Below are 286680 nucleotides of genomic sequence, written 5' to 3'. Positions count from 1 at the left end.
CCAGCTAAAAGCTCATCCTCCCCCAGGTGCCACACTGCCAGACAAGGGAAGCAGCAAATGCCCGCAAGCACTGCCTTGTCTCAGCTGACAGTCCCTTACTATTCAGTGGTTTCCTCTCAGGGGCTTGTTCTGTATCTCTACCTCCCAGAACTGTTGCAGGCAGCCGTAAAAGTTTACAGAAAGTTTCAGATTCAACTTTCAAGTACCTTATGATGACAGGATAATGTATTAAGTCCCACGAGCAATCCCAGGGACCCCAAAATACTTAGAGTAAGTGTACACGTGTATTTCCCCTAGAAGCACGAAGTTCCACCTGGAGCTACACACACACACACACACCCCATTCCTTTAAGAGTGTTTGACTATTATCCAAATAAGTGTCTTGCATGATACACACACACTCACCAGATTATATGCGTATAATGGTATTACTACCCAAGTTTAAGTTCTAAAGTTTATGTCAGTATTTCACCCACCCAAACTGTTATTCAAATATCCTGAATGGTATTTGTTAGTGTATTTTTCCATCAAGACCCCTCCAAACAAACTAGTGTGTATAAATTTGGAATTATGTGCTATGAGGAGGTGATGCGTCAACACTAAGGCACTTCAAAGAGAAACACTTCTGCTGCATCTACTTGACACTAACTATCTTAATGAAAATTGAAAACAGGGAATCTCTAACACTAATTTTCTACATATCCAGAGAGGTGGATTATATAAATTGTCTGGGTGGTACAAAATGATTCATTCTTGAAAAATAAAATGAGTTAGTTTTCTCATGACTTTGAAAAGCAATAAAAATCTAGCAATTTTGATATGATTTTAAGAAATAATTCTTAAAAAAAAAAGATAATTCTTTATAGGAAGGATTGTTTTGAAATTACCATTAGACATGCAAATGAACTAAAATGTGTTCATTTTCCCTATGAGCCTCTCCTCATGCTCTGCAGGCTCAAAAATAATTTGTTTTCCTGTCTGATAACCAGCTTCTCCTCTGTGAGTCTCTGGTAATGTCACTGTTGCATATTAGCAGTCTTTTCAATTTAATAATTTGTTAATATAAATAACTGAATATTTCTATATATGGTATAACATAGCAAATTTATTATACAATAATGTATGGATTAAATGGCATATAATAATTGTATAACTCATATGTAATAATTATGGTATGTATATAATTTAACATAATTATTAGACATCAAGCACTTGATATGTCATCTAAAAGATGTACACAAAATATTGTCTTCGACTTCAAGAAGTCCACAATTTTATCAGAGGATTTTGATAACTTCTATGGTGTCTAGGTGAGATGTCTTTTCCTAAATGCCTGCGTGCTTTTATCCCATCCCTAATCCCTGCCTGCGGAGGAGTGAGTTCCCTGGATGAACTGTCGAAGAACTGATTGGGGGTGGGGGGAGGGCACCGGGGTGGCTCAGTGGGTAAAGAGGCCAACTCTTAGTTTCGTCGAAGGTCATGATCTCACAGGTCATGACTTCGAGCCCCTTGTTGGGTTCCACGCCCCTCTCCTGCTCTCTCTCTCTCTCAAAATAAATAAATAAACTTAAAAAAAAAAAAAAAAAGGGAAAGAACTGACTGGGATGTGCACACTTCTGTCCTGCCCACTCCAGGAGTCCTATACCTCTAACCCTACCCTGGGACTGCAGAGGAGTCTGTCAAATTCTGGTGTTTCATGTATTAGGAAGCCTATTGTTGCAGCACAACAAGGCACCTTTCTTCAGAACCAGTTTTATCAATAACAAAGTATTGTTTTGATCTTATCTGCCACTCCTCCCTCTCAGGTAGGGAGAAGGGTGTAATTTATTGGGGCCCCACCAATCCTAGCAGGGATAAGATAGGTAACAGGTAATTATAATACAAAGCACACTGTGATCAGTGTAGTGTGAGTTCCAAATTAGAGGAGATCATTAGCAAAGGAGAACACATTTTTGTCAAGAGAATTACAAAGTAACAGAATCACACTGTAGACCTTTATGCCCAGGGCTCATTCTACATCAGAACTTCTTGTTATAATTTTTTATATTCAGTATATAACCTAATAAAGAAACTTAATTATCAACCTAATCATAAATATAGTTAGTGATTTTTGAGTTAGAGCGTTTGCTTCTTGCTATTGGATGTAAAACTGCAGCACGTGATTGTTGGTGGTCAAAGTAAAGAGCTGGTGGGAAAAAACACCTCATGGGAAATAAAACTGGAGAGGTAGTTTAGAGCTAGAGATAGAGGGTCCTAAATGTGTGCATTTGGGTCTTTATGCTTTACGCACTGGGCAGCCTGTGAAAGTGTTTGAACAGGAAAATAACCAGCCTAGATGTGTGCTTTAGGAATTAACAAGGTAGTGGCGTGTCAGACTATAAGGTACAGCTCAGTAGGGTAAGGCTGAAAGCAGGGAGACCTACTAGGTGATTATAGCATTAACCAAGGTAGGAGGAAGCCAGGTATTGTACTAGAAGGTACTAGCAGGAATAAAGAGGAAAGAACGAACACAAAATATGTATGTTTCAAAACAAAATTACTAGAACTTGACCACGTAACAGATGTGGGACAAAAGTAAGGGGAGAATTAAAGATTGTATCAAAGTTTTGAGGAGCACCTGGGTGGCTCAGTCGGTTAAGACTTGACTGGGAGTACCAGTCGGTTAAGACTAAGTAGTCTCAAGTCATGATCTCATAGTTCGTGGCTTCGAGCCCCACGTCGGGCTCTATGCTGACAGCTCAGAGCCTGGAGCCTGCTTTGGATTCTGTGTCTCCCTCTCTTTCTGCCCTTCCCCCGTTTGCGATCAATCTGTCTCTCTCTCTCTCTCAAAAATAAATAAACGTTAAAAAAAAAAGTTTTGAGTTGGTGCAATGAGAAAGATCTTAATTAACAGAAACAGGACTAAATGTTCAGGAAAAAAAATAATGATTTAGATTTGAATCTGTTAACATCAACACACTGGTAGAATGTTTGGGTGGAAACTTCCAACGAGGAGTTGTCAGGGCTAGAAATAGGGTTTCAGAAATAAGTCACAAACAAGGAAGAATTAAAGCCATGAGACTGAATGAGTTCACCAAGAGACCATATAGAAGTGAGGATGGAGTGGAGGGCCAAGGGCAAATTCTTAAGGGAAACCTATATTTCAAGTTGGAAAATAAGATGAGGAGGCATAGGGATAAAAAGAGATATAAGAAAACATTATTGGGGGAGCCAAAGGTGGGGAGAATTTTACAGGTGTGGGGAGCAATAAGGCATGAGAGAACAGGGAAAATCATATAAAGTGATTAGGGAAAATAAGCATAAAAAACAAAACCCTGCATTTGGTAAGCAGCTATCGACCTTCAAAAAATTATTGAGTGAGAAGAGCTAAAGCCAGATTACAAAGATGAAGGGAGTGGGTGATATCCGCACGGAAGCAGTTGGCAAAGATGACTTTTTACAGAAGTTTTGTGATGAAGAGAACGAAGGAAGGCCCTTGCTTAGGGGGGCAGCAGAGCGGCGGGAAAGTGGCTTTGTTCATGTGTATGTTTGTGGGTTCGGTTTTCTTGTTTGTTTGGCTAGTTTTGGATACGATAAACCTGAGTATGATTACAGTCAGAGAGCAAGAGCCAGCGGTGACGCTGAGAGGAAGAGAGGAAGAGAGGAAGAGAGGGCGATTATGTCAAATTGAGCAAAGCTTCAGGGCAGGCCGGAGAAGCTCCAATCAAGATACCAGAATGGCAGTTTAGCCATGGAGGAGGTGGAGGCTGTATAAGGGGCCAGGACAAGCCGGAGAGGGAGTACCAGAAGCAGACACGTGTAGGATGGACAGATGGGACGAGGGGGAGACGAGGGAGGCAGACCAGATGCTGGAGGTGACAGTGGTCGAGCGGTGTGGTATGGATGGGTAGAGTAGGCGTGCGGGTGGGACTGGGTAAGGGCAGCCTTCCTGGGTCTGTCTCACGCGCCTCGTGAAAGCAGACTCCTCTGCAGCTTCCGCCGCAGCTGCTCTCCCGGCCCTTAAGCTTCGTTCAACTCGGAGCACTACCTGTGCGCCTCGTCCTGCTACCACAAGGTGTTGGAAGATGGCCCTCGGCTGTCCTCGTGACTCTCCAGTGCCGGTGGCACAGGTATCTCGCAGTCGCTGTCCCGCGGCAATGAGGCCTCCGGGGCCTCCTCGCTCGGCCTGCGTCCGGCCCACCGCCCGTGGCCCTGCGGCATCCGACGGGCCGGACCCGAGTCCGGCAGCTGCGCGCACCCAGGAGACGGAGCAGCTTCAAGGCCTCGACGACCGCTTCGCCGTATTCACGGAGGAGGCGCACCAGCGCAGGAAGTAGAAGACCGATCCAAGCCGAGGCGACCGCGCTGGGGCAGCGCCACGTCGGCCCGACGCGCCTGGTGAGCTCTTCCGGCGCGAGCTGCGCGCGCAGCTGTAGGAGGCGGGCTCAGCGCAGGCGCGGACTCCGCTGGAGCGCGTCGGCCGGGCGGACGAGGCGCGGCGGTTGCCGTCAGGCTACGAGGAGGGGAGCCAAGGGTGCCCGGAGGCGTGGCAGCGCGATGTGGATGGCACCTCGCTGGCCCGCCTGGACCTGGAGAAGAGGCTGGAGTCGCTGCTAGACGACCTGGCCTTCGTGCGCCAGGTGCAGGATGAGGAGGTGGCCGAGCCGCTGGCCACACTGTAGGTGTCGTCGCAGGCCTCGGCCGACGTGAGCGTGGCTGTGGCCACACCGCACCTCAGTTCAGCGTTGAGGTTCCCTGGCCGCCAGGTCAGTGGAGGAATGTGCAAGTCCAGGTTGGCCAGCCTGAGCTAGCAGGCGGCGCGAAGCACGGAGGCCAGCAGGGCCGGCCGCGAGGAGATTCACGAGTAGGGGTGCGAACTGCAGGCATGCACGGTCCAGACTGAGGGGCTGCGTGGGGCCAACGAGTGTTGGAGAGGCTGGAGCTGGAGAGCGGCACAGTGCAGACAGGGCCAGCTGCCAGGATAGTGTTGGGCCGCTGCAGAGTGATCTCACCAAGAGTGTGACATGGCTTGCCACCTTCAGGAATACCAGGACTTGCACAGCGTCAAAATGGCTCTTGGTATTGAGATAGCAGCTTTATGGGGAGCTACTGTAAAGTGAAGACCCACGTTTTAGCGCCAGTGGATTAAGCATTTTAGGACTGAATCCACCTTCCGATCCGGGTTATCTGTTTCCACCTAGAATCCTCAGTTTTACGACCTCCAAAGACTCATTCACTGGTCTGTCTCTTTAGAGAAGGTTTCTAAGATAGCCTCTAAGAAAAACTTCCAGATAGGGGGAAATTTTGAAGAAATATTGGAAGAGACCATAGTATCTACCAAGGAAACGAAGAAATCAAATATAGAAGAAAGCACTATCTCAAGACAAAAAATATAATTCTGGTGCTTAAAAAAACTTAATGTTTAAAAGGAGATAATATGTAGGGGCGTCTGGCTGGCTTAGTCGGTAGAGCTGTGACTCTTGATCTCACGGTTGTGGGTTCAAGCCCACGTTGGGTGTAGAGATTAATTTAAAAAATGAAATCTTTAAAAGGGGGGATAATGGGGCGCCTGGGTGGCTCAGTTGGTTAAGCAGCCAACTTCGGCTCAGGTCATGATCTCACAGTCCGTGAGTTCAAGCCCTGCATCGGGCTCTGTGCTGACAGCTTGGAGCCTGGAGCCTGTTTCAGATTCTGTGTCTCCCTCTCTCTCTGCCCCTCCCCTGCTAATGGTCTGTCTCTCTCGTCTCTCAATAATAAATAAATGTTAAAAAAATTTAAAAAAAAGGGGGGGATAATACGCATTTGACTTGTTAAAGATCCTACTCCTGAATCAAAACACCTGTCACCACTGTAAAACGTCTTCAAGACTTCAGTCTCCTATTTAGCCTCGAATACTTTCTCTAACAAGAAAACCACCCCTTGAGTTGGAGTGAACTACAGTCCTTGAGTAATCACAGAGGAGTTATCGAAGAACCCAGCCTTCTCACCTAAAGCTCAAGGTTCACAGCAATAGATGATTCAGGTACAGAGGAGGTACAAACTAAGGTGCTAAATCTGTGATCATCATTTGCTGTGAATTGAAGTTAAAATCTATATCCACTCACTATGCCAGCCATTGCCCAGCTATATAATCTCATTCTAGTTACCTAAAACATGAGATCACTTGCAAAGATAAACCAATGATCCATGCCTCACACCGCTCTGACAGAACTGTTTCACAAATTATAGGTGTTTGTTTAATGGACACTTTGCTTCCTATCATGTTCAATTCCACATATCCTTCCCCCCCCCCCCCCCAACTAAGGTGGGGAAGCTAGTGTAGTATTCTTCACCTTAAATGCATTGGGATTCTTCTTAAAAGAACTTACCCCCTTTTGTTTCTTTGCCCAATGGATAAAATTAGATTCACGTTGAACATTTCTATGATTTGGGTAATAAATTGTCACTATGCATTTCATATCCTTCCAATTTTGTAAGTAAAAGAAAAATGGCAGTACAACTTTTAAGGATTTCCCCCAATAAATAAAATAATGAAGAGTCCCTAGATTTTAGGCTTTCAGCTTATTCAAATCCATTTAATTAGGGGGAAAAAAAAACTATTAGGAATGTAGCTTTTCACCATAACTGTGGAAACACAGGAATAGTATCCCGAGCTGTGATTCAGCTGACCTTAGATTTAGCAGCATAAGCTGGAAAAGGTGAGGTTTTGTGTGAATGGAAAGAACGAAGGTCTCATTTATCTGTGGCAGTTCTTTTGTGGTGATACAGAATTAGCTGTTTTGTGCCCTTATCCTTAGATGGAACCCACATATTACCCTTCCTACTAGTCTAGGTCCTCACTCTCCTACGCCTCTTAAGAGTGTTGAGTGTAGATTATGTTATCTCCAGGACACAATGCTACTGCCCTAAAGTCAAAGAAGTCACTTCTGGTCAATGAACACCACCAGAAAAAAAAAAAAATCTTTCTTTTTTCTAAAAAAGTCTTGCCCAATAGTTTTACCACTGCTGCATGGTTTGCAGGGTGTCCCTTCTCCGCTGAGGAGGAAGAGACACTGAGACCAGAGAAGGGGCATACATGCTCCTACTCCGTGCTAGGAAGTACATTCTGGAGAGTCAGCTTTTCATCTGCTCAGTTGTATAGCAGCTACATTGCACAGTCTTCCACATGTGCCAAGTCTGATGTAGGATTAATTCTCTATCCACAGTCACTTCTATCAGACCTAAAGAGTTGCCCTGTCTCTGTCACACATCTCCACTAAGCTCTGTGGTAACAGGAACTCTGTGGTAACAGGAACATTATACTTTTACTGAACTGTCTTATTCTAGTACACGCTTCAGTAATTCAAGGAACTGGAGAGATATTTTTCTTCTTTCCCTTACTCCATCCTTGTCTATACTCCCCACGCTTACTGTAAAACATTAGTAAAATAAGAATTATGATTATGCAAATTCCACCGACATGAAAAAAAAAAAAGCAGTTTTCATTTGGGTCTATGCTCTCTAAATCTGGGAGTCTCCCTACCCCCCAGCACTTGCTCCCTTCCCACCCACCCCCACACAAATGCCAGCCTGTCTGACAAATAAAATCTTATGAATCATGAAAGCCAAAAATCTATTTTAATCCTAAAATTACCTTCTACATTGCTATTTTGTAACTTGTGTTGTTCCTAATTATGGTATTAACCAGTCAATGTTTTAATTTTTTTCTAATTCTAGAAGATGAATAAGGCCAAAAATGTATAAATAAACTAATCCATATTACTAGTTTCTGTGTTTCTTCAAGGCACAGGATGCCAGATAGAAGACATTTCTGAGATATAATCTGTTATCAGTCTAAGTGCTGTAAGTCTGGGTTTTTTAAGAGGCTTAAATCACAGTGCTTGCATTACTACTTATAAAGCCTATTTCTGCTGATAGTACCTGACTACTGACTCTCTTTTGATGATGAAAGAATTGGGAAGTTGTAGTCAAAGCATGATGGATTTGGCAGAAGCTTTTCTGTATTTCTCCATTGTCTGGTCTGGTTAGGAAAACGAAAGAATTGCCCGATGCTCTTTCATTTTAGTTCTCTTTATTTATCTTCTAATGTTTCTGGTTGTTTGAGCTATATTTAGAATCAGACACCATGGATGCTGTGAGAAAGAGAGAGGGACAGAAGGAGGGAGGAAAGGACAGAGACAGAGGCAGACAATCAGGATGAGATTTGAATCCTGGCTTGGATTCTGGTCTTTTCTATGAAAAGACAGTTCCCCAGAACTAAAACTCATTATTTACTTTGGGACTAGTAAATTCCCCAGCAGAAGCAGCAGTGGTAACGTTGTGGCTTCACATCTGTGAATATTTGGGCTTATGTGGTGCTTGTGACTGCCTCTCTCCAGTGAAAGGGCTCTGGGGCTTATAGTCCATGGAGCCTGCCATCCAGAGGCATAAATCCCACTGCTGGATTCTCCATCCAGACATCTAGATTTAGCAATGGCCCCAACAGGTATTCTCTCTCTTCAGGAGCTTGCCCCACTGTTATGCATGTTGCTGACCTTGCTTCCAATAGGTCATTCATATTTTCTTAAGGATCACTCACATTTCCCCTTAATACTGCCCTTCCCTCTTTGTCCTTGGACAAGGGGGCAGACAGAGTCTGCCAGTTTCATTAGGTATGAAAGTAATTGATAAGTCCTTCAGAAGGCAGAGCCCTGAAGTCAGAGCCAGCCTGCATAAAAGGGCTAAGGTCCACCAGCCAGGAAGAAGGGAGGGAACCTTGGCCAAGGGGTGATTTATGCTGCGTCAGCCCTCCAGATGTTTCCTATGTGTCCTCTTGGAAGAGTTCCTACCTGGACTCAGGCCTGCCCTCCGTGGGCACTGGACCAGGGCTCCCTCCTCCCTTGTGTCAGCATTTACCTGCCCTGTGTCCTATGCCTGTCACCTCTCTCCTAGGTGATAGGCAGCAAAGGACACAGGCCAAACAGGTGGGCGTTGGAGACCGACCCTGGGGATTTGAATCCCAGCTATGCTACTTAATAGCTGTGCAACCTTGGGCAAGTTATTTGACTCTCTATCCCTCACTTTGCTCATCTGTAGAAAAAGAATAATAATAATACCCTATGACAGGGCTTTTGTGAAGATTGATGAGTTAAACTGTGCATGAAGCACTCTAGTACCAAATAAGTGTTAGCTACTACTTGAAAAACTCACTCCTTCAAGGTGTTAAAAGTGATAACCGTTTTATGTGTTGTCACTTACATGATTTTTGTATTTTAATGAGGGCCTTGTGGAAAGGGTCCAAGGAATTAACTTCAAAGGACAGAACTATGGAGAAAATGTAGAGACCTTCTATTACTCTTAAATCATACTATTGCAGCTGTCAAAAATACTGGCCTTTCCTGACAGATATTTTTTAATCTAATACTTCCTTTCAATCAACAAGAATGAGAGTGGCTGCTTAAGAATTATCACAGATCAAAGACTTAATTAATCTGGGAAGCAAATTGGTCAGGGCTAAAACAGGGTCAAAGTCATTCCCTACACTAAATACCACAGTGCAAAGGAAAGAGTAGTATATTTAACTACCTGCCACTCTCCTTTTAGATTTTATTTTTCCTCGTCCTGGCTACAAAAGTTCGTAGCCAATAGGATGTCCATAAAGGAACAAAGGTTAGTAAAGCAACTCACCAAATATAGGAAGTTAATAGCACAGACGTAGATGATTTACTTCCTAATGATCTCATAATTCTCAAATGTGTCTGACTACAGCGTATTCCTTAGGAATGAAAAGCAAAGAAGAGCTTAGATGAGTGACAAAACTAGGTCCTGAAAAGCAGAAGATGGGTTACTACTGCTAACATCTCCCCTCCGTCCTGCCCTCATGGCTCACTAATGTTGGTAGATCTGAAGTCATGGAATGGACCCTTGTCAATTACTATTAGTCATAGTAGTCGTGGTAGTAATTAGGCTGTTCACATCCTGCACCCTCGCAGTTTTGAGCAGACTTCTTTTCCTGTACATCTTGATCCCAGGCAAAACTTGCCTCGCTTTGCAGGAGCTGAAGACACTCTCCCAGTGGCCCTTGCACTTGGGGCTCAAGCTCCGACTGAGACTCTGTCCGTCAGACGCATGCATTGCAGCCTTCAGCTCATGGTACGAAGAAGGGAAGAGAAGTATCCTGGCTGGTGGTTGGCAGCGGCAGGGTCAACAGTGCTGTTTAGGAGCAGCAGCGGCACGTATGACTGGTGACTTCAGAGGGCAGGCTGTGGCGTCCAGCGTTATCCTCGCTAGATGGGCTCCGGCGCAAGAGTTTGGCTGCCGTCCTGGCTGCTGCCAGGCCCCATTTGTTCCTGCTCAGTTCCTAAGACTGGCTCTGTGGTCTGTGAAATACACAATATCCTTTTATTAAATGCTTTTTTTCTGCTTAAATCAACCACATCTGTTTCAGTTGTTTGCAACTATAAAACCCTGACGAATACAACTGGTGAGACAAGTTTTTCACTCTCATGGCTGGGACGGCCAGCTGTGTGCCGGTGTTCTCCATTTCAGCTTTTGGTAATAGAACTTGGATTTTAGCTGTACCCTCAGCAGCATCAGGTCCTGATCTTAAAAAGAAAGGGTGGATGTTAATTCTTTTGTTTGTATCTTTTCTGGGTCAGTTGATTGATTTTTCTTTTCATTATGTATTGTTGTTGTTTTTCAGCTTTTTTGCATGCCTGGTAATTTCTTTTTCTTTTTTTTTCTATTTTTTTAATTTAATTTTTTTTTAATTTACATCCGAATTAGGTAGCATATGGTGCAACAATGATTTCAGGAGTAGATTCCTTTGTGCTCCTTAGCCATTTAGCCATCCCCCCTCCCACAACCCCTCCAGTAACCCTCAGTTTGTTCTCCATATTTATGAGTCTTTTATGTTTTGTCCCCCTCCCTGTTTTTATATTATTTTTGTTTCCCTTCCCTTATGTTCATCTGTTTTGTCTCTTAAAGTCCTCATATGAGTGAAGTCATATGATGTTTGTCTTTCTCTAATTTTACAAATACCCTCCAGTTCCATCCACGTAGTTGCAGATGGCAAGATGTTATTCTTTTTGATTGCCGAGTAATACTTCATTGTGTGTGTGTGTGTGTGTGTGTGTGTGTGTGTGTGTACCACATCTTCTGTATCCATTCATCCATCGACGGACATTTGGGCTCTTTCCATACTTTGGCTATTGTTGATAGTGCTGCTATAAACATGGGGGTGCATGTGTCCCTTTGAAACAGCACACTTGTATCCCTTGGATAAATACCTAGTAGTGTAATTGCTGAGTCATAGGGTAGTTCTATTTTTAGTTTTTTGAGGAAGCTCCATACTGTTTTCCAGAGTGGCTGCACCAGCTTGCATTCCCACCAACAATGCAAAAGAGATCCTCTTTCTCATCCTCGCCAACATCTGTTGTTGCCTGAGTTGTTAATGTTAGCCATTCTGACAGGGGTGAGGTGGTATCTCATTGTGGTTTTGATTTGTATTTCCCTGATGAGAGTGAAGTTGAGCATTTTTTTCATGTGTCAGTTGGCCATCTGGATGTCTTCTTTGGAGAAGTGTCTATTCATGTCTTTTGCCCATTTCTTCACTGGATTATTTGTTTTTTGGGTGTTGAGTTTGATAAGTTCTTTATAGATTTTGGATACTTACCCTTTATCTGATATGTCCTTTGCAAATATCTTCTCCCATTCTGGCTGTTGTCTTTTAGTTTTACTGATTGTTTCCTTCGCTGTGCAGAAGCTTTTTATTTTGATGAGGTCACGGTAGTTTATTTTTGCTTTTGTTTCCCTTGCCTCCAGAGACGTGTTGAGTAAGAAGTTGCTGTGGCCAAGATCAAAAACGTTTTTGCCTGCTTTCTCCTCGAGGATTTTGATGGCTTCCTGTCTTACGTTAGTTGGCCATACATTTGTGGGTCCATTTCTGGGTTCTCTATTCTGTTCCATTGATCTGAGTGTCTGTTCTTGTGCCAGTACCATACTGTCTTGATGATTACAGCTTTGTAATATAGCTTGAAGTCTGGGATTGTGATGCCTCCTGCTTTGGTTTTCTTTTTCAAGATTGCTTTGGCTATTCGGGGTCTTTTCTGGTTGCATACAAATTTTAGGATTATTTGCTCTAGCTCTGTGAAGAATGCTGGTGTTATTTTGATAGGGATTGCGTTGAATATGTAGATTGCTTTGGGTAGTATCGACATTTTAACAATATTTGTTCTTTCTATCCAGGAGCATGGAATCTTTTTCCATTTTTTTGTGCATGCCTGGGAATTTTTGATTGGATGTTAAATACTGTGAATTTTATCTTGTCAGATGCTGAATAACTTTGTATTCCTATAAACATTCTTGAGTTTTGTTATGGGGTTTGGTTAAGCTACTTGGTATATTAGTCTCCTGATGCCACTGTAACAAATTACCTCAAACTTACTGGCTTAAATACGTAGGCATATATTCTTTCACAGTTGTGGGGGCCCAAAGTCTGAATACAAAGTGTCAGGAGAGTATCTCCAGAGGATCTAAGAGAGAATCCTTTTCTTGCCTTTCCAGCTTCTGGTGGTACCCAATATTCCTCTGTCGTCACCATTCCAATCAGACTCTGTCCTCCCATTGCTTTCTTCTCTGTATAAATCTAGTCTCTCTTTGCCTTCTTCTTATAAGGACACTGAGATGGGATTTAGAGCCCACCTGGAGAATCCAGGTTGATCTCTTCATCTGAAGATTCTTAATGCTATCACATCTGTAAAGATACTTTTTCCAAATAAGGTAACATTGACAAGTCCAGGGATCAGGACTTGATATCTTTAGGCCACCCAAAGATATGTAATGTAATGTAAATTCATCCCATTACATTTAGAAACAATCTGAGCCTTTTAGGCCTTATTTTAAGCTTTGGTAGGACCAGAGCAGTGTTTAATCTAGGGTTCGGTTTGCTTCACCACTGAGGCAAAAACCCATGAGAATTCCACCTGATGGCCCACAAATTATAAGGTTTTCTACTCCGGCTAGTGGGAAGAGGAGCGATTCCTGACTCTGTGAGCTCTCAAGAGTTGTCCTGCTAATACACTCAGGTGATTCTTTCACAGGCCTTGGCTGTTTTCCTCACATACATGCAGTCATCAATGCTCAGGTGAGACCCAGGGAGAGGAGAACCCTCCACGGATCTCCGGAGTGGTCTCTCTGTGCACCTTCCTCCTCTCCCATACTCTGCCTTGTGGATTCTAACTACTTGGGCTTCTGGGACTCCCAGCCCAATCCTCAACTCTGGATATCCCCAACCGGCACCATGGCCTGGGGCAACTCTAGGGTTCCCCTCATTTGTTTCCTGTCTCTCAGGGATCCCTGTCCTTTGTCACCTGATGTCCAATGTCTTGAAAACGATTGTTTAATGTGCTTTGTCAGTTTTTGTTGTTTTTGGGTAGAGACTACAAATCTAGTTTGTTGTTCCATCTTGGCTGGAAGTAGAAAGCCATGTTTTTTAAAACTAAAAATTACAACCGACTGTACCTTCCCTTCCCCTTTCTCTCATCTTGCTGACTAGAATGTGGGTGGTGGGAGGTGGATCAGCCATCAGGAACTATGAAGTAAGAGCTGAGATTGACAGAAACATGAGATAGAAGGGACGTGTGTGCCAGCCTCTCGCTGCCCACCCGGACGCTTACATAAAGAGATGTGCATTTCTATCTTGTTCAAGCCATCATAGTTTTAGATCTCTTTGGTTCTGTAGTTTGGTACCTATTTAATACAACTATCATTTATGAGATATCATAGTGTCATCTAGTTTTGCCCTTTCTGGTATAGTGATTTGAAAATTGATACAGTTCTTCATTGAATGGTGCCAGTGGGCCTCAACAGCAGTCTGATGTCACCTCCTCAAAACTAATTTCCCATGGGAATAAGTGAGTATACATGCATATATGTTAATTAATAAACACATTTAAATATATATATTTAATAATTATATATATATGTATATGTATATATATATATATATATACATATATATATATAAAAGCACAATAAATAACTTACTTAGTAGCATTTTATGACACCGACTTCTAATTCAGGGACCATAAAACTATGACCTGTGGGCTAAATCTGGCCCATCCCCTGGTTTTGTAGAGCCCACAGCTAAGAATGATCTTTACATTTTTATACAGTAGAAAAAAAAATCAAAAGAATTTCTTTGACAAGTGAAAATTTTACAGAGTTCATATTTTAGTGTCCATATGTAAAGTTTTATTAGAACACAGCCACACTCATTCATTTATGTATTATCTATGGCTGCTTCCATGCTTTAATGGCAGAGATGAATGGTTGTGACAGAGACTGTATGACATGCAAAATCCAACACATTTACTATCAGACCCTTGCAGAAAAAGTATAACAACCCCTATTTTAGTCCAAAACTCTAGATCTACCACTTAATAGGCATTTGGATGCCATTGTCATGTGACATAAAGACAATCTTCACTTGGAGCACCGGCAAATGATTAAAACAAAACAAAAAACAAAAACAAAACAAAACAAAAAAACAGGGCTGTAGGCACCATGCTCGCTTACAGTTCTGGAGCATGTAAACAACAGAGTGTTCACACAGTGCAGTCAACAGCTGGTAGGCGTGGCTTTTCCTACCATGAGGAATTTCAAACCACCATGGAGCACACAGCCTAACCAAGGTTTTGTACTCACTCAGCCAAACAGATTTGGAATTAGACTATTCTTGAGGTTTCCCTTCATCTCTACCTCCATAAAAAAAGAGGGGCTTTATATTAAAATTTTTTTTTCATTTATAAGTAATGCCTTGGAGTATTTCAAATCCTCAAAATTCAAATTGACCACGCAACCATACTGTAATGATAAATGTGTCCCTCTCTTTCACATGGAGAATTACCTCCTTTTATGTCTCATGCTTTATTCCATTGGCCAAAACTTTTGGAAAGCTGTGAACTAATGAGGAACTGTTCACTGTAGTAGCAATTCCAGTAGGACCCTAAGTTAAAAATCCCTAAACTGTATGATCTCTCAGGCTCTGTTCACATCTAAGGGAGGGGTAACATTTGTTCAAGCACCAACTTTTAGCAACTGGGGTACCCCAGAATTAAGAGGTGATGTTAATGCCATATGTGGTCTGGAATCTGAAGAAAAGCTAAATCCTGCCCTAAATCACCCACTTTTGAAAGCCTCCCTGAGAGAGACAGTATTTGGGTTTGGGTTCCATATGCAATGTAGAATCCAAGGAACTAGGATGAATCCATGGAAGCCTCCTTTTATTCCATAGAAGAGAAGCCTGAGGAGGTCTGTCTCTGTCAGTTTCTGCATCGAGGTCCAAAAGTGTTGGATTAAGGAAAGGCTCCATCCAGCAGAAGAAAAGAGGCCTTTGCTTTGACACCTACAAAATGAGCTAGCCTGGGCTTTCTACACAGGCACTCAGGCCAGGCTGAAGGGTGAGAAAGAGGCGACAGGTCTTCTCAGTTCTGAGGAGCAAACCCTATGCCACCTAACTCATCTTTCCCAGAAGTGGAAGGGAAAATGGGAGAGGGAGTTGAGTGCACCCACCTCTGCGACCCCTGGGCAAAGGGAGTTGACTGTGGTTTCAGAGAGTGAAAGAGGAGGAAGCAGAAGCCGCCCCCACCCCCACCCCCGCGTTGGGCACAGGGCCTTTATCTCAGCACACTGATGCCCCCAACAGGTGTAATGGCTGATAAATGTCCTTAAAACACCAACCACTGCAGAGGAGGGGGAGGAGTGTTGAGCTCCCCCTAGAGGCCAGGGCCAAACACGTGCCAGAGACATCAAAGATTCTTCCATTCCTTCGAGGTGGTCTGACTGCATCCATTTAACAAGCAAGGAAACAGAGGCTTAAAGAGGCTAAGGATTTGAGGAAACAGTGTGATGCAGTGGAAAAAACATGGACTTTGGAGTCAAATCTGGGGAGACTTAGCCAGCCACTGACTATCTGATTTAGCTAAGTGACTCCAAAATGTTAATGTAAAAATACAGTGGAATCCTACTGCATATGCAAGACTAGCATAAGTCTGGCATATGGTAGGTGTGTGGTAATTTTAGTTATTATCCTTTCTTTGTTCAAGATCACAGGGTCAGTAGGCAGCAGGAGGAGGTGAAGTTCGAAGCCTAGTGCTCTCTCCTCAGTGAAGGCTTCCTCTCAGCTTCCCCTGAGCATAAAACCCAGTTTCCCACTTTGGAGGCTTTTCGCAGTTAAGCTGGTTGATCTTCATATCTTAGAAGCAGAAGATGGTTCCCAAACAACCCCTTTTTAGGGCTAGAGCCCCATCCCTTCCCCACAGCTTCTTCACTCTCACCTCCTGGGGAGTATAAACACCCCTCAGGGAGGGCTGGAACTAGAAGGCTGGCCAGTCTTGCCCTTTCCCAGTGATTTTTCAGGCTCACAAGGGAAACCCTTGAAGGGAATCCCTCTGGGCAGCAAAGTCCATCCCTTTTATGGACAGATTCTCCTGCCGCTGCATAGCAAACCCTGAGCAAATTTTTTGGCATGCAAAAGGCTACAGATCTTTTTGTCCGAAAGGCAAGCATGCCTCTCTGATTCATAACAGCAGCTCAGTTTAAAGGTTTTCAAATCCCATTGAATGCCTCCTCTATCTAGATTTTTTCTCGGACTTAATGAATAGTAAGATGCTAAAGCCAAAAGGATCCCGTTATTTACAAAACGATTTTGTGTAACTGGCTACCTCTAATCTAGGGTTTTTCAACCTAAGCATTATTGAAATTTTGGATAGGGCAATCCTTTGCATTGTGGAATGTTCAGCAGCCTCCCTGGTCTCCACCTATTACACACCAGTAGCAGGCCCCACACCGCTCCCCAACTTGTGACAATCCAAAATACCTCCAGACATTATTAAACGTCCCCTGGGAGACAAAAATCACTCCCACTGGAGAACTACCGCTCTAAACAGATCTAGTATGAGATTTCAAATGGATTTTGAGCCTGCAATTCTTAACTTCTTCTGCCATTCTGGACAACTCAAGTCATTAGTAAATCTAATGGGAATACTGGGGGTACCAAGTATGGGTAGATTTAAGGCTGCCGCGAACAGTTGTGTACAGCCCAATACTGAGAGGCTCACCATCTTATTTCTGACTCAGTGTCAAGACAAGATGACGTGGGTAGGGTGCTGAACTAAACTGACACTAAACAACCCATAAGATGAACAAACCTTTTCTAAAATATTAAAGTCCCAGGCAAAATGCAGAAATTGCATAGAAACCTCAAAGTACCCCAAATGCACTTCACATGTGATCTCATTTAATTAATCCCTGGCACAACTAGACAAGGTAAGGATGTCATTCCTTTTTACAGCTGGAACCAAACCTTGAGCAGGTTAAGTAATCATCTAAGGTCAGTCAGCTGATAACTGGGAGAGATGGCCTTAATACTCAGGCCTGCAATACTTTGCGGGGGAGGGGGTGATAATATTAGAGATCAACCAGTGCTCGTGTTTGACCAAGGATTTGAATACAATTATCTTAACATATTATTTGGGTTGTAGATGGTAAAATTGGGACAGAGATCAATGTCGCCTTTTTTGTATAGCCATTTTCCCAGTCCTTTTAGGTCAGGCAGCTCAAACACAGGATTAGTCTTTTGGATTAAATACAACACCTTCCTCTCTAATGGTGGTCACTGATTCCCTCCTCCCTTGGTTAGATAGAATCCTGGTGCCCCTGAAGTCACTATGACCCCAGGCAGTTGCTAGTTCTCAGCCTGTTATCTCTAAATCCACAACAGCTGGATTCTTTGGCATCAACCTTTCTCTGGAAATTCAGCCCCAGCAGGTAACTGCGAGTCCCATTTCCTACATTCAAGGAAAAGTCCACCTGTCCTTCCATTATTTGTCTTACAGAAAAAGCCACCCAACAGGCCCTGTGGATCCATGGAAATAAAAGTATGGAAAATAAAAAGGAAAAGAGGGCAGAGATGGAATAAAGAGTGGTAAAGGAGTAGGAAAAGCAAAAATACTGCAGAATACACAGTGCAGAGTAGGAAAGAAGAGACTGCTGAAATCAGAAGATCAGGAGAAAGAAAACAAAGAGAAAGAGAAAGGTCAAAAAGATGAGAAAGAGATAAAGAGAAACTTAACTGGAAGAAAGGAACAATAAATAGAACCTGCTCCAAGGCCATCTTCGTGACTGTTGACTTCTGGTTAGCTTTTAATCTGAACGCCACCTTGGAATAAATGGCAAAATGTCTGTGCACAACTCAGTAAAAACTTCTACCTATCAGAACGCAACCATTCTAGACTATTACATTAGCCAAAATGGTTTAGCTATACTCTATTTTGGGGAGAAAAATGGAAATAATCAGAATAAAAAGCTACTTTTAAGAAGTCAAAAGAAAAACCCACGTGGTAGATCTTCAGTATAGATTCACGTACTCGGTGCCGAATGGGATTCCCATCACAAGGTCCTGAGACTGCCTTCCATAAATCATACTAGACAAGTGGCCTCACAGCTATAAAATCTCACCTACGTGATCAAAAAAATTCTTTAAACAATTGATCCAAAATCCATAAAAATATAATAGCTACCATGTATTAATCATTTATAATTGTTCCTACAGCAATGCTGTAAGGTGAGAACCATTAACCCCATTAGGGATAGAGACATTATGGCCAAGAGGGTTGAGTAACTTGTCCAAGCTCACACAGCTAGTCAATGGGATTGGCTGGAGACCTCTCAGTCATTCCCCCAAGCCACACCTATACCTCATCACACACACACACACACACACACACACACACACACACACAGTCACACAGTCATGCACTGCCATCTGGTTGTATTCAATGCACACTTTTTGCTACAGTAGACCAGTAAACCCAGAAATTTTTAGTTTTTTATCCACAAAAGCTGAAACAAAATCATGCTTTGTGCTCAGTTGATAGAATTATAGAATTCCAGGCAGGGACACCAGGGTCATAAAGTCCCCCTCTTTTTTTTTTTTTTTTTTTTTTTTTGCAGATGAACTTCACCAGGCTCAGTGAATTGAAAGGTCCTAAGTCACAGCGTTAGTTGCTACAGTTAACTAGAAAATTAAATCAACCCCCAATCTTCATTCTTGAAAATGCCCTATTCCTGTGGGTTTCCTTGTGCCCCTGAGGGCACGTTCTTCTCCCCCAGAGGGCTGCTCTGTTGCTCGCACACCAACTGTGGGGCCTATAGAGCCTCCCCAGCATGCCATTTTGCCTCCCTCCAGTGGTGGGGGCACAGGAGGAACAGCACCCTGTTGAGGTGCAGGTAGGGAGGAGACCCAGGAGGCCTATTTGGCAGACCACGACTTTGCTAAGAAGCTATGTGGCAAAAACTAAATCGGCACTTCCCAACTCTTTGCTTGATACTATTACTTTTATAATCTATGGCTCCCTTTAAATACAGTGTAACATAACAGGCTTATAATTCAAAACACATTTGTACAAAATGTAAAATCCTTACTGTACAAGCCCATGAATGTAAGAAGCAATGTTCCCTTCAGGCCTCCTATCGAAAGCAGACAACACTTCTTCAAACAATGTGACATTTTTTTGTCTGCTTGCTTTCATGCTCTGCAACATCCACTAACTGTTGTTTTCCTATCGATCAACTGTTAGGTTTCACATGGGTCCTCTTGCTGGTATGTGAGTGCACGTTAAGCACTTGTTTTCTTTCAGGACAGACATTCCCTGCTGTGCTTTTCCTGGATTTGGGCTATTTTTATTATTTACTTTATGTTGCCATGGAGACGGGGAGATCACAGATGTTAAGAGTTGGAATCCAGGGCCACAGGAGACATTTATCATTGTACTTTGTATGAAGTGGGCTCTTGGTCCCTATTTCTGCAGAGCCTAGTGTTTATTTTATAAAAGAGTTACTAATGAGAACTCAAGCCTAATGAATAATATGAAACTCTGCTTCACCTCCATGGCACATGTTTTCTACAACAGTAAGTGATCTCATAAGAGAGCAAGGTGGGGCTCATGAAAATATATAGAGAGATTAGCAGCTGTCAGTTCTTCCCCTTGTAGGAAACAGAATGATGCATCAGAACAAGGGAGTCATTCATCATTTTTTCCCAGCCCCCTGAAGAAGAGAAACTTTCCCAAATTATTTTATCCATGCTCTGCAAGGAAACAAAGAACGAGGGGGCTCACCAGCATGCCGCCATCATCACTGACAAATGTTTGCAGAATATCAGTGAGCAAAGTGTGAGTCTGAACAAAACAAAATATGGCGGACAATGCTTATGAGGCCACATGCTAAAACCATATTGTTTGGCTACTACCCAAAGTGGGGGTTAAAAGAAACAGCAGCCTTTATTATTTCCAAGGCTGTTTGTGGCTCAAAGCACAACTGAATTGAGAAGAGATAAAAACAAGGGCACAAAAACTCACTGCAGGTATCTTTGATGACTTGGACTTTGAACAAGTACCTTATGGAGTTCACTCCCCTAAAGGCCGGCCAAGGTAACTGGTGGTTGCTGTTGCTCTGTCCAAACCAGACTGGGGCCCTTAACAGTTTCCTTCTGCACACAGGAAGGCCATTGGTGCCAAAACAAAACTAAGCAGACAAACACCCAATGGTGACAAAAGACTGCCCACATCACAATAATCCAGTGCTTTGAGAAATCTCTCCTATCTGCTCTCTGCAAGCACGAAGGCCTTGATATCCTTCTTCATCTCACTTTTTTCAGGGGACTCTGATGAATGCCCCATTTGCTTGCTTACTTGACTATTGCCTCCTTCCAGGCCTTACTCTGGGTACTATCTTTCAGATTCTCTGTGGATCTTCACAATTCCCCTTCATCAAGCCCATAATCCCCTGCTAACCTGAACCCTAGTTGTAGGGACCTTACCCCAACATTTGCACTAAAAGGTATTTGGACATTTTTCATCCTTTCTGTCACTTCTCTTTCTATTTTCTTGCATATTCACTCTTTCTTCACCTCTCCCCTTCCTTCTAGTTTAAAGCTCACATTTTCTCTTTAAACAATCATTTTTCCTTTCCCAGTGGCCTTTGTAATTTAGTTTTAAAATTAACATTTCTTTTTTTAATTTTTTAATGTTTTTATTTATTTTTGAGACAGAGAGAGACAGAGCATGAGCAGGGGAGGGGCAGAGAGAGAGGGAGACACAGAATCCAAAGCAGGTTCCAGGCTCTGCGTTGTCAGCACAGAGCCCGACACGGGGCTCGAACTTACAGACTGTGAGATCATGACCTGAGCCAAAGTCGGATGTTTAACCCACTGAGCCACCCAGGCACCCCCAAAATTAACATTTCTATAACTAAAATGTTTCAAGAGGCAATAGTGGCAGAAAGAACATTGGACTAGTCTCAAGCTTCAGTTCTAACATTTACGAGTTGTAAGATATTGGAGAAAATACTTAATGTCCCGAAACCTCAGTTTCCTCATTTGAAAAATGAGGATAACAGTCTATACTTTAGGAGCTGTTGTGAGGCTAGCATGGGTGAAAACCCCTGATAGGTTCTCACTAAAAGGTGATTCATTTGTTCAACTTAAAGATTCATTTGGTAAGTGTTATTGATTTATGTAATGGTGATGATGTTTTCATAACATAAAAAAATCTAGCTACAGGTGTCAAGAACGATGAAAGGTCTGAGGCTTTACCCTTCCTGCAAACTAGCAAGTTAACATGCTGCAGGTGCATGAATGCTGGCAGAAGACATAAGACTCCTGGGTCAGAGACAAAGGACTTCGTTATTCACAGCAATATTAGTCGTCAAAATGTTTTGGCATTTTTCTTGTACCAGTTTCCTGAACCACAGTCCCCACACAGCAACATGAAGAGGGCCAGGTGACACCTGCACCCACAATCAGTTGTTAGAGGAGGAGAGCCCTGAGCTTAGGGCACCTGGACATTGTACAGTGGTAAGTAGAGCATGCCTGCTCTTTGCTCCAGGAGAAGATACAGTGTCTCCCAAGGCTATTTACTATATGAACATCCTTGAAAAGATAGTCTAGAAGAAACCCTGTGCCTCCTCTTGCAGGACATCCACAAATGCAAGAGACCTGGAGAATTGTCTCCCAACAAGACCATATTGTTTGTCAAGCATTAGCATAATCCTGGCAACAAATGATCAGAATGCTTGAAATCTGAATGCAAGTTCAAGTCTGTTAGGTCCATCTGCATTGTAACAGAATCGATATTAAGGGATAAGATTAGTCTAATTGCGACATAAATTCGAATAGCAATTTACTATGATTTAAGATTTATACCTTCTTAAGTACAAGACAAGTGTTACAGACTGTATTTGGCCACTTAGCTCTTATTTTAAATATATTGTTATATTAAATTATCCTTCCTTTCCCATAATATATAAATATATAATTTATAGCAGTATAGTATAGGACTTATGAACTCAGGCTCAGGAGTCAGCCCACCTAAGGTACAAATCTCAACATAACCATAAAGTCACCTTGGGCAAATTATTTAACTTCTTTGTGCTTTATTTCTGCTTCAGCAAAATGGAGATAGTAACAGTGTTTACTTCATAAGACTGATGAGTGGATAAAATGTTATAATCCATGTAAGGTGCTTAGAATAGTGTCAGGCTTAAAATAAGTGTTAACTATTTTTAATGGTGAATATTCACACTAATCCTTTGGATATAGTGTTCTTCCCTAAGTGGAAGACTTTTAACAATGTATCCAGTCTTGAACCCAGGATTTCATAATAAAGCCACAGGCACTTATAAGCAAAACTACTCTCCCACTTTTCTACTTCTTACCACTAACCAACTCTAGTATGGTTCTGTGTAAATAAGAAGAAAGATAAATTGGCACCAAATAAAATGTCCCCCTTCTCTGAGAATTCATACAGTTAGTATCAAGGGTTTTTTTTCTTATTCCAAGAAAAACGTTCCTGTATTAACTTCGTGCATGTACTAAAGAGTAGATGAAGAGAATTACACGTATAGATTCTTATCTAGAAATAATCTGAGTTCTTATTTTCTTTTTGTTTTAGCTGTCACCCAAACAGGCCATTTAATGACTAAATTGGTAGAATCCCAAATAGAAATCTCTCTCTGTTTTTTTTAGTCTTTAAAAAAAAAAAATTCTCGAATTCTCCAAAGGCAATCAGCAGAAGAAATCCTGAGGCTCAAAGAAAATGTTTTTCAATCCACTAAACACATACTATCCCTGGTTGTAATTATCTGTGCCCTCTTTCCCTTGGAGCTGGAAGGGCCTTTGCAATCAGGGCATCAAACCGCTTGCCTTGTGGACCAAGAAACCGAGCCAGCTGAGGCAGGAGAATCCCCCAGTCAGCGAGTGGCCAAGTTAGAAGCTGGGTTCCAGGGCTGTCTGATGCTCCCAGTCAGACCTTTCCTTTTGCTTCACCGCTTTCCATCCACTTCCTCTTTCTTCATTCTTGGACCAAAACAGGTATATTTAGTTGGTATTGCGTGACGTGTGTTGAATGAGATGTGTTGAGCGGAAATGAAAAGAGTTTCATTTTAGTTGCTAGTGCTTTGTCTGCAGATTTGAGCGGGGTTAACGACATTACTCTCATTTCCCCATTGGGCTCTCTTTCAGCTTATTAAAACCACCGTGACCTTACGGCGGTGCACTATTCTGTTTGACACCGTAATGGCAGATACATGACGTTATATGTTTGTCAAAACCCACAGAAGGTACAACACAAAGAGTGACCCCTGACATAGACCATGGACCTTACTTACTAGTAGTGTATTGATGTCCGTTGATCAGTTCTAACACGTGCACCGCACTAAAGCAATGTGTTAATATTAGGGGACATTGTTGAAGGGTGGAGGAAAGAGCATATAGGAACTCTGTAGTCCTGCTCAGTTTTTCCGTAAACCTAAAGTTGCTTTTAAAAATAGAATTTATTATCCGTACATATTTTTAAAAACTATAGTGGTCTAATCTTGTCATATTTGAGAGAGAGCATGGTAACAGAGTTTCTTAACCAACAACAATAATCACAAATAAACACCAGCGATTTTTGGCATGGGTCTTTGGTATAAAAAAGTAAGTTCTAGAACTTATTATTAATCTGGTTCATATAAAACATGAAAGTTCACAATGTAAACAGTATTTACGAATAAAATCGACAATTTGCATGGGGCTATTCAATAGTTGGTGCATTTATCAGTAGCTAGTGCACATCCACTTAGGGTACCGTGAACACGTAAATTAACTTTGGTCATGGTTTTGAGATGAACTATTCCTTCTGACTCTTTCCCCTGCCATTGTTTTAATACTGCTCCTACAACCAGCTTATATTTTTGCCAATTTATTTGATGGTGTGTTAAAAACTGATCTAAACACCTAAAAATTTCTTCTGCTGTGCACATGTCAAAAATTTTAGAAAGTAATAAATCTTTTTCATATTTGTCTACATGAACTTCTAATACAAAAGCGAACAGATTCTCGTTCACCAGATCTATAAAGATTTCATAAAATCTCAGCCTCTGAATCACTCCGTCAAGCACACTGGGTGATAATTCTTGTATTCCACACTACATACACTTGTCAGACAATGGTAGTGGTTGAAATTTTGGAGTGTGTGTGGTTGAATTTTTATAGTAGCCAGTTGCATTGTTAATAGCAGAACATTTAACAATGTTTTCCCTGGTGGAACATTCCATTCTCTCTCATAGAGCACATCTTCTTTGAATGATGCCGCCTATGAATTTTCATTGTCAGATTTAATTTTAGTTCATATTCAGTTTTCTAGGAACAGTAATCTCAAGACTCAAGAATCTCAATCTCAAAACAGTAATCTCAAGACTGTAAGAGGTAAGATGTCAATAGCCTTATTTTTATTCTCACTATATTCTGTTTCAAGATGCCATTGTAGCTTGGCAGGAGTCAAAGAACTATTTTGCAAATTTTTACCGCATGAAGTACGTCCAGTAACTTTTAGCACCATAAAAGGTGAACCCCAGTGACAAATAATTATTACCATTCTTCTTGCCTGCAAGACTTTACGAGAGAGTTTTCCACACATGGCCTTTGTTTTCTGGGCAGGTGGCTCATCTGGTCAGCCTTGTCTTTATCATCTTGATTCTTTTCTTATTATAAGTATGGTGCTTATATATTATTTCATCCCATGAAGGGAGGAGATAAATGTAAATATAAACATAAATTATCTCTCACACACATATACATGTGTATAACATGTATTAATGTGAAGGTCAGAAGCACAGAAAGCCTAATTCACGAAAATTACCACAACATGGTACCATCGTAACGCACAACTGATTTCTACCCCATGGGGAGAGCACGTGCTGAGCATATGCACCCACGCTTTGCCCAGCATTTAATGGAGCGTGATCCCCCCCTTGTAAATGGGGGGGGGTATACACTTGCAATAATTTACCCTACGGGACATGCACAGGCCTGAATTCAGGAACAGATCAGGGCAGAGCCACGGACTCTGTTCAAAGGCACATCTATAAGACATTCAAATATACACACAGAGATGTCAAGAGAAATGCTATTTCCAGTTCTAAACTAAACCAAGCTCACCCAGCAGTTCAAGTCACTGTAGTGGTGGTCTCTAATATGTTAAAATCTGGTGCATGTCAAATTAGAGTATGTGTTTATTATCATAGTTTCTTTTTTAAATAGCTGAAGTATATATATTCGGGAACAAAGCTAGAGTTCTATACTTACGGAATCTTTGCAGCAAGGCATATAACATGTGACAATGCAAGGATGGAACTGAGCCAGACAATCAGAAAAATGCAGCCCCCTCCCCTCACTAGGCAAGCATGGGACCACAGCTGGTACCAGCATGTGGAGATGCAAAGAGGAGATGGCCTGAGAAAAGGGGCAGCTAGGACGGAGTGAGATCTCTGGAGAATCTTCTCTGAGTGAGAAGTGGACAGAGACTGGAAGAGGAGGGGCTGGAAAGGCCCTGCCAGAGGAGGGAAAGTCGGCCGAGAGAGGAAGGAAGACGTTGACTAGCCACACATCTCCATGGTTGTGTGGTACCATGTAACTGGGCTGGAACTTCTGCCAAAGCAGCCCTCTCTGGTTCAACACATTTCTTCTCTTTGCTCTTTGGACTCATCTGAAATCTCTCTGTTCCCACTTCCTTTCTTCACTTTATTAGCTTGGGTGCGTGTTTCCCAAACTAGTGTTCTGTGGACCATCATTCCGTAGGTGGAAAAAAATTCCACCTGGGGTTATGATTAAGTTACACTAAATTCAGGGGGTTTCTTTCCTGCAGGATATCAAGCCTTTACAATGCTAATGTTGCTTGAGAGTTTCGAAGGGAGGATAAAATAAGTCATGTTCCCCACACTCATTCTATTAAAAGAAACAATTCTTCCTAGAGGACCTGCAAATATCTCCCAAAACTCTTGTTCCACAAAATACGGTCAGAGAAATATCACATCCCCTGGAGGCCTGTGCTCTCAGGCACGTGTACAGTATATCATTCACAGTCCTCTCCACAGTCCCGGGGGAACTGGATGTTGGGATGCCAATCACATTGTCGGCCAAAAGGAGGATTGTCTACTATTGTTGTTTTCCAGGTGAGAATGAGTAAGACCTAGGTCAGGTAAGTTTGGATTAGAACGGAAACTGACAATTCGGTGTAGGTCCTGGGCAGACATTAAGTAGAACTTCCAAAGAGTGTTATGGTTGTACCAAGACAGATCGCAGACTCAGTATTCTAAAAAGAAGGTATTGCTGGCTAGACCTCCAAGTGACAGAGATGAAAGAGGTGTTTGATGTAGCAAAAGGTTTGGGGGAAAATGGTGAGAGATTTGTGTTTGTTGCTTGATTTTAAAGCCTGCGGGAAAGGAATGCTTTGGGCAGTGGGTCAAGGATTAAAAAGAGAAAGGGGAAATTAGAGCAGTCTTGCCTTGAGACTTCCTTGCAGATTGCATTTTCCCTCTTTTTTTCCTGCCTACCCTCCTTTCTCTCCTCCCTTCCTCTTTCTTTCCTTCCTCCCTCCCTCCCTTCTTTCTCCTTTTGAATCTGGTAATACCCCAGAGCTATGTTAAGGATACAAAGATAAAGAGCCCATGGTTCCTGCTCTGAATGTGTCTGACAATCCTCTCTCTCTGCCCTCCTTCACTGACTTTACCTGAACACCCACCTCCATTTTACCTTTCTCTATGTTTTGTATACTTTATATAATAGCTTGTATTAATTAAGGTTCCTCAGAGAACCAATAGGATACGCACACACATATGCATACATATGTGTGTGCATGTGCATGTATATATTATCAATAAACCAATAATATATATACACATATATAAGTGTGTATGCATGTATATACACATACATACATATACATACATATATATATATACACACATACATATATGTATGTGTATATATATATATATATATATATTCCCCCCCCCCCCCTTTTGAGAGAGTGAGATTTTTAGGAATTGGGTCATGTGATTAGGGGCTGGTAAGTCCAAAATCTGCAAGGCAAACTGGGGACCCAGGAAAGAATCAATGTTGAAGCTCCTGTCTGGAGGCAGAATTCCCCCTTCCTCAGGGGAGGTCAGTCTTTTTTCTCTTAAGGCCTTCAACCGATTGGATGAGGCCCACCCCACCACTCAAAGTCTACTGATTCAAACGCTAATCACGTCTGAAGAATACCTTCACAGTGCCATCTAGACTGGTGTTTAGATGACCAAGTATCTGATCACTTTGGCTTAACCTACTTGACACATAAAATTTACCATCAAATACCACTTTCTACCACCATCGCCAAGATCCTCCCTAGATTCTTTCTTCTTGTGATCCTTCTCTGTATCTTATCCCACCTTGTTCTCCCATCAAATGTTCCCCACCTTCATGGAACACTGGGGCAATAATGAGAATGGCTAACATCTACTGAGCGCTTACCGTTTGACACACACTGTGCCAAGCTTTGCGTAAATGCTTACTTAGTTCTCACAACAATCCTCTTATCCACAGAGGCTAGACACCTTACCCAAGGTCCTACGGCTGGTGCATTGTGAGGCAGGGATTCAAGTCCAGTCGGCCTGACACCAGAGCATATGGCATTAACTCCTGGCTAGGCTGCCTCTCTTAATATGCAAGATGGCCACAACCAAAGGCAACCTTTCCTCTTCTGACCCTCCCAGGGGCATTTCCAGATTGTCAAGGTCCTCAGGAATTAGAGGCCGGTACTGCCTATTCTGCTGAACCCCATGGAAAGCACAGGGAGCATGATTGTGGGCAGAGCAGAGGATGCCAGCTGGTGTCTCCATGGGATGCCCTCACCGGACCCACGAAGGGCTCGCTGAACCCTGTGGCCAGACCATACCCAGCCCCACTGCAATGGGCTATTCTCCAACCACTTATAATCATCCAGTAGGAGAATGTTAAATGACATGGGCAAACGTTCATGATAAACTAAATCGAAAAGCCACTTCCTAGCATTTTGTAAATATGAGCTCATTCAGAGTGTTTATCACACGTTATCCTTATGTGATATATAAATGTAGGTGAATATATGCATGTAGATATATAGAAGAAAGACTAAAAAGATAAGCTGACAATGAAGGATGATTATTGGTGATTTTTTATTTTATCTTTTAGGCTCTCTTGCATTTTCTAAATTTTCTACACATAAACCTACTTTATAGAGATGTACAAAATCTTATACTTTTATGATTAAAAACCAGGGCAACTATGAAGACGTTTAGATATTTAACTCTTTCTGGGCAATTTAATCGTTTGCGAATCTATTTTTAAAAGACTAAATTCCACAAATATTGAGCTCAGATCCATATTGAGATTATTGGTTACAGATAAGCTGTCAGCCCCTAAAGAGATAAGGTGCTTTGCGCAGGAGGGAGCTTCAGCTCTCCCAAGAGGAACCTAATCCAAGAAAGGTGTTTGGCCTAATGACAAGAATTTTCATTGCAAAGGTATTTTCCATTCTTTAATCAGAGCCTAATCCAAAAGGAACTTCAGATGCCCATCATGGTACTTTCCATTTAGATCTCTACCTCCCTCTCATTTTAGGGTCAATAACATTCCTGTGCTTTGCAAATGGCAAAGAAAAAGCCAGGATTGTGAAAGTCTTTGTCAGATTGTAACCCGTTTTATTAATCCCTCCAATTATAATAGTGTGACTAGATTTTTAACTAACAGTCCAGGACTAATGCGGCAAATGAGAACTGTCTACTTTGGGAAGACAAAAACTTATTCCAACTGATTTCTGTGAATCCAAACATTTTTGGAAACCTTTGGAAATCCTCACTTCCATAGACTGTGGATATCCCTTTACATGACAATACTAAGTAATTATACCACGTATCATGCTATTTATACATTATCCCATTCATCCTCCCAACATCCTCGGTACTTTACATTTCTTCCACGGCATGAAGAAACCAGGGCCCTGGACTGTAAATTACTTGCCAAGAACGTACAGCTGGCCAATAAGAAAGGAGAACTTCTGGCTTCACATAAAGTGTTCTTTCCACCTCACAACATCTACTTCCTGACTACATGCCCATCTAATCTCTTGCAACCATCCTAAAAATCACTCTTTTTTTTTGATTGGTTGGTTTAAAGACTTGCCAAGTCCATATTGGACTTTACAACACTTCAGTTCCCAAAGGTCACTGATGGGTCTCTGTGTTGGGTCATAGAAAGTGATGTGCACGCTTCAACTAACTCACTTGTTTCTACTCCCCCAAACACAATAAAAAAAAAATAGCTCTCCCATTTTATGAGGTTTCCATGTTCAAGAAAAAATATTGGGTGTGTGACACACACGTGTTATATCATTCAGTACTCACTACAACTCTCTGAATGGGTGTTGTCTGCCCAGATTCACAGATAAGAAATCTGATGCTTGGCAAAGCACTCCTCAACAAATAAAAGCATGACATTACTTTCATAATTACTTGAACATGCCCCCATGGCACTGATCATATACTGCAGTGTAGTAAGACTCATTTCTGGAATGGGTCTCCAGGGTCCGCCTCTATTGAAATGCACTGGGGAGGAGGTTCTATGGGTCCTCAGTGTTAAATTGCCATAGGTTCAGCACCTCTGCCTGCTTATTAGCAGTAGGATCTCTTTTCTCTTTAATTTTTTTAATGTTTATTTTTGAAAGAGAAAGAGACAGAGTGTTGAGTGGGGGAGGGGCAAAGAGAGAGGGAGGCACAGAATGGGAAGCAAGCTCCAGGCTCCAAGGTGTCAGCACAGAGCTTGATGCAGGGCCTGAACCCATAAACCATGAGATCATGACCTGAGCCCAAGTCGGACGCTCAACTGACTGAGCCACCCAGGCACCTCTTTGCTAGGTAGTTACCCCTGCAGTTCAGGTATATCCCAAGGCCCTTAGATCCCTGGCCACATTCAAAGAAACACCAGACATTATTTACTGAGGTGACCCAGGAAAAGGTACCTGTTATTTACAAAATGCTGCTGAATGGGTTTGCAGAAAAAGTCAAATGGCTCCTTGAAGTCTGCAACACTGCATCAAAAAGGTCTCTGCAGAAACACTACTCTGGTAGGTTCTTGGTTGTAAATATTTAAAAGTCCAAGCACACAGAATGCCAAATTTGTCTGTCGGCTCGGCAAACAAAACTACCTATTATTTTTCCATTCAGTACTTCACATTTCCTAATTTATACATGGCCCAAATCGAACTGTTCCTGCCTTATACAGTGGTTTGCCTGCTCCCTGGGGTGACCTGGAGTGAGTCAGCTGTAAAGAAGACTGATATTTTTATGTGCAGTTTGTTCTCAGTCCTTGACCTCAGGGAAACTGCTTTTGCGAGAGGTTAGGGCTCTGCCGAGGCTGCAGGGGGGGTGGGTGGGGTGAAGGGGCAGCTGCTTCTGGAACAAGCCCATCCAAGGCACCTGTGAAGAGTAAGGGTCTCCTTTCTCAGGAAGACTTTCCCCTCTTCCTGGTAACACCTGAGGCCACGCGTCCCCCAGGGTTTCTGCATTCTGGGGGCAGTAGGCGAAAGGGAGTCAAATCTACTTTTCCTGAAGCTTTGAGAACTGTCTGGCTCTTTCTCACCCACATTCTTCCTCATGCTTCCTCGCTAGCTCCCTGAGCACAGTGACCTAACAGAGGAAGCAATGCGGGCACCCAACTGCTTCCCTGCATTGAACAGGGAAGGAAGGAAGGAAGCATAGCAAAAAGAAATCACTGATCCTCGCTTGTAAGCAAGGGGGTGGACCACACCCGCGGTTCTAAAACCTAAGTTAAAACTCGCCTGAAGAGCTGGTTAAACTGTAGACTCCTGGGCCCCACTCCCAGCGATTCTGGTTCATTAGCTCCAATTCCCCTGGGGATGACTTCCAGACTGGTGACTGGGGTAACCGTGGTGATCACCTTGTCCACCCCAGACGATACATGCTAGGTCTTACACCGCACCAATGCCCTCTACTCCCAGCGAGGGGCCAAACGTCCAGTGTTCATCAAACCCTTAGCCAATCACTGCCTCACTGCTGTCAGATGTAACCTCGGCTTCCTGGCCAAATTCCCGACCACAGTCTTCTTCAGTAACAACAGCTCAAAGTTTCTCCCTCTGCAGCCAGGGCACCCCAACGGCAAGGCAAAGAGAAAGAAGAAAAGCTGATTTTCAGCTGAGTGAAAAGGCTCTTTGAACCATCTGTCTCCCACCAATGCCTCTCCCCCCACCCCATGACCATCCCCTCCTCCAATTGGCATGTTTGCCATTTCTTTTTTTTTAAAGTTTATTTATTTATTATTTTTGAGAGAGAGAGAGCACATGCACACCTGGGCGAGGGGCAGAGAGAGAGAGAGAGAGAGAGAGAGAGAGAGAGAGAGAAGACCCTAAGCAGGCTCTGCACTGTCAGAGAAAAGCCCGACAAGGGGTGGGGCTCAAAATCACCAACCATGAGATCATGACCTGAGCTGAAATCAATAGCAGGACGCTTAACCGACTGAGCCACCCAGGGGCCCCTCATTTGCCATTTCTTAGGTTTTTAAATAAATAGAAGCACAAGCATATGAGGGCTAAGCAGCACCTATTTTCTACGTCCTTACTTCCCAGGTAAGGAAAGTAACGAACAGGGGCGCCTGGGTGGCGCAGTCGGTTAAGCGTCCGACTTCAACCAGGTCACGATCTCGCGGTCTGTGAGTTCGAGCCCCGCGTCAGGCTCTGGACTGATGGCTCGGAGCCTGGAGCCTGTTTCTGTTTCTGATTCTGTGTCTCCCTCTCTCTCTGCCCCTCCCCCGTTCATGCTCTGTCTCTCTCTGTCCCAAAAATAAATAAAAAACGTTGAAAAAAAAAATTAAAAAAAAAAAAAAGAAAGTAACGAACAGTTTAACGGTCTTGCCCAAGGTCATAGAGCCAGCAGGGGCAACAGTGGGATGTGAACCCACGCAGTCTGGTTCCAGCACCTGTGCCTGAAACCAGCGTGTTCTACAATACGTAGACTTAATAAGAAACTGTACTAAGAGTGCAAGACAGGTTGGTAGAGCTATGTTGAGAAAGATCCACACAGAGTCTGGGGGCGAGGCTATCCTCCTGCCGTTCTTGGGGTTTTGTTCATCTGTCAGTTTGTGGGCCCTGCCACCTTCTGCCTTGGCAATTTTGGAACGCCGATTACACGGGCAAGGGGATTAAAACCCAAATTGTTGGTTATTTGGCTTCTGTCCCTTCATTCTTTTCTGTTACTCTCAAGAAGAGGCGGGCAGCGTGGGCGGGACAGGGAGCCCCAGCGGCATCAGCAGCGTGGTTCCACTTCGAGGTCTGTCTCCTCCTAACTGTATTGGGTGCGGAGCATAGACCTTCCCTTCTCCGGGCACCATTCCTTCACCTGTAAATTGGGGAGAGAATTGCTCAAGATGTTTCCGAGACTACTTCCCAGTGCCAAGATTCGATGTGTGTCCCGCTGATGGGCTGGTAGGGGTATTTGTGCAGATCTCTGTGCAGTCGAGGTTGATGGTAAATGTCTTTGTCACTTGGCATTTCTATTGACTGGTTTTGTGTTGATTCATACCTTCACCCTTATGAATGGGGAGACCCTTTACAGCCCTTGTGACTCCTCAGGTTCTGGAACAGCATTTTGCCAATGCCGGGTATCTAGTAAATATTGGTGAGTGGCTGTGCACAGGGCCAGAGTCAGCTGGGGACCCCCAGATGCGTGATAAGCCTGCCTGTCTGCAGAGCTCATCCCTCTCTCTTCCTATCCAGGAAGCCACCTGAGAGTTAGGGGGCTCAAGGATTCAACAATAGTTCTGAGTGACCCTGTGACCCTGTCATCTCACGGTGATGAGACAAGAAGACAGTCTATCTCGCTGACTCTTGGGAGGCAGCTCCTCCTGGCTCACACAGATATCGGGCTGCAGGCAAAGTATCGGTCATTTTGCTTCTTGCTTGGGTTGTCTGAGGCACTTCAGGGTTTCCTCGATAAAACAAAAAGTGTTCAATTTCTTGAAAGTACCTGCCCCACCCCTGTCCCTATGGGTGACAAACAATGCCTTCAGCACCAACAGTAGTCAATTCCATCTCTTCTCTAATGTCCATATTTCCCATCTTCCATATTTTTCCATCCTGGTTTCATAAAGCTGCCAAAGAGTCTCCACCATGATGTTCAGCAATGACTGTGTGAGAGCAGATGGGCACGAATTGCCACATAGGAGAGACTGTGGTCAGACATTTCATCTTCCTGGGTGGATGGCATAACATTCGGCCTTGTGAAAGTGAAACACCCGTCCTCCTGGAATGTTCCGGAAGCTGTGCTGAGGCACAGGGCTGTTCTAAGCCGGTCTCAGAACTTTGGATCTCTGGTGTCTAATTCCGTGGTGAGAATGTGGGCTAAATGCTTTGATGTCTGGATGGGCCAGCGAGCGTGGTTTAATTCAGTGGCCCAAACGCTGCCACTGGCTCCAACACACAGTGAATTTCAGTGTAATTAGTCAAAAGGAAAACCAAAAAGAGAGTTTGTGCCTTAACCTCTCGCAAGCTATTGTACTACCCCAATGCAATTTGAAATGCTAATATTGATTCAGTAAAGAAATGGGTGAGGGAAGAGTTAGGAAGGTCAGTGACAAAAGCTTAGTCCGTATGGAACCCCTTAACTCATTTGCTCCAAAGGAAAGCACGTTCCTACTTCTGTGCTTTCATTATGCTCATGTCCAGGTAAAATTCTGTTTCAACACTTTATAAAAAATGCATAAAATTTGAGTGCTCAAATTGCAAAGGGAGGCAGGGTTGGAAGTAGAATGCACTGTAAATACACAAGCTTTCTGCATACCCCAGCTGTTTTCATATCTCCTGTGTAGCAGTTCTCTGTCGACCTGTTGCGACATGATTTCCCAAAGAGTTGTCTTGGTCCGTTCGGGCTGCAATTACAAAATGCCAGAGACGAGGTGGCTAGGAAACAACAGAAATTTATTCCTCACAGTTCTGGAGGCTGGAAAGTCCATGATCAAGGTGCCAGCAAATTCAGTATCGGGTGAGAGCCCACTTCCTGTTCATAGATGGCTGTCTTTTTGCTGTGTCCTCCCATGACAGAAGGGGTGAGAAGGTCTCTGAGGCCTCTTTTATAAGGGCACTGACCCCATTCTTGAAGGCTCCACCCTCGTGACCTAATCACCTTCCAAAGGTCCTACCTCCCAACACCATCACACTGAAGATTAGGATTTAACATATGAAGTTGGTGGGGACGCAAACATCTCAGTCTATAGCAAGAGTCATTTAGATCAACAAACTAATTATGTTCCTCTTTTAGCTAGAAAACTTTTCTTTCTCATGAAAGTAACCAACTGATAGTATTTACCTTACAAGAGGAGAAATAGATCAGAGTCCAGGGCAGTATGCCTGACCTCAGAGCTCTTGTCTCCAGAAGGCATCCATTCCCTTTAATTACTCCTTTATCACTTTTCTTGCCCCAAATCCCACTAACACACATAAACCCCCAAGTAATTCAGCCACACCCATGTGTACGTGTCACAGTACTTTCCTCCTTTCCTGAGAGATTGAGCACGAAATCTCTTTCATTCCCTACTCCATTCAGACTGTGCAATGAGGTCTGGTGGTGAATTGCTTGTACATTCCACCAAAACAAGAAAAAAAATTGAATAAAGTTGGCTCATTTTTTTTGCTGTAAGTATTCTGGAAAATTCCATTATGTTGTTGATTAAGCTTCCAAAATGGATAAACAGTGTCCAGAAATCTAAATGGCAACATTACGGGGGTGCCTGGCTGGCTAGTCGGTAGAGGGTGCAACTCTTGATCTCAGAATTATAGGATCAAGCCCCACGCTGGGTGTAGAGAGTACGTAAAAATAAAATCTTTAAAAAATAATAATAAAAGGCAACATTATGTAGAGGAACAAGCACTTGTCAAGAGAATAAGTTTTTCTCTTCAATTTACCTGTTAGCTGGGTGACCTTAGGGAACAAATAGCCTCTCTGAGCCAGGATCCTCATCTGTAGGCTGGATAATTGCTCATGTCCTCCCAGCTCTCTGATCCTGTACATTTCTCTCCCTGTTTATTTATGAAGCTTACCTTTTGGGATAGGGTATCCCTATTCTTCTGCTTTTCTAATGTTTCAATTATTTTCTGAAAAAAATTTTTTTTTCAAAATTTGCCATATTTGTTATTTTTACCCAAATGTCAATTTCCCTATCCAGGACTGAAAACCTTCATTGTGGTAGTCGACCATTCATTTGATGTCATTGCTTCCTACTTGACGTTGATGTGAAGGAAGCAACTTTAGTTCATGATGAAGGAGCCACCACTTCTAATACCTTGGGAGAAGAAGGGATACTTTGTGTCTGGCTTGTTTTTATTTTAGTTTTTTTTTTTTTCCAAATGAGGGTGGGCCTCATACAGTCAGTTGAGGGTCTTAAGAGAAAAGACTAAAGTCCCTGGAAGAGAAAGGAATTCTGCCTCCAGAATGCCCTCACACTTACGCTGCAACATTGGCTCTTTGAACTTCCAGCCTCCCGGGCTGTCCTGCAAATTTTGGACTTGCCCACCCCCACAATCATGTAAACTCATTTCCCTTCCTTCCTTCCTTCCTTCCTTCCTTCCTTCCTTCCTCCCTTCCTGTTTACTTATTTTGAGAGAGAAAGAGGAGAGAGCTGGGAAGGAGCAGAGAGAGAGGGAGAAAGAGAATTCCAAGCAGGCTCCATGCTGTCAGCCCAGAGTCCAACGTGGAGCTCGATCCCATGAACTGTGAGATCATGACCTGAGCTGAAATCAAGAGTCAGAGGCTTAACCAATGTACCCCTAAACTCGTTTCTTAAATCTATTTCTCTCTGTTTCTGTTTCTGTATATATGTACACACACTATTGGCTCTGTTGTTCTGGACAACCCTGACTAATACAGTACATGTTTATTTAAGAGCTTATTGGACTACAACTTAATAGCAAAGAGAAGAGTATGGCGATGGGGCTAAAGGCTGTCTGGGAAAAGGGAAATGGCTGAAAATGTGTGGGTAGGTAGACAGAAATTGAATGACCAGGGAAAAAAATTATATGCCACTGTTTTAGAAATAATTATTTCTACATTTATTATGCACCTGGGTACCATATGTGCTTAGAAATATTTGAATGCAATTGGATACCCTTAAATTTTAGAGATTCCCATGTAAATATCAAAATTTAAGGTAGAATGGGATTAAGGTATTGAAAAAGGGACTGAGGCCAATGTAAAGCACACATAACAAAGTGTACTTACGTTTTATAGGGGATTTTCTGAAATCTTTAGGAGTTTTTGGGACTGGATTAAGTCCCTGGTATTCTTAAACCCTTAGGAGCCCTCAAACTATTTTCATTATTTTTAAAAATCTCATTGAAGTCCTACCCCTGTCTGCTAAGCTTGCACAGGCTCATTAAATTGTCAAATTTTGTTTTCTTTGGGACAGAATTTTATTAGCCTGGTATGATGACATCGGTTATCCTTTGCTGCTCAGTATCTGTTTGGTAATTGCACATATCTTTGATTCATTTCTTAAAAATGAAAACTAGCTAAACTAATTAACAAATATAAGATTTTGATGGCAAAATCTTTTGAGACAAAGGGAGCCCAAGAGGTGGAGAGAAGGAAGGAGGTAATGAAGGAGTTTCTGGTAATGGGAATCTAGGGATCCTTGGATTGCATGATTGCTGAGCTGCTTTGAAGCCCATGAACTTAGTGAAGTCAGTCCTGTAGCTCATCAACCACTAGGTTTCTGATGGCCAAATGATAAGGGCATTGGGAATGCTTCTGTGCCTGTCCTCAAGTTCACACACAGGTGGCACCAGTGAATGGCTCAGAGAAGCCAGCACAGCAAGCCAGAGAGCCCAGGTGGGCGGCAATGTGCTGGAACAGCAATTGCTCCTTAAGTCTTGGCCATAGGAGGTTGAAAGCAAGACATCTCAGCCCACATTGCCTAATTTGGAGTCCCAATTCTTAGGCCTGTGACCTCTTTGTGCCTCAGTTTCTTCATGTGTAAGATAATGATGGTGAGGTGTTCTAGAGTTGTTATAAGGAACAAATAATTTAGCATGGAAAGCACTAGAACAGTACCAGGGACAGAGAGGCCTTCAATGAAAGTGGATTCTTATTATAAGTCAGACATTGTCCCAAGCATTTTGCATATGCCTTTACCCAGTCCCTAGAAAAATCCCTTAAGTTAGGTACGAGTATTATCTCAGCTGCACAGATAAGAAAGCTGATGCGTATAGAGTTTGAGGAGTTTGTCTGAAGTCATTCAGCTCATAAGTGGCAGACGCTGGATTGAAACAGGACCTTGATATGGTCATCTGCCCTTGGCCTGCCCCAGTGGAATGTGCTTGCTGGGGGGACACCAAATTACCTCACTCACTATGTATCTTTGGGCAAGTCGGCCTTCCCAAGCTTCCATTTTTTCTCACCCATAACATACTATGGTTTCAATAACATACTCTGGGTGTGTATGACGTTATCATCGAAGAAAGCAGGATAGAGTATACACAGCATCTCTCTGGACTAATTCTGCAACTCCTCTAAAACTTCTAAAATGATATTAAAGCGGGAAGTTTAAGTACTACCATAAGGATTTGCTACTTGATGTCAAGCACAAAACATTTTTGAGCATCACTTTTGCACATAAGTGATGCTCAAACTTTTTTTTGAGATGACTTCTTTTATTTTTAGAAAATTAAATGTGACCAGTACTGAGCACATTGTTCTGTATAGCATGAAAAACAGACATCTCTGTATAAAGTCTCTCAAATTAAAACAAAGAATTTTGTTAATGAAAACAAAGAATCATCTCAAATGAGATGATTCAAATATTTTAATCTTTAAAATAACATTTTTCATAGTATTAAAATTTTATATTAAAAATACCTTATCACCTCAACAGACTCCAAAAGAAAAATCATGTGATCACATCAATAAGTGCAGAAAAAAATTCCCAAAATATACTTGGCAATAGAAAATATATTTGACAAAATTCAACACCCATTCCTGATAAAAACTGTCAATAAACTAGGAACTTTCTCAACTTGGTAAATACCAGCTACAAAAATCCTACGACTAACATCACACACAATGGTGAAAAACTTGACGCTTTCCCACTAAGGTCAGGTACAAGGCAAGGATGATTAATGATTTTAAAGTTTGTACAGTGAGGTAAAAGACCCAGAATAGCCAACACAATATTGAAGGAGATGAACAAAGTTGGAGGACCAAAGCTACCTACCGTCTAGACTATTGTAAAGCTGCAGTAGTCACCACCAAAGTGTGGTAATGGCCAAAGGATAAACAAATAGACCAATGGAACAAATAGAGAGTCTAGAAATAGACCCCCACGAATATAGTCAACTGATCTTTGACAGAGGAGCAAAGGCAATACAATGGAGCAAAGATAGTCTCTTTGGCAAATTGTCCTGGAACAACTACACATCCGCATGCAAGAAAGAAAGAAAGAAAGAAAGAAAGAAAGAAAGAAAGAAAGAAAAAAGAATCTAAACACAGACCTTACACCCTTCACAAAAATTCATTACACTCAAAATGGATCATATAAGTACAGGTAAAAGGCAAAGCTATAAAACTCCTAGAAGATAACAGAGGAGAAAACCCAGATGACCTTGGGAATGGTGATGCATTTTTAGACACAACATCAAAGTCACAGTCCATAAAAGAAACAAACGATAAGCTGGATTTCATCAAAATTAAAAACTACCACTCTGGGAAGGACACTGTCAAGAGAATTAGAAGACAAGCCACAGACAGGGGCAGGGGGTAGGAATATTTGCAAAAGACACATCTGATAAAGGACTGTTATCCAAAATATACAAAGAACTCTCAAAAACCAGAAACAAGAAAACAAACAACCCAGTTCAAAAATGGGCCAAAGACCTTAACAGACACCTCACCAAAGGAGATATACAGATGGACAATAAGCATATGGAAAGATGCTCCACACCATATGCATCGGGGAAATGCAAATGAGATACCACTGCACACCTATTAGATTGGCCAAAATCCAGAACACTCACGCCACCAGACGCTTGTGAGAATGTGGGGCACCAGGAAGTCCCATTTGTTGTCGGTGGGAATGCAAAATGGGACAGCCACTTTGAAAGACAGTTTGGTGGTTTCTCATAAAACTCAATATACTCCTACTCCATGGGCCGGCAAGCAATCTTCTTGGTATTTACCTAAAGGAGTTGCAAACATGTCCACACAAAACCCTGTGCACATGTTTAATAGTAGCTGTACTTATAATTGCCAAGACTGGGTAGCAACCAAGATATCCTTCAGTATGTGAACGGATAAATAAACTGTGGTACATCCAGACTATGGAATATTATTCAGCACGAAAAAGAAATGAGCTATCAAGCCAAGAAAAGACATGGTGGAACATCATACTAAGCGAAAGAAGCCAACTTCAAAAGGCTACGTGATATGATTCCACCATTATGACGTTTTGGAAAAGGCAAAACTGTGGAGATAGTAATAGGATCAGTGGTTGCCAGGGGCTGGGGTGGAGGGGGAGAGGAGGGATGATCAGGCAGAGCGCAGAGGATTTTTAGGGCAGTGAAAATACTCCATATGATATTATACTGAGGGATACATGTCTTTATACATTGTTCCAATCGACAGAGTGCGCCATACCAAGAGTGAAACCTAAGGCTAATTTAGGCCTCGGACTCTGGGTGATCAGGATGTGTCAATGTTGGTCCCTCCTTGGTAACAAATGTATGTCTCTGGCGAGCGACATAAATAACGGGGGGGCGTGTGCGTGGGGACAGGGTGTGTATGGGAAATCTCTGTACCTTCCTCCCAGTTTTGTTATGAACCTAAAACTGCCCTAAAAAAATAGTCTTTTTGAAAAATAACAGAGGGCTGAACGCAAGATGTGTAAGGGGCCTTCCTGAGGTAGGACCACTGTCTGTGCTGGAACAAGCCAGCAGAGGCAGAGGTCCTGAGCAGACCTGGCCCAGTGCTTTGGGCCGTCAGTCACATCTTCCTGTCTCACTTCACGTTAGACACCGCCTCCCTGTTAAATGCTAGCATGTTCGACCTCCATCCTCCACGCAAACACTGCTGCCTTCAGCAGCAGCTGGAAATCCTTTCTGCCAGGTGTATTTTGTCTGATTATGCCTGCACAATGCAGAGGTGAACACAGAACTAAAAGGCTCTCTGTGTCTTGGGGAGCAGTGAAGATCTGGGGGCCAGGCAGGTGGGCTCCAAGCAGAATTCCCAGAAACAGCAACAAAGGGATTCTTTACAAAGTCTGGTGTTTTCCTTTTGATTTACCACTCTCTTAGCTTCCAAAGGTTTTGTTCTGGACAGGGAGATGTCCCTTTCTTTGTTAAACAATTATGAAGCAGAGCCGGGGGCACATCAGTTTACCACTTGGTGCCTCAGTTTACCCACCTTTGTAAATAAACTCTGCTTTATAAGAAGCATGTTGTTTATATGGTGGGGAGGGAGAAGTTGGGAGGCAGGTAAACCAGGAATGAAGGCTTCCCACCCCTCCCTACTTTAGTCCACGGCCAGAATGCAAACAGCAACACATTTCTAAAACTCAACTGACAGAAGAGAACTAGCGAGACGATGTAAACAGAGCCTGGGCCCAGGCTGGACAGACACAACTGACGTGGTTCTATTTGGGTCCCTGCATGAATAGCACTAGCTGGGAGTTGCTCCCTAAGACCAGGCCTCCCAGGCTGTCCTGGGCGTCAGATGGAAATGATTTGGGCACATCCGGTATGGCCTGAATCTGATCCTTTGGGTAAGATCTGAAAAAGAAAAGAAGGAGAAGAAAGAAGGCAAACCTATTCCCTTAGAAACTATGCATACTGAAAGCTTGATATTTAATGCTCACCCCTTAGAGCTGTATTCCTAACTCTGGGTTTGTAAGACACATGTTTTTTCCCCTAATCCTTTCCAAAAATGCGTTCCATAAATTGTTAGCATCCCTGCCAATGGCCCCAGTAAACTCACATACCAGCTTTAAAGTCAACCCCTTTTAAACCAATGCATCAGTCCTCTGAGTTAAGGGGATATTATTTCCAGATTCCTATAGCTGCTAGCTCCTTTTTAAAGTTGCAAATGATCGTGTTCCTTTGTTGCTGTTAATTTTCAGAAAGAAGTGGGTACAGTGGCAGCAATGGATGTATACAGTAGCTGTGACATCCTCCAAAGCCCCTTAGCACACCCTGAGACACCCTGACCCCCGCCCCCCGCCATGCCCCCACTCCTTGCTGCACTGGCTCTCTCCTGAGGGCTCAAAACTCTCCTTGTTCAGAATGGTCGAGCAGTTCGCACGTATGTTATTGTATCACTGCTATTACTGTATGTTTTATAATGGAGAGGCGGTGAAAGTGGTTGTTTAACACATGGGCTCCAGAGCCAAACTGCCTAGGTTTAAAGCCCAGCTTGTAGCTGTGTGACCTTGAGCAACGTACTTAACTGCTCTGTTCCTTGATTTCCTTACCTATAAAATTGGAATAATAGTGTGTGCTTCATACACTAATATATTAAGCAACTAAGCAAGGCTTGCTTCCACACAGGTCCTAGTTACTATTATATAATGTTTCTAGACAGGACTTTCAGCCATCGGGGACTGCTCTATTGACTTTTACCCATCAACGAGGAGGGTGTCTAGAAGGCTCTAGGGACAAGCTAGAATACAGGCAGGGAATACAGGGAAACATGCCTAGTGACTGTGGCCTTTCTGGATCACAGAGGCTGAGGAAGGAGACAGCCATAGGCCGTATGGGTCAGGGAGGTCCTCGTAGATTATGGGGACCCACCCCTCATTCTCAAAGCCTCTCACTGACAAGTTGACAGCCCCTGGGTCTCCCAGTCTCCCATCCCAGACTGAGGTCTCCCCACCGCCCGGTGCTGCTCTCCTAGAGGCGAGCTGTCATTCCCAGCACAGATCCATCCACCACACCCAGAGTCTGGAATCATACAACCATCGGTCTCCCTGTTTTGAGTTTTCCCTGCTCGGATCCCCCTACCATCTCTTTGCCAGAGTAGTTTTTTTCCAAATACAATTTTCTCTCCCCGCACTCCAATTTTTAAGAATCTGCAGGGCTTCTGTCCTGTGTGTGATGTGGCTTTGGACATGCCTTTGATTTTCATGGAGACTTAAAGAGCCAGTTCCCTCACTTCTCATTTTTTAAGTCACTTCTTATTTCTTCCCGGGCTTAATAATTTTTAGGACAAGAGCACAGATCTCCTATCTGTTTTCTCTGTATCTGGTGGGAGTGGTGGGCAGGTAGATGATAACTTCATCAGGTAAGACAGGAAGTAGTCATTCTAACCATGAAAGCCATCTTGACACATGGTAGAACATTTATCATCAGGCTCCAACAGGATGACAGAGATGAAAAGGGACAAGAGGAAGCCTAGGCTAGCAAGAAGGAGTTGAACTGGCGGGCAGAGTAAATAATTGTTAAGAGAAGATGTCATGGGCAGAGCTTTTCTCAACAAAAGAATTATTAATAAAAATTCCTACGCCCTCCATATATTCTGGCATCCCACGCAGCTAACAAAGAGATGATCTACCTTTTGGGAGAATCCCACCACCCACGAACAAGCAGCTTCTTCTGACACCCGTGCACAGCCCCTGAGCACAAAAGGCTCAGGGAATGAACAGGATTGCTACACTTCCAGAGCGTGTCTGTGACACTTCTCCAGCAGAAGTTCCTCTTTAATAAACTCCTGGAGACGTTAGCCACCGTCTCAGGCAGTGCATTTCAAACTGTCCGGGGTATCTGATGAAGTGCCTCACAGGCTGGGGGGGTAGGAAGCAGGGAGCTGGGTGGGCAGGGTTCTGGGGCCTTCTCTACTCCCACACGGACAGCCCTGCTTTCAAATAAAGCATCCCAATTCAGAAAGAAGGAAAGCCTGACCAACGGCGCTGAGAAAATCGAGCATCAGCACTGAAATGACTGGCCACAGGTCATTTAGTTAGTGGGTGGCAAGAGCCCGGGGCAGATCACAAATCTGGGGCTTCTAATACCAGGCCCTTAGCATCTCACCGTGCTGGGCCGCCACCTGTCTCTCGGACATGTAGATCTCAAATAATGATGCTGTGGAATGCTCAAATAATGCTTTTTAGGAAGCTTTAAGAAAGCAAGTGCCAAATCTCCATAAAGTGTGCATGAGATTATCTATTGTCAACAGCCCCATGAGACAAAGATATCTTTATGCCCAGCTTGAAAGTGCACTGTTGTCTCTCCTCCACCCCAACTGAAGATAAACAAGGCCAACCTTTAGTACAGTCAGCTAGTCAGTAACTTTGCTTTCCAGGTCTTTCTTCCACATGAGCCCCTCCTCTTCTTTAGCACCCCTTCTTTCTATCAAAACAGGGAAATCTGCTGCCCAAAATGTCACCTATTGTTCAATTTACTGCCTAATTTACTGCCTTTTATCATAAATGAGTGTCTTCGGTATGCTCTGTTCCTCTGTGGTATTTGCTTTGAGAATGTTATCTTGAATGATTTCATAAAGATTTTTTTTTTTTTTTGTCCTGTATCGGAGGAATTTCAGGCATCTGGGATGGAAACAGGGGAAGACACTTTTTCTTGTGGTTAGGAAGATCTTGTGATCATATTAGGTATTCATTCAAGGTACCCTTAAGGTGGCCTAAGAGCAAATTCTATTTTAATCTTTCAAAGGCAGAGATCCCTACCTGGCATTTTGGCTCTATGCTCATCCTGGTTGATTCTTCCACCACAGGCCACCTCAAAAGCCATCACATGCATTTGGCCGGCATTCCATCTGGGAGGGAGAGATACATAGGTAGCTTTAGTGCCCTCTCCCCCTGCCCCCGCTCCACCAAACATCTTAACTTTCCCCTGCCTCTGCCAACTCCCCTGTGGTCTGGAGTGTTCCAGGAAAATGAGGAGTCATTCTTTATTTCTTGCTCCATAAGGGGAGGGCACCATGTGACTCTCTGTGGAAGGGGCAGCGGGGTGGGGAGGGCTGAGTGGTTCAGACAGAGCTGCAGAGATCCAGGCTCAGAACTCCTTGGGCTGGGGTGGGGGGGGAAGGGAGCTGGCTCTGTCGCTGGCCCCTCATCGCCAGCTTGGAGACTGACTCAACTTGGCACAGCTCCACAGCACAGTGCCCCTCCCCCCTCGCCTTCCCCACGCATCCGCCTTCGCAAGCTCTTCCCTCCCTCTGCCCCAGGGCTCCCGCTTACATTCCTTCTATCTCCTGGCATTTTTTCATGTCGTTTTGCTTTGGATTTAATAATAGCTCCACGTTTTCTACTTTATCTGAAATCAAGAATCATGCCTGTATCATGTGTTCTCGGGAATAAAATTTATGGCGAGGCTTGCCGTTGGACTAATTGCTTTTCATTAGGTTCATACTTCTTAACGATTACAAATTGTTTGCCTGTACAAGAAACAGTTCCATTCTGTTCTCCAAATTTACTAGCCTTCGATTGCAACCAGAAACTGGAAGTCTTGGATTGCTTTTACTTGGGGAATGAGGTTCCTGGCTTTTTGCATCAGGGTCTGGCCATACCGAGGGCAGGGAAGAGGGCCGGTAATCCTAGATCGTTCGACTTCAAAGCCCAGATTATGGTGCGTGGTCCAAATGAAAAGCGAATTTAGCTTCTCTAAGCCATAGGCTGTTCTGTGTCTCCATTCTCAAACCCATAAAGTGGAACAAGAAAGACAGAGACAAGATATGTATATTTACTAACAAGCTTACTTTAAAATGAGTTTTGAAAAACCTATACTTCATATAATGAATAGGGGTTTCAAAAGCAAGACAGAAAGAGTATGCCCACCAAAAGGGAGCAGCAGAAGAAATCCCAATGGAAAAATCTGTGCCTTTCTGCGGTTGGAGTCATTTGGTCAAGAAATGATGAAATTACAAATTTCTGGAAAGGGTGTGTGTTTTGGAGTTCCTGAGGTCCAGGTCTCAGCGTGACATTCGGGCAAGGCCAGCATTTAACTGCTCTGCAGAATAAAGAGAAGGAAGTGGTCGAGCCCAGCATTCTTTCCCCCCACAGCAGCGCCTCCCTGGTCTGACGCTGCCCATTATTAGTCTCTTCGTCTCATGGACTTGGAATCAAGCTCTCTCAGCATCATGCCCTGCGAAGTAACGGGTGCTTTAACTCTCTCTGGGCCTGAATGGCTGGTAGCTGGAGGCCCAGGGGAATGGGAGCGGCCCGACCTGCACACAGTCAGGCAGCAGCCACAGCAGCTCCTGGAGCCGGAGCTGAACGCCTGGCGCTGGGGAGCAGTAGGAACTTCTCACTGCCCAGAAGCCCTGAAGCCCTTGGCCACGCCCCAGTCTCCATCTTAGTCTCGTTCAGGAGTCAGGATCAGTCTGCCTCTCACAAGTAGCAAAAGACCCAGAAGAACCAAGCAGCCCAGGCTTTGTTGTTGTTGTTTTCCCTCTAAACACAAGAGTCCACTTACTCCGTCATCCAACAGGCAATTATTGAGTACCAACTGAATTAGGATGGGAGCTAATGGACCACAAGGAGGCATGCGCTATACTGACACCGGCTCAAGAAAGTTCATTTCCGGGAGGGCCTGGGGGGCTCAGTTGGTTGAGCGTGCGACTTCCGCTCGGGTCCTGATCTCACCGTTCTCGAGTTCAAGCCCCGCTGGTCGGCTCACGGCTGTCAGCGCAGAGGCCTCTTGGGGTCTTCTATCTTCCTCTCCCTCTGCCCCTCCCCAGGCTTGCGCTCTCTCGAAAATAAACATTAGAGAGAAAAAAGAAAGGAAGAAAGTTTATTTCTGTCTTCCCTGTTACATAAGATCATTTAGTGACCCCAATTCCTTTCCTGTTGTTCATCTGCTTTCCCCTAGGGCAGTGCTCTTTAAAGTGCGGTCTGGGGCTGGTCAGCTTAAGCATCACCTGAGAGCTTGGTAGAAATTTCAAATTTAAGACCCCACTTCAGAGCTTATTGAACCAGTGCCTCTGGTGGCGAAGCCCAGGAATCTGTATCTTACCAAGCTCTCCAGGTGATGTGATTTCTTTTTCAAAAAAAAAAAAAAAAAAAAAAAAAAATATATATATATATATATATATACACATATGTATATATATATGTATATATATACATACACACACATATATATGTATATATATGTATATGTATGTATATATATACATATATATAATGTATATATCTATAGTGGTAAGATATATATAACACAAATTTATTATTTTAACCATTTTAAAGTGTACCGATCGCGGTGTTGTGCAGCCACTCCCACCATCCATCTCCAGAACTCTTTTTTATCTCGCAAAACTGAAACTCTGTACCCATTAAACATTAACTCCCCATTCCCCCTCCCCGCCCTCCCGCTCCTGGCAAACACTATTCCATCATCTGTCTCAATGATTTTGACCACTCCAAATTCTAAGTGGAAACATATAGTATTTGTCTTTTTGTGAGTAACTTATTTCACTTAGCAGAGTAGCTTCAAAGTTTATCCGTGTTGTAGCATGTGTCAAAATTTCCTTCCTTTTTAAAGCTGAATAATATTGTAATGTATGTATATAAGACATTTGGTTTATCCATTCAAGTGTCAATGGACATTTGGGTGTTTCCATGGTTTAGGTGTTTTGAATAACGCTACTAAGAACATGGTGTGCAAATACCTTTTCAGGAACACACTTTCAATTATTTTGTGCGCGTGCTCAGCAGAATTGCAGAATCATATTGCAATCCTGTTTTTAATTGTTTTAAAACCACCATACTGTTTTCTCTAGAATGGGGTTCACAAACCATTCTTGGTAATGGGTGCTTGGTAAAGGTCTTTCAGGTAGTCTCGGCGGGTCCCAGGAAACATTCAAAGTCAGGCTTCCCCATTTCCAAGGGAGAAGAAAAACATGGAGTAAAGGAAACTGTTTAGGAACTGAATGGTAATTTAAACTTTCTTCAGTGGCCAAGCGCTCTGCTAGACATGCAGATATATTATCCTACTTATTCTCACAAAACTCTACAAGGTAGGAATCACAGCTGAGCTGAGCTGAGCCTGTCGACTTCTCTTTTGTGGTCTGGGGCTATGTTTTCAACTGGTCACAGACATGCCCATAAAGACAATCGATTGATACCTCAAGCCTGACATATTCAAAATGAAACTCATGATCTGTTTCCCTAAACCAGCCCCTTTTTTTCTTCTTTAGACTATAAGCTAGCACCTATTTCATTGATTTCTTATCGCTAGCAAATCCTAGAATTGGTGCCTTTATGAATCACTTCTGTACTGTAATTAAGTCTATTCAGGTCATTCCTGCTTCAAATCTACCTTAGTCTATTTGGATCTTCCCATTTTCTCAGATCCCTTCTAGCCAGCCTCCTGCCAGATTCATTTCCCCCCACCCTTCCTCCCATCCTTCTGTTGGCAATCCCTAGAGCTCAGCTCCCATGCGACCTCCCTCATGAAAGCTTTTGTGAACCCTGCTAATGAGCACCAACAGTATTTTATTATTCCCACTTCATAACGCTATGCACATTCCTCCTGGAACCATAGCTAATGACAAACTTGAGTTAAGCTCCTTCATAGAACCAAGAGCTTGCCTTCATATTAGTACTGACACAAAACTCCATCCTAAGATCTTTGCCTGTAATATGCTGAGTCCTTTTGCCGACACTGGTGCCTGTAAGAGTTTATCAGCAAGTCGGAGACCATAACAGAGATGCACAGAGATTAAGAAATATTGACTTCTTCCAAAGTACGCTCTTCACAGGACATATTTGCCTGTTTATTCCCTGCAATCACCTGAAACTGCAGCCAAGTCTGGCTACTTGATAGTTGCCTCTAAATGATGGAAGAGATTTTTGAATTTTAGGAGTTTAGATGATAATCAGAGGAGATGATGTTACCAGAACCATTGGCTAAGCTGAAGTCATACTGCGCTATTTCTTTGCCCCAAATTAAACAATATGGGTGACGTATATATTTTGACTAGGGGGTCAAGGTAACCTCCATTCTAAATCCACCTTTTTAATTTATTAGTGGTTTGACATTTGGCAAGTCGTTAAGCTTCTGTGGGGCTCAATTTCCTCCTCCTTGAAACATGTGGATAATATACCTGCTCCTCCTGTCTTACAAAGTTGTGAGCAGGGTAAGTTGTGAGAAAAGGTATGTGAAAGAATTTAGAAAACTAGTATCAGGTACCTTTCCGCTGCTGATACTCCAAACACAGTGACTTATAATAGCGGCCATTTATTTAGTGTGTGATTTTGTGGGTTGGCCAGACTGTGTGGTCTGTGTCAGCTTCGTTGATCATTGCTGGGCTCACTCACATGTCGTGGTGAACTGGCAAGTTGCCTAATAAATGGGAGACCTAGGCTGACCTCCAATCACGTGTCCAGTGGTTGTCAAGCTGAAGGTTTGGGTAACAGAAGTGACTGTGCCATGTATATCTCATCATCCTGGAGGTCAGCTTGGGTTTCTTCACGTGACAGCTTCAGGGTTCTGAATGAAGACAAGCTCCATAGTGCCCAGGCTTCTCAAGTGTCTGCTTGTTTCACTTTCCCAGGATCCCAATGGCTGAGCCCAGAATCAGGTGGGGGGTCATTCAACGTTTCATGGTAAAGGAGCATGGATGGATGGATACAGGAGACAAGAAGAATTTATGGCCATTTTTACAATCTATAAGACTATTGCCAATTGGGGTAAACAGCAGCAGATGTTCTAGCACTCAGTGCCCAACAACATCGCTGGGAACTACAGCGTCTGTGCCCAATAGCAGGGTGATTGGAGACCTTGCTAGAGCCATCCCACACTGTGCTTTGGGGGTGTTACTCTCAGCTGGGTGGCCTTCCAAACTTAGCTCTCTGGCCTTGCCCAAAAGTCTGTGAGGCACTTGATATCCTTTAACAAATTCCTGTTTTGTTTAGACTAGCTAGAGTGGTTTCTACTGTTTCTGATTGAGGATCCTGACACAATATAGTTTTCTGAGGTTGGAGGGCTGTGGCTTTAAATATCCCATACTGAAGAAGGCACAATTTTTGCTTTATTTTTTGGCAAATATAATGTTTAGTTTACCTATTTCTGTGTACGTATTCAAATAATCCAGTTAGGCTTTGATACACAAGCTCTGGAGTCCTCAAATATCAGAGCAGATGGTCTGAGGAAAGAAGGAAAGAAAACTCTATTTCTCTCGCTGAGAAAAGCAAACACTTAAATTTTGTGTAAAAAAATCAAAGCTCTCTAGCTCCACTCAGTGTTCTGTTGTACTTATGCGGCACCGCAGTGTTTTGCAAGAGAATGAAAATAAAATTTGCTCATTGTGGCTTCATTGGATGATCTTATTCTTTGGCCACTTTTAGATGGACACCTCAATTTAAAATTTCTTTCAAACTACAAACCATATGGAATAGTGACCAAGAGCATGGGCTATAGAGAGTTCTGGATTTGAATCCTGCTGCAGCTACATACCAGCTTTGTGACTTTGGGCCCATTACTCAGCTTTTCTCAGGCTTCTCTCTGTAAGATCTTAAGAAGATCTATGACCAGGCTCAATTTGCATTGGAGAATCATCTTTGGGAATACTTGTGTGATAAAATTTAAAATTGAGATTTTAAATATGGTACTTTTGCTACTTTTGCATGACTTTGACAGTCATAAAAATAGTCATCATCATTTTCATTTCATTGTGATGCTTGTCATGACATCATTTCCAGAAGTGGTACATTTGGAAGTATAGAAGTCTTCCTCTTAAGCTTTCTTATATTGCGATAAAAAATATGACATTAAATTTACCAATGTAACCATTTTTAAGTGTACAGTATTCACATTGGTGTGCAGATCCCTAAAACTTTTTCTTTTTAAAAAAAATTTTTTTTTTAACGTTTTATTTATTTTTGAGACAGAGAGAGACAGAGCATGAACGGGGGAGGGGCAGAGAGAGAGGGAGACACAGAATCGGAAGCAGGCTCCAGGCTCTGAGCCATCAGCCCAGAGCCCGACGCGGGGCTCGAACTCACGGACCGCGAGATCGTGACCTGAGCTGAAGTCGGACGCTTAACCGACTGAGCCACCCAGGCGCCCCCCTAAAACTTTTTCAACTTGCAAAACTGGAACTCTATAAGCATTAAATACTAATTCCCCCTTGCCTTTGGCAATGACTTTTCTATTTCTTGCTTGTATGATTTTGACTACTTTAGATACTTCATATGATGGAATCACCAATATTTGTCTTTTTGTGACTGGCTTATTTCTCTTAGCATAATGTCCTTGAGGTTCATCTATGTTGCAGCATGTGACAGAACTTTCTTCTTTTTTAAGGCTACATAATATTCCATTGTATGTATATTTCACATTTTCTTTATCCATTCATTTGTCAATGGACATTTGGTTTGCTTCCATCTCTTGGCTATTTTGAATAATGTTGCAGTGGACAGGTGTGTAAATATCTCTTCAATATCCTGGTTTGAATTCTTTGAGATATATATCTAGAAGTGGGATTTCTGGATCATATGGTAATGCTATTTTTAATTTTTTGAGGAACTTCTAGTTTTTCATAATGGCTGCACCATTTTACATCCCCACCAACAGTGCCTAAGAGTTCCAATTTCTGTGCATCCTTGCCAACACTTGTTATTTTCTGTTCTTTTGATAGTGGCCATTCTAATGGATAGGTAGTTTTGATTGCTTTGATTTGCATTTCTCTTATAACTCGTGATGTTGAGTATCTTTTCATATATGTGTTGGGCATTTGTATATTATCTTTGGAGAATTGTTTATTCAAGACCTTTGCCCATTTTTAAATTGGGTTGTTTTTTGTTGTTGAGTTGTAGAAGTTCCTTGCATATTCTGCATATAACCTCTTATATCTATGATTTGCAAATATTTTCTCCCATTCTGTAGGTTGCCTTTTCACTCTGTTGAGTGTTTCCTTTGATGCACAGAAGTTTTCACATTCGATATAGCTCCATATGCCTATTTTTGCTTTTGTTGCCTGTGCCTTTAGTATCATACCAAAGAAATCATTGCCAAGTCCAATGTCCTAAATCTTTCCCCCTATGTTTTCTTTTAAGAGTTTTATAGTTTTGGTTTTATGGTTAGGTTTTTAATCCATTTTGAGCTAATTTTTATGTGGTGTAAGGTAAGATCCAACTTAATTCATTTGTACATGGATATCCAGTTTTCCCAGTACCATTTGAAGAGACTGTCCCTTCCTTATTGTGTAGTCTTGGCATCTTTATCAAAAATCATTTGACCATATTATGCAAAGGTTTATTTATGGACTCTCTATTCTGTTCCATTGGTCTCTACATGTTTTTATGCCACTCCTACACAGTCTTGATTACTGTTGGTTTGTAGTATGTTTTGAAATCAAGCAGTGTGAGGCCTCCAACTTCACTCTTCTTTTTCAAGATTGCTTTGGCTATTCAGAGTCTCTTGAGATTCATTTCTAGGATATTTTATTCTATCCCTGAAAAGAATGCCATTGGGATTTTGATAAGGATTGCACTGAATCTGTAGATAACTTTGGGTAGTATGAACATTTTAACAATATTAAGTCTTCTAATCCATGAGCACAGAATGTCTTTCCATCTATTTGTATCTTCTTCATTTCTTTTAGCAATGTTTTGGAGTATTCAGTGTACAGGATTTTCATCTCATTGGTTAAATTTATTCCTAAGTATTTTATTCTTTTTGATGTTACACTAAATGAGCTTGTTTTCTGGTCTTTTCAGATTGTTCATTGTTAGTACACAGAACCACAACTGAGTTTTGTTTGCTGATTTTCTATCCTGTAACTTTGTTAAAATAATTTAAGTTTTTTTTGTGAAATCTTTAGGGTTTTTGACATACAAAATTATGTCATTTGTGAAAAAGATATAATTTTACTTTTTCCTTTCCAATTTGTTGGGTTTTTTTGTTTTTTTTTTTTTGTTTTGTTTTGTTTTTTGGCATCAGAGTAATGCTGGCCTCATAGAATGAGTTTGAAAATATTCCCTCATCTTCAATTCTTTGGAAAAGCTTACGAAGGATTGGTATTAATTCTTATTTAAATGTTTGGTAGAATTCTCCAGTGAAGCCTCTGGTCCTAGACTTTCTTTTGTTGGGAGGCTTTTGATTACTGCTTCAATTTCCTTACTAGTTATAAGTCTATTCTGATCTTTTAATTTCTTATGATTCAGTGTTGGTAGGTTGTATGTTTCTAGGAATGCATCCATTTCTTCCAGGTTATCCAATTTGTTGGCATATAATTGTTCATGGTGGTCTGTTAGAATCTTTTTGATTTCTGTGACATCAGTTATAATGTCCCTTCTTTCATTAATTTTGTTTTTTGAGTCTCAACTCTTTTTCTCTTTGTCTAGGTAAGGACTTGTCAATTTTGTTGATATTAAAAAAAATCTTGGTTTTGTTAATTTTTCTATTGCTTCTATTCTCTAGTCCATGTATCTGTGCTCCAATATTTATTATCTCCTTCTTTCTGCTAACTCTTGGTTTAAATTTTTCTTCCTTTTGTAGTTCCTTGAGATGCAAAATTAGGATGTTGATTTGAGATCCTTCCTCTTTTTAATGTAAGCGTTTGCCACTATAAACTTTCTTCTTAGTATTGCGTTTTACTATATTCCATCTGTTTTGGTATGTTGTTTTTTCATTTTATCTCCAGATTTCATTTCTACTAAATCCCCTTGTGATTTCTTCTTTGAATCACTAATTGTTTAAAGTGAATTATTTATTTCCATATTTTAGATGATTTTCCTGTTTTCTTTCTGCTATTGATTCCTAGTTTCATTTCATGTGGTCAAAGGAGATCTTTATATGATTTCGATATTCTTAACTTTGTTAAGGCTTGTTTTGTGGCTTAACATGTGGTCTTTCTTGAAGAATATTCTATGTGCACCTGAGAAGAATGCGTATTCTGCTGTTTTGGGGTGCGGTGTTTTGTGTATGTCTGTTAGATCCAACTGGTTTAATTGTGCTGTTCAAATCTTCTGTTTTTCCTTGTTGATCTGTTTAGTTGTTCTATCATAACTTAAGAAGAGGTATTAAATTCTCCTACTGTTGTGGTATTGCTGTCCATTTCTCCCTTCAGTTCCTCAACAATTATATATTTGGAAGCCTTAATCTCTCTTTAAATGTGATAGGATTTGCAGTTCTCAAGGGGATCATATTTCACAAGAGTGGAATGTAAATGCTGCCTTGGGGAGACTATATGCTCAAATGAGTGAAGCTCTTTTTTTTTTTTTTTAATGTTTATTTATTTTGAGAGAAAGAGAGAGAGAGCATGAGCAGGGGAGGGGGAGAGAGAAAAGGAGAGAGAATCCCAAACAGTTCCATGCTTGGGGCAGAACTTGTTGCAGGGCTCGATCTCTTGGTGAGATCGTGACCTAAGCTGAAATCAAGAGTCAGAGGCTTAACCAACTGAGCCATCCAGATGTCCCTGGCTGAAGCTCTTTATGGCAAGAATAGCTTGGGCCATTGACCACTCTTTTGCTTAGAAAACTTTCTCTATCTCCCATACCTCTCACCATGGCCCAAGGTGACTTTTGTCTACTTCTCTAATCCCATCCCATGAGACTTCACTACTCATTACTGTGCAAAGCTACCCTGACCTCAGCTATTATTTTTTGAAAACCTTTTCTGCTTTAGCACTGACACATGCATATGTGTACATGCACACACACACACACCACACACACACACACAGATAGATATACACACTGCATCGTTCAAGGTATAGTATATATGAAATCTTTTCAGAGAAGACTTCCATAACCATTCTTTTATTTATTGATTTATTTTTATTTTAGAGAAAGGGAGAGAGAGTAAATTGGGGAGAAGGGGAGAGGGAGAGAGGGAGAGGGAGAGAAAATCTTAAGCAGGCTCCAAGCTCAGCATGGAACCTGATGTGGGGCTCAATCCCATGACCCTGGGATCATGACCTGAGCCAAAATCAAGAGTCGGGATGCTCAACTGACTGAGCCACCCAGGTGCCCCTCCATAACCATTCTTGATGTTTGGTGGCTTTCAATCATGTAAAATGGCTTTACATATTTTTATTTTTTTATTTTTGTTTTGAAGGTATATTTATCAAGTTACATAAAACATACAAAATATTTTATGTAATTTTGCTAGCTTGATTGGTATTTTAAAATAGACAAGTAGCATGTGGGCCACCATTATGCTCTTGTATCAAACCTCACGCATATTCAAGATGGGCCTGTAGGGAAGTTATATAAACAGAATTATTTATTATAGCAGAATGTTGAAAGCACCTAATTCTTTTCCCTGTGGGACATTTAAGTTCTATCCAAATGATGGAACAATATTTATCCATATAATAAGATTGCTTGAAGCCTATGAACCATGGAGGAATGTTTATGATTAAAAAAGCACAATGGAATGTAAATTAAGGCTATATGAAAAATGCATACGGAAAGAAATAAATGAAATAGTTCTCAGGATGGTAGGACTAAGGAATCTTCTCTACTTATTTTCAAACTATTTATACTGCTACACTTAGCTCTATAATTTGAATAAAAAGCAAGAACACAGATCGTTAACCCGTTCCCACACTATTATGACTGCTGCCAATGGAGAAATGCTTTGAGCTGTGAGGCCACTTGGCCTCCCTTGGCTTTCTGTCTGCCAGCAGCAGGGTTTCTACTTTTGCTCTTGTGGATATAGTGGGAAAACAGCCACAGAGGGCTGTACAGATTAGGATCAAATATCTGCTAGACAAGAAATAATCTAAAGAATCTATAAAAATGGATAGTTCAGGACTCAAGGGGAATACATTTTTGGAATTTTGGAGAATAAGTTTGCATGACTTTGTCTGGCACCAACTTCATGAGGTGGAGGATTTAGGATTCATTCAGTTCTCTTGCCAGGGAAGAGAAGGGACAAGGGGACACATGAGGTCCAGCATAGGTAAGTCAGGGACTCTAAGGGAGCCGAAGCATCCTGAGGGATGAGCCGATACTATGCAGGCAATGAAAGAAGGTAAGGTGGGTGGGTGATAGAAGAGAGACAATGAATGAGGGCAAAGGCAGAGCCTTTAAAAAGTGCAGGTGTCCCTGAAAGTCTGCATCAAGCTCTGTGTGGCAGAGCTTTTGAATAGTCACCTGACAGGTTTTTGGAGAGGACTGGAGAAGAGTAAAAATTAGGAGCAGGGAGATCAGTTTTTGAAACGTTTAAAGAGAGAAAAGCTGAGGATGTGACCCAAGGCCTGAGTAGTGGGGATAGAGGGGAGATGAATTTGAAAGGAATGAGGAAAGAGAATTACCAGGCCTCTGTAACTGGTCAGAAGGAAAGCCAAGGATGGCAGCCAGGATGCTGGCTAAGCATCAGAGGGCATTGGTAGGACCGGTGTTACCAATCTCCAGAAACCAGCAAGGACTCAGTATTAGTTTATATTTTAGATTGAAATTATAAATTTATATTTATTTAGGTCTGCCTCTTTCCCAGGTTACAATCCCATGGGGATCCATAATGTTTATACTTACATTTTATGTTTACATAGGCCAAGCTCTCCAGTTACATTATTGGAAAAAGAAATCCCACAGTCGATTCCAGGCCTCTTTGCGCATGACCTTTTATAAATGGAACTAGGTTTGCAGTCAAATCTAGAGGCATTTATGAATGAATACTGACCCCCAGTGTCTGGGTGCAGAAATAAACATTAAATAAGGATTAGAAAATAAAGATTATAAGATACCAAGCCTTCTGAGAGAGGACCTGGAATTCAAGCTACGAAACAAGTAACATTCCCTACAATGCCATTCAGAATCCTAATGTGCTTCAGAAATTAAAATGCCGACTAGCTAACCTATGGCTAATGACTGCCTGGAGAATTCTAATGGATATTCTATAGGACAAGTGCCAGAATGGATGAAGTGGCCTCAATGCAAGTGGCCAATGGATGCATGGACTTTGCCCTCTCTGCTCCAAGGTCCAGTTTCAATTACTCCAAAGACTCTCTCACTAAAAGGGAAATTTATGTAACTAATTTCACTAATAAAAACTCTACCTCTGATTCCCCACCGAGGCCAACATTATGTCAAATGAAGTTTCCTCTTCAAGTGGATGCAAGGCTGTACAGTTGGCGAACGTTCCCTTTCCAATAGCTGTGTGGCTGGAGTGAATTCATGAAAAATTCTTGAGTAAACTCTCTGCAGCAAAATAACTCCTTCAGGTGCTGCAGGTGCCTTATCGAGAAAGTGAGAAAATGATCATTTGACGTTTTGGCCAATGGTTCCTCCAGTTACTGTCTAGTCAGCATCTATCTTCTGCAGACTGGAAACCAGGTGCTGGCTCTTTGGAGACATGTTTATGTCACATTCTGGGCTATGCTGAAGTTTTTAAAAACTTGGCTTTGCAGAGAATGAAATGAACAGGTTGAGTGATAAAGCTGTCTTGATGGGTAGAGCTTCCTTCATGAAAACAGGATCTTTTTCATGAACCTTGTTTTTTTTTTTAAGTGAGAATAAACTTAAGGCTGATGTGGCCAATCACAACATAAATAAGAGGCATATCTTTGGTACCAACACAACCCATTTACCTTTAGTTTGGGGCAATGAGAACCATTCATTGACCCTCAGCAGTCTTAGTAGAAGGATGCATAGAGGAACAGTAGAAACCCAGGCTGCTTCAGAATCATGTTTTCAATTGGGCTATGTCACTGAGTGACCCATGGGACACTTCCAAGGTGGCTGCTGCACAGAGCTCAAATTCAAGGGAATGTAGGCCCAAAGATTACATACAGTTTAGGAGCCAGACTGGTGACAGGAAGAAGGGATGCCACCCTAAGGCAGTAAAGGAGATTTACAAAGAAGGCTTTGCAACAGGAGAAAGAAATTCCATTTACTATTTGTTCGGCTACAAGGTAATGGCAACCATAATCCTGTTCCTGATTTGCTGTATCAACAGAAAAGCTGATTGTTGGTCTAACGCCTAACTGTAGTGCCAAACATAATCGAAATAAAATGAGTGTGCGACTTACCTAAAGGACTGAGATTTCGAGTAAAAAAGCACAGAAAGCAGTAGCCTTTATCCAGCCACTACACAGAGGTTGTTTCAGTTGCTGCTCTGTCAGTATTTTTTTCCTCCTGTCACTTTATTTTTCCTGGTTTCATTTTGAAAAATTTCAGACCTACAGAAAAGCTAGAAGAATAATACCATAGTACAGTATTATACATTCTTTCCTTCAATTATAACATTTACTATGTTTGCGTTCTCTCTCTAAATATAGAGGGACAATTGTGTTGGCCTAATCATTTGAATGTGGGTTACAGACACGACACTTCGCCCTTAAATGCTACAGACCCCAAATGTCCTTTATGACTTTTAACTTAAAAATATCCAATTGAAGTTCAAATGTTGAAGCCCTAGTCCACAGTGTGATGGTATGTGGAGGTGGGGCCTTTGGTAAGTGCTTAGATTTACATGAGGTCATGAGGATAGATCCCTTGTGATGAGATTAGTGTCCTCGCCCTCCTTTCCTCTCTCCACCATGTGAGGAGAGCAAGAAGACATCTGTCTGAAAACCACGAGGGCCCCCATCAGGCACCAAATCTGCCAGTTCCTTGATCTTCGACGTCCCAGTCTCCAAGACTGTGATAAATGTTTGTTGTTGAAGCCACCTGGTCTGTGGTATTGTTATAGCAGCTAGAGTATACTAAGACAAATGTTCTATAATCCACTGTCATTACTCTTGCCTTTAACTTCAGATTGTCCCAAATGTGGCCCTTGGAGCCAATTTTTGTGTCCCAGTAGTCTTCGGGCTATTTCTTCTTTTCTGATTTAAGATGTTCGAAGCTCATTTTGTACTTTGTCTGTCCCAAACCTGGAATTGACCATTTCTGCAAACACCCTGGTTCTGTGGAATAGTAATTAGAAGGCAAACTCAGGAGGGTAGACGTGCTTATTATTACTAGGTTATTGCTTCTAGGTCCTTTCAGAGGACAGGGACAGAGTTGGGGGTGAGAGGTGGGGAGGGGAGGGTGTTAGGGAAAGGAAAACACACACACACACACACACACACACACACGGTCATATAAATATCTCCAGTTCAAAACCAATAAAATAGCATTCCTCTTTATCTGCCTCCATGTTTTATCTCCCTTCTTCTGTAGTAAGCACCCTGATTTACAAGAACATCAACAGATTTGCTCATTTTTTAAACTTATGAGATTGTTTCAGAATTATTAAAAAGGGTCTCAGGAACATTTTCATCCTTAACATCAGTCACCAAATCATCCTGCATCTTTCAGCAGAAGTCACACATAACAGATTAACAGGTCTCTAGACAGCAAACAGAGACAGTACAGACTGTATACAAGCCCCAACTCAAATTTGACGATTTAGCAATGGCTGCCGTTTGGTTTCTCTTTAGTACCAACAAAAGACAAAGTTCAGAACAGATGATTGATGGCTTCGATTTTAACTGCTCAAAGACTATTCAAGATGTTTTCTTTTCGAAATCTATCCTGTTTGATGTTTGGCGTTTATTTCAGAATGATCCAGTGCGGTGGGGGAAGAGAGAGGGAAGATCTACATAACAGTGGTCATAAGCTAATGAGGTGGCAGTTGAGTGGCAGATGGGCATGAGTGTTCTTGGTACTATTTATTTTTTTAAACAATTTTTTTTGATGTTTATTTATTTTTGAGAGAGACAGACAGAGTGCAAGCGGGGAGGGACAGAGAGAGAAGGAGACACAATCTGCGGGAGGCTCCGGGCTCTGAGCTGTCAGCACAGAGCCCGATGTGGGGCTTGAACCCACGAACCGTGAGATCATGACCTGAGCCAAAGTCGGACGCTTCACCGACTGAGCCACCCAGGCGCCCTTCTTTGTACTTTTTATACTCTCTGCTTTTATACTCTAAAGCATTCTAGAATAAAAATATTTTTTTGTTTTTGTTTTTGTTTATTTCATTTTAGAGAGAGGGAGAGAGGGTGTGAATGAGGAGAGGGGCAGAGGGAGAGAGAGAGAGAACCTTAAGTAGGCTCTATACTCAGCGCAGGGTCCGGTGTGGTCATTCAACCAACTGAGCCACCCAGGCATCCCTACAATAAAAAGATTTTAAAAAACGTATTCCTGTCAAATCAGAGTAAGTGGAAGCTTAAATGGCCAGCCTTTAACTTAAATATGCCCTTGACCTAAATAAAAAGCAAGTAAGAGATATGTGGCTGTTTTATGTGTAAAGAGGCAGTGATGGGGACACTCTAGCTTATCTCTAGAAAACTATCAAAGGAACTTACAGTTTTGGGCAACTTAAGGTCCCAATGTCTTAAAGGCTAGGCTACACAGCCAGATTATCCTCCAATAAGTAAAACATTTAAACCAATTGCGGAAAAAGAATGACTTTCATTCTGCTCATCATTCGGCCAAATGACTTTGTCATAAGAGGGAGACTGAATGATTAAAATATTCTTACATTTTGGATGTTTCATATTCCTCTTGGAATCGGTGGCTTAAATTCCCTTCACAGTCCAATGTGAAAACCCTCAGGCCACAGCATAACATGGCATCCACCAAAGCCAGACCTGCTGTGAGGCAAGGCACTATTTAATACAACAAGTGCTGTTATAAAAGTCAGCCAAAAACTTGCAAAATCCAATTATGCAAAACAGAAAAACAGGAAACATAATAAGGAACTGCAACCTTGAGGCAATTTTGGTATCTTTCTGAGGGAAAAAGAACATATGAAAGGCGTTCCAATTCCATCCACATTGTTGTAAATGGCAAGATTTCATTCTTTTTGATTACTGAGTAATATTCCATTATGTATGGACACACACACACACACACACACACACACACACACGAACACCCTTTCTTTATCCATTCATCAGTTGATGGAACTAGAGTGTATTATGCTAAGTGAAAGAAGTCAGAACGACAAACATCGTATGATTTCACTCATATGTAGAATTTGAGACACTCAGCAGATGAACATAGGGGAAGGGAAGGAAAAATAAAATGAAGACAGAGGGAGAAAAACCACAAGAGACTCTTAAATACACAGAACAAACTGAGGGTTGCTGGAGGTGAGGTGGGTAGGGGGATGTGCTAAACGGGTGATGGGCATTAAGGAGGGCACTTTTTGGGTTGAGCTCTGGGTTCTACTCCTGAAATCATCACACTATATGTTAACTAATTAGAATTTAAATAAATACATTAAAAGGAAAAGAAAGGCTTTCCAGGTAACAGGGAAGCTGAACTTTGAAAAGTCACTCTTGCTTATAAAAGCAAGAAAGTGAATGAAAAATGACACCAGGGATGATGAAACCTCTGTGTAGTAAAAGTGCTTCCCCTAACCGATTCGGTCAAAAGCAGGAAGCGGCTAGGGAAATAAAGAACTACAGCGACATGAGAGAAGGAGCAGGGAATTACCTGAGTCTTCTCTCTTTTCTGCGGGCGGCAACATGACCAGGAGGGTTTCTGTATTTGGCCACCAAATCGGCCAAGTGCTGCCCACCCGGGACTGGTTTTAACAGGCTCACACGCTGACCACCCCCCCCCCCCCCCACAAAAAAAATCCCCTCTAAAAGCTACAGGGCCTGGGGACGCTTCCCAGACTGGAAGACAAAGAACCACCACCCTATTGTGCACATGTGGTAACAGCATTTCCATCAAGGTGATCAAGCTCCAAGATGGGAAATAATCTACAAATCGCAGGCAAAAAAATCTGGATGAGCTTGAGAGATAAACAGGTCTCATTTAGAAATCTTTCCTGCACATCTTATCAAAGAAAAATACATGACGTAATGCATTTTCATCCAAGGACGCTTTGTTGTCAGTGCTCAAATTAGCATTAGAGGATGTGAAAACCTCCGTTTTCTGAAGCAGAACTTGTGCTCTCTTAGAAAAAAAAGATTCTCGGTGTACTGGGATACAGCACTTGTGGAAAATTTCTAACTTAAAACCTGGGAGAAGCATCCTGCTGTGGCCCTTATCTTACCACACTTGCTGCACCCCGGGGGCAGTCAGTCATTCCAACCTGGGCAGAGGAGACGGGTCTAGCTGGCTTCAGGGCAAGTCCATCCTGGCAGCAGGCCGGGCTGCCCTCTCTAACAGCCAAATTTCTAGACAGGCTATCTGCCTTTACTTTCAAAGAAAAAAAAAATCCCCCTTTGTTTGGTCCCAGCTTCATAGAGAACAGAAAGTTGCCAAGATCAGGATGCAGGTTGGCCTTCAAGATTCCTACATCAAAAATTCTGGATGTGAGCCACGTGAAGAAAACAGCTACATTAGGTGGTCTAAGGACGAAGTGCTGGAATTGTTAAAAATAATTTTACATGTCTTTAAAAAAAATGGGGTGCCCTGCTGGCTCAGTCAGTATGGCATGCGACGCTTGATCTCGGTCGGGATTGTGTTTGAGCGCCACGTTGGGTGTAGAGTTTTAAAAATAGAATCTTTACAAAAAAAATAATTTAACATGAGGTTTTCATAAATGTCTCATTTATTTCAGCCAAGATCTCAAAAACAATACACCAAATTACATCAGAAAGTATCAGCAAAAATTATCCCTATCTTAGGAGATCTGCCAGATTCCCAAGTGACTGGTTGCGAGTGTCGCTTTGTGTGCAGAACCACATCATTCTGCCCGGGGTGCTCCCTGGAAGTGAACGAGGACAAGCGGAGGACAAGGGAAGAATCCAACTCTAGGATCTTCAGCTGCATTAAGATACGGTCACCACTCGGGTTAGGAAATTCAGAAAATCCAGAGATGAAGCTGTTAAAGAATGGTCTGAGGTATAGCCTGGCCATAGGCTTGGAATTCTAGAAAGATCTGATCTCTGAATTCCAAAGAATATTATTTGGTTAAGTAAGTGGACTAAAATGAAGGGCTACAGCAGACACTACTGGTTCGTCAGAAATGTAAAGCATCCACATGCCATGTCCCGACACATCCCAGATGTGGCCAGCTGGGAGCACACCAGGGTCATCTCTTCTTCCCAGACATCTTTGTTCTAAAAAGTCTCAAAGGAAGGACCAAATGGAGACCAAGCAGTGGCAAGGGTTTTAGAATTAGTTTCTTCCATTGCCATTTACTCTGAAATGGATACAAATAGACTAACCCACAAATGAAAAATCATGAAAAACTGATAAACAGCTACAGATTTTTTTCCATAACTCTGTCACTGAAATATACGTCCCTTGCCTTAAAATAAGGCAAGAGTTTAAAGAAACCGTGACTTATATACCCTTGACATCTAAAAATATGATCTGGAAAACAGTATCATTGAGACTGATCAGCAACCATTTCTGTCTGTGGCCTACCCTAGCTGCTGTATGTCACATACTATAATCTTTTGCTCTCTGTTGATGAACAATAAATGTGTATGGCCAGCCCCAATGTACCATATTTTTCCTGCTCATGGGAATAAAATTACATGCATTATATTTTACCTTCCCCCTGACCCTGATGTTCAATTTATAGGGAATTAGGAGTGTCCATGCAATGAAATAGGTGCAACACTTTGAGAGTTACAGAAGATTTGAGCCAAAGACTAGTTCGGAGGCCTTTACCTAATGTTTATCAGTCACATGGAGATGCTTTGAGGAGATTCATTTTAGGTCACAGACCTTTAGTTTTAAGCAATTTTAAGTAACCAATGATTAAAGTTCAACAAAACAAAAGGAGAACATCAACAGCTATGGCTGTCGACACGTTGCTAATCCCAGCAGCCAAAGGGGAATCGTACCAACTGTCAAAGAAAGGATGTCTCTGGTCTAGAGACAAGGCAGAGTGCCTTACTGTTTGTTGTTGGCTTTCTTGGAGGAATCCACCGGTGATTTCTCCCATTAAATGGTCCTCTGGTTTTAACTAGCAAAGCATCCCTTTTCCTAGAGGAGAAGACTAGTAATAAATACTTAAGTAGAGCATATTATCTAATATACCTTACTATCATCCCAGAAAGTCTCAGTAAATATAAAAGTGAACTACCTATTGGAATAAGTAGTGTCTGTCAATAGTGACTCAATAATGATTTATTAAATGGTGAATACCTTAAACTTCACCTCTACTTGTTACTCTCTCATCTTAGACACTCAGGACCTTGATTAAGCCCCACTGGTTACCAATTAGCCCCATGAATGACTAATTCAAACAGGACTAGCAAGAGAGTTCTCATCAGACTTATGACAAAGCACTCAGGCATCCTAAATCTTTCATCTGGGCAATAACATTTACCGAGTTACCTTATAAACTCTATCCCATTGACTAGTTCTGGAAAAATCAGGGGAAAAAAAAGAGAGGGAGATCAGCACCCAAAATATACTGCATGCCACTTCCTTTGCAGCTATTCCTAGCAAGTAAATGGGAAAGCTTTCATTTTTCAACTCGCTTTTTCACTTTTCCTTGATCCTCTACTTTCTTAATGGCGGCTTGGATAGCCTCTTGGTTGCCCAGGAACTGGTGAGGCCCAACAGCATGCAGGTTCTCATCCAGTTCCAGGAGAATGGGCACTCCAGTGGGAAGAGTGATGTTGATAATGTCTTCGTCGGAGATACCTGTAGATTGGGAGAGGAAGGGACAAAGCATTAAAGACAACACAGGAGGTAATTCTGTTCGGTTGTTTCACTGCACATTTATTGAGTCCCATATTAGTGGCATGTCTGGAACCACTCCAGATACTGTAAGGCATTCTAGCTATAGTTCCTGGAAGTATAAAAACTTCTCAGAAATTTAAAAAAAAAAAAAAAAAAAAGCTTAGACAGAGATTCGCATCATATTAAATTTTAGGATAGATACCCTTCAGGGCAACCTGTTGTTCCTTCATGTTTCCTATCTAAATCTTGTACATGAACCATCATAGTAGCATAATAGCCAAAAAGTGGATACATCCTAAATGTCCATTAATTGATGAATGGATAAATTAACTATAGTAATTGCGGTATACCCATACAATGGAACATTATTTAGCAATAAAAAAAGAAATAAGTGCTTAATACATGCTAAACATTGATGACCCTTGAAAACATTATGCTAATGAAAGAAGCCAGACATAAAGGACGGCATGTTGTAGGATTCCATTTATATAGGAAAATCTAGTGTGAGAAAAATAGATTAGTGATTGCCTAGGGCTAGAGAGAATGAGGAAATTGGGAAGTGACAGTTAAGTATAGGGTTACTTTTGGGACTAATGAAAATGTTCCAAAATTGACTGTGGTGATAGATGGGCAATTCTGTACACATACTAAAAGCCACTGAACTGTACATTATGTAAATTATATCTCAAGAAAGCTGTTAAAAAATACTAAACAGATCCAGAGAAGTTAAATTAAATTTCTCAAATCACAAGACTGATAAGGCAATCACATTGCACCTGGTTTTCTTATTCCCAAATCCCAGGATTTCAACTCTGGTCATCTGACTTGTTCACGGCTACTTCCAGCGCAGTATAAGGAAAGAAGAGAATGTTTGCAATCATGTTCTGCCCTTTTGAAGGGCTGGGTACTAACTAAACAGTAGCACGTCGTGTTCCTCCGTCTTCAGGGCTGGTAAGGACATGAACAGATTCATCTGATCTCCTTGAAACAGTTAACAAACAGGGATCATGATGCGCCAGGTTTAGGGGTTGTCGTCTGGGAGTTTAGAAATGAGTTCTAGGTCTTTGGCAAGGGGCTGGAGAGCACATGGGAGTCTCCTGTTTGGCCAAGGTCCCAGATCTAACCAGATCTTGACAGGTCCTCTCTTCAACAGCACCACACTCGAGCTCATGTCTATGGCTCAGATAACATCCCACTTTTGTGTGGGACCAAATCAAAGAGCCAACTAAACAAAGGCCACGAGAACTATCATATTTCACATACAAAGGAAGGAGAGCTCAACAAAAATAGAGACATTTCCAATAAACACCAAGTTGACATTCCACTTTAATGACTACTCAAATCATTCACACAGCAGACTAATTACTTACAAATATTTAAAATGCTTAGACTGGTTAATAATCAGTCAATGAGACTTAACAGACTGAAATTTTAAAATAGCAAATTAGGAAAAACCACAGTGAAGCTATTACTCATTACTCGATTTTGGCATAAGCCATTCTTCATCCTGAGAAAGTTAAGCCAGCAGAACTCCTAAGGCTAGAATAATGCATCTGCACCGAATTAAGCCAAACTGAATCAATACTGTATTATGCAATACTGTATTATAAATTCACTAACTGGAACATCATATGAAAGTTAAAATGAGTGAACAAACAGCACATCCCCTGTCTGATAACTGGCTTTGATTTTTGTTATTGTTTTTTTGGCTCCAAGAACGTTTGAAGGGAAATATCAGAGTTCTCACCCTGCAACTGCCCTTCTCCGTCACCGCTCCCTCCACTGCCACCCCTCCTTCAGCCCCCAACCATTGTCTTTAATTCTTGAATCTTCACGTAGGAGCATCTAGGAGTTAACTGTGGTCAATCCACATGGTTGGGCTATTTCGAGTAAGAAATAATGAAAGTTTATGGTAAGTCAAAGGGGGTAACTCAATGCCAGTATGGGAAGAAATTCAAACAACTTCATTTTCTGTATACAGGAATAGCTCCAGAAAGTCAAATCTGCACCTATGAGCCCTCTCCACCAAGTCATTATAGCAGGAACAGGAGCCACAGCCAGTTATTGAGATCACTGTACATTATTTTATTTATTTTTTAAATGTTTATTTATTTTTGAGAGAGAGACAGAATGGGAGCGGAGGAGGGGCAGAGAGGGAGACACAGAATCAGAAGCAGCCTCCAGGCCCTGAGCTGTCAGCACAGAGCCCGAGGCAGGGCTCGAACCCACGAACTGTGAGATCATGACCTGAAGCTGAAGTTGGACGCTTAACCTACTGAGCCACCCAGGTGCCCCGAGATCACTGTACATTATTAAGTATATTAATACTTATGTTAATATGTATATACATTAATTAAGTATATTAAGATGCACTTACAGCATTCACACTTGGCCTTCTATTAGAGGTGGCTGTGCAAATGCTCGCTTCGCCAACCAGGATTATAAACGACTTGAGAAGAGGGACCATGTCTCATCCATCCCTGTGTCACACATGCTCTCAGACCAGTGCCTTACCCCCTGCGAGAACTCAGTAATATTTGTTCAACTGTAAAGAACCTTCTATTATATGCATTGGCTGCCAGGATCCAGAAACTGTTTAGCTGTATGATCCACTTTTACAACTGTATATATTGTATGAATCTACTTCTTATATACAAACACAAGCGATAAGGAACAGAACATTAGCTACAAACTCTAACTTATAAAGTCCATACATGAAAGCACTCTGAAGACTTTTCAAGAGTTCCAGTATCGGCCGAATTTCAGAAAGAGATCAAAATGGGGACATAGCTCCTCAAAAGCCAGGATTTTGCATGTCCAATTCTAGGGGCTATATCCTGTGCCAAGAACAGCACCTGATTTGACAGGCCCTCAGCACACAGCTGAAATGAATAAACCTGAACTCTCTGGGCTTTCCAATTAAATCTATTCTTTTACTCTTGAAACCTTGATTAAAGACTGTGTTTCCTTTATAACCTTACCAAAGAGAGAGAGAGAGAGAGAGAGAGAGAGAGAGAGAGAGAGAGAGAGAGAAGGCACTTAGGCTTGAATACAAGGTATTTAGTGCTAATAAACAATTCAAATTAAATTTGTCTATATGTTTTCTTTGATTTCCTCCAAAGGTTTGCTCATCTCAGGCAACAGGAGAAAAGACGGCCAGGGAGACAGATTTGTCACAGGATGAAAGCAAACCCCAAATCTATAGCGTATACTTTTGGAAACTAGGAAAAGAGGGAAACCACTTCGAGCAATTCGTTTGGCCGTGAGGTGCACCCACGCGCCACTTACCTTTCCCAGTCAAGAAGGTCACAATTCAAACCCCGCTCATGGGCGGTCTGTGGTGAGAGGCCTGTATTGTATTGCAAAAATGAGAGCTGACACAAGATGTTCTCAATTTCATAGATGATCTATCTTTAATTAGAAATCTTTCAAGTTTGGATGCTACTATTTACAACTTATGCTGGGGAGCAAGTGCAAAGGGGTTATTTGAATATTGCAACACGATGATAGGATAACAGCCTCTAATTTGGAATAAGGCAAAGAGAAGAATCCACATTGAATTTTAAAGTTAAGATAGCCTGCAACTTTTAAAAGTAGAAGTTTTCCTACATCAATTAAACTTTGAATAAGAGAAAGCCTGACCATACCACCAGACAAGCATTTGCTTTACAGTAGAGAGGTCTGAATTTGCAGCTTCCGAAAATATCACGCTAAAATGCCAAAGGTGAAGCACTCGTCAGCCCCGCTGCCACAGCTGGCCCCGGCTGACCTGCCCTCCCCAGCTCTCTAATTTTGCCTCAAGGCTTCCTTGGCTTGCTTTGTGTGCAGCTGCACCCAATTCTTCAGGGACCAAGCCTGTCGTTCATGAGTCTCCTGCATGCCACTCTGATTCCAAACTTGAAACTGCCTAGTCCTGTGCTTGAACCCAGACTAAACAATCCACTTCCGCTGGCAAGACGCAGACTACATCCAATGCTTCAGTTCAGTCCCTGGATTTTCCTTCAGTGTGGGCCAGCAGCAAACAAACAGGAAGTGACTATGCCAACCACAGAGAAAGAAACAAACGCCTGTCTGGAGCGCTACAGGACAAGATGCTTTTAGATACTAAGCCTGTGTTAGGAGCTTTCGCGGTGGTGCTCTGTGACAAGTGTCTGAACCAGTCAGCGCAGGGCCCTGCTTTTGCCTGGACTTATTAGCACAGCACAGGCAATCCTCTACGCTGCTAGAAACAGGTAAAGCAGTTCCTTATGTAGGAATTTTCTTACTATATAGTATCTCATAGGTCTGTCTGCAGTCCTTCTTCTGAAAGTGTCAAGGACTACTTCCCAGTTAAAAGTAAAGCAATCTCCCAATTACCTACAATTTAAAAGCAGAGATGTTAAATAAGTAATCGACACGGTAGAGGCTGTCCTGATCAGGCAAGAAGCGTATCCTAGGCCCTGACATGGGTTCCTGTGTTTGCGATTCTTGTACAAGAGTGCTGCCTAGTTCCGAATCAGTAACACTTGCCTTGCTGTTCTTTTCATGCTCTTGCATTGACCTACTCCTTGCCTAGGTGGTTGTGAGAAGAAAAAAAGGACAGATAGAAGACCCAAGGAAGACTAGAGAATTCAGTGTCAAGTGAGCAGAAATAGTTCTGGGGCAGAAAAACCTTTCCTAGACAAGCTCACAACCTCGAAGGACAAAGCTTCTTGGTCCAACAGCTTCTAGATAACTCACGAAGACTGGCTGTGCCAGTGATTCCCTGTGATGTCCATGGTTTGGGCGCTGTGGAAAGTCAGCACTACTTGGTCCCAGTCTTGAGATAGCATACCGGGGCCCTCCGGGTTAGTTTTCAAAGGCACAATTAGGCGTATGTAGCAACCTTCATTTAATTAATTCTACTAGTTGACAAACTAATCGAGTCTTTATCTTAGGCAACAAAAGCCATGGTCCCCATTAGGGAAATGGTCATTTCACTGGATAAAAGCTAGACTTTTTACACCGAAGTATAATTCACATGCAGTAAAATTTACCGGTTTTAGTGTACAGAATAGCTCTATGAACCCCCCAAAATTTCCTTATACCCCCCTGCATCCTACCTTTTCTTCCACTGATCTGTTTTCTGACCCGATAGTGTTGCCTTTTCCTGACAGGCATATAAATGGGAGTCATACAGTGCATAGTTTGCTTGTTTTTTGCTAAAAAAACAAAAAACAAAAAAATCCAAAACTCAAACAAACAAAACAAAACTCAAAGTTCTTTTCTCACTGTTCTGGGGATATCAAAGTCTGAGGTCACTTTCCTTGGCTTGTACATGGTTGTCATCTCCCTGTACCTTCACATGGTCTTCTCTCTGTGTGTGTCTGTGTCCTGATCTCTTATGAGGACGCCAATCACGTTGGATTAGGGCCACCCTAATGGCCCAATTTTACTTGAATTACTTCTTTAAAGACTCTCTATCTAAATACGGTCACATTCTGAACTACTGAAGGCTAAGACTTCAACAGGAATCTACAATACTCAGCTTTTTGAGCCCAGGTCTTTCACTTAGCATAATGCCGTTGAGGTTCAGCCACGATGTTGAGGGTATCAGTAGTTTGTTCCTTTTCATTCGAGCAGTTTCTTTAAGCAAAACAGCTGAGTGATCAATGATTGAAATAAAAAGTATGACCCACATACACTAAACAGCAGTGTAAAACACGGGGCTGAACCTCAGTTTTCCAGTGAGTTCACAGCCTGGCTCTAGTTCCTATATTAAACAGGATAGGTATGTAAATGTCTAGAGCTGCACTTAGCATGCGCTCAAAAAAAAAAAAAAAAAAAAAAAGTCACCTTGTACATCTGTACTAGGGAACACCATTCACAAACCACAATATTAGGGTAACAGCAATAATAATTTGAGACTCAGTTAGCTGCATCAAATTAACTTTTAATGGTTAACCTGCCAAGGATACTCTTGACTCAGCTTCTTAAAACATAGTATTCCAAACAAAAAATAGATCAAGGGAAGGGCTACTTTTCAGAAAACATTTAAAACAAAAAAGCCCAGGTGGTAATCATGTGTGGAGACTCAGTGAACTGGGTTTGGGTGGAGTTCACGACTCCAACTAATTATCATGATCATGGCTAAGTCATCTGAGGTCTGTCTGGCTTTCATTTTCCCTCAACAGCACCTGTCTTCTTTTTCACAAATGGAAGAAGTGTCAGTCAGGACTGGACTGCCTATAGGATAAAGTCATAGCACCAAATAGTTGACAAACAAAATAACGTCTTAAGAACCAACACTCTCCATTGTTGAGATGTATACAAGGTAGAGTAGATATGTAACACTAGTATCCTTGTAAGTAGAGAGATCATAAGGTACTTGGAGATTTCAGGGTAGACTAATATTCTAATTAGTTTTTTTACTGGGTCATCATCCTTCCTACCCCAGCGTTATAGTCTTTAAATAATAAAGTATTTTTGTGATACGAGAGTATGCAGTCGTTGATTCTATCAGCTACCATACTCCTCCCCAGCAGAAGGTAACATGCTTTAAGTTTGTCAGGCAGTTTAAGGATAATACGGGGAAAAATTGCCCAGTTCCTTGAAAGATCCTGTTAATAGGAGAGAATTTTATATAAATATATCTAGAAAGCATGACTAGGAATCAGATGAACCTACAACCACAAACATTTTTACTTTTGTTTAGCAACTTTTGTGTTTACAGGAAATATGGAATCTGGTCACACCTATTTCAGGGATTCATTCTTAATACTAGGAAAGGCTAACACCTTTATGGTAAGGTGACCACATAATTTATCATTCAAGCAGGGCACTTATGAAAGTGAAAGGAGATGCTATTAATAATTGCACTGGAACAACAGGTATTAACCAGAAAATGGGGGTGATACAGTCACGTAACTTTACAGTAAGAATAAACTGGCAATTAAAATGGTAAATTTTATGATATTTTTTAACACAATGAACATACACACACACAAATAAATTGGCCAGTGGTCCTTCTTATATGATAAATACCTGTATTTCCCCCTAAAGTAAGTAAGATTCACTTAATTTCTGGAATCTTAAAAAGTTAGCATCCAGGGGCCCCTGGGTGGCTCAGTCGGTTAAGCATCTGACTTCGGCTCAGGTCATGATCTTGCGGTCCATGATTTCGAGCCCCACATCGGGCTCTGTGCTGACAGCTCAGGGCCTGGAGCGTGCTTTGGATTCTGTGTCTCCCTCTCTCTCTCCCCCTCCTCCACTCACACTCTGTCTCTGTCTCTCAAGAATGAATAAATCTCGGGGCGCCTGGGTGGCGCAGTCGGTTAAGCGTCCGACTTCAGCCAGGTCACGATCTCGCGGTCCGTGAGTTCGAGCCCCGCGTCAGGCTCTGGGCTGATGGCTCGGAGCCTGGAGCCTGTTTCCAATTCTGTGTCTCCCTCTCTCTCTGCCCCTCCCCCGTTCATGCTCTGTCTCTCTCTGTCCCAAAAATAAATAAAAAACGTTGAAAAAAAAAATTTAACAAAAAAAATGAATAAATCTCAAAAAAAAATTGTTTTTTAAGTTAGCCTCCAAATTCAAAGGAATATTTTCTTTTAGGCTGAGAATTTATCAAATACCACATAAAGCCCTATAACTTGAGCTCCTGAAAGGCAGATGTGTGAGATAAGACTAATGTTGGTATTCCTGTTCTGGTAAACATATACATCCAGAATAAATTTTTAAAAAGCTAAAATCTCATTAACAGAAATTATGTGGAAGAAATAACATACACTGTTTCTTCGGATCTTGGCAAAGTCATTTATGCTTAATTCTTAGAGCTGTGACAGCAAATACATGGATCTTATTTTTCAATATATAGTAAGAGAAATCTATTAGTGGAGATTGGTATTTAGGGAACTCCTAAAATAAGACATGAGAACTAATTTATGGAGTGATTCTAAAATCTAAAGTAATTTCTTCCATGTTAGGCGTGGAGGTCATTCTAAAGGGAGGCACAGCGACACCAAAGAGCTCCATGAGTCTTAACAAGGGCACCACCAGGGGGTACCATAGGCCAAAAGGAACCAAGTTGTTCTGCCCGGGGTGGGTGAGCCAAGCTTACATACCAGCCTTCTGTCTTCCTACGGACAGATCCCAATCTTCACATCCACTGCTTTTGTTTCCCCACTCTGTGGCTTGTGCCTAATGGCATATTCTGGATTTTCTGCCATTTTTTTCCCCCTGAATGTCTGCCATCTGCCATGGTCACCAACCCTCCCATTTCCACTTCCTGTCTCCCTCATCGACACCTCCCCTGTCCTCTGCTGCAGACACCAGCCAACTTTATGCCTTTTCTACTTTCACATACTTCCTTCTCAAATCCCATACCATTTGCCTCTTCCAGCATGAAAACTGCTGTTTTAAATCAATTATCTTCCAAATAACAACATTTTGTATAAGACCTATAGATAGGGAGAGGGATAGGAATTATAATTTAAGGTTGCTTCAGTTGTGTTAAGCTCTGAAAAGTCATTTAGCACTATACATCCAACTTAAAAAAAAAAAAAAAAAAGACCTCCAGAAGAAAGCTTAAATAAAGCCTGAGGACTAATGCCTACTAATTTCTCAGCAACCCCTATAAATCCATTTCTGCTCTAGTGACCAAAGCTGTAGTTTATTTTATTTTTCCTTATTCTTTACTCCACATCCATACATGTCTACTTTGACACTGCTTCCCATATTTGCCCTCCAATATTTTTCTCTAGGCCAATGCCACATCCTTTAATCTTTCAATCCCATTGATTAAACTATTTTTGCAGCTTTAACTTGGTAATTCACATACAATTTATCCATTTATCCCACGGCTTTTAGTATATTCAGACTCGTGCGACCATCATCACAATCAACTTTAGCACGTTTCACCACCCCAACAAGAAACTCTGTACCTAATGGCAGTCGCTGTTCATTCCACACCCCTCCACCTCTACCCCAGGCCCAGGAAACACATAATCTATTTTCTGTCTGTAAAGATGTGGCCATTCTGGACATTTCATTTAAGTAGAATTGCACAATAAATATGCCTTTGTGACTCCCTTCTTTCAGGTAATGATGATTTTAAAGTTCATCCACACTGTAGCACATAAGAGTATTTCATTCTTTTTCATTGCTGAATCATATTATATTGTATGGATACCAAATTTAATGTATCTAGTCACTAGGTGACACGCATTTGGGATGCCTCTCTGTGTTTTGGCTCTTATGAATACTACTACTATGAAGGTTTGTGTACATGTTTTCATTTGGACATAGGTTTTCATCTCTCTTAAGTATTGCTATGGGTTGAACTATTATGCCTCCAAAAAAGATACGTTGAAGTCCTAACCTCAGAATGTGACCTTATTTGGAAACAGGGTCTTTATAGAGGTAATCAAGTTAAAATGATATCTTTCACCCTACTCTAATATTATGTGTATTCTTACGAAAAGGGGAAATTTGGACAAGAAACAGAGACGCACAGGGAAAACACCTAGTGAAGACAGGTCTGCACGGATGCACCTACAAACCAGGGAATTCCAAAGATTGCCCACAAGCCCAAGAAGCTAGAAGACGCAAGAAAGGATAGAGAGAATATGACCCCGGCAACACTTTAATTTAGGACTTGCAGCCCCGGGAACTGTGAGGAAAATTAGTATCTGTTGTTTTAAGCCTTGCAGTTATTGGTACTTCGTTACAGTAGCGCTAGGAAATGAATATGCCAGGCAAATACCTGGCAATAGAATTGGTGGGATCGTATGGTAACCGCAGGTCTAATCTATAGAGAAGCTGACGGATTGTTTTCCACAGCAGCTATACCAAATGATTGTTTTTCGGTAAATTATTAATGGTTTCAAAACCTCCCTCAAATACAGAAAGTAAGCTTTCTATGGGTAACCTTGCCGTCCACAGGTAATTCTCCCTCTACTCTGACCAGGGTGACAGTCTTCTTCACCATTGGCTAAACCTTCCTATTCCCTTCAAAAAAGAACAGTAACAAACAGGGAAATCCTCGATGCACTAATAGAAGGGAGTATCTAGAATGGGCTGTGGCTGGGGATGCAGAATAATCTTAAAGACATCTAAACCTAAAGACAGTTGAAGAATAAATGGTATTAAATAGCAAGAAATCATTTTTAAAGGGAGGGTTTCCTAGTTAAGACAGGGGAGAAAAGAGGTTCCTGAAGCAGATGATGGCATCTTCTTTAGGGAAGGGAGCTTGGCCACAGAGAGATCGAAGTCTCGTCTCTGGAACAAGGGAATTGGAGTGGTGGAACAGAATACACCTTTGGGCAGAAACTTTGAAATTCTGAATTTCAGTTTGTTGTTGTCCTAAGAGAAGGCTCAACTCTTCTTCAAACAATAAAGTACTGTAGTCCAATAATGATGAAGTTATTTATCACTTAATCAAATACCTGACTATTCTGAAAGAAAAAGAATAGAAGCCTTTATGTAGTTGAGTAAATAAGATATATACACAAACAGGGTGAGCGCCATGTCTAGCCAATAACATTTTTAATAGCCAATAAAGTCTGTAGAGTTTAGATCTCTGCACAACTAATGGATGCAAGTATTCAAGTAATGATTTGGCTTTTGGCCATGTTATAAAAATCAGGGGCAAAAGCACATGCTAAAAAGTTTACAATAAAATCTCATAAAGATCACTTTGTTTGGCTACCAATAACCTATTCTCACTTATTTCACATACAGTGTCAACCTCTTCATTTTTCACAGCCTCATGGAGAAAAGTAAAGCAGAATGGGCAAGGAATGTTAGAGAAACGCATTCTAATATCAGGGGCTAACTACTGCTGGTGCTGTCAGGACAAAGGACGAGGGAGCAGATCACTCAAAAAGCACAAATGGGTGGGTGATGGGTATTGAGGAGAGCACCTTTTGGGATGAGCACTGGGTGTTGTATGGAAACCAATTTGACAATACATTTCATATATTGAAAAAAAAAAAAAAAAAGCACAAATGCCTGGGATTGCTTAGTGAAGGGAGAAAGGGGAAGGAAGAACCCCCTGTAAGTGTCACAGTGCAATCACTGATGCCCCAAAGTGGTGAGCCCGAGTCCTCAGGGGTTCCTAGTTTACATCAGTTAAGAGGAAGATAACAATATTGTACATTTCAGAATATGTTTAGAACACAACATGAAGTAGTTAAAATAAAATTGAGCCGACTGATGATCTCCAACAGGCAATCCTTTTATTTACCTTCCCCCTAACTTTCTCCCAATCAATGAATAGGCCTGGTCTGGAAAGAAAGAGCTGGAACAAAGGAATTGTTCAAGAAACACAGATCTGCAACGCAGGAATAATTGTTTAGAGTTGGAAGAGCATGGGCAAAACTGAAGTCTAGGTAATTTTGTTTATCTGGAACGACTCAAATAAATAAATTGACTTTGCATACCATCTCTATAGAAATTAATTCCCTCCCTAGCCTGCTTTTACCTTGCTACAGCAAAAACCTTATTATCCTTTAGATCAATAGTTCTCAAAGTGGAAAACCGCCAAGCAGCAGTAACCGCATCACCTGAAAACACCTTAGAAGTGCAAATTCTCCAACCATACCCCCAGGCCTACAAATTCAGAAACTTCAAGGATGGGGCCAGCAATCTGGAGTAGACCAAAGACTCCCTCCAGGGAAATCTGATGCTTGCTAAAGTTTTAGAATCATTGCTTTATATAGTATGAATGTGAAAGGCACAGGGTTTTTGATTTAATAGAACAAAATGATTCTTAAAAGACTGAAATGAGTATGGAAACGAATTTGACAATGAATTTCATATAATTAAAAAAAAAGACTGAAATGACAAAAGGGAATAGGGCAACAAAGTCCATTATGTAAATTGTGCTCAGAAACCCTGTCCTTTCTAGATTAAGGTCCAAGCATAACATTTAGCAACCTCTAATAAGTAAGTAGCATAAAGAGGGTACCTTCCAGATGTTTCAGGAGAGCCCTACTGCTATTTCCATGAGCAGATATCAGAACGGTTTTGCCACTTAAGACTTCAGGAGCAATCCTTTCATTCCAAAAGGGTAGGAGTCTCTCCAGAACATCCTTTAAGCTTTCAGATCGTGGCAGCTGATCGACAGGTACATCGCACACTTTATACCTCCGGTCACTGTAGATTTCATGGTAGTAAGGGTGAGATTCGTCAATGGGTGGTGGGGTCACATTGTAACTTCTCCTCCAGAGCCTCACTTGTTCTTCACCATGATTCAAAGCCATCTGCTCCCTGTTGAGACCGATCAAAGCTCCATAGTGACGTTCGTTTAGACGCCACGAGCTTTCCACCGGAACCCATTCCTGCCCCAGCTCTTCCAGGATCAGCCAGGCTGTGTGGATGGACCGATTAAGGATGGACGTGAATACGAGATCAAACTCAAAGTTTAGTGCTTTGAGTTGCTTCCCACAGTTCCGAGCTTCCTCCATTCCTTCACTGTTAAGTTTCTGATCCACCCAGCTACAAAACCGATTCTCTTTATTCCAAGCGCCCTCTCCATGTCTTAACATAATCAGTTTGTACTTGGACATACTGATGGCTGAGCTCGCCTAGCACTTTCAAATGGGTTCAATGACAGCAAGACATCTAGAAAGAGAAGAAACAAAAAGTATGTTATGGTCTTCATTCAACCGACTACCTGAATGGAAGCACAACTTTACAACATATACACTACGGCACATTCTACAGATAATTAATTACAGGGAGCCTAATCGATTTGAATTTTCTGACAGCTAGACAATATCTTAATTGTATGATGTAAAATGACAGGACATGTCATTCTAATGGCATGCTGCGTTTCCACCAGATAAAAAGGCAGTCTGTGCTTACAGAAGAGAGGATTTACTAGAATGAGTTATAGATGTCTGAAAGTATGACTAGTAGCTGGGAACTCCCAGCTCCTAGCAGCTGACTCCAGGTTGAAGGCATCCTTCTCACTTTGTTTTTCCCCTGGTGGAAAAAGAAATATTTACCAGTGTCACCTTATTATAGAAGTTAAACATGTTAATTCAATGAACCACCGCATCTGCTTGGTATGTAAATCACTAATGGGTGGCAACTCGCTCTTCAATGCCACAGGCGGCACTACATATAAGAAAATCTACCGTCCAACATTCAAACAACACCAAAAGTGATTTAAAACAACATTAACACCGAATACGGTACTCACCTAAATAATCTCTCACCTGCCCCCAAACAACGCTCGCTAGGCAGGCATAAATCCTGATGCAAAAAAGCTATCAAATGCAAGCAGCTGTAGAAGAGATGCTGCCTGTAGAAAGAGATTAGCAGGAGCAGGTCTGAAGAAGTGACAGGAAGCACGCTGATAAGGAGGCCCCGCCCCCTCCGGCCCAAATCTTAGGCTGCCCTGCACACACCAGCCGCATCTCAGCGGCAGAAGAATCTGGTGAAGTGGGACAGACAACCTTACAGTGTTTCTGAATTCCCTAAGTTAGGCTGCTGGCCCGAAGGTCTGCTGGGCCCACTCCGTCCCCTGGAGAATCTGCTGTTCCGGCTGCATCAGCCTGCCCTCACCCTCCTTGCAGTGGACATATGTATACCGACAAACACTGCCCGCCTTGCAGGCCCAGGCTCTCCGCTTCCACCCCAGGGTTTTCCACACTGGGGACTAAAAATGATAGGAACATCGGGGCCTGGTCTCCTGCCGTTCTTGCAACTTCCATGAAATGGGAGATTTTCTGGCCCACTTGATCCGTGATTCACCCACAGTTACATAACAGTCAGTGACAAAGTTAACTGGAATCTAGGTATCTAGTTTCTTCCTTTCTTTAGTAATTTCCAGAGATTCTGAAGGGGAAAAAAACCCTTTAAAACAAGGCTTCATCTCACTGCAGGAGAAGGTAAACTGATGGGGCCCTGAGGGAAGAAGCAGATTGAGGTAATCTGCAAGTAGCTGAAAGACCAGGGTCGTCAGGTTTATGACATCCCTTTCTGGTCAAGCATCAGGTTTGAAGCTTTAGTGCATGTGAAACAGGAAGCATCTGGAAGAGACTGGGCTCGGGCAAAGGTACATCAGACAGCTGAGAATTTCTGGAGGAAGAGGGATGATTCTACCCTCAGCCCAGAGGGGCATGAGGTTGGCGGAAGAACAGAGAATGGGATGACACACATCTGGGCAGTGTTTTGCTGTGTGATCACTGGTGCCCAGAAGCAGAATAATCACGAAGCTAATGAGCTCAAATTTCAGGATCCCTCACTTGAACAAACCCCGTCTAAGGCACGGGGAGAGACCAAATAATGAATGTGTGGGCGTGTGTGTATGTGTGTGTGTTTAATTTGCAAAAGAAAGACATTTTTATATTGTTTCTTCAAAGAGCCCCAATTCACCAAGTACTAGAAACTTCTGTCAGATCAAAAACTAGACCCACCCTCCTGTAACATTTATTGTTTTGTTTTTTGATGCTGGTAGAGAAGGGAATGGAGAAAAGAGAGGCTATCAAGCGTTCCTCCACCCTAACCCTCATTTTGTCGCGTCAAGCAAGAAGCCTCCTTATGCCAATAAAGCTGTTTTCCCTTTAAATGAATAAGGGTATGATGGGGTGCCTGGGAGGCTCAATCAGTTGAGCCTCTGACTCTTGATTTCGGCTCAGGTCACGATCCCAGGGTCACAGGATTGAGCCCTGCATCAAGCCCCACATTGGGCTCTGTGCTGAGTGTGGAGCCTGCTTAAGATTCTCTCTCCTTCCCTCTCTCTCTCTCCCCCTCTGCTCCTCTCCCCTGTTCATGCTCTCTCTCTCCCTCTGCCCTTCTCTCTTGCTCATACTCTCTCTCTCTCTCTCCCTCTAAAATATATATTTTAAAAAAGGGTAGGATGGACAAATTCTGTAGGCAAAAGCACTTCTCCACTGCCTTTGATTATGAACTATACCAAGAGAACAAAAAATACATATGGCAATAACATCATGAACATTCAGGCACTTACCACCAAGCTTGCAGTATTTTAATCTGCTATATTTGCTTACTCTGTTTAAGAAATAAAACAATTTCTCTGTTCCCCCCACCCCCAATATATATATATATATATATATATATAGAGAGAGAGAGAGAGAGAGAGAGAGAGAGAGAGAGCGCGCGCGCGCAGAGAAACAGTACCACAGCCACAAAGACTACACCCCTCCCTCCCTCTGGTGTACAGGGGTGAACATAGGACAAAGTACCGATTAGTGCATCTATCTTGGGTAAATAAAGTCACTTCCTTCTTTCCTCCTTGCTGCTATCAACTGACTTCCCATTTAATTAACAACTGAATATTTACAGGGGAGCTGCTGAGGTTTAAAGTTTAAGATTTTAATCATCATGGGAGCTGGTATACCAAGTGTTTACCAACAAACACACAAGCACACACACTGAGCCACAGGCATGATGGGAACCATGGAAAACTGTAGAGAGCATATGTGCTTCTCTGATGGACGTGGCTCTTGTGCAGATGGACAGAGCTTTTGTATAACTTGGTCTCACTGAATTAAGGGTCCCATTCTTACAACCTTTCTGGAGAATACACAGAAGAAGGGACTCCTCAAAGCAAACACTGGAGAGACTGCGATACTTCGAGTCAGACCACAGAGAACCTAGGGACTCAGTTTTGTCCTTAGGGTAAATAAATGTCTTCTTTAAAAAACATAAAAATGGTCATTTCAGGGGGTGCCTGGGTGGCTCAGTCAGTGAAGTGTCTGACTTCGGCTCAGGTCATGATCTCACGGCTCATGAGTTCAAGCCCCACGTCAGGCTCTGTGCTGACAGCTCGGAGCCTGGAGCCTGTTTCGGATTCTGTGTCTCCCCCTCTCTCTCTCCTCCTCCCCTTATAGCACTCTGTCTGTCTGTCTGTCTCTCTCTCAAAAATAAATAAACATTAAAAAATTTTTTTTAAATGGTCATTTCAGCTCCTAAAAGTTCATATAAAAATAAAAGGAGTAGCTACTACTTGGCTGCTCCATGTCTCTGCGGGGTTCCTGGATCTTCCAATTTTCAAAAACACCAGAAATGCACATGAAAAACAACTGTAGTGAGAAGGGGGGGGGGGGTTGTGAGCAGGGGAGGGACAGAGGGGGAGAGGGGGAGAGGGAGAGAGAGAGGGGCGGCGGGGGAAGAATCTTAAGCAGGCTCCACACTCAGTGCAGAGCCTGACACGGAGTTCAATCCCACAACCCTGGGATCATGACCTGAGCCAAAATCAAGAGTCGAACACCCAACCAACTGAGCCACCCAGGTGCCCCAGAAATGCACAGTTTTATGTGAAATCTGATATTAATACTGGTGACTAATTTAAATACATTTTAAAAACATGAACTAAACGAAATGTGTCTGGAGGCCAGTTTGAGTCTGCTAACATATGTACCATGACTTACAGGGAAATCTCCAGGCCACAGATGAATGAAGAGGCCACCATACCCCAGGAGAGGGTCAGTCCCCCAGCCTCCAGGCTCCAATCCCAGCTTTCCTCTGCTTTGTCCAACACCCTCTAACCCCCACATGTGCTGGGCTCCTTGTCCCTGACCCTTCTTCACCAAAGCCTGGGCCAGTGCCCTGAAGAGCCTCAGCTCTGTAATCAAACTTCCACTCAACTTTGGACTCTTCCTGGAATGCTTCAGCCAGCTCTGAGCTTTAACCATGCTGAAAATGAACTGAAAGCAAAACTACCTCTTCCAGGTGTCTGCTTCTCCCTTGACTCGGGGGGTGTTTGGGCCTAAAGTCCTGGGGCACGGGTAGGTGACAGGCAGGGTCCTGCTCCCTTTCAATCCGGACCAAATGCCTCCATGCCCACCATCTTTTGGGGAGGGGAGAAGCTTTGACTTTGAGAGTCTTGATATATTCAGATGTAGCTCTCTCGCCTTCATTTATTAACTGCAAACTTCCTAAAAAGTGAGCACCCTATTTAAAATCCTCAATCGCTTCCTGTTGGTCTTAGGATAAAGTCCAAAATCCTGAACATGACTTGCAAGGCTTCGGTTTTCTCTTATTTCCTTGAGCATGCCATGTTCTTTCTTGCTTCAGGACCCCTGAACACACTGTACCCTACCCAGAACCCTCGCCCTGCATCCCCTCCCCTCCACTGCCACTTTGGTCCCACCCAGCTTGAGGTAACCTCTAGTCACCCTTTAGATCGGCTGTGTCAATCACAATATGCTGCAAGCCACATATATAATTTTAGATTTCTTAAAATTCATATTAAAAAGGGAAAAGAAATAAATGCAATTAATTTTAATAATATACCTTATTGAGGGGCACCCGAGTGGCTCAGTCGGTTGAGCGCCCAACTCTTGGTTTTGGCTTAGGTCATGATCTTACAGTTTTGTGGGTTCAAGCCCCTCATCAGGCTCTGTGCTGACAGTGCAGAGCCTGTTTGGGATTCTCTCTCCTCCTCTCTCTCTGCCCCTCCCCGACTCATGCTGTCTCTTCTTCCTTGAAATAAATAAACTCAAAAAAATAATATATTTTATTTAACCGTATAGAATCAAAATACTATTCCAACATACAATCTATATAAAAGTATTAATGGGGTATTTTACATTCTTTTTTTTCATAGTAGGTCTTTGAAACCTGATATGTATTTATACTTACAGCACGTCTCAATTTGGACCAGCCACATTTCCAAGGCTCAAGAGCCACCTGTGACCAGTGGCTACCAAACAGATCAGAACAGCTTTGGAGCCTAAAGGTTATTTCCTCTAGGCCAATCATTCTCAAACTTGAATGTACATGAGAATCACCAAGAGAAGTGGTTAAAACAGAGTGCTGGGCCTCACTTCCAAGGCCTGACTGACCACATCTGGGCGGGCCTGAGAATCTGTATTTCTAACAAGTTCCCACATGATGCTGACATCCTGCCAGTTTGAGGACCATGCTTTGAGAACCTCTGCTCTAGGCAGACTTCTCTACCCTTCCCTTTCACCCATTGGGAAGTGGACAGTCCTGCTTGGAAAACACTCGTGAAGCACCCTGCTCTACAACACTGCATACAGCTGTGATGGGTCACTTGTGACAGATTACTTGTCCAGCATCTGGGTGCCCTATTAGACTGTGAACTGTTATCACGGCAGGTGCTACTTGCCCTATCTCTGGAATCTAGCGTGACACTTGACATACGACACACACAAGGTACTCAGTAAGGAGCTGTGTTGACTGACTTGAAGTCAGTTTGACAGGGGTGATTACATTGTGCTTAACGAGCCTAAGGCCTGACCGTTTTAGCGGTAACTGCCAAAGTAAAAACCACTCAGTTGGCAGGCCCGAGGGGTTAGGAAGCCTTAATTCAAGAATCACAGTGTATTTAGTGGCAAAGCCAGAGCCGATAACAATCATCCATTACACTTCTGTGTCCTTGACAGTTTAATATATTCATGAATGGTCATAATCTCCAGAAAGAAGAGACTCCAACTGACCATATTATACCATCTGTTAAGTAACTGGAATTCAAATAAAAACTTGAAAAAAAAAAAAAAACAACAACAAGCAACCAACCAACAAACAACTAAGTGGCAAACTGGAACGACAATCCACGCCTTCTGCCTCCAATGCCTGTGCTCCTTCTTCTCACCAGTAGAGACTTCAGGGTCTGGGTTTTTTGAGTATCTAGGCTCCACTTGGCTTCACTTCACAGGAGCATCTCCAGTCACAACTTGTCCGTCCAAACCCAGGCAGTCATTTCATAAAACGCATACAAACGAGGTGAGCATAAAGGAGGGCTCAGCTTATGACTGCTCGAGAAAAACCTCAAGGTACAAAGTCAAGTGGGCAATTTAGAGGGGTGCCATACTACGAATATATACTCCCCACTCTCAAATGAAAAATTATTATTTTTTAAATCGAGCTTTGTTTTTTGTGTTGTGTTTGGTAAAGCTAACCACTCTGGAGTTGGTTCTGAAGGTTCCTTATGTATCCCTTGGCAAGGGTTACCAGCACCTGAATTAAGCACCAATTTTAGTCAATGATTTACTTCATTCCAAAAAGGGCCACACAGGTCACTGAATTAGCATATCCCAGGGTTTCTTCCTTTTTATTTTTATTGTTTTTTTTTTAACATTTATTTATTATTGAGAGACAGACAGAGCGTGAGCAGGGGAGGACTAGAGAGAGGGGGAGACACAGAATCTGAAGCAGGCCCCAGGCTCTGAGCTCTCAGCACAGAGCCCGACGCGGGGCTCGAACCCACAAACTGCAAGATCATGACCTGAGCCGAAGTTGGTCGCTTAATCAGCTGAGCCACCCAGGCATCCCTCTTCCTTTTTAAAGTATGGTAAAGCTGAAAGAAAAAACTTACTAAACAAATAGATCTTTTATATGCTTCTGTGTCTCCCCTTCTCACCCCTTCCTATTCACTGTTTCCCCGCCTTCTGGCCAGTACTTATTTAGTTCTCGGACACCTAACCTGTGCCTTGACCACTCGACTGAACTGGTCTCTCAAAAAACTGCTAACTAGTCATTTCTTACTAAGTGAAACCATCTTCTCGCAGGACTCACACCACTTTGGTCCCTCTGAAACTGACTACTTCAATCAAGGGGGCACAATTATTCTAAGATTTCGGGGTTGCATTTCTCTCAGCTCTTCTATTGTTATATCCTTGTCTCGAGTCGCTGTATTTTCCTACCCACCATTAATAGTACCATGATGATGAAGACAGCATGCAGTATCACAGCAGCTAATATTCATAGAGGGCTCACCATGTGATTTGGGACTATTTGAATCCTCAACCACCATTCTATGCAGAAGATTCTAGGACTACTCCCATTTTACAGATGCAGAAACTTAGGAGGAAAGGTCAACTTGCCCAAAGTGACACAGATTGTAAATGGCAGAGCTGGCAATCAGTCTCAGGCAGGCTGGACCCCAACGCCTATCTTTACGCCTAGAACCACTCTGCTACACTGCCACGTTGACATCCGAGGCTCTCCTCAGTCCTTGGAAACCCAACTTTTCTCACTACTTTAATCACATTAAAATGGATGATTTACAAATTGACAGCCCCAAATATTCATCAGTCTCCCCAGTCTGGTCAATTAATTCATTCTTTAAACATGTGTTGCAACCACCACCTGAGCATGACATTATGCTAGGACTATGAGGAGTACAGGATCCAACACAGATTATGTCTTCAAGGAACTGATGGGGAAAAAGGATGTGTGTGTGTGTGTATCACTAAGGCAGAAAGTCATCCACACCATGAGAAAGCCATTCATAAGGGAGATAAAAAAAGGAAAGATTATTTCTGAGTAAGGCTCATGGACATGGCACTATTGAACCTGGATTTGGAAAGATGTTCAAGACTCAGACTTATAAAACAAGGAAAAGGAACTCGAGCCTAAGGGAATAATGAGTAGCAGCAAGGGAACGGGTGCATATGGAGAATGGTGAGCCATTCAAACCGGATGGAGTATAGATAGTGTGACCACATTTCCTGCTTTGCCTAGAACAGTCTTGCTTTAGGCCTGTTTCCCCCACGTAATCATTATAGGGCCCCTTTCACACTTGAGTGTCCCATTTGGAAGATTTTATGATCTCTACCCTAAGTATAGAGTCTAACAAGGAAGTAGGAGGAGATTAGCCTAGAAAGATAAGACTGAATAGTGGCCCCAGAAAGGTCTTGTGCAAAGAAGATAGGTTCTTCCATAAGTATTGGGACATCACTAAAATAAGTATGTGTATTTTAAGAGGATCAGGCAGCACTTACAAACACAGAATGAGATGGGAAAAACCACTGATAGGAAAACTTGAGAGGCTTTTGCAATGATTCTGGTAATGTAGATAATGGAGACCTGGACCAGGATAACGGCTGTTGAGATGCGATGAAGGAGATGAACGTGAAAGACAGTACGGCTTAGCTGAGGTGTTGGCAACTTTTTTTGTAAAAGGCCAAATAGTAAACATTTTAGGCTCCGTGGGCTATCTGGCTTCTGTTGCAGTTACTCAGCTCTGCCATTGTAGCTGATAGCAGCCATAGACAGTTCATAAATGAATAAATGAAGCTTTATTCCAATAAAATTTTATGTGTGGACACTGAAATTAGAATTTTATATAATTTTCATACATGTGAAATATTGTCATTGTTTGACTTATTTCAACCAGTAAATGAGGTAGAAACTATTCAGAGCTTGTGGGCTGTACAAAAACAGGGAGTAGACCAGAAGGCCTTAGTTTGCCAATCCCTGGCCTAGCTGGATATCATATTCAGATCTACTAATCCTATCAGCATTTTGAACCTTTAAGCATCCTGTCATGGGATAATCTCAGAATTATTAAATCACCTGATTTTATTCTTGGCCAGAACTGCAAGTACCTTGAGGAATGAAATCCCATTCATAATTGTTTTTACTCCTCACAGAAGACAATACTGAACTCATTTAAATCAGTCTGAGGAGCTTACTTTTGCTTAATTCACGTAATTCATAATGGGTCCAAGGTAAAGTTAGAGAGAAGACGTATTCATGGTATTAAGCAACTTCAAAAATAGGTCATTTTGACATGCATTACTTTTCTTAGACTATCGTCTTCATAAATTGCCACAGTGTCTCACATTTCAGGTGAATGTACACTTGCCTGGGAATACAAGCTTAGCAATTGGCCCAGCAGTAAATCGACAGGTGATTCAAAGGAAACACGCTATGCAGGTGACATCTTTTCGAAGACTTTTCACTACGTGTAGGCATAGAAATTCCACCTAAATCACTTGTAGAGCCAAAAAAATATTCTTTCCATAAATGCCACCATAAAATTGAAGTTATGTTATTTATTTTCAAATGTTTATTTTTTTTAAGGGAGAAACAGAGAGAGACAGAGAGACAGAGAGAGGGGGAGACACAGGATCTGAAGCAGGCTCCAGGCTCTGAGCTGCCAGCACAGAGCCCGACGTGGGGCTCGAACTCACGGACCGTGAGATCATGACCTGAGCTGAAGTCAGATGCTTAACCGGCTGAGCCCCTATTTATTTATTTTTTTAGAATCAGCATCCTTTCAGCAAGGCAAGCCTGGAGAGAGCAGACAGGTAGGGGACTGGCGCAAACACATGGTCCTGCATTTACTGAGGTTACTACTACAATATTTCCAGGACCTCTAGGTAGTTTCAACAAACGTAGCACAACAATCTTGCTGCTGCCTCCTACTCCTGCCTTTCATTAAAGCATATAATTTCACTCACCTCCCCCGCCAACCCCAATAACTGACGCTCGTTCCGTCTTCCAAACTAATGCTCCTGAGACGTTGCTGCCTCCCTTCCTCAGGTGTTTGAAAAGTAATGATGTCTAATACTCTAGCATAACAACGCATGAATGGGTGGGGAAAATTACAGGCTAAAGACCAGTCTAAAAACTTAGTTTGTTTTCTGCTTCCAAAAGCTGAGGAAGAAATGTGATCAGTGATATCATGCTGAGGTAACATAAAAATAATGGATACAGAAGGGCACCTGGGTGGCTCAGTCAGTTAAGTGTCTGGTTTTGGCTCAGGTCATGATCTCACAGTTCGTGAGTTTGAGCCCTGCGCGTAGGGCTCTGTACTGACAGTACGGAGCCTGCTTGGGATTCTCTCCTTTCCTCTCTCTCCACCCCTCCCTGACTCCTTCTCTCTTGCTCTTTCTCTCAAAATAAATACATAAACTTAAAAAAAAGGGATACAGAGTCAGGGTTGCTTTGATCAAAAGATTACCCTTAATTATTAGCTCTTCAAATGCTACCCTCAACCACCCTGATGTTTTTCCTAGTCCAAAACCTCATTGCACAGCTTTGAACAACTCTTAACCTAACTCTGTAGGAATCTAACTCTACAGAACATAGGCTGGCTGTATTTGAGGACAGAAAAAAAGAGGGGTTAGCCACGTTTCTAATAAATTAAAAAGGAACTGTCCTTAAGGGAAATGAAATCCAGAGCTCAGTTCTTGGAGTCTTAACAAAGTGTTCTTTTCCCCAGATCAAGCTCGATATTAAAAGTTCAAACAGGTACCTAAAAGTACCTTGTTTTCCACTATCTATTACTTTCCCTAAAGCTTTACAGTAACTTTTCTATTTGTATTTGTAATCTAAGGGCGCCTCTCTACCAGGAGCAAATGCTATCACTTCCAGGTGTTTTGCAGGCATTACGACCCTGTCAGTCTCCAGCTTTACATCTACCAGCAGCCCCCACTGATCACTTGGTACATGCAAAGCAAACCACAGCAGGTAGAGCCCTATTCACAGGGAAGACATCTACATCTGTAATGAGATGAGTGTTTGCCTGAGGCACGTTGCTTGTTCCGGCCTGCATGGCATCACTGATGAGCAAAACACCCACTCATGACACCTCCTTCCTAACTTTGGTTACTTATTCCCCCAGGATAGTAGCTTTTGTCAACACAAGCTATTTCCACCAAATCCCAGAAGTCTGAAGTCAAGAAACCTGGACATTAGTCCCAGCTCTGCTACTTACTGATATTGACCAAGTTATTCAAATTTTCTGGACCTCAGGCTCCTTATCCATAAAGATAAGGATAACTGCTGTTCTCAAGGGCTATGAGTGAGACTAAATGAAATTACAGTGAAGCACTCCTGCCGAAGTGAAAAGTATTCTGGGTTGAATGCAGCAGACTTTGACTAACCAAGCCTGGCACAGACCTCAGGCTCCTGAAAGCGATCCTCCTTGCTGAGGTATGTGCAGAAGTAAATGCTGGGAATAAAGTGAAATGAGGGGCACCTGAGTGGTTCAGTCGGTTAAACGCCTGACTTTGGCTCAGGTCACGATCTCGCAGTCTGTGAGTTCGAGCCCCGCTTTGAGCTCTGTGCTGACAGCTCAGAGCCTACAGCCTGCTTCAGATTCTGTGTCTCCTCTCTCTATACTACCCCCCCCCCCCACCCACCTCATGCTCTCTCTCTCTCTCAAAAAAAATAAACATTAAAAAAATAATAACTTTAAAAAATAATTAAAAATAGTAAAGTGAGGGCGGGGGTAAAGAGAAAAGGTTAAATTAGGTAGTGAAAGGAGAAATACAATCAAATGTTGTGTGTATTGGGGGCGTGGGGAGTTGATGTTAAGATACAGCTCTAGAAACATACAAAATATTAAGCAGTATTCTATAATCCAAATGCCTTGGTCAAGTTTATGTTTTATAAAGTACATTTTTTTCAGTATTTGTGGCCAAATTTCAGTGCAAGAGTATTACCATTAAGTAATACTTGTAGTCTTATTTTTCCACGTAAACATCCTCTCACAACCAGACTTCATTCCAAGGATGTTCAAGAGACCTGTTGGTTCAAATATTTGTGTATCCTCTGTTCTCTGAGCACCAGGCCCACAGAAATGAAGGCACAGCTGAATTTAGATGTACCAGTCATTACTTGAAATGAAATGTGCCACTTAATTTCAACCAACTGTAGAAGGCAAAAGAGGAAGAGAGACTGGAAGATCTGCCCAAACACTAACAGTGGTTACCTCTGAGCGACAGAATAAAGGATGACATTTTCTGCCACATTACGCCCTGTACAATGGTCATTCTGTACACTGACCAAATTTTCTACAATGATCCATTTGGTTTGGTTTAAACGGGGGCACAAAAGAGTAAGTACCACCCTTTGTAGATGGGAACTTTTATTTGCTAACAGATTGGCCCAGAATTTACTGCTATGAGATTTTTTGCTTATGTACTCGTGGTGGAAAATGTCTAATCATCTGTAGTTTAAAACCGGCTTTTAACACAGGCATGGCCCTCGGAAATAATCCACTGCACCATCCGCTTTTTAAAGATGCAAGAAACTAAGTCAGAGGGTTGAAATGATTTGTTTAAGATTACACAAATAGCAACAGCTTCATGACTAAAACCTAGGTGTCCTGACTTCCAGCTCAGAGCTCCTTCCATTACACCATATGTTTGAATTACACTTCTCTAAAGTCCACCAACATGGGGATTAGGGAGTGCACTTGTGATGAGCACAGGGTGATGTATGGAAGTGTTGAATCACTGCGTTGTACACCTGAAGCTAATACAACACTCTATGTTAACTAACTAGGATTAAAAATAAAAACTTAATAAAAGAAAGTCCACCACATTCGAGGGGCATCTGTGGTGTGTCGAGATGGTACAGGAATACAAAGATGGATAAAACCTAGTCCCTGTCCTCAGGGGAGAGAGGTTTAGAACAAAGTACAAACTGACATGTGTTCTGCTCTCATCACAGAAAACTGTAGCAGCTACTGGTGAAAGACGGCATTTGATTCTTTTCTCGAAAAGTCTACATTCGGTCAACATTCTGGTACCACTCACGGGCTGTAAAGCCTCCATAATTTGGAAGGGAGGCAGTAGGGGAAGAGGGTTATAATAAGTTAGCAAACAACCAATTATCCTTTAACTTTACTTTTTCAGAGTAACTGTGAACTTTACTTCCATCATGCATTTCTGTTGCCCTTCTCGAGTAATGCAGCCCCCATCCCTTTGGAAGGAGGAGAAATAAACTTACTTTTTTTTTTTTTTTTTTTTTTAATTTATAGTGATTCTAAGAACCTGTGATTTAGCTCGATTTGAGAGCTACATGAAACCATCACAGATATTCACCTCTTTCTCCTTCCCTGCCATTCAGTTTTTTTCTCTCTACTTAGACGTTTAAGGCCAGGTCTGCCATCGTCCTAAATACAGTGGCATGGCTCTGAAAACACCCGAGCTTGCTTCCAGGACCCCTACTAGCGAAGGGGCTCTGCCACACTGTGCCTCAAACGTCCAGGAGCGAGGAGTTCATCACTCCCTCCAACTCCTGTTTATTCTTGCCGTCAAGACACCACTACCAACGCGGAGTCCTCCTTTCAGCTGACAGATCTGACTCCCAGAGGGGCACATTCTGAGAAAGGAACAGCTGAGAGGGACCTTGGGGAGTAAGTGAGGGTGGGAGCTCAAGGGGCGGACGAGCGAGCTCCAGATTCTCTCCAAAGACGGAATCCGGGGAGTAAAGAATTGGCCTTCCTGCGCTCAGATTGAAACACCACATCACTGAAAAACGTTAAGGTTCGCAACAGCAAAATTCGAAAACAAAACCACTCACCTGCAAAGAGGCCACCAGCAGCAGCAGCCACCGCTCCTCAGAACCGCCAAGCAGCCAGCTCCTCCTACAACTCATCACTGCCGCCGGCATCGACGCTCTTTTCTAGCTCAGGAGCCAGAAGGGGCAGGTCCTAGCGCTCTGCCTATTGGAGGGTCGAGCTGTCACTCATTTGAGGCCTCGCCCCACTCCCGGGATCAGGTCCGGGTCTTTTCCGCTTCCCAAAGCCCTGGGGTAGGAGGCGAGGCTTTGATTGGCTCTCTGCGGAGACGAGCATACTCCCAGACCAGTAAAGACCTGACTTCGACGCCGGGGGGCGGGCCTGGGCCTGGGGAAGTAGAAAAAAACAAAGCCGGGAGCGTCGCCGCGGCGATAGAAAACCTTTGGGCTTGGGTACAGTTTAAACCCTTGAGGTGCTGCTGGAAAGCGTTTCGGGTCACAAATGAACTATCTGCCAACGTAGAGAAGTGTCCGTGGAATCCTGGAAGTGATGAGGTGATACCTTCTTTTGCTCATGGGAAATTTTCATCCTGGGGATGAAAGTGGGAGTCCTCGCAGGCGAAAAGCTCCTGCTTTCCTCAGTGGTTGTCAGACTTACATCGTGATTAAAGCAAAAGCCTTTAAAGTGCCCGATTTATGAGCAGTAACTCATGCCCCTTTCTCTTAGTACGTTCATAGGGACTCCCTTTGGGCAATTCCCCGACACTATTTTGGTTGGGGAAGAAAAGTGATAAGAGGGATGCATGAAAAAAGCTTCTAGAACAGTTGAAGGAAGGATGGAATGGAAAGAGGAGGAGAATTATAGATTGGGAGGCCACAGTGACTGAACAGGAGAAACCCATGAAAATACCCAAAGCTCGGCACGAGGCCGTGTAAGCATCTGAGTAGCTTTGAACTACCACACAGCTTTGAAGCGAGTGTCAGAACTTTTGGGTGGACGAGAAAGATAAGGAATGATAGGTTTGCCTGACCACCTGGGAAATTGTCCTTCTTGAGTTCTAGAAGCTGCCCTACCTGCTGTTTAGTGTCCTCTTTTGGCTTTTTCCTATTTCATCCTCGTGACAAGTTCAGTAGGTTTGTGACCACCAGGCATCAACATAAGCCTAAATTAAACATCATTTTGAAAAGATCATCCTTCCACATTTTAAACTCTGTGACACACTACGTATTGAGCTCATTACCACCCAAGTGTTTGTAGTTAGCTCGGCATAGCATTTCCCTGTCTTTGAATGTAACAGTTCCTCCTGGAATCTCAGAGACAAGAGCCTTACTTCTGGGAGAGCACACCTCCAAGGCCTGATGGGTCCCAGCAGGTGATAGGTCCCACCTAGTGATAGTTAGAATTCACCTTGCACGAGATTGACCAGAGTCAGGTCAGAGCAACTGGAGGAGGCAGCGTCCAGGAATGCAGCTTCTAAATCCTACACTCGTACTCACTTGTTTTTCCTCTTCTCCATGCCAGATGGGGGCAAAGTGAGGAAAAAGGCTTTCTGCTACAGGGTAGCATCGAAGCTCCCTACTCCGTGCCCCCCATCCCTACTCTGGAGTCTAAAGACGACCATTCACGTGTCAGACTCTTACAGCATTTGACATTTAGGGATCCTTACTTAGGACTTAAGGGCCCCTGCTCATTGGATTTGGTTTCACTGTTGTGGATACCCATGGAGGGCTAGCTGGGCACCTAGGACATGAACAATCCCAAACATCACTTGCATTTTAGAATCTCTTTGTACAGGTGAGAAATCGGAACTTTAAAAGGTTTAACGTTCACAATTATTACAGCAGCTGGGGACAGAACCGTGGCAAGGACCCAAGGTTGCCGATTCATAATTCTGAGAAAATGTTTCCTCTTCCGCTGCTTTCCCCCAAAATAAACAATAGGTTTTTTTAATTATTATTTTAACGTTTATTTACTTTTGAGATAAAGAGAGAGAGAGACAGAGGCGTGAGTGGGGGAGGGGCAGAGAGAGAGGGACGCACAGAATCTGGAGCAGGTTCCAGGCTCTGAGCTGTCAGCACAGAGTGCAACGCGGGGCTCAAATTCACAGACTGCAAGATCATGACCTGAGCTGAAGTCGGACACTTGACCGACTGAGCCACCCGGGGGCCCCAATAGTTTTTTTTTTTTTTTTTTTAATCAAGGTTACTGACGTTAAAATTAACTTCCATTAAGGTCAATCAGGAGAAATTTAATTCTGATACAGGCAAGCAGTTTAGCTATGGAAATAGTGTCACAGTTTTGTTTACTGTGTCACTGCTATGGACTGTGTCAGTGCTATGTGTCACTGTCCATTAGCTATGGAAATAGTGTCACTGCTTTGTTTCCAGCAACTTTGGTGTAGTCCCACTTCCATCCAAACAAATGAAAATGCAGTGAATTGGGGGCTCCTGGGTGGCTCAGTCGGTTGAGCATCCGACTGTGACTCAGGTCATGATCTCAGAGTTCATGTGTTCAAGCCCCGCATCGGGCTCTGTGCTGACAGCTCAGAGGCTGGAGCCTGCTTCAGATCCTGTGTCTCCCCCTCTCTCTGCCCCCTCCCCTACTCGTGCGCATGTGTTCTCCCTCTCTCTCAAAAATAAATAAAACATTTTAAAAAGTTTAAAAAAAAGAAAATGCCGTAAATTATCATAGCCGTGTTGTCTCTTTGTTTTTCTCTCTGTTACGTGTGTATATTGAAAAGTCGATGTTAACACGTGGTACTTTAAGGGTTAGTAGCAGATTGTCTTATTCAGAACCTGAATAAAATACTTTTATGATAGCATACATACCTGGCCAAAAGAATTTCACAGCTGTTTATATAGCCTTTGAGGTAGGGTCGAGCTGGTCCACCAAGCATCAAAACATCATCCATTGACTTAGTCTATTCTGCCTTTTTCTTCCCTGCAGAGCCATTGGCTCCCTCCTCCCCCCGCTTCTCACCAGCAAAGTCCAGAATTAATTGACCCTATATCCAATGTACAGGACTGTCTCCTTGTCTTCACAGTGTCAGGTCACATCCTGATCTGGTTGTTTGCTGCTGGTATCTAGTCTCCCACCACACCCTACCTTCTTCAGAGTCAGATTAAAATCTGTCACGCACAATCTAGTATAGTCGGGTCAGGTTTGGCTCCCACCATCGCCCTGCGAAGTATAGGACTCCTCTAACTGAAACCAAACGCTGGGAATGCTCTCATGGATCAGGCACGTAGACCCACAGAGAGGACATTAAAGCCATCTGCCCCTTCATTCACAAGTGAAAACGTAGAATCCGCTTCTCGCAGAGTCGTGTGAAAAATAACAGAGGCCGTTTTGAAACAGTTTCACCATCTGTGAAGCACCTTGCATCAGCCATTTTATAGAACTGGGAACTTAGGCATGCTGCTTGACCTCAGCCTGTGTCTTTATCTGTGAAATAGGAATAAAACCTATGTGGCTAATGTGAAAATTCAACGCAAGAACACAGTGTGTACCTGGCACCTGGAAAGCATTCAGTAAGTGGTAGTTGTTCTTAACAATTACGCTAATGATAAATGTCAAGTGTTCTAACTACTTAGCAGTACTCGTATTTTAAGAACTTAAGAAAATTTGGGCCTGGTGCCTTCCTTCCCTTTCCTGCTCCCAAGCAGAGACCTGACCTCCTGCAGAGGATATAGGACGGGAGTCTCCCAGTATCTCACGGCCACCCAGAGAAGCGACTGTCAGGAAGTGAATGTGGAGAGGGTGCAGACCCATGGACAAGGCCAGGAGCCCCTGTATTGGGAGGTCTCAACTATGTGAAATTTCCCCATCCTAAGTCTCAACACTGAGCATCTATGGACAGGAAAAGAGCCAGGATGATTTTTTTTTTTTAATTTTCCACTCTCAGTTCTGGGCTGTGTAGGGACACCCAAAACTCAAGGACAAGGGAGGGAGGGGCCTCATCCAAAAAATTTGCCCCATCCAAATTTTTTACCTCTCTATTGAGGAAAAGGGCACATTTCTTTAAAATGCTTATTTTTCGGGGCACCTGGGTGGCTCAGTCGGTTAAGCGTCCGACTTCGGCTGAGGTCATGATCTCGCAGTCCGTGAGTTCGAGCCCCACGTCGGGCTCTGTGCTGACAGCTCAGAGCCTGGAGCCTGTTTCAGATTCTGTGTCTCCCTCTCTCTCTGACCCTCCCCCCACTCATGTTCTGTCTCTGTCCCAAAAATAAACAAATGTTAAAAAAATTTTAAAAAAATGCTTATTTTTCTATGGTGATGAACAAAGTAGTCACAATTTCTGCCCAGTGGAGTTGTTTCCTAAATGCTGTATCATATTTACATATTGAAACACTATATTGAAAACTATTACATTTATTGTATAAGGTTTAGAAAAGAAAAAAATTAAAATACCTGTCATCTGGGGCGCCTGTCAGTTAAGCATCCGACTTTGGCTCAGGTCATGATCTCACGGTTCATGAGTTTGAGCCCCATGTGGGCTTTGTGTTGACAGCTTAGAGCCTGGAGCCTGTTTCAGATTCTGTGTCTCCCTCTCTTCTCTGCCCCCCGCTGCTTGCGCTCCATCTCCCTCCCTCTCAAAAATAAACATTAAAAAAAATTAAAATACCCATAATCCAACCACTCAGAATTTATCATTGGCAATTTTTATTTCCTTCTGGTTTTCCCTATAAATCAATTATTAATAAGAAAAAAACACCCTGGAATCCTTAATTGTATATACTATTTTACAGCAACATTTACTTAATTTATTATGAACATCTCCCCGTCATTTAAAATTCTTTTTCAGCACATAATTCTATCATGTGAATGTGCCTTCAAGAATTATGTCTCACAATTCAACCAGTCTGCTCCTTCCGGACATTGTGGGTGTTTCAGTGTCTTGAAAAGATTTAAATGGACTGCTTATTTCCCCCAGTGACAGGGTGCTCTGGAAATGTCTGTTGAACCAAAGGGACTGTCTGCTGGTCCCAGTTCTTTTTTGACAGGGCTGGTAAGGTGGCCAAGAATTCTTTTCTCTGTGCCCTGGTATTGCAAGGCTGAGAGAGCAGAAGCCATTTAAGCCGAAAGCTCCCAGAGGGGTTGGCCTTTAACCCCTGCTTGCCTCAGGGTTTCCTGAGGAAAAAGGAGTTTAGGTGACAGAAAATTGGGGGAGGGAATGGACAGGGGTCCGTTAATAGAACCTTACAAAACTCCTGGCATTTGTGTCTCCATTTTATAGATGAGGAAAGTAAGGCTCCGAGAATTTGTCCAAACCTGCGTAGCTAGGGCTTGACTCCTAGGCGTGGTTCTAAAATTTTGACTCTTCCCACCATGCTGTCCACTGCTCCTAAAAGCTGATGGGTGGAACTTCATTTTTTTTTTTTTCCTGTGAGAAATTTGTTGTCAATCTTCTAGGATATATATTTATATCTACTCTGTAAAAAAAAAAAAAACAAAAAAAAAACAAACACCACCTCCTGACTTTCCAAGAATTCCTTCTGTCTGTGGGTTTCCCGAGTTGGCTCACTCTTTGCCAAAAGAACATATCTTCAATTTTTGATGAACAATCAGATGATATAGCTTTTTTCCCCCTGTTGCTTATTTTCTTATAGAAGTGTCCTTCCTGTATACATCGGAAGGTCAGAGTCATAAAAGGAAGTTCTTATAAATCCTGCAGCAATTTAACAACATTACACATAGTTCCCTTAGCTTTTGGGATTTATGAAGTATACCTGTGCATATGTGTGTGTGTATATGTATATGTATAATATGAAATGTGACTTAAAATACATATATAAAATATGAAGCACGTATATAGCAATGAGCCTGTTTTTCTGATTTGGCTTATAAATGGTTTCTGAAGGAAATTCTAAAAAAGGTTTTCCAGAATTATTTAGAGCCATGAAGCATTTTGAAATAGGTGTTTAACATCCCAATATGATACTTTGAAGCCAGTAACATGTTATCTGGAGGTGTAGTTTCTAGAATGTGTTGCTAAAGTTTCTTTATATGATCTAATCAAAATCAGTTTTAATCAAGGATACATGTTTTAAAATACCCTTTTTTCCATCCTTCCACCACACACACACACACACACACACACACACACACACACACACACACACTACCAATACCCTAACCCAAGCTACCATCACCTCCTGCCTGGATTTTCTCAGCAGACTCCTAACCAAATTTTCCTGAATCCACTGTTGCTCTCTTTTAGGCAGCCAAGGTGATATTGGTAGAGTATCTTTGGAGTCATATCACAACTAATCTCCCAGCCCCTCTAGCTTCAAACACTGCAATGGTTTCCCATTATTCCTAATATTGGCCTTCCTTCTTCCTCTCCATAGCCACTAAGACTTTGTGCATGCATTTTCCCTCCCTAGAATGCTGTTTCCTCCCCAGTTAAAGTATAGAACAATATTTCAAATTTCCTAATTCCCAGGCTGAATCTCTAATGCAGGTATATTACTGGGGACTAATAATTATCCAACAGGAAGAAAATATGACTTGGAGGTTCAAAAGAAGTGTAAGAGTGTGGGCTCTGGAAGCAGTCTGCCTGATTCTGTCCTGTGCTAACCATGTGAACTTGGACAACCTGTTTAGCATCCTTGCCTTATTTAAAGGTACCTACCTTATAAAGTTGTATTATTTAAATAAGTTAACATATGGAAGGAGGTCAATAAATTTTAGCTTTAAAAAGTCTCCACGGTAGATTAAGGGCCCAATATTATTTCTTAGGTATAGAATAAAATCAACCTTGTTAATATTCTCTTTTCTTCTAGAGAAAAACTGATACAGTAGGCAACTGGGAGGCCCTCTTAGGGCAGGAGAAGGCTGGTCCTAGCAGATAAGGTTTCAGGGGCTGCACTACGTAGGGTAAGACATGTGATTACTTAGTGAAAACAAGTGCCAGGACACAGATGCTAGCGTGTTGAGAAAAAAATGAAGCCTAGGGGTTTAAAAAATACAGAGAGGAAAACACTAAAGAAATCTAAAATAGTATTAAAAAATCACAACAGCAAACAAAAGACAATCTATTTACAAATGAAATTATCATACACTTCTAAACCAAGCCTTATTATGTAAAGTATCTTTTCCTTGCGTAATAAACATTTTTGAAGCTACCTGAGGTCCCAGAATTTTTTAACAGAATGTTCTCTGGTGGCTTTCAGGGCTGTCATTTCTGTAGCTCCTTCTAAGTTCCGTTTTGTAAGCTACTTTACTTACATGTCTGTGACTCCAACATGAGTGAGACTAAGCTCTTTATGTTCCCCATTTGAATCTTCACAGAATCTTTACTACATACATGTAGAAGGTTGCTTGGTTGGCTTCGTTTATCGTGAGTTTTCAAGTACAGAGTAATGAGAATAAGCAATTTGTTACCAGTCTTGCGACCATCAGCCAGTACCAACAACTGAGCCTTGGTCTTTTTATGCCAGTTGAGTATCCTAGTCTCTGACATTATCTCTCAGGGGGATGTCAGATAAGAGAACTAGGTAGATCACCTGTGTGCTAAGCACAGAATGGAAAAGTTAGCAAAAAAAAAAAAAAAAAAAGGTTGCTCTGTAAACTAGGTATGGTGTATAAGGTGAGTAATGGCAAAGGCACCAATGCTGATGATTCTTGACGTGCTGAATGACGTGTTGAAACTCAGATTGTTGTGATCTATGATTACTCCGTGACAGCTGAAGCAGAGAACCTGCAATGCCACATGACCTACATTTCTTCACCTTTGGAACTTTAAGCAAGTATGTAAAGGCCAGGCATCTGTATCTTGCTAACACTTCCCTTGTGTTGAAAAGTATTTTTAAGACCAATAGGAAAAAAAAAACCTATGTTCTCAGCTCCAAATCAAATCATATTAGGCAAAATATTAATAACAGACCAACTTTTAACAAAATATTGTGGAAAAAGTTACATTTTTTATCTCCAGAAGAGGGTAAATTCAGCAAATATATATAACTCCTTATATTTTCAGGTATATAATATATAAATATATAATATGTATTCCTCTTTGCTTAAACTCCCATATTTTCTTATGCTTTATGGAGTCTCCACCTTCTCTAACAATGGAGAAGAAAGAAGAACAAAAAAGGAAAAGAAAAAATGAAAAAAAAACAACCCAGTAACATCTTCAGAAATGCATAGGATCTGGTCTCAACCAGCAAATCAAACCCAAAAGTAACCAATCATTCATTGAATGTCTCCTCATGTTTAGGAAATTGTGTTAGGTTTTGAACGAAGTGAGTTAACAGTACATTTAGTGCCTACCTTGAACCGTGCTGGGAGCAAGAGATATAAATATAAGTGAAACATTTTCCTTGTCCCTAAGGAGTATGGTCTAAAAGGAAAGAGACCAACTCATGAATTGTTCATTACGGCCCAACAAATATAAGTGCAAGTGTAATTATTGAGGTGTTTTGATGGAAGTATTAAGTAGGTAGGGAGGGGGGAGGCTCTGGGGGTGCAAAGAAGTTGGCAGCTGTCCTGAGTCCCTTGCAGTGTGTAATCGTTCCTCAGCTTTTCTTGTCTTTCACGACCTTGGTATTTTCGAAGAGTACACATTATTTTGTCAGATGTCTCTCAGTTTGAGTTCACCTGATATTTTCTCATGATTAAACTGAGATTATGCACGTTAGGTGAGAATACCACAAAATACCGTGTTCTCCTTCCTGCATCATATCACAGAGTTCATGATACTGATGTGTCTCATCATTGGTGGTATAAACCTTCATCGCTTGGTTAAGGTGGCTTCTGCCAGGTTTTTCCACTTAAAACTACTGAATTCCCCTTTGTGATTGATAAATATCTTGGGGCAGATATTTTGAAATGATGCAAACTTTATTTCTCCACAAACTTGACCCACTAATTTTATCATCTGGTGATGGAGTTTGTTCGCAGCCATTATTATTGTGGTATTTCCTGATAATTTTATGTTTTCCTCTTTCCTTTTACATTTATTTATTCAAATTCTACCAAAGGAAAAGCTGTCGCATCTCCCCCACTTACTTATTTAATTAATTTTTAAAAAGTTTTTAATGTTTATTTTTGAGAGACAGAGAGATACAGAGCTTGAGTGGGGGAGAGGCAGACAGAGAGGGAGACATAGTATGTGAGGCAGGCTCCAGGCTCTGAGCTGTCAGCACAGAGCCTGACGCGGGGCTCGAACTCACGAACTGCGAGATCATGACCTGAGCGGAAGTCGGACACTTACCTGACTGAGCCAGCCAGGTGCCCCTAATTAATTATTTTTATCTGTATGGACTCGTGGGTATCTATTATATTTATGGATTAGAATCGAACATTGTGATTATTTATTTTGCTGCTCAAATTTTTCCAGCTTTGGCACTTAAGAGCTAATTCAGGCTGGTCCCTAGTTCTGTTTTGTTTTGGACCGTGTTCTTACTTTCTGGCACTACAACATATCCCAGGTTCATCTTACGTATGATGTGCCCTGGCCCTGGAATCAACTGTTTCCCAAGGAAGAAACAGTTAGAGTGTAACAGTTGTGTTAGAGGCGTGTTTGGAAACCAAGATCTGAGCGAAAGATGGGAAACTGGCTAAAATTTCTGACAATTTCAAGTTGATGCGAATTTGGACTAATTAGAATTCATATGCTTATGAGAATTGGTACCATCAGTGTGGAAAACAATTTAGCATTAGCTAGTAAAGTTGTAGGTAGGTACATTCCAGGCACCAGTAATTCCAGTGGAAAAACTCTTGCCTATGTGCGACAGGAGTTAGTGCAGCTTTGTTCAGAAAAGCACAAAACTGAAATGACCCAAATGCCCATCAGTAGGAGAAAAGATGAGTAAAATGTGGTATATTCATAAAATGGAATACTCTAAAGCGGTGGAAATGAGCTACAACTACACACGTCAGCAGGAATAAATCTCAGACACATAATATTGCACAAAAATGAACATGAAGTATGATTCCCTTCACTTGAAGTCCATCAACATGCAAAATAAAACAATGTGTATATTTGTAGGGATGCATAAATGATAAGATGGTAAAACTAGAAAGAAAAGGGAATGATAACTACAAAATCCAGGATAGTGGATTACAGGTAGGGGGTGGGATGCAGTAAGCTTAAGAGATAATGGTAGTATATTTCTTAAGCAGAAAGGTGGGTAAATGGACTATAGGCAACCGTGTGTGTGTGTGTGTGTGTGTGTGTGTGTGTGTGTGTATTGTCTAATGTAGTGAGGGGAAGTTGGAGTTAGGGAAAGAAGAAAAAAGAAGAGAGGAAGCAAAGAAGGGATGGAAAGAGACAGGGAAAGATGAAGGAAAGGAAAGAAAAACAAAAAAGCATTCCCGTAATGGTGTCTTAAGATCTAGTTGGTGGTAGTTCAAATTCTGACACCAACTGTCTGTCTGGCTTTGGATGAATCACTACACTTCTCCGAGCCTCAGTTTCCATACCAGTTAAACGGGAAAAATGTACTTTGTCCTGCAAACTTTCCTGTGTTATTGTGAGGATAAAATGAAATATTTGTAACTGTAGAATAGTACTTGGAAAAAGTGATGAAGTGTTCTAAAATATGAAAGAAAAAGAAAATTCATACCTCAAATTATCTTGCTTCCTAATGCCAGAAGTTTAGTATACCTTACGTACAAGTTCATATTCAAGGGCTCTGGGTTTGCATCCTGCGGACTCCTTGCTCAACTAACGTGAGGAGGAAAGCAGATACTGTGCATATGCCTTTCAAGAAGGTTGGTTTGCTCCGCCAAAATTCATGGCAGGGCAGTATAATCTGAGGTCTCAGGCTGCACAACTTACGAGCGGTGGTCCCTGGGGACGGGCAGTGTCGGTGTGCTGCCTGGTGCTCAGAGGAGATCACACGTGTGAAGGGGCTTTTCTGAAAGAACACAATAGTAAGCACTTTCAGGGCAGGGCTCCCGGGCCTCGCCATCTGCCAGGCTCTGGGCTTCGTCCTCTTCATGATCTCCTTTTGTTCTCACGACAGCCCCGTGACACACGTCATATCATCCCCATTTTACAGATGAGAATATAGGGCCCCAGAGAATTGAAGTAAATGACCCCAGGTCACCAAGTGAGTGACAAGAGCAGAGGTCCTCCTCATGGCTGTCTGCAGCCATAGCCCCTACTCTGCATCTACCCCAAATGTCTTTTGACGGACTGAAATCTCCTCACAGGTCTTAATGGCTCACAGGTATCGTCTGTAGGCTGATAGAGCTCCTTGTCACCAGCCAACTTCACACTTAAGTCAAGATATTGGCACACTTAAGTCAAGATATATATTAAATATATATATTTATATATATATTTAATATATTTATAATATATACTATTATACTATATTATACTATATTTTATATATATTATATTATATATATAAGTATATATATATAAATATATACTAAATGGCTTGAATTATTTGTGCCAGAAAGGATCTTCCTACCGTAGTAGAATGGCCCCAAAGGGGAAATAAACAACAGGAGACATCACCAACCATATCTAGTTTAGAGACTCAGCCCCTATGCTTAAATTTTCTCTTTGTCCCTCTTTGCTTAGAATAATCATCTTTGCTGCATTTTGACTGCACTCCAAGTAGGCTGATTTTTCGGCCTCTGCCTTCTTCTGTAGCTACTGGCTCTTGATCTTTTGCTTTTTAAGTCATGTGTCCTATTAATAAAATTCATTAATGGATCACTTTATAGATATTCAAGTATTTAGCTGTCTTTGAATTTCTGAAATAAGACCTATTTTGGCACAGCGCATTTTATAAATATGCCATTAGAATCAATTGTTATATATTTTATTCATACTTTTTTTTTGAGAGACTAGTCTACAGTTTTGAATGATTCTTGGGAAGGATTTTTGTCCTGGGTTATTCTATCCTTATAAGATGAGTTGGGAAAGTTCCTTCTTTTCTGATACTTTGGAATAATGTGACTGTCACAGATAATACCTGGACTCTGAATGTTTGGTAGAGTGCTCTCTGTAAATCATCCTAGCTTGGGGACTTTTTAGAGGGTAGACATTTTACCTGCTTTTTACACCTTCAACCCCACCTCCCATCCCTGGTGCTACTTGGGTCTACCTAAGTTTTTCTCTCTCTTCTTTAGTTGCTTGTGGTCATTTGTATTTTCTATATAATCATCTATTGCATCTAGATTTTCCAGTTTGGGGCAAAATTTTATGTAGTGTTCTCTTATACAGTTCAAATATCTTTTTTGACTGTACGAATAATCCTTTTGTTATTCAAGTGGCCATCATTTCTCTCTGACTGCATAACCTACTGACCACTCTCGTATCCACTCTATGTGTATCTACCCCCTATTTTATCATTTCCTGCTCTACCCACCAGTAGGCAAAAAAAGAGCTATCAGATCTTAAACAAGTGACACACACCAGAGAAGTCTATTTAAGCAGTGAAACATGTGTAGTATCTTCCTAGCCAATCTGGTACTAATCCCAGCGTGAGGCAGAGACTTGTGCTATTCTTGGGTGTGCAAGGTTGTCACTGTATGTGACTTCCGTCTCCATCCCTCCTCACCTGTATGTTTACGTACACCTGTCCTCCACTGTCCCCTGACCCACCCAGCCTAGCTACATCTATCCTGTACACTCTGCCTCCCCACTCTGCCTCCATAGTCCACCTCTGCTATTGAGGAAGGAAATTTGGACTGGAAATGTTATCCTGGATTCCCAGCATTATGGAAAACAGCCGCAGCACCTGATTACCAAATGGGAGTCTTTAAGCGCTACAAGCCAGGCTCGACCATCTAGTAACCTTCTGTTAAATCACTAAAGAACCTCCAGTCCAGTTCTATTAGGCCTCACCCTGAAGGGAGATAGAAAAGTAGACAAAGTTAATGTGTATTGAGCCTTTACCCCTTTACAACCTACCCCAAAGTCAGCAACAGCTAAGCATATATATCTCTGGGAATTTCAAATCTCGACCTGCCCCATTTCACATGCATACAAGCTCTACCTTTCCTTAACCTCATCCATCACTCATTTTCTATGTATATCTCTGAGACATCTTGATTCTGATGCACCAATCAGCTTTTTCCTGGTCTTTAACTAGAACTGTGTTTCTTGTTTACTTTTGGGCAGTATCCATCCTTATCTACTGAAGTTAGGAGTTGAACAATTACCAAAGGGGGGAAGAAAAAGAAGGAGGAAAGAAAAGATTTTTGTTCTTATGGTGCAAAATTTTTTTTTTTTTAAAAATACACAATAGAGGGGGCGCCTGGGTGGCTCAGTCGGTTAAGGGTCCGACTTCAGCTCAGGTCACAATCTCGCGGTCTGTGAGTTCTCATCCCGCGTTGGGCTCTCGGCTGATGGCTCAGAGCCTGGAGCCTGCTTCCGATTCTGTGTCTCCCTCTCTTTCTGCCCCTCACCCGTTCATGCTCTGTCTCTCTCTGTCTCAAAAATAAATAAAAAAAAAAAAGTTAAAAAAATTTAAAAAGTTAAAAAAAATACACAATAGAGGATTTATACTCATCAAAACTATGTGCTTCTTTCAGCAAACAAGGTTATGAGTGAAGTCATCAGTTCTGTAAAAAGAAAGGGAAGAAAACAACTAGTTCAAAGAGAGCATTTTTCCCCCTTCTTTTTGGTATGCAATGCCACATATTTGAACAATTAGTATCAAGTCAATTCAATGGTAGAATGTGGTGTAATATATAAGCATGGCTTGGAGTCAGGAGACTTTGACTTTACTCCCACGATTTATTATACTAGTTGTGTGACTTTAGGATAAATTGCTTAAAACTGTAGTCTAAGTTATTTGTCTGTAAATTTAAGATACTATTTAGCTATAGAAACTTTAAAGCTTTGGGCTTTCTGCAAAGTGGAGAACGAAACTCTTCCCTTAACCAAGAGTCTTTGAAGGAGGCTAGAGTGGTCCCAGGTCAATCTCCTCCCTCTCCCCCCAACCCCCACCGATCCATGAAGAAACAAACAGAAATCCCCAGTGAATACTTCTGATTTGTTAAAATTAAATACAATAAAACATAACATAGAAATAAAATATAATAAGATATTGAAATGATCGGATAGAGAGTATAAAATAATTGTGGATCAAATGTTTCCAGAAATTAAAGATGGAATAAAAACTGAAAAAGTGTCAAAATATAAATCTAATGAAAATAACAGGCATGTTTGAAAAAAAACCACTTAGGACATTTATAAATAAAATATAATTATTATAATTAATGTCTTAGTGGATGAATTACACAGCAGAATATATGCAGCTGAAGAGAGTTAAATCTGAAGGAAATACTCAGACTATAATACATAGAGACAAGGCAGTAAATATGGAAGAGAGATTAAGCTACATGGAGGATATAATGAATATGTATAACACATCTAATTGGAGTTCCAGAAGGAGAAAATAGAGAAGAGGCAATATTTGAAAACATAAAGGCTGAAATTCTCCCAAAACTGACAAAAGGACATGAATCCAGAGATAACGGGAAACAAGAGTCCAAAATAGAGAAATAAAAAGAAAGCCACACCCAGATATATGTTAGGAAAACCAAAGAATATCAAAGACAAATAGAAGATCTTAAAAGCAGGCAGAGAAAAAAGGTAGATAATTTACAAAGGAGGATAAGTAGATATCAATATCTGAGCAGCAACAATGGAAACCAGAACAGAGTGGAATAATATCTTCAAAGTTCTGAAGAGAAAATAACAACCTAGATTTGTGGATTTAGCAAAACTATTTTTCTAGGACAAAGGCAATAAAAGACACTTTCAGATAAATAGAGATTGCATTTACAACCAAGAAACCTTCTGTAAAGGAATTTGTAAAGAATGTACTTTAAAAAGAAGAAAGATTCTAAAAACAAGTTCCAGGATACCCACATGCAAAAGAACGAAGTCTACAAAAAATTAGCTCAAATTGGATCAAAGACCTGAAACCACAATACCCTTGGAAGAAAACATAGGGGTAAATCTCCATTATCTTGGATTTAGCAATGGTTTCTTAGGGCACCAAGAGCACAAGAAACAACAACAACAACAAAAAATTGGACTTCAAAATTAAAAATTTTGTGTATCAAAGGACATTATAAAAAATGAACCTACAGAATGGGAGCTATTTGTAAATCATAAAAATCATGTGTCTAGCATCCAGAAGTTATAAAGAACTTGTATAACTTAACAACAAAAAGACAAACAACCCAGTTGAAAAGTGGGGCAAACACTTGAATAGACATTTTTCCAAAGAAGATACACAAATGGCCAACAAACACATGAAAAGATGTCCAACATCATTAGTCATTAGAGAAATTCACATCAAGACTGCAATGAGATACCCACTTCATGCTCAGTAGAATGGCTATAGTTTTTTAAATGGAAAACAACAAGTGTTGGGGAGGATATGGAGAAATTAGAACCCTTGTACATTGCTTGTGGGAATTTTAGATGGTGCAGCTGCCATGGAAAAAACTTTGATGGTTCCTCAAAAAGTTAAACATAGAACTACCATATGAACTAGCAAACCCACCTCTAGTTATATACCACCCCCCCAATTGAAAACAGATACTTGTACACAAATGTTCATAGCAGCACTATTCACAATAACCACATTATGCTGAGTGAAAGAAGCCAGACACAGAAGGTCACATACTGTATGATTCTGTTTGAAATATTCAGGATAGGCAGAACCATAGAGACAGCAGATTACTGGTCGCCAGTGTCTGAGGAGAGGGAGGAATGGGAAGTGACTGCTTAACAGCTGTAGAGTTTTCCTTTTGGGATAATAAAAATGCTCTGGAACCAGATAGAGGTGATGTACTAAATGTACATCTGAATTATACACATTACAGTGGTTAAAACTGAATTTTATGTGATGTGAATTTTACCACGATAAAGTTGACAGGTGCAAAGAAATTAACAAACATATAGGTAAATTCAGAAATTGCATGATATTATTGATGATGATAATGTGTGGTTAATAATAATTCGTGTGTTTCTAAGAGTGAGAGTTAAAATAGTAGGCAACACAAACAAGTGAGTTGAGAAAGGAGTAATCAAGAGTTATAGCATTAAAGTCCTTAGGAGACCCTCGAACATTGCTTGTGGGAATTTTAAGTTTTGAGAGCCGATGGCTCTCAAGTGCTTTTAATTGTGATCTATAATAATAAATGTTTTATATTGTCACCCAGTGTCCACACATAGGTATATGAAACAAAAATTTTACAAAATAATCCTTGCCCTAAGTATGTATATTGTACACTATTTTCTAATCTAATTAATTTCTTTTTTTAAAAAATGCTAATTGTGTACCATTAAGTTGATCTCATAACTCACTAAGGGACTATAACACACTACTTAAAAAAGCTGGTGTAGTGTGTGATATCACCCAAGTAAAAATGTGGACAAGCACAAAAAAATAAAGAGAGGAAAAGATCTTGAGTGGTTCAATTATCTACTCTAATGCTGGGTCAGCAAGCATATGCAAATGGCAAATTGGCGGTATTTTCCAAGGTCTTTTGAAGGAGTCACCATGTTCCAGTATAGTAATCTCCATGGCTCAAAAGTGTATTTCTACTAATGCGCTGGAAACATTTTGAACAATTCGGAATTTGTGTAGTGTTCTGTAAACTGCCAAGATAAAGTTCTCTTGAGTTAGTCAATGTGGACACAGCTAATGGAAAGGATTTCATATTTATGAACATTGCAGAATGATCCATCTCAACTTGAAGAAATAAGATCTGAGTGACGTTCTTACTCTTGTTATCTTGGACAGCAATCTCATTTCTCCTGGTTTCAGTTCCCTCATCTGCAAAATTAAAGGGAGCTTTAAGTTTTTCCTAAAAAGGAAATCTGTAATTCACTCTAACAAGTCTACATAGACCTGTGATTTCTCTCTCTCTCTCTCTCTCTCTCTCTCTCTCTCTCTCACACACACACACACACAACTGCATTACATTAAGATGAAGGAATTTTAATGTAAACTCGTATGAAACATTCACAGCATTGGCATCAATCTGTTTTAAAGCAGGAAGTGATGAGAGGTGATGATTTATTGAGTGTATTTCTTATATATTTTCAGACATGACTTTTGATTTGTAAGACATCTATGGCTTTTTAAAAATCAGTTGTTGACTAGGTGTGGTATAGTTTAGTTACTGCAACTTTAGGAGCTCTACCAGGTTAAGAAAGGGGATTATACTGGTCTGAGCCTGTACCAGTAAACATGTCCATATTACATGGTAGCCAAATGGCTCATGTTTAAGTTCTTGTTCCAATTGCTGCAAGGTACATCAAGGAACAATATTTGGTAAGTTATGTTTATACACGAGATATAAATGTCTGTTTTTGCCACAGTTACTTGTTTATGTTAGCTCGTCATTGTAACCATCCGTGCTGTAAAGTGAGATGTGACTAAGAGATTTGGTATCTTCAGTCCAGCACTGTCTGGTAAGATTCCTATGAGATGAAAGAGTGGAAAAGACACTCTCCACTTCAATCATTCTCAACTATTTTCAGTTCCCTTAAAGCCTTTTGATGATGCTTGTTTATTGTTTTTTTTTTTTTTTACGTGTGTGTGGAAGATTTCATAGATAAACAGAATAGTATAATGAGCCCCACTTAACTTTAACTGTGAATATTCTACCACTCTTGTTTTATCTATTCCACCCACTCCCCAGCCTGACTATTTAATTATCATTATTTTTAGAGGCTTTAAGGTAAAATTTACATACATTGAAATGCACAGATCTTAATTGAACAATTTTAATAACTAGTTACACTCGTGTACCTACAATCTTACCAGCATTCCTTCTTGTGAGAAAAGTCCTCCACTGATTTTTTTTTCACTTTAGATGAGTTTTGCCTGTTCTAGAACTTCATGTAAGTGGAAACATTAATTATATACCCTCTGTGTCTGGCTGCTTTTCTCAGCATCAGGTTTGTGAGATTCAGTCATGGTGTTGCAGGTATCAGAACATTACTAATTCATCCTTTCTATTTCTGACTGGTAATAGACCACAGCTTGCTTACTCATTGTCTTGTTGATGGACCTTTGGGTTGTTTTCAGTTCTTGGCTACTGTGAATTAAACTGCTGTGAACACTCTTTATACAACTCCTTTTGTGAACATATAGTTTCACTTATCTTGGGCAATGACCTGGATCTACAATTGCTGGATCATAAGGTAAGTATATGTTTAACTTTATAAGAAACTACCACGCCCTTTACCACACTTTTACACTCCCACCAGCAGTATGTGTGAGTTCTAATTGTTTTACATCCCCATCAACACTTGGTATTTGTCAGTCTTAAATTTTAGCCATTCTAGTGGGTGTGAAGTAGTATGTCCATTTGGTGTTAATTTGCATTTCTCTAATGGCTAGATATTGAACATGTTTTCATGAGCGCACCCTTTGGCTTAATATGTTTTTCACACGTGGTTCCCTTGCCCAGAACATTTGCTACCACGCTTTTCTGATTAACTACTTACTCCTTATCTAGTCCTTACTTTATTGAAAGAAATCCTTCCTCCCATAAAGTTAGGAGATGAGGAAATAAGCCTAAAAGCTACATAAGAACCAGTTTTCTAGACTCAGCACCAACCACTGTCTTTTCAAAGCGCACTGAAAGCTTAGAGCAGGGGAAACTCCCCTTTCCTCAACCCTCCTCCAATTCCCAACTTAGGAAATACCAACAGCCCAAGTCATAGTTACTCATTCAATTTGATGTTAAGAGGTACAAGAAGCTTGTATGGCTGGGACGTAAGATACCATAAAACCTAAAAGGAAAGTACTATGTGGAAATTTTATTGAAGAACAGTAAGCACCTCAGCTTCAATATTTCCCTTTGAAGAGATAATCCTGTGGCTTTCAAGCCTGTAGAGAAATAGGATGATTACAATTTACAGCATGAGAAATACTATTTCTTTGGAATATGGACTCTAAGTTACCATTGATTAGAAAAGCATGGCATTCTCCTGCTGTGTTCTGTATAGCTTCTTCCTTGACCTGTTCCCAATGTCTTCCAAGGAGATAAGCAAACAATGTTCTCAGGCCTCCCTTAGTCTGACCTCCAGTGACTGACTGGGGGTTGAGGAGAAGCTTGCAAGGATCCTGTGTGGGAAGAGAGTAGGACTGCTATCAGAAGGATTACAGTCTATGCTTTCCAGATCTTGCCACCCTCGGTTGCTGACCTTTTGGTTTCCTCCCACTGAGAGAAAGATTTAGTCATGTGTTTATAATTGGTTATGCCTCTGAGTAGGTACTTTTGGCACACCATTTTTATCCCCTTGTAACCCAACATTCCTATACGTGCCGATAAGCTTTCTATTGCCAATACCTGCACCCCTTAGGCTGAGAGCTTTCTTTGACCACAGGAGCATTCTGGGTGCCAGGCGGGCAGGAAGTGCCAGCACATTAACATCCATGGGAACAGCCTCAAACTAATGACAGGTGGGGGTTCGGTGGCTAAGTCCTCCACGTTTTTCATCCCTGGAGTGCAACAATGACCAGGTATGCTCTACACCACCTCCTAGAGGAACACATTTGGAATGAGCCCAAGTTTCCCACAGCTGTAGCATACTCATAGATTCATCTCCTGGCTCACTGCCCCTTCCCCAGCCCAATGTTTCCTGAGATCACCTCCCAAATAAACTTGTAGCCTTGGTCCTAGTCAGGGTCTGTTCTGGAGAAACCCGATCTAGGCTAGCTTTAAATCAAGCAAACGCACTAATAAAATATTAGGATGAAGATATTGGTAGTAAATCTTCTGATGCTTCAGATGGTTCACATCCAGCATTCCTAAGGACCTAGAATTCATTTCCTCTGAGTTTACCTAGCATTATCCCTGAAATATTACTGTTCGAGAATTCTCCTGAGATAAAGATCCAGTTTAAGGAATGATCTCAAAACCATGGAAGTGTGTCTCACATATTTGAGTTCAGATGAATAGTCAGCTAATTGATTTCTCAAAGCAAATTGGTATAATGTGTAATACTGTTTCCCAGCATATTAAGATACTTCTGTGTGTAATAAAAGGTACCCTCAACATATTGATATTTTAGTTTTACTCACTTGAGCATATTTTTGTTTCCAAAAATGGAAAGGAAGTGTAATTTTGCTGAAGAAAGACAGCTGATGCTGGTGTATGTATAGGCATGCGTGTATATGGACCCAGGAGTCCTCAGTATCCCTTGCCCTCCACACCCTCACCTAAAATATTTTGGAAAGTTTGGGTTTATGGATGTGTCACGAGTTAAGTTTGGTAAATATCTCCACATAATATTTTTATAGGTCAAGAATCTGAAGAATATCACAAAATTGAAATAGCATTAGGGTTTCGTGGTTCAGATGCTAGAAATCTTCTGGCACCAAGATAGGTTTTGCCTCATTATCCATTAACATATCTCTTCTTAAATCACAATTCCAAATCCATAAATTCAGGTCTGAGCCTTAGTTTCATTGCCCTCCTCAAAATATTATCTTCCAGATACTTTAGTGTTAATTTCACTGATGCCTTCTAGTGCCACTGGCTTATGTCATGATGCTTTTAGAGAAATTCTTGAAGGCAAAATAGGTGCAATGCAAAGCAACCTACTGGTCCAATTACAGGTTATCGAAATCTCCATCTTTTTGCTAATCAATTAACAATGAAAGACCATGCACTTTCCCTGATCATAACACCATTTTTGGCCTCCCTTCCTGCCATGTTTTTTTTTTTTTTTCCAGAGGGAACTGGGTCAAGCGTTAATGAACATCTACAGTCATACTTTGTTTTATTGTGCTTCGCAGGTACTGTATTTTTTACAAATTGAAGGTTTGTGGCAACTTTGAGTCAAGCAAGTTTATTGGCACCATTTTCCCCATGTTTGCTCATTTTGGGTCTCTGCCTCACATTTTGATAATTCTTTGCAATATTTTTCAAATGTTTTCATTATTATTATATTTGAATTGCTGCAATCTCATGAGAAAACTTTAGCAGACGAGGAGTTGCTTCTCATGGCTGAGCAAAGGAAATGGTTTCTTGAGATGGAATTTACTCCTGGTGAAGATGCTGCAAAGTTTGTTGAAAGGATTTAGAATATGACATAAACTGAGTTGATAAAGCAGTGGCAGAGTTTCAGAGGATTGACTCCAATTTTGAAAGTTCTACTGTAGGTAAAATGTTATCAAACAGCACCACATGCTACAGAGAAATCATTTGCAAAAAAGGAAATCAATCAATACGGTGTATGTATTGTTGTGTTATTTTAAGAAATTGCCACAGCCACCCCAGTCTCCAGCAACCACCACCCTGATCACTCAGCAGCCATCACCATTGAGGCAAGCCCCTCCACCAGCAAAAAGATGGTGGCAACTCACTTAAAACTCAGATGATGGTTAGCACTTTTTAGCAATAAAGAATTTTTAATTAAGGTATGTACATCGTGCTATTGCACACTTACTAGACTATAGTTTAAACATAACTTTTGTATGTACTAGGAAACCAAAAACTTCATTGGACTCACTTTATTGCAATATTCACTTTATTGTGGTGGTCTGGAATTGAGTCCGCGATATCTCTGAGGTATCCTGTATTCTGATTATTCTTTGGTTCTCCCCAGATCTGTTCTGTTTTCCTCTTCTGTGTTCTTTGCCCTGGGAAGCTGACCTCTATGGGCTATGTCACCCTCTAGCAAGTAGGAGGCACCAGCAGGAGGTCAGAATGTGGATGGAGAGAGATGCCAGGGCATTTATTCCCTCCCAAACACTCTGCTTCCCTGAGGTCTATGGCCTTATCACCAAACCACAGCTACCATGGGGCAGTCCCTCTCTGACTTTAGCTCTCAACCAGGGTCTTGGTAATAGGGTTGTCTCCCCCTGCTGTTCAGGCTGGGGATTGCAAATGATCTCCGCTGTCCTTAGTCTCTTGTTCCTCCCCCGCGGGTTCCTGTAATCCTACCGGTATCTCTATAAATAGTTCCTTAAATAAAAAGCCTCTACACAACAAAACTGAGTGTGCCCTCTGTTTCTTGTTGAGCCCCTGGCTGATGTAGCCTCCTACCTTCAACTTTTCAGCGGTCCATGACACAGTGACAGATTTAGGGATCACAACCAGACCCCTCTGGGCCTGGAATCAAGTAACCTGTGCACATAGAGACATCACATTTCCCTGTGACTACTTGCAATATTCCGCAGGAAACACGATGTCGGAAATTGAAAAAAAAAAAAAAATAGAAGCATGTGTCTGAAGCAACTACGCCATTTGATCTAGAAGCCCATAGGAAAATATTATATTTGCATCTTTCAGGGTCACGAATGGCATTTTCTGGGAGCTGAAACAGAACTTCGGAAAATCTGGAAACTTTGGAAACTACCTACCTATGAAGGTAATGGTATGTACATCAGTTAGCTGTTGCCACAAGAACTCTGTGTAACAAACTTTCCCCCAAACTCAGTAGAATAACAGTCATTTAATCTTACATAGCTGCAGGTCACATGGCCAAACCAAAGTAAAGGAGTGGGAGAAGGATGTCCCTTTCATGGAGAGGAAAGGTGTAAACATTTTTGACAGTGACTTATGCAGTGAGTAAGCTACAGAAAGGTCATTCAAGGGCAGCTACAGTTTGTTCAGTTAGAGAGGTGAAAAAAAAATTTCTTTCAGTTTTCCTCTCATTCAGCGCAGATGAACTAGTGTGACTTTTTAAAATACCAGGCTAAAATAAAATAAAATACCAGGCTAAATGTCTCCATGCCCAGAAATGGTTTCTTGATACAAAGATGACATTGCCCTAGAAATGGAGGCATTTTGAGGTTTTAGATGTTAAGCAAATGTTACAGAGATTCCATTATCTGTTCGTGACTAAACTGTGACTGCCAGACTCTGAGACCTGAATCTAGCCCTGTTCATTTATTTTTCCCCGCAAGATTCAGATTCCAAAAGAATTACTCTCATTATGAATCCTGACTATGGAATATGCCTATTAGTGACTCCACAGTCTGGATATCCAAAATCTGGGATCCAGACCACTTATTCCAAGTGGTACCCCAAACCAGTATTCCTTTATCTGCATAGGGTTTTCTCAACTAGTAACTGATTTGTAGTTTAGCTGAGGTTTATGCAATTTGGAAGGGGTTAAAAGTCAAGATTCCAATAGCTTTCACCAGTTTAGTACGAACTGATTCTTTTTTGCCTGACAAGGGGGAGAGATGTTTCCCTTGCATAGGATTAAAAAGGAACAAGAGCCCTTACTTATCTTGGTCATCTTTGGGAAGGAAAGAAGTGTTTACAATGGTGAGCAGCAAAGACAATAGCTAGAAGGTCAACCAGAAATCTCCATTACGCTCCTAGCAGTGTGTGAATCCAATGAGTGTCCATAGATGATAGACTGATTTCAAAAGAAACATTAGCTTGGGGGGCACCTGGATGGCTCAGTCGGTTAAGCATCCAACTTTGGCGCAGGTCATGATCTCATGGTTTGTGAGTTCGAGCCCCACATTGGGGCTTCACTGTGTGCAGAGCCTGTTTGGGATTCTCTCTCTCTCTCTCTCTCTCTCTCTCCCTCCCTGACTTGCACTCTCTCTCTCTAATAAACAAACAGAAAGAAACATTAGCTTGTGATTCTAGCTCTCAAGTGGCAGTATGGGAATTAAGAGCAGGGTAATGCAAATATGGTTGGCAGTCATGACAGACCCCACTGATCAGATGGTACTGGGACTGGAATTTAAGAACAAATTGGTTTGAATAGCTGAAGAAGAAGGAACATGAACTGGGGGACAAAGAGTGAGTCAAGTTTTGGCATGAATGAACATGAAAGTGTACTGGGTAGTGAAAAGACCATCTTGACCAAAATGGGGAAGTGGTCACAAATTAGATGAGATAGCAATTATAGTACCAGATTATGGGGGTCTTAATAAGCAAAGGAACTTAAAGGGTATTTGGGGGATGTTAGAAGCTGCCAGAATTTCTTGGCAGGGAGATTACTTAGTACAAACATCTCCAGTTGTCACAACAGGCTGGTTTTCATTGTAACTCTTGGCCCGCTTTTGACTTGGAGATAGTAATGATCATGGTGGTTGAAAGAGGAGATGATTCATGGGTATTTTGACTCCTTTACAAATTTGATTTTAGCCTGAATCATAGAAAGAGTCTGCGGCCTTTTCCCATGGTTTTTGTTGGCAGCAGCTGTGTGTTCCCATGAGAACATACATACTTACCTACTCAAACCCTCCTCTTAAATTTATGCTCTGGGCCTCTGTTCACTTGGATGTTTTCATCTTTTCTATAGAACATGTTCACATATAAGCTTAGAGGATAATCCATGTTTCTTCAACAACTGAGGATTCATTTTGAATATTTTCAAATACATAAAACTCCAGGTATAACTCCAAACAAAACATGATGAAAGGAGACATTTGGATAAGCCGTGGTATGATAACATCACACTGAACACCATCTGCTGTGAACACTTCAGCTTTCTGCAGTGACCAGATGAAGGAAATGTGGCTCATTGTGCTTCTTCAGTGGTTAATTCTAGAAAGCTTTTGCTAAACTTTCATCCAAAATAGGAAGAACTTATCTCCCATGTGTTGAAGAATGTTGCCATCCTGGGGGTAACATTGCCCTTTTTATCTCCGGGAAAGAAGTTTCCCTCTTGCTAATGGCAAAGCAGTCAACACTTACCTCCAAACTTCTGCCCTGAACTCTTTACTCATATAGGACATACTAATTTCTTTTTTTCTTTTCTTTTCTTTTTTTTTTAATGTTTATTTATTTTTGAGACAGAGACAGAGCATGAATGGGGGAGGGTCAGAGAGAGAGGGAGACACAGAATCTGAACCAGGCTCCAGGCTCTGAGCTGTCAGCACAGAGACGGACGCGGGCCTCGAACTCACAGACAGTGAGATCATGACCTGAGCCGAAGTCAGACGCTCAACCGACTGAGCCACCCAGGCGCCCCAGGACATACTAATTTCTATGTTGCTTTGTTTCTTTGCCAAGTGCTAATGGCTTGAAATCCAAAATAAATGAAGTTAATTAACAGCAGTTGTGTATTTTTGAGAACCTTTGAATTTGGTTATTGTGGACTTTTCTAAGATACTGCTTTCCTTAATTTATACAAAAAGTATTTATTGAGCTAGACCAACTGCTGGTGATTCAGACATGAATAACACTTCCTCTGGAGTGTTTCAGGTAAGATAGATAGGTAAAAATAGGCTGTAATAAAATTTAATTATGCCCTTTAACAGAGGTGCTCAAGTTCTGTGGGAATGTAGAAGAAAACATAATTGATTCCACGGTTCCGGGGAGACCATCACAGAGCAGAAGGCATTTGGGCAAGTCTTGAAGGAGAGTCAAGAGTTCCCTAAGTGGAGTGTGAGCATTAAAGTAGAGATCAGAATGAAAAAAAAGCACATCAAAGTGTGGTGCTAGCTGTTACTTCTTTTCACTCCAGATGAGACAGGAATCCAGGGGGAGACAGGTGTCTGGGAGGCTGTTCTCTAAAGTACAGACTTCTCAGCTCGGACCTGTTACAAGCAGAAATTTCAGGACTGCAGAATCAGGCTGATGAAGTCATGAGGGTAGGACTTGTTGGGGAGCCAGATACTTGCAAACACCTTCATGGAAATGAAGCAATGGACTCACGGGCATGTTTTCCAGACTGTCAGGAGGCATGATTTCAGGAGGAGAAGCTAGCTAGCTATGTTCTTCTAGAGGGAAACTAAGGGAAACACCCCAAGGTTTTAGGAAACGCAAGTGGTCCCAGCCTCTTTCCCTAGTCCCAAGAACGTTTCATTCAGTACCATTTTCCTGACTATGCACTTTTCACTTTATTAAAATGTGAGTTCATTCCCTGCATCAGTTTTGTACAGCTGCCATAACAAGTCGCCACAAACCTGAACAACAGAAATTTATCCTCTTTCTGTTCAGTAGGGCCAGAAGTCTGAAATCAAGGGGTCAGCAGGGCTGGTTCCTTCGGGAGAAGCGGAGGGTGACTGTTATGTGCCCGTCCCATCACTTCCTTGCCTGTCATGGACGCCATGCGTCTCTTTCTCCATCTTCACATTGCCCTTCTTGGCGTCTCTATGTGTCTCATCCCCTCTCTTGTAAGGATGCCAGGCGTTAGATTTGTGGCCCACCCTAAATCCAGGATGATCTCATCCCAAGATCCCTAACTTAATTATGTCTGCAAAGATCCTGTTTTCAAACAAGGTTACAGTCACAGTTTCCAGGAGTTAGGACTTGGGCATATCTTTTGGGGGCACAATATTCAACCACTGTGCCTGCCCTTTCATTGCCTTTATCTGGTGGCTTAATGCTATGGATGTCTTCTGAGCACTCGTAAATGGGCTGTTTGACCTTGTTCAGAAACTAGCTACTGGGACACAAAGCCTCAGTATGTTAATTCTCTTTGGCCGGGGGTAAAACGAAAGTCCAAAGTATACAGCTCCCTGTCTCAAGGGTTTTCTTACTGGAATCTTTGACCAGAGGCTCATCAAAGATGTGAACTCTATCTGCAAAAGTAGTAAGACAATTTTACTAGAGGAAGGTGGGGCGACTTCAAAAACACCTTTCTTGCTTTTTACATTCCCTGTGGTTGTAGTACACTCAGCCTCTTGTAAAATGGAATAAATTATTTAGAACTCTAACAGTTAAATGGCATGTTGGGTTCCAATTCCTTAATCAGTGGCTATAGAGTTCACCAGAGTCAAGAAACTCAGAGAGGAAATCCAGCTCACTACATTTATCGAAGGTAAAGGGGTTGACCTATTGTTTCCTGCTGAGTCCCAGATCGGTTTTGGCAGAGCAACACTTTCAAAGTGTGTTCAGTAAAGCAAGTTCTGCTTTGATCTTCCCACAAATCTCTTTTTTCTCCCTTTGCTTATAAACATATTCTCTAGAATCTGAGAATTTAGGATGATTTCCCCAAGAAACCTCATTTCTGGAGCGAAATGAAATGCTGGGCATTGTAAACAAAGCACACCCAACCTTTGGTCAAGTCTAATTTAAAGTGAGAGCAGTCAGCCTGGTTGTCTTACCCCATGGCCACACCCAAGCAGCTGAACATGGTTGGAGACAGACTCAACCACGCTGACTGCACTCACTTCAAAGTCATGATCACTAAGGCCAGTTGCTTCTTGGCCATCCTTCTCTATTTCTCTCCACTATTCCCAATCCTGAACGACTATTTCATATCTCTTCTCTCTCCCCAACCCTTCAACAATTCCTCCTCCACCCTCAAATGTTAGCTGACTTCCTTGCTTCTATGAAAAATACTGCAATTCAGAAGAGCATTTCCACACACTCCACCACCTCCACAGCTACCCTCTGCCTTCCCTCTGTCACTACTGATACATATCTGTGCTCCTAAGGCAGTTCTGTCTAGCTGTGTACAGACCCCCTTCCCTCTTGTGTACCAAGAATATCACTTCTGTGACTTTTCCTCTCTTTCCTGCATTATCAGTTTTTCCCTTTTGCCTGGATTACTCTTATCAACACACAAACATGCTGCAACACTTCCCATCTTAAACATACATGTGTGTGTGTGTGTGCGCGCACACACACACACACACACACACACACACACACACACACACACACATCTCTTTTGACCCCCACATCTCCTTCCAGCTAGCATACAATTTCTCTACAACAAAACTATTTGAAAAAGTTGTCTCTACAGACTGTCTCTGATTTCTTTTTTCTGTTGAACTCACTCCCTGTCTTGAACCACTGCTCCTTGGATCTTCTCAAGGTCACCAGTGACCTCCAAATTGCTAAATCCAATGGTCAATCATCAATCCTCACCTTACTTGAACCTTCTGCAGCATTTGGTAGCTAATCTCTTCCAACCTTTAGGAGCACTTTCTGAACTTGGCTTCTAGGACTCCATTCTCTCTTTTTCATTGGCCTCTCCTCAGTCTCCTTTGCTGGTTCCTTCTTATTTCCTTGATCTCTAAATGATGGAATGCTTATAGAGCTTTGGTGACCAGACATCTTCTCTCTCTAACCTCACTCACTCTGGGGGTGACGCTGGACCATCTCATGACTGGAACCCCCACCTATGTTCTTCAAGACCTGTGCACACAGAGCACTGCTTACTTGGATCCTCACTTCTGATGTTCTATCAAGGGGGCTTTTATTGGCCCAGGCAGTACTGGACTCTCCTATGGAGAAACCTGGAAGTCCTAGAGAGTAAATGTCCCCAAGAGCAAGCCCTCAACCAAAGATGGATGGCAATTTGGTGGGTAATAAGCCTAGCTTTCTGATCTCTCAGGATGCCTTTGAGGCCTATTCTACACTCTTTCCTAGAATTCCACAATGGGAAGAGAGTTAAGTTGCTGAAAGGGATAACTTACTTCATAGTGTACCTTTTACTTCCTTTCTCTTTTGTTTTCACTTCTCTGCTGGTAATTCCTGGACCTTCCTCCCAAACAAACTGCTTGCACTCAAATTCTTGTCAGGGTCTGCTTCTAGGGGAACCCAAACTAAGACAAATGCTCCTTCTATGCCAATGACTCCCATATTTATATCTCTCATCTAAACATCCCCCAAATTCCAGAATCATATATCCAATGGCCCTCCCCCACAGCTCTGAATGGATATCTAGTCTCCATCTCAAACTTAACGTGTCCACAAGTGAGCTCCTGATTTTCTCTCCAAACTGCACTTCTCAAGTTGAAGCCATTTTTGACTCTTTCACACTTATGTATCACCCAACCAAATCTGTTGGGTTTACCTTCAACATATCTGCAAAAACCTACCTCTTCTCATCTACCCCTTGGGCCCTCACTCAAGCTGTCTTCCCTAGATTATTGAGATAATTTCCCAACTGCTCTCTTTCTCTCTCTTCATCTCTTGCTCCATTAACGTCTATTTTCCCGGACCACCTGGGTGGCTCAGTCAGTTGAGCGTCTGACTTCAACTCAGGTCATGATCTCACACTCATGGGTTTGAGCCCCGCGTTAGGCTTTGTGCTGACAGCTCAGAGCCTGGAGTCTGCTTCGGAATCTGTGTCTCCCTCTCTCTCTGCCCCTCCCCCACTCACGCTCTGTTTCTCTCTCTCTCAAAAAATAAACATAATAATAAAATTTTTTTTTTAAAAAGTCTATTTTCCTCACAGCAGTCACAAGGATCCTTCTAAACCATAATCACGTTATGTTACTCCTCTGCTCAAAACTTGTCAATGACTTCATCTCAGAGCCAGAACCCAAGTCCACAGTATGGCACATAAAGTCCCATATTGTCTGCTGCCTGTCTTAACCTCTGATCTTACCTCCCACCACTTTCCCACTCATTCTTTCTGTTGTGGGATCATTAGCAATACTTTCCTCTTAACACACTAAGCATGCTACTTCCTAGGACCTTTGCACTTTTCCCTGCAACCCAGAAAATTCTTATTCCAAATATCTACATGGTTTGCCTATTCATTCGTTCAAGTTCTTACTGAAATGTCATCTTACTTAGAAGGGACTTTCGTTGTTAGGTACGAGCCTACATGTTCTCCTATCATTCTCTTGTCCAACCCTTTGTTCCTCCAGCCTAGGAATGCTAGTGGCTTCCAGCCATTGTTGATTTCCAGGTTTCTTTAATGTGAATTATTTGGCCTCCCAGGTATTCCAATACCCATGCAATCAATTCTTCCCAATAAATTCCTCTCTTTTGATTCTCTAGGCCTATTTCTGTTAGAGTCACTGAATCTGACTGACAACTTGTATCAGTTTCAGTCCCAGAAGGAAACGTGTAATTAGAGGAAAGTTTAATAAAAGGAACTGTTTACACAGATGTTGGTTTGGTTTTGGAGAAATAGCGAGGGATGGTACAGTAACTCTGGGCCAGGAACGGCTTGGAGCCATTACTTACCAACTCCCAGGCCCAAGGGGGCAAGGCAGGGATTCTCAACCTCAGCACTAGCAACATTTGGGGCTAGATAATTTTATGGGGTTGGGGGAGGGCTGTTCTGCACATTTTAAGGATGTATAACAGCGTCCCTGTCTTCTGCCCACTAGATGCCAGTAGCATTCCCCCCATTGGGACAATGAAGATGATCTCCACACATCACTAAATGTCCCCTGGGGGAAAGAAGTGCCCGAGGTTGAAACGTACCAGGCAAGGGCAGCTTACTAGAACCCTAAGAGAGACAGGGTAGTGAGATGGACATCCCACTCACAAAAGCTTCAGTAGAAAGATATAGCCGAAACATGGTAATGTGATAGGAAAGGAGCCAGAAGAAGAAATATCCAAAATCAACTCTTTTCTTTTTCTGTAATCCTTTGCCAGCGCTCCAACCAGCCAAACCAACCTGGATGCCGAAGTACAAAAGAGTATATTGTGTAGTCTATACATATCACCCTATGATGACAGATAATGGAGTGGAGAAAGGTAGGGAACAGATCTAGAGAAGAAGACAGAAGGTGTATGGTAACACTCCTGTATCCTCGTAAACACCCCCTGCATCCTGCCCTTTGTTGCTTTCCATAACACTTACCACCATTTGACATGCTATATATTTCCTTATTTGTCCACTGCCTTGTGTTCAGTGCCTGGTGCATTGTAGATGTTCAGTAAATGTTTGCCAAATGAATGAATCAATGAATGCATGATGGAATCCAACATGAGAAATTAAGTTCTGGATAGGTTTTACTCTGGAAACAAAGTATAAATCAGAGGGCAAAAGGGAAATATTTAGTTTCAGAATAATACTACATAACAAGTTTATTAGTCACTCTTCCAAAGAAACAGAAGCAACAACATGTATGTGTATAAAGAGAGATTTCCTTTGAAGAGTTGGCTCACACGATTGTGGAGGCTTGGCAAATCAAATATCTGATGGAGTAGGCCATCAGGCTGGAGACTCAGGGAAGTGGTACAGTTTGAGTCCTTCTTGCAAGGGGGAGGTCAGTCTTTTCCCAGAAGGCCTTCAACTGATTGGATGAGGCCCACCCACTTTGTGAAGGGTAATATGCTTTACTCAAAGTCCACCAATTTAAATGTTAATCATATCCAAAAAACAGTTTCATAGAAACCTCCAGAATAATGTTTGACCAAATATTTGGGCACTGTGGCCCAGTTGAGTTGATACATAAAATGAACCGTCACAGCAAGATTATAGCGTATTAAATTATATTTGTAGCATATAAATTATATTAAGGATTTATAGTCTGAAGAAAGTAGGCTGGGATCTTCAATCCTAACCTTTTACTTTTTCAAAAGGTAAAAAAAGAATAAAGTGAACTGCTACTGTTAACTTATGTATAATTATGTACTAATTATGAAGACAGGTGTATCTTAACTAATCCTGTTCTACATTTTTATCATTTATTTGATAAAAGTCTTCTAGGCCAAATATATTGAATGATGAAATCAGAGTCCAAAAGCAATTTGTCTAAATGGTATGATAAATACAAGAAAATGAGGTTTAGTAAGGATTCAAATAAGATCCTTAAGGTAGAATATATAGAATTTAACATTGACTATGAAGTGTGATTTAAAGTAGCATATAATCACAAATATATGGAAATTAAACAACACCCTCATAAACAACCAATGGCTCAAATAAGAAATTGCAACAGGGGTGTCTGGGTGGCTCAGTTAAGTGGCCACCTCTTGGTTTCAGCTGAGGTCATGATCTCGTGGTTCGTGAGTTCAAGCCCCATGTCAGGCTCTGCATTGACAGTGTAGAGCCTGCTTGGGGTTCTCTTTCTCCCGCTCTTGCTGCCTCTCTGTCTCTCTGTCTCTCTCCTCTCTCTCAAAACAAACAAACAAACAAACAAACAAACTTAAAAAAAGAAATTGCAATGGAAATTAGTAAATACTTTGAAAGTGAAGACATAACATACTAAAACCCATGGGAGGCGGTGACAGCAATGCTCAGAGGGAAGTTTATAGCTGAACACATTAAAAAGGAAGAAAGATCTCAAACCAATGACCCAACTTTATACCTTGGAAAAAGACAAGCAAAGTTAACCCAAAGCTAGCAAAAGGAAGGGACGAATGAAGATTAGAGCAGAAACAAATGAAATAGATGATATAAAAACAATAAAGAGGACCAATTAAACCACATGTTGTCTCTCTGAAAAGATCAACAAAACTGAAAAACCTTTAGCATATATGGCAAAGAAGAAAAGGAGGAGACACAAATAACTAAAATCAGAAATGAAAGTGGAGACATTACTACTGATTTTACAGAAATAGAAAGGATGATGAGGGACTACTTTAAAACACGTGAGGGTATGCCAGTCAGAGTGGCCAAAATGAACAAATCAGGAGACTATAGATGCTGAAGAGGATGTGGAGAAACGGGAACCCGCTTGCACTGTTGGTGGGAATGCAAACTGGTGCAACCGCTCTGGAAAACAGTGTGGAGGTTCCTCAAAAAATTAAAAATAGATCTACCCTATGACCCAGAAATAGCACTGCTAGGAATTTACCCAAGGGATACAGGAGTGCTGATACATAGGGGCACTTGTACCCCAATGTTTATAGCAGCACTCTCAACAATAGCCAAATTATGGAAAGAGCCAAAATGTCCATCAACTGATGAATGGATAAAGAAATTGTTGTTTATATACACAATGGAGTACTACGTGGCAATGAGAAAGAATGAAATATGGCCCTTTGTAGCAACATGGATGGAACTGGAGAGTGTTAAGCTAAGTGAAATAAGCCATACAGAGAAAGACAGATACCATATGGTTTCACTCATGTGGATCCTGAGAAACTTAACAGAAAACCATGGGGGAGGGGAAGGAAAAAAAAAAGAGGTTAGAGTGGAAGAGAGCCAAAGCATAAGAGACTGTTAAAAACTGAGAACAAACTGAGGGTTGATGGGGGGGTGGGAGGGAGGGGGGGGTGGGTGATGGGTATTGAGGAGGGCACCTTTTGGGATGAGCACTGGGTGTTGTATGGAAACCAATTTGACAATAAATTTCATTAAAAAAACAAATTAATTAAAAAAATAAAATAAAACACGTGAGGGTATAGAGACATTGGAACTCCTTACAATACTGGTGGGAATGTAAAGTGGTGCAGCCACTATGGAGAACAGTTTGGTGGGTACTCAAAAAATCGAACTTAGAATTACCATATGCGCTGGCAATTTCACTTTTAGGTATACGCTGAAGAGAATGGAAAATCAATATTCAAACAAATACATGTGCTGGATGTTTATAGCAGCACTATTCACAGTAGTTAAAAGGTGGACATAATCCAAATATCCATCAGTGGATGAATCGATAAACAAAGGTGGTATACCTATATAATGGAATATTATTCAACCATAAAAAGGAATGGAGTGCTGATATATGCTACAGCATGAATGTACCTCACAAACATTATGTTAAGTGAAAGAAGTCAGACACAAAAGGCTACATACTGAATGATTCCATTTATTTGAAATGTCCAGAATAAGCAGATCGATAGAAACAAGACAGGTTGGTCATTGTCAGGGCAGTGCTGAGAGAGAGGTGAATGGGGAGTTTAATTAGCTATTTAATGGTCACAGAACTTCTGGGGTAATGAAAATGTGTTGGAACTACATGGAGGTAGGTGAGGGTTGTATAAAATTGTGAATGTACTAAATGCCACTGAATGGTTCACCTTAACATGGTGAATTTAATGTTATGTGAATTTCCCCTCAATCTGAAGTAGAGTATAAAATGCACAGGAACTTAAGAGATATCCCGATTTTATATAGACTTTTTTTCTGGTAAAAGTAAAAGTAAAGGTAATAGAAAGTGTTGTGCTATTCAATTATTTAGTACCAATTAGAGTATTTAAAATGATTTGGAAGAGGAAAGCATATGCTCATTAATACAAAATACACATACGACTACTAGACAGTAATAAGAAATCATAAGTTCTGGAGACGTAATGTATTCCCCTAATAATTTTTTTTTACTCTAAAGTATTGAGAAGTTAACAGAGACTCTACCTCTGGTCAGTTACAAGGCTAGTGGGTTTCCTTTTAAGAAAACTACAGTTTATATGTTTGTTGTGGTGTGTTTTGTTGCTATTTATACTCGGCCGCTAGAGGGGTGTCCATGATTTGATGTTTTAGGCCTCATTCTGACACCTGTATACCAGCACACTGGGTTTATTATTTTTTTCACTTAGTTATTTAACAAGAATTTTTATATTCCTTACGAATGGGCCAGACATAGTTCTACATGCTTTAAACAAATATTGAGTTATTCAATTCTCCTACCAACCTGATGATGTGGCCTCTATTCTTATCCCCATTTTACTGATGAAAACCCTGAGGCACAGATTGGTGAGACAAATTGCTCAAGTTCACACAGCCAGTTATTGGAGGCGCCAGGATCCAAGCCCAGACTCATGCTCTTCATGATCTTTCTCACAGTGCTGCCTTTGTGAAAAAGGGAGTATGTTTTAGAGACCACTGTTGTGTAGGGAAGAGGGATGGAAGGGCAATGCCCCAGGTCGTGATAAATGTAGTATTCACAAAGAGGAAGCCACTTCACTTTAGATTCATTTCATTTTTGGTAGAGTTTCTAGACTGGAAGATGGAGTGAATACAGCATAAATTGTCTACGTGGGCAAGGCATTTGGCAAGTCCCCTCATAATTTATTTTAGAAAGGGTGTAATAATGGGAACTGGATTCTAGATCAATTAGGTGAATTCATGTCCAGTTGAATGACCATACCCAAAGAGGGGCACTTACTGAATTTCCTTTCACTCTGTTAAGAGGCCTCTTGTGGCAGGTCCCAGAGCTTTGGGCTGCCTTTTTTTGGGGGCTGCTGCTCCTTTTAAAATTTTTAATAAATTTCAGTAAAGGATATCATTAAAACTCAATCTATTTTAAAGAAGATTGGTATCTGGTTCTTATGGGATGGGGCTGGGACAGGATAGTTAATGTGCTAGAAGCTAGAATGGGGAAAATGAACCTAACAAGATGGAATTTAACAGACATGAGAAGTCCTTTATTCAGATCTATAAAAACAAACAACTGTCCAAGACCTGGGTGGGGTTGAGATGGCTTAATGGCACCACATGGGGAAAAAGAAAAGACTCCAGTTTCTGTTGGCTGGAAGCTAAATATGAGTCAACAGCAAGTTGTTGCTGCTTAACAAAACAAAATAAAATAACCCTAAAGAAATCTTAACCTGGAAAAACAGAATTTTAGTATCTAGGGTGAGGTGCGGGAACCCTTTTGTTTCTCCTTTGCTGGTCAGCCCTTACCTGGAGAACTGAGTGGTCTTCCAGGTATTGTGTCATTGAGGGACAACATCAATCCATAGAGGTCCAGAAGAAGTGGCTGGGAAGAGGCAACTCTGAAACCATCTCCTATGGAAAATGTCTGCAGAAATGGGGAATATAATTGATGAAGGATGTAATATGTTTTCAGTTACCTGGGTGGGGGGCAGGGGTTCAAGGAGATAAGAGATGACTTACTCTGTGCTGCTCCCTGACATAGAAAAGTGACAGAAAGGGAACTTAATATTGTGTCAACTCTGTGCCAGGAAATGATAACCATTTTACGTGTGTTGTTGCACTACGTCCCTGCACAAACTCTCTGAGATAGCCACTGGTGCATGTCTAGCACCTTAGGAGTGTTCTAATAACTCTCTTCCCTTTGAAGATCCAGCGAGGGGAAAGCATAAGCTTGTTCATATAAATACAGTGCGCTGACACTGGGCTCCAATATTCACCTTGAAGACTAGGCAATCAACTTTAGAGGAAAAAGGTCCTTTGCTCATAGGGTCCAACACAGTGTTCACCACCCACTTCCTGTACTCAGACCAGGACAAGAATGGAGGAGGGTAGTGGAAAGGGGGATTTACTGAAAGCTGTCAAACTCAGAAATGGCACCTGCCTCCTTCCACCTCAGCTACTGCTGGCTGGTAGGCAGGACAAGAACTCTAGAGCTCTGCCTGTTCTCTAGGTCACTGCTATGGAACAGTATGGTATAGCCACCCCCAGTCACTGCTCTGTATCAGCAAGTCCCTGCCCACTGGCTCCTTAGCAGAGCCTTACTCCCACTTACTCTATCTTTGGGTTATTTTTCAAACAACAACTTGAACATACTGTCCAAGAAATTATTTGAAAAATACTAAGGAAAGCATTAGCATTACAATCAATCACTCCTATTCCTCCCTATGAAATATAAATCCCGCTCCCTGGTACCCAGGACTCTCCAGATACAAATGGAATGTGTTTTTCAATCTTTGTCCTATTACATCTCTACATAGGTTCTCTGTTTCATCTAAATTGAAGTTCTCATCCCTAGTATCACTCTGCCAGGCCTCTCCCTGTTGTTTCCTGCACTTGGAAGGACTTCTTTCTCTACACCTTTCAAAATCATACTCAGTAGTTCAAATTCCTTTTAAATATCATCTCCTTTTTGACCCTGCAACCACTGACCCATAGATGAAATGTCTCCTTCATTGAGCTCCATAGTACATAACTAAAACTTTTGTATGGCACCTATGTTGCTACTTGCCAGTCTCTGAGACCAGTTTACATATTATGACATGGACAGCTTATTCATTTTGTTCCCTCTGTTTATAAAAATGGAATGTCTAGTGGTTTCACGTTGCATAATAGCTCATTGTAACCCATTTCCTAAATGGGAAAAACAACTCGGAAAACTAAAAGGCAGCAACACCATTTTGTACTTTGACACTTGTGCAACTGGATATTTAAACCATCTATGATTGATAGGGTACAATGAGGAAACAGCTCTATTTTTCTTCTGCCTCTGCCTTGAAATACTCTGCTGGTTCTCCCTTCCCTCTCTCTCCCTTGGTGATATCATGGGCAGAACCAAAGGCTCTCCATTCACTTTCCATTTGCTCTTGAGTACTGAAACAGCTTGGCTTTTCAAGTGTTAGAAGGTATTATCCAGTCAAAAACTTCAAACTGTCATCCAGGTCAGAGTGTTTCCCTTCCCTTAGCTCAGAACTGATTTTTGGTTTGAGGACTTACCAGTGCGAAAAAAGATATGTGGCCTATTCTTTTGCTTCCCTTTCTTTTTGCTTTCTCTTCCCCCAGCTTGCCTGGTAAGCATACCTGGAGCCACTCCTAATACACTGCCAGAATGCCTCTTAAATAAGGCTTGGAAAAAATGATAATTATAGTAAATGAGGTAGAGATGCTGGAGGTTCCTTGGCTGAGGAAGGGGTGAAAGGCTCAGAAAGGTGGGCATGTTAGAACTGACTTACTGTGCCAACACCAGAGAACTATCAGATGCCGGTGGTTCTCAGCAAAACCCAGAGAACACTCTTCACTAAAGTAGAAAGAAATGCTTCAAAAGGGAGACACCAACACCTTGACAAACTCAGTGTTGTTTGTTTCTGCAGGCCAAAGCTGACAGAAGATCTTCCGGGAAAGTGGTCTCCCTGGATTTAATGGGGATAATAGGATTCTGGAATAGCAGAAGCCAGCTGATAACACAAAAGTGGCAGAGTGAAGGTGGGGTTGGTGGAATTAATTGGCTGTGTTAATTGCCACAATAAGCCAGGTAGATGCAATGATCCTAATGGGAAACAGTGACAACCAAGAGGACTTGACCCTTAGAAATTGTGGCAAAGCCAGGTCACCTAGGAGTGAGATATATGGGCAAGCAATGAAGGCATTGCTTGATTTATATATGCAAGAAAACCTCCTCTTGAGTCAGTCGTTATCACAGTGGAAAATCATGGTCTCCTGTCTAGTTTCAAGAGTTTAGGCAGTTTTCAGTCTCAGAATCCATTGATTGAAGGGCCATGCCCCCTTGAGGAAGGACTTTGAAGCACCATAGCAAGTAGTTACAGTGGCTATTAACAATCCTTCCCGAAAGGAGTCTATAGACTTTAACCAGATTCATCATATACAGGGGAAAGTGAATATTTGGGTATTTTGAGGGCCATGGATAGGCTGACATGGACACCAAGGGACCCAAAATAGCATCAAAATCCTTATTAGAGAGGGATGTTTAGAGGCCAGGTAATAGATGTCATCCTAGCCCAAGTCAGAGGGCTGTGGTATTCTTAGCAGCTGGAAGAACTCTCATGTTGGTTCTCTGTGGAGTTAAGTCTTCATCGTAGGAAAGGCTAAGTGGAAATTCCTAAAAATCCTCCCTGATCCCTATCCTTAGGCAAAAATAGTAAGTTGATGCCAACAGAGAATCCTGCAGCAATTGAGGTCACCCTCAGCCACTCAAAGGATACAGGAGTGATGCTCTTCACGGTAACCCATTCAATTCACAGTCTGGTCCTTGCTGAAAGTATATAGATCGTGGATGGATGGACTTTGGTTATCTGGACATTCTGGTCACTGTTCTATTACCCTGATGACAGCATGCCAGTTGGGCCTGGTATCAGAAAGTGGGCTAGAATTTTGAATGTGTAAGTAAGAGATAATAGGAGATGATTCAAGAAACTGACACATCTGTGGAATTTTTAGAGACACAGTGGTCTAGACCACGGATTGACAAGCTATGGCCTATGGGTCAGATCTGGTCCACTGCCTATTTTTATATGGCCTGCAAACTGAGAATGGTTTTACATTTTTAAATGGTTGGGGGGAAAAAATCAGAAGGAGAATAGTATTTTGTGACATGTGAAAAATACTTGAAATTAAAGATTAGCGTCTGTGAATGACATTTTATTGCCACACAGCCACACTCATTCATTTATGTGCAGCCACATTCAAGCTTCAACAGTAGAGCTGAAAAGTTGCAACAGAGACTATATGTGGAACTCTATTCACTTCATACTGATTCTCAGGGGAGCATAACTCACTCAACACAGTATTATGGGTGCTAAGCATATTGTTGTACCATGATATTTTATTTTATTTCATTTCATTTCATTTCATTTCATTTCATTTCATTTCATTTCATTTCATTTCACCAATGCATATCCTTCATGTCAAAGCAAGAAAAGGGGACTTCAAATGCCGCACTTTTTCATCACTGCAGTGTGATTTCCTTTTTATTAGATTATACTCATTATGTAATGACACTATAATTGTGCTAAAACAACCTTACCAGATTAAGCGGCCATCACAATATTTCCAACTCACAGAAAAGCGATAGTCAGAAATATTAAGAAATTTAAAATGGAATATCTCAATATAGCAGAATTTCTTCGCAAAAATTAAACATGTAAATGAGGCCACAGCTAACGTTTTCAAGTGGCTCATTTGGTAGCAAACAAGAAAAGCCATTGACCATTAGTAAGTTCATTAAAACATGTTTGACTGCAGAAGCTGAAAAAAATGTGTCCAGAGAAAAGAAACTTGTTTAAGGTAACCAGTCTTTTGGTAAGAACAGCTGGTCCAAGTGCTGAAGACATTGGGAATAACATCAACAGTTAGTTAAAACAAAGAAACAAACAAAACATAAAAAAACAAGGCTAATGGCTGAGTATCTTTCCTTGTATCTTGATGAGTTGACAGGTGTCCCAGATAATGCTCAGTTATTGCTGTTTACTTGATGTGTCAATGTCAAGTTTGAAATGGCTGAAGAATTGGCTCCTACAAATGGTGTGTAAAGAACAGTGACAAGTTGAGAAGCTCTATAATGCAGTACAAACCGAGGTAGAATCTCCTAAACGGTATTACAACCACTGGTGGTAAAAACTTCCATGGAACAGAAAAAGGCTTAATTGGACAAATTTACAAAGCTTGTAAAACAATAAGATGTTAACGCCTGTGATTATTTACTGTATTATTCATCAGTATATCCTTTGCAGAAAATATTTGAATCTTTGTGTTGTGGAACCAATAGTGTAAAAAATGAACTTTATTCACTCTTACGGACTTAAGCATCTTCAAGTCTATGAATTTTTGTCAGAAATAGAAGCAGGGAGCCTGGGTGGCTCAGTCGACTGAGTGTCTGACTTCAGCACAGGTCATGATTTTGTGGCTCGTGGCTTGTGGTTTGTGGGTTTGAGCTCCCGTGTTGGGCTCTGCACTGCCAGTGCAGAGCCTGCTTGGGATTCTCTCTCCATCTCTCTCTCTCTCTCTGCCCCTCCACTTGCACTAGCTTGCTATCTCTCAATAAATAACTAAACTAAAAAAAAAAAAAAAACAAGAAAAAGAAATAGAAGCAAAATATCCTGACTTGGTGTCTTAGTAGTGGTAAAATTTAATTGTGATTCTTTGTTTTTAGCTCAAGACTGAAATTGAGGTTTTCTTTCTGAACAAGAGCCACCTTCAACCACTATTATTTAAGGCTCAATGAACTTCAGAAAGTTTTTGCTAATTTTTAGATGTGATGTGGTATTAAGGATTCTTATCTTTTAAAGATATCTACTGATATATTTATAGATGAGAGGGCATGATGTTGGGATTTGCTTCAAAATAATCAGGGGCAGGAGTGGAAAGCAAGGGGGTACAGATGAAATAATATTGGTCATAAAATGATGAAGGCTGAGTAAACTGTACATTACAGTCAATATACTATTCTCTCTAATTTTGTATATGTTTGAAATTTTCCATAGTAAGAAGTTACAAAAAAATAATGTCTGTTATCACAACTGACAAGGAAGCTACATGATAGATAAGTTGGCCTATAAAGCTGTCTTAAGAATCAAGAGGTAACCAGGGCTGCCTGGGTGGGTCAGTCGGTTAAGCATCTGAGTCTTGATTTTGGCTCAGGTCATTACCTCACAGTTCATGATTTGAGCCCCAGGCTCTGCACTGACAGCACAGAGCCTGCTTGGGATTCTCTCTGTGCCCCTCCCCTGTTCTCTCTCTCTCTCTCTCTCTCAAAATAAATAAATAAACTTCAAAAAAGAATCACGAGGTAACCAGAGTATTCATCAAAGTGTTCAAAGGACCGGACAGCAGTCGGTCCTTCAGGCCCTGGATGTCTGGGGAACCACTGCCAGCTTCAGCCCTAGAATTAATGGGCCCCAGGGAGAATCCGAAGGTCAGCAAAAATGAGTCAAGCATATGATTTGGTTGAGCTCTCAGTTGGAAGAAATGTAGAATCCACTCGGTAAGGAATGGAAAAAATGTCTAGAAATCCTCTGCCCATTGGGGAGTGGAGAAGGGAAACCCTCTGGCTCAGCCAAAGACTCAGCTGACTGAGGATAGTATGCACAAAAGATAGATAACCCAGTGGGTAGATATGCAGGGTTTCCAGACTTCCTTGGACAAGCATGGAAAAGTTGAGTGAGTTAACTTTGAAAAACTTTTACAAACGCAGAAAGGAGGGAAAGGTGATGGAGTTCAGTGGTTCAGAAACTTGCCTAAGATCAAAGGAAGTCAAATTGCCTGAAGCAAGGGCTGTTCTTTCATGAGCCACACATTCCTTTAAGAATTTAAATTTTTTTAATGAGAGAAAATAAACAAGTGTGCACAAAATAAATTTTTGCATTTGATTTCAGGGGCTTCCCCAAAGCCTGGGATCCATGAACCCCAGATTAAGAATCCCTCGATGAAAATCTTATAGAAAGTTCACAGTGGAGAGTAAGTGGCAGGGAAGGCAAGAGGGGAATTGCGGAATATGGTGTGTCCACTTCAGGCAAGGAGTAGCAACATCCAGGATGTTTTCCTGCCCTAGGAAGATACACGTGAAGCTGGAAAGTACCAGGTATGTGGACATCATCTGCCTAGTAGAGATGCGTAGGGGAAATCACTGGAAGGTTGGAAATAGCTGCTTGGGGGCGCCTGGGTGGTTCAATCGGTTAAGTGTTTGACTCTTGATCTCCACTAAGGTCACGATCTCACATTTAGTGAGTTCGAGCCCCGCGTGGGGCTCTGCACTGACAGTGTGGAGCCTGCTTGGAGTTCTGTCTCTCCCTTTCTCTTTGCCTCTCCCCTGCTTTCACTCTCTCTCTCAAAATAAATAAAATAAACTTAAAAAAGAAAGAAAAAGAAAATAGCTGCTTGGCTTGAGAAGACCAAATATTTGAAACTCTATCATATTTAAAATATAGGCCAACCAGTTCACGGTTGTAATCTCCAGTCCATCCTCTATAATCACCGTTAATGATGTGTCAAACTTCAAATCCATTCAAATAACCTTTTATAAACCGTGTGTCAGGAAGTGTGGAAGAGGAAAAATATTATTGAAACATGGACTCTAACACAGGAGAACTCATTTCTAAATGGAGAATGTAAATGGCCCTTGAAAAAACCTGGCCCTGGATTCTTTGACCTTCAACTTGAACCTCTCTCTTCAGGACATTTTCAGGTACACAAAACCATAGCCATGCCTTTGGAATCAATCCTCACTTGATATTCCTTCACGGTCAAGATTTCAAACTCTGAAATTCTCTTAGACTACAAGTCCTTATTCTTCTGTCATTATCACACCGATTAATTTTTTCCCCTTTATTCTCAGCGTGAACCCCAGACCCGTTGGATATTCATATCCATATAGTCAGCTCTCTTGGTTTTCACTTGCCTCTTTCCTAGCCTCAATGCCACAGGCATGTAAAGCGACCAAGGACCACTAGGTGGCAGCAGAGTCTTAACTCTCCCCCAGCTTGGGCCCCAAGATAATTGTTATTAATCACTGGAGCCTCAAGTTTGAAGGGGCAAGGAAGAAATGGAATTAAACAAATGGTAGAGAACACAGAGAGATACGTTGGCTGGGGACAAGAAGATCTTGAGCCTCCACATAAAGGTAAACCAGAGAAGTGGCTGAACCTAAGCAACGGGGGAGGGGGGTAGCGGGACACTCCCAGGTTCATTGACTGTAACCATTTCGTACCTATTCATGTGGGCAGTCTCCCTCTGCTTTGAAACACTCACTGCCTAACTTCTCTGAAGCACTTTCTATTTCAGGGTTAGTGACTCAATACCAGTAAGCCTCCTGGAATCTTTTGCTCTTAACTGCCTTGCTGATCCCCACTGCTAAGTAGCCAACTCTCTTGCCTCTCTCCTTCTGGGTAGCCAGGTTCTCCTACAGGAAGTTAAAACGATCTACACATTACTCAACTCTGCATCCATAATTTGTAACCTCAGTGGTGACCTCAAGGCTGTTCACCTTTCTTTTTGTCCTTAGTTAACTCCTTGGGGCATCGCTCATAGACACAATTCTAATCCTGCTCCACTCCCTGAAGTCCCTTTCCACATTTCAGCTCCCCAGTCTCACATCCTCCTTTATCTAAGGACTGGGACCATCCATCCAGTCCTTCCCTGCAACCCCTGTCCACTGCAGACTGAGCACAGGACCTACAGAGTCCTCCGTGGGACCTTCCTAGAGTTTGTGGGGGAAGACGTCAGGAATGCCACCCTCTTCAATACAAAGTAATAAAGCAATACCCTGCATCTCATCTCAGAACCAATTTGCTTCTCTGAAAGATACTTTATGCTCTGCATCAGCTCGGGCTGCTATAATAAAACACTGCAGCCTGGGAGGCTTCAACAATTAACATTTATTTCTCACAATTCTGGAGCCTGGGAGGTTCAAGATGGAGGCACCAGCCAATTCGGTTGCTGGTGAGCACCTGCCACCTTCTCATTACATCTTTTCAAGGTCTTTCCTTGGCAGGCATGTATACAGAAAGAGAAAGAGAAAGAGATCTCTCTCTCTTCTTGTTAGGCCCCTTATCCCATCAGGAGGCCCTCACCCTGTCAACTAACCTAAACCCCACCTCCAAATGCCATCATGTTGGGGGTTAGGGTCTCAGCATATGAATTTTGGGGGTGCACAAGTGTTTAGTCCAGTCCAGTTACAAATGTTGGTGACTGGAGTGCTTCCTGACTTACAGGAAGAAGCCCTGGGCGGCAACTTTTATAAACCTCATCTGCAAAGACAGTGATTTCAAACTATTCCCTAAGAAGTAACAAACTTACATAAAATATATTCTATTCTGGCAGATTTCCACTGAGCTTGTCCTATCCAATGATTTCTGATCCATTTGTTCACTCATTCAGTTAATAAATACTTACTGACTTGAGCCAAGACTCCTAACCACGACATGCTGCCATATACACAAATGTGCTGATGCAGCACTTTTGTGGCAGATAAAGAATATTTTAAAAGAAGAATCATTCATCCAGAATTTGTCAGACTCTCCCTCCAGCACTGTGGAAAGAGAGTCCGCTCTCTGGCCAGCAGGCATATGCCAGTGTGCTCAGCTGTGAGTTCAGACAAAGAGTAAGTGCCTCGGGCTTAACTTTTTTTATTATAATCACTGCTGATATTCAAGTAGTGCTCAAAGGCTTTTTAACTAATGGAAAGATAATGTGTGGCCAGCAGATACACGCATGTTCTAGTCTGCTTGATGGGCACATCTCTGAGAACAGTGATGTAAATGAGAATTCCATCATCTTCATCAGTTTTTTATGAAGTAGATTATTATGGATCATCAACCCCCCCCCCCCACCCAGATCACTCCTGAGTGAACAAACAAGAAAGAATTTTGAAATCTACAATGCTGTAGATGTGACCTTGGCCTCAGAATGAGCTCACTAATTTGCGGGCTGGAATCCTCTAAAGTTCAGCCTGATCCTCCTTCTCTTAAAGCTACCACTATCAACCTAAAGGCACGTCCATTTTAATCTATATTCATTGAATTAATGAATTAGTATATTAATTAATGCCATGAGCTTTAATATTAACAAATTAATTTATTGGATAATAAATTTGTTAACAAATTAAATTATTCAAGATGCATTTAATTCATTTAAACTGTATCAATTGATTGGCGGTATTTACCACAAACAATTGGGTATAACATAGGGATATAACAGCTACATCAAATATTCAGAAGATTTTCGAATAGGGTAAAACCTGTCCTGTGTGGTCAAAGCATGTACAGAATGAAGATCAACAGGTAGAAGATGTGGGAAAGCCCGTTTTAGCTTAGCATCACAAAGACCCCTCTAAACAACAAGATTTCTCTAACTATTCATTGGGAAAAGTGAATTGTTGGTCACCTGAGGGGGTTGGGGATTTGCCAGCCTGTGGTGTTGAAGATCTGGAAGACCTCCAGTGCCTCTAAGATCCCACCAGCTCTGAGAGTCTGTGATCTCCTAAATCAGCCCGGTCATTTCTGCTGCAACCCCGAGTGCGCAACTGCACGGAAACCGAGGCCCCTTTTGCTGCCAGCTCTCACTCAGCTCCTACAAGGAAGCAGGATGTGGCTCTAGGGACACACACCTGCATCTTTATCCGAGCTTGTAGCGATGAGAGTGCTGCCTCTCATCTCGTAGATTCGTAATGCACGATGTTGCAAGGCTGATCATTATGGGGAAGCAAGTGTTTAAAATCCTGGTCCGGATTCTTGGCTTCTAGCTTACAGGTGGAGCTGAATTGAGTTATAAGCCATTAGAACACAATTACAGCAGGATTTTCCGCTTTAGAATATTACCCGTTTGGCTTAGAAATAAATCAAGCAATGCTGAAAGATAGAAGCTGCAGTCTTAAAGTGCTGGAATCAAAGAAGAAACGAGTAGAGAGATTTATTTTCCCGAAATCATTTTTTCCCCCTTCTGAAAGCCCAAGCAAAAATTAAGGAAATTTATTCAGGAGTTCTAGGGCCTTAGAACTAAATTCATATTGTTGCCAGGAAGTGGAGAGTGTGGGGTCCAGGAAGAGCCTTTTCTGGAGCAACTAATCTGAGGCAGGCAGCAGAGAGGGAACTTCACTTTGGTGGATATGGAGATAATACTTTAGCAAGAGTTGTCGGTTCCAATTCACCACTTTACGAACCTATTTCTATTTTGAGACTTTTAAGAAAACACTTGGTGGGGCGCCTGGGTGGCTCAGTCAGTTGAGCGTCCGACTTCGGCTCGGGTCATGATCTCCTGGTCCGTGAGTTCAAGCCCCATGTTGGGCTCTGTGCTGACAGCTCAGAGCCTGGAGCCTGTTTCGGATTCTGTGTCTCCCTCTCTCTCTGACCTTCCCCCATTCATGCTCTGTCTGTCTCTGTCTCAAAATAAATAAACGTTAAAAAAAAAATTAAAAAAAAAAAAGAAAATACTTGGTATTTGATTTATACTGGAGTATGTATGGGTCACGTATATGTTGTTTTATTACAGTAACTAACAGCAGGAAAAGAGGTTGTCACTAGAAAGCATGGGTATTTTGGATCTTCAGAAGCCTACCCGCTCTGAGACTCCACAGCCCTTGCCTTGGTGGGAGAAAGAGTGACAATCCTAGGGCTTATGCCGACAAAGGCCAAAGCCCTAAATCTAAAGACAGAGTGAGGAAGATGTATATGCAGAGTCATGGTGCTGGGGAAGTCAGCCAACAGCTTAACAAAAGATAAGATTGTATTTGGATACGGGTCGTGCAAAGTGCAGAAACCAACAGAGCTCTAAAAAAAAAAAAAAAAGCCAGTGTTCTTTTTCTCTTTCTTTCTTTCTTTCTTTCTTCTTTCTTTTTTTACTGAACCAAAGAGTAGTCCCTATGTATTTATTAAATGCTGAATTCTAGGAGAAATGTGTAAAAATAATCCATCAATATTAATTATTTTAAACATAACTAGCGTAAACCCTGCTTATTGCTTTATAAAGGAAGGCCATTCTTTCTGTAACCACAAGGAGTGGTCTGGGACCCTGACAAAACTCTTGTACTTCTGTATACAGTTGACCCCTAGACAGTTGTGCAGGGGTTAGGGGCATCGACCCCCCACCCTCTGCCCCGAGCAGCTGAAAATCCACATACAGCTTTTGACTTTTCAAAAATTTAACTACCGTTGATGGGAAGCCTTACTGATAACATAATCAGTCAATTAACACATATTTCACGTTATGTGTATTATATAGCGTATTCTAACAAAGCAAGCCGGAGGAAAGAAAATGTTCTTAGGAAAACCATAAGGAAGAGAAAATACATTTACAAGGCCGTACTGTAAAAAACCCATGTGTAAGTGGACCCACACTGTCCAAACCTGGCTTGATCGGGAGTCAATTGTATTATAAAAAATGTGAATTACTTTCCCAACACACTGGAGAAACAAATACTCTATTTTTCTGTCCCTCTGAGCTTCAGCTTTTCCATTGTGATACATCATTAGTCTGACAACTACTCAGACCAGTTTTCTAACTCACTCTGATTCAATTCCACTTTCTTCCAGTTAGCAAATTCTCCATTTTTACAAACTGATATCCTAAAGGGAACAGATCCTTTTCTTTGGTTTTCATTTAATTTCTTGTATACTCAAAACAAGGGGCACCTGGGTGGCTCAGTTGGTTGGGCGTCTTGATTTCAGCTCAGGTCTTGATCTCAGACTTTGTGGGTTTGAGCCCCGCATCAGGCTCCGTGCTGATAGCTCAGAGAGCTGCTTTAGATTCTGTGTCTCCCTCTCTCTCTCTGCACACCCCCCACTTGTGCTCTGTCTCTCTCTCTCTCTCTTTCTCAAAGATAAGTAAACATTTAAAAAAATTTAAAAAGAAAAAAGAATTTATTTTAAAATCATTTATTTTAAATTCTGTTGGGAATCTAGCCTGTTTTTCTTGTTTTCTTGACTAAGTAATGATTTCCTTTTGAAACGATTTAAATAATAACTGCAGAAATAGCAGGAAGAGCTTTTCTTTCTGAGTGATTTGCTGACATGATGCTCCATCACCCTTGAATACTTTAGTGTGCAATTCTTACATACAAGGGCTTCCCGTATAATTACATTGCAACCCTCAACACGAGAACATTAACTGTAATTCATTGATGGCATTTGATTTTAGACCCCATCCAAGGTATAGCAGTTGTCCCAATAACGTCTTTATAGCAAAAGAATCCAGTTCAGAATCACACATCACATTTGTTTCTTGTGTATTTTTGTGTTTCTTGATCTCAATCAGTTCCCCCAATTTTTTTCTGACTTTCAGGACTTTGACTATTTTGAAGATTACAGACCACTAATTTCGTCAAATGTGTCTTATGATGGGATTGTTTGATGTTTTTCAAGTTTGTATTTAAATTATACTTTGGCAGGAATATCACAGATGTGATGCTGAGTTCCTCTCATTGCATCCTATTGGTATACAATTTCGATTTGTCATATTACTGGTAATATTAAATTGAGCCCTTGATTAAGGTGGGCTAATAGGCAGAAACTTAGGATGGCTCTATGACTTTGGCCGGTGGTGTTACTCTTATGATCATGATATGGCAAAAGGGAGATTATCTAGTGGACACAATCATATCAGTACTTTAAAAGTAGAGTTTTCGCTGGCTGTTAACAGAGGCAGAGGTCAGAGAGATTTGAAGTGCCACAGGGATTCAACTCTAGGAAGGTCTACCTCAAGGAGATGAAGAAGACCCAAGGCAAAGACCCAAGATCAGCCTGTAGGTTCAGGGGGCTTTTCCTGGGCCCTAGCTGACAGCCAACAAGGAAATAGGGACCTCGGTCTTACAGCTGCCAGAAACAGAGTCCTGCCCCTCCCCCTGCTCGTGCTCTGTCTGTCTGTCTCTCTCTCAAAAATAAGTAAACATTAAAAAATTAACAAAGAAAAAAAGTAAATGGAGTCCTGTCAACCTGAACCAGCTTAGAGGGTAGATTCCTCCCCAGAGGACTCCAGGTAAGAGGCTAGCCTGGCTGACAGCTTGATTTCAATCTTGGTGGACTCAGAGCAGAGAACCCCTTTGAAGCCACCCACACTACTGACTTACAGAACTGTGAGATCACAAGTGGGTGTGTTTCGAGCTTTCAAGTATATGTTAATATACTTCTTATGAGGCCCTTCTTATGAGGGCCTATTCATAAAGCTTCTACCTTCATGATTTAATTACCTCCCAAAGGTCCCACCTCCTAATACCATCACATTGGGGGGTTAGAATTTCAACATATGAATGTGGGGAGACACATTCAGTACATAATAGCAATTAATAAGCATTTTGTAAAGAGGTACTTTAAGACTAGACAAATATCTTATCCCTTATCAAATGTTTACCCACTTATTAGTTTAAGTATCAATTGATGTTTCTTGGATGGGTTAATTATTAATATGGTGGCTAAAATCATGGTCCTCTGATTCCATTATTTCTCCTGCATATTAGTTGACAGTATACGGTGAGGGAGAGTCTTCTGTCCTTATTTATTCATTTCAGAGTGGTTCCATGAATTCCTCTTTTATTCAATGGGTCATAATCCATTAGTGTCATTATTAATTTTATGCTCTAATTGAGCTGGTCTCTGTGCCTTTAGGCAGAAGCCCATCATTCACTGAGCACTCCCTCACTTCCCGGTGGAAAAATCTGTTCCCTGATTCAATCCTGGAGTCATCTAGCTTTCCAAGTAACCTAGTTTCTTTTAATGGAGAATAGTACATACATATCTATAGCTATATGGATCTTTACATCTCTACTTCTATGCCACCCCATCCATATGGAAACTCATGAGTTCACACCAACCCTAATCCAATTCCACAGAGTTCATTCTAGTTTTGTGTCTTTCTGTAGTTGTAACTGCTTAAAACAAGAAATCTGAGTCCATGGCTGACTACATAATTTGCAGAACTAAATGGAGAATGAAAATGCAGAGCCCTTATCCCCTGGGAGGAAAAAAATGCTATTAAAGGTACTAAAATATAAAGCTTTTAATTTTTGCTCATAGTCGCTCTCCACCATAGTGTGTTTTAATTTGCTATTTAATGTCATTTTAAGTAAAGAAAATTTTAAGTTGAAAATTATTAGCATGAATTTTACTATTTATCTTTATATTCTGCAATATCAGTTTCAAATGCAAATAGGAGAGCATTTAACTCATATGCAAAATCATCAACGTTACAGCTATATTTTGCAGCTCATACACATGTATATATGTCATTCTTACCACAATAGTAGAAAGATTGCATAAAACTAACTCAATTGTTTTTATTTCATTTCTGGATATGCATGCATTTTCCCACATTTGGTTCTACATTTGGCTTACAGATGATTGAGGATGTACTGAAAAAGAAAAGGAACGATGGTTTGCCCTATATTTCCTTTCTTCTCTGTCATTTTCAGTGCAACGGATTGTCTAATAAGCAGAAGTAACACAAGTAAGGATTCACATGATTAGGTCAGGCCCACCCCAGCGATCTCCCTGGCATAAGGTCAGCTGATTTGGGACCTTAGTTACATCTGTAAAATCCCTTTTACCATACAATATCACGTCAATGTTTGGGTACTATCTTATCATATGCATAAGCTCCACACTCCAGGGAAGGAGATTATACAAGAGTGAGGGTCATTGAAGGCTGTCTTAATTCTGCCTTCTACATCTACCGTAAGATAGATAATGGCTAGTGACCCCAAGGAAATTGTTAAGTTCATTTGTGATCACGTTAAGTGTGTTACCTTGGCCCCCGCTGGGCCTGGATCTGAAGAGGAAACTACCCGTAGGCCAGGTGGATAAAGATCCGGAAACTTCTTCAGTCATGTCAGGCAATTTGGGCTCTTCTGCAGAGGCAACAGGTGTCTGTTTTCCTACGGCGCAATTCTCATGTCAGAGAACAGAGACTGGCAAATGCAAAGGCATGGTGCCAGGGGAGCTGCCAACATTTGCAAACACAGCTGAAAATGCTTCGCCTTGGATAAGGTAATACAGGCAGAAAGCGGAGAGAATGGATACGTACAGAAGCAAACAGGCTGTTGGGAAACAATGGGCCTAAATATGATTCGGATGACGTTCAGATGCTCTTCTAGCTATTTGGGTAACAAACTAATGCTAAAGGGAAGTCCTGTTCAAGAAAGTCCATAAATACATTCTCACAAGTATTGGGCCTTCAACTATGGTCATGGTAACTGACTCTGAGTTGCCAGTGTACTGAGTTGAATAGTGTCCTTCAAAAGTCTGTGTCCACCCAGGGCCTCAGAATGTGGCCTTATCTGACCATGAGGTCTTTGCAGATATAATAAGTTAAGATGAGGTAGTACTGGAGTACATTGGGCCATAAATCCAATGACTAGTGTCTTTATAAGAAGGTTATAGAAGCAGAGGCCGACATTGGAATCCTGTCCCCCTTCCGATAAGCAAAGGAGCCTCAAGCATTGCTAGCAGCTACCAGAAGCCAGAAAAGGTAGGGAAGGATTCTCCCCTAGAGCTGTCAAAAGGAGTATGGCCTTGATTTTGGACTTACAGGACTGTGAGAGAATAAGTTTATGCTGTTTTAAGGCACCAACTTTGTGGTAATTTGTTACAGCCACCCTGGGAAAATTAGAACAGGCACTAAGGAAGAAATCAAAACTGGAAAAATCGGAATATTTCTGTTCATAGGAAGATAGCAAGGGTTATGAATTCCACTTATCGATCAACATGAGACAGCCACTATCTTTCCTTAATTTCCAGGATTCGTCCAAGGTTGAGGCAGTGGAATACAGTTTTTCCAATTATGACAGCTTAAGACCCCTGGAAGGCTGACAAATAGGCTGTGATTGGCCCTGCTGCTTTCCTGAGCTGCTAGCATCACTTGACTCATGGAGAATAGGACCACGGCCATTCTCCTCCACTCACTGCCTCCCTGGCCTGGCCTTCTGAAGGCGTGCACTGGTAGAAAAGATCCTGGGACTATGGCTTATCACCAAGCCCTGTTCAAATCACATTTAGGAAGGAATTGCTAATAAAAGGAATTCACTTGTTTCTGGTATGGAATCAAACAAACAGAACTGAAGGAGGAGAATATGAATTGTTTTTCAATGATTATTTTAGCCCTTACAATGATACCCAAGTGAGGACAGGAGTAAAAAATTGATCATGAGTTAACTGACATTCTCCATGTATCACCCCTGACTCCAAAATGGTCAATTCAATTCCAGTTTAAGAATGTCATATAGTCCCTGTAGTTTATAATTAGTTGTAGGGGTGCCCGGGTGGCTCAGTCGGTTGAGCAACCAACTCTTGATCTTGGCTTTGGTCATGATCTTGCGGTCATGGGATAGAGCCGTGTGTCAGGCTCTGCACTAAGCATGGAGCCTGTTTACGATTCTCTCTCTCCCTCTGCCCCTGTCCCCCACTTATGCACCTTACTCTCTCTCTCTCTCAAATAAGAAATATATATAATTAGTTGTTGAGTCACTTGTAGAATCATTTCAGATTATGTGGGTAGGTGCCAGGAAGTGTAAGAATGAAGAGGCTTGGTTCCAGTTTTCTCATGTGTAAAATAACAATAAGCACACCTTGCATCCGCCTACCCACCCACCTACCCATCCATTCGTCCATTTATTCAAAATATAGGATTGAGGAACAGAGAATACAGCAACAAACAGAACAGACCAGAAGTCCTGCTCTCATAGAGCTTACATTCTTTTGGGTAGAAACAGAGCAAGCAAGCCAACAAACTATAAATTATATATATATCATATGGTGGAAAAGAAAACAAAGAAAGGAAAGAGATTACCATAGGAGATGGATTAATTTTAAATAGGGCGGTGAAGGAAGTCCTCACTGAGGCCTGAGAAGATGGTTAGTGAGCAAAGACCAGAAGAAAAGCAGGCAGAGAAACACTCCCATATATGAGGGTGGCACATCCCAGGCAATGAGAATAGCAATGGCAAAGGTCCTGGGGCACAAACACAGTGGTAACCCCAAACTACCTGTCTTCTGTTATATTTTAATGATGGTCAAGTTCTTCTTCTTGGTCCCCACCAATACTCCCCAACTTATCCAAGGGCTGACCTTTTTGAAACAATGAAAGTGGGGGCGCCTGGGTGGCTCAGGTGGTTAAGCGTCCGACTTCAGCTCAGGTCACGATCTCGCGGTCCGTGAGTTCGAGCCCTGCGTCGGGCTCTGGGCTGATGGCTCAGAGCCTGGAGCCTGCTTCCGGTTCTGTGTCTCCCTCTCTCTCTGCCCCTCCCCCATTCATGCTCTGTCTCTCTCTGTCTCAAAAATAAATAAACATTTAAAAAATTTTTTTAAAAAAATAAACAATGAAAGTGCCTGTAGGCAGCACTATCAAGTTGAAGGGTTAAGCCCTTCCCTGAAATTTCTGGGAAAACATTTACCCTACTGACAACAAATGAGGAGCAACAAGCTGAGTAGAATTTAAAAGTAAAATGTAATCAAATTCCACTGTGTAGTACATTCAGAATATTTGTTTTCTAAAGTTGAAAGGCCAATTGAATGAAAATAATTTCATGTAACAGTGTAGGTGTATGAAATATTTAATTGAGTTGGATCCTTATTTGTTATTTTTTAAAAGGCTTAATACTTCTCTGATTGTAAAAATGAATTTCCCATTGTAAAAAACTTGAAAATTATGTGAAATAACAAGAACAAAATTCGCTTGTGACTACATAGGAAAAAAAAAACTATTTACATTTCTATCTTTCTAGATAGATTTCCCTTTTATTTTAAACTTTGTTGATTTGATAGTGAAAATAGCTTGTTTTAATTTGCATTTTTGGGTACTAGTGTGAACAACTTTTCACATGGTTTACTGGCCAGGTTTCATGTATCAACTTTGCTTTCTCTTAAATTTTTCTTACCGATCTGAAAAAGCTTTTTAATCATAAGAAAACCATGAATCCATTTTCTGTCACATTCATGGTAAATGGTTTTTTCCAAGATTCTTTACTGCCCATTATTTTTGCATAGTTTTTATGTCCAAATTTTGCATTTTTATAGTCATGCATACTCAATATTAAAGCCAAAAAATATTTATTTCCAACAGTGTTCACTAAAAGAGTCTTTTCAAATTTTACTGAAAATTATGGTACTGCTTTTGCTCTATAATGTACAGTGAAATCCCACAATAATGCAATAGGTAGGATCCAAAAATTTAATTACATAAAATGCAATTACTGTAGGTTTAATGATTGACTAAAGCAGGCCTGGGCAGTTGGGCATTATGGCATCTGGCTGAGCAATTCCAATCCCTCCAGGTCCCAGCCGTAGTTTGACATCTGCTGGTGGGCATTTGCTAGATCTCACTTACATACTGAGGGGTCAAATCAAGTCCCAAGACTTCTTGGGACCTGCAGGACAGCAGCAGTGACTCCTGGATCTCCAGGTTAGCTAGTACCCTGTTTTCCAGACCAATCCAGGACAATGGGTGGAAGAGACGTACTAGGGACACGAGGGCCCACAACTTTCCATGATAAGCTCCCTTCTTTTCCACATCCTGCCTTGGATCCCTTCCTCCCCAGCTACTCCCCTTCTCTCTCTCCATAAGATAAAGCAAGTTTCCTACACACTCATGGAGTAGAAAGCATTCACTTAACACACCCCTGTAATGTATACCTTAGACTCTCTATGACGGTGGATGCAGATTCAGTTGATGCCTAGAGTGGCTTTATTCCCAGCAATTCAAAAACAGTGAACAAATTTTAGGATGGATTCATTGTATCTGTTAGAACTGTGATATTAGGGACCCCAAGGTTGGCAAAGTTCTCGTTCCTTGAGATGCAAATGTATAAAATAAAATCAGCAATAAATAAGAAGTTGTTTTTTGTAGAATACAGCCTTTCTCTCTATTAGCTTATTTATTTACCCTCTGGTTTGTTAAATTTAAGTGAAACAAAAATGTCATGTAATTTATTAATAGAAATATTTTTATCTTATAATCTAAGCTTTTTAATCAAGGAAATCATAATCACATGAGGGAAAAAAATTATAACATTTTGAAAGCACACACACACAAAAAAAAACACTCCCATAGATTATTTATGGATGTGTAGATAAATAGTAAAAATATAAAAATATGGATGGGAAGTGTATCAGTCAGGGTCCAGCTGGGAGAACAGAATGCACTCTAAGACTGTTGAACATTGGATATTTAATTCAAAGACTTGGTTACCCAGGTGATGGAAGAGCTGGGATATAAGAAGGGAGAAGAGCCAGTGAGGTGACTCAGGGGTTAACAGCAGCAGGAAAGAACTATGGTCCTAGATGGAGCACCTAGGAGGAAGTGATACTTCTAATCCCAGAAGCCATGTTCCCTGATGAGAGAGAGAAATTCAAGTGGAGGCTGTCTGGCAAGAGCTGGGACCACACAAGAAATGTAACTGCTTTTGGAGATGCCGCTCAAGGCTGAGAGAGAGGGAGAAACACCTGGCTTCTCTCTTCCTTCTGCCCTCCAATCGCCTGACTGTACCTCCCATTGACCAAACCCAGCGGAAGTGGCTGGGAATCCTGGGAAATGTAGTCCGTGGACTCCTCTTCTCCCTCCCGTTGAGAATAGATGAGGGTAATGGCTGGGAGCAAGCAGGCAAGTGGGTGGCAGAAAAGGGGGCAGGCGCCTCACCAACCTGTGGATGGACAAGACCTTCTTCCTGGAAAGGGAGTCCAGAGAATGGGGAGGGGAGGGTACAGAGTGGTCCTCAACTGTATTGGTAACCACTTATTTCATTGATAATTTTTTTTAAAGTTTGAAGCCAATATGGCAAAAAGTCAGCATCTGTTAAATGTATAAAGTAGGTGGCCAGATGCTCATTATATTAGTCTCTTGCATTTCTGCATAATTGGAATACTTCAGAGAAGAAATTATTGTAGAAAAAAAGGAAATGTTCTAGGTTAATGGAATAGGGAACATTCTTCTTGTTTGGACTCACCTCCCTTTCCAACCCTACTCCTGATGATTCGCCATGGCTCTTCTTCAAAGGAGGGTGGCAAGTGGGTGGGTCTTACAGGCTCTGCTAATCACCAGGGTTGACTCTTGGGCATGAGGTCATGTTAAAGGCAGAGTAGGAGGATGAGGAAGGAAAAGAAGAAGGAAAGGCAAAGAGGGAAGGTTCCAGAAGCTTGGGAGGGAGAGGATGACCAATCACGGTGAGCTCTCCCAGTCTTTTTGTCTTTGACACTTGGTTCAGCAACTCACAACATGGATGCCCTTGAGCAAGTCCCTTGGCCTCTCCATCCTTGCATTTGCTTTTCTGTAAAAGTGTGGTGGTTGCAAGATTCAATGAGAACAGATACAAAAAGCACTTTGAGTAGTGCTGGTGCATAGCAATCTCTCCATCCATTTTGGTTATTATTATCATTCTTTATTCTTTTTATCTTTGGATCCTCAGTGTTAGCAGAGTTCCCCTGTGATGATCGTCAGATCAAATGAGTGGGGGTAGCAAAAGAGGACACCCTGTAATTTGCTTATCTAATTCAGGTCTCCCTGTGATAATCTGCTCCTGGTTGAGCATACCAATCTCGATACAACACCGCCTAGATCCTGGCCTATGAGGCCAGTGTCAGTATGATTTCAGACAAGTTTGGCAAAAGCCAGACTCTGGCAGAAAGAGTTACACTTCAATAAAGTGAAGAGAGAGAATCTGCGGGGTCATCTTATCAGGAGATTCAGCTTTCTTATTCTGATTCTGGATTCTGGAAGGGGTAATCCTCCAAATGAGACAACCTGCAGAGAAAACGAGGCCAAAGGAGAGTATGTGAGCATTAACTAGCTGAGAAGGCATTCTCCTGTGGTGTGCCCTATGGTTTTGTGCTCCCTCAGACCCCTCCCCACAAGATGCTGTAAGGACACAAGAAGGGGCCCTGCCTTGACCTTCCATCCAACTGCCCCAAATGGTGTGCTAGGAAGGAGGGCAGGAAGCAGGGATCGGGGCACCAGAGTAAACCCTAATGGGTAGCTAATAATAAGCTTGGTGCCCAGCATGGAGCTGAGTGCCCTCCCAGTATCACCCCCACTTATTCTCACAACCGTGTGAGTAGAGAACAAGAGAACGGTTTGGGGGATGCTGTGAGCATTCGGTGAGTTAATAATACATGCAAAGAGCTTAGGATGCCTACCCCTTTCTGAGCGAACACTCAGTAGATGTTAGCTGCACTTAGTACAATCATCCCAAATTTGTGGATAAAGAAACCAACTTGGGAAGCAGGAAATCTACCCAAGGTGACACGGCTAAGAAATAAATGGTGGAGCTGGGATGTGGACTCTCACTCGTGAGCCCACCCCTCTATTGCCTCCATCGGAAATGGTGCTGGTAGGAGGAGAGGTAGTTTCATCCTGGGGCAGGTCACATTTGACATTTGACATTCCTTGTCATTCTAAGTAGCTGCTGCTTTGCTGCCCTCTAACAAAAACGAGCAGTTGTAAGATGGGGAAAGGCAGCTCTATGATACCCGGGGTGGGCAGGGTGGATATGGAACATCATGCCATGCAAACTGATGCTTGAGACACTGAAATGCTCTTGAAAAACTGAGTTGTTGTTTTGGCTTTAAAAACCATAGAAGAGATTCAGATTGTCATTAAACTGGGCACCTGGCAATATCAAATGTCACAAGCCATCTTCCCAAGGACAAATATCTTTGATATCTTTAATGGGATCTAATAATCAGAAAGCATTGGTGAAAGATTAATAGATCATTTAGAAGGATCACCTAGCAAGAGTAAAAAATTCATCTTGGATGTTTATAAGAGATTTAAGGTGAAGTTACTCCCACTTCCTTTAATAAGCATTCAATGAAGAATGAAACCTATGGTTGACAAAGTAAATTGGAGGAAGGCATTGTTTAACCTCTCTATTCTATAGAAACTTGCTTTCCAGGAAACTCATTTACCCCAACACATGGCTTCAAATACCACCATGTGACAGTGATGTGCTTGGAGTGACAGTACTGGATCTGTTTCTCCTGTATGAGGTAAGGATGACACCCAACCTGCCATCACTAGGGAAGGTGGCCTGCATTTTGAGCTGCACAGAGGGAGCCCCCCACGTAAAAAAAGACTCCCAAGCAGAGGTCAAACCCTTCCGCCTGCTGGACTGCCTAAACCAGACCCTGAGACCTGTCCCGCCCCTCCCCAAAGACTGAGTATACAGCATTGAACTTGCCCCAAATGTTTGAGAAGGAAAAGGGCAGGACTCTTACCCTTCCCTAAACAGTTTACCTGGCCAGTCACTGGTTTATATTTCAGTCCAGGTTTGTTCAAGAGCCTTTGAATCTGGAAGTGGTTGAAGTTGGAAATGCCAATGGCTTTCACCAGCCCCTGGTCCACCAGCTCCTCCATGGCCTATCACAGAAAGGAACACCTTTGGAGCAGTCCTAGAGAGACTGCAGGGACCCTGGCTTGTCTTCGTCTTCTCTGGGGCAGGAGAAGCTGGTAAAGGAGCCATCATGGCAACGTTAGCTGAAGTATGAAAAGGAAATTTCAGTCCAGTTGTCCAGCTCATGTGTGCCATAAAGCTCATTGGTTTCAGCCCTACTGCCCTTTACCAGCCCCAGTGAAACAAGGAGGAAAAGGTAAAGCTTGGATATACTTGCTCCCCTCCTCTTGCCTACATCTGGGTGACACGAGTTGGCCCTGGAAGAGGCTGCAGCATGTGGGGAAGCACCTCTTGTCTGCATCCGGAGTCACCCTCTCCCACGCTGACATCGGTTTGGCTGGCAGTAATATCAGGGCCACTGGAGAGGGTCATGCAGGTTGTGCCCTGGCAGGGGCACCGGGCCAAGTGATTGAATGGGGCCCCAATCTGGCCACTAGCCACTTACCAAGACATGTTCCCAGGTACAGAAACTACATTGAACTTGAGGAAAGGTATCTTCCCATGATTTTTAGCCTGTGAAGGATACTTTTCCGAAATTGCCCAAAGATACCCTATATGTTAACAGCAGTCCAGATTCAACATGTATTTATTGTGCATTTATTACGCATCCAGAACCTGTCCAGGAGTTGTCAGGATATAAAAGTATACCGTGTACCTCTTTCTGCCAAGACTCTCACAGTCCAATTAAAGTGCTAGGGTTCCCCTCTGGGGACCCATCAGTCTGCCAGATGCTGAGGCTGCCTCCAGTCGCTTGACAGCATAGCACTGGGAATCAGGGAGGTCAGAGAAGGAAGGGCCGTAGAGTCAGGGTGGACCGGGTGGAGTTTAAACTGGGACTTGAAAAATGACTTGGAGGAAAGAGAGAAAGAACAAGAGCAGGGGTGGAGGGAAGAAAGCAGGAGCTTTGTGGCAGGGACAAACTTGAGGTGCTCAAGGGACACTTCATGCGGTGGTTCTTAAATCTGACAGCCATTTGGAATTCCCTGATGACTTTACAATATACCGATCTTAGGATCCACTCCCAGAGTTTCTTACCAAATTGGTCTGGGATGTAGCCTCAGCACTGGAATTTCTTCAAACTCCCCCAGTGATTTCAAGGTACAGCCAAGGCTGAGGGCCACTAGGGTAGATGATGTAGGTCTTCAAACTGGGCAAAGGAGTTTAGAATTGATGAGATCACAAGGTCCACGACATGCCTGAGTTGAGCAATGAGATACTATAAAAGTTTCTGTGTGTCATAGATCAGGTGTAAGGGGGTATAGGACCCACGTGGACTCCTTTATACTTTTTTCTCCCATATGGTTCAGGGTGGTCAGTTAGGTTTCTATTGAACTGGTCTTGGATCCACATAAAAATCTATCGCTTACGTGTTCAGTGCTGTTTCATCATGGACCCACCGACTTTGTTCATCAAAATCTTTTCATGCCCCCGAATCTTTTAGTTAGTGGTTATTCTGAAATCCATTCCAAGGGCATGGCACTGTGAAACTGGGGTACTTCTTGCAGAGAACACTGACATAATTGCCACATTGAATATCGTCATAAGAACTAGGGCAAAAAATCTCACAGAACCAACCTTAGAGGTGTGCTGGTCTCCACATTTCACAAAGAATAATTCCTAAGGGTAGAAGACGTCATATTTTACCTGGGTAATATATATCATAGAGCCCTCTTATCAGATTTAATGCAAAGTCTGAGTCTGCTGAAGTTTTAGGCTTTGTTGTAGGTCTTGCCACAGTTTTCATTCCCGGGAATAAAACATTCATTGAGTTGAGTCCATGCACATAAACCACTATGTTGCTCAATAAATCATCAAACCTGAAACATTTCCCTAATGGAAGGTTGTTTGTGGTAGCAGAAGAAATATGTTGACTTTTTTTTTTTTACAGTTAAGTACCAGAATTTGAGTTTCTTTTTATGTTTTGATGGCTATGATTTTGTCACTAGCAAAGAGAAATTAATATCTCATCTCCAAGATTCAGGCTTAATAAATTTATTTCAGTAAATACATCAAACAAGTATTTAAGACTAGGTAGTTGGATAATGACTTGTGTGGTCATTAAGGCAAATAAGAATATGTAAGTCCGAAAAAAAAAAAAAAACGGCATGTTTCAACTTGTAGTTTGAACCATCTTTCTAGTATGTGGGCTCGCCCAGCTGATGGCTTGTATAGCAGTGATGTTTTGTCACATTGACTGTGGGTTTGTATTTAATTACATAATCAAAATAGCAGAAGGCATGACAAATTGATGGCTTCATGAGAGTATTTATTTGATTTTACTTCGATGGATAGTGTCTTGCTCGTGAGATATATTTTCAGTAATTTATTATTTAGTATGGTTCTTAATGACATAAATCATTGCTCTTTTACTATTGCGAATTTAGGCTCGTAGCACCTAACTGCAAATGACATATCCTGTCGAGCAAATTCAGTGGTGATACTGAAGATCTTTATCACAGCTGATAGATTTGCTTTATATACAACCTAGAGAGCTTTCATAACAGCCTCAAAAACCCACCCATAGAAATCCAGATCATTTCCTCCATCCTTTCTATTCCTAGCCAGCAAATTTAATGACTTACTTGCCAAAGATAATTCCCTTCAAATACATTTACATGATTGCTAACCTTGCCGTTATGAAATGATCACTTTTCTGCTTCATCACGCTTTCCTTATCAAATCAATTTTTCTCTCTAAATGTTCTTACTATTAGCTGCTAAAGTTCAAAGTAGCAAGAAAGCCCGTGCTTCCAGATAAATACTTTTGAACAAACCACCCACAGAAAAGTTACATTTAATTAAATCATGTCAATTCTAAGCTCCTCAGAAAGGTGAGTCCTAATCCGGTTTTAAGCAGTAAAACACAATATAAACTTAAAAGGACGTGTGCCCCCACACCACAAGACGATAAAATGATGCAGTTAACTCTTGGTGGTGTTGTCACCAGTCATTTTCAGTTTGTTCATTCCCTCTGTTCTCTGTTAGCATTTGAGAAAGAAACAATGTTTTCAGGGGGAAAAAATGCCAGAAAAAGACTTTCACTCCTTAATTAGATTTTGAATAAGAATTACATGGAACAGGTGATTACTTGATCTCAGAAACCAAGCGCTTGTGTCCCCTGATGTGCAAACGTGTGTATTCACTGTGTGCCAAACACCATGTGCAGGGCTTCGAAGGGTTGGACTCTGGAGACAGATAGACCTGGGTCTGATCCCAGCTTTGCCACACTTTTGCAACGTGGTCTGAAAAAGTCACCCACCTCTCTAGGTCTCAATTTCCTCTTTTATAAATGGGGATGATAATAGTACCTGCCCCATTAAGTTAGATAATTAAACAAGCTCCGTGATTAAAGTTCCTGGCACTCAACAGATGTTGGCTATCTTAATCTTTAAATTACCAGAGCTTAAAAGATATATTTTTATAAAGTTGTTTTTGTTTTTGTTTTTGTTTTAACAGGCAGAAACTGAGGCTTAGAGGAATCAGGTAACATAACGCCAGGTTACTCAGCCAAGGCATGCAACCCCAGGGCAAACCCTCTCTTCCAGATCCTTCCCCCTGGTTTCAGAACAGCATGTATATCCTCTATATTGATGTACATTATATTCCTATCTCCTTTGATGATCCAGTCCTTAGCCTTTGAAAATATACATATTGTCAGATGAACCCCAAAGCCAGAGGTGATCAGGAAGAAGTTGAAAAAGCTAGATTAGAGGATAATGATGATGGAATTAAACAGCATCAAGTACATAGGCTCCTTCACACCAGTGTAGACCCTTGTGGATAGCTACAGGCAAGTTTTCACTCCCAGCACACGTAGAACAAGATGGAGCCTACCTCCCAGGCATCCAAGAATGTTACTTTACTGTTGAGGACTTTGTTTTTACCATCTGTGGGGAGAAGTATCTTCCCAGGCTGTAACTGCAGCACAAAAAGCTTAGTGCAATGCGCACCTGAACACTCAGCTCTGTTAAATGCGGTTTCAAGATCCTAACCTGCGTTCAACATCCACATCTGTGTGCCATTTTTTTCCTTCAGAAATGCTCCAGAGTCCAAAAATCAGAACGTGTAGTTTGTAAAAACTCTGAACTTTGTGATTTGAAATGAAACCTCTAAACCAGTCTACTGGGGTAAGTAAGTTTTTATATTTTAGGAACTGCTGGATTGATTTAAAATCTGTCATTCACGCATCCCCAAAGCCACCATTATCATCAGGGACATTAACTTCATATAACCAGACCCCATATACACTTGGAGGCAACCTTCAATTTCAAAATCACCAGACAAGGGTTAACTTCCAAAGGAGTGGCTTCCTGGGGGAAGATATTGGCCAACTTGTATTCTAGCAGCCTCAAGAAGCCAGCCGTTAGGGATGGCACACTGTCATCACCCTAGCTGGACATGAGGTGAGACAGCCAGGAACTCGTGTTCCTCTCACCTCTCTGAAGCAGGCTGGAGGGGAGCCCCAGACAATGCATTCTTCTGTTTCTTTAATGAGGGCTGGCTGTCTTCCAGCATGGCCATGCTTGGGCATTTCTCCAAGATGGCACCCAAAGGTGTGCTTTGATTAGCCAGAGGGTTGAACCCTGCAATTGCAGTATGTAAGAGCTCCCCTGGGAGGGGAACCCTTGGCACAGAAGGAGGACAAAGATGATGTGGCAATTGCTTGCTGGGGCTGCCAGAAATCATGATTCTCTTGGACGTAACTGTAAGAAGACCTAGGCGCTTGGTCATCTCAGCAGCTACACGTGGACTCAGCCTTCTTTCTGGGCCAGTGCCTTTCTGTTTCATTGTCTCCTCCTGAAAACCTGCAGTTCAGGTCATGAAGAGCAAGACCCCATGCTGCAGCCCACCCCAGCCCCCAGCCCTGCACAGCTGCTGTTTTCTAGTACTCCACTCTAGTTCCCTGCTCGGGAACTGGAGATTGGGACAGAGAGTAGCTTTAACCTGTAATCCTTGTGGCCAGTGAATAAGATAGGTCCTGACAGTCCTGTTTCAGATCCCTAAGGGTATTCTGACCGGCTTCCTTCACTAAGGGTCTCCCAAAGAAGGTGGACCATAGCTTCGAGGAACCAAGAGTGAGACATCAGTACTGGGTAAAGGAAGTGCCGTATCATACTCATTCTTCCTGCTTTTTGACTTACGCCCTGATCTAACAGGGGACAGGCCATTTATAGCAGAGTTGGTACAGATACATGATCCAGGGATGTAAGATCACCAGGGGGTCAGCAAGTCAATGGCATTTCTTTTTTTTTTTTTTTAAGTTTTTATTTAAATTCCAGCTAGTTAACATGCAGCGTAATACTAGTTTCGGGTGTACAATATAGTGACCCAACACTTCCATACATCACTCAGTGCTCATCACAAGTGCACTCCTTCATCCCCATTATCAATTACCCATGCCCACACAAAACCCTTCTGACAACCATCAGAAAAATCGTTAGAGAGCACAGGAAAGATTATATAAGAAAATAAAATCCATCCATATTTCCACATTTCGAGATGATTATTATCAACGCTTGGGGGATTATTATTGTCAACGTCTGGGGATACCCAGTTGAGTCGGGAAGTCTCAAAGCAGAGAACTGTGCCCTGTTTCCCAGGGTGAGGTTGGGAAGAAGACACCCGGTCAAGGAAGCTCCCAGGTCCCTAAGCTGTGGAGTCACGGTGATGGCAGATGTCCATCTGAGTGGGTTCAGTGGCAGCCTCGGGGTGTCCAGGAGTCCCAGCTCAGTGCTTGAGAGAACAGACCAGTTTCTTGTGTTCACGTGAGGGCAAAGCTGCCTGGCAGAAAGCTTCTGGAGAGTCTCTAAATGTCCCCGAGCTGGGAGTGTGAAGGTTGTGAAATGTACCTCTTCAACCTCCACATCATATTCAGGGCAGCCCAATCTGGGGAGGTTACAGAGGGGTTGAGTGCCTAGGGATCTGATGGGGATATGGACATCTCGGGTAACTGCAGGGCTGGTCACACCTAAGGACCAGACATATGAGCCACGTCTCAGGGGAAGCCAACATACAGAGGGCAACCCACACAGGCACCACCCCCCACCTTGACATCTCACATCTCCCCTAAACTCCTAAGCCCAGATGATACCTCCAGACGAAACATCCTAACATAATGGATTTTAATACTGAAATAAATGGAAGTCAAAGTGGAATGAAGGCAAAAGAAAGTGTGAGCTGGGAGAGTAACAGAACATTTTCAGAAGCGGATACCATCCTCCAGGAGCCATTGTTCCCAGCCATTATTTTTCCTTTATAGTACCAAAAATTAACTTTGTTTAAAAAAATTAAGTTCCAGTTCCATGATCAGCTGAGGACTATCTGGCTCAGAATTTACCTCATAGGAAGAATGATCCAGACAAAAATTAACTAATTTAAAACAAACAAAAAAGGCCTTCATTATCAAATGAGGAGAGGGTTGATCCTGAGTCCAGCACATTCTCTTTATGGTTGATTAGTACTATTATTAACAGGCCCTATGCTACGTACTATTATATAGATTAACACATTTCTTGGGGTGCCTGAGCGGCTCAGTTGGTTAAGTGTCTGACTCTTGATTTTGGCTCAGGTCATGATCTCATGGTTCCTGGGATAGAGCCCTGTGTCGGGCTCTACGCTGACAGTGTGGAGCCTGCTTGGGATTCTCTCTCTCTCTCTCTCTCTCTCTCTCTCTCTCTCAAAATAAATAAACTTTAAAAAAAAGATTAACACATTTTCTCATTTACTCTTCAAACAACCTCATAAGGTCGGTGCTATTATTATTGCCCCCCCTTCACAAATGAGGAACTGACACATAGAGATGGTAAGCAATTTGTTCGAGGTAAATGGTGGTGCTGAAATTTGATACAGGCTATATCTCTCCAGAGCCATGCACTTGTCTCTTTGTTTATAATTAGACACTGTGCTATATGGCCTATAGGCATTCCCCAATTCAATTGTCACAGTGCTATAAGGCAGATACAATTATTAGTTTCATTTTCAGAGGAGAAAATTGAGAAACAAAGGGGTAAAGGTCAAGTGATCAAAGGTTACAAACAGGTCTTCTAGGGCCCAGCAATTGCACTACTAGGTATTTATACAAAGGATACAAAAGTGTTGATTTAAAGGAGCACATGCACTACAGTGTTTATAGCAGCACTGTGAACAATGATGGAAAGCCCGAATGTCCATCAACTGATGACTGGATAAAGAAGATATAATATATATACATATGTATATATGTGTACACACACACACAATGGACTATTACTTGGTGTTCAAAAAGAGTGAAATCTTGCCATTTGTAACAACATGGATGGAACTAGAGTGTGTTATGCTAAGCAAAATAAGGCAGAGAAAGACAAATATCATATGATTTCACTCATCTGTGGAATTTAAAAACCAAAACAGATGAACAGAGGGGAAGGGAAAGAAAAATAAGATAAAAAGAAAGAGGGAGGCAAACCATAAAAGATTCTGAAATCCAGAGAACAAACTGAGGGTTGCTGGAGGGCAGGTGAGTGGGGAGTGGGCTAAATGGGTGATGGGCATTAAGGAGGGCACTTGTTGGGATGAGCACTGGGTATTGTACATAAGTTATGAATCACTGGGTTCTACTCTCGAAACCATTACTACACCATATGTTAACCAACCTGAATTTAAATAAATAAATTAAAAAAAAATTTTTTAAGAAAACTACAGGCCAATATCCCTGACGAATATGGATGCAAAAATTCTCAATAAGATACTAGCAAATCGAATTCAACAGCATATAAAAAGAATTATTCACCATGATCAAGTGGGATTCATTCCTGGGCTGCAGGGCTGGTTCAGCATTTGCAAATCAATCAATGTGATACATCACATTAATAAAAGAAAAGATAAGAACCATATGATCCTTTCAATTGATGCAGAAAAAGCATTTGACAAAATTCAGCATCCTTGCTTAATAAAAACCCTCGAGAAAGTCGGGATAGAAGGAACATACTTAAACATCATAAAAGCCATTTATGAAAAGCCCACAGCTAACATCACCCTCAATGGGGAAAAACTGAGAGCTTTCTCCCTGAGATCAGGAACATGACAGGGATGTCCACTCTCACCACTGTTGTTTAACATAGTGTTGGAAGTTCTAGCATCAGCAATCAGACAACAAAAGGAAATCAAAGGCATCAAAATTGGCAAAGCTGAAGTCAAGCTTTCACTTTTTGCAGATGACATGATATTATATATGGAAAACCCGACTGACTCCACCAAAAGTCTGCTAGAACTGATACATGAACTTAGCAAATTCGCAGGATACAAATAAAGAAACTGATCCCATTCGCAATTGCACCAAGAATCATAAAATACCTAGGAATAAACCTAACCAAAGATGTAAAACATCTGTATGCTGAAAACTATAGAAAGCTTATGAAGGACATTGAAGAAGATATAAAGAAATGGAAAAACATTCTGTGCTCATGGATTGGAAGAATAAATATTGTTAAAATGTCAATACTACCCAAAGCTATCTACACATTCAATGCAATCCCAGTCAAAATTGCACCAGCATTCTTCTTGAAGCTAGAAGAAGCCATCCTAAAATTTGTATGGAACTACAAAAGACCCAGAATAGCCAAAGCAATTTTGAAGAAGAAGACCAAAGCAGGAGGCATCACAATCCCAGACTTTAGCCTCTACTACAAAGCTGTAATCACCAAGACAGCATGGTATTGGCACAAAAACAGACACACAGACCAATGGAATAGAATAGAGACTCCAGAAGTGGACCCACAAACGTATGGCCAACTAATCTTTGACAAAGCAGGAAAGAATATCCAATGGAAAAAAGTCTCTTAAACAAATGGTGCTGGGAGAACTGGACAGCAACATGCAGAAGGATGAAACTAGACCACTTTCTTACATCATTCACAAAAGTAAACTCAAAATGGATAAAGGACCTGAATGTGAGACAGGAAACCATCAAAACCCTAGAGGAGAAAGCAGGAAAAAACCTCTCTGACCTCAGCCGCAGCAATTTCTTACTTGACACATCCCCAAAAGCAATGGGAATTAAAAGCAAAAATGAACTATCGGGACCTCATGAAGATAAAAAGCTTCTGCACTGCAAAGGAAACAATCAACAAAACTAAAAGGCAACCGACGGAATGGGAAAAGATATTTGCAAATGACATATCGGACAAAAAACTAATATCTAAAATCTATAAAGAACTCACCAAACTCCACACCCAAAAAACAAATATCCACGAAGAAATGGGCAGAAAACATGAATAGACACTTCTCTAAAGAAGACATGCAGATGGCCAACAGGCACATGAAAAGATGCTCAACGTCGCTCCTCATTAGGGAAATACAAATCAAAACCACACTCAGATACCACCTCACGCCAGTCAGAGTGGCCAAAATGAACAAATCAGGAGACTATAGATGCTGGTGAGGATGTGGAGAAACGGGAACCCTCTTGCACTATTGGTGGGAATGCAAACTGGTGCAGCCACTCTGGAAAACAGTGTGGAGGTTCCTCAAAAAATTAAAAGTAGATCCACCCTATGACCCAGAAATAGCACTGCTAGGAATTTACCCAAGGGATACAGGGGTGCTGATGCCTAGGGGCACTTGTACCCCAATGTTTATAGCAGCACTTTCAACCGTAGCCAGATTAGAGAGAGAGACTAATTGTCCATCAACTGATGAATGGATAAAGAAATTGTGGTTTATATACACAACAGAATACTACTTGGCAATGAGAAAGAATGAAATATGGCCCTTTGTAGCAACGTGGATGGAACTGGAGAGTGTTATGCTAAGTGAAATAAGTCCTACAGAGAAAGACAGATACCACATGTTTTCACTCCTATGTGGATCCTGAGAAACTTAACAGAAGACCATGGGGGAAGGGAAGGAAAAAAAAATTAGAGAGGGAGGGAGCCAAACCATAAGAGACTCTTAAAAACAAACTGAAGGTTGATGGGGGTGGGAGGGAGGGAAGGGTGGGTGAGGGGTACTGAGGAAGGCACCTTTTGGGATGAGCACTGGGTGTTGTATGGAAACCAATTTGACAATAAATTTCATATTAAAAAAAATTTTTTTTTTTTTACCATTTTGGCAGGCAAAACCCAGCACTTTATACATTAAGTTCCTACATATACCAGGATGACTATGAACTCTCTACCCATTAATCCTTTTATCTTCTTGTACCTCAACCACTCTGTTTCAGCGATAGCATTTAGAGTATGCAAAAAGCCCAATCACACTCCCTTAGAATACTTTTAGACATATTCTCTCATGTTCATTCTTGTGGCTACATTTTAACACCATTTTTGTCAAGTTTCAAAAGAATGTACTGAGATTTTAGATGCAACTGTGTTATAATTTTAGTAGATTTGGCGTTTTTAACATCTAGCCTTCCTAACAAGAAACAGAATATGCCTTTTTATTTACTGAAGTATTGTTTTATGTCCTCACGTAACAGTTTCCCTCATATAGTTGTGACACAGGGTGTGTTAAGCTTACCACTAGGTACTTTTCATCTTTTGTCGCGGTGGTGAAAGAGGATCCTGTCTTGTTCCCATTTCCAGTGACTATTCCTGGTATATGGACAAGCCTTTCACTCTTGCTTCCATGTTTTATTCCAGTTATTTTATTACAGAGATTTGTTGTTGTTGGGGTTGCTCTTTTGGTAGGAGGATGACGAAGGAACAGCGAGAGAGAGAAGACAGAATCTTAGAACTTTTCAACAAAATTCTTTCAACTGTCCTCAACAGTCCTTGGGATCACCCTTGATTTCTTCTTAACGTTTGAGCTTATTGTCGAGGAAATACTTCCTACTGTCGCCAAGATGAACATGCCCCACGTGGTTTGGAGAGAGCCCTCGTCGGCCTCTTGTCCAACTGCCAGTCATCCCATCCGTAGCCGGGCATCTTTTTGTGACCATCACCCATCACCCACTTTTCTCCAGATGAGTTCATTTGAAATGGGTCGTGGAAGCCCACTGGCCACCCTTGCACCCTGTCACAAAGCGGGGCAAGATCTTCTGCAGGTTCCCCACACCAGCTGACATTTCACTACTTGAAGGCAGGTAGCATCACCATCATCAGGAAACTTGGGGGTTGCCTTTTGTAGACATTCTCCCATACACTTCATAAAAACCGTAGCATCGTGCACCCAAGCTCCCAGTAGCGAAGAGGTAGAAACAACTTCAGTGCTCATCAAGGGATGAATGAATAGACAAAAGGTGGTGTATGCGTGCAATGGAATATTATTCAGCCTTGAAAAGGAAGAACATTTTGATGTATGGTACAAGAGACATTGAAAACGTTGTACTAAGTGAAATAAGCCAGTCACAAAAGGAAAATTATGTACAGTTCCGTTTGTGTGGAATATCCAGAAGTAAATCCCCAGAGACAGAGCAGGTTAGCAGGGTCTGAGGAAAAGGCAAAATGACGGTTTGGGGACTTCCTGTTGGGGTAGTGAAAGTGTCTGCAACTAGCTGGAGGTGATGGTTGCATAACATGGTGAATGGACCAAATGCCATTAAACTGTATATTTTAAAATGGTCAAGTTTATGTGAGTTTCATCTCAACGAAAACGTGTTTACTATAGATCGGAGCGATCTCAGTATTAAGCCCAGACATGCTTAGGCAGAACTGTCTAATCTGATTATTCTGCCGATTTCAATGCACCTCGCTCCAGAAGGCATGCATTGATTATTCTATTTTCGCTGAGAAAGTTGTGGATTGATGACTCACAATGGTTTTTGGCCAGCAATCTGAGTCTCCAAACTGATAATATGTCAAACTTGTAATTCAGGGAAAGTGAGTCATCTAGAGTGTAAGAGAAAAGAACATTTGGGGGAAAGACGACCAGAACAGGAGAAGGCTTTGAAGCTTCACTTCTGCTGCCCAGAAAACCATGTTCTCATGAGAGAGGGTCCTCAGGAATGAGGTCCCTGAAGTAGAGGGCGAAAGAATATACATCGGATTCCTGAGCTTTTATCTTTGTTTCCTTCAAAAATAGACATTTCTCAGGGTGCCTGGGTGGCTCAGACAGTTGAGCATCCGACTCTTTGATTTTGGCTCAGGTCATGATCTTAGGGTGATGAGATCAAGCCACAAGTCAAATTCTGCACTAAGCTTGGACCCTGCTTGAGATTCTCTCTCTCCCTCTCTCTGCCCCTCTCCTCCCACCCCCACTTGCATGTGCACACACTCTCTCTCTCTAAAAAAAAAAAAAAAAGTCTAAATATCAATTTCTATATTTATTCATTCATGTATTTATTTGGGGTCAGGTGCACGAACTGACTCATGGCATATGTCCATTATCACTTCATATGGAGCCCTTTCTCTCTGATGCGTGGATTTATGTATTTATCCTGTATTATCCTTCACTTCTCATGCTCAGACCATCATCCTAACATGTTCAGCGCATTCTTTCATAATGTTGATTGGTGTTAAGCATGCCTGTGTTTTTTTTTAAATGTTTATTTATTTTTGAGAGTGAGGGAGACAGAGCACAAGCGGGGGAGGGGCAGAGAGCGAGAATCCCAAGCAGCCTCCAGGCCCTGAGCTGTCAGCACAGAGCCTGACGCGGGTCTCGAACTCACAAACTGCAAAAACATGACCTGAGCCGAAGTCGGACGTTCAGCGGACTGAGCCACCCAGGCGCCCCAAATGTGCATGTGTTTTTAACCGACTGAAAGCGTCCTGTTACACACATGAAGCACGTAACTTCTAGCAGCCGTGCTCTACCTGGAGCTCCATGCTGTGCATTCACCACCACATCCTGCTGGCAATCTCCGTTTTGATACACATGAAGCCACCCTTTGTTCTCAAGGAGGAAGACAGTCCAAAGAGCAGAGGGTCCCCTGAGGGAGTGTGAGGCACAAGGATCAGTCTGTGAGACAGGGCAGAAGAGGAAACACACTGGGGAAGGGGGGATGAAAAGGGTGACGTCAGGTGTCATGCTAAGTGCTTTCTTGCGATGTACCCATTTTAACATCCAAAGTAACTTTTCTCAGTAGACATCATTAATCTTACATTGGAGATGAGGAAGCTCAGAGCGGTTAGATAAATTGTTCAGGTCAGTCCGGGGCAAACTGAGGCAGCTGATCACCTCAACGTCACATAACCAATCAGGGAAAGAGCTGTGATGGAGCAGACTAGGCGTTTTCTAGAGCAGTGGTTCCCAGCCTTAGCTGCACATCAGCATCGCGGGGAAACTGTTGACTGTGTTAGCCGGGGACCTCCCGCCTACCCCCACTCACACTCACACAAGAGATTCGGATTTATTTGGACTGGGCTAGGGTCCAAATGCTGACTTTTTTTTTCTTTTTTAGTCTCAAGTTGATGTTTTGTTAAAGCGTAACATACCCCCAGACGAGGGCTCAGAACCGAGGCATAGGTTGATGAATTTCAGGGAGCTCTCCCTCCTAACCACACCAGGAAGGAGAAACCCAACACTCCAGACAGAGGAGCCCCCTCATGCCCCTTCCTGGTCACCCTCCAGACCCTTAAGAAAACTCAGTCTCCTGACTGCTAACACCACCAAGCAGTTGTGCCTGGTTTTGAGCTTTATTTCAAAGTTTTCATGGAACCATACATCGAGCATTCTTTCGTGTCTGGCTCCTTTCGCGGAGGAGTAGTCTTGTAAGGCCCATCCGCGTTCCTGAACACAGTTGTAGTTTTTTGTTTTTTTTTTTAATTCCTACTGCTGTAGGAATGTATAGCATTCCACTGTATGAAAAGACTATAATATTTTTAGTCAACTATTGATGAGCAAGCCTTAGGGATCTTTCCAGCGTGGGGCTATTATGAAGCAGTGTTCCTTTATACATTCTCCTACAGATTTTTTGGTGAATGTATGTTCACATTTCTGGTGGGTATTTACATGGGAGTGGAATCGCGGAGTCCAAGGATAAGACACTGGCCTTGTAAAAAAGCTCCCTGGGGATTCCATAGCTCCAAGGTCGAGAAACTCGTCTCTAGACTAGAGAGTATACCCTAAGCACCATGTAGATGTTTCTTATAGTACCGTCTACCATGAGCAGAGATTAGAAGAGATTCTGGCTACCCCCACCCCCATCCCAGTATAGCTCCTGCCTTGCAGTTTTTAATTTGCTGTTTAATTCTTTTCCAACAGCAGTCTGATTGCCCAGGCTCCGTCTGGAACAACTTGCCCGAGTCCTCCTCTCTTCTTAACATAGCAGCTCTGTATCTACCCTCTAGGTCCTTTCCAACTCAACCCCACCTTGGAGCAAGCCCACACCCAAGTTTCACCAGGTGTTAGGTCTCATCCATTCAGAAGGGGTGGCATTTTGACGCTTGAGGCCCTAGCCACTTTTGCCTTCATGAACTCCTTCTTCCATAAACGTTTTTGAAAGTGTAATTTATGACTGCATTGGTATAAAGACTGAACTTATGATTGTGTATTCATTAACATGTGCAGGTTTTTCTTCTGAGTTTGAAAGAGATTAAAACACTTCTGTGGCTCTCCGAAAGTTTCACAGGTTGTAGATGCTGTACCCACTGGGCTTCCATGAGTAGATGGGCCCTGCAGGCCCGTTTCCAGATGTGATGATAGCCCCAGCCTTCTCCTATGACTTCTCAGCCTTCTCCTCTTTTATTCATTAATAGGCTTTAATTGTTTGCGTGGTATTAGGTTTACAGAAAATATCAATGCATTATTATTTTTTTAAATTTTTTAAATGTTTATTCATTTTTTGAGAAAGAGGGACAGAACGCAAGTGGGGCAGGGGGAGAGAGAGAGAGGGAGACCCAGACTCCAAAGCAGGCTCCAGGCTCTGAGCTGTCAGCACAGAGCCCCATGCGGGGCTCAAACTCGTGAACCATGAGGTCACGACCTGAGCCGAAGTCAGATGCTTAACCGACTGAGCCACCCAGGCATCCCTGATGCGTTATTATTAACAAAAGGCTATGATTTACATTAGGCTTCCCTCTTTGTGTTGTACATTCTATGGGTTTGGACAAACCCATAATGACGTGTGTCAATCATTAAAATGTCACATGTATTTTCACTGCCCTAAAAGTCCTCTGTGTGCCACTGAGTCATCCCTCCCGCTCCTCCCCACACCCCGGCAACCACTGATCTCCTTATTGTCTCCACAGTTTGCCTTTTCCAGAGCGTCATATGGTAGGAATCATGTAGTATGTCGTCTTTTCAGATTGACTTCTTTCACTTAGTAATTAATATGCATTTAAGTTGCCTCCATGTCTTATCGTGGTTGATTGCCCTTTTCTCCCCTTAACCTGAGTTAAGTTACAGAGCCCTAGGGGCACCTGGGTGGCTCAGTCAGTTAAGTGTCCAGCTCTTGATCTCGGCTCAGGTCGAACTTCATGAGTTCAAGCCCCGCATTGGGCTCCGCGCTGATGGCTCAGAGACTGCCTGGGATTCTGTCTGTCCTTCTCTCTGTCCCTCCCCCACTAGTGTGCATTCCCCCCCCAATACATTAATTAATTAATAAACTTTCAAAAAAATTGCAGAGACCTGGGTTACCTGTATGATAAGAGTAATAAGGAGCTTCTCAGCTATTATTTCTTTAAATTCACTTTCTGCCCCCTTCTCCCTCTCTTCTCCTTCTGGAAACCCAATTATCCCATCTGTACATTTTACTGGGTCCCTTATATCATGTAAGCTTTCTTCACTCTTTTTTATTCTTTTTCCTCTGTGCTCCTTGACTGGGTTATTTCAAAGTTCCTGTCCTCTGGATAACTTTTTCTGTCTTCCACCCGATCTACCCTGGAGCAGGTGCTCCCTAAGGCATTTTGTATTTCCTTTGCTGAATTCTTCAGCTCCAGAATTTCTGTTCGGTTCTTCTCTTATGACTTATATTTCTTAGTTACATTTCTCTTTTGGTTTGTATTTTTTTTTTTTCCTGCTACCACTGCGTTATCTTTCTGTTTTCTTGTAGCTCATGGGATTTCCTCAAAAGAGCTCATTTTGATCCTTTGTCAGCTAGACCGCAAGATTCCGTGCCTTGGGCTGTTGATGAGGACACGCTGCCTTGATGCTTCCTGCTGCTTACAGTTTTGTGCGGCTGCTTTCGCATTTGAGGCAGCAGGCACCTCCTCAGATCTTTCCCAGTTGCCTCCAGACGGGGTATAGACTGTTCCATCTGGGGTTCTCTCTCTGACTCTGGATGGGTCCCCCTGTTCCACGCCTCTTGCTCCCTCCCGTGGCAGCACCCTGAGGCTTTTATGTCTTCTCTGGTTCTTACACTCGGCAGCTGGCCACTGGAAACCTCCTTCCTTTTTCAGAAGGTGGTACTATAGCTCAAATTTGTGGTTTCGTCCTTGACCGCGGATCCTGGTCTGTTTCTCTGAAAGCACCCCTTTTACTGGACTCGCCTTGGCCACCGCACTTGGGAGCACGCACAGCTGCTGAGTGGGGATGTGTGTGTAGTGCGTGGGGCATTGGGGGCGACTGGGGCCGAAGGCGTGATCCTCAGGTGAGATTCTCCCAGAAGCTCGCGGGCAGGCTTCCTGCTGGAGTCCTGAATGCGATCAGCCCTTTGGTATTATCTGCCCCTTTCCCCATCTGCTCCTGTCTAGGCACGGAGGACCCCATCAGGACCCTGGGTGCTACTGGGGAGAAATAGCGGTCTCCAGCACCTTCCTGCACAGCTGGGGCTAGCTGAGCCCCACACCGTGTTGTCTTGGGAAGAGACAGTACTGGCAAAGAGCCCCTTACCCTCTCCACTGCGTATGCTTTTTTTTCCTTTCTCGCTCCAGTGGCGTGCTGGAATCTTCCCTCGGGAAGGCTGGACTTGTACAAATTCTCTTTCATCCGTGGGTATTTGCCCAAGTCAGCATCCTCCAAGTTTCTCCTTGGCCACGGCCAAGAGAGGTCAGGTTCGCCAGCTCTGATGGCCCCACAGCTGGAGCTGAGGTCTGTCTGCCTGCTCCCAGATGCACAGGTGGGTGAGAGGCCTCTTGGATCCCCTGGCATATAGTGCTGGACCCCACACCCTCCACAGAGGCATTTTTGTGTGTGGATGGACGCCTAATTAGTTGTCACAAAAAAGGAAGGCAAAAGCAGGGATGTTCTATGCGGCCGTGATGTTGGCATGAGAATTGTCACCTATGTCCAAGAAAGCGTTCAGTTCTCTGTTTCACCCCTTTATCTGAACCTTTTAATTTGTGACTTTCATTTTATTTTTATCTTTTTTAATGTTTATTTATTTTTGAGGGAGGGAGAGAGAGAGAGAGAGAGAGAGAGAGCGCTAGTGGGGGAGGGGCAGAGAGAGAAGGAGACAGAGGATCCAAAGCGGGTTCTGTGCTGTCAGCAGAGAGCCCGACGTGGGGCTCGAACTCACAAACCGCAAGATCATGACCTGAGCCAAAGTCAAACGCTTAACCAACTGAACCAGCCAGGCACCCCTAATGTGTGATGTTTAAATACTTAAAAGAAAAACATAGAAGCATGTTTAGACAGGTGGGAAGAATTTCTTTGTAAACTTTAGAATAAAATTTAGTTGGGAAATATATGAACTTTTCTCGTTTCTGTGACCGGAAATGCTTTTTACAGATCAGCTGGCTGGTTCCCTTTCCATCTCCTTTCCATGTGCACTGGATCACATGTCCGTTTCACCCCAAACCCTGAAAGAGCTCCTACCTGGTCCCTGTGCTCCGTGTCCCTCCAGAGCAGTGGTTCTCAGAGGGTGGACCCCCGCCCGGTACCTGATGTCTTAGCCCGGGCCGCCATAACAGAACATCACAGACTGGGTGGCTTCAACAACAGAAATTGTTTCTCCCAGCTGTGGAGGCTGGGAGTCCAAGATCAGGGGTGCCAACACGCCTGGGTTCTGGTAAGGCTCGCTTCCGGGTGTGTAGATACCTGTCTTCTCACTTCGTCCTTACGTGGCAGAGAAAGTGAGAGAGGGCAAGCTCTCTGGTGTCCCTGATGAGGGCACTGATCCTACCCTGAGGACCCCACCCTTAGGACTTCTTCAAAGCCTAATTGCTTCCCAAAGGCCCCATGTCCCACTGCCATCACTCTGGAGGTCGGGGCTTCTACGTATGAATTTGGAAGGGACACAGTTCAGACCATAGCACCCAGGGGCTTGCTAGAGATGCACACTCTGGGGCCCTATCCCAGACCCGCTGATTCAAAAACACTGGACGTGGGGCCCAGCAGTCTGTTTTCACAGCCCACCCCCCCACCCTGGTGGTTCTGACACACGCCAGAGACCGAGAACCACTGCTACAAACCATTCTCTAAACTATAGACTTCCCACAATTAAAACGGGGCATGATCCCCCTGCTTCCAAATCCATCAATGAGTTCCCGCTGCACTTTACAGCAAAACACAGACTTCAGGATGGAGCCTTCAAGGCCTCTGTTCTCTGTCCCTTCACTGCCTCTCTGACTTCCTCTTGGGCCCCTCTCCTTTTGCTTATTGTGTGTCAGGCTCGCTTGCTATTTCTCAAAATTCCCGGTTCGTTCCTGCCCCAGGACATTTGCACTTGCGTTTGCCTCCACCTGAAACCCACAATGACTCTCTACCTCACAGTCAGTGTATTTCTCCTATCAGGGTATTATAATCTGAATTAATGTTTGTTTACTTGTGGATTTCCCTCTCCCATCACAAAACGTCAACTCCGTGTGGAAGGAATCTCATTCACCGCCAACACCCCATTGCCTGAGAGAGTACCTGGTACATAGGAGGTGTTCAGTCCGCCCTTCATGAATGAATGAGCGAATGAATGAATGAGGCCAGTGAAAGTCTTCACAGAATTGGCTACGTAACCTGAAATATTACTTTTTTTAAGTAACCAATGGTGATGTCTTGCTGCTGCTTACTTTCTATCTATTATTTGCCATCTTCCTCGGGACCTGGGGGATCTACTTACCCCCTGGAACTTGGTCTCCTGTTTCTTCTTTGTATACAGCTGCCGTTACCCAGGGAGGCTTATAGTGGAAAGTTCCCGGAGGAGAAATTTGGGATAAAAGGTGAAGGAGGGAGCGTCCAAGCAGAAGTCAGGACATCCCATTTGACCACAGTAGTTGGCAAACTTCCCATTCAAATAGGACCATCTGAGAATGTGCCTCAAGCCAAATAGCTACCCAGGCATGCAAAATCTCACTTTCTCGTCAAATAAAAGGCAGGTGAAACGTATCCAAGGATGCTAACTGTGCATGGAATCCCTTTGCTCTTTAAGCCAATATTCATTGAATGGATGGATTGTAGAGCATCCAAGCCGATAGGAAGAGAAACCATCAGGGATAAAGGAAACCTTTTCAATCTGGAAAAAGTCAGGGAAGCACGACAACAAGGAAAATAAGGTTTAGATAACAGATATTTGATAAAACATATCTTTATTATAATAGATGTAAATATTTTGAATGTACCTATTAAAAGTCAAAGTAGGGGTGCCTGAGTGGCTCAGTCACTTAAGCATCTGACTTCGGCTCAGGTCATGATCTCATGGTCTGTGAGTTCGAGCCCCACGTCAGGCTCTGTGCTGACAGCTCAGAGCCTGGAGCCTGCCTCGGATTCTGTGTCTCCCTCTTTCTCTGCCCCTCCTTCACTCACGCTCTGTCTCTGTCTCTCTCAAAAATAAATAAACATTAAAAAAAAAAAAAGGAATCACACTCTTAGATCGTGTATTAAGAGGCTAAGGAAGAGAAGAATATATGGTCCAGTGTCTGGGGGTAGGAGGGCTGGAAAGAGTGGCAAGGCCCCAGGACAGTGTCCCCAGGGTCCTCAGAGGGCACTGCGATATTAAATAGGAAGTCAGCAGTCGCCCTCTCACAGGCTGGCTGCAGGAAGAGTTGGGGGACCGTTCTGGCTTTAGGAGGAACAAGATGACTCCATACCTGGATGCTGGAGGCCCGTGGCTGTTGGTATATTCCCCCCAAACCCTGCCACCCCAATAGCGTTAACTCCAGAGCTGGGACAACACGGCCAGAGGTCAGAGGGAGCCTCAGCAGCTATAGCACGATTGCTGGCGAAGGCCAGGCCAGGACAAACGGCAGAGGCAGGGCAACAGGACATCGCTATCGCCTGTGCTCTGACCCCTCGTTGTCAAGGAGTTTCGGTCTCGAAGTCACCCGGCAATAGCAAAATCCGCTGATTGGGGGCGGGGGGGGTGTCTCAGAAATGTGGTGCTCCCCAACACTTTTGGTAATGACCAAACATTTTCTTTGCCAAATATCTGTGTTCAATTAAGAAAACTCTCAACTTAAATGAAATAAAGGGGAGCCCTTCGCACCACGGTCCCCCTTTGAAGAGGTCAGCGCCCTTGACCCCTTTGCAAATAATTCCCACCCTGTGCAAACCTAGAACTACAGGTGTCTGGGCGTTGGGGCTTTTCCGTGACAATCACTGGCCTCCTTCCTGCGCCCGCCCCCCTCCCTCCCTGCCAGCCTTCAGATAATCGAATTTCATTCTAAACTTCTATTCGATCTGATTCTGCTGCTCTGCCTGCAAAAGAAAAGCTGCTTAATCGTAACTGTTCACGATTTTCAAGGCCGCGCGGCAAGCTTGGTGTGTGTCCGCTCCCCCCTGGACCCTTGCCCTTCCCCCCTCCAGGCTCTCCCTTCCCGTCCTTTTCTGCCCACCTGGTGAAAGAAGGGGTGGCACACAGGTGACGAAGCACAGCTGTGTCTGCTGCTCTCAATTCACTTTCGTCAAAGCCATCAAGCATCCACTAGGTGCCAGCCGCTGTGCCCAGTGCTGGGGTGCAGCCCCCGGCCTCCGGGACGGCATGGTGCCCAGGTTCATGGTGGGGAGGGGCGGGGGGCTCCAAGCTCATCTCCCACCACGGACCGCAGTGCGGCTTTGGCACCTCAAGGGCTGGGGACCTGTGAGCGGGACACCTGTGGTGACAGGGCAGCATCCTGACGGAGCAGGCTGGCCTTGACGGGACGGGGGACCGAGGGCCCCACCCGAGGGAGACAAGCGGGCTGTTGCGTGCTGAGCAGGACCACGTTAAGAGAGAGTAGACTTCCCTGGGGGGCAGCAGTCCACAGGAGGGTCACTGTCATTGTCATCCTGAGGCAGGAGGGGCCAGGACCCCAAGGAAATGGTGTCGGGAATTTCCAAGGGCCACCGCCACAGGTGTCCTTGCCTCCCAGGACCAAAAAGCGGTCCTGGGATTCACTTTCTTCTCTCTCATAGTTTTGTCCTTACCTTATCCCCTGACCTTGCTCAGGGGACCTGACTCACTTGACATTATCAAGGCTACACTGGAGTCCAATAGTCTGTCGAAGAATGTTCCCTTACTTTCAACATTCTGCTCAAAAACAAGGTATAAAACCTATAAAACCAGATATAAAACACAAACTCCTGATTACGTTTTGAACAACCACCAACCTTCACCTTGGATCACACCAAAAAAACACAGGGCATTTAAGAGAAATTCCTTGGGGGGAGAGGGGGTGCCTGGGTGGCTCAGTCAGTTAAGCATCGGACTCTTGATTTCAGCTCAGACTGTGATCTCACGGTTCGTGGATTTGAGCCCCACTTTGGGCTCCTCGCTGACAGTGTGGAGACTGCTTGGGATTTTCTCTCTCTCTCTCCCTTTCTCTGCCCCTCCCCTGTGCACTCCCTCGCACGTGCACTCTCTCTCTCAAAATGAATAAGTAAACTTAAAAAAAAAGAAAGAAAAAAATTCTTTTGGTCACTCCATCCATTACGTAACAGTAATCAATCAATAAAATGTCACGAATCAAAGCAGAAGATGCTTGCTGGTGGATTTCATGACAAGCTTATCAGAACAAATGAGTTTTGCCTTCTGTCCTGTGAGAAGAGAAGGAAGATCACTTTATTCTGCAGTAACCCCCCCCCCCCCCCCCCCGCATTGATCTACTACAATTCTAGGCCGGCCCCTTCCCTCCCTTTCCCTGAATGACAGGAACACATACAGGCCGTCTCCTCTGGTCTAGAAACAGGCACTTGGTCAACCCAACTGATAAGCCGGCCCAGACTATCTCCACAAACTTTCCTATTCTAGCTGACCCCAGTCACTCCAGTATGAAGATGCGTGCAGCGATCCTGCTCTATCTGCCAGCTCTCTACCTCGTATCCAAATACAGTTCTGGCATTATCGACTCTTTCTTTAAAATGTTTCCTGGGCCGCCTGGGAGGCTAGGTTGGTTTGGCATCCGACTTCAGCTCAGGTCATGATCTCACGGTTCGTGGGTTCAAGCCCCGCGTCGGGCTCTGTGCTGACAGCTCAGAGCCTGGAGCCAGCTTCGGATTCTGTGTCTCCCACTCTCTCTGCCCCTCCCCCGCTTGTGCACTCTCTTTCTCTCTCTCTCTCTCTCTCAAAAATAAATAAACATGAATAATATAATATAATATAATATAATATAATATAATATAATAAAATGTTTCCTGTTTCATTCCGTACCTTTTTATTCACAGACTCCACTTTAGTTCAGAACCATAGAGAATCACCATTGCTATGGCCTTTTGCTTCCCTTTGGCCCATTCTTCTCTTACCCACTGCCATCAGATCATTTGAAAGGAATCCTAAAAGTATGGTCCATGGAAGAGCTGTTATGCGAAAAAGAAAAAAAAATGGATGCATTCCAAAAAGTTGGAAAGTTCTGGGTTAAACGAATTTAAATAGGTTCTTGTCTGCAGGACTTGTCAGAGCCTTTAATACACTAAGCATGTGCATTCTGAATCTTGAAGTGGAGGTATCTAAGATTTTTTCAATAGGGAGCATTATCCTCCTGCTCTTACCCTGCTTTGCCTGTAGATCATCCTCGAGATGAGTGAACTACAGAGCACACTATGGGAAATAATACTAAAGAGGACTTATTTCTCAAAAACTATGTTCTAGTAGTCCAGAGGGCTCTTACCACATATTTAGAATCTTGCATTATACTGAAATAGAAAGTATTCTTTGATATTTTGTATCAATTTTAAAATGTATACCATATTTTATACCTACAAAAGAATAAACACAATGTACCAATAAGATATACAGAATATTGTAAAGGACGTAGCTGATGAACCAAACTGGGGGGGGGGGCAGGAAGTTTTCTCTATAAAAAGCCAGACTTTATCAAAGGAGCAAATTATTTTTGTGAGAAGCAGGTCAAGAGTTGCTTTATTCTTTGCAGACCATGCAGGCTCTGTTGCTGTAGCATGAAAGCAGCTATAAATAATATGGAAATGGACATAAACACTATGTAACATTTTATTTACAGAACAGGCGGCAGGCCAGATTGGGACGGTGGCCTATAGCTGGTCAACCACTGAACTGAGCTCCTACGTACACATTTCCTTTTGCATAACATTTGCTTGTGCCAAGGGTTAAGCCTATTTAACATCTGGACTGTTCACACCAATACATAGATAGACAGACAGATAATAGATAGTTTTGCTATTTTTTTTTTTTTAACGTTTGTCTATTTTTGAAAGAGAGCAAGCGGGGCAAGGCAGAAAGAGGGGGAGACAGAGAATCCCAAGCAGGCTCCACACCGTCAGCACAGAGCCCAACGTGTGGCTCAAACTCACGAACTGCAAGATCATGACCTGGGCTGAAATCAGCTGTCAGATGCTTAACCGGCAGAGCCACCTGGGAGCCCCTTGTTTTGCTATTTTGAAAAATGCAGCTGTGAAAATTTTTGATAGTTCTTCAAATACGCCTCGGTAAATTTCTTTAGGGCAATGCCTTCAAATGGTTTGCACATATACCTAAAAAGGATTTGGAAAAACTGCGTGCCTCCTCACATACTTTATGGGCAAATCTCATATTTTTATGAGAAAAAAAGTGTCTGAAATAGTTGCGAAGAATATAATTCCAGTAGGTTACCAGTGTTGACCCTGGAAAATAATGTAACTCCTAAATGTAAGAGTTTCTTTAGCATTTGGAAACTTTACTTCTTGCCTTTTTCCCCTTTAATTTATAATTCCAGATTACCACCCTCATAGGATTTTATCCTCACGTAGTGCCTTTTTATGGTTGAAGGACTGATATTGTTCATTAAAGTATGTTTCTCTGCACCAAAAATATCTACAAATGAACATTTTTAATATGTTTTATTGCCTGTGACCATCAGGTTTTAAGGGTTAGGAAATTTTTTTCTAAACCAAGTTATCGTTAGAATAAATATTAGTACAAAAATGATTTTTTAAAATATGAATGTAATTTAAATTTTTGAAAAATCATGAAACATTGGTAAAATGTCACTGGAAATGCATCACCAAAGAAGATAAATGGAGGGGCGCCTGGGTGGCTGGGTCGGTTGAACGACCGACTTCCGCTCAAGTCATGATCTCACGGTTCACAAGTTCGAGCCCCGTGTTGAGCTCTGTTCTGACAGCTCAGAACCCGGAGCCTACTTCGGTTTCCGTATCTCCCTCTCTCTCTCTGCCCATCCCCTACTCTCACTCTTTCTCTGTCTCTCAAAAAATAAGAATTAAAAAAAAAAACTTTAAAAAATTTAAAAAACCTCCAAATCTCCCTGAAAAAAAAAAAAAAAAGGATAATGCTAAGCTTGACTTAGTTTTATTAAAAAGAAAAAAAAAAGATAAATGGAGATTTTTTTAAAAATTTTTTTAACGTTTATTTATTTTTGAGACAGAGAGAGACAGAGCATGAACGGGGGAGGGGCAGAGAGAGAGGGAGACACAGAATCTGAAACAGGCTCCAGGCTCTGAGCTGTCAGCACAGAGCCCGACGCGGGGCTCGAACTCACGGACTGTGAGATCATGACCTGAGCCAAAGTCAGCCGCTTAACCGACTGAGCCACCCAGGTGCCCCAAAATAGCAGTTTATAAATCCATATGTAGATATGTCTGATTTCCATTGGAACCATGTGTAGAGTATTGCTTGCTATAATTTAGGAAGCATAGGTAAAATTAATGTTGATAAAGCTAAGAAAACTTATGACAGATAATACTGATGATGATCGAATTTATTGGGAGGTTGAATTACAGCCCCTTCAGGATGTTGTATCTGTGGGAGAGAATTGGCCTGAGGACTTAGATTTACTGAGTGATCGATCGTGCTTCTTAATTACCCAACGGATGCCCGACGCATAGTGCAGACAGCTACAGATCCAGGAGGCAAAAGATTTGTAAAGTGACTACGAAGATAGGAGATAGTTTGTGGCAGAATTACCGAATGCTTTGGCTATTTGTTTAAACCTAAACCAACCCCTCCCAGGCTATTGAAAATGTTTGGAATCTGTATGTACATTTTGACGTCTATCTAATGAGGTAATGTTAGGAGACAAGTAAAGGCTGTCAAACTAAGAGTGATTGTTTTGTTGTAAAAAAGCCTTTGACCACGGATTGGGGTCTTGGGGGTGGGGGTGGGGGGTGAGGTGGTGGGGATTAGTTGTCAGAGCTAATTCCAGTGGGCCTGGAATTATCGCGAACTGTCCTACTGAAGCAAGAAATGTACGTCCACGATGTTAGGCATGATTTGTCCCTTGTGTTGGTAAGTTCCCAGAAAAGTCTGGTCCTGGGGCTGATTATGTAGCAAGGATGTCTACATGACTAGTAGTATAAAAGAGGCCACAGCTTAGACAACTACCCCGGAGTCTCCATAAGGACCTGGGAACCGATTCCCTTAAAGTCTTGCTCTCTCTTCCTTAGAAAGTCCTCATTAGAAACTCAACAGATGAACATAGAGGAAGGGAAGGAAAAGTGAGACAAAAACAGAGAGGGAGGCAAATCAGAAGGGACTCTTAAATACAGAGAACAAACTGAGGATTGATGGGAGGAGGGGGTTACATGGGTGACAGGCATGAAGGAGGGCACTTGTTGGGATGAGCACTGGGTGTTATATGTAAGTGATGAGTCACTGGGTTCTACTCCTGAAGCCAAGACTACACTGTACGTTAACTAACTTGAGAAAAAAAAAAAAAACATTTTAAAATTTGAATAAATAAATAATTTTAATCTAAAAAAAAAAAAAAAAGAAGTCGTCATTAGGACCATGGTCATGCATCGCTTTATAACAGGAGGGAAATAGGGGCGCCTGGGTGGCTCAAGTCAGTTAAGCATCCGACTTCGGCTCAGGTCACGATCTCGCGGTCTGTGAGTTCGAGCCCCACGTTGGGCTCTGTGCTGACAGCTCAGAGCCTGGAGCCTGCTTCGGATTCTGTGTCTCCCTCTCTCTCTCTCTCTCCCCTTCCCCCACTCATGCTCTCTCTGTGTCTCTCAAAACTAAACATTAAAAAAAAAACTAAGGAAAAAAAAAGGAGGGAAGTTTCCTGTGGGCACAGGACAGCTGAGGACAGGAGGAGGCGAAGCTCACAGTGAGGTGGGGCTTGTCCATTTTCTCTTGCCTCCTTGCCTCTAAATTTGCAAAGAGATCATCAGCTCAACTTGAAGACAAAGTGTTGGCGATTTCAGGAGGAGGGAGAAGGTATAAAGTAGTTTTGAAGAAGGGAGACAGTGAAAGACAGCTGAATTGGCCTCTTGGATTTTTTCCCACGTACCAATTCTTTTTTCTCCTCTTTTCTCTCCGGCTGCTAGTAACCACGTTGTCTTGGCCTTTTCTTTTAGACCCTTTTTTCCACAACCAGTTGATACTCTGACGATGAACGAGCTGATGAACCTCCTCTCTATTAACTGGGTTATACGCATGAACCTTAGGATGACAGCTGAAGTCGCTCTCCACCATAAGGTGGAAACTGGAAGGATATTGCTTTAACATTTTTTTAATGTTTATTTCTTTTTGAGACAGAGAGAGACAGAGCATAAACGGAGAGGGTCAGAGAGAGAGAGGGAGGCACAGAATCCGAAGCAGGCTCCAGGTTCTGAGCTGTCAGCACGGAGCCCGACTCGGGGCTCGAACTCACGGACCGCTAGATCATGACCTGAGCCGAAGTCGGACACTCAACCGACTGAGCCACCCAGGCGCCCCAGGAAGGATGTTGCTTTTATTATTTACAAGGAGAGGGGCTTCTTCATGATCCCTTCCGGTCTGATCTCCCAGAATAATCTTTAAAGCAAAGTCCTGGTCCTAAAATTCCCAGTTGTGGGTTCCAGGGTTTCTCACAAGCATTGTCCTTGACAAAGGAAGCCTGGAGACAGCCACAGTCACGTTATTACAGGAGGGTTTGCATAAATAATAATTAGTAGAGGGGCACTTGCGTGGGTCAGTTGGTTAAGCGCCCAACTTTGGCTCAGGTCATGATCTCACCGTTGGTGAGTTCGAGCCCCACATCGGGCTTGGTGCTGGCAGTGAGGAGCCTGCTTGGGATTCTCGCTCTCTCCTTTCTCTCTGCCCCTGCCCCACTCATGCTTTCTCCATAAACAAACAAACAAACAAGCAAACTTAAAAAAAAGAATTAGTAGAGGCTATCCTGCTTCCCTCTCCCGTCCTTCTGACCAAGAAACTATCTTTGACTTACAGGGCAGGAGGTGGTGAAGCCCTGACCAGTCAGCCACCCTAGACCCAGTGCACAGCCGTGACTTGGGAATTCTGTGCGAGGGGCATGTGCCACGATTTAGGTCCCAACGTCAGCTGTGCCACCATCAATGTGGCCTGTCGCTTACCGTGCTGAGCTATGAAAAAGGCCGCTACAGAGAGGGCTGTTTAGAATAGCCCAGAATGCCTCTTGAGCACACAAAGCTCTGTCTTGTCTCGTATGAAAGCAACTCCAAAGTCACTCTGACACCCTCTGCCTCCCCCCCCCCAATACTACACGACCACGAATGCCCCTACCAGATCTAACACCAAACCCGAAGAGCTAGCTGTGCACTAGGAACCCGTGTTAAAGCTCAGAAAATGTGGATATCTGAGGGTTTGCTACGGCACGAACCTGCAAGGTTGAAGGAACGAATCTAACACCGTTCCTGGACTCCAATGGCCCCGGCAGGCGGTTCCAGGTGTGACAGAAAACTCCGTCCCCCAAGAGCCCACGGGCCTGGGGCAGACTGCGCATGTCAGACTACGACCAGCAGGGGGCAGCACATACCTGGGCACCCGGCTTTCCAGGCGAATCTGTGAAAGAAGCTTTAGCAAGGCTACTAGGGCAGACAGTTGGAGCACAAGGTGAAGCTCAAGCCCAGGTCCAGGGCTAGACCAAGGCAAGGCCCAGAAGCCAGAAAGCTCACCGCTTCCTGCTGTGTCCCCCTTTTGCTTCTCAAAGTATGATCGGCGGACTCGCAGCCTCGGCCTGACTGAGGAGTTTTTATCAAGACCGCTGCATTTCAGGCCCCACTGAGTCAGAATCTGCAGCTCCACAATTCTCCCAGGTGATTTGCGTTCCCGACCGAAGTTGCAAAAAACACTACTGTAAGCACCCTTTCTCTGCACACGCGTGCCGCCCAGAGACCTGGCGCGTTCCCTGTCCCCGGCCTCTCCCTCCACCTCACCTGCACACGGGACAACACCGCAGAAGCGGTTTCCTGCTGGTTTTCAGGCTTAGCCGGAGGAGGGCGGTTCATGTGGCCCCTCGGCATCCCTGAGATTTCGTCTTCAGGCCGCTCAGGGGCTTCCAAGCCTGTTTCCAGCCTTCCAGCTGGATTTGTCTTTGGGTGGCTGCTGGGCCAGGGACAGCCCACTGTCCCGAGCTGGTGTGAAATATAGAAATGTATGCCTTCCAAGTACGAACTTTTTTGCTTTACTTGTCAGCATTTGGTAGCTGGCCCTTAGAGATCAGGCTTCTCGCTGGTTGTTCAACACCTCTTCGAGGAAGGACCTCTGTCCAGAAGATTCCTCTTCCTGTCCACATCCCATGTTCTGACAGGGAGGCTGCTGTCGGCGAGAAAGCAAACACTAAGCAGTTTCTCTTGGGGAGTGAGTGCTCTCTAGGACCTCCTTCCGGGGTTATTTGTCTTTGTGCGGACAAAGGGTTTGAGTAGTGGCCTCGGACTTACTTTGGAGGAAGAAGGCTTTCTCAGGACCCTCAGATAGGTCCTTGGAGGTGGGTGCCTGGCCCCAAGGCCGTGTGAGAGGCCCTTTGGGTAGAAGAGCTGTCATGACAGGAGCTCGTAAGGATGATGTATGAGCGCATGGGGCTGACCTAGAAAACTGCCGGCCTTTCTGGAGGCACCATGGAACTGGAGACGTACCCTGGAAGTGAACAAGGCAGAAGAAATTGACTGTGTGAATCCCTTAATCTTCTTCCTTAAGGAAGTACATACAGGAGAAGGGGAGGGACTGGTCTAGAAGGGGGGGCATCCGTGAACTGTGTTATCTAACAGTTTTCTCTTCCCTCCTCCCTCCCTCCCTTTCTTCCCCCCTTCCTTTCTCTTTCTCTCTCTCTCTCTTTCACTCTCCCTTTTTCTTTCTCTGTGTCCCTGCTCACTCACACCGGGCATGTTCTTATTTCCTCTGCGCTCAGAAGCAAATCGAATATAAACTCGTTATACCCACAGGACCTGCGTCATTGTGTGCCTTTCCCCAATCCCCCCCACCCTACGACTCACCTTAGTGTTTCAGGTGTCCCAAGCCCAAATCCAGTCCCCAGAGGTCCTCGGCTCCTTTCTTCATAATTAAACCCATTGAAAACTTTTTCACAGTGAGCCATAAATGGCTCTTGTATCCAGGGAACTACTCTTGCAGGACATCTGCACTTAAAAGCCTAGATCAGAGCTGACATCGTGTGAGTGAATTGGTAGAGAAGATCTGAGAGGTGGGGGGTTCTGTTGTTGTTTCTAGAGAGAAGGCTCAATCCCAACGTTGAGCCCATGCGAAGAGGGGGCTAAGTACCTCACTCACCTCATGGGTGTTTGCCTCCTACTATGTCCTCTACTTTTGAATTTTCCCACCTAGAAAAGTGCTGGATGTAGGGTTAGCATTCAACCAATATTTCAATTGAAAGAGAAAAGGAAATGTAGAGTTCCATCACGCTAGAGTCATGGGAAAATATAAACAGGAACTGCCTGATGCCATGGACATTAAATTATTGATAGGACATCAGAGACGGCCAGTTACCTGACACTGGTGTGGATCACCATCAGTGACACAATTGTAGTCACTGGATTTCTTTCTTTTATTTTTTTAAATGTTTATGTATTTATTTATTTTGAGAGAGAGAGAGAGAGAGAGCGCAGGGGAGGGGCAGAAAGAGAGGGAGAGAGAGAATCCCAAGCAGGCTCCACACCCACCATGCAGAGCCCAACACAGGGCTCAGTCTCATGACAGCAAGATCATGACCTGAGCTGACGTCAAGAGTCTGACGCTTGGCCGACTGAGCCACCCAGGAGCCCCTGGTCACTGAATTTCTGAATCTAACAAGCTTTCATCAATGTGAGCACATTTCTTGTAACCAAATTGAGCTTAATTTCCTAAAGAAGATTAGAGAGAAATTTAGAAAAGCTATTTTTGGCGTTGGTACCATTCAGCCTTGCATTCCATAAAATATGGAAGGTGCCAACACCCATGGAACCAATGACCTTTGTTTCTGTGACTCACGCTTACGACTTGGCATTGTCTTTGAATGGCCCCAAGGCTTGTCAAAGCATACTTTTTACTGGGGATTTAAGTGTTGGCTGGGTGTGAAGAGCCCTGTTGGGAGGGCCATTTACCCACAGCCAGGCACCATGAGAGAGGCTGAGGCTTCTGTTTCTAGAATGCCAGATGCTGAGCAGAACCCTCTAATAGAAACCTCAGGACACCCCTGAAAGTGCGGACTGCCACCTCCCAGGGAAAGATGGACTGGCTTGGCTCAGACTGGCCTAGGGAGACACTGTCCCCAAAAGACTGCTGTGTTCCATTCGCTGGGGATTGTTCGAGATGCAGAATAAAGTAAACAGGCCCATACCTGATGTGCGTTGCAAGGGCACAGGGAAGAGGAAATGAAGTCTTCCTTCCTCCCAGCTGCACCTGCATCTCACCGAGCCTGCTCCTCAGGTCAGGCTAGGCCCCACCTGGGAGTATTATCGGAAAACTGACGGATTCACGGAAAAGCAAGAGTCGAGATACCGAAACAATCCCGTGTTTATTGCAGAATAAAGAAGCAGCTCGTTTTCTCTCCCTCAGAAGAGTAAGCAGTCAACGCAGCACATTTCTGTAATTCTAGCATCTATGTTTATTCTTTATTTTTTAATTTTTTTCAAAGTTTATTTTTGAGAGAGAGAGAGAGCGCGTGCACAAGTGGAGGAAGGGGCAGAGAGAGAGAGAAACAGCGAATCTGAAGCAGGCTCCAGGCTCTGAGCTGTCAGCACAGAGTCTGGTGCAGGGATCGAACTCATGAACCATGAGATCATGACCTGAGCCGAAGTCAGATGCTTAGCCGACTGAGCCACCCAGGCATCCCTAGCATCTATAGTTATCATTATATACCCATATACCTTAGACGAACCAAACTAGATTGAGTCTTGGGGTAGAAATCACTCTATTTTATGCTAATACCATGAAAATTGTATTTGTGCAACTAAGCTTAAGGTCTTGGGAATTATTATAGATGTTATTATTTTAGACCGTTAAATATGGGGGTCCTGAGAAAGTGTGATTTCCACATCCGGGGACCCAAGTAAATGCTAGGAGGCCTCAGGAGCCTCTTTGCATGGAGTTATGATCATCCCCTGGACAAACCCATAATAGGAACCAAGTCCCATAACCAAGACCCCTGACTCAAATGTGAAGAATGAAAGACCCCTCCTCATCGCGGGCAGTTGGCGAGATGAGCAGGGAATTTTCCTGAGGTAGAAATGATTTGAAGTGTCAAAGCTTGGGGACACTGACTCGATTATGTATCGGAAGCATGATTAAGTGGAAGGAATATTTCCTGTGGGAGCTCTCAAGTTGTCCTCTACCCTAGACCAACACACTAGCTCCAAGTTTCAGAAGATAAGCGCTCAGGGACACCTGGGTGTCTTGGTGGGTTAAGTGTCTGACTTCAGCTCAGGTCATGACCTTGCCGTTAATAAGTTTGGGCCCCACGTCGAGCTCTGTGCTGATGGCTCGGAGCCTGGAGCCTGCTTCAGATTCTGTGTCTCCCTCTCTGCCCCTCCCCTGCTCGAATTCTGTCTCTCTTTCTCTCAAAAATAAATAAAACATTAAAAAAAAAGAAAGAATATATATTCTGTTGTTGTTGGGTGGAGGGCTCTGTAAATTTCTATTATGTCAAGTGGATTGACTATGTTGTTTATGTTCTGTATATCCTTACCGGTTTCCTGACTATTTGTTCTATCAATTATCGGAAGAGGAGTATTGGAATCTCTTCTTACAGTTGTGGGCTGGTGTGTTTTTCTCTTCAGTTCTAGCAGTTTTTGCTACACATGTTTTATTTTACTGATTTTTTAAAGTTTATGTATCTATTTTTTGAGAGAAAGAGCAAGCAAGCGAGTAGGGGAGGGGCAGAGAGAGGGAGACAGAGAATCCCAAGCAGGCTCTGCACTGTCAGCACAGAGCCCAGTGTGGGGCTCAGTCCCATGACCCTGGGATCATGACTTGAGTCAAAATCAAGAGTTGGATGCTTAGCCCACTGAGCCACCCAGATGCCCCATGCTTCACATATTTTAAAAGTCAGTTACCAGGTGCACTAATGTTTAAGATTATTATATCTTCCTGGTGAATTGACCCTTTTACCATTCTGAAATAACCTTTTTTTTTATTATTTGAGAGAGAGAGAGAGAGAGAGAGCCCTCGAACAAGAAGGAGAGAGGGGCAGAGGAAGAGAGAGAAAATCTTAAGCAACCGCAGGACTTGATCCCACCACCCTGGGATTATGACCTGAACTGAAATCAAGAGTCGGCGACTCAACTCCCTGAGTAGTTGCACCCAGGATGGGCACCCAGTTGCCCAGTAAGGCACCCAGGTGCCCTTGAAATAACCTTCTTTATCCATGAAATATTATTCGTTTGAAGGCAAGTTTGTTTGATACTAACATAGTCCTCTAGGGGCATCTAGGTGGCTCAGTGGGTTAAGTGTCAGACTTCAAGTCAGGTCATGATCTCGCCCTTCACAAGTTCAGGCCCCACGTCGGGCTCTATGCTGACGGCTCAGAGCCTGGAGCCTGCTTCAGATTCTGTGTCTCCCTCTCTCTCTGCCCCTTCCCTGCTCACGCTCTTGTGCCCCCACTCGAGCTCTGTTTCTCTCTCTCAAAAATAAATAAGCCTTAAAAAAATTTTTTTAAACAACATAGTCCTCTAGTTTTTTTTAACATGGAATATAATTCCTATCTTTTTACTCTTCACCTAATTGTTTCCTTATAAATAGCATACAGTAATGTTATGCTTTTTTACCTAATCTGATGATCTTTGCTTTTTAATAGGGGTTAGACTATTATGACCTATTTCCATTTAATGGGATTAAATGGGATTCCAGTTACAATCTGTTATATTGCTATTTATTTTCTATTTGTCTTATCTGTTCTTTGTTCTCTTTTTTTCCTTTTCTGCATTTTTAGATGCACTGTCTTTTGTGAGTTCATTTTATATCTTTTGTGAGATTATTAGCTATAATTCTGTGTTTTGTGTTTAGTGGTAGGTTTAGGATTGAAGGTGTACCATGTAACCTATCAAAGTCTCAATACAAAAGCCTTAATGTTCATTCCGATTTATGAACATTATTTTTATTTTTATTTTTAAATGGTTATTTATTTTTGAGAAAGCGTGAGTGGGGGAGGGGCAGAGAGAGAAGGGGACAGAGCATCCTAACCAGGCTCTGTGCTATCAGCTGTCAGACGCGGGACTTGAACTCAGGAACCACGAGATCACAACCTGAGCCGAAGTAGGGCACTTAACCAACTGAGCCATCCAGGGACCCCATGAACATTATTTTTAGTTTGACATTATTCTTTGGAGCAATTTATCCAATGTTAAAAGTGAAGCTTTATCCGATGTTTAAACAATGTTAAGAGTTGTATTGAATGTCCCTGTGTATATTGATCGTGGATTTTCAGTGTAAATATTTGAGTTGTTAAAATAACCTGAATTGAACAGACACGGCTGTGCTTTCCTATCACACACTTGTGAGACACTCTGAAGAGTTTGTACCCTTGGCTTTTGATGGATGATTGCACCCGATAATGTCACTTGTGCCTTAACAAAGCCATGAGACCCAGAAGTTAACTTAGTATTTCCTATGACATAAATTCATCTGAAGGCCAAGATAGCTATAAATACACAGTAACTTCAGTGCTTGAAATTAGATCAGGGAAGGAGGGTGGAGTAAGACAATTTGGTTAATATTTTCTTTGGAGATAAAAACCAGTAAGAGGCTTTTTCATGGTACAGATGTTTCAGGCAATTTGCCTAAAAGACAATAAGATTATTTCAGAGACGTGAGACAGCTTCCCACTACAGTTTTTACCCTTTCCACACCCACCGAACTGGTAGATCATTATAATTATCATTATTAAACTTCTCCGTTTTTAATATAACGTCACATTTTTGCTAGTTCGCTTGCTTCAGAAGTTCATACTCCAATTCCTTATTCCAAGAATGGAAGAAGAAAATAGTGGAATAAAGCATTGCCACTTCTGGGCTAAGGGAAGATTTTAAAAAATGTGATAGGTTCAAATTTGGAACCAAACCCACAATGAGGTCTGAATGAGCATTAGGGTTTAAAGAATCCATTGCACAAACACAGAATAGGAAAGACCTAATCCTTGGTGAAACTCATAATAAAAAGAAATAAAGATTTCCTATCAGCAATTCAGCAAGACAGGATGTGAAAAACAGAATGACAAATCAAAAAAAGTTGACAGCCTTCATTGCACTTGGCTCTGGTAAGATTCTTTCCAGAGAAATTCTTTTTCTTTTCTTTTCTTTCTTTCTTTTTTTTAATGTGTATTTATTTTTGAGACAGAGAGAGAGAGACAGAGTGTGAGCAGGGGAGGGGCAGAGAGAGAGAGGGAGACAGAATCTGAAGTGGGCTCCAGGCTCTGAGCTGGCAGCACAGAGCCCAAGGTGGGGCTCAAACCCACGAACCGCAAGATCGTGACCTGAGCCGAAGTCAGACACTTAAACAACTGAGCCACCCAGGCGCCCCCGGAGAAATTCTCTTTTCTTGTTGTGTTGTGCTGAGCCCGTGAAAAACTGAATTGCACTAATGAGAAGATTAGAAATTAGGTCAGACAGAGAATGCACAAAAGAACTAGGGATGATGTACTTGGAAAATATACCAGGCAAGATACGATACTGTCTTCAGAATTTGAAGAACTGATGGAGTGCCTGGGTAGCTGAGTCGATGAAGCGTCAGACTTCAGCTCACGCCCTGAGCTCATGGTTCGTGGGTTCGAGCCCCACGTCAGGCTCTGTGCTGACAGCTCAGAGCCTGGAGCCTGCTTCGGGTTCTGTGTCTCCCGCTCTCTCTACCCCTCCCCTGCCCACGCTCTGTCTCTCTCTCTCTAAAATAAAAAATAAGCATTAAAAATTTTTTAAATAAATACACTTTAAAAAAATTTTTAAAAATAAAGAATTTGAAGAAGTGTCATACAAAACTTTTATGACAGCAAGCACTGAGACCAAAAAGAGAAGAATGGTTCCCGCAGTTCTACAGGGCACAAAATAAAGACATTACGGTAACTGAGATCGTCTGACAGATGGACAAGCTGACTCCCAAATCCCTGACCCCAACAAGAATGCAATTCCTGTCTCCTGGTTTGGGTGACCCACTATTAGAGATGTTGTAAATGACTTCTCATCGGAGAGCAATTGTAGAAATTGATGGCAGTGATTCTCAAACTTTGGTTTCAAGACCCCTTTACATGCTCAAAAATTATTGAGGACCCCAAAGAGTTTTAGTTTAAAGTGGAGCTGCATTAACCAATATTTACTATGTTAGAAAGGAAAACCAAGACATTTTTCAAATGTTGACGTATTCATTCATTAAAAGATAACCAAAAGATAACCCCACTGCATACAAATAACACATTTTTATGCAAAAATGACTATATTTTCCAAGACAAAAAATGTAGCGGGAAGAGTGGCGTCATGTTGCATTTTTACAAAGCCCTTTCACGTGTGGTTTAATGGAGGACGGCTGAATTTGCCGGTCTTCTGCATTCACTCTGTGGCCATATTGCCTCTGGAAACTCCACCCTATGCTTGTGGGAGGACAAGAGTGAAAAAAGAAAATGCTGTCTTAGTATTAGTGATGAAAATAGTTTGGGGCCCGTGAACCCTCAGGATCGTGCACATGCCACAGTCACACTTCAACTGTGTAGAGTCTGATCGTATCAACCCAATTTATGGAACAAACGATACTACGCGAAGTAATCCAGGCTCTCCCCTTCCAGTGCAGGACTGAACAGATCCTACTTTGGAGGAAAGCATAGACATTATGAATTCCTCAACATCCAAAAAGATTGCTCCTTTTTTGTTGTTGTCGTTTTCATATCAAGAGGTAACAGAATGTTCAATTAGTAGAAGGTCAACACTCTTCACAGCATCATCTCATTGACTGTTATGAACTTAAATGATTCACCTGCAAAGACGCTATCTTGAAGAAATTTCACAATGGGGTCAGGTCAAGGTTGATAGATCTATGAGGAAATTGAAACTTACGGTTGTCCAAAAAGCAATTCCTTGCTTCAGAAATCTGAACGTGATTTTAATTTACACATAGTTTTCACTGTTTTCTCAGTTCTGCAGAAACTCTGCGATAATTATGCTCAAACATGTTTACAGTTGAAGAGGAAGAAACTCCAACTGGCACTGAATTTTTTAAACTAAATTTAGACCGACATGTTTTCACAGCACTAAAAATCATACGTTAGATCATATTTATGAGAATGCATTTGCTTCTGTGTGTCCAAATTTCTATTTTTATGAATTTGCTAAAACACGTACTTACTCATTATGTGTGAAACCTCAGGCAGATTGAGATCAAAATGTTGGGCTAATTTATAAATAATAGAAGCTTATCACCACTGAAGCTATTAAATCGACCTGTCTAAATATTTTTTGTGTGATATCATATTACAAAAGCCCAATATCTAAACAAAATCATTTTTGCTACATTTTCATACTGCTAAGATATTTAGATTATTCTCAAAACAAGCCAAGCTTATGGCCCAGTCCACAGCTTATTCTTAGTAATTGGATAATAATTACAATACTTGCTTAGTAAAAAATGAAGTTGCCTAATCATTTTCCAAAAAGATCCAACTCCCTAAACTCACTTTTGCTTTTTCTCATTTGTTGCTAACAATTACCTGGTTTGCCAGTTTCTGTGTATCTCTCCTGTTCTTTTTTTTAACCTGGGCATCTGATTTTTTTCCCTACTATCGTGATCTACTTCTTAGGCAAGGCTGTAGTTCAATAATTCAATTCTTTAAAATTTTTTCCACATAGACTTTTCCAGCTCAAACCTTCGTATTTCTACCAATTTAAGAGAAAGACTTCTTTGGAACGTCGGGTCCCCCAAATCACGCACAGCAACCTGTTGATGAGCCTCTATGGATCTCATCAGCATCTCAGAGGGGAGACAAGGTGAAGTTAGGATATTTATTGAGATTTTGAGTTTGGTCTTTTGAAGGAGGAAGGAGTGATGACTGAAGCTGGATTCAAATTGGGGAAAAATTCTGTCATAACAGAGTAGGTTCAGTGGGTCCAGCAAGGTAAAGATTTTGAAGATAGTGTTCAAAGATTGTTGGGGTATAAACTGTCATTTGCTGCATGCCTGAAATGAGCAATAGAGTTATCTGCAATTTTTATCTTCCTGGGCAAGAATGTCCTTGAGAAGAACGCTCATGAAGAAAGTAAACCCATATTAACATAGACCGTAAGTTGTGTGGTGTGGATGGTTTCAATTCTCACTGTGCTTCTCATTAAAAAAAATCTGAAAGCCACACAATTTTTGTGAGAAAAGGATGCCTAATATATAAATATTTTAATAAACTATTTATTTTGAACATGTATCATGTATAAATAATGTAAATTATAAAAATAAATATACTTAGAAATATCTGTTGAGTCGAATGCACGAAAACAGTCCAGGTAGGGAGGAGAAGCTGACCAAGTGGCCTGATTCTATCTCCCATGTTCCTCCTTCCTTTCTGAGCTCTAATATTTTATGCCTTTGTCACCACCATCCCAGATCCCTGAGTACAGTTTACAATTCCAACCCAAGTTGGAACAAAAATATCCTTTCTTTTCAATTCCCTGGCATAGCTAAGTTGGGCAAGAATTTTAGAAATTATTGCTAGCTACTAAGAAAACATTGAGAGGAGTGAACAAAGAAATAACCCCAACACTCAAACAAAAGAATGACACCTACAATAACCAATGGTATGTCCACTCACAACAATCAGTGCTGAGTAAACAGAACCGTCCGTTTACTTAGTAAAAATTCCATGGTTGTTTCTTTAAGGCAGCATTGCTGATACTACTTGAATCATTGCTTGACCATGGACACACTCGGATTTTCTGAGATCATTCCCATAACAACCCACAAGATGAAGTGGCTCCTTTGCTTGGCATTCAAGATCTACGCAGTCTGGATCAGTCTACCTTTCCAGCCACATTCTCTGCCCCTTCTCTTTCCCCAGTGCCTCCCTGACTATCTGCCAAGATACCTGCCATTTTCTGACCCCAGCATCTTTATTCATGCCCAGGTGATTTGCTTCTTGTTGTAACCACTTCTCAGAATGCCCTCCCCAAACACTCTGCATGATGTTGTCCAATCTCAAGCCCAGATGTAAATAGGACCCCCTCTGTGAAAACTTTCCCTCCCTCCAGCCTCTGCATTCCTATCACTGCTGCCCCACCATCTCATGGTTAGCTCTGGATGTCTGCTCTTACTGGGTTGTGAGCTTCTGGGGGCCCTGCTGGCTGGTGCAAGGTGCAACACACATTGATTTGACTTGGTGGGGTTTGATTTAACTTTATTTAAGCCACTTTGCACACTACTTTTACTGTACTTTTAACCCCTGTGGTGGTTTCCTTATTGCATTGCAGGGTGAGCAGACATAAGAAAAATGGAAGAAAAATAAGAACACTCAAAAAATTTAACCTACTCTCTATCAAAGTTGTTTTTCTCTTGCTTCTGGTTTCCAGGGAGGAGACAAATAGAATCTTATTTAAAAACAGATATTCTTCCATTAATAAAAAAAATCTCGAAACAAAACACAGATATTTTTAACTACTACTCTTTTTTTCACCTAAAGTATAACGACCTCCCCTCCTTTAGACAATTGATCTTAGATGTTAGGAATTAATTCAAGGAAGGAGCAAAGATTCCGTTTTATGTGGTCTGAGACCCATGAATGGCTCTCTTACGTTTCCTTCCAGACAGCTGACTGGGGCTGGAAGGACATGTCAGGTAAGAAGGAGTCTTCATAGGCTGATCATAGTGTTTCTTATTGTTAAAAAAAAAAAAAATGTGTTTTTTTCCTCATGTCTTTCATTTCCCCCACCATCTTTGAGGACCCTTGCCTGCCTTCCCGAGCTCTTTTTTTTTTTTAATTTTTTACTTTATTTTGAGATAAAGAGAGAGAGAAAGAGCAGGGGAGGAGCAGAGAGAGAATCCCAAGCAGGACTGGTGCTGTTAGCACAGAGCCCAACGCAGGGCTCAAACTCACGAACTGTGAGATCATGACCTAAGAGGAAACCAGGAGTCAAATGCTTAACCGACGGAGTCACCCAGGCTGCTCCCTCTTCCTGAGCTCTTCTCTTTAGTACTTATGACAGCTATAATTCTCAGGTACTGTGGGGAGTAAGCTTAGGAATTTCCTGAGCTTGCACCGATGGGTTAATAAGGCATAAAGAATAAGAAAGCCATAGGATATACACACCCAAGTTTGGGTAAACAAAATTAGGTAAATGAGATTAGGTAAATCGGACAAAGATCCCCAATACAGGTAAAGCGGGGCAAAGGCCCCAGTATAGGACAAAGGTGTAGGAATAGAGAATCTCATGATGAAAACATCCAAGATGAGGTAAACAAGATTAGTGGTCAGGGTGGAAATGCCGCCCAACTTAGTACAATAACAGTAAGCTGCTTTCACAGGAAAGAAGGACCAAATTAGGTAAACAGGTAAATAGGGCTATAGACCACTGCCGGGCGAAGTTGCCCAGATTGGAGCTAATTAGCAAAGGAAAGGTGCCTTGTTGACCCTGAGGTAGCATGCTCTGTCTTTCTTGTCCCTTAGACCAGTTTAAGTAAGCAGAGGTGGTGCCTCAGATCTGCTGTAAACAACCTTCAGCCAGGTGGGCAGCAGGATTTTGTTTTGTATTAACCCAAACCACTAACACTGCATATCTTCAAAACCCCCTTTCCCTCACTGCCCATGAGTTAATGTTCACGATTCCATTGTCTCTTTGTACACGCCCATCACCACATTTGTAAGCCTTCTGATCCATAAAAATGGAGCAAGGATCCTTATTCAGGGCTCTTGTCTTCTCCCGAACACTAGCCTCTCTCACATTTTTAATCCTGCGTCCCGCTTTCTTGCTGGACAAGAAAGAACTCCAGACCCAGAGTCTACAACAAGGTCTCTTAGCTGATAATGTGTATCAGTTATCATCTGCCAGTGCAGCTGCCATGTTGGAGCCCTGAAAGAGGGTCTAGGGGAGTAAAGGGAGGAGGACATATACTTTTTATGGTGTTTTGTCTTGGGTATGGCAGACGTGACACTGGGGAGGGGGCTCCCCATTGCCCTCCCAGCCCCCAGGTAGAAGGACCCATAGATCCACCAAGGCACAGATGGGCCTTCATTGAGATCATCTAAGCCTTAAATCCCAGGGAGGATAGAGGTCTTCCTCCACTGAGTCTGAATGTCTCCATCTTATGTTATACCGAGTGCCTTCCAAAATTCTTTCTTCAGAGAAATGAGAGGGGGATGATTTGTCCTTGGCCACAATTCCTACATGGATAGGAAAGTCTACAATTGGAAAGGCAAGGAGCTAAACAGTGATCTAGAAAGGAATCCGTTATTTGTGCTGTCTATAACAATTTACATACTGTAGTACTTCGTCTAGAAACACTTCTTTTCACTAAGAAAAAAAATATAACTTAATCTTAAGTACAGAAGGCATCACACGTTTTTTTGGTATCACACATTCATATTAATCATTTTTACTTTCACTAGTAATACTCTAATATTATTGCATGTATCTAGATCTGACCCTTTAGTTTTTTCTTTTTAGCTGTCAGCTTGATCTTCTTTAATCTTTATTCCATTACTCATGAATTCTGTCAGTTTTCAAGGCTTTTCTCCTTTGATTATAATGGGTAGAAGAAAGAAACCCCTGAGTTTCTCCTTGCAGAGGATAAATAGGAGAGATTATTGATGTCTGAGGCCTAGAGTGCTGGGTGGCTCACCCATGTCATAAATAAGACTGTTGGCTCTGGAAACAGAAAGACCTGTAGTTTAGTCACCCAATAGTTTGTGGCCTTGGGCAAACCCTGAGCCCCCATTTTTTCATCAGTAAAACAGAGGTAATGAGAAACCTATTTCACAAGAGTTTTGTGAGAGCTACAAGCAATAGCGTGTTTGACACACTTATTCTGTCATTTCGTTAAATGACACGAAACTTACGTTTTTGTATTTTACCAAGCTGGATGTTTATAAGTTAGCTTTTATGGTTTAATATGATGTTAGCTAGTAAGACGCAAAAGCGGAATCCAACCCCAAATCTTCTGGGTCCCAGCCCTCTGCACTTCCATACCATGTTAACTTTCATTGTTGGTGAAACTTATCTTTAGATGACAGGTGTTGATCGTGGAATTATGAAGCAGGTTAATACAGGAGATGCATGAAGAGAATTAATACTGAGAGTGGGAGACAAAGAGAAGTTACAGAATTGGTGCAAACTTCTAGACTTTGCAAATACAATGGTTGTCCCGTTATCCTGCCTTTCATAAGAGCAATGAGGTATATGTGGTGGAAGATCCTGGTGACCTTCCTTGAAGTCCACGTCATTGGTTAGGGATTGTGAGGGTTAATTTAACGTGTTAACTTGTCTGGGCCATGGGGTGCCTAGACCTTTGAGTGAGTATTATTTTTGTCTGTCTGTAAGGGTGATTACATTTGTATTGATAGACTAAGTAAAGCTGGTTGCCCTTCCTGATGTGTGTTGGGACCAGGTTGTGGGGAGGGCGGGTAGGGACTCATCCAATCAATTAAAGACCTGAATTAAAGAAAAAAAAAAAGGCTGAGCAAGAGAGAATTTTGCCTACTTGACTTCTGGAGCTGGGACATCAGTGTTCTTCTGCTCTTTAAGTGGAACTTATGTTACCAGATCTCCTGGGCCTCCATTTTGCTGACTGCTAACTGCAGATCTGTGCAGTCCATAAGCACGTGAGCCAATTCTTTATAATAAATCTCAAGAGAAAGAAAGAAAGATTGTAATATCTATATTATATTATCATGTATCTATAATCGATATATTGTATATCTATAGATAGATATAGATATGGATATGGATATGGATATGGATATGGATATGGACATGGATAGATATAGATATAGATATAGATGTATGTATTGGTTCCATTTCCTGGAGAACCCTTTCTAATGCAGGAGTGGATAGCAAAGGTTCTATTAATTTAATCAAGTCACTGTCAATAATACACCTTGAAGCTGCCATCCATAATTGCACCTAAAGGATTTTTCAAAGATAGTGATGTTGGTAACCACTTTGTAGATTTAGATTTTTTTGTAAGTCTAAACACATGAACCCCTGATCTGTCATTAGGCAGCCAGCTTTGTTCTGTCTGTGAAGTCATGACTCAAATCAAAAGGCTTCCTGTGGGTGAAAAGGAATGTGTCTCAGATTTCAGTGGGGCAGTGCAATTCAAAAGACTTGCATTTGGGGGCGCTTGGGTGGCTCTGCTGGTTAAGCATCTAGCTCTTGGTTTCTGCTCAGGTCATGATCTCACAGTTTGTGAGTTTGAGCCCTACATTGGGTTCTGTGCTGACAGCTCGAAGCCTGCTTGGGATTCACTCTCTCTGCCCCTCCCCTGCTCTCTCTGTCTTTCTCTCTCAAAATAAATAAATAAACTTTTAAAAAAATTTTTTAATTAAAAAAAAAAAAAAGACCTGCATCATGAACCCAGACATCAAGATGCATTACAAAGCTGTAATCATCAAGACAGTATGGTACTGGCACAAAAACAGACACTTATTTCAATGGAACACAATAGAGAACCCAGGAATGGACCCACGAACATATGGCCAACTAATCTTTGACAAAGCATTTATATCCAATGGAATAAAGACAGTCTCTTCAGCAAACTGGTGTTGGGAAAACTGAATAGCCACATGCAGAAAAATGAACCTGGACCACTTTCTCACATTATACACAAAAATGAACTCAAAATGGATGAAAGACCTAAATGTAAGACAGGAAGCCATCAAAATCTTAAAACAGAAAGCAGACAAAAACCTCTTTGACCTCAGCCATAGCAAATTCTTACTCAACACGTCTCCAGAGGCAAGGGAAACAAAAGCAAAAATGAACTATTGGGACCTCATCAAGATAAAAAGCTTCTGCACAGCAAAGGAAACAATCAGCAAAACTAAAAGGCAATGGACAGAATGGGAGAAGATATTTGCAAATGACATATCAGATAAAGGGTTAGTATCCAAATCTATAAAGAACTCACCAAACCCAACACCCAAAAAACAAATAATCCAGTGAAGAAATGGGCAAAAGACATGAGTAGACACTTTTCAAAAGAAGACATCCAGATGACTAACAGATGCATGAAAAAATGCTCAACGTCACTCATCATCAGGGAAATACAAATCAAAACCACAACAAGATACCACCTCACACCTGTCAGAATGGCTAACATTAACAACTCAGGCAACAACAGATGTTGGTGAGGATGCAGAGAAAGAGGATCTCTCTGGCACTGCTGGTGGGAATGCAAACTGGTGCAGCCACTCTGGAAAAGAGTGTGGAGGTTCTTCAAAAAAGTTAAAACTAAAACTACTCTATGACCCACAATTGCACTACTAGGTATTTATCCAAAGGATACAGGTGTGCTGTTTCGAAGGGACACATGCACCCCAATGTTTATAGCAGCGCTATCAACAATAGCCAAAGTATGGAAAGAGCCCAAATGTCCATCGATGGATGAATGGATAAAGAAGATGTGGTATATATATACAAGGGAGTATTACTCGGCAATCAAAAAGAATGAAATCTTGCCATTTGCAACTACGTGGATGAAACTGGAGGGGATTATGCTAAGTGAAATTAGAGAAAGACAAATATATGACTTCACTCATATGTGGAATTTCAGATACAAAAGAGATGAACATAAGGGAAGGGAGACAAAAATAATATAAAAACAGAGAGGGGGACAAAACGTAAGAGACTCTTAAATACAGAGAACAAACTGAGGGTTGCTGGAGGGGCTATGGGTGGGGGGATGGGCTAAATGGGTAAGGGGCATTAAGAGGACATTTGTTGGGATGAGCGCTGGGTGTTTATACACAGGGGATGAATCACTGGAATCTACTCCTGAAATCATTATTGCATTATATGCTAACTAACTTGGATGTAAATTAAAATTAAATAAATAAATAAATAAATAAATAACCTGCCTTTGAATTACAGTTCTGCTATTTATTGGCTGTAAGAAGTAACTTTTTGGGCTTTGGCTTTCTCATCTGCAAAGTGTGCATGATAAAGACTAACTCAAGGGATCTGGGAAAGACTTAAGAAGACAATGTGTGGAAACTGCTCTTTGCAGCTCCATAGTTGAAGAATGTTAGTTGTGCAATGTGTTGTTGTATATTGAAAGGAGCATTGGCTTTGGACCTGTGTATTAGGTTAGTTAATCTTTTTGAGCCCAAGGATCTTCATGAGCTAAAGATCCAGAGGTGAGAGAGAGAGAGAGAGAGAGAGATGATAGCCTACTTTTGCAGGGTTTTGTGAGGATCTAAGGTAAGGGGATAGTGTGCAAACAGTCTCTACCCAAACTGGCGATCCATGTGTTTCCTTCTTCCTGAAAAGCATGACTCTTGAAATTAATAAACCATTAGTTACTTTAGTGTTACTCTAAGTGTTTGTTTTAAAATAAATAACAAAATTAAAGAACTGCCCACTCCCGTGTTCTACCAAGGGACATCCATATTCAAGTTCTGCTGTTAACCATCCCAACACCTCTTCCAGCCAGACGGAGCTTCTGTCTCTCAATCCTTGGCCCATCAGGAAGCTGTAAGTGTGAAACACAAAGGCCCCCAAGCTTGTAGCGCAAAAACGACATTTGTTGAGGTTCATAGCTGACAGATACGTACTGTCTCCGCTATATGGTACTTGAGAATATCACGTAGTTCTGAACTTTCTGAAGATCTCATGGGGCTGAGAAACAGATTTCTGCTCTGGACAGTTAGAGGGGCCAGGAAAAAGAAATTCTAAACTCATCATGTATTCATAGCCCCATCGCCATGACCCTTCTCTATTTACAGATCCCCTCTTACTAAGAAATCTTATGGTGTAGATGAGTTGATGACATCCTCCTCAACATGGTTCGAGCTCTTGGAAGTTGATTGTCTCTTTGGCAATGAAATAAGGGGGAAAGTGAGGGGGCTTCCTAACGTTATTTCATCTCTATCCTCTTTTTGGCTCTTTCTGGTCTTGAGCAAGTTCCCTAACCCCTCTGAACCCTAAAACCTCACTTGTAAGATAATGCCCACGTACAAGGTGGAGTAGTAAACCAGGATGTAAGTAGGCTGTACAGAGGAGGCGATTCCACACACTGCCCCCTTCACTTTAGAACATCTTTGACCGGACACCCACTTTAGGAGTGGAGAAAATGATGCATACTTATGACCGAACAGTGAATTATATGCGACACTCCTTTGATGAGATAGGCTCCCTGATCCAACCTGGCCCTTGGTGACTGGTCTTCATGCACTGGAAATGCGCACGCAGGGGTGGACGCTCTGTATGGGGTCTCTGGAGTCAGACCACTTCACGACCCGTCACCTTGCCGTAACTTCACAACCTGTCCCCTTGCCATACAAAACACTTAGCACATTGCCCTTCACCTGAGTCCTCTTAGCGGGACCTCCTTGTTATATTTCTGCAGAGTCTAGGTTGCCCAGGGAAGGTAGGACAGTCTGCTCTCGGGGAACTCTTTAGAGAATAACATTCATTCCCTTTCACCAGTCCCCTCTCTCACTCTTTAAAAATTCAGGGCACCTGGGTGGCTCGGTCGGTTAAGCGTCCGACTTCGGCTCAGGTCATGATCTCGCGGTCCGTGAGTTCGAGCCCTGCATCGGGCTCTGTGCTGACAGCTCAGAGCCTGGAGCCTGTTTCAGATTCTGTGTCTCCCTCTCTCTCTGCCCCTCCCCTGTTCATGCTCTGTCTCTCTCTGTCTCAAAAATAAATAAATGTTTAAAAAAATATTCACTCATTTGGTGAATTTAGCACTTTTTCTGCATTTAGATCCCATATGATTGGCACAGGCTTTTCTGAATCTGCTCACGCTATCTCTGAGACAAAGAACCCTGTATTCGGGTCACATACATTTTCCACCAGGTAAATGACCTCCCTCTGAGAGGAAGGCACAGCGGCCCCACTTTGCCTGACGCTGGTAAGCACGTTCAGTCCTGGGGCCCACATTGTGGAGCCTGTCTACAAAGTTCAAACCGTATTTTCCAATTCACTCTTGCCAGAAACAAAGCTGGTATTTTGATTTCTGAATGCCTGGTTCTTGTACCTGTGGCTCAGCGTGTGCTGAACTCAGGAAAAGAAGAGCTCCAACTCCAACGGCACGCGATTAATACATGTTGACTATGACTTTGACTTTTGGTTGCCCAGAGATTTTCATGCCAGGAACACACATTGCGGCCTTTTTCTGAATGTCATGTAAGTGTGTGGTGTTATTGTGTTTTGTGTTGTTTTTACCAGGCAAGCTCTGACAGTAGAGAGATTCGGCTTTAGTGGGTGAGAGCATTAAATCAGTTTATGATTGGGTAAATATTTTTTTAAGCGCAGCTCCAAGGCTAGCTCTCCGACATTTGTTGTAATAGACCCTGAAGAGAGTTTTTGCAAATATTAGCTTTTGGTTTCGCCTCCAAAATCAATATCCATAGATAATCTTGACTTTGGCAATGCTACAAAGTTGATGTCTCTTCCACGCCATGTTTAAACCAAGGCCCCGAACCCGGTTTACGCAAATGATCGGTATCTGTCTGTTGGACAAAAGCAGCCTCATAAACCTTAACCAGATAATGGTCCTTAAGGACACAGAGTTCATCTCTGCCTCTGAGCAAGGCCAAGTCACAGACAGTGAACCTCACCCAGACTCAGAGCTCTGCCTTCGACTGGGGCTCCTCCTTATCCACTGTGATCTGTGAGAATCTTTTAAATCTTTTCCTGCCTCGGGTTGGGGAGAAGAACATTAACTATCTTCTAGGTTTCCGGGGGGGGGGGGGTTATTTAAGTTAATCCTTGGTAAGTGTTTGGAAAAAACACCCGGTATGGAGTAAGAACACTGGTTCTGGAGTCAGACTGTCTCAGTCCACCTGCTACTTACTCAGCCTCTGTGGGTCTTGGTTTCCTCATCTGTAAAACTGGTTTAACAGCACGTACCTCTTTGGGTGATTATGATGCATAAGTGAAATTATGTGTGCGGCCTGTGGCAAGCAGTAGCGTAAATAAGAGGGAAATTTTCTTTCTTTTTTCTTTCTTTCTTTCTTTCTTTCTTTCTTTCTTTCTTTCTTTCTCTCTTATTTCTCTCTAATGAAAAAGAAGTTTCAAAGAAGGCAATCCAGGTCCGCTATTGCAGCTGCCCCATTTAAAGAATCCAGGTTCTTTCGATCCTGCTGTTTTACCCGTGCTTTCTCATGATCCCAACTGGCTGCTTGAGCTCCAGCCATTATATCCACATTCCAGGCAGCAGAAAGAAGAGAAAAAGAACTGGACTGGTATAACCCCTTACCAGCCACTAGGTTTACCAAGAAGTGTTCTCTTAGAAAACTCAATTCCCTTTGCTTGGTTAGCATAGAATTAGAACATTTTCTCAACTAGAATATTACTTCCTATAAAACTTGCTAGGCATTTTTCTGCATTAATCATCAAAATTAATCACATAGTTTCAAAAAAAATTTCCTCCCAAATTAAAGATTTGCAGGCAGTCTTACCATTCAATTTGGAAGGTCACCTAAGCGTTTTCAGTGTGTGGGTTTATAGTGTGTATTTTTAACATTTACATTTTATAGAAAGCTGCTCTCTTAACCTTTTTGGAGTCAGAAACCCATGCAAGGATCTAAAAGAAAGCTCTGAATGCTTTCCTGGAAAAATACACATAAAAACATCCTCCAAATTGTGCATTAATGGATTTTTATTGCATTGAAATGTATTTCCTTCCTGATCTAATGTTAAAAACTATGTACAATAATTAATGGCTCATTCATTCTCCTAAATGTTCAAGCTTGGCAAATTGTTTTGACAATGGGCTTTCCTTTCCTCTCCACAAAAGGAAAAAAACTGCCTGAAGTTTGATCATGTGCTTCCAGAAGGCCTCTGCAAAGTCAGTGAGTTGGAGTGCGCTCCCATTTCTTGCTAAAATCTTGTGATTCCAATGGTGATTGAAAGCCCTGATTCTGATGAAAGTGATGAGGCGTGCAGCAGTAAACAAGACTTCTTTCAGGATTTTCGCAGCGTACTGGAAATCTACAACAACATGTGGAGCCTCCTCAGAGACCAAAGGAGCCCCTCCCTGACTCCCAAGCCGTCCCCACTCAGTTACCCTGTTTTAGTTCTTTCAATAATTGCTATCGCTATGTGAAATCAACGCGTTCATTCATTTAAGGAACTTATTCCTTTCTTTAAAGTATTAAAGTCTTATTTATCATGATAACTGAGGGCGTTTTTTTTGGCCACAGCATTCAGTTTCGAGCCTGAGGGGGATTGCTTCACTTGATTCACTCTGATCATGGCCTCCGAGGTCAGGCAGCTTAAAATAGTTCTAGGGGAGGAGAAGGGAGAAGTAGCTATTCCACAGAAACTGAAAATCACTGCAAGTCAGAACTCCCCCTGGAGGAGCCTGGGTGGCTTGGTCAGGGTCCCTTGGTTAAGCCTTCTGACTCTTGGTTTCAGCTCAGGTCAAGGTCATGATCTTGTGGTTTGTGAGTTTGAGCCCTGCATGGGGCTCTGGGCTGACAGTGCAGAGCCTGTTTGGGATTCTCTCTCTGTCTCTGTCTCTCTCTCTCTGACCCTCCAGTGTGCACTCTTTCTCTTTCTCTCTCTCAAAATAAATAAATTAAAAAAAAAAAAAAAGAACTTCCCCTTGACCCCCACCCCCCAGAACAAACAAATGTTACTTGTTTATCCACAGACCGCTGCCAGTCAACCTCACCACCCGGATCCTTGTACTATATGCCTCTGTCTCCTCTGAACGCTCACGTCATGAGCTTGCTGAAAGTGAAAGCGTGTGCTCCCTGGCAGACCCGGGGTTCCCCTGCAGCTCTCTTCCGAGACAGCTGTTTTTTCCTCTGTCAGTCCTCATAGCTGGGAGCCTACGAGTGAGGTGACTATCCTCCTTGGATACCGCAGCTCTCTGTCCCTTTACTGGGTCAGCATCATCATACATGGAAGTGTGTCGTGTCTCATTCCAGGCCCCACTATCCCATCCACTGACTTCAGGGTCACCTTTCCTCTGTTGTCAGATGTTACCCTCTCCACCGCCCCTTCTGGAATCGTTCTTGGCGACCCTCAATATCCTTGTAATTCTGGGTGCCTCTGATATCTCAGTTAATAGACCTCCTCAACTGCGATCAACTTTTCTTCTCTTTACTGCCATTACCACTGCATCTACCACCATTAAATCTCAAATTTAAGGGGTGCCTGGGTGGCTCAGTCGGTTGAGCGTCTGACTTCGGCTCAGGTCACAGTCTCGTAGTTCACAAGTTCAAGCTCCATGTTGGGTTCTGTGCTGACAGCTCGGAGCCTTCTTTGAATGAGACACTGAGACCCTGAGACTCTGCCCTCAGTCTCTCTCTCTAAAATAAACATTAAAAAAAATTTTTTTTAATCTCAAATTTAAGCATCCTGCCTGATACCTCTTACCCCATCTTACTTCCTCAAACATTCCTACATCATCAAGTCTTGGACACCATTGAGACCCCTAATCCACTAACCTTGTCTCATTTCCCTATCACCACCTTCCTGGACAGTCAATGTTTCCTCGTCCTTGATTTCCTCTTTATCCAGCTTAGATTCCATGATCTACCGCAATCACTGCTCCTCGCATTTAATGGCAAATAAATTTGTTCTGTTCTCATCACTAAAGAGGATCAAAGACAATTTGCGTTCAGACAGAACAGACAATAGTGTGCGTTTGTTTACAGTTGGGCCCCAGGGCTAAGTTAACTGTCCTGCTCTTTGTCACAGCTCAAAAACATCTGGATCTTCTGGATATCCCACGTTGATCTACTGTATCAATGACATCATGCTGATTGGAGTGTCTGAGCAAAAAAGGGCTAGCACATTGGAGACTTTGGAAAGAAACATGCATCCCAGAGGGCAGGATAAACCCACCATAACTCAGGATGCATACCATACCAGTAAAATTTTGGGGGTCCGGTGGTTGGGGCATTCTGGGACATTCCAACCAAGTAGAGGAATGGACAAATGATTGCATCTTGCAACTACCATGATGAAGTCATTTTGCCAGCAGACATAGCAAGAGTCCCGTTAAATTGTAAGCTCTGACTCTTGCCTAGGTTTGAGGCGGGGGGAGGGCATCCCGTGCCTTCTAAAGTGTACATCAGATCATGACACTCCCCTGTTCATGCTTCTAAAGGCTTCTCATCACATTCAGAATAAAAGCAAATTGTTACGTGATGGCCCTTTAAGGCTCTATATGATCTGACCTGTGCCTACCTCTCGCATTTTAGCGTCATCTTTCATTACCGCCAGCTCATCCTCTCTGCTGTACCCACACAGATTTCCATGCTTCTCCCACTGGTCCCCCTGTATGCACCCCACCCCTCACCCCCAGGTCCCATACACACACCACCCAGCTCATTCTGCCCTCAAGGTCCATGCACGACGTTTCTTGTCCACTTGAACGTGCCCCTCTGGATAGGCACAGGGCTCACACTCCCTCTCCAACCTCCTTGTCAACACAGCTGACCCTGTACTCATCTTTGTCCTTATCTCCTTTCTTTTCTTCATGTCCCTTATCATTTTCTGGCCACAAATCACATTGGCTTGTTTTGGGATATGTTTACTAGATATCTCTCCCTCTAGAAAGGAAGCTTCACGCGGTCAGAGACTTTGTTCTCTTTATCTCTTGTAATCTCAGGACCTAAAACAGTACCTGGTGGTATTAAATACTCAGTAAATATTTATTAGGTAAATGAATGAACGTGTTGAATGAATACAAAGAATGAATACAAGTGTCAAACTTGCTAATACCACACGTGTTTTGCGTTGCACAGAGATCTTGTCTTCCAGTAGATTTTCCCAGCAAAGGTATGGATCTGGCCATTAAGAAGGAAACATGGAGGACGGAGTTGGCACCCAAGAAGTTATCTATTGCCTCCTGCAGGTGCACGCTGATGGGAATGACAGCTGCTCAATGCACTGCCTAACAATACCAGAGCCTGTATTAGCAATCCCGTAGCTTCACTGCCCTCCCCTCACCCCCACTGCCACCCAAACCATCACCCCAGGTAAATAAGGAGACCCCTCAATCTCACCAGTAGCCTACTCTTAGATTGGAGTGCAGGAGACTTATTTATTTGCATTGCAAGGCCCATCGCCCTGCAATCATGTAGAGGTAGGTACATCTCCCGTCTTGCCACCAAGCATCCTAAATCCCCTCATCCGAAAGGACAAGCCACAGGTCCAGGAGATTCTCTGCCCCTGGGAGAAAAGGGGGTAGAGTGACTGCTGCAAGGGAGGGGAACTGTGCAGAAGCATATTGATGTTCACGCCCTCATGGCAGTCATGGATCATGGCAGCATGGAAAAACGATTGCTCTGTGTGAATAACTTCACCTCTGTGAGTTGTCTTTTTATTATTATTGTTCTTTTGACACTCTTAGGCACCGTGAGGCAAATGAGGAATTTGCCTCAATGCAGAAGTTAAGGAAGGGAGAGCACCTAAAATCTCAGGAATCAAAATAAATTACATTTTAATAGTATTTTAACCATCTAAGTTAATGCAAGAAGAATCCATGATGAACAAAATGTCAAACTTTTAAAGTATGGCTACTTACTAACAACTTGGTTTTGGGCAAATTAACATTACCAAACCTCAGTTTCTTCACTCTGAAAAATGGGAAAGGAACAGGGTCAGTGTCTTTGCCAGGAGTTTGTAAGGATAAAGTCAAGTAATGGGTCTGAAGTGTCTAACCCATAGAAGGCACCCAAAAAACAGTGGATGTCATTATTCACAAGAATGTATTGACCAGCGGTGCTAAAAGTGACAAAATGGTTTTTTTTCATTCCTTCCCTCTTCTTCTTCCTCCCTTTCTCCCTCCTCCCACCCTCCTCCTCTTCCTCCTCCCACCCTCTTCCTCTTCCTCCTCCTCTCTTCCCCTTCTTCCCCCTCCCTTCCTCCTCCTTCTCCCCCCTCCTCCTCTCCCTCCTTTTTCTTCTCCTTTCCCTCCTCCTCCTTCTCCACTATCTATGAGGAAGTTTAACACGGTCAGTTCTCTCAATGATGTTTGCCACCTAAACTTCATCTCACAAACAAATATGAATAAATACTGACACCCTGGAGCCAGGTCCTCGGTCGACCAGTCCCCGAAGTTTTAACACCAACTCCACTCTGCGGCAGGGGCTGAGGCCTCTGGCCTGTTCCTATGGCTTTTTCACTCTTTCTCCTTTGCCTCATTGCCTCCCCCTCCTTCCAGCTGCCAAAGGACCAGTCTCGGTTCTCATTCTACAGTTAGGACCGCTTGCCCGAGTGTTGGGAAGGACAGAATGGGCAGGGGCGGGGAGAAAGTCAGTTTTAGGGGGAGGGTAGAAATGCTCAGCCTGTAGATTTCTCCTGGAGCTGTCATCATGTCCTTTGTGTGTGGTTGTCATAATTTTCCTGTTACCTAAGATGAGGAGTAGTGACAAGACCACAGAGTGGATGGAGGGCAGAGGTTTTCCAACCACAAGCCACCAACTGCCAGTGGACCATGAAATCATGGATCACAGAACCATGAGTGAAGCATGATTGAAATCAGCGCTAAGATAATCCAGAATCTGCAATATCAGAGTAGGCCACACGCAATAAGGATGGGAATTGCTTTGTACATCTTTCGCCTCTGTTCTGTCCACCTATGTGTGTACTGTGTTACAGGTAACATATTTCTTCCCATGAGTCACAGTAAAATGATTTGAATTTTTTTTTAATGTTTTTATTTATTTTTGAGACAGAGAAAGAGCATGAGCAGGGGAGGGCAGAGAGAGAGGGAGACACAGAATCCGAAGCAGGCTCCAGGCTCCGAGCTGTCAGCACAGAGCCCGACGCGGGGCTCGAACCCACGAACTGCGAGATCATGACCTGAGCCGAAGTCGGACGCTCAACCGACTGAGCCACCCAGGCGCCCCCGCAGTAAAATGATTTGAAAGCCACCAGTGTAGGGGTTGAGAGTGTGGGTGGTACGGTCCAACTCCTTGGGTTTAAATCTCGACCATGCCGCTTACTCACTATGAGACTGTAGCAATATACCTCTCTTCTCTGTGCCTCACTTTCCTCATATGTAAAATGAATTAATAATAGTATCCACTGCAATGGGTGGCAATGAAAATAAGTGATTTGATGCATATAATGCTTATAGAATAGTGCCAGGCACATGGCAAGTTCCACAGACATTAGCTATTATATTATTATTATTAGCCGCAGCACCTTCATATAATGTATGTAAAGTGCCTAAGACAGTGCTGCCTGAAATATAATAAAGGCTCAATAGTTGTTCCCCCTTGTGGAAGAGCCGTTGGGCGCTTACTATATATTCTACTATATTCTGTTGTCCTCTGCTTTCGGGCACACAAGAAGATGACATTTCCCCACCCCAGCGAAGATAGGCAGGACCCTGTGAATAGGTCTGGCCAAGAGGCCGTAGATGGGAGTGGAATAGTCACCCTATGAAAGTATACGATAGGATGGCTTTTCGTATATTCACAGTTATCCCAGATTTCACAGGACCTCGAATGCCAGGCTAAGGAGTTTAAGAGTTTAAGAATTGGAGAGTTAATAGGAAAATGTCTTTTGGTTGTAAAAGGCACTTAATTAACGATAGTCTGGCAAACAGTATTTGCGTTTCGTTTGGCTTCTTCCTAACTTTATCTGTATGTTACATGGCTTTCCCCCCCCATGTTTATAATGAGGCCATATTTAGAATTTTGTCCTCTACTGTCACCTTCGTATTATTTCATGTACACTTTCCTCTACGTATTGTCTTCATTTTCAGTGACTACATTATGTCTGTGGCCACAGTTGGACACTTATAGTTCTACTTTATGTGGTTAGAACTGTGTTTAACACACACACACACACACACACACACACACACACACACCAGGCAAGTGAAGTGCCCAGGTGTAAAGCTCAAGGAGGAATGCACATCCAGGCCACACCTGAATGATATCTCACTTTCCTCGCCCTAGTCCCAGGCCCATACCCTGTGTGTGTGCACAGGCATGCTTCTTTTAAACGATTTCTTCAGGATGAGATTACTGGTTTCTCATGATGGGATTGCTGGTTCAGAACACGAAGATTCTTATTGCTTCTGATATGAAGTACTAGCATGTCTCTCGGAAGGATTCCACTGAAGGGTTTGCAAAGCATAATTTTGATATGGCACAATGGCATTTTACAAAGGCTACACAGGCAACAGGGGAAGTTAGGAGACGATCATGCTATGTTTCAATGATAGTAGTATTGTTGCTATAGAAGATCCCCACGCCCGACTTGTCACAGTTGCAGAACCAACACAGACTACTCAGGACTTGTAGCTATTCGTGCAGTCAGCCTCCATACTCAGTCACCATAGAAACAGCAACAAGCCTCTCAAATAGAGCCCATGTCCCTAACAGACGACCCCTCTGTGTTATACCAACCTGGTTATTTAAGGGCTATCAGTTTCCCAAGGGACTACCTTTTGGACGGCAACTCTCGGAAGTAATCTCTATGTCAACAGAAATCTTATGAATGAAGAGTGTTAGTCTACTGCTGTTTTACCACAAACCAAGTTCCCAGCTTCAGGGTCTAATTAAAATGCCATCATTTGGGAGCAAATAGCAGCAAGCAGGATTTGCCAACTAACAAGTTGTTTGGTTGTTTTTTTTTTTTTTTTTTTTTTTTTTTTTATAAAAGTCAAATGGAAAAGTATCTGGGCTAGTCTGTTGTGTATAAATTTTTCCTAGGGGGCACTTTTCAGAAGTCACTAAGCGGAAAATCACCAGAATGGGGTTTAGTGAGGCCTGGTTCCTGAGTCATTGCCTGGCAGATGTAGTTCTCAATCTTGCATAATTAGGAAAGATTGGAGGGTGATGGAGCAGAAAGAGCAGGTTTGGGGTAGGATAGAGAATGGTGGAGAGAGGTTGTTGAAAAGAAACCAATCATCCAGCAACTTTCCTTTTGTTGTCTTGGAAAATGATGTCTTCTTACTTGCCAATTAAGGCTAATCAACTTATTATTTAGCAGCTCCTAATTTGAAACACTTGAAGCTACCATATTAAAATTAACTTTTGTGAGTTTCTGTCTACTCACTCTTCTTCTAGAGAGTTCTGCCAAATTACCCTATTGAAACTTGCTGTTTTGATAAGAGTCTTATTTTGTGATGACCGAATGTCTTCCATGTATCCTGGATCAAGCTCATCAGGGATTCCTAACCTCAAGAGATGCTGGGTTTGGTTGGAAGGCTTGTTCAACCTCACTCAGTGGTACAGACAAAAACGCACCTAAGGTTGGCTGTCAAGATAGCCCTAGGCAGCTACAAACAGGCTGTGTAAGCTCAAATATGCCGAAGGTGTTCTGCCACAAGATTGCAAGCCATTTCTCAGATACGCACCTTTCTAAAAGCAAAGAGAGCTAAACTATACGTGTAGCCAGTACGATTCGTACAGATTAAGGATAGGACATTTGTCCAATTCTCAAAGAGCATGATTAGGCTTGGACAATAGACAACTGTATCCTTCTGGGCTCTTTAAAAAAAAAAATGAAACCCGACCCCCTTCCCAGCCTACTTTATTTATATTTTCGCTTAAGCATTCCTGTTTCCACGTGCCCCAGAATTTGGTGAGATCTCTACCGCTGGGTGGGGCGTGGGCGAGCGAGCGGAGCGGAAGGAATCCGGTCACTCTAGGACCTAGCGGAAGAAGCTGCCTCGAGTAGCAACTGTGCTGACTGCGGCGCCTCCAACCTCGGCGCAGGCCGGCCAATCAGAAGCCGCCTTTGCGGAGCGGCGCGCCAATCGTACCCGCCCTTTCTGCAGACGCTACCGGCTATTTAAAGGTCTGCGCCAAGGCCCGCGTGGCGTGGTCGTTTGTTGGGGGGTTTGCGGAGCGCAGCGGTCATGGCCAGCCACCTCGTGCTCTACAATGGCGCCAAGATGCCCATCGTGGGGCTGGGCACCTGGAAGGTAGGTGCGCTGGGGGGGCGCCGCCTGGGGCGGCCGGGACCTGCAGTGACCCTGAGCGGCCACTGCCGCGGACGCCCGGTCTCCGAGGAGCCGTACTTGGGCTTGCGCGGCCCGGGCGGGACGGGGCGGGCCCCGCGGGGACAAGGGTACGGGGCGCTGGCACCTCCTGTGGACGCTTAGTGGGTGGGATTTCCCAGGCCGCACTTGGAATCCTCGCCCAGCTGGAAAATCACCGAGGGGGTCTTCTGTTGCCCTGCCGCTCTGCTCGGGCGGTGGGAGTCGGGGGGAGCCAGGGATATGGGGCCGAGCTCGGCGTTCCCGTCGGCACCGCACCTGTGCATCTGCGCCTTTGTCTCTCTACTAGTTTGTCCTTAATTGTTTCCATTTTCGCTCTCCCAGGAATAAGCACTCAAAGTAAGCTCGGAGACTGCAGGTAATTAAATTAGCTGCCACGAGTTTGCCCAGGATCCGTCTATCTCCGTGTCCCCAAACACACGACGCTGATCCCCTGTAGCCGGGCTTGCTTCTTCTCGGGGGGTGTGGTATGCGAGGTGGACCTTCGAAGAGAATCTGGGCAAGGGTGGTTACCGCCCAGAGAAAAAACTGTTAGCTGGCGTCAGTATTAAAATTGTCTCCAGAAACCTTCCCACCGCTGAAATCTTTACACAACGTCCCTAAGAAATGGCTAGGAATAAAAAGGCTAGCCCGATTATCTGAAAATTAGGGGGCACGGAAGATTAGTATTATGGGCGCTGGAACAAAACCCAGTATTTTTAAGCCGCTTGTAAGTTAGCCTTGGGGTATTGTATATCACATTTACCGCTGTGACCCAGGTTTTCCCAGGAACTTTGAATATGGACCTGGGCACTGCGTGTTTACACACTGACAAGAACACGGGGGAGAAAGGATTGAGTGCACCCTGAAATGGTTGGATATAGAACAGAGGGTGGTGTTTACCTCTCCCCTATGGCCTGCAGCTGCAAATTTGCAAATTATAAGGTAAATCAGAAAAGGGGCATAGAGTTGCTTCACACAGAAAGTGTTTCTTGGCGAAAGTAATCAGTGTATATGTAATTTGTGTTTCCTTCAAGAAGTCCAGTGGTGGCTCTTAGGGTGGAATTAAATCAGGACCATGACACCAGGTTCATTTTCATCTGTGGAAGGTTATTCTCTTGGATGTGAAAAGACACTTTCTCGGCAACAGTGAATTACAGCGTGTATAATGTTGCAAGCAGCGTGCACACGTATATGCATACATATACGTAGGACTTGAGCAAAAGATTTACGACACGATGCTTTATGTTACAGGTGGGATGAATCCCAAGATTTTTATTCTATTTTGTGTTTTCAGAGGTTCTGTTCCCAACCTTGACCTGTCGTTTGAAAATTACTGCTCTGGGGTAAATAGGGACTAAAAGAGGTTAACAGAGGGTTTTAAATCATGGCACCTGAGCACTTAGTGCCCTGAAAGGCTGTGTATTTCTTTAAAAATAACATTATGAAATCTACACTTAGGTCATTCGTCCTGGCAAACTAAGTTCTTGGAGGGCGAGGGTAGCATTTGCCTTGTTCACAAGTATTTCTAGCACTTCTCACAATGCCTGGTAAATCATAGGTATCCAAAAGATACGTAAGTATATGTTGAATTAATACAAAGAAGTAGGAAAACTTTGGATGGTGGGGGAGGTAAGGAGACGAGGTCTGTACAGAATTGTGTTGAGCTGTAATGGAGGAAGTAACTGAAATAAATAGCATTAGGTATGGGTTTAGAATGCATTTTTATTCTTTTTTTTTTTAAGTATAAAAGTTATATAGGTAGTGGGTTATTCCCTTTTCCCCCATATGTGTGTACATATTTCTTCACAGATGCTGGACGAAAGGTAGGGTGACCTAAATATCGTTTGCTTATCTTTGTAGGAACTGGGGGGGGGGGGGGGCCACTCTTCAACTGGGCACAGCTCCTTGTCCTGGATCTTTCCTATGATAGCTGTGCCTCATCCAGACCCTTTGCAGGGCTCTGGTCGTCTCCAATGTGCTTTTGCATCAAAGGTTGTCGGATGCTCCCTTCTGTCTTTGGAGGTGAGGCTTTCAGACAGAGGGGAGAGCATCTCTGCCTCAGACCCTTCGTGGCTCGGCGAGCATTTCTCTCCGGCAAGCTTGCCTTCCCATAGGGTAGTAAGTAAACCCACCCACGTTGTATTGCCAGGAGTTCATTCAAACACAGATTACTTCTGATGCTGGTCGGTGTCCTGTTGCTGGTAAATGTTTTGACTTAACTGAAAAATTGTTGGTAGTTTGGTCATTATAATGCACCACCTACTCCAAAGCTAGGAGGGGAGGTAAAACTGTGTTTCTCAACCTCTTTTCCATTATCACCACCCTGGCCCTACCCAGGAACCTTTGAGACATTTTCTTGTAATTGCCCCCCATGTAAAATTTTAACATCACAGATAGACTATACATCTGTTTGTGTCCTGTGGCCCTTCAGAGGGCAGCAAACCATCGTGTAAGCTAAGATGGGGTTTTTTTGCCCCTAGTGAACCAGTTTTTGCCACTTCGGGGTTGATATCACCCCCTCTAAGAACACATGAGGTAGGGGCGCCTGGGTGGCTCAGTTGGTTGAGCGACCACCTTCGGCTCAGGTCATTTTCTCCAGCGGTTTGTGAGTTCGAGCCCCGCGTCGGGCTCTGTGCCGACAGCTCAGAGCCTGGAGCCTGCTTCAGATTCTGAGTCTCCCTGTCTCTCTGCCCCTCCCCCACTCATGCTCTGTCTCTCCCTGTCTCAGAAATAAACATTAAAAAAAAAAAAAATTAAAAAAAAAAAACACATGAGGTAGAAGAAAATGGCCGAGAAGGACTTCCTGTCACGTTCCCAATGTGGGGCAAGCGTGTACCGGCCCCAGGATCCCGGGGTTGGGAGAGAGGGTAGCCGGCTGGCATTGCAGCTAAAACAGTAGCTTGGTTTTACTGTTCACCTACCTCATCTCCCTGTAGGCCTCAACCTGACTCGCTTCATGATCAGAGATCCTTAAATAAGTCTTCCCCAAGCAAGGCCAGTCCTGGTCTGTCCCCATCTCAGTCCAGTGGAGGTATCAGTGTCTTTGAATTCAGAGATTTAGTGGGAGGAAGTTAATTTCGGTTTTATTGGTTTGTGTTTGTTGCCCAGACCGATTATGAGCTTTGACGCAGAATGGCAGCCAGATTGACTGTTTTCGTGTGATAAGGAGACTGAAAAGTATGGTCAACTCTTTATCATTTGAAAGTGCAGTTTACATCGTGACACTGTAAAACGAACGTGGACGTACTGAGCATGAGCCTGCACCAGGCATCGAAAAGCACATTTTCTGCTGACCGTGGGTTGGACGTGAAGTGTAGCACGTTGTAGTTAATTCTGTGGATTCTCCCCCGTGCTCGGTCTGTGGGAGTCTGACGCGCGTGGCAGGTTTTAAACCCTGTGTGTCCAAAACTTGCAGGTTGCCAGTCTCCCAGTCTTTTGCCCAGTCCTTGCCCTCTCTGAGTCTTTTGTGTCCTCAGAGCCTGAGCAGGCCCAGCTTGCTCAGATTGACCCAAAGTTGATGGAGACTGTATTGTCAATTGGTTAAACCCTTTTAGTCACCAAAATCCCCGTGTTCGGTGTCAGAATACCTAACTTTTGTTATCATGATGCTGAACTGGATCCCAGAAATTTTATTTGTGAATAGGAATTAGGAAAAATCAAGGCTGGGCCTGTTGCCCAATCCCCATTTCTTCGTATGCTGCTTCTGGTAGAGAAAGGGGTTGGTAATCTACAACCCACAAACCTGTTTTTGTAAATAAAGTTTTATTAGAACGCCTCTCATTCCTCTCTGTATTATTTATGACTGCTTATGTGCTAGAGCAGCAGAGTAAGAGCAGTTGCAACAGACTGTTTGGCCCACAGAGCCTAAAATATTTTCTGTCTGGCGTCTTACAGAAAAAGTTGGCCAACTCCTGTCCCAGAAAATTCTAAGTGAATTAATTGGAACCTGAAATATGTTTTTTTAAGTTTATTTATTTTGAGAGAGTGTGTGTACGTGCACACACAGGTTGGGGGGCGGGGGCAGAGAGATAGGGACCTGAGCCGAAATTTAGAGTCAGATGCTTACCCAACTGAGCCACCCAGGCGCCCCCAGAATTTGGAAGACATTTTGAAAAGTCACAAATGCCTGTGTAACTTGCATCTAGTTGAAATGACTTACACTTACACTTCCAATAGAACACTGTATTGTAAGACCACTAATATTTAAACAAAACTAATAAAAAATGGTAAGTTTCTCTTAGATGCAGATTGAATTTCTCTAAGGAAAAGCTGGTTTAATCGGAAGAAGTTAAACAATGCTTTTGGGGGACAGCTGTTCTGTGATAGGGTATTTTTCCAGGCTTTTGCGGTTGATGGCCCTGTTTCTTTATTAAATCTAAGTTCACATCGAAAGTTACGGTTTCCTCTTCCTTATTCCAGGATTATCATTGGCACGCTGTTCTCATGCATCTCACCCAGGTCCCCCCCCCCCCCCCCACGACAAAGTAGTTTCCTTTGTTCCAGACCTGCTCCCTTTCATTGCAAAAGTAATACCTGCTAATTAGAGGAAATTTTTTAAAAGTACATCAGAAAATGAACAGTCTTCTCTTCCCAGAAATCCCCACGGTTCATACTGTAAGGGATTCAGTCTCTGAGATGCCTTCTGTTTTTACTATCCACATTCTTTTATAACTTTTCTGGTTGGAGCCTTGAGGGAATAAAGGGAGAGTTACTGTCTTAAAGTTACCAGCAAGAGCTACAAGCAAAGGGAAGATGACTGGGTTTGACAAGTGTGTGTGTGTAAAGGTGGGGGGACTGATGGTAATGGTCTGAGCTGGTGTTAGCCCACTGCAGGTGTTACAAAGGGAGGACATGGAGGGGCCTGTCTTGTGGAGATGATGGGGACCCCAGGAGTAGAGAATTCTCACTGCCATCAGTTGGTGCCCACAGCCCAGACCGTTGTCAGGTTGCTGCCTGAGCTAGCGCTCTGGAGCTGGAAGGTCCGAGAGGATGGGGCGTGGACAGATTTGCCCAAGTCACAGGGCAGAATAGGGGCAGAATTGGGTTAAAACATAATTTAGTCTAGGATTTGTACAACTTGGTCATATGTCACTGGAGTGTTTCCTGTACTGGTTGTCTGCAGATTTGCTGTTCGGTGTATAGAAATATACTTTATGACTTATTTTCTTTTCCAAGTTTTCAGTTGGGGCCACTCCCTTCTGTTTGCATTTTTAAATGTGGACATGACATGGAGACATGGCGTCATCGTGTCTTAGCATTCCCAAGTTTGTTGTGTGATTTTTCACTAGATCTTAAATTGGCTGATTCATTAGTGATAAGAGAAGTTCATTTAATCTCTTTCTGGGAAGGGTTATACTGAGATGGTTAATATTGAATGATGTTTGTGGACTCTGGTGCATTTTCACTGCAGAGGATGACTTTTCCCAGCCCAGGAGACTTGTACTGTCACCGACCAGAGTCTCTGTGCCTCTTCGGGTCCACACCGGAGCACAGAGCTGCTGGCAGAGCATGGCTCTAAGGTCCTTCTTCCAGGCTTTGAGTCCTGATGTCCCCTTACTGACTGACTGCAGGATCATGGGCCAGTGGTGTGGCCTCTCCGTGCCTCACTTCCCTTATCTGTAGAGATAACAATGTGTGCCAGGGTCGTGATAAAGATTCAGCGTATTCACGTACTTAAAACTGGTGAAAAGTGGTTCATAGCAGATGGGAGGTGTCCTTTTCAGTTTGAGCCAGTTTGGCTAGATGCCCCGCTGGTCAGGTTCCCTTCAGTGACGTGATCTGTCCTGGCTCAGCCTGGTGGTAACCAGGATGCCTGTTCCAGGGTCAGCCCAGAGGACAGCCATCAGTGCCCCCACGGCAGAGCACGTGGCCCCACACAGCCTTCCCCATCGCTGCGAAGCTGTCCCCCAAAAGGGGAGGCTGGCCCACAGCTGCTCAGGAGGCTTGCAACAAATTGCCACACTCCTACAAATTTATCTTACAAAAGGCCGAACAGTTCTTCCCTCTGTTTTTGCTTACCCTTTGAAAGCAGCGTGGCCGTCTTCCCAGCACACGTCCTAGCCAGTCAGCCCCCTTCCAGGGAAGGGCCAGGGAGTGGCAGCCTCTTTATGATCTGTTGGTCATTTCTGTCTTCGGCTTCTCTATGAAGACATAAGGTGAACTTTTTCTCAGTACTTTTGTACCAGTCGTTCAGCACCCTTGATTATCCTAGTCTGCATTCTTTTGGTTGCAAGGAATTGAATAACCAGCTTCATCCGAAACAGGGAAAAAAAGTGTGTCTGAGGTGGGGATTCATGGACCTACAGGGTGCCCTCGGGTGCACCAAATTCGAGGCTGTGCATGATGTCCCTAGGAGCAGTCTCTCTCTCCTGCCTGCTCTCTTCAAGCAGCTCCCGGCTCCCAGCGCGGTGACCCCAGCAGAACGACAGCTCGTCTCGGTAGTTCCAGAGACCGAGTCTCGCAGGCCTGGCTTGGGTCGTGCCTGGTCACGGCACCAGCTGTCATGGCAGATGCAGCGTGTGGCCTGTTCGGGGCTGGGCTGCTCTCTGCCCCGTGCCTTGAATCTCGAATGGTGGGGAAGGCTGCACTTGCAGCCTCTTTGGTCTTCCAGGGAAAGAGGATATTGTCAGACCATCTGAAGATGCCTCCTGTCTTACACCTGAGTTTGGCAGCCCGCCCCCCCGGCTCCCTCCTTGGGGGTGAGCAAGCCGAGTGTGCCAACAGGCTCTGGCCATACATTTGTTCCCAGTGGCCCATAGTCTGACCCGCCTCCCCGCCCCCCCTCCTGTTCACAGCAGCTGCTGTCAAAACAGCAAATGTCTGCAGCTGCCTGTGGCCCTGGGGAGTTTTCCTTTTCATTCTCTTCTCCCCCAGCTCTCTGGAGGAATGCACTGCATTCGTTCAACAGTCTGTTGCACATGTGTTTATTTTTTAACCTCTCTGGTCTGAGTAGGATCAGTGAGGGGATGGAAAAAGTGTCTGCGCAGTCAGTCTGGGTGCTGGTGGAGCTCGAAGGCTCCAGAGGCCCCTCTTCCTCCTCGACAGCCAGCCCGTTTCCCGTCCTGGTGACGGACACGGTCAGATGGCTCCGGCACGGACAGCTGTTCGGTGTCTTTGCAGCCCCGCCCACAAATTATGTGTGACCTCCACAGACCCCGTTTCCCCTCTCCTTCCCCCTCCTTTCCGTCAGCTGGTATCTCGGAGGGACGGTCCCCCACCTCTGCCTCTTACGGCAGATTCTTACGCGGTGACAGATGCAGCCCCCACCTTGGAATCTGCATCAGTGACGTTCTGGACTTTATGATAATCTCCCAGAACTGCTTAAAAGCAAGTGATTGTGAGAATGTCGCACCCAAAAGGAGAAAGGAAAGCATCGGCGTTTAGTGCCAGCCAGCTCGGGAACCAAAAGGGAATTGGGTAAATAATGACAGCAGTTATTAAAATCTTCTGAGCTGTTTGGAGGAAATGGTGTCCCTTATCGTCTTGGGAACCTGTTAGATTCACCCGGGGGGTTTTCATACAGTGGTTTGTCAGTCAACAGACGGAAAGACGCGAGCGAGACCGCTTTGGCACATCATTTTAACGTGGTCTGTGCTGCCGTTAAGTGGTTGTCAGAGTAGCCGAAAGTGAAGCCGTGTGGCATTTCACCTTGGTTCCCCATCCCCTCTCCGCGAGCAGATGGCTTGGGAAGCTGCTTGGGGCAAAGGCCACCTTCCAGTGCCCATCCTTAAGGGACAGGAGCTTCCTCAGCGAGCAGGAGGCCCATACGGCCCTTCTTCCTGTTTTGCTTCCTTCTTCGTGTTTTGCTTTGGTTTTTTATTTTGACTCCATGCCTTCCTTTCCTTTTCCCTTCAGTCCCCTCCGGGCAAAGTGACAGAGGCTGTGAAGATTGCGATTGACCTTGGGTACCGCCACATCGACTGCGCTCATGTGTACCAGAACGAGAATGAGGTGGGGTTGGCCATCCAGGAGAAACTCAAGGAGCAGGTGGTGAAGCGCGAGGAACTCTTCATCGTCAGCAAGGTACTGCTCTGCAGGGGAGCCTCGGGGGGGTGGGGGGGTGACGGCGGGGAGGGATATTGGTCCAATGGCAGTGTCAGCTTGGGAGCCAAGGCCACACTCCAGGGCCAGTTAATATGCTATAGTTATTACTCAAGAGGCCGCTCTTCTGGGGCAGTGTGTTGACTGCAGGCCACAAGGGCTCCAAAGCTCACCTATCCATGGTCCATTGGAGGGTCGTTCAACGTAGACCCATTGGGTGGAGCCCCTTGTTGATGAGGCTTCGGTTGTGGGTTGGTGCTCCCTTCCCAGAGAGTTACCCTTGAGGACAGAACTTGGTTTCCATCTGGAGACCGGATCTCCACTGCTGGCCACTGTCTTTGACCCAGAAGCTGTTGGTGCCCAAAGGGACACAGGCTGGGCCGGTGAGACTGACTCCACAGAGACCGGCCTGTTAGGAAGATGGCCCCGAGAGCTCCCGTTTGGGGCCCGGGCCTTACGAACTGTCTGTTCTATACTCTGCCTTCGGTTGGGTCCCTCTGAGAGGTTTCCCTGACCCGCTTCCCCTCCCTTCCTTTGGGAAGTTAGGACCCACGGTGGGCGGTGGAAACCCCCTCACCACCTGTTGGAGCATCACAGTGAAAGGGGTGGGGTGGGCTCCTGGCCGGGAAGCAGCCCCTGTGCGCGGCCTAAGACGTGCTCTCTCCCTGGCTTCAGCTGTGGTGCACGTACCATGAGAAGAGCATGGTCAAGGGGGCCTGCCAGAAGACGCTCAGCGACCTCAAGCTGGACTACCTGGACCTCTACCTTATCCACTGGCCGACGGGCTTCAAGGTAGGTGGCTCAGGGCTCCGGCCGGGCCCCTGTCGCTCACGGGCCCCTGTAGCCCGTGATGCGTTAAGGCGCAGGTGGGGACCCGCTCTGTGTGTCGCCGGCCCTGGCTCTGCACCTCGAGCAGCGGCCGGTGCTGCCACCTGGGAGCTTGTTAGAGATCAGCCTCGGGCCCCCCAGGCCTGCTGCGCGGGAACCACGGGCAGCTCGTTTGCACGTTACAAAATTTGAGGAGCCTTGTGCTTTGCCACTTGCTGGCCGTACGGTCTAAAGCGGTGACCTCCAACATGGCTCCAGTGGTGTTCTGCACGTGGCCCAAAGACCTCATTGGCTGCCCCCTCTGCCTCTGTGTGTGTGTGTGTGTGTGTGTGTGTGTGTGTGTGTGTGTGTGTCGTGTCCTGCGCGCTGCACACAGGCCCCGTGCTGTGGAAGCCTGATAGATACTTCTTGGCAGCCCGAGTCTCCGCGCAAAATAAACTCGAGTTATTACACCCTCTGCCTTCACTGTAGTCACAGGGTCGGGTTTCCGCTTTGTCAGCCAGACTGAAGGTGTGTGGTAGGTTTGACCCTGTGGCCCTGTTTTAATTGCGTCGTGTGTACCGGGCCTGACTTCCCGCCCTTTGTTTTTCATGATAAGCCGCTGAGACTCAGCAGGGTGACACGGGCCCCGTGCCCCCGGCCCCGAGTCCTTCCCCCGTCCCCAGCCTGGCCCGGGGCAGGGCTCCCCTCACCGACCAGGAACCGTTTCCATCTAACAGCTGCCACCCATTTGAAAGAAAAAGTGTCGGGGGGCCTCGGGAGTTGTCTGCCTGTCTCTTTTTCACACTGGCCCGTGGATTTGCCCTCGATCGTCTTCTAAAAACAGCTATGGTAGTTAAGAGTGAGTTTTTTTTAGAACTTTGCTTCCAAAGATGCAGGACTGTGAAGAGCTGTCACTGATTGATTGTTATCGTATCAACAGCCCGGGAAGGAGTATTTCCCACTGGATGGGGAAGGCAACGTGATCCCCAGTGACACCAATTTTGTGGACACATGGGAGGTGAGGCGGCCCCTGATTTGGCTTTCTTCCTCCTGGCTGGTTTCCCCTTCTCCTTGTGAGTGGTCTGCTCTGCCTTGTCTTCCACTGCATTTTGTCACCCTGTCACCGTTGTTACTCTTCCAGTCTCATTGCAGCCAGCCTGGTTTTGTCTTGGCATCTCTTGGCTTCTCAGAGGTCTGACTCACTGGCACCTGTTAGTAAGGGCAGGACCTGTTAACCTGACGGGTGCCAAGGGTGCTTTTCTCGTCCTCGTCCTCTTGGGCACGTGTCAGCAGCAAGCAGAGACCCTGTTTTGTCGTTAGGCCATGGAAGAGCTGGTGGATGCCGGGCTGGTGAAAGCTATTGGAGTCTCCAACTTCAACCATCTCCAAGTCGAGAAGATCTTAAACAAGCCCGGCTTGAAATACAAGCCGGCCGTTAACCAGGTAAACCTCCAGCAGGAAAGGCTGCGCATGGGAGACTGTTGGGTTACTATCCGAACCCGTGTCACCCAGGCAGCAGCCAGGAGGTGGGTCCTGATTTGCAATCGAGAATGACGATGAGGTATCTGGGAGCCGAACTTGCAGGAGAGACGGAGTTTGAGCCCGGCTTGTGATGACTCAGGGTCTCCCAGATTGTCAGTGTGCAGACACTGAGATCCTTAGACGCGTCACAATTGACAAGTGGCCAAAGCCAGAACGAACCCTTAGGGCCCATGAGCACGGTACATCAGTAACAAGATTATTGTTCTTCGGGTTGAGGACACTAGCTGGGAGATGTAAACAGTTGTCACAACTTATCTGGGAGATAAGACATCGGTCATACATAATTTTCTGTCTGGGGAAGAGGGGCATACTTACTGTCTGTCCCTGCACCTGTGCCGACGCGTCACCATCAGCCCCCTGTTTGCATTTGCAGATCGAATGCCACCCGTACCTCACTCAGGAGAAGCTAATCCAGTACTGCCAGTCCAAAGGCATTGTGGTGACTGCCTACAGTCCCCTCGGCTCTCCCGACAGGCCCTGGTGAGGTTTCCACCAGATCGTGTTCTCTTGTCCTCTGGTGAAGGTTAGAAGTGGCGAAAAAGAAAAAGTCAGCATCAGGGAACATGCTCTGGCATTGATTTGCAGACCTGCCCAGGAGCATCTTGTTGGGGTTCCAGTAGCCTCTAGTAGCAAGGTGGCTGCTCTTTTTCCGGAGGGTTGGGAGTTTGTACCCGAGATTCAAATCAGGAGGAGACTGACGGACTGCCTTCTAAGGTCGATGGGAGATAGGGTTGCCGGCTACCTTAAGCAGCGGCGATGATGGTTGCTCACACGGGCCATCTTGTCTCCAGGGCCAAGCCCGAGGACCCTTCCCTGTTGGAGGATCCCAGGATCAAAGCGATCGCAGCCAAGCACAATAAAACCACAGCCCAGGTACTGTCATCTCCAGGCTCCTGTGGCCGTTCCCAGAACCCCCCGCATGTGTAGTGGTCCCCTTTAATCGGGCAGGGGGGGAGGCGACCAAGCCCAGCCGAGCCCTCCCTGGAAGTGCAGCTTGGGGTCCTGGAGTGGGTGGTGGAAAGGGCACCGACCGGAAGTTAGAAGACAGCTGTGTGATGGGGACAGTGACCTCTCCAGGCCATCCCGAGGGTCAGCATTTGCTGATGTAGGTGGGAAGCTCGTCTCTGTGCTCAGGGAAGAGCACTTGTGACCAGCTGCCCGGGAGATGTTCTCTTTCTCCCGTGTGGCGCCACGGCTTCCTCCTTGTGACCAGTACACGGGAGACACGGAAGCACGTGGCGTGGCTGGGGGTGACCCTGACCCCTCTGGGCCTCTGTTTTCTCACGTGTGGAGTTCTAGGATTCCCTTGCGGAGAATGGATGTGCAAGACTAAGTGACATAACCGTGTGGGTGATCGGTGTACATACTCGCTTGGCGCATCTGTCCCCAGGTTCTGATCCGGTTCCCCATACAGAGGAATCTGGTCGTGATCCCCAAGTCTGTGACACCCGAACGCATTGCCGAGAACTTCCAGGTAAGATCCTGGCTGGTCGGTCAGGTTTTGTTCAGCGGAGAAGGGGACAGGGTCTCTCTTCCCGTGCCTCGACTGTCACGTGTGAGACCCCCACCCACCCTCCTGTCACCTCTCAGTCAGGAAGCCAGCCTCAGCTGCAGTGAGCAGACCGTGCACTCGGGACTGTGGCTTCCCTTGGGTGGAGGCGCCGTGCCGGGGTGGGCCTCGTGCCTCGGTGATGCCCTCTGTACATGCACCCACCTTTGCTGAGGCTCCTCGGTGACTCCGCATTTGTCCTGAGAAATGTGGCCCTTGAGCGACACCGCCTGGGCTTGAATTGGGGCTCCGGTACCTTGCCTCCGTTTCCTCGTCTGTAAAATGATACCTCTTTTGAGAATTGTCACGAAGATTAAATAAGATGCATCAGAGGGCTTCTCGTGGTGCGTGGTACCTGAGTAAGCGCTCCGGGAACGCTGGTGAGTCTGTGGACTGCGGACACCCTGTAGACCGTGAGCCCACCCACCACCCGTGCCGGGACCCCTTCCGGCAACAGGCAGAGCACAGGGCTCAGGGCACAGGGAGGCGTTCGTGTGGGCCCCCAGAGCCCCTGCCAGGGCAGGTTAGATTGCCGCTTGCACCCAGGGGCAGGGGTCCCTGCGGGGGGGAAGAGCTGCTCTAGGGGGGGCCTGATGCCCGTGAGCCTCTGCTCCCCCTGAGCAAAGCCGCCCCGCCAGGACCGCTCTGACCCCTCCGGTTCCCAGCAGCCGTTGCCACAGCAGGCAGCTCATTTTGTGTGCTGTGCGGCCGTGGGTTGTGAGGGCATGCGCCACCCTCCGGTCCCCTGGGAGACCCAGAGAGGCCTCGGGCGCGGGGGTGGGGGGCCCTTACTGCGCAGTAGGGGAGACAGTCGTCTCGTTAGGGCCACACGTTTTACCTGTTCGAGCTCAAGTGGTACAACCGTGACAGCTGTGAGAAACCTATCCTGCCAGAGATGGGTCCTTGGTTTCCTGTTTCATTTGTTTTAAAGGTGGTAGGAAAAACATTTTTAAATGATTAATCTTGTAGTGCTAACACAGTTATTTTATTCTTGCCTCTTGCTCTGTAGCCTTTGCACATTTGCCCACAGTTGTGATCGCAGAGTGTGCGGCAGGCTTCTTTCCTGCACGTTCTGCAGTCATATGACCCAGGGGCCTCCCTCGTGTCCCCGTGTGCAGCCATCCCCTCACCCCCCACCCCCACCACCCCAGGTTCTTCTGGTGCTGCCTCGGCCCTGCCTGCTGTGAGGGCCGAGGTCTTCCCAGGCAGGCTGTGCTCTTCAGGCGAGTGGTTCCCCTCCTGACGACCTTTCTTGTCCTCTTTGGACGTTACTTGGCGGCTTCGGCCCCTCTCAGAAGCCGCCATCTTCGACCACATCCTTCGGCTCCCCGGCTGGAATTCGTTCCTAGTTCCTCTGGATCCCCCGAGTGCTGTGTGTAGCATCTCACGCAGTGTGCGATTGATGATTCCTTATGTTGAAGCTGTGGGATTGCCTCTTCCCTTCGATTCACTGGAAGCTGAGGCGGAGATACTTGGGACCCTTCATTTCCTTCCCCACTGGTGCTTGTCACAGAAGTGCTCAGCAGTGCCTTTGACATTAACATTAACTAAATGGACTGAAAAGTACCCTTTTGCTTAGAGGTTCCTGTTTTCCCGGTTGTGTGTGGCATCCAGACAGACCACGTGCGTTCTCCGTAGTCCTACGGTCAAGTCTCTCCGAGATCTGTCTTCCTGTCTGCCCTTCCCCACTCAGGGCAGCATCCCGCCAGCGGCCCCGCACAGAGCTGTTCGGATACTTGGGTACTCTGTGTTTGACCTTCATTTGCAGAACTTACTGGACTTTTTTTTTTTTTTTTTTTTTATTCTTATTTCTTTTTAGGTCTTTGACTTTGAACTGAGCAGTGTGGATATGACCACCTTACTCAGCTACAACCGGAACTGGAGAGTCTGTGCCTTAGTGAGGTGAGTGGGTCCTGGGAGGGGATCTGATGCTACAGAACGAGAGAAGCTCCTGCAGGCCGTGCTGCCCAGGGCCTGTTAGCACAACGGTTCCGACCTGTGTACGTTGCCTTGCCTTCTCATCCACGTGCAGCAGCAAGCATTTCGTCCCATGGGAGCCGCGGTGCACATAGCCACAGGGAAAATGCCCGGAGATCTGTTCTAGATATGTTCTCCCCTCCGCCGCAGGCAGCCACCACATATTTTAGTGTTAATTTTCAACTCTCAGTGGCTCATCTGAAGCCAGGTGATCCCATGTGGCTCCTGTCCACCCCCCTTCCTGGCAGACTTTGCGTGTGACCCTGTCTTACAGCGACTTAATAAAAGGGGTTCCGTAGGAAGACCGTGGTGCTTGGGGCCCTGACACCGATGAGCCACGTGACTGAGAAAACCACTCGACGCCTTGACTGGCAGGCACCCAGGGCCCCTCCGGCTCCGCATTTGCTGGGTCCTTGTATTTCTGGCAGTTGGTAGTTTGGAAGCTGAGGGAGGTGACTTTCCCTACAGTACAATGACTAAGTAAAGTTTGAAATTCATTCTCTGCTTTCCAGAAAAAAGCTTCCGTTTTACAGCGGGGACTCAGAGCTTCCTCTCTCATGGTTTTTCCTGCCTCTGTTTCCCCTCCATCTCCTCATGGTTACATTCTCTTCTGAGCGAGATCTGGACTCTCCCTGGGGTGGGGTGGGGTGCCGGCCTTCTCTCTGCAGCCTCTGCTGCCTCTGCAGTTCGGTTTACACCGTGGGTGTGGCAGCCGCCCCCCCACCCCCACCCCGCCCCTGACAGGTGTCCACCGGGTCTGGGCTCTGCGTCTGGGCCGAGATCTCCGCTGTGCTTCAGGCAGGATGGTGCTTGGTGAACGTGTGGCTGTCACACCCGTGGCCTCGCATTCCAAATAGGCCACCAACAATTTTATCACTGGCAGCCCCACACCAGGCCCTTTCTGACGGCCCTGTTTGTGTTAATGGCGCTTAACCTTTAAGCATTAGAATCCTTTTTTGGGTTGGGTAGGTGAGGGAGAGAGAAATGATTCATTGACAGGGTGACCTCTGTGCTCCTTGGAGGGACTCTGTATCAGTTCCCTTGGCCCTTCCCACTGCCCACGACGGGTATTGAAGCCCTCGGGGCTGACAAACCACAGTGGTTTTCCAACTGGTCCCGTTACACTCCCTCCACTCTCCGGTGCCGTCGCAGAGAGAGCTGTCCGATTATTCCGGGGGCTACTGATGTTTAATGGGGATGGGTTGGGGCTGGAGTGGGGAGGGAGAGGCCAGTTCCAACATTCCTAGGCCACCTAGGAAGCTTTCTCACTCGACATACACATCCAGTGCCTTTCTGGAAATTCATGCTATCCTGAGCTTCTATGGCTAATGGCTGGGTTATGTTACTCGGGTTTGATGGGATGCCAAAAAAAATGGAGCGTGGAGGAGTGTTGAATGAGCGAGAGTTGTGTGCCCCAAGCTGGGTTCGCCCCGGGCCTTTCACACTGTGCCCAGCCTGTGTCTCCAGCGGTGGTGCCATTATGCTCCCAGCACAGGCCGTCGGCCCAACCAGGTGGGATAGTGAACCTGTTCAAACATGCCTGCAGCTCTGCGCTCCCAGGTGGATGCCTGGCCTGTTTCCTGCCCTGTGTTTCCCTGTGTCAAATCCTCCACTACTTTCCTTGGCTCCCTTCGGCTCCCACTGCTGGCGGGCAGCTTCTGGAGATGCCCGCGCCGTCTCGCTCTGTCACACGTATGGACCCCTGGCTCCTCTCCTCACCCTCCTGCCGTTCCAGACGACGGGATACTGTCTGGTCCTGCCAGTTAGACTGAGTTCCCGGGATGCAGGAATCGTGTCTTGCTGCCCGCAGGCCTCAGGCACGGTGCGGGCTGCACAGGGAGCAGGGTGTCCATCGTGCCTGTGGCAGAGGAGTCGAGGGGGCCTTCCGCCCGGGTGCAGACCCGTGATCTGCGGTCTCGGAACTGCCGGTTGTCTCTGAGGCCTCTGCTTTCACCCCGAGGAGACACTCACCGTTTCTTTTTGTGATTTGCTACGGTCAGAGTCTCTCCCTCGAAAAGCTAACATGTTCCTCTTTGTCTCCTGACAGCTGTGCCTCCCACAAGGACTATCCCTTCACCGATGAGTTTTGAAGCCGTCGGTGCCTGTCCTCCCCCAGGTGGCCTGCTGCTTTGTTCCCCGTGTCACTTCTCCTGGATGTAGCGTAGTGTGGCCTGTGCCCATTAGTGGTGGGTCCACGATCTGGGGACGGGCCAGTGAGGGCTTGGCCCACGTGGTGTTGGGTCCAGAGAGTAGTATCCATAGATACTATCCATAGAAGTCTCTTCCAGGTCTCTTTGCCCTTCTTCTCCAGCTGGGGAAAGTAGGACCTTAGTACCCTTTTCTGGCTAAGTTGAATCTACAGAGTCGAAACAGTGCTACTAACAACCGGATGTTGGCTGCCGGGAAGCATAACCCTTTCAGCCGGACTTCTTGCCTCAAATAAAAAGTACTTTTGTGAACTTGATGCTGTTTGTTTTGATTTATCGAAACGATACACCATCTTGTGTCGCACTCGGCCTTCGTCCCATCTATACCCATAAAGCAGGCCATTCGACTGGGCAACAGGAATGAGCCCCTGATGTCTTACCCTCTAGTTGGGGGCCCCTGGCCCCAGTACTTCACCCAATTAGCTTTAGGGTGGTTGGTCTCCTCTGCGTGCACATTGGAGTCCCCTGGAGAGTCCTTAATGCTAGTGATGTCTGGACCTCACCCCCGGAGACCTGTCTGAGTGGCCCGGGGTGGAGCCAGGCCACAGAAAGTGCAGGCTCCCCAGGTGTTCCCACTGTGCAGCCAAGGCTGAGAGCCGCCGCTGTAGGGCTGAGCGGGGTGGTAAACCCATCTGTAATTTCACAGGTTACTTTGTTGTTCCTGTTGCCCGTGAAGACCAAAGTCCTGTTTACGAGGAGCCCTGCTCACAAAGAACTGCTTTCACGAAGCTCACCGTCTAGACCAGAGGGAACACAGCATCAGTAAATGACGTCTGTATTAGCTCCCAACTGCCATAACAACATATTGTAGGCTGAGTGGTGTAAACAGAAATGTATTTCTCACCCATTCTGGAGGCTGGAAGTGTGAGGGCGGGGGCGGAGGGAGGGCAGGGGCCGGCGGGGTCTGGTGAGAGCCTTTTCCCTGGGTGGTGGGTCACCACTTCTCCCTGTGTCTTCACCTGCCAGAGAAAGAAGAATGTTCTCAATAGGATCCCACAAGTACAGGTCCGTTTTTGTTTAAGTTTTACAAATGCTGTTGCTTACGTTTATTAATAACGTTTTCTTTTCCAGAGTTAAATTGACAAAGGCTGGGAAAGGGATGGACGAGATAAGAGGCAACCTCGGATCTCATGACGATAATGGCTTTGTTGCCGACTCTCCGTGTTGGATGACTATAGCCCCTCTCGTTAGGTGACATTAACTGCTTCACAGACCATCCACATGGCAAATACACTCCCAAGGCTTTAGATAATTGGGCAGATGTGGTGGCTGGGAGGCAGGAAAGCACCGGAGCCCTGCATAGTAGCAGAGGTTGGGCCAGATGGGAGACCCAGAGCCCCACCTGCACCCTGTTGCCCACAGCCTGCAGTGCTGGCCGTGGGCCTGGACTCCTCTTCCTGGCACCGGCTGCTCACAGTGGTTCAGTTTCCCTTGCCAGGTAGGCAAATCCCACCTGATCCCAGGTTAAGCTGCAAACCTCCGCAATCACCCTCTAAGTCATCAAGATCAAGAACACGCTATTCATTTTTTTGGAAGTTGAGTCAAATAGTCTCTGACCTAGTCCCCCCGCTATTTCTCCAGTTAGCCCAGAGTCGGCTTTCACATGCTTTGGAAAAACTTTGAGGTACAATCAGTAGTAAGCGTTTAAATCAGATGCCAGTGTGCTAGCTCCCTGCTTTAAGAACACTATCAAAAATTAGACCATTACAGAGTCAGCAAGAAACCAAAAAGATGAAAGGCCGTGCTCCATCCTTGGTCCCTACTTGGTAGCAGAGACTCAGATTATATCTAAGAACACGTCCCCTGAGAAGGAGCCTTGCCTGGGGGTGCACGAGGGGAGGAAAACTAAAGCTTGATTAAAGAACTTGTTCTGCATTTTGGAGATAAGAAGGGGGCGTGTCCTGCGGTCAGTGGCCCTGGTGCGGGTGGAGGCCTGGCTCCCTGGTGCTAGAATGTGGCTCCAGGACGCAGTGGGTGAGGCGGGCCTTGGTGGGCCAGCTTCATTCCATAGCTAATGGATCCAGGGATGGAGCAATCAGACACCAGGGTCCTTGCAGAGACAGGTGCTGCCTTCCCAGTGCAGAGCCCCATCCCCCCTTCCCTTTGTGGAACTAAACCCCCACACCTTTGTACCTTCCTGGGTGGGTTCCAACCCAACCTCCACACTCAGGTGGACGCCTTGTCACGAATAAAGTGACTCTCCGGGGGGCCACGGCCGTGGGAATTCTAGAACAATCGTGCTGGTCCCCTCTTCGAGGACCTTTGGTAGGGCCTGCAAATACATTCATAAAATAGTTGGACTTTGGCCAAGACAAAAGTTCCAGCCAGAGAGAAGAATTGTTAATAAGATAATGAGACCCACTGAAAGACGGAACTAAATTTAATTGAATCACATAGGCGATTAAGACCCACACTTGAAAATCTCTCTGAACAATGCAGACTTAATTTCAAACAGCACAGTTGCTCAAGGGCCAATTTCACAGAGCACGGTTTCTCAACACTCCGTTCCGCTGCGTGTTGATACGATTGCTGAGCAAGCTATTTTGGTGAAATATCTCTGCTGCTGGCTGGCATAACCGTGGCAGGTGCCTAGCCTCGAGAGTACAGTCAGTGTTGGGTCCAGCCCCAGAAGGGTTCCTAGAGGGACAACAGGGACTATCTTTGGGGGTTTGTGGCTCTCTGGGGTCCAGCTCCAGGGCACACCCAGTCTTTGTCCCTTGAAGGCATCGTCTAGCTGTGTTCCACAGAAGACCTGGGTCCTCAGGTCCTGAAGGAACCTCCCCTTCCGTCTCCCCTTCCCTCACTGGAGTTTGGCTACAAGCAGTGGAAGCAGCTGATGGCTTCTCAGGTCCTCTTCCAGCCCAACGCCCAGCTAGGCCTGGGGGAACCCCAGCCTCTGTTTTCCTTTCCTTCCGTCCTCAGTGCCTAGAACAGCGCCTGGGCACAGAGTGGGTGCTCAGTGATTCCATTTGCATGAACGAGGGAGCGCAAGAATGAAAAGCTTTTCCTTTAACAGCTAGTTATTAAAACGCCCAAGTGTAAAATCGGTGCATTTCAGACCCAAAGAGGGCAGCTCAGTTTTGAATTGTGGCCTGAAATAACATGAAAGAGGCAGAGAGTTCTCCAGATGCAGACAGACAGGGTCTTCAGCGCAGCTCTTCTCTCCCTAAAACACGACTCTGGCAAATCATTTAACCTTCTGGCCTCTGTTTCTCCCATCTATAAAATGGCCTGCCTCCTAGTAGCCACAGTGATTCAGTGAGATAGCCCCTATCCTGGACCTTGCCCACAGCACTCAAGTATATGCTTGCCATTATTGTTGCCATTATTTATTTTGAGAGAGAAAGAGAGAAAGTGTGGGAGGCACAGAGAGAGAGGGAGAGAGAGAATCCCAAGCAGGCTCTGCACTGTCAGCACAGAGCCCAACATGGGGCTCGAACTCACAAACCCTGAGATCATGACCTGAACCGAAATCAGGAGTTGGATGCTCAACCAACTGAGCCACCCAGGTGCCCAATTGATATCATGGTTATTATTATAACTAGATGTTGGCAAGAGAAGCAAACCCATCCTTTCCCTCATAGCTTGCAGATGGTGTCTGGGGGGATGGAGTTCTGCCCAGAGAGCAGCACTTTCTTCACGTCCTTGACTCTGACCACCTCACACAAAGGAAGGACAGCTTCTAATACATTTAGCACACTGTGGCCTTTTGTTTCCAACCTCAAGGACAGTGCTTCCTATCAAGAAAAGCCTTGAAGAAAACACTGCCAATTCGTAAGAAGTGTTTTGTTTTGTACTGATGGATGAAATCATTGAGTGTTGGAGATCATCTAATCCAGTGTTTTCCAACTTATTTTTGGCTGCAGTCTTCTTTGAAAGAGTCTGACATGGATCCTCAATACATAAACCGGATTAAGGCAGAGCTGCTGTGGTATAAGTGGGGGAGGAGTCTTGGAACTAAGACAGTACCCTCACACGGAGTCCCCTAACCATGAGAGCCTGGTCATAATTTCAAAGCCTTGGGATCCAACCCTTTCTTGTTCGTTTTTAAGAGCTGTAAAGATCTCTTTCACACAGTTGTTGGAATTCAGGAATTCCAGAGTGGCCTAGCTGGGTAGTTCTGGATGGGGGTCTCTTAAGAGGTGGCAGCAAATATGGCGGCTGGGACTGCATCATGGAAGGTATGACTGGGGCTGGAGGATCTGATTCCAAGGGGGTGCACTCAATCACTGGCAGGCCAGTACTTGCTATTGGCAGGAGGCTTCAGTTCCTTACCTCACGTACCTTTCCACAAGGCTGCTGGAGTGTTCATGACATGGTGGCTGACGCTCCCTGATGAGTGGTCCAAGAGATCACAAAGTAGAAGCCATAATGTCTTTCATTATTTAACCTCAGAAGTCACACACCACCATTTCCACAAAAGATCATCCCCATCCACTGGGTACAGCTTGGAAGCTGGCTACCACAATTTGTAAACCTAGAACTGTATATTGTTTAGAAAGCAGTTCAGAAGTAATTACAAACATGCAAATAAATAATATTTCAAAAGAATGTATGTTCTGATTGTCATGCCCAGCGAAGCAACCTTTTGGTTTTACAACAACAGAAAACCCAGAGGATCAGAGAGGTCAAGCGACCAGCCAAAACTCATAGAGCAATTTAGTGACAGAAATGGACCTAGAATCCAGGTGTCTGCATTCTAGTCTATTGCATTCATCATGGTATTATTACAATAACATTCCATTATAATAAAAGTTACAGTAACTTGCATGCATGTACAACCTTATCACCGGGGGATCAAGGTTAATATCAACAGTGATAAGTCATGTTGATAATAGGTGCTCTTGGCATGATGTGATGATAAAGGTCCTTTACTTCCATGATCTTCCTCCCCCAAACCCATAACCCCAGTCTAATCAGGAGAAAATAGGAGACAAATTGTATTGGAGGGACATTTTACAAAATGACCAATAGCAACACCCCTCAAAATTGTGAAGATCATCAAAAACATGAAAGGTCTGAGAAGCTGTCACAACCAAGAGGAGTCTAAGAAGACATGGTGACTAACTGCATAAGATCCTGGGACAGGAAAAAGGACATTTAGGTAAAAACTAAGGAAATCGGAATAAAGTCTGGATTTCAACTAATAATAATTTTTTAATATTGGTTCACTAATGATGCCAAATGTAACGTACTAATGTAGCATGTTAACAATGGGAAACTAGGTGTGGAGTATATGGGAAGCCTGTACTATCTTTGAAATTTTTCTGTAAATTTAGAACCAGTCAAAAATAAAATGTTCATTAAGAAAAAACTTTATAGAACACTCATGAAGAGCTGCTTTTCTAAACAAAATATAACAAGCCTAGATCACTCACTTGCTTTAAAAATGCTCATACCTCTCCTTGATTAAACAAACAAAATAACTAACAAGGGTGGAGATTTGAATAGCCTGATTACCAATCCTGTTCTTGGAGAACACATATTTCCAAGCACATGTGGGACATTATGAAAATCAGTGATAAGCTAGACCAAAGTGCTGGCCTCAACGAATTTCAACAAATTGATATCATATAGATCATATTGTCGGATCACAATTTAATAAAAATATAAAACGTTAGCAAAAAAAGATTAAGAACTGTCCACCCCCCCCTTCACATTCAGAAATTTTAAAACACACAATCAACTCAAGGGTTAAAGGAGTAAAATAACGGCCAATGCTATATATGGCATTTGCTAATTAATTATGTCCCATGTAATGTTTTATGAGTCTTAGATATCTTTTAATCCTCAAAACAACCCTTCAAGGTTGGTCCTATTATCATCCATTTTCAGATGAAGAAGCCAGGGACACGTAGAAGGTGAACAACGTGGTCAAGGTCAGATAGCGGGAAAATGGTGGCGCTGGGTATGCATGTTGGCAGTCTGGTTCCAGAGTCTGTATTCTGGGTCTGTTAGGCTGCCTCCTGCTAGAGTAGAAAACACATGTGGAATAAAATAAAATATAAGACATATCAACATCTGGGGACGCAGCTAAAGCAATCCTTAGGAGTCTTATAATTTATGGAGTCTTATAAGCACAGAATAAGTAGAATAACTAGTTAAAAATAATGTCCACAAAGAAAATACCAGATAAAGATGGCTTTATAGAAGTGCTGTTATGTAAAGTAACATTCTAGGTATAGACAATGCCAGTCCTACCCAAGCTGTTTCAGAAGGTAGAACGAGAGGGCATATTTTCAAAATCACATTATACAGCCAGCACAATTTGATACTCAAAATACTAGACAGTTCAAGAGGAAAATCACAGACTAATCCCACTGAAGAACGTGTATGTAAACATCTGAAACAGAATATACTTGGTCACATCCAATAATGTATAAATGATCGATGCAATTTTAATCACAGGAATGCAATGTTGATTTTATATCAGAAAGGCATCGACGTAATTCACCACGTTGCTAAAATAAAGGTTTATGTATGTATCCAAACAAAAAATATTCGATACATTAAAATCATTTTATGAGAAAATCTTTTGGCAGACTCAGGATGGGAGAAAATCTCTTTAACGTGGCCAAGGGCATCTCCACAGCCATCTCATATACCTACCATGGTGTATTCTCATGGTGTACCAACTACCACCGTAGTTGACCACATGAACAATTCTCAACAGGAGAGCACTGAGGCAAGAAAAGTTGGTCACAGAGAAAGACATAAGTAAGATTCTACTAATACAAAGTTCAAAAATAGGAAAAACTAAACAGTACATTTTTGTAAGGATATAATCCCAGGTCATAAAACTGTAATGAAGAGAAAGGAGTAATTTGTTCAAGATTCAAGAGTGGGAGTTGACAATAGCAAAAAAAAAAAAAAAAATTTCATCTAAAAAGTGGGAGGAGGACTTGAGTAGACATTTTCCCAAACACATACAAATGGCCAACAATGCTCAACATCACTAATCATTAGGGAGATAGATGCACATCAAAATCACAGGGAGGTATCACCTCAGACCTGTTGGAATGGTCACTATAAAAAAGACAAGAAGTAACGTGTTGGTGAGGGTGTGGAGGACAGGGAACCCTTGTGCCTTGTTGGTGAGGCTGTAAATTGGTGCAGCCATTATGGAAAACAGGATAAAGATTCCTCCAAAATCAAAAAACAGAACTACCACATGACCTAGCAATCCTACTTCTGGGTACATATCTAAAGGACACGAAATCAGTATCTCGAAGAGATATGTGCACCCCCCCGCATTCATCGCAGCATTATTCACAAGAGCCAAGACATGGAACAAGTTGGGTGTTCATTAATGCATAAGTGGATAAAGAAGATGTGGTGTATATATAACGGAGTATTATTCAGCCACGAGAAAAGAAATTCCTGCCATTTACAACAACTTGGATGGACCGTAAGTCATTTTGCTAAGGAAGGTAAGTCAGAGGAAGACAAAAAGTATATAATCTCACCTCTATGTGGCATCTGACAACATGGAACTCATAGACCCAGACGTGAAGGTGGTGGTTGCCAGGGGCTAGGGTGTGGGGGCAATGGGGAGATGTGTTCTAAGGACACAAACTTCCAGTTATAAGATGAATGAGTTCCGGGCATCCCATGTACAGGATGGTGACTGTAAACAATACTGTATTGTGTTGTTGGAAGTTTCTGTGAGAATAGGGCTTGAATGTTCTCACCATAACAACAACAGAATGGTAATTATGAGTTAACTAATCTTATTGTGGCAAACATTTCCCAATATATGTGTGTATCAAATCATCACATTGTACACCTTTAACTTACACAATGTTATGTGTCAATGATATCTCAGTAAGTTGGAAAACAAAGACAGACCTGGGAAAATGCAGACTGAAATTACCACACACACACACACACACACGAGGTGGAGGTCAGATGAGGTTTGATATCAGGAAGGGACATGAAGGGACTTCTATGTTACTACTTATTTCTTAAACTGGGTTCTGGGAATATGTGTGTTTGTTTTATTTCATTTCATTTTATTTTTATTTATTCTGAGAGAGAGAGACCGTGCGAGAGAGAGGCAGAGAGAGAATTCCAAGCAGGCTCCACACTGTCAGCACAGAGCCCGACGCGGGGCTTGAACCCACGAACCGTGAGATCATGATCTGAGCTGAAACCAAGACTTGGATGCTTAACTGACTAAGCCACCCAGGCACCCCACATTTTATTTTAGTCCTTTAAAGGAGATACAGAGATTTTACACAGTTTTTTGTGTATAAATATTTCATAAGAAAACATAAGTGTTCAAAATAATGAATTATCCCTTTTGATCCTTAGAACAATCCGGTGAGAGACTCCTGTATCATGATTCTTCACAGAAAATGAACTTAAATCCAGAGTAATTCATTGATATGCCAAATATCTCATAGCAGGTCAGCGGTTTCATCTCCTTATTCTGAGACCTTTCTACTGAATCACACTGAAACTGATTTTTGTGACTATTTCTGCTGCTATCTTAAACTCTAGACACAGAAAATTGGGAGTAACCAACTGCATGTTATTGAGCAAAATAAGAGACAGGTTTGTTTGTTTAAAAATAGAATTGTCTTTAAACAGATGAACATAAGGGAAGGGAAACAAAAATAATATAAAAACAGGGAGGGAGACAAAACAGAAGAGACTCGTAAATATGGAGAACAAACTGAGGGTTATGGGAGGGGTTGCGGGAGGGGAGATGGGCTAAATGGGGAAGGGGCACTAAGGAATCTATTCCTGAAATCATTGTTGCACTATGTGCTAATTTGGATGTAAATTTAAAAAAAATAAATAAAATTAAGTAGTTAAAAAAAATAGAATTGTCTTTTAAAAATTTATGTTCTTGGGGCACCTAGTGGCTCAGTCAGTTGAGTCACTCTTGGTTTTGGCTCAGGTCATGATCCCAGGGTTGTGGGGTCGAGACCCTTGTCGGGACCCTTGTCGGGCTCCATGTTGAGCAGTCCCTCTCTCCACCTCGTGCACTCTCTCTCTCTAAAATAATAATAATAATAATAATAATAATAATAATAATAAATCTATGTTCTCTTCTACTGTTCTTGATTTGCTACGCTGTGTAGATAAGATACTCGCTCACTAGTGAGAAGCAAGGTACATGCTGAGTTGCAAGCCAGGAATAGTGACGGTGGCATCAGGAAATGAGAGAGGTGGTCATCCTTGAGACAGCAGATTTGGGAAGAGAAATATCAGTGCCTTTTCCGTACATGTTAGATAACTGGTACCTGGGAAGGAAAGGTCAGCCTGTGGACCCAGAACAGAAGTCAGGTATGTTTTTGTGAAATTGGAGGACAGGGTCAAAGGGCCCAGAAAAGGGGCCACTGACCATAGGGAACCTCCACATGGTTCAGTATAGCAGGGCGGCCACGAGAACCCAGCGTGGGACCAAGCCCAGAGCAGAGGCTGGCTGTAGACACATTCCTGTTGCATTCTTTCCATGGGAACCTGCGGCAGAGGCTCTCAGCCTGGACCTGGGCCCCAAGAGAATTGTGTGGGCTTCCCTCCCAGTCGCCATAAATGAGCCGACTTGGAAAAGAACGGTTACTCTGGCAGGGCTCTCCGAGGTCATTGGTTTCAGCTTTCATTGTGCGTGAGGGGCCAAGTGACTCCGTCAAGACCAGCCAACCAAGTGGTGAAAACAGCCAGGATCAGAACTTAGGTCTTAGGATGTTTATCCAGTGCTTCCTTTTCTGTAGGTCACCTACACTGTTGTCTTGTTAGTCTGGGCATACCATTTCGGAACCCCCAAACCGCTCAATTGTGGTCTCATCTGCCCTAGAGATTGGACTGGTTCGTCATCTACTGGGAAGCCAAGGACTTCAAACTGCCCTTCTGAGGCAGCCTGGGTTCACTGGTCAGGGCTGGGGGTCAAGAAGGGGTAGTAGAGTTGTCCTGTCTCCCTCCCCTCTGCCTCTACCAGAGCAAATTCCTTTTTTATCCGCTTTGTTTGTTGGAATTGTAAGATTTCATTCGTGAAAAAAGACTTGCCCCAAAATTAAACGCATTCGGGGGCTAATGGGCGGCTCAGTCGTTAAGCGTCCAACTTCGGCTCAGGTCACGATCTCACGGTCCGTGGGTTCGAGCCCCCTGTCGGGTTCTGTGCTGACAGCTCAGCGCCTGGAGCCTGCTTCAGATTCTGTGTCTCCCTCTCTCTCTCTCTGCCCCTCCCTCTCTCACACTCTTGTCTCTATCAAAAACAAACAAATAAATAAATAAATGTTTAAAAAAAAATCATTCAATGGGGAATCAAGTTGGATCTCCTGGGGCTCTCTGTTCTTTTCCCAGGTTTTGATACATTTCAGTAAGTATTCTTGGACACCTCCTGCCACATTCAGTTCCATGGCTAAGAGGCATAGAAAAGGAGATTACTCCATTCTCAAAGTACAGACCCGTGAATGATCCCTAGGTTAGTCACTTGGAGGAGGGAAGCACTTTCCTTTGGAAACAGTTTTACGAATACTTGCTTCAACATGCCCATTTCATACACAGTGTTCCTACCATCACACTGAATCGGATCTCATTTCTTGGATGTCCTGGAGAAGGACTGTAAAGGGAAAAGGGATAGGGAAATATGATCTTGGCACCAACAACTCACTAACTTTCTGCCACTATAAAATAGGGATGACTTCTTTCTATGTGTGCACAGGTATCTCTCGTTCAAAAGATTTCCAGATTATTCTTTCCAGGATCGCATCGGCAATTATTCCCTCATAGTGAGTGGGAGGAGAGAGGACAGAACAGGACGTCCTAGGTTGGATGTTTCCCAGTGGGGCACACCCAGTGTAGACACTGTTGGCTCCTGGGACTGGCTGGAGGGCAGGGGCAAAGGTAGATACAAGATAAGTTTAAGGAGGGAGTAAATGAGAGCAGACTGAGTGGCCCGCATTGTACACAGAATTCTTCCCCGGACCCAAATATATGGCTGTCTCCAGTTATATGGTTAAAACGCTGCTTGGCTAGGATGGGGTATGTATAAACAGCTGGTCTCTGGCCTGGTCCCTGGCCAGCCTCACCAGAACATTCCTGACAGCGCCTCAGTGGTCTGGAACCGAGGCTGGACAGCCTTCTGGACACTGTGGGCCAAGCAAAGGGGGAAGAAGGAACCTAGCTCATCAGAATCGTTCTGTGGGAGAAGGCACTTTCCATCCACACTCGCCACTGTCTTTTCCTGTCTTCCTAAGCCTATAGTATGGTGTTTGCTGCCTCCTGCTGGCCACATGTGAGTCAACGCCAACGTTTCAGTGATGCTTGGCGACTTGTACTGAGCCCTTGTTTACAGCTCAGAAGTGGGTCTCCACAGTGACAACAATAACCACAATACTATTGCTAGAACTATCGGTGGAGGGCTTATAAAAACACATAAGACACTGCACTAAGCTTTTCACATACATCATATCATTTAATCGTCAAAGTAACATTGCGTAATAGGTATTATTACACAGGAGAAACTGAGTCAGAGAGCAGTTATATGAGGGCGCAAAGGACATGCTGGTATATGGCAGGGCTAGGGTTGAGACGCAGGTGTGTCAGACTTCAGAGCCCACATCTGGAGCCACTGTGCAAATTCATGTTCCTGGCCGGCCGTATCCTTCATGGGCTATACTCGCCCGTACTCTCCGTCAACAGAGGCAGTGACAGACCCACCACGCCTTTTTATTCCTTTTGTCCACACCCAGGCAACCTGTCTCTACTTCCTATGCCCATCACCAAACTTATGACCATCACAGTCTTCTTCTTTTCTTTTCATCCTTTGTGCAATTTGCCTCTCTCCTGGTGTGGCAAACATTAGCTCTAGTGCAGGGGTTTTTTAAGTGGAGCTCACAAGACGCCTGACTAGAGTCAAGGGGTCTGTGAACTTGGACGGGGAAGGAATTCTATTCCATGCAGAATACAGAAACCAAGCAGAAATGCTGTGGCTTTGTCACGAATAGAAATCACAGGTGTTTCTGTATCATGTCGCCATTGTCACAGGTATCTCAACATAGCCTTTACGCTCATCACTGCTTTGAAATTGCAATAGCTATCAAACCTGTCATCAGGCCTGTGATTTAATCACTGATAAAATGTATGTATGTTACTACATCACAAATTCATTTTTTTCAGTATTTTGATAGCATTCTCTGAAAATTATGGAATCCCGCAGTAATCCTGGACATTTTTATATGTATTAAAAAATTATGCCTAGAAAGGGTTCAGAGGCCAGCCAAACGGGACCTGGCATGAAAGATGGTAAGAACTACTGCCCTTGGTCCTGTGCCAGACGTTGGGCCTCCTGACCCAGATCATATAATGTAGCAGTGACCAGGGACGGGCGTCTTGATCAGTATCCAAAAAAAGATGACCCTATGGTTTATCTTCCACACCAGAATGCTTCCGAATTGAAAGGGGGCACTGTTAATAATTACACTGCGGGCCTCCTGGGTGGCTCAGTCGGTTGAGCATTCCACTTTGGCTCTGGTCATGATCTCGCGGTTCGTGTGTTCAAGCCCTGCGTCGGGTAATTACGCTGGGACAAAAGTGTAAGCTGGGACATACGGTCACCCCCCCTCAGATAGCACATACCCTGGAAACTGAAGAATTATGGGAAAATGCGGGTGATTGAATGCAACTTACAAACGCCAACATAAAAATTCTGCGAACGTGCTGCTGATAAAACTAGATTATTTCCTAAAATCTGGAGAAACCAAAGAATAACTGATATAAAGTACAGGTTCCCCCTGCTACCCCAAAGTAGAGTGCGCCTATGAAAATTTTCCTAATCCAAAATGGTATAAATTGAAAAACCAATTACCATTAATTTGCATAGAAAATTTTTGAGCATCCTCAGACCCCCAAACTAACTTCTCTCAAGCTTTTCTCCTACCTGAGGACACAGCCTCCTAATAGTTGCACAAAATAAATTGAGATAAAGCACAGACGCTCACACACACAGTCCCGATGCTGAGACGCTGAGTGTGGTTCCTGGGGAGGGGCCAGGTGGGGCCACCCTGTGCTAAGGGCTCGCTGCAGAACAGGTGCTGAATGCTGTGTGTGCTCTTGGACTTTTTTTTGCAAGAGCGAAAATCCTCTCTGGATTTCTTTTGATTGGTGAAAACAGGTACTAACATAGGCCTTTTGTAAAAGCAGTAAGTATACCGAAGACTTTTGAAAAGTGGGGGGTACCTATGTACTGGCTTCCAAGAAGTAACCATGTTGTACGATAATAATGTAACTAATGTACCACCTACTGTGGACCAGGCACTGTCTGTAATAATAGGTATGTACTATAATCATTCCCATCTTATAAGTGAGAAAACGCACAGCCAGCAGGCTGAGCTGAGTCACAAATCCACGTACCCTGGCTGCCGTATCTGTGCCCTGAGCCACGGTCTCCACTGCCTCTTTGAGCCCTTAGAACGATAGGAGTTTTCACGTTCTGGATGGAGTCCAGCAAAATAATAGATGAAATACAAAACACGAGTCTGTTTACCTCCAGCGACTTCTATTCTAGGTGAGTAGATCCAGTTATTTGAAAAAAATTCCCCAGAGTGGACGGGGAAGTCTAGAAGGTTCCCATAGAGCAATAGAAGTATTCTACTACAATTCCTAAATTGTAAGTAACTGTCCCCAGGCATTCGCCTTTTTCCTCTGACTACAAGCCCTGGCTCCCCTGTGAGAGGCAGCCTGGGGCAGTGATAACAAGCATGGACTTGAAGTTCAAATTCCCGGAGAACCTACTAGCTGTGTAACCCTGGGCGTGTCACATAGCCTTCTGGGGCTGACATCTGCTCACCTGCAGAATGCGAGTAATGATAAACCTTACAGGTGATGGTGAGGAGTAAATGAGCCTGGAAAATCATAATACATCATCATGATTCTTATCATCATTAGCATTTTATTAGTCTTCAACTGATTGATCCCCAAACTCATCTTCCCCTATTATTCTGAGTATTTCTACCTGTTCGGGAATTTTTGGCTTTGCTTTGTCTTCAAGTTCGTTCATCGTTCTGTAGCTACCTTTGCATGACTATTATAACATTTGCTTACGCAGCATCTGTCCCAGAACTCAGTTCGCTGAGGCAACGTGCACTCTGACAACTCCAAGTGAGAACAGGAGCCCGCACTCTCACGATTATGGCATTGTCTCCATCGGCCTGCTCCATAACAGCATTTGCGCCCGCGCCTTTATTTGCATTTTGCTGAGCCGACGTGAATTTTTATAAGTTCAGGGGTGTCCAGAGAACGCTTCAGTAAGAATTGAGTTGACAGAAACTGGGATGGATCATTTATCACCTCTGTAGAAACAAGATGAATTTCTGTTTTGAACTGCAATAAGAAATTACAAAGGACGGCCAGGGCCCGGCCGCATGAAAAATTAAAATGGTACAAAAGAAAGATAATTCAATATAAAAAAAAAAGTAAGACACAGCTTGGGGGATGTTTACATCAGTATGAAAAGGGCTTGATAAATATGTTTCTATAAGGCCAGCTTTTAAAATTTTGCATCATGACCCAAAACGTACTTACCCTGAAACACAAGTTTCACACAAAAAAACTCACTGTGCCGCGAAATTATATTTTTGTTTTTATTTTATTGTATTCTAATTTTTAATGCTCATTATGAGCCACTTAATTGATATCATAATCTACCAAATGAACTGTGACTTGCAGTTAAAAGAAAAACAGTGATTCCAAGAGCTCTTATAAATACGTTATTGGATGAAGACTATAGATACTTCTATGTATAAAACATATTTTTACCATTTTTAAAATACAGAAAAAAAACACTTTTAAATATTTATTTAGTTTTTGGGAGAGTGCATGTGGAGGAGGGGCAAAGAGCGGGACAGAGGATCTGAAGCCGGTTCTGCGCTGACAGCAGTGAGCCTGACGTGGGGCTCGAACTCACGAACCGCAAAATCATGACCTGAGCTGAAGTCCAACGCTCAACTGACTGTGCCCCTGGAAAAAACACTTTCAGAAGATAGCAAAAGCTCAGCTTTCGTACTCACTCAAGAGATACAGAGCATAAAAAGGATAAAATACAATTTCAACAATTAAATCAGCAAAAATTACAAGCAGTGCTAAGGCTGCTGACATTGTAGTAAAGGGTTTTTTTTTTTTTTTAATGCAGCTGTTTATTTATAGCCCACTTCAATTCAAAACAAATTTGAGGTGGCTTTATGTGCTGAAATTGCCTAACACAAGAGATGGCAGAATCTATTGATGCAGTTTGTTTGAGTAGCAACTGGGTAGGACATTTGTGGAGTCAGAAAAATGTTCATTCCCAAAGTAATTCCACTTCTGGGAATTTGTCCCAGTGAAGCAGTTCAAAGAAGAAAAAAATGCTGTGCACAACTTTTTAATATCATTACTTAATAGTGGCAAATGAAAAGTAGTCTAAGTAGCCAAGAATAGCACAATATTTAAATAAGCAATACTACATCAATTCACAATGTTTGCAGCCAATAAAATAATTATGACTAGGAGGCAACAGGAGTAAATGCTCACGCTAACAAATGCAAAAATCATAAAACAAAACTCTATATGCGTTTCAGTTACCATGGCTGCATAAAAATTACTCTAAACCTTAGTGGCATGAAACAACCATTTTTTTACGGATCAGGAATTCAGAGAGGACACAAGTGTATGTCTTCTCTGGAGCCACGATTCCTAGAGCTTTAGCTGAGCCTGGATCATCTGAGGCTCATTTGCCCACATGTCTGGTTATTGATGCTGGCTGTCAGCTCAGACCTCAGACGGCCCTTTTGGCCAAGACACCTGTGCGTGTCTGGGCTTCAAGGCTGAGAGTTCCCAGAGACAGAGACCTTATATGATCTAGTCTTAGAAATTATGCGTCACTTCATCTCCATTGAGAGAGTCACAAAGTCCCATCCAGGTTCAGAAGGGGGGAAGGAAAAGAGACTGTGCCTTTCATGAGGAGTGACAAGTGGGGAGAAGCATTTAGGACTGGAAATGTTGCTCTGGCCATTTTTTTTTTTTGAGTTCAAACATTCTTTTTTTATATATTAAATATAATTTGTCAAATTGGTTTCCATACAACACCCAGTGCTCCTCCCCCCTAGCCCCCCATCAACCCTCAGTTTGTTCTCAGTATTTGAGAGTCTCTTATGGTTTGCCTCCCTCCCTCTCTGTAATTTTTTTACCTACCCCCACCCCCCTTTCTGTTTCAGAAAATACAATCGCTGAAATCTGTGCTCTGGTTAAAAACCACGTAAAAATCACAAGGGTATTACATTAGGATTAGGATTGAGAAGACACATGGAAACACAAAAGCTTGATGCAAAAAAAAAAAAGAAAATCTGTTATAGTTTGACAATGTTCCTTGAGCAATAAGTAAAGATTATCCGTTCAATTACATTAACGAGGAATTAGGATCGACAAAGCTTTGGGAATTGTTCCCGGGGAACCCCCGCTTCTCTGGGTTCCTCCATTTATAAAGCTCGGCTGTCCCCAACTCCAGCTGTCAGTGCTTAACCAACTGCGGCAGCAAGGTGCCTCCCATTTAGGAGACGTGGGCCTATGTGTATCACCCACACACGGCCCGGTCTTCCTCCGTCCTGTCCTCCGCCACCTGCCGCGTCCCCTCTTGCGCAGCCTCATCCTGCAGATGACCTCAGTCTGTAGCCCCTGAAGGAATAAAAGAGACGGGGAGATGCCTCGAGCCTCTTTTATGAATAAACCCTCATGCCCACCTGAGACCACCTGTGTCCTCGCTTGTCTTCCTCTTTTGGAGAGGGAGGCCCCCTCCTCCTTCACAGAGTCAGTCCCTCCACCTGTGCTCTTGGCCAGTCCTCCTGTTCCCCCTCACCCGCCACACTCCATACCCTCGCGCTTTCCTAGCACCTTAGCCTTCTCTCATTGGCTGCATCCTTTCTCTCCGTTCAGTCCCACACACCACCATCCCCACGACCTCTCCAGTTGCCGTCTGGCGTCACTGCGTCTACTCCCGGGGCAAACCCTCCGAAGGGCAAGCTCACTCCAGCTGTTTCCATTTCATCACTCGCTCCCTCAACCAGGACCTACCTGGCAACTTTCTTTCCTATCACTACTTTCACCTGCCTCTTAAATATCTGCGAACTGGCGAGCTCGCCGTGGGCTTCCTGAACAGATGCTTCCAGGCCCTCCGGCACCACCGGCCCCAGCCTCTCCTTGGTCTCTGCCCACCCCTTCCGCTCCTCCAGGCCTCTGCTCTCCTTCCGCCCACATTCCTCAGCCACGTCCAGTGTCTACCAGCTTCTACTACCACCTACTGACTCGTCCCCTGAACTGAACGTTGAACTCCCATTACGTCTTGGGTGTACAGGATCAAAACTGCAATTGTGCAAACGAGGCCTCCAACTAATGAAGCTTAATCAGGCTGGGTAACTATCAAGTCCTTACGGTGTCTGTTCAGTCGTTCTTGGATTGAGATTCTCAGCCTTTCGGCTGCTATGGCCTGTCTCTGCTAGGAGAAGAGCCTCCTGGCCGTGGGTGTGTCTGTCCAGTCCTCCAGTGGGGTCACTGGCTCTCCCAGATGGTGGCCAGCCTCTTGTGTGCCCTTACAGCCTCTGACCTTGAACCAGCCGCTGTCTAACTTGGGATGTGCTCCTCTGGGGCCCGGTCAGATTGTTGGATGACAGGGCCCCGTCTTCCCTCTCGCTGGCTGCAGAATCTTTAGCCTTCCACCCCTCCTACGTCTACCATTTTCTCCTTCTCCCTTAAACCTCCCCATTCAGAAGAAGGCCGGCTTTTTATTTTAACTTCCTTATGTCATACTACTGTCTTCTAGATTTTGACCTGAGCCTAAATTTCAGGGTAAGGGCCTAGCTGTTAAGGAACCAACAGGGAAAGGGGGAAGTAAAGAATTCGGTGAATCTTCCCTCAAGATAGCCTCCTGGCTTGAAGATTATTGTCTGGCCATAATCCTATTTTGAACGTCAAAAGCTGAATACCGATTTGGCTTTTTCCCAGGCAATCCTTCTAGAACGAATTCTAATCTCTTCCCAGACATATGGTTGCCTGAGGCAGACTATGTGTAAAGGTCATAGACTCATGAAGACAAAAGAGAAAATCATACACAATTTCAAATTATTCCTCCCGTTATATTCTGGAATCTCTATATCCATCCCACCCCAGTGACTTCTCTGAGCTCGAGCTTATCATATCTAATTGCCTGTTGGACTCCTGCAAACACCTCTAAAGCCAAACTCATTATCTTCCCTCTAAAACTGGCTCTTCTTCCTTTTTCACCAAAGTTTAAGACGAGGGAGAACAAGTGGGGGGTGGGGGGGTGGGTGGGTAAGGAATCACGAATATCCAGGACCACGTGTTTTTCCAGTGCCAAGGCTCTACCCTGTCACTCTCAGATTCTGAGTCTGGCTTGGGAATCTCCAGCTTTACCAAACAAGCCAGATGATTCTGATTCTGAGGGAAGCAGTGGTGTGGGAACCACGTTTAGAAAATCTGCTGTAAGTCTGGTCACCCGGGGAACCAAACCCGAGAGGGGGTGGAGCAACCGCCTCTGTGGCGTCTCCGCCCCTCCTACCGTCTTGCCTCTTGCGTCTTGCGTAATGAGGTCACCACTTGCCCCGCTGAGAAGCCTGGGAGTCCTCTGGCCTCCTTCTTTCTCGCTGCCCCCCACACCCCCACTCCCCCTCCACCCCCCGCTTTGGCAATCGGCCGTTCCAGCCTCCATGCCCTCCCCTGGATTCCCCCTCCCACCCCCTGGTTACGACCTGGGCCATCTTTAGCTGGATGACTGCGCTGTCCCACCCATCCTTGGGTCTCCCAGCTAGGATATGTCCAATCCAATCCACCCGCTGCGCTGGCCCCTGAGAGCTCTCATAAAATCAAACTCTGCTCATGCAGCGTCCACCTAAAGGCCCCCAGTAGCTGCCGTTTCCTCGGACCCAAACTCTTCACAGCTGCAGCCAAACTTCCAGAAGCACCTGACTCGCCCGCACAGATCCTTCCGTCCGGCCAAACCGGAAGTTGCTTTTTCTCTGCTAGGCCGGAGCCTCTGAGTCCCTTGGGCCTTGGCTCTAGCTGTGCGCTCCCCACCCTGCCTAGAGTATCCAGTGCCCTCCTGGTGCTCTGCATCTAGAAGGCCCTGGGTGGTGAGCTGCCCTGCTGCTCCCCCTGCACCCAGGCCGGGGCTGGATTTTGGTAAGTGTGCCCCACCCCACCCCCCCAACCCCCACCCCAGTCCCTCAGGCTGCCTTGCCCGTGTCTGTTCTGCTAGAGCACATGTCATATGCAGGCTATTATGGCGGATCCTAGAGGCCGCCTCTCATTCTAGTTTAGTAGGAGTTTCCTGGAGGGAGTTTTGTTCACTTTTGCATCTCCAGGCTCCACCGCTGAAATGAATCAAACAGCCACGTAGAAAGCGTCCCGAGGGCAAAGCCATATTTTGTCCTCTGTGCATTTTCCCCGGGACCCAACAACCAAGCCCTGACCTGAGGAAAGTATAGCTTCACGGTTGGGTGTGGCCTGGACCCTGGATCCAGACCCGCAGGTCAAATCCTGCCCTTCCATTTGCTGGTAGATCCTTGGGCAAGTTACATAGCCTCCCTACACCCCAGTTTCACCGTCTGTGAAACGGATCGTTATGAAGGTTAGATGAGAAAATATGTCTGAACTGCCTTCAGCGCCGCCTGGCAGGTGATAACTGCCTTGAGATTCTCTGTATCCTGGGTCCAGATGGTTATCCGTTGGAATATTGACTCCTTAGCTGCTGTACAGACAGTCCGTTGCACTGGCCCAGGCCCTTCTCTGCCTTTCTCATGCTCTCCCATGAAAAGGGCGTGTTGTCAGCCACGTGGTCACTCCAGGACCAAGATTTCCGGCAGACAGCCACGACAGAGGCAGTCGACTAGAGACTGGTCTCACCACGCTGGACATGCCCCAACTTGGTTACTGACTCCCGGTCCCTCCCTCCTCTCCATTCGACCAAGTCGTGACCACCTTCTCTGGCCATCCCCCAGGAACCCCTTCCTCTGGGTCCTGGATGCCCAAGTCTTAATTATTACATATCAACCGTGTATAAAAAGATATTAAGATCCTTGGGGCGCCAGGGTGGCTCAGTCGGTTGAGCGTCCGACTCCGGCCCAGGTCATGATCTCACAGTTCGTGAGTTCGAGCCCCGCGTCGGGCTCTGTGCTGACAGCTCAGAGCCTGGAGCCTGCTTCAGATTCTGTGTCTCCCTCTCTCTCTGCCCCGTCCCCACTCATGCTCTGTCTCTCTCTGTCTTAAAAATAAATAAAACATTGTAAAAAAAAAAAAAAAAAAAAAAAAAGATACCAAGATCCTGGGTACCAGCAGGGTCTGGGGCTGAAGCCGCGGATAGCCCTGGGGATGGAGTGAGGTCTAGCTTTGGTGACTCTTAACACTCAGATATCTTGCAAGCTAAGTTCTGAGGCAAGCTTCAGAGTAGCTCTGAAGAGAGCTAGATGGTTCTATTTGTGAGCCAGACCTCACCCAGGGGGGACCTTTGACTTAGAGGAAGCACATTTCCACCCATCCGTTCTGATCTATGCTAGAGGCAGACCTTGCTCAGTCCAATGGAGTCAATACTTAAAGCAGGACAGGATCACTAACCCCAGCGGCTCGTGGCCACGAAGAGCCGTGAGCACTAGACGGCAGGTGTCCCCCAGAGCACTCAGCGTCGAGCGGCTTGCCGGGACCATCTCCTGCAGGTTTCCATCTTTTCCTTCTACTCCCACCTCTGCTGTGTTGGCTCCGCCAAGCCTGATTCAGGCCTGTAGTTGGAAAAGATTCCTTAGACACTCACGTGACCTCATGGTCCTTTGGGGGACAGATGATGCTACGAATCCTTTCTTACCACGCGTATCCCTGTACCAGGAGCCTAAGACCAATCTCAAAAGCTTTAATAATCATAGGATTTAGAGCAAAATGGCCAGTGAGCTATGTTCTTTTTCTAATACACTTGAAATTTATATATATGTATATATATGTATATATGTATATATATGTATGTATACATGTGTATATATGTATATATGTATACATATATAAATATGTATATATATGTATATATACATGTATATATACATATATATACATGTATATATACATGTATATATATGTATATACACATGTATATATACATGTATATATGTATGTATATATAAATATATACATGTATATATATACATGTATATATGTATATAAAATATGTATTTTTTATATTTTTATATACATATATATGTATATGTATATTTTTTGTATTTTTATATACATATGTGTGTGTATATGTATGTATATACACACATATGTGTGTATATATATATTTTTTAAAGACGGGGCACAAGCCAGAGAGGCAGAGAGAGAGGGAGAAAGAGAGAGAAAGAGAGAAATCCCACAGGGGCAGAGAAAGAGGAGAGAGAGAAGCAGGCCTCACCCAAAGTGGGGCTCAAACTCAAGAAGTGTGAGATCATGACCTGAGCCGAAGTCAATGCTTAACTGAATGAGCCACCGAGGCGCCCCTAGTGAGCTATTTTCTTAAAGTGTGAGGGCATGGGAAGGGGGTCAGATACTGCTGGAGAGAGCATAGACCCCCGTCCCCCAAAGTCTCCCCCACAATCCCTTGAAACACCATGGGGAGCTGCTTCTGCTGGGTTATTCAGCACCTTCCTTCAGCATCCCAGGTGGGTATTTGCAGGCTGCCGGATGTGGACTCCCGCTGAACTCCTGTCCCACATATCTATTTGAATCCACATTGGCTGAAAAAAATTCTGAGCCAAAAAGCGATTCAAATTCCAACTTCCATTGTGCTTCTAGAATGAAAAAATATGTCCTAGGTATGGGGTGACCCCAGACAAGGCCAAGTTGAAAAGCCCCTGGAAGAGACCACAGGGCACATTCTGAAAGAAGAAGCCAGACCCTGGCATACCCCAGGGGCACATGGGAGGGCTGAAGTCGCCTTGGGACCCACCTTGAGAGAAATGGTTGTGTGTGTGAGAATGTAGAGGGATGGTGGGACCTGAAAAAGCTGTACCACTCAGAACAGCAGTATCTGGGGTCCGGGCTTGTCCTACCTTGCTGTGGGATGCCCCTGAGGGAGGGTGACAAAGAGGGAACAAGCGGTCTGTCACCTCAGAGGACTTTCACTGTCTGGCAAGTCTGCAGACGGTTGTCCAAGGTCAGCAGGGACGGGCCAGGGTGGATTCAGTTCCGCCATGGGCCTAGGACTGCCAGGGACGTGAGAAGTACAGGTAGCAGGGGGGCCATCAGGCCCCATTCGTGAGCACTTTCAGCGAGACCTGGACACACGTGGGGTGAGGGAGTCTGCAGGAGGCCTGGGGGCCTGCGAACTGAGCAGGCCCAGCCCAGGGACGCGAAGTTGTAAGGTAAATGTAAACTGGTCTGTATTTGCAGGCTGAGGAAGATGGAGCCTGGGGTGACTGTCCCTCAGGATCTCTGACTGTGGGAGTGGCCAGCCCTCAGGCTCCTTCATCCCACTCCATCTGGTCCAGCCTCGCCTACAGCAAAACACCCACCATGCACTAGAGAACACAATTTTTGGTATGGCACCACTTTCCTCTCTTCCCACCACCCCCATACCACCTTTCAAGGTTCTTCTGCCCGGGGGAGGCGGGGCTGCATGGATGAGGACCTCTCCTCTCCGAAGCCACGGAAGAGCCTGGACTGGCTTCTGAGGTGCCCAATGCCAGGTGGCCAGCGCTGTGGCCACATATGAGCACCTTCCAGCCTGACATGGTGGATCTTCCTGGGCAAAGTACTTCTCCTCCCAGAAAGATGAGTTGGACCAGGTGGTAAATACGATTTCTACCAGATCTCTCACTCTGTAATTCTGGAATTAATTTGGAAAGTAGCACCAAAAAAAAAAAAAAAATCCTGCCTAAACCCTTGGAGATATGGCCTCTGAAGACTCCTTCTCCAATATCCAGCCTCAGACATGGCTTCAGGGAAGTTCCAGGGGGCAGGAGGACCCCAGAGGAGACCAGGAAGGAAAGACACCAAAGGCCCCAAAGACAGGTCTTTGTGAGCGGGGCCCCTGCTCACATTTTGAGGTAAGAGAAGAGATCCCACCAAGTCTTCTTCCGACTTTGTGCACTTTGACCACAGTGGAAATCTACCCTCTATTGGAATGGGTGGTTGTTGTGTTTTGGTGTGTGTGTGTGTGTGTGTGTGTATGTGTGTGTGTCCTAATACCTTTGTACTTTTTTGGTTCCCTAAGTTTCTGAGTAAAGGTTCCTTTTGGAAAATTCCAACTTAATCTCAGCTGAATAAAAGAAAAGGGGATTTTTCCATCAGAGGCTGTGGGTGCTAGGGGGACCCGGAGCCCCCAGCTGATACTTGTCTGAAAGCTGTAAAGAACCAGGAGCTGGGATCCATAGGAAGGGACATTCCGGGGAGGCTGGAGCTGAGGCAGGTCCAGGCAACACCCTGCTTTGTTCTCCCGCCATCTTCTTACCCCGGACAGGGTGGCGATCTCACACTCTGACCTGTTTTTCTTCTAGGACTCAGCACTCGGGTTCCATCAGACACCTAATTATCCAACATATTAAATCAAATAAGGATGAATGTACTCAGTTTGAGTTCTTCTTCTAAAAGGAAAACTCTACCAGGAATTGGTCCAGAGAATCTTGGAATATTCTTTTGCTTCTCTTAACCGCCAAAGAGCCACTTTGTGACTTCTTTCTCCTTCTCCTCCTCCTCTTCTGCTTCTGCTTTGGTGAGTAATCACCATGCTTTTTAAAACTGAGATAATTCACCCAACATAAAATTCTCCATTTTAAAGTGTACAATTCAGTGGCTTGGGTATATTCCCTCTTTGCCGGGACTTCTTATCCCACTGACAACTTCCCCCGGACAGAGAGGAAGGGAATGGGCGCTGGAAGTTTCCCTGAACGCATTACCAGGGCAACCCTGGCAGCTGAGATCTAAAGGCATGTTCCAGCCTAGTGGCACAGACACACCCCTCTCCAGAATTTCTGGGGAAATCCTGTCCCTGGATCTGGAATCCTGCCACGAATGGAACAAGTGGGCTCTGAAGCAAAGTCTTCCATGTATCGGAGCCTCTCACATCAAAGGCACCAGGCTCAACTCATAAGGGGTTGGAGAACCCTGACCCGATGATGAAGTCAAGCCCTGAGGGTGAGATGAGAAGGTCAGGGCCTCAGGCTGGGGCTGATGACAGGGTCCCAGGGCCAATATTCCTGGAGAAGAGAGGCCTGGAGATTCTGGTAGAGCCTTCAGAGCCATGCAGCTTAACTCCTTCCTCCAACAGATGAGGGAACTGAGATCCAGAAACCACAGAGTTGAACAACCCAACAATGGCAGACCCAAGACCTAAGACCAGAGCCGAGTTCTTCTGACCTTGGGCCAATGCCTTCTGTACCAGCTAATTCATTCAACAGTAAATGTTCACTGAACCCCTCCTGTGGGCTGGGTGCTGGACAGGGTTGACCTAGAAGTGCACACGCAGGCTGCACCCCCTCCCTCCAGCTCTAGGCAGCGGACCAGGGAGGACTTTGAGAAGCAACCACTCCATGCCCAGTGGAGGGCTAACCTCAAGAGGAAAGATTGAGAGAAACCCCCTCAGCACAGCCCTATAATAGCTGCCTCAGAAAGCCCTCTCCTGACAGCCTCTCTCATCAGCTCCTGTCAGCAGCTACCCGCCCCCCCCAAGCTTGGCTCCCTGGCCCTCCACCTCTGGCCTTATGGTAGTGACAGAACATTTCTTGGGGCAGAGGGATGATATGTTGGAACTGGCTCATACCAGCTCATGAGACCCGACTGTCCCCGTTAAAGGAATTTTGCAAAAACACAATTTATTTTTAAAAAATGGTAACTTATAACTAAATAAATTATATCAGACACAAAGGGAATAAACACTCAAAACTCATCACCTCTTTGTTACTTTATTACATTTTACTATGATCTCTGCGCTTGGGGCTACTTACGATTCTATCTATATGGTAAAATACTACACGATTGTGCACCTCTTCTGTGTTCAGTGACATCACACTGTGGCTTGAAATGGACCCCAGTGGGAGTATTTACACCACAGAAATAGGCAAATGCTGCAAATGAAGGTTTTGTCTCATTTTTACATTTATCAGCCACCAAAAGGTCCGTGACATGCTCAGATCAGCAGACCGTTTGCACATAACTGCTGAACTTCCATAGCACAGCTGCTCCCCGTCCGCCATTGTGGAAAAGGACCAAGGAGACTCGAACCAGAGTTGCTACTGGGGCATGTTACAGGGATGGATTGCAGGGGAGAAGGAAGAAGGGAATGTTGAAAGGAAAGGACACACACATCTGCTCAGCTCCTTCCTTTCTTTCCTCCCTCCCTCCCCCTTCCCCTCCTCCGTCCCTCCCTTCCTTCCCTCCTTCCTTCCTTCCATCCAATCACCTATTCATTCCATTCATCAAATATTTGAAATGCCCACTATCTGTCAGTCACCTTCCTGGCCCCTGGGAGAAGACAAATGCCAGAGAAAGCACTGTTTTCTCTCTCCTTGGAAATAAATACGGCCCATCTGGGTCTTGGAGTCTGTCTAATCTAAAACTGACAAAGGGTGGGGAAAGCAGATCTCAGGTAAGGGCTAAAGGTCCCACAATGTAACTGGATTGCTCAGGACCGAAATGTGTGGGAAGTACTTCAGCTTAAGCAACTTCACTTGTACCTGATTTAACAAAGAAAGGAAAGGATCTTAAAAATCCTCGGTGCAGCAAACAAAACCCCCATCCATGTAGTCGTTCAGCTGCATGTACAGGCGTGTGTGTGTGTGCGCGTGTGCGCCTGCTTGGGCACGTGCCAATCTAGTGTTCAGGGTTCCCTTTCCGTTCAGGTTTCTCTTTTATTTATTTATTTTGAGAAAGAGAGAGAGAGCATCCCAAGCAGGCTCAGCCCTGTCAGCGCAGAGCCCGAAGCGGGGCTCAAACTCGGGAACCGTGAGATCATGACCTGAGCTGAAACCAGGAGTTGGAAACTTAACCAACTGAGCCACCCAGGCGCCCCTCTGGCTCTTTTAAATGTGATCAGCCTCCTCTGTTCATTGTTTACCCTTTCTCTTTTTTAACAGAACGAGTTTGGGAAACCTTCATGGCTCCACATCCATTGGCTTCTGTTCACTCTCTGGTCCCACATTTTGACATTCCCCAGGCGGCCCAGGGTACCTGTTACAGATACAAACTCCCAGTCACCATCCTCAGAGGTTCCGGGTCAGTAGGTCCAGGGAGGGGCCAGGAATCTGCACCTTTATCGGGCTCTCCAGGTGATTTTGAGGCCTCTTGTAGAAGGGCAGCATTTTGCGAATTACTTCCCTGTGTCACTAGCAAGCCGTAAATTATACAATTATTTATTTTTCCCCCTAGAAAGGATTCATTTCTTTGGCTCTGTTTCCACTCTCTACAGCTCCATCAACCTTCCTCTCTGATGAGCCAAGCCTTGGATTCGGTTCCCAGGCACCGCTGAGGACGATGAAGTTTATGAAAAAACCAGCAGGCAGCGTGTCATTCGCAGTTTCACCACTTGGTGGCGCCATTGCCCCACTTTCCATTTTCGGGCAGTCTGCGTCCGGAGAGTTCCTACTGTCTTTTGCTAACGGTTTAGAATTTGTTGATGTTCTGATGTTTTTCATCCTTTGTTTCAACTCTGATTCAGATAAACGGTGACGCATCGGCAAGCCTGGAAAGGGGTTGCATTTTGTCGCACGCTCGCCACGGGTTGGGGGGGATACATCCTGGACTGAGTTAGAGAAGATGGTCCCAAAGCGTGGACAAAGATTGGGGCTGGTGACAGTCAAGCTCGGAGAGGCTGACCCATAGCCCGGAGTCACGGGGAGTCATTTTTCTGCCTTCCCCCTCGGCCCTAATGCGGAGATTTCATATCCGCTGTAAACACCTAGTATTTGCCGATAACCTCCTGTGCGCCAGGCTCTTTACATGTCACCTCATTTAATCCTCGCACTAATCCTGTATTTTGCGTCTCTCTCGGGAGGGAACGGGGCAGGCCTGAGGAAAATGAGACCGAGATCTCGCCAAATCCCATGTGCTTTCTGTACACAACACGGTCTCTGCTCATTCACTGGTCAAACATTGATAATAAAACAGATTTGCAAGCGATTCTGTTTTGGACCAACTGAAGGGCGCTCCAGCCTCCGGAAGGAAACTACTGAGCCCCCAGCTGGCGAGCGGTGGACACAGACTGATTCCCTTCTTTCAACCAAAGGTGGAGCAGGTCAAAAAAATAAATGAGAGGAAGGAAAATGCAGAACTTTCTAATGGGTCGGCAAACAGTCCCAGCAGCAGCTAAAATCAATGAAGCAACAATCGAGTGCATTTAAGTCAGGATGAAGGCCTGCTGGGCCCAGAAGCCCGTATCTCCTTTAGCTTCCTAAGGACATCTCCTGCCCTCTCCTACCTGTGGACTCTGCTATGGCTCCAAAAGCCACTGGGGGGCGTCCAGCTGGAGTCACATGAAGAGACAATGTCCTGTCTATATGGATAATGTGGGCACAGGCAGGGAGGGCTTCCAGGTTAGTTACGGTGCAAACAGGACTTTAAAAGAGCTAGCTTTACAGGGCGCCTGGGTGGCTCCGTCGGTTAAGCATCCGACTCTCGGTTTCAGCTCAGGTCCTGATCTCACGGTTTCGTGGGTTTGAGCCCCGCGCCGGGCTGCGCGCTGACAATGCGGAGCCTGCTTGGGATTCTGTCTTCCTCTCTCTCTCTGTCCCTTCCCCACTTGTGCTGTCTCTGTCTCTCTCAAAATAAATAACTAAACTTAAAAAGAAATAAGAGCTCAATTTAGGAATCACATAATGTCATTAGGGGGACCACTAAAAGCAAGTGTGATCTGATAGGAAGGAGCCACGTCCGAACCAAAACTATGAGGAGGTGCAGGGACCGTTGAATCCAGCAGGAGATGGAAAAAGCCCCCCTTTGGCCCCTAACGGGTGAGCGGCCTATTTTCTTATTTTACACGCCTGTTGGGCTCTTTGGCATCTCTGCTCCTCCCCAAGCCTCCCATACACCCAACCGGCCCACTCATCCCAGCGTCTTTCCTGGGATCACCTCCACTCTCAGGATTCCACGGCTGCTTGAACAAGGTGAAAGGGGGGAAACCCAGCTAACCCACAAGTGGTTGGGGTAGCCTGCGGCTGAGGGAATATCGGATCTGATTTGCTCAGCACCAAACTGTGTGTCGAGGGATGCGGCCCCTGGTGAGCTGGGTGTTTGCTTCACCTATGGACTGAGGATGAAATCTAGGTGCTGGCATCCTGTGAACTCCGACCGTGTATGCTGGGCATCACTGACGCATGCGTTTGCTCACGTACTTGCCCAGCAAATGGCCATTGAATCCGCCCACTCTGGGCCCAGCAGCCTTCTCTGAAGAGGAGGTCACGGTGGGGGGCCCAACGAAGGGTCTGCTCTCACGGAGCGTATTTTAGTGAAGGGGCGCAAAGACTGAGCAAACAAGCAGGCACACAAAAATCAAGGGGTGATGAGAGGCAGGGCGGAGGTAAAGAAATGTGGAGTGACCAAGCGTGACCAGGGGCTTAGCTGCGTGAGCGGGATCTGTCCCCAGGAGCCATGCACGCCTTCCCCAACAGCACACTTTCCCGGGGTGTTGACTCAGCACTGGTTTCTGCAGGACGAGAACCGAGGGATGGGCATCACGGCAAATGGGCGATGTCATGGCTTCTCGGTGACGCTACGAGATGAGAGATTTCTGAAGGCGCTGCCGCTCTGGCCCTGACTGGTGTGCAGAGGGAGCTGGAGACCTGGGGCAGGCTGTTGTCTCCTGGGGCATAGACTGCTTAGACTGCTCCAGCTAAAAGGACCCAACCCTTGAACGTCTGACTCTTGGTTTTGGCTCAGGTCATGATCCCAGGGCCATGGGATCGAGCCCTGGATCAGGCTCTGTGCCGAGCATGGAGCCAGCTTAAGATTCTCTCTCTCTCCCTCTCTCCCTCTCAAAATAACTTTTTTAAAATCTACATTAAAAGAAAAGACCCAACCTTCCCTTACAGAGGAATGAGCTGAAGCTAGCCGGGCAGGGTGTGTGTGTGTGTGTGTGTGTGTGTGAAGGGGTGCTTCTCTGACATCACACAACTACCCACCCAATATTTTCTTTTCCATTCCTTCCCTGGGTCTCCCTATTTTTTGGGAAAGGAAAGGAGGGTATGGAAAAATTGACAATAAATTCTTCTGATTTTCCATGTGCCTTGTCCTGCCCCCACCCCATACATGGCAGTGCTTGAATCAACTTGAGAAAGATTTCTAGAGTCTTTCCACGCTCTACTAATTTTGATGCTGCTGGGAAAAGGTGGCAGAATTGTTGGTATACAGTGGGGGGTCTTGCAGGATCGGAATTGGCACAAGAGTCACCCTTACCGAATACCTACTGTGCCAGAGAACCATGAATAACTTATCTCACGCCTTTACATCCACCCTTCCGGTTGGGAGTTCACTCACAAGGAAACTGAGGTTCCGGGGAGGTTAAGTAACTTGCCCAGGGGGCATACTAAATAGTAGAGTTGAGATCTGAACACAGATCTCCTTGACTTTGTTAAACTTTGTCTTTTTTCTGCCACAGCATGCCAAGGAGGGTGCTGGAGACAATGAGAGTGAGGAATTAGCCTGTAATCTTTGTTCAAGACACCAAAGCTCTGAGACCACGCTGTCCCAGCCTTCTGTGAGTCAGGCACTCAGATGTTGGCACCTCGAAGCCCCCAGCCGTGCACCCCGGCTAAACCCTCCCATGGGATGACCTTGAGTCCTTGCTTAGGCTGCTAACATCCCATGAAGTGGGAAACGCTCAGAGAACATCCCTTAGCACCCAGATTATGGTGCCAGCTGGGTCAAAAACCTGTCTCCACCTCCTATGCTTTTCTTCCTATATAGTCCGTTCTCCACACCCCAGCCAGGGTGATGCCTTGACAGTTTAAAATCCATCATGCTTTCCATCACATTTAGAAGGAAGTCCGGGCCCTCTGGGGCCCCCGGGCTGGTGTCTGCTTGCCTCCAGGACTTCACTTCTTCCTACATCGTCTCTCAACTCTGTGAGAGCCACACCATCTGCCTTCTGTTCCTACAACACGCGAGGTACTTTCCTGTCTCAGGACTCTTGCAGATGTGTTCCTACAGCCGGAGGACAGATTTCCCCTCCAGAAATCCCCACAGCTTGCTCCCTGACTTTATTTAGGTCTCAGCTCAAATGTCACCTCCGAGGAGCCTTCTCTCGCCACCTGACTGAACCTAGCCTACCCTACACATTTCCCCCACTTACTCTTATTTTATAGTTTTTCAATTCTGTCTTGAGTTCCTGTCCTTCCACTAGAACTCAGGCTCCTTGAAGGAAGGGATTTTATGTATAATCTCCCGCCCACCACAGAATCCAAGGGGCTCCACAGCATGTAGTACCCTGCAGACTCAGTAACAGCTTGTTGAATGAATGGATGAATGAATGAATGAGTGAGTGAATGAATGAATGAAGAACAAAAGCTCGTTCTCCCCATGAAATACAATGGGTTCTGAAGAAATTGAAGCCTTTTTGTGGAGAAATTTTCCAGTCATTCTTGGGCTTGGGCTGCAGTGGGAGACCCATGCTCATTGTCACAATTCTCTCCTTAGGACCTCCTTGCAAAATCAACCTCTCAGAGACACGGGGGAAGCCTGGTCCCTGAATGCCAGCCTGCCTTTGGATCTCATGCCTTCCCCTCTCCACCTCCCGCCCACTGCCCTGGCAAAGTGAACTGGTTTCCCCTCTTCTGCTCACAGCTTGACACCTTCACGCTTCCTGCTTTGGTTCAGGTCAAGACCAGCTCCCAGAAATATGCCTCTCCTAGACAGTCTCGTTCTAAACGTAAATCTCTGATAATGGGGAGGAAGAGCTTGGGATTGGAAAAGGTTGGAGAGAGGGAAGGAGGGACCAGGGAGAAGTCACATGCAGGTTGGCAGTCCCTATCACCCCCTTTCAGGATTTTTCCTTTGGTAGCAATGAAGGTAGAGGCATACTCTATGCACCCCCGGGGCAGGGGCATAACTCCTGACTCTTCCCTTTGTGCTTCAGGTTTCCTTTTTGGGTCTCCGGTTTCCTTCCCCTTTTGAGAGGATGGTTGGTGATGTAGACAAAGTCACCCCAGATTCCATTTCCCTCTCTTTCAAGGGATGTCAAAGGTGACATTGAATGAATCTAGCAAAGAAGTATTTTATAAAGCTTTGGATGCTGAGATGGAATCGTTCATACCAGGTCGAGCAACTCTAGACACACCAGATAACCTAACCAGTTTGGACCACCAAGATGCTGCAAAGGCAGATTCTCCTCACTGGGAAGTCTAGCTTCCAGAAGGCACGTGGGTTTGCCCAGTCTTGCAAGTAATTCTCCCAAAAGGTCAAGGCTGCAAACACACCCCATTAGCCAAGGTTGTTGCGTAAGGATCTGCCACTTTTACCCCCAGTCGTCATCCACTTTGCCTTGTCTTAGTCCCACTCCCATTCTTTTCAAATCCAATCCAAGTGACTGCTTCAAGTTGAGGCATAAAAGTCCTCACCCTCCTGATCCAAGGCTTGTGCCCACATAACACCGGTTTATGGTCGGAGGTTATTTCTGCCCTCGGAGTCAGCACCTTCCTCTTCTGCTCTGCCACGGGTCAGCTGCCCCTGGGAGCTGCGCACGGCAGACCAGACCAGCAACTTACAGCTCTGGTTCGTATTTGTGGGACCCGGTCCTCCAGGCAGCCTGCAAAGTGGCCATTAACAGATGGCACCACGTGACTTAGCTTCTCCAGAGCCAGGAATAAATTGCATCCCTGGAAAATCTCTATTTCAGTAGTGGCCTATTTACATTTTTCATTGATTAAGCCTATTAGGAATGTTTCCTCCGGGAGAAGAATAAAAAAGGTGGAACAAAAACAAAAAGGCAAGACAAAGAAGAAACTGTGGAAAAACAACAACAACAACAACAACACTCCATCCAAAGCCCTGCTGTTTCTCTTGGGCACAGGTTTATATACCACCTGTGTGCAAAATGAACATCTGACTTGGTGACGATACAAGAACACTGGCTGCTCAAAGTGTCTTCTGAATCCCCCCCAAAGACGCCAGGAGATCCCAGACCAAAGAGTCTATTTTTCAAGGAAAACTGCAGCCAGACATTTTTTTTTTTTTTAATTCTGGTGATAGCCCTATCACATGCTACCAGAAGTGTTGGAAAAACAACAATAACAACAACAACAACATTGAAAACAAAATAAGGTTAAAAAAAAAAAAGAGCCCAGTTGGGAGAGCAAGCAGGCATGGGCTGTTTGGTGGGCTGGCTGGCAGTCACGTGTGTGATGGGCTCAATACTGACCCTGTGGCCTCAGCCACATGGTGAATGCAGTCACGCTCATGTTAGCCCAGGGCCCAGCACTCAGTAAGCTCGGGGTAGGTAATGCTGTGTCACCTTCTGACAAGGATCCCCGTTAGGGATCAGCTCTTCTGAGGGGCTGCCTCTTCTGTGAGAACATTCCAACATCTAAGCTCCTGGCAAATTGGGATCGTCTTCTTTTCCCTAATGTGGTTGTCTAGTCCTCGACCTATTATAGGTCCCGTGTTGCATGGTTTGCGCCACCAGAACTGTGATTTTTATTCACATTTTTTAGACCACTCCCACAACATGCAGGAGCACAGTGAATAAGTGGTACAACCACAGAGGTTGACGGTTGCCATATTTTTGGTTTCTGCTTCCTGGCTCTTGTATGGTAGGTTCGGAGATGGGACAAAGATGCTCTAAACCAGAAATGCATAAGAGCATGGGAGTTCTCTTGCTTACTTGCCTTCGTCAAGAAATAACAACCCATTTTTGGAATATAAGGCAGTGGCATAACTTCCCTAACTAATCATTTTCTCGCCTCTAAGCTAATAGTTCCTCTTGTAGCTGCCTCACAGGACTATCAGGAGGCTCAAATAAGATAATATGCATCTGAAAGCTCTTTGCTAGTGGGAAAGTATGATATGGGCGTAAGGTGTTATTATCCCTTTAATCTTTCTAGTCTCATAATGGAGAAAAAATTCCAAAGACAAATTGGGAGCTCATTTCAGGCTCTCAGCTGCCTCTTGCTACATGAGGTCCATGACAATTAAATGCTGCAGAAGAGTCTGGCTGAATTCAAATAAACAGCAGTGAGAAATACATATGTCAACCCTGTAGCGCTGCTGAAGACTGGCAGAATTCTCCTTCAGGCCTCTGGGACTCACCCGCTGGCTGAGATGCCAATTTGCATAAGACTGCAGATGCCATTCTGGGTAAGACCTTTATTTCATGCATTTCAATTTCCTGCTCTCACCATGCCACCACGGGTCATTCTGCAAGAGAGCATGGCTGTGCCCTGTGATTGTGGAGCGCAGAGCCTCTGGAAGTGAATTCAGGGAGCTCTGCCCAGACCCTCCCACCCCTCTGGGACTGAGGCACCCTTTCCCCCACCTGATGGGAGTCGTGGCAGCTGATGGCTCTCAGCTGAGTCCCAATCAAGGCATTGCCCTCAGCCTAAGAGAGCCCCGTGTCCAAAGCCAGGCCCCTCCCGTATCCAGTGACTCGTCAGTGATGTGGAGGGATGGCTCCCTTGACCTGGCTCCCTTTTCTCAAAATGGACAACTCAGAAGGGCCACCCCAGCTCCAGAGCTCCCCATCGGATCCTCTGAGGTATCTGATTTGAGGCCATTCTGCTTCTCCCTTTGCCCAATTGTGAGTCCCTCCCCCACTCACAGGTGTTGTTCTGGAAAGCACTACTTGATAAAGCTCCTGCATGCCAATCTCTGAGAACCTTTACCCACGGCACCTCTCAAACGGCCTTCCTGGAAATGGGTTACTGGTCTGCAAAGGATACTGATCCTCTCAGCCCTTGGAAAAGCTAGGTCAGTCCCACATCAGTCTGTGTCCCCAGGTGAGTTGCCTTGGCCATCTTCAACATTCTCCATTTATGCTGGGTTACCACAAACATGATTTTCTAGGTACCATGATAAGAAAAGTTTGGGAAGCACTGATGTGAGGTGTGGTCCACTTAGAAATTGATCTATTTAAAAAAATTTTTTTTAAATGTTTATTCATTTTTTGATAGAGACAAAACGTGAGGGGGGGTTGCAGAGAGAGAGGGAGACACAGAATCCGAAGCAGGCTCCAGGCTCCGAGCCGTCAGCACAGAGCCCGACTCGGGGCTCAAACTCACAGAGTGTGAGATCATGACCTGAGCCGAAGTTAGAAGCTCAACTGACTGAGCCACCCAGGCGCCCCTGAAATTAATCTATTTTAACACACTATAGCTGCCTTTCCAGTATCCATTCCCTCTCTTCCTTACTTGCGGAACCCTGGCTGTAATTTGAGGCGGTAATTTTCTCAGCCGAAAAACAAAACAAAACCAAAACACATTTCCCAGCCTGCTCTGCAGCCGGGGAGAGCCATGTACTTCGTTCTTGTTCAGTGGAGAGAAGCAGAAGTTTGTTGCTCCCCTAATAAGGCATCTCTCCACCTTGGCGGTCATCCTGCCTGGAACAGGAGGGGCAGGGGTGACCAAGCCCATGTGTTGCGTGAATTCATCATCTATTGCCGCATAAAAATTACCCCCAAACTTGGAAGCTTTGGATGAACATTTATTACCTCGCGGTTTCCATGGGTCAGAAGTTAAGGGGAAAAGGGTCACTTTGATGTATTCTCTTGGCAATGCAGCCCAAATTTGGTATGATAGGGGAGGGAGCTACAGAAGAATATAAATAAATACCAGGAGGCAGGGCTCATTAGCAGCCTTGTTAGGGACTGCCTGCCGCCATCCACCCTCGGGCCCCAGTGCTGCACACCCATCCCATGTGCACAATATACTCACTCTCCTCCCCCATCCGCAGAAGCCTCACCCCATTCTGGGATCAACATACGATATAGAACATTGTCCTGTAAATCAGGTCTGCGCGTGGATGAGACACTTCCGGTATGGTTCCCAGTAGTGGCTCCAAGCCAATTCCACCCCAATTTGTACAGTCTGTAGAGCACAACATTTTCATTTCTTTTCTTATTGTTTATTTATTTATTTATTTATTCATTTATTTTGAGGGGGGGAAGGGCAGAAAGAGAGAGAGAGAGAGAGAGAGAGAGAGAGAGAGAATCCCAAGCAGGCTCTGCACTGTCAGCACGGAGCCTGATGGGGGGCTTGAACCCATGAATCATGCCCTGGGCTGAAACCAAGAGTCAGACGCTTAATGGACTGAGTCACCCAGGCGTCCTGCATGACATTTTTGTTTCATGACTTACACGTAAATGTGTCCAAAAGAAGAGGGGAAAAAAAGGATAATTTGGCTCTTATTTCAACCCACTGCATACTAGAGTGTGCAAATTTGAACCTGGACACACACACACACGCACACCTCCTCCAAAGCACAGTTCCAGAAGCAGTGCTCTAACCAAGTAGGCAAGATAAAGACAAGATTACTCAAGCAGAAGTGACAAAGCTGATATTTGTTTGCGATGAGAACAGCAATGTGATCAGAAATGCTACTCACAAGGGGCTGAGTCAGCAGATGCCAGCTGGGGATCCAAAGCCTTCTTCACCCGTCCCTGCAGCTCCCCGTGGAAAGCAGAGACGGAGCGAGGGTTGGGCTGGGGCAGGAGATGCGTGGCAAAGTTAGGACAGGGGCAGTAGAGCTGGGAGCAGGAAAGGAATAATAGAGACTTTATAGGGCAGTGTGCCTGTCTTCCCTCACCATTCTGAGAAGACATCGCTCTGTGTTTTACCTTGCCCACCAAAACGCTCAGTGTCCTACCAAACGAGGGGCGCAGAAACAGCCCTTGTCGAGAATATCTTCAGTTGCTGAATTGCTTCGCTGTGATCCGAGGTCCCTCATTCCTGTCTAGTTGATGGCACATCTTTGTCCTTTGCATTAATGTCTGATAACTATCCCAGGTGAGGCCAGCTAAGCACTTTCTTCATTGTGCTATCTGCGTGAAGGTTCTCAGAGGACAATTCCAGACACAGATAGAAAAGCCAGGGCTGGATACCACTCTGCTGGCTTTGCTGTCTGTGCAGATGTTGCCAGAGATTCGGTCTCTCTCTCTGCATGTTTAAGGTTCACTCCACAAAATTAACATTAATAACCAGCTGAAACTCACCTTGTCAACTGAGGCCACCAAGCCAGAATTTACAACCCTTTACATCCTGTACCCTAGAAGGAGAAATTTGAGAACGTAAGCCACCTTGGCTATTAGTCCCTATCTGATATTGGTCTCTTGGTTCCAATAATTCCCCCCACCCCCAGCCTTGTTCCACCTGGCTGAGCCTTTGTCCTGAGCCTACTTCCACCTAAATCATTGCCTTGGTTCCAAGGACTTCAGCACATCCAAGAATAGGATAGAACCTTATTCTGCCTCCTCCAAGGCTTGATGTCCTATTTTGAACCTAAATTCTTAAAAATAGCCTTTGCCTTCTAGCTGGTGAGAGTGGCCCCTGGTCCTTACTTGTTATAACCAGATCCTTCTTCCTGAAACTTGGGTTTGCTGGAACCCTCACTGTTCCCGGGTCGAGGTGGGTGGCTTTTCCACTATGGCCTTCACTTGTCAGACCACCTATGAGAACATGGCATTCATGGCTGGAAGGGACTTCAAACATCATCTAGTCCAACAATCCCAACATGCTTTGCCTGACAATAAACTCAGGGGATCATTCGCACATTCCTCAGATTCAAAGCTCTCCCCTTATCACGCTGAATCAAAACAACTTAAAGGCAAACATTTAAAAAAATGTCTCTCGAGGGCTAAGGGCCAGGATGGCCTTGGAGGTCTAGGGATGCCATTTCTCAGATTTTTTTTAAAGCTGGCTAATGGGTAGGGGAAGCCTGGCCACGACTGGCAGACACAGGGCCAAATGTGACACCACAAAGAGGTGACACAGAATGAGAAGGAGGCGCCCCCACGGACTTCTGACTCACAGCCATGGCCGGCTTCTCCTCTCTGAGGCTGGGTGTGGACACCTGGGCTGCCTCCTAATTCAGTTCCAAGATGAGGCCATCTCAAACACTGTGGACAAGGTTTTCGCCTAAACAAGGGGGACCAACCTTATGGGTTTCAGTCTTTCAGTTTGTTGCTGATCTAGGAGCCTGTGAATCTGAACTGCTCCAGATGGTTCTTTAAAATAAAGAAGATCCTTCCTGGACTCATGGCCAGCTAAGGAGCGATGGACAGGCCATGGAAACACACTCTCGTCTCCACCCGGAGCTTTGAACCCTCTTTGCAAAGCAAGTGTTGTCCCAGACCATTCCTTGCAGGGTCAGCCCTGTCCAGCCATGCAGCTGAACGCTAGTCCTTCACCCAGTCCTGGTCTGTATTTGTCTGAAATTGCACACTTACCGGCTAGCGGATAAGATACCCTGGCAGGCCAGATGGCCAGACACATTGGGGGACTCTGGGGGTGTGAACCTGGTGCTTTTTGGAGAGGTGGAGAAAGTCAATCAACTAAATCTGGGAAGCCCACGAAGTGTGACAGATTCTGCTCAAGATGGACTCAATAGGCACATAAGTAATTCAAAAGGTGTCCTGCTAGGAGCCCCAAAGCTTCCACAGAAGGCTCCTTGACTTCACCCAAGCTCCGGAAAGTCAAGGGCACATTTGCTAAAGGTGACGGCCAATGACTCGGCAGAGGGAGAAAGGCCTGGCGGTGCAAATACTCCGATGCTTTGGCTGGGCCACTTCTAGATTATTTATTTATGGAAGCGGGTATTTCCAGGTAGCTGACCAAAGAGAGACCAATTACTTAGTTGTTCAACAAGAGAAATCCCTGGGTAGGCATGGGGCCTACCCAGGACTTTCCCAGAGGCTGCGGGAGGGGCAGTGGCATGGTGCAACTCTGCCAATGTGTCACACGTCAGTACAGCGAGCCCTAATGTTGGGGGCAGGGGGGGCGCAGAAAACACCTGTGCTAACCCGACCCAGAGGAAGGGGAAGAGTCCGCAGGGGCTTCTGAGGACCAGGAGTGGAGCTCGCTCCTTCCAGCACTGCACCCACAGGCGCCGGGAATCCATGCGGTGCACTGATACGGGGAGCTTCCCCTGGAAAGGCAATTCTAGAAGGAGAAGGCAGCCCTGATGAACGCACGGCAGCCTTTGAGAAGATTAATGTGTGGACAAGGGGAAACCAATGAATGCAATTTATTTAGACTTTCCAAAAGGCTCCGCGCTAACGGCTATTTTTAAAAGTCACTGTGCGATCTGGGTTTTAAAGGACTAGCTTTTCGAGGTTAATGCCCACAAAGACACCCCCGTTTTCCTGCCACCCCCACAGAATATGGATGACACGTGACTTTCACCCCATGTAGTGATTTCTCAGCAGAGTCTCACCACCTCCTGCCCCTCGAGAAGTGACCTCCCCGGGGGGCGCTGGGTGGCTCAGGCGGTTAAGCAACCGGCTCTTGAGTTCTGCTCGGGTCATGATCTCTGGGTTTCCGGGATGGAGCCCTGTGTCACTTTGCGCTGACAGCGTGGAGCCTGTTTGGGATGCTCTCTCTCCCTCTCTCTCTTTGTCCCTCCCGCTGCTTTCATGCCCTCTCTCTCTCTGTTCTCTCTCTCTCTCTCAAAATTAATAAACATTTTTTTTTCTAAAACCAGAAGTGACCTCCCACTCTGTCCCTTCTGAATTCCCAGCTCGGTCCTCCCTTACTTAACACTTCCTACCTTGCGTGTAATTCCACGTGTGTAGCTCATCCCCTAATAGCCTGGAATGCACCCCAGGACAGGGACAGTGGCTTAGCCATTGTTGTAGCCTACATAGTACACTCACTGGGATTTCCTGACCCTAAGTCAGAGAGCAAAGGTGACTTCAGGCCCAGGAACCTTCACCAGTAGCGTTTACGCCTGGGGATATTGCACGAGCATTTCCAATTCAGCCTGGCCACCTCTGCAGCTGTGATCCCCCACCCACCGCCCCCCCCCCCGGCACCTCCCGCCCCGCATCACATACAGCTGCTCTCCCTGTGTCCTCCCTTTGGTTGCTGGCACCACTCCCCCCACCCACCTGGGAGTGCCCCTTCTCTCCATCCCCACTGCACCTGCCTTAGCTTGGGCCCTCATGCTGCCCCTGTATCACAGCACCTCATGTCCCCTCCAGCCTCACCCTTTGCACCACCTTTTGTCCTGCCTGCCCAGAGCTGGAACCACTGCCAGATAGAGGCCCCTGCAGGTGCACCCCTATTACCTCCCAGTCTGTCCCTCCTTCCCTTCTTCCAGCTTCTTCCTGTAGCGAAATCCTGCTTGTCCTTTCTATCTCAACCCAAGTGCTGTCTCCTCTGAGAAAATTTTTCTGAACCCTCAGTCTGGATTTATTGCTTTTCCTAGGTGCTCATTCATTCAACAAGTATTTCTTGAGCAGCTACTATGTGGCAGGTGTAATGCTAGGCAAGAGCGATACATAGTGAAGGAGACAGACACAGTCTCTGTTCTCACAGAGCTCAGCATCTAAGGAGGGGCACAGACAAATTTACAAAGAACCATAAAATATATAGTAACTGTTAAAATAAGTGCCTCCTTCTGCCACAGGGCCTTTGCATATGGTATTCCCGTATCTCCCTCCCCAGAATTCTGTCTCTTCTTTGTCTAGTACTCCTTCAAATTTAGACTTAATTAGTTCCCCAGGTGAAATCAAATCCCCATCCTTTATGCTTTTATCACATTTTGTACTTCTCTATCAGAGCATGTAACACAATTTTAATATCATATTTATTTGTATCGTTATTTGGATAATGATTACTAACTCTTCTGGACTGTAAGCTTCGTAAGGGCAGGGAGATGTCCATTCTGCTCACCTAGATAAACCTCGAATAACAGAAGCTCAGCAGGTATTAGTTGCATGATGAAGTGCTAGGGAAATAAATAGTAGAAATACCAACCTGATTTGAGGGTGGGGGGAGGTAGACAGAGCTGCTCAGAGGCTGTGATGAATTGGAGACCTTGAAAGGAGTGTAGAAATGAGGCCCCGAGTAACTGGGCAGCAAAAGCATTCCAGGCAGCGATCACAGCTTTGGGAAGACTGTAGCTAGATGGCCTGGTGTTTGTGAGCCCAGGTTTGCCAAGTAGGGTGCTATTCCCCAAGGGGCGCATAAAATAACCCATGAGGAAGCAGGAAGAGGGAATAGTCACCTACTTATGCTGAATGTTTAACAGAATAGGAAATTAAGCTCTATTATTGTCTAATAAAGCGGCAGAACCCAGCAAGTCCCTTAGTGTCAGCGGGTCACGTGCCACGGGAAGTCCATGATGTATTCTGGAAGCAGAACCGCCATGCCTTAATGTGAAGCCTATATGTGTCCACTACATGAGCTCATGGGTTATATTGCTTAGTCCAAACCTAGGCAAAATGAAGCGTGGTTTAAAGAGGTTTCTGCAAAGAAGCCACAGATCGAAGATATGTGAGTAGAAATGAACAAGGATTTTCTTCTGACCACTGTTTTACATCATACACAAAAATTAGCTCAAAGTAGATTAAAGACTTGAGTGTAAGACCTAAAGGCATAAATCTCCTAGAAGAAAACTTGAGTGGTAAGCTATTTGACATTGGTCTTGGCAATGAATTTTTGGATCTGACTTCAAAAGCAAAAATAAACAAGCGGGGGTAGGTCAAACTAAAAAGCTTCTGCACAACAAAGGAAGCCATCAATAAAACAAAAAGGCAACCTACTGAATGGGAGAAAATAATGATATTTTGATGATATATTCAATATCCAAAATATACAAAGGCTCATTAAACATGACAGCAAAACAACAAACAGTCCAATTAAAAATGGACAGAGGACCTGAATAGACATTTTTTCAAAGAAGATATACAGAGGGCCAACAGGCACGTGAAAAGATGCCCCAAATCACTAATCATCAGAGAAAATTAAAACCACAATGAGATATCACCTTACACCTGTTAGAATGGTTGTTATAAAAAAAACAAACAAACAAGAAACAAGTATTGGTGAGGATGTGGAAAAGGGGGATCCTTGTACATTTTAGCGGGAATGTAAATTGTTGCAACCATAGGGAAAACAGTATGGAGGTTCCTCAAAATATTAAAAATAGAGCACCATATGATCCAACAACTCCCCTTCTGGGTATTTATCCAAAGAAAACAAAAACACTAATTTACAAAGAAATATTTACCCCTATATTCACTGCAGCATGACGTACAATAGCCAAAATATGAAAGCAACCTAAGTGTCCATCAATGGATGAACAGGTACAGAAGATGTGTTTGTATACAATAGAACACTACTCAGCCATAAAAAGGAATGAAATCTCGCCATGTGTGACAGCATGGATGATTCTTGAAGGAGTTCTGCTAAGTGAAATAAGCCAATGCCATATGATTTCACATATTAATGTGGAATCTAAAATATGAGACAAATGACCAAACAAAACAGAATCATACATACAAAGAGCAGAATGGTGGTTGCCGGGGGTGGGGGGCATGTTGGAAAGTGGGTAAAATAGATGACGGGGGTCAAGAGGTACCAATGCCAGTTATAAAATAAATAAGTCATGGAGATGTCATGTACAGCATGGTGACTACAGCCAGTCATATTCTCGAGCATACTTGGAAGTTACCAAGAGACTAAATCCTAAAAGCTAACTTTGTAGGATGATGGATGGCAATTAGACTTACTGTGGCGATCATTTCACAATGTATACAAATGTCAGATCATTATTTGTACACCTGGTACCAATATAAGGCTATCTATCTGTTATACTTCAATTAAAAATTTTTTTAAAAAAGAATTTGCTGCTGAACTGACACTGCCTGAAACAAATTCTTTCTCAGCCACATTATGAGACAAAAACAATTATTTAATCAAATCTGACAAGAAGTCTGCTAAAAGAATATGAAATCATCACCAAAGCTTTTTGAAATGCGGATTTACATCCTCTGTTGTTAGTGTTGAATCTCACCCTAGCTGTAGTTCTTCTTGTCTTGATCTATTAGTTAATGGTGATAACACATGTATACAATTTGTAAATAAATATACATATATTGGAGTGTGTGTGTGTGTGCGTGCATGTGTGTGTGTTGTGTGAACCTAGAAGGTTTTTGCCTATTTACCTGTTGTTGTGTTCAACCACAGATTTGTCTGTTGTGGTGTGCAACCACGACTTTGGAAACTTATTTCATTAAAGAACCAAAGAAGGTCAATATAGTAGAACTGGGAAGCAAGAGAGGAGAGTGTTGAGAAACTGGTTTGGAGATGTAAACAGGGAACATATCTCTATCATAGTATTTATCATACTATTTATAATTGTTTATTTTAGGGGTTCCTAACATGGTTTTTGGGGTTAAATTAAACTCAGTTATGTGTGTGTATGAGTATTTTCTGAAGATGATTCATAATCTTCATACGATTCTCTAAAGGTTATATCTTAGTAAATGTTAAGAACTATCAATTGAGTTAATGGTCTGTCCTCCCCAACTGAATTGTGTTCCTTGTTGTCAAAGACTCTCGTCTTTACAGTCATCCTCATGATAGATATAAAACAGGGCCTCAATAATTATTAAATGAATCAATAATTTACCTATTGCTTTCTCTTCCAGCATTAGAAGACAAAGGATGGGGCGCCTGGGTGGCTCAGTTGGTTGGGCGTCTGACTTCAGCCCAGGTCATGATCTCCCACTTTGTGGGTTCGGGCCCCACATCGGGCTCTGTGCTGACAGCTCGGAGCCTGGAGCCTGCTTCAGATTCTGTATCTCCTGCTTGCACTCTGTCTCTCTGTCTCCCAAAAATAAGTAAATATTTTTTTTAAAAGACAAAGGAACCAGAAAACCACATGCAGCTAAAAGTTGATTCTCTCACGAAAAGAGAATTTTATAGATTTTATTCAACATACGCTTACATAACACCAATTGTGTGCAGATAATAGTCTAAGTCTTTTAGTGATATAAACTCATTCAGTCCTTACAATAAATCTAGGATCAAGAAAGTATCACTGTCCTATTTTTGGGAGAGCAGGGCTGAAGTACAGAGAGGTTAAGTGGCCTGCCAAGGGTATACAGCTGGTAAGTGGCAGAGGCAGGGATCAAACCCAGACAATCTGGCTGCAGAGTCTGTGCATGTGACGATTATCCCATGGCGTGACCTGCATGTCAGCCCACAGATGCAAGGGTCAATGTCATCAGAAGATGCTCAGTGTAACCTGACAGCAAAGACACCTGCCGTAACCTCCCTCGCTCCTCAGCAAATAATGCCCTTCCAAAGCAATATAGGGAAAAGCAGAGTTAGATCCAAAGGGCTTGAATTCATACGACTACGAATGTTAAGCTTGAGTGAATAACTACTTTTTCAGCTCACAAAGGCGTGAAATTTCATTGTGGAAATTATAAAACATATCCAAAACATAGAGAAAAAATACAATGAGCTTCCATTTGTCCATCATCCATCCCCAACAATTATCAATATGTGACCAATCATGTTTCATCCAGATTCTCGCTCACTCCCCCATTTTATTATTTTCAGTAAACTCCTAGTATGTGATTTCATACTGGGACTTTAAAATGTTGTATTCCTCACTTAGAAACTGTCTAGGATTGAAATCAAGGGACCTGAGTTTGAGTCTTGCCTCTACAATTTTCCAGCTGTCCTTGGACAATAACTTCTCTGAGCCTCCATTGCAACTTCTGTAAATGATGGATGATAATGCCTGTTTCACTATCTGGTTTTGATTAGAGAATTCAACATGTATGGAGGTAATTTTTCAACTGTAAAGTTCCTGGCTGAACCTCAGCCTAACTCTGCTTTCGTCTTGCTACACTACATGGAACACGTAATGGCTAATTTTGTATGTCAAGTTGGCAAGATTATAGTGTCCAGACATTTGGCCAAACACCAGTGTATGTGTTGCCGCAAAGGTATGTTTTGGATGTGATTAACATTCAGTCAGTTGGCTTTGAGTAAAGCAGATTACCCTCCATAATCTGGGTGAGACCTGTCTAATCAGTTGAAGGCCTTCAGAGCGAAAATTGATGTTTCCTGAAAAAGAAAACATTCTGCCTCCAGATTGTAGCATGGAAACTCTATATGAGTTCTCTGCCTTTGGACTCAAGCCTGCAACATCAACTCTTACTCAGATTTCCAGCCTGCCAATTGCCTATGGATTTGGGACATGCCAGCCACACAATCACGTCTGGCTTCGAATTGGGATAAACCAATGAGACTCAGCAGCAGGTGATTGGAGGGTGGAAGAGAGAGGGGTCGGGGTATTTATTTTCATGGTACTCTCCCGTATTTGCCGTACATCTCTACCAGCGTGGTCCTCTCCCCACTGCCCAGGTTCAGTACTGCTTCCTCCCATCCCCTCCAGAGGAGGTGGTGACGATGCTCTCCCCACATTGTTCCCAGCCCTGAGCTCTGTCTCTTGTGGTTTCTTCACACTGCCCACACCTTTGTGGTCTCTTTATTGAGCACCCCTCAGTTACCCAGTGTGAGTGCTCCTTCTGTTTCCTTCTGGGACCCCAAGTGATACAGATGCCAGAGAAAGCAATTTACCAGAGACTCTATGCTGGATATGTGGATTAAGCCTTTCACTAAGAATTCCGTTAGGAAAACTTCAAGTGCTCATTAGTATCACTTTTCCCAAGTCCCCAAACTGTCATGTTCCAAGCTCTGCAGCTCTCGGTGAGACACAGCTAAGGTGTGCCCCCACCATACCCCCTATCCTCTCCCCTCACAAGGCTTCCCCTCAGGGGAGCTGTGCTCACTCAGATGCCTCAAGTCTGCCCGTGACCTTTGATGGCATCTTAGCAGGGGGAAACCGGAGCCTCTCCTTTGCCATAGTATCACCTCATGTCCTTCCTTCCACAACATCCGTATCCTCCTTCCTGTCCTCTGAGCCTTGCTCTCTCTGGTATCCCCTAACCCACAGCCTCTGAAGCCAGCTCAGTCAAGGCCAGCGGTTCCCTCATCTGCCCTAATGATATGCATGGACCCACTTCACACACACAATCAAAATACCTTGATTATTGAAATCACTATTGCCACTTTTCTTTTAGACATGGTTGATTTCACCAGTGGCCCTTTCTACAGCATACACAGCTCATTTTCACCCAGAGCTAATTGGGTATCTTTTCATTTCCTCCATGAGTCCCCTAGGGTGGCTCCCCAGTCCTTGCCCCCCAGAAATACTTACAATCGCGCTCCAAATATTAGCAATATGTTTTAAAAAACATGTCCAATTTTACCAGGAATCCGATATTATATTCAAAGCCAGTCACAACCTGTCCTTCCTTGGCATCTTACTTTGGAAGCAGGAAAACAACCTTTCTTGTTTATATTAAAAAAAAAAAGAAATAAAATAAAACTTGACCTCTATTCACCAAAGCAACTGTGTGTGGAAATGTTGCTTTAAATAATTAAAAACACTGATAAACTACAAAGCAGCCATTCTCCCCTGCTATAGCAAAAGATGTCCATTTTAATGAGGCATTGATATGATATAGCCATTCTGATGCTTCCCCTGATTCTATTAAAATAGGATTATGTATGGGTGTCTGTGTGTAGCCATAAGAACAAACTCAAAGACCAAAAAGTACAAAAGCTGTTTGAAAGCTGATTAAAATGGCCTTCAGGATTCAGGGGGCAGGGATAAAGTAAACACCATCTCCCTGCCAACCACCCTCTCTGTCACGAACATACAGAGTGTAGTCAGCCAGCGTATCTGCTTTTGGAGTTTATAACTCAGCTGGTTAATGGCCTGTGGACATGAATATTACCCACCCCAGAGTCATCAGTTAGCTGGGACCTCTTTGACAACCTTCCCCACCCAAACCTCCATTAGGCCATGGTACAGAAGTGGGGGACCTTCCTTAAGCAAATCCACCCAGCTTCTGTGGCCAGGGAAGGATTTTCTACTCAATAGTGAGGAGGTGTAGCCTGGGAGAAAGCTGAGAGTCTCTGGGAGCCAGGACGGCTGAGAACCACAGCAGAGATCTGGGAGTCCGGACCAGCCTGACCCACCCTGGACTCACTTCCCAGCCAGAAGAGTTGGCAACAAGCAGAAAACCCACCCAATCTACAGCCTTTCAGAGGAAAGTGGCTTTTCTCCCTGCTTGTTAGCCACTAGCCTTCATACCATGGGAACCACTTAGAAACAGTAGGTGAGGTCATAGGGTAGGTCTATTTTTAATTTTCTGAGGAACCTCCACACTGTTTTCCACTCATAGCACTGCTAGGAATTTACCCAAGGGATACAGGAGTACTGATGCATAGGGGCACTTGTACCCCAATGTTTATAGCAGCACTCTCAACAATAGCCAAATTGGGGAAAGAGCCTAAATGTCCATCAACTGATGAATGGATAAAGAAATTGTGGTTTATATACACAATGGAGTACTACGTGGCAATGAGAAAGAACGAAATATGGCCCTTTGTAGCAACGTGGATGGAACTGGAGAGTGTGATGCTAAGTGAAATGAGCCATACAGAAAAAGACAGATACCATATGGTTTCACTCTTATGTGGATCCTGAGAAACTTAACAGAAACCCATGGGGGAGGGGAAGGGGGAAAAAAAAAAAAGGAGCTTAGAGTGGGAGAGAGCCAAAGCATAAGAGACTCTTAAAAACTGAGAACAAACTGAGGGTTGATGGGAGGTGGGAGGGAGGGCAGGGTGGGTGATGGGTATTGAGGAGGGCACCTTTTGGGATGAGCACTGGGTGTTGTATGGAAACAAATTTGACAATAAATTTCATATATTGAAAAAAAAAAAAAGAAAGAGAATTGGATGTCCAATGGTTATCATCATGATGTAACAATTTACTCCAAAATGTAGTGGCTTAAAATAATAAACATTTATATCTCACACACAAAAAAAAAGAAACAGTAGGTGAGGAGTAAAGAAATCTGCCCAAATTTGCCTCTTCTGACACATTTCACTACCCTGCTCTCTGAACCTTTCCTTCCTTCACTCACTCCGCTGTTTCTCCCCAAACCCACTCAGACAGGTGTCAAACAGCCAAAGGAAGGAAAGATGTTTTACATGGAAATGGTGGTCTTACATATTTTTACTCTGGAATTAAACAGCACGGTTGTATGGGAGAGTGTCCATTGAGGTGTTCAGTACTTTATTATTCGTCTGTCTTCACACATCTCGGGAAGGCACTAGGCTTCCGGGTCAGATAGACCTGGTTACTACTTATTACTACATGACGGTGGGAGGATGTTTGACCTCTCTGGTCTACAGTTCCTTATTTATCGACTGGGACAACGATAAGGCCTAATAATGGGACAATTATGAGGATTACGATAGTCAGTGAATGTAAAGGAACTTGAGGTAGAACTTGAAATATATCAGGTCTTCAGACACACAGAAGATACCACGCTATCTGCCCAAGTCATTATAGGAGCACAGAATTCACATTTTCTTGGAAGCCAGTAGCGAAGGCTCATTCTGTATGCAGACATCGTGACACTTACCCAGGGGGAAGCCCTAGCCTGGGAACTTTGAGGGACAGTGAGAACAGCGTCACCAAAATACTAGGCTTCCAATAACTCTCATGAGAATTAAACTCTTTCCCCAAGTTTCCTTTCTCCCAGCTGCTCTGGGAGCCAATCTCTTCTTTTAAATGGGTCAGAAGCTCATGTGAGGACATGATCCTGTGTCTGGATTTAGCTATGATACTTCCTCCCACCAACTCTGCAGGCCTTAAATTAGGTCTTCTAGTTCCATTCTTCCTCCCACTACAATCTATTCTTCTTGCAATAGTGAGAGGAATTTTCTTTACAATAAATCAGTCAGTGTCACCTCTCTGCTCACAATCTCCCATCTCACTCAGGGTAAAATCCCAATTCTTTGTAGTGACCAAAAAGGTGCTCCATGACATATCCCTTCTCCCACCCCACCCCTGCTATCTCTTCAAGCTCATCTACTCTAGCCACACTAACATCAAACTCACTAAGTATATGCCAGCCACAGGGCCTTTGCACTTGCTTCCCTTGATCTAAAAAGGTTTTTTTTTTTTTTCACTAGCAGTCTAAGTGACTTGCCCTGTCACTTCTTGGAAGAATTTTCAAACATCACCTCATCAGTGAGGTCATCCCTAACCACCTAAAAAACAAAATGGTATGCACACAGGCACACACACCCCACCGCCACACCATTGCTTCTCTACCTGTGTGCTGCTTTATTTTTCTTCACAGTACACATCGTCATCTGACATGCTATGCGTTTTTAAATTAATAGACTTTATTTTAGAGCAGAAAGTACAGAGAGTTTCCATATACCCCACCCCACCCAGTTTCCCTATTATGAACATCTTGCATTGATGTGGTATGTCACTTTCAATTGATGAACCACTATGGATACATTATTATTAACTAAAGTCCACAGTTTATATTAGGGTTCACTCTTTGTGTTGTGAAATTCTATGGATTCTGACAAATGCATAATGTCATGTATCTGCCACTAGAGAATCATACAGAATCATTTCACTGCCCTAAAAACCTTGTGTCCCACTCATTCTTTTCTCCTCCCTCCCCCCAAGCTCCTGGCAACCACAGATCTTTTTACTGTCTCCCTAGTTTTGCCTTTTTTCAGAACGTCATCTAGTTGGAATCCTACAGCAGTTAGCCTTTTCAGACTGCCTTTTTTCACTCGGCAATGTGCATTTAACTTCCCCTCCCCAGGTTTTTTTGTGGCTCAAGAGCTCGCTTCTTTTTTTTAATCACTGAATAATACTCCATTGTATGAATGTATCAGTTTGTTTACCCATTCACCTATTGAAGGACATTATGGTGCTTCCAATTTTTGTCAATTATTAACAAAGCTGTTATAAACATTCATGTGCAGATTTGTATGTGGACGTAAGCTTTCAACTCATTTGGGTAAATGCCAAGGAGCATGATTACTGAATCATCTGGTAAGAATTTTAGACTGAAGGAAACCAGATCTTTCAAAAAATTGGTTTCATTTTACATCTTTCCCCTCCTTTTTAGGATCTGAATGCCATTAACATGCTAAGTCTGTGTTACTTCATATAAGGAGTTGTCCCCAAAGACACAGGCTAAAAGTTTGTGGTTGCTTAAAACTCAACAAGAAGAAAATCAACAACTTGATTAAAAGATAGGCACTGATTCGATGCATACCTTCACCATAGAAGATACACTGATGGAAAATAAACACATGGAAAAAATACTTCCCATCATATGTCACCAGGGAAATATAAATTAAAACAACGAGATACCACTCTACACCTATCAGAGTGGCCAAGATCCAGAACATTGACAACATCAAAGACTGGCAAAGATGGGCAACAAAGGATCTCTCATCCATTCCGGACAGAAATGCAAAAGAGGGGAGCCACTTTGGAGGTCAGCCTGGCAGTTTTTACAAAGTGGGACATGCCCTTGCCATATGATCCAGCAATCACATTCCTTGACATTTTACCCAAGGAGCTAAAAACTTATATCCACACAAAAACCTGCTCACATGTTTATAGCAGCTTTGTTCATAATTGCCAAAACCTGGAAGCAACAAACATGTCTTTCAGTGAGTGAGTAAAGTGTGGTATGTCCATACAGTGGAAGATTATTCAGTGCTAACAAGAAATGAGCTACCAAGCCATGAAAAGACATGAAGGAATCTTACATGCATACTACTGAATGAAAGAAGCCAATGGGAAAAGGCTACATACTGTATGATTCCAACTATATGACATTCTGGAAAAGACAAAACAATAGAGACAGTACTTGGCAGAGATTATAGGGGAAGGAAGGGATGAATATTTGGAACACAGAAAATTCTTAGGGCAGTGAAACTATTCTCTGTCTTACTATAATGATGAATACATGTTATCATACATTTGTTCAAACCCATTGAATGTACAAGACCAAGAGTGAATCCTAACATAAACTATGAGCTTTGGGAAATCATGATGTGTCAATGTAGATTCATCAGTTGTAACAAATGTACCACTCTGGTGAGGGATATTGGTAATGAGAGAGGCTGTGGAAGGGGGATGGTAAGCATGTACGTGGGAACTCTCTGTACCTTCCATTCAATTTTTCTGTGAACCTGAAACAGCTCTAAGGAAGTGAAGTCTATTAAAAAGAAAAAAAAGACTATGGTTAGCTTTGTAAGAAACTGGCAAACGATCTCTAAAGTTGCTGTATCATTTTGCAGCATTTGCATCGGCAATGAGTGAGAATTCCTATCATTCCACGTCCTCACCAGCATTTGGTGTTGTCAGTGTTTTGGACTTTAGAGTTTTAATAGATATGTGTGGAATCTTGTCGTTGTTTTCATTCGCAATCCCCTACTGAATACGATGTCGAACCTGCCTTTATATTGTTATTCCTAGTTGATCAGTCCTACAGTATCAGAGACTCCTCTGTTTCATTCATTGTTATTTTCCCCCATGCCTCAGAACCACATCTACACAAGGTAGGCTCTTAATAAATGTTTGCTAAACAAATGAACGAATTTATCTTAAGAAAAACGGAGCCTTACGATGTTTAGTTTTCAGTTGCACCTCACGTCCAAGATAACCCACAATGTCTTGGGGAGACTGGGCTTCCAGCCATAGACCATTGTGAACCTGACATTGCGAGATGAAACATGGCTCCAGAAGGGGTGGGGGCACAAGTGCATGCTTTTCTACCTTGGGGAATACAGTGAACTGAATGACAGCCCCCTAAAGATGCCCACATCCTAATCCCCAGAACCTGGAATATGTTGCTTTACATGATAGAAGGTATTTTGCAGGTGTGATTAAATTAAGTCTCTTGAGGTGGGGAGAATAAATTGACTTAGCCAGGTGGATCCAATATAATCACAAGCGTCCTTATAAGAGGGAGGCAGGCAGGTCAGGGTCAGAGGGAGGGTCTTGTGATGACAGAAGTAGAGGTTGGAGTGTTGCAGAAACAAGCAAAAAAATATTGGCAGCCTCTAGAAGCTGGAAAAGGCAAACAAATGGACTCTCTCCTAGAGCCTCCAGAAGGAACACAGCCCTGCTGGTTCATTTTCGACTCCTGACCTCCAGAACTGTAAGAGAAGAAATTTATATCGCTGTAAGCCACAAACTTACTAGTAATTTGTTTCAGCAGCAATAGAAAACATACAGGGAGCAACAGTGTATAAGGAAACGTGAAAATGTATGAGAAATGCTAGAATTGATACTAGCCTCTCTGAAGGACTGATCTCGAAGACAAGGAAATGCTCTGCATCCCAGCAGTGTGCTCAGAAAGCAAGGAGAAATAAGGGGTCAGTCCCCTGGGGCCCAGGCCACCAACGATGCAGAGAAGGAAGCATTCTATTCGCATAAGACTGTGTGTTGTTTGTCTCCGTGTGCAGAGTTCGTGCGCAGGGAATGCGTGGGGGGTGAGTGGCATGGAACGGAGTGGAAGAGAAAGCTGGGACAGAGACGGAGGTCCTCCTGGAAACTGCAGAGACTTGGTTACTGGCAGCTGTGAAGGTGCCGAGGCCCTTCGGAGCCTGCAGAAGCCCCTCCTCGAAGAGGGAAGGAAATGCTACTACAAAGATGGTCAGAGGAGGTGGTCACAGTCGCCAACGTTGCTCCCATTTTCAGTAGTTCCTAAGCTGCACCCCCCACCCCCCCCCGGGGCCTACACACCTAGGGTAGCTCATCTTCCGCCCTGATGGGGCACAGCTGCTGGGGCTCAACATGCATCCCCGAGGACCAGGTAGGCTGCACAGGCTTGACTTCAAAGACAAGAAAACTGGTCTAGCTGTACAGATGGCAGCTGGTCTGTCTCCCCTTCTTTCATCTGTGTCTGTAACCTCTGTTTTGCCTGGAGTTGGCATACACACCATCAGCCCTGTTCACGGGTTTCCATAAGAAATCCGACCAAACCAAGTATTCTATGGTTTTTAAGAATATTGGAAAAGATGAAGCCCACTGTGCAACACATGGTCTCCCCCACTCTACCTCCTTCTTCCTCTGTTTTATTCTCCTCCTTTCCTTCTCCCGGACAAAATAAAAACATAAATAAGTAATTTTCTTATGCAGAGGAACGTTGGCTCTTTCACTGGAAACTTGGCCTCAGAGAATAGCCGTGCTTCAAAGGAATTGACTACACGAGTGAGCTTATCAAGGCAGTTTTCTCAAATAAGACAAGTCTCTTCCTAAGATAAATTCTTGTACTAGCTATTAAGCGGATAGCATTTTCCCCATCTCATTGTGCTTGGGAACTGTAGCTGAGTACATAAGCAGCCCTCTGTCACACAGCCCATCTCCTGGCCTGGACACCAGGTGCTCACGGCTGAGTTCTGCAATAAAAGAGCAAATCACATCTCAGGGAGCTCTTTCATCATTTATCCCCACAGGACTCTGAGAACACAAGATACTGCCATATTGGTCCTAGCAGCTCTGCCCTGGTGGGAGAGTGCCAGGGGCTTCAAAAGTGCCACAGGACAACTCCCTTGCTCAGATAGCTAGTCTTTCACATAGATACCAACTTGTGGCCGCTGAGGTGGTGATCTAGGTGGAGAATCCATGACCACGTGTTGCTTTTGAAGTTGGCCAACCTGGTGTCCTCCAATGAACAGGAAAAGGGAAACTGTGGGTGCCACTGTGAAACTGCACAGAATTCATGTAGGACACCCTCTCTTCTCTTCCCCTACTGTCCTCCCATCTCTCTCTCTCTCTCCTTCATCTCTGAGGGACACAGGTATGGCAACAGTGGTTCTTTTTGCTGATTCAGGAAAGGGCTGAGATGGTTCCAACTCTAATAGAAGATTAGAATCTTTGGGTTTCCACAATAATTTCCTCATTGTTTCATTTTTCTCAAATCTTCCAGGCTCCATTGGTACATGTTAGCTAAGATCCTGGCACCTACGGATAAGTGAGGCTGAAGCTACTCTTCTGTTAGGCTAGACATCCTGTTCCTATAAATCCAGATCAGGCTAGTGGCCTTATAGCCTGCTAGATCATATAATCCCTTTACAGAGTTGAGCTAGAGCCCTTTCTTCCATCTGCTCCCCACTCCTGGTGTTGTCATCAATATTCCTCTCCGCTCTTTGAGTTGTAAGTAGATGAGCCCCAAATTGGGAAAGACAAGAAATACACTGGAAGGGAGTTGCGAGTCCAGTGCTGTCGTAAGCGTTACTTGGTGCCTTTTGTTTCATCCAATGATCTGCATGGGAAGAAGCATAAAGAGTACAAGAAAGTTTGCCCTCATGGTTATAGCTCTTGTGCTTGAGTTCATGGGTACCAGAAGCTTCCATGGAGACCCTGTTGTCTATGCCTGGCTCTCTCCCGGTGCTCGGGGCCATTTAAGCATCCCCTGATGTAGCAATGCCTCCAGACAGAGGTCACCCAGGGGCAGCAGGAACCACTGACCTCATACCATCTTCTTCCTCCCCAGAACTGCTGCTTCCTCCTTTGCACACAGGAATGGGGTTCCAACTGGCTTTCCCAAGGTCATACCTTTGGCCATCGGTATCCTTTCTCTCTCCCAAAGCTGAATTCCAAGTATTTCTCTGGACCATCCACTCTACCCTTCTCTTCTTTACATAAAACTTCTGTGGATTTTCTGTTGTGTGAGTTCATTAGTATTTCTAACCATCCCCAATATCTGTAATTTTCCCTCTCCCTTACACGTATGCGCACACACACACAATGCCTATACCCAATACTTGATCTCCTGGAGTTCCTTTTACTTCCACAGTTCTGCACTCCCCACCTCATTTTCTACTGCCTTTGATGAGAACCTTTGACTTACAATGACCAGTCTCTTATTGGCTACCATTTGTTGAGATCTGTGTAATCCTTGAACTGGAAATGAGGAACTTGGGAGTCAGAGTGTTTAGGAAACCCATTTAACATTAGACAGCTCATGAGTGGTCGAGCCAGGACCTAAGTCAGTGTCTTTTTGACTCTAGAACATGTTTTCTTTCTTTCTTTTTTTTTAATGTTCATTTATTTCTGAGACCGAGAGAGACAGAGCATGAGTGGGGGAGGGGCAGAGAGAGAGAGGGAGACACAGAATCTGAAGCAGGCTCCAGGCTCTGAGCTGTCAGCACAGAGCCCAATGAGGGGCTCAAACTCACAAACCGTGAGATCATGACCTGAGCCGAAGGCAGTCACTCAACCGACTGAGCCACCCAGTCACCCCTAGAACATGTTTTCTTAACCCACAGCCTGGTGATGGTGCTTAGTATTTGAAATCAGTACTGACACTAACATATGATTGCTATACTGCTACCCCTCTATTTCTAGACTTCCCATCTTTCATTTAATACCTGTATGTTTGGGAGGATGGGGGGATCCTTGTGCATTCTGTCCCACCATTATCTTGCCAGCTCCAAGTATCCTGAGCCTCATCCCAGCTAACAATCTCCCCAGGCCATGCTCCCACCATCAAATCTCCTCTCCTTTCATTCATATGTAGGATGAAGCAACTTCCTGTATTTCTAGACCCTAGGGATAAAACTGTTAATTCGAATCATTCCAGCGGTCATTTTACAAATTACTTATAAGTGGTAGCGTTTACCCTTGGCCAACAAAGTTAACATTTGAACAGGACCTTCCCAAACTTCCCAGCCTGAAAATGAGAAAAACATGGACTGAAAATAATCAAAAAGATTCATAATGGCTCATGCGCACCAAATTCTTTTTGTGATTAAAATAGATATTTTTGAAACGAATAACAAAATTCACTAAATACACATGATCCCATCTGAATAAGATCCAAAGATATTTTTGCCTTAGGGTTTCACTATTTTCCTTGGCTTGTATTGAGGGACATGAGCAATTTATTCTCAACCTGTCTAATTGATTTAGAGCTCTGTGCGTCAAAGAGGCAAAAGGATCCAGAGCTGGGAGTGAGTAGATATGAATTCCAGATTGATGGCAATTAGTATTTCAGTAAGGTATCAGGTTCTTTTTATACTGATGTCTGCCTGCTCTCAAAATAACTTTTCTTCTAATCTAGATTGGTCAGATGAATTTAATATTATTAGAATGTTTTCAAATGTTCTTAGCTGTCCTCACTTGTTCTCCAGATACTGCTGATTTCTAAAAAATATCCCATCAGCATGTTGATTGGGTTTTTAATAAATGGATACACTAAATTGGGGAAAATGAACATTGTTACAGTATTCAGTCTTGTTATCCAGAAGCACGCGTGTGTCCCCATCTTTTCAAAACTTAAATTTGTAAGTGCTGAGTATATTTTGCTGTTTTCCCCCATTATGATTTGGGCTTTTTAAAAAATGATTTCTGCTTTTACTGTTGCCATTTAATTCCTTCTATTTTATTTTATTTTATTTTATTTTATTTTTTAATGTTTATTCATTTTTGAGAGACAGAGACAGAGGGGCAGAGAGAGAGAGAGGGAGACACATAATCTGAAGGAGGCTCCAGCCTCCAAGCTGCAGCACAGAGCCTGATGTGAGGCTCAAACCCATGGACTGGGAGATCATGACCTGAGCTGAAGTTAGACACTCAACCAACTAGATTGAGTTCTTTAAACTTTTATTATTTGGGATAATAGAAGACGTGACCCCAAAATAACAATGGTAATAATACCAGTAGCTAACCTGTACTAAGTACTTACGATGTTCCAGACGCTATAATAAACTCTGTAAAAACTCATTTACTCCTCACAAAACCCATAGAAGTTACCTATTATTAATATTCACATTTTTTAATTTTATCTTTTGAGAGAGAGTGAGAAGCAGGGAGGGGCAGAGAGAGAGAATCCCAAGCAGGCTCTCCACTGTCAGCGAGGAGCCCGCCACGGGGCTTGAACTCACAAACCCTGGGATCATGACCTGAGCTGAAACCAAGAGTCAGACACTGAACCGACTGAGCCACCCAGGTGCCCCTTAATCGTCACATTTTACGGATTAAGAAACCAAGATTAATAAACCAGAATGTGACCCGAGGGTTTCTGCATTGTGTTTGCAGTCTTCATGATAATTTCCACTCCTTTGAACTTGTCAGTGTTCTTAGGGCTTTGATAGCCCCCCTGTGGGGCCTTTGCTCATTGCCTTCTTAACTGCTGTCTGTGTCTCCGCCAAACTGTGAGTTGCAGGAAGGCCGAGAGGTCTGTCCTCTCTCTGTGTCCTCCATATCCAGCGCAGCAGGGAGGACATTAGTCGACCTGAGGGGTGGAGAAGTCCAAGAGGTGGCTCTATGGGTGGGATCCTGCCATGTTTGCAGGAAGCGACAGATGCTTTTTGAGGAGGAGCTGAAGAGCTCCAAATCTCCATCCCCTTCAGATGTCTCCCAGACTCCTTTGCCACCCTGATTAAAATTTTCCGCCTTAGTGTCCTTTGTTGAAGTCCTAGTTCTAGAAGGATAGAGTTGAACTGCACAGATGTTTTCTGGCATAGAGAACCTATTAGCATGCATTATTACAATGGCACAGATATAAAGAATTATTAATAGGTGTCTTATACATTTGTAGATCACCTTGATTTATAAATGATGTAAGTTCTTGAGGATTTGAACTGTCATATATATATACATATATATGTATATGTATATATACATATATATGTATATATATATGTATATATATATGTGTATATATATATATATATATATATGTAAATTTTTTTTTTTGCTTTTTCCATCCTAGCAGAGTTCCTCAACATAGTAAGTGCCCAATTAAAGCATGTTGGATAAATGAATAACTTCCATATATGTTATCTCATTAAATGCTCACCTACAAAACCCAAAGGCAGGAGAGACCCTGACTACAAACCTCCTGATGTCATTTACCTAAAGGACTGGGCTGTCGAGAGCCAGAGGAGATGACCCCAGATGACATACTTGTCTGGTGGGGATGCGTGTTTACTCACAAACTGGGGCTGGCAGGAATAAACTTTGTGAAGAGGAAAGACAATGATGGATTTACCTGAGCCTGAAACAGGTACCGAGATACCTCTTCTGAATCCTGCCGATTCAGCAAGGGGTTAATGAAAGCTTTCAGGCAAGCTAGATAATTAACAGGATTAAATCTCTACCTGTCAATTAAGCCAATATATTTGAGTATAATGCTATTTAATTCTGTACCAGGAACAGTGCAATAAATCAAAGTTTACAGATGTCTTCAGCAAGCCCTTGATGGATGAAACACTGTAACTCAGAGGTGCATAGAAAATCTCAAATAAGATAACCTCCCATGTGATTAATATAGCTGTCTGCATTGGCATTGGCTCCAGAAGGTTCTAATCCAAACATGTTTAACATCACATACTTTATTGTGACAGATTTAGACACCTGAACTAACTAACCAGGCAAATGGTGCTTAATTATACCGACTCATTATGGACCTCAGCAATAAAGCTGGGACACAGAATTATGTGTTAATTCCCATCTCACACAGTCACATACAACATAAGCAGCCCAGGGTCCGGAGGGCTTTACAGGTCTGGTGCACAAAGCACAGGGTAGAGGAACAATCTAATTCCTCCAAGGGACGCTTTTCTTCCCTCTGTTCAGTGGTGCTTGTCCGTATGCGTTGTTCAGACTGACTGGCCGGCAAATGCATATCACTGATCACAAGGGGAAGGACGCAATGTCTCTGTGAATATCTCCCCATTTATTAAACCAAAAAGAACTGAGGCACACGTCTTTTTTCATACAAAAAGGATAGTATCTACAAAAGTACCTATGTGTGAGTGGAGCTCTTGTTTAAAGGGCTAAACCAAGTGCTTCTCAACCCTCTGCAGTGACTCTGGAATGCAATTCCAGAAGCATGACCTTCTAAACGGGTACCCAGATTTAAGTTATCCGAAGTGAGCTCGAAGCTTCCAGACACGAGATTCATCTCCCAGACCTGTTCCGAAGCTGATCTTACTCAGAGGGGACCTCTCCGTGTCATGAGTCAAAATGTGCTCAATCAGTACAGATTTTTCCTGGACTCCCTCTGGGTTAAGGTCACAGTATAAACATGAGGAGCGGGTCTCCGTCATTGCTTGCTGATTGACTGAAAGATCAGTGAAGCGTGCCAAATGTGTACAGAAACGAAGCCTAACAGTGGTCTCCACTCTCAAGACCAACCTCATTTATTTGGGGAGAGCAGCTTAGCACATACTAAGGATCACACTTAGGACGTCGGTTACACGTGAAGTAAGAATTCAGTGAGGAGAGACCAGCATGGGCTGGAGGTAGCCAAGAAAGCCTTTGCGAACGAGGTGAGTTCGACACAAATGGTCAAGGGCTTTGGACAGGCAGAGATATTCAAGATGAGAGAAAAGACACAAAACTATGGAAGCAGGAGTTGATGTGTTGAGCCAGATGTGTTGAGCAGCAAGGGAAGTGATTTATTTTAGGATGCTCAACCGACTGAGCCACCCAGGTGCCCTGCCAGGGGAGTGATTTAAAGAGGGGAGTCTGCCTAGCAGTGTGGATGGGATTGCTATACCGAAAATACCCGGAGACGTCAGAAGCAAAGACCAACGACGAGAGAGAGAGGGAGATTAAACATAACTGCAGGAAGATGGGTCGGCATGAGAGGAGGATTTTAAGAACCTTCATCAAGCAGGGGCGTGCAGAGTGGACTGAAGAAAAACAAGATGAGCCGGAGGAGGCACATGAGAAGTTACTGCAAAATCTACGACCAAAAGCGTAAGCGTCTGCAGCGTCTGTCACACGGTAACATGTGGTCGTGATAGAAGAATCCAGACAACAGGAGTCACCTCAGGAGGACCCAAAGGAAGGAAATGCCCCCAGAATGTCTATTTCTTTGGCTGCAAAGTGGAAACAGAGATCATATCTGTGATAGACTCTCCAACACCCGTTCCGCCCAAACACTCATCCTCTTACACCTGCTGTAATTGGTTCTAAGTCAGTGCTGACGATTTTGTCCTCCTCACCAGTGATGGCTTCAGGATTGGGCACGTGACCACTTCTGGCAGATGAGAAGAGGCTTGTGGGAAATATTTCCTCTCTTAAGTGAGAAACCCGGGATAAGTTGATCTCTCTTCTCCCTTTGAACATCGTCCCATGTGGATGTGATGTCTGGAACTGACACACTGCCTCGCTGTCAGCTTTGGAAAATAATCTGAATCCTTGATAACATAACCGAGCTGCTGAAGGAGCTAACCCGGAGCCCCACGGACCCTCCAGACTTCCGATAATGTGAGATAATTCACATCCTTATCATTTCAACTAGTTTGGGTTGGGGGCTTTTGCTGTTTGTAGCCAGAAACATCCTAACTGATCCACAGTCGTATCTTCTCAATAGAAAACCTCTGTAATGCACTATACGGTGAAAAGGTAAGGGAAAAAAGGAGGGAGGGACAAAAATTCAAGAGTTAAACACGATCTAAGTGAAGACTTGTTTTTAAGTCTTATTTCATGAGTCTGTTGCTAAACAAAAAAAAAAACCAAACCATTTTAATTGTGGCACAACAAACTGACATTCTTTGTTCTTCAGAGTTGCCAAAATTGGTATTTTCTTTCCATTTCCATCAACAGAGGTGCCACTAACTCCTATAGGGATTAGGGTCTTCTCCCTTGCCTTGGGTGAACAGTTATTCGTGACGGCAATAGATACTTTGGTTATTCCTTAAGCATGCTCTGGGATGGTGGCTAGGCATTTAACTTCTAGAACGCCGTGTGATTCCAGTTCGTTCAGAGAGCTGACAAAAGCTATAGCTAGCTAAAAGCACACGGTGTACCAGTTAGGGTAAGCTAGATGATGCTGTCATAACAATACAAATATCTCAGGGGCTTAACAAGAAATGGTTCACTCTGGATCTGGAAAACGTTCCAAGCAGCTGTTCTCCCTGTAGTATCTCAGTGGTACCTTGCTCTTGGGACCCTCTCCCAGAGGATTCCATGACCACCATGTGCAGGAGAAGAGAGGGCTGGAGTTCTCATCACAGCAAGTAGACGTTCAGCCCTGGACAACACCCCACTTGCAGCCCATCGGCCATCACTTATCACATGATCAGCCTACCTGCAAGGGTACAGGGAAGTGTAGCCCACCCACGTGCCTCTAGGTATGAGTGAGCACCAGAGTCTCTGTCACACGTACTAACGTGTTTTAAGTTCTGAGGGAAACTACCCCGTCCTGCTGGCGAGTCTGATGAGAAGTGCAGGACCTTAAAGGGTCATTAAATAAACATGAATTGGAGATCAGAACCACTCCAATAAGGTGGTTCTTGGTGGAACTGCCTTTTAGTTATTAAGTCTCCTAGCTTGAACAATTGTCCATCTTGACCACTGTCTTCCCCGTGGCTCCTGAAGTTCCTTGAGCTCAGTACCTTGAAAGGAAAATAAAACCAGGGAAACAATAAAGTTAAGGTGGAACTAGATCAAGTATGAGCAGGGGAGGTATTGGGAATAAATACCTAAGGGCATCAGACATCCCGGACTTCAAAATGCTGTATGGGGTGCCTGGGTGGCTCAGTTGGTTAAGCATCCAATTCTTAATTTTGGCTCAGGTCATGATCTCACAGTTTGTGAGACAGAGCCCTGTGTCAGGCTCTGCACTGACCGTGCAGAACTTGCCTGGGATTCTCTCGTTCCCTCTCTCTCTCTTTCTCTCTGCCCCTCCCCTGCTCATGCTCTCTCTCTCTCTCTGTCTCTCTGCTCCTCCCCTGCTCATGCTCTCTCTCTCTCTCTGTCTCTCTAAAAACAAAACAAAACAAAACTGTATGACATGAGAAATGTCCTAGTCTGGTCAGTGACTGCTCCAGATTCTCCTATTAACACAGTGTGAAATATTGTCAGTTGCTTTGTGAGTGGACATAATATAATGTGGTAGATTTCCCCCAAATTGCTCGGTATTTAGAACAAAGAAGCTGTTCAGGAAAAGTCCGCTTCCAGTCCAATGGGCTTAATACTAGCAGGAGAGCTTCTCTAACCAAATTCTCGAGATACAGCCCTCAAAAATGCCATTGATACATATCAGCATCACATTTAACCCAAATCTTTGCATTTCCCTGGCAACCTTTCTTTTACGTTGTTAGTAAAAATAGAGAATAATAACGGTTTTGTCTGAGATTTGGGAGATTTCACTTTTGACGCTCCCCCTAGAGTCCCAGGGAAATGTTGCTCAGATAGGAGTGTATGAATGGGCAAGATGGGAGAAGAAGGGGGCATTTCTCTGCCCACACCCTCACCACATTCCCACCTCTGATCTCTTTTTGCTCCTCTTACTAGCTCCTCCTCCCCAAGGATTGATTGATCAGAGCATAGGACATTCATTGAGTGCATATGGGCAGAGGTTAGAGTATCTGCATTGAAAGTCAGTAACCTGGGCTCCACTTTCTTTCCTGATTCTTGGGGGCTTAGCCAACCATCAATAAAGTGAAAAGTGGTCGAGAAAAGAGGCTGAGCGTGATCCCTTTTCCCAGTGCAAGCAGCTAGCATCTGCAGAACAGGAAATAGATCAAAAACTCCTGAGACAAACTCCAAGAGACATCTATTCTGTATTTAAGGAAAGCTAATCTGATGAATAAGTCGCAAGGATCTGAAGTGGCGCCTACCACTTAGTAGACGCTCACTAAACATTTTTGAACAAATAACTGAGTAGATTAATTGGATTTGCATCTGATAAGGGTTTTTCTTTCATAATTAAAATAGGCTTTCTGTGAATCCCAGCTGTTCTCCCACTTGCTTTGTGGTCTGGGGCAAATTATTGAGCCTCTCTGAGATCAGTGTTCTCATCTAACAAATGGAAATTCTGAGAGTACCCTATAGTATTGTTCAGAGGACCAAGTGAGATAAAATATATAAAACTCCTGATAACCATAACAATAATTCTATGATAATAAACCTTAAATGCTCTCTCTCCATCCTCTTTCCATAATGAATAGATTTGACTGAAGCATTTTTTTTTTTTTTTTTTGGGGGTAAGTCATTTCCAAGTTCCTAATGATAGCGGACCACTATTGTCATATTAGCAGCTATGAGTTTTCCCCAGTCCCTTTGTTTCTGGAACTTCAGTTCTGTCATTGGTTACCTGGTAAACTGAGTCAGCTTCCATCTCTGAGCTATATTTTCCAGACTTTATTAAACAAAAGAATCCCAGGAAGAGAACTAGTTTTTATTTTCATTTAATTTATTATTTTTGGGTAGGCAGTATATGGAGTTAAATATCAAAATGAATAAAATGCCATACATTGAACAGGCTCACTCTCTCCCTCTCCTCGCTCACCCACTTCCTGAGCTTTGAGCCCTCTCTTGTATTTATTTTTATTATTTTCTTATAAACTGGGTGTGTTCCTTTCCATACACAAAAGGTAGCATGCTTTATAAAGTGCTCTAAATCTTGCTTCTATCACCTAACAATGCATCCCAAGGCTCTTCCATATTAAAAGATACAGAGTTTCTAAATGTTCTCTCTGTCTGTCTGTCTTTCCGTCTTTCTGTCTTTCTATCTTTTTGTAACAGCTGCATGGGATTCCACTGTGAGCATGTACCATGGTTTAATTAACCAGTACCCTATTGAAAACACTTACGTTGTTTCCAGTCTCTTCTTATTATCAACAATACTGCAATAAATAATTTGATACTTACACATTTCGTGTGTGGAGATAATCAGGAGAATAAATTCTCAGAAGTGGTTTTGCTAGCCCCAAAGTAAATATACTTATCATTTTGATAGATATTGCAAACTTGGTCTTTACAGGAATTCTACCATTTTCTACTCCCAGCAATAATGTCCAAAAGGGTGAAACAAGCATGTTTGAAGCAATTTAACAAAGGGTGAATGAAGATAAATAATGAAAGCAAACAGGGGTGCCTGGGTGGTTCAGTTAGTTAAGCAACTGACTCTTGGTTTTGGCTCAGGTCATGATCTCACAGTTCATGGGTTTGAGCCCCAAATTGGGCTCTGCGCTGGCAGTGCAGAGCATTCTTGGGATTCTCTCTCTCTCTCCCTCTCTCTTTCCCTCCCCTACTCGCTCATTGTCTCTCAAAACAAATAAATAAACTTAAAAAAAAAAAAAAAAAAAGACGATCTTTGGGGCACCTGGGAGGCTCAGTCAGTGAAGCATCTGACTTTGGCTCAGGTCATGATCTCCCGGTTCACAAGTTTGAGCCCCGCTTCAGGCTCTGTGCTGACACCTCAGAGCCTGGAGCCCGTTTCAGGTTCTGTCTCTGTCTCTCTCTGCCCCTCCTCTCCCCACCCACTGTCTCTCAGATATAAACATTAAAAAAAAAAAAAAAAAAAGACTATCTTAAAAAAATAATAATGAAAGCAAGCAGAACTATGGGTAGAGAGCCCCCAAGAACAGTGGTGCCCTCAGTGACTTGGGCTCCTGCTTACTTCTCTTTCTCTAAGAGACAAAACTAGCCAGGACAATCAAATGAGATAAGGCGTGATGGGGTCTGTACGTGGTGCAAATATTACTATGGGACAAAAATGAAGAATCATTGGAGAGCCATGCTTCATGGCCTACACGTCCCACTCCCCCGGCCCCTTAACACCTTCTTTTTCTCTTAGAGGTTTGCTCAAGTCCTGGCACCAGTGGAACCTGCTGAGGAAATGGATTCAACCATGACGGCGTCTCGACACACACACGTTTGTGGATGATCCACAGTTTTTAATGCCTGAGCGTGGAGTTCAGGTGAGCCCTGGAAGAACTCCTCTCTTCCTCCCCAACCTGATAACTTCCTAAGTGAAGGAGAATGGGGTGGTGCTTGGCCTGAGGACCTGGAAGTATGTAACCAGAGCCCAGCTTGCCCTGGCCTCGATCCGGAGTGAGCTGTCTGCTGGTGGACTGCTGGAATTTCCGGCATCTGAGCTTCGCATGGGGCTCTACTTGACTCCCAGTCTGGAAGTTTTCTTTAAAATCTGAGTCTGCCATGGAGAGTTTTGAATGTGAATCTTGCCCATTTGGCTTGTCTCCGTACCAGTGGCTGTACCCTGTGTTAGGGTGCAGTGGAGGCTGCTCCAGCAAGAAAACCAATGTGCAGTGGAGTTAATTGTGAACGAGTGTTTTTCTTTGTGGTGTCCTGACCAGAGGAGCAGCTCAGTCCCATCCACTTCCTCCCTACTTTTCGTTCTATCTGGTAAGGCACTGGGTCTGGAGGGCCAAAGCTGGGCCACCTCACCCAACTTGCTACTGGCAGAAATTCAGGCAAAGTAATTTTCCTTTAAGCAACTGTTGCAAATCTGGGGGGACAAATTGCTGTCTCCACACCCGCCTCAGCCAATTCCTCCCCATTCCCTTCTCCTTGGTAATTCCACACGAAGGGTCAATACTATCGGTCTAGGAACAGAGGGAACCCGGAAGGTCAGGGGCAGATACATTATCATCAAGGCAGAGTGTGGAATTCACAGCAACCAGCTGTTTTCAGTGTGCCAGTGAGAACAGAACATAGAGACTTAAAATTCAATACGAGACACACAATTGATGTAAGAAGGGTCTATCTAGTGGAGAGGTTAAAACATGCAAGCTGGGACATCGAGAAAGACGTAGAATCATCTTTCCTGCAGGCCTTCAGAACGTGGTCATTTCTGCTTGGCAACCAGAAGCTGAGCAAGGTGAACCCTTGAACTCCCTCCAGATTTATGATTCTTATTATTGTAGTTCCTAATGGGCTTGTCATCTCCTCATAACCCTCCCCAAAAATATCAACTTAAAAAAAAAACAGTCTGTGCGAAGAGAAAGGCTGTCTCAGGAAAAAAATCAATTCCTAGATAATTTTACCTTCATGTTAAGAGATTTTGTTCTTTTATTTTTCTGACCTAGACTATTCACATGGGCGCGGAACCATGGTTCTGTCATTCGCTGGTGCTATTTCTCTTTGTGTTCATATTCTTGTCTGCTCTGTGACATGACAGGCAGTCGCTGTGGAGATGACTACATGTGTCAAGAATAGAGAATTTCATAATTTCAGGTGCAGGATGACTTGGTACATCCTTGGCTGATAGTTTCTGTGATCATTTCAGCTCTTCAGCTGCTCTTGCAAGAGCAGGAAAGATCGCCTGTTGGAAAGAATTCTTCTGATTAATGTTTTAAAACCTTATTTAATTCTTTTCTTACTCTCAACTCACAGATTGGTGCCCAGCTAATATCACTGTCACTTTACAGTTGTGGCACTTCCAAATGTCAACAAAAGACTGTCCCCTGGTTCTCAGTCTTGCAGAAAATAAGATGAGGATATGCATTCATGAACCAAACATCACAGTTTCCCAAGGGCTATGAGTTAGCTAACATCTGGCAGAAGCCTAGAAGGTAACTTATGTCAAGGCTCTGGGTAGATCTCTGTCTCTCCCAAAACGTATTTCTCAATCTGATGAAATTTCATAATTAAAAATTCCTTCCTTGGACACCTGCTGAAAGGCAAATGCTACCTGTGAACTCCTGCCCCCACTCAGTTACCTGGAAAGGATAAAAAGAGTAGGGACTCTGGGGAGGTGGACTGGGAAAGGAAACCACATGAAACACAGGGAGAGGGAGAAGGAGGAAGCTGGGGATCCAGGGACCAAGGTCCCTTTCTGAGAGTTTTCCTTGAAGGCAGGAAGAATGGATGGCAGAAGCTGATGGCACCCACGCATCTCTCCTCTGAACACCTGAAGTCACCTACAGCTCAGCGGAGGTTCCCATACAAGGTGATGGCTAAGCTGGTCAGACATCTGCCTCTCCTGAAGGTTTTCTCTGGGGACACTAGGAGCACACAAAGCTTATTCGTGGGGAAGCCCGAAGTGCCCCGGAATTAAGGCTGAGGAGCAAACTTCAAGCCCGTAAGATGGAATTGGATGAATCAAAACTTCAGCTTCCTAATGCCACAAGTCTTCCTCAGGGCTGCATCACTGTTCATTGTCACTTTGCTGGAGTGCTTTAATTCTGTCTGATAAATGCCTGTTGGTTCCTGGCTTTATTTTCAGATGCTCACCTGTGTGGTAAGGTTGGACTTTCTCACACTTCATCTCAGGCTAAATGTAAGGGTATTTGTGAAGTTTGAATAAAATTCCATTTACTCATTTCCAGTTAAGCATGAAGAAAAAGTGATCGGATGTTTAAAAACTGAAATTGTTCATTTTGTGATAAATGATTGATTCTGAGAAAAAAGAACTCTTTGGTGTCCCTCCAGCCCCTCTGCGGACCCCGTGGGTCCAAGTGGGTCCAACACACCTGCATTGGCTTTCCCTCCACCTATCCCATTTTCCCACTTGCTCACCGTGCTTCCTGAGATCACTTCCTGAATAAACTACTTGTACCCAATTCCTCAAAGTGTGCTTTGGAGAACTCAAACCATGACAACATGTCTTCTCAAAACTAGCAGCTAATTCATATTCGCCATGCCACTCACCACCCTACATCACATGCTTACAAGTCTCTGCAGAGAAACATCTGTGTCAGACACGCCCTTTCCCTGCTGTCCCCTGACGCCCACCCAGACCCGGGTCCACATCTTTCATCACAGTCTTGGCCTCCCTGGAAGAAACTTTCCTGGCCTCTCTCCCTGCCTAAGTCCTTGGCATCCCATGATGCCAGTCCTTGACGTTTCTGACAAGGCAATTTGCCAACATTGTAAACTCCTGTTGGGTTCACGTCATCTACTTTTCCTCGTGACCATTTCTCTGTTTAATTGCCTCATTAGGTACAAGTCTATGCCAGTGATCCTATCAGAAG

At 43.7% G+C, this 286680-nt stretch overlaps 2 protein-coding genes and 3 long non-coding RNA genes across 9 annotated transcripts; 3 read left to right on the top strand and 2 right to left on the bottom strand.

Moving 5' to 3' along the window:
• Positions 1 to 61784: 61784 nt before the first annotated feature.
• BPGM (bisphosphoglycerate mutase) lies at positions 61785 to 92762 on the bottom strand. 3 transcript variants are annotated; one of them, XM_078439203.2, is made up of 4 exons: positions 92657 to 92762; positions 89891 to 90215; positions 75816 to 76471; positions 61785 to 63856 (listed from the first exon to the last, which is right to left on the bottom strand). In XM_078439203.2, the coding sequence occupies exons 3-4, from the start codon at positions 76414 to 76416 to the stop codon at positions 63675 to 63677; spliced, it is 783 nt and encodes a 260-aa protein (XP_078295329.1). In that variant the 5' UTR covers positions 76417 to 76471; positions 89891 to 90215; positions 92657 to 92762; the 3' UTR covers positions 61785 to 63674. The 3 variants fall into 3 exon arrangements, with proteins under 3 accessions (XP_078295329.1, XP_060489170.1, XP_060489171.1); XM_060633187.3 differs by lacking the exons at positions 89891 to 90215; positions 92657 to 92762 and adding an exon at positions 80251 to 80389; XM_060633188.3 differs by lacking the exons at positions 89891 to 90215; positions 92657 to 92762 and adding an exon at positions 77055 to 77164.
• On the top strand, positions 90225 to 166271 carry LOC132679549 (uncharacterized). Of its 3 annotated transcripts, XR_013552649.2 has the most exons (6): positions 90225 to 90382; positions 112077 to 112155; positions 139076 to 139193; positions 147092 to 147185; positions 151624 to 151715; positions 158253 to 159771. It is a non-coding gene; the product is annotated as an uncharacterized LOC132679549 (long non-coding RNA). The 3 variants fall into 3 exon arrangements; XR_013552648.2 differs by lacking the exons at positions 139076 to 139193; positions 158253 to 159771 and adding an exon at positions 163496 to 166271; XR_013552646.2 differs by lacking the exon at positions 139076 to 139193.
• A 37537-nt stretch (positions 166272 to 203808) lies between these two features.
• AKR1B1 (aldo-keto reductase family 1 member B) lies at positions 203809 to 220392 on the top strand. Its single transcript, XM_060633185.3, has 10 exons — positions 203809 to 203953; positions 211865 to 212032; positions 212726 to 212842; positions 213801 to 213878; positions 214181 to 214303; positions 214776 to 214882; positions 215194 to 215275; positions 215793 to 215876; positions 217771 to 217853; positions 219976 to 220392. The coding sequence occupies exons 1-10, from the start codon at positions 203888 to 203890 to the stop codon at positions 220016 to 220018; spliced, it is 951 nt and encodes a 316-aa protein (XP_060489168.1). The 5' UTR covers positions 203809 to 203887; the 3' UTR covers positions 220019 to 220392.
• Positions 220393 to 238820: 18428 nt separating this feature from the next.
• On the top strand, positions 238821 to 246822 carry LOC132679548 (uncharacterized). Its single transcript, XR_009610211.3, has 3 exons — positions 238821 to 239308; positions 243646 to 243860; positions 246552 to 246822. It is a non-coding gene; the product is annotated as an uncharacterized LOC132679548 (long non-coding RNA).
• LOC145715307 (uncharacterized) lies at positions 243072 to 243721 on the bottom strand. The gene is made up of 2 exons (XR_014137330.1): positions 243631 to 243721; positions 243072 to 243179 (listed from the first exon to the last, which is right to left on the bottom strand). It is a non-coding gene; the product is annotated as an uncharacterized LOC145715307 (long non-coding RNA).
• Positions 246823 to 286680: the final 39858 nt, after the last annotated feature.

The sequence above is a fragment of the Panthera onca genome, chromosome A2 (assembly GCF_046562875.1).
Source record: "Panthera onca isolate mPanOnc1 chromosome A2, mPanOnc1 haplotype 2, whole genome shotgun sequence".
Taxonomy (NCBI): Eukaryota; Metazoa; Chordata; class Mammalia; order Carnivora; family Felidae; genus Panthera; species Panthera onca.
The sequence above is the reverse complement of the archived record's forward strand: the minus strand, read 5'-3'. Positions and strand labels throughout refer to the sequence as shown.

Coding starts and splice junctions, on each gene's coding strand:
- AKR1B1 (XM_060633185.3), top strand. CDS start 203,888: ATGGCCAGCCACCTCGTGCTCTACAATGGCGCCAAGATGCCCATCGTG. Junction 203,954..211,864: donor TGGGGCTGGGCACCTGGAAG/GTAGGTGCGCTG, acceptor TTTTCCCTTCAG/TCCCCTCCGGGCAAAGTGAC. Junction 212,033..212,725: donor AACTCTTCATCGTCAGCAAG/GTACTGCTCTGC, acceptor CCCTGGCTTCAG/CTGTGGTGCACGTACCATGA.
- BPGM (XM_078439203.2), bottom strand. CDS start 76,416: ATGTCCAAGTACAAACTGATTATGTTAAGACATGGAGAGGGCGCTTGG. Junction 63,857..75,815: donor TCTCCTGAAACATCTGGAAG/GTACCCTCTTTA, acceptor CCCAATCTACAG/GTATCTCCGACGAAGACATT.